Genomic DNA, 288,358 nt, shown 5'->3' on the forward strand with positions numbered 1-288,358 from the left:
TTGGTGCTTAATAGCTCCGCCATTTTCAACTTTTCGACGAAAATGGTAGGCACTAAAATGTTTGGAAATGCAATTTCCTACAATTTCTTTTGTATAATTTGTTAATGCGATCAATATTTTCCGAGTCAGTGGGGAAAGAGTGGATGCGGGCGGAAAGCATAATTATTGAATTATCTCCTTTTTTATTAACTTTACAACATAATTGTACATGAACAAAAATGAAGAGAATTATATTTTATACAATTTTTTAAACTTCCAATAAAACACCAACCACGCTTCATAAAAGACAAAAATAATAACTTACATGGATAAGTTCACTTAATATTATTAACTAGCGGGTTGTTTGGTTGAATTTGTTTGTCTATATTTTAAGTATAATAATATTAGCTATTGTTGTTTCCGCGTTTTTTTTTATTTTTTACCCTATTCGGGGGAATTTCCCCATTCCCGTCCTCGTACACTGGTTTTCTAGAAACATTGAAGTAAATCGCAATTGCAACAATTTCAGTTCTTACACTTTTTGTCTAAAAGTTGAAAATGGCGGATGTATTGAACAAAAACAATTGCTATAAAGCCAATCAAATATTACGCTCGCGCTTTTACCGCATACGTACTGCCTTAGATATTGATTTTAGCAAAAAAATTAAAAAGAAATTAAAATTATATATAATTTCTCTTTATTTTTGTATAGGTACATTTTTCTTATAAACCTAATAATAAACGAGGTAATTCAATAAATATGTTTTAACTGTCAATATTTTCCTTCATAACTCGGAAAATATCGACCGTACAAAAAAAATTGTAATAAAGAAAATTATAGAAAATTGCATTTACAATAATTTAAGTTTCTATACTTTTTGTCGAAAAGTTAAAAATGGCGGAGATATTGGACTAAAGAAGTTGTCGTTTAAAATTAAGATGGCGGCTAATGCAGAGGCAAAATTCAGTCGTGATTTTAAATTTACACTACTATTGACCTCCCCTAAAGATTAGAAAAAAAAAATTTGGGGCAGCTCGGTATGCAAGGTGAGGCCTGGACTAAAAAATTCAATACGCACCTTAAGATGTGCCATCTTGTATAATAATTTCTGAATATATAATATCGTAAATCCGTTAATATTATATCCTATTTGATTTTCTTGAGAATTAAAAACTTTTTGGATAATAACAAATACGTTTTTTAATAAAATCTCACAAAGAGGAGATTTCCTCTCTTTTTAGGATTATTAATTGTGCACAGAAGGAAAGAGCGAAGTTCCGTTTTAAAAATATCCTGGGAATTCGTCGAAATTAAGATTAAATAAGTTTTGAAACTTAAGTGAATGGAATAACAGTCAATAATTCTACTAGAGTTCTTTAATTTGAAATATGACAGATTATTATACATTAGTTTCGTCCCTACTTAAAACGTTGAATTACTTCTTAGTAAGTATTTATGCAACTGAAGAGATAATTATTATGTTACTGGTAGCAACTGTTACTCTGCCAGCATTAAATATCTGTTGCTTAAATGATTCATAAAAAGTTTATCGACAACTCACAGCTGCAGTTTAAAACTCAGATCGAATAGTGACAGTGATAATAAAAAATAGTGTGAACAATATTAATATTGTTTTTACATGTTTGCGGCATCTATAAATTTTTATAGTGTTGAAATCAATTATTATGGCATAAAATTATTTCTAGTTCTGTTTTAAAACGCTGGGATCCGTGGATATTTATATTTATAAAATGCGCTTTTTAAACAAAAAATTTTAAATCAAACATAAATAACTGTTTTCAATTTCGTTGCAACACGAAACTACAGCCGCATTATATTCTAGTTGAATTAGAGAGTGCAGAAAGCACCTCTACTGGTTTCGAGACTTATTAGTCTCTCATCAGGAGGCACATATGCTGCTCTCTCTGACCCAACCAGGACAAACCCCGGCGTGCAGTTACGGATTGCAACGAACGAAATGGCAGGGATGCTCTAGCGGCAACTGCTAGCAAAAGACTAAGTTTTCAATTTAATAGCACACAAAATATTATTAAACATATTACTCTGGTTATTTATTTTTGATTTACATGTTTACTCTAATTGGAGTACGAAGGGAACCATTCTCGTTGGAACTTTACCGCGCTGAGCAGATGGGATGTGAATTTTAAATTGTAAAATTCCCTTATCTTCTTTAGTCTCAGCATCCGTTATGGTTTTCAAATTTTAGAAGCCTCGGAGCTGTAACCAGAGAAGGTTCCCATTGTTTTCAATCTGGGGAGATGCAGAGTAATATTTTTAATATTATTTTGTGTGCTATTAGATTGAAAACTTAGTCTTTTTATAAATTTAAATGTAGAGTGTGACTCACATGGTTTTTTTTATAATTGAAAGAATCAAGTACCGTGCAGTGATTAAATTTTATTTGAAAAGCAAAGGAAATTTATGAACAAATATTGAAAGTATGCAAAGAAAATTCGCCTTACCATGGCCTTATAAGCCTTGAAGACGATCCAACCAAGGACGTCAAAAAACAGCGACAACACCAAAAATCGTAGAAAAAATACAGGATATCGTAAAACTGGTCGAGTGACTAAAACAGATTTAGCAGAAGCCCTAACTATTTCACTGGGTAGTGTAAGCAATATTTTGACCAAAGTATTGAGTTTTAGAAAGCTGTGTTCAAAATGGATGAAGCATTCGCTAACCATAGAACAAAAACACATTCAAATGCGAATTTCTTAGCAACAGTTCGAGCGTTCTTGAAAGGATAAAGTGAATTTTTTGCATCGATTTATCAATCTGGATCAGAGCTGGGTCTAAGATCATGCTACTTAATCAAAAAAGAGGCTTAAGAGTGGCGTGGACTTGGTTCTTCGACTCCGAATAGAGTTCGTGCCCAGAAAGCACCCAAGAAAGCGTTAGCATCAGTTTTTTGGGATGGGAAGGGAACTTTGCTTGTATATTACATGCTTGGTGGTAAAATAATAAATTCTTAATAATATTGTAACATTTTGACCAGCTAAGGTACAAATTCTGGCAAAATAAAATTAAAAGAAAAAATCCTTTTTCATCAGTTCAATGCTCGGTGACATATTATGAGCATTTTGTCAATGGCTAAGATACATTAATTAAAGTTCGAATTGTTGAAGCATCCACCGTATTCACCACACCAGATTTGGTTCCTAAAGCATGCGTGGAAACTGTGTTTCAGGTTGTAACAGCTATGGAAGAGTATTTGGTAGCCCTTTTAGATTCTCACCTTAAGTGAGAATTCTCTCTTCAGTCATGGAGTTAATTAAATCTCGGTGGGACAAGTGTATTGATATTTGCGAATGTTTTATACTGAACAAAGAACTGTATTTTAAACCATAAAATTGTGTTTTTCATGTCAAATCGTAAAACTTCGTGAGGAGCAATTATTTTGGAATATATAGTGTATTCCTTAAATATTACTTTGGAAAGCATTATCAAGAAGCATTAACAGTAAGCATTACAAATAGTGAGAAATACTTATTAGTTTTAAGAAAACTACCACAAATAAGAAAGAAAAAATTGGTATTCGAGTAAGACAATATTATTATATTATATTTATTTTTTTTTGTTGGTTAAATTCCTGAAATATTAAGGGGATGGGACCGGATTTTCGGATGCAATGCTATTTAAATGGGGATTCATTTTTTTAGAATCCTGAGAAAACTAATAAGTATTTTTAAAAAATTTAAACGCAAAATGAAAGACTTCGTTCTTACCGAGGGCCAGAAGTCCCTGAAAACTTCTCTCAGGTTTATTTAATTAAATTACAGGGGTGAAAAACTAAGAGAAAATGTAGTGTGATTTCTAATTTCAAATATCTCATTTAAAAGAAACTTTTGTTTATTCTAAGGGACTTACGGCCCACTATAATAATTTAGTCTTTCTATCTGCGTTTAATTTTTTTTTAAATATTTAATGTTTTTTTCAGGATTCGAAAAAAATTGACACCATGTTTGTGGTGATATTTTGCAAATCGAACATTCGCTATCTTTGTCATACAACGTACTGAGTCGAATAGAACATGGTGACAACACAGTAACAATTTTAAATATTTGACATGTCTTAGGGAGAATTTTGATTTGTTGATTAAATAATATTCATAGTGTATTTAATAAATAATTGATTTAAGACGTGTACTTAATAAAAAGTTATTTATTGTTTATTATTACCGGAAGATCCAAGCAGAGAATACATCAGGATATATTCTGTGATCTAAGTGTTTTTTTTGTTAAGAATGTTAAAAATTTTAAGCATTCCATTGTAACAATATATTATTAAAAATTCACTTTAACACTTTTCCTCTTTTCTCGATTGAGTATTTTATTCTGTTGTACATATAAATTATCACAATCACTGCATACATAGTTAGTGAAAAAAATGTCACATTTATTAACTGAATAATTTGACACTATACAAACAACAGTTATCCAAGAACATTAAAAAGCCATCTCTTTAAAGTTAATGAAGATATTGTCAAGTAGAATGATATTCTAGAAATGTTTACATATCCACACCAGTGTGAATTGTACTACATGTAATTTTTTCTACGAGCGTGCAAAAATGTCTACTTTCGCGCACGCATTTTAGTTTAGAAAGTATCACTTTTCCGCACGCGTGTTACTTTTCCGCAAGCGGTTTTTACTTTTCCGCACGCGTGTTAATTTAGATATGTTAATATGGCCTTAAAGTAATTATAATACATGCAAAAAACTAATATTTAGATATTATTTACTAATTTATTTCAAATATATCTTATTGTGTTCCTGCTTTAATGAAATTAACGCTACAATTCGATGAAATAAAATTATTTTGACATAATATTCGAAAGTCAAATCGGTAGACAATAACAGTCGTTTTGAATCATCGTCATGGAAGCCAAGATCGTCATCATGCTAACTAATTATATTCAAAGTTTGGTTTTGACAACCTTGTCAAAGAATTAATTTGTGTATGTATTTTCAGTATTAATTGCACAAGAGCTCTGAAATTATTGAATTTTTCTCCAGTGACACTTTGACAGTTTTAATTTCACCAGCCGAAGGCGAGTGAAATTATGTCAAAGTGTCACGAGAGCAAAAATTCTATATTAATTTCAGAGGTCGAGTGCAATTGGTTGCGATTATTTCATGAATTAAACTGTTCAAAACCAAAATTTTATTGTAATGTATTAATGTAAGTACCATTAAACACACAGTTTTTATAAATATTTGACGATTGAAAGTCATCACTTTTATAATTTTTAAAACATTAATTGTCATTAATGTCACTGAATTTATTTTTTCGTAGCAACGAAGGGCATCTGACGTAATATACTTAATGACGGGAGATTATCAAAAATTATCGATTTAATTCAGATTTCTGTAGCTTTCTATTGGTCAGAATCTCCTATGAATAAAATAATCATATTAATTAAATTAATTGATTAAGATTTGGTAATTTTTTAAAGACTTTTAGAAAAAATATTGTTCCTAACTCTTGCAAAAAGTCTCTTTTCCGCACTCGACTGCTTGTCGAACTCCCGCTTTCGTCGTTCGGCAAACTGCCGTCGCGTGCGGAAAAGAATGACTTTCTGCACTTGTTAGGAAAATAACTATACCGTGTAAAGACAGACAAATTAGGAATAGCCGTAAAATATTTGGGATTTATATACCGATGGCCTTAATTTAAATGTTTGAAGCGTTAAATTTATATTAACTGAATTTATTATTACTGAATATTAACTCAATATTTCGGCTACATTACTTTAAGTGACAATGAAAATAAAAACATAAAATGCACAGGTTAATTTTTCATGTTCCTTAGGCATTTCTTTATAAACGTTAACAAAGTCATATCCAAAGTTACCCTCTTGCTATTAAGAAATGTTTAACATTTCTTAGTCATCCGGTATAAAATAAATTAAATTCGTAAGCGTGTAAACGGCTTCTAAATATTTTCTACGCCGTCTAAATGAAATTTTCCCTTTTATCGTTGTATCCCAACCAAGAAAATTACTGGATTTTCTGAGATTTGTCAGAAAGAAAAGTATCTTCCCGAAGATTGTCCTGAGAATTACAAATATTAAAAAAACGCTCCTTTTTCCGGCGGAGTTGCTTAGGCAACCCTCATCGCAGTCTTTGCCGTATATACATGCAGTTAACAGTTTTATTTTTGCGGTAGGATTTATTTTGAAATCTCGAAAATCACGCCTTCTGGGGGGAAACTGGCTGACAGGAAATCTGTATTCGCAGTAAAACGGTAATCACTGAATATACGGTTGGTGAAAAAAGAATCCTATTATTTAAATTAGTAAATAATTTAAGCGATTAAGCAAGTAACGATTATCCAAGAATTTAAAAACTATACCTACGAAATAGCTATCTCTCTTTTGCTGGTGAAATTGATACTCCGCCCGGGTCGGTAAGTAATGTAGGTAACTATTATCAACTTGCTTATGTTTACGTCTAGCGTGCAGTGGTGTAATTTAAAGGGTATATCTAATTTAAATCAGTTGTATCACTTTAAAAATCTTTTGGTAGAGTTGAACAGTTTTTAGAATCGGTATAATTTTCGTGATATATGGAATATGGAGAGTTGTTAAGCATTTTCCTAAGAGTAGATTTTAAGTTCAGTACTTTATATATGCTTACCCCCATTTTAACAACATATCATAATTTGATTCAAGTGTTCGTCCAAGGTCCAACAAAACTTAAGAAATTATTCATATCTTAATACCCCCAATCTCTTAGTGTGGGGTCTGGTCTCTGGGGCATCCAGCCTTTCTTATCATATCTCATTACAGTAAACAATTCTGATATCAAACCATAACTCATTCATTATTCATTAACTACTATTTTTACCAATAATGCTAGCTTTACTCCAAAACACCTTCATACATCCATCCATCCAATTTTAAACCTTTTCAATATTACAACTCAATAACCTGGTAAAAATTCCTAATTTAAATTTTTTTTAAATCCAATTTATTAGTTAAATTAAAATTCTGTTTTCACTTTCAATTTCAACACTCAGTAAAATTATTCATTTCCCTCCCACAATTAAAATAATTTGATTAGATACATCTTTTCTTTTTATAAACTAATGTCTAATTCAAAAATATGTATCACACATTTCCATCAATTTAGGAAATGATAACTGAAGGTCACATAACTCAATTTATAACCAATCAGCCTACATATCATTGTATCATACCAGTCTTCTCCTTCGACATATACTACTTATCTTAATTTTAACACTACTTTGATATCAGACTTGACTATCAGATATATCAGATGAAGACTTGCTTTGCTGTTGCCATAAGGTGTGCCAATTATCCTCTTGTAACTTTTTAAAAACGAGTTTAAGATAGTTAGCTTGTGGTGGTCGTAGAATTGTGGTTATTCAAGTACTATGTATGCTAGCTTCTTTGGTCAGTATTACCAGAAATTTCAGTATAGTCCAGTCGGGGTAGACGAATAACAGGCCTAACCTTGCATGCCGAGCTGCCTCAAATTTTATTTTTCTAATCTTTAGGTACGGTCAATAGTAGTGTAAATTTAAAATCTCGACTAAATTTTGCCGTCGCGTTAGCCGCCATTTTGATTTTAAACGAGAACGGTTTTTGCTCAATATCTCCACCATTTTCAACTATTCGACAAAATATGTAAAAAATAAAATTGTTGAAAACGTGATTTTTTATAGTTAATTTTATTACAGTTTTCTCGTTCGCTCGATATTTTCCCAGTTATGTGGAAAAATAGGGACAGTTAGAGCATATTATTTATCGAATTATCTCTGTTATTATTTGTTTTACGACAAAAATGTATCTATACAAAAATATAGAGAATTAAATTTTTCTCAATCTTGATTTCTCTGATTTTTTTGCTAAAATCAATATTTAAGGTAGTGTGTACGTATGCGGTAAACGCGCGAGCGTAATACCTTATTGATTTTATAGCAATAGTTTTTGTGCAATATCTGCGCCATTTTCAACTTTTCAACAAAAATGGCTGGAACTAAAATTATTCCAAATATGATTTCCTACAATTGTTTTAACAATTTTTTTCGCGCGGTTGATATTTTCCGAGTTAAGCGGGAAAATAGTAAAAAGGGATGGGGGGACCATATTATTGAATTGAACCTTGTTTCCGAGCTGCCCCAAATTTTATAATTCTAATCTTTATGGGAGGTCAATAGTAGTGTAAATTTAAAATCGCGACTGAATTCCGCCGTTGCGTTAGCCGCCATCTTGATTTTAAGAAGAACCGTTGTTCCTTAAAATCTCCGCCATTTTCAACTTTTCGACAAAAATGGTAGGAACTAAAATTGTTGGAAATGCAATTTTCTACAATTTCTTTGGCACAATTTTTTTATGCAATCACTATTTTCCGAGTTAAGGGGGAAAATAGTTGAAGCGAAGGGGAAGCATAATTAATGATTTGTCTTGTTTATTATTAATTTTACGACATAATTGTGTACATAACCATAAATAAAGAAAATTGAAAACACCGAAAATACATAAAACACCAAACGAACTACATAAAAGACATAAATAATAACTTACATGCATAAAGTTCACTTAATTTAATTAACTAGTAAGTTTATTGGTTGCATTTGTCTGTCCATATTTTAAGTTGAATGTCAGTTAATATATTTTTTATGTTTCAATAATTTCTTTTATATTTTGAACCCTGTTGGGGGGAATTTCCCCCTCGAAAAAATTGTAGTAAATCGTTATTGTAATAATTTTAGTTCTTAAGCTTCTTGTTGAAAAGTTGAAAATGGCGGCGATATTGAACAAAAACACATGATAAAAACCAATTAGGTCTTACGCTCGCGCCTTTACCGTTTACGTACTACCGTAAATATTAATTTTAGCAAAAAAATGAAAGAAGTCAGAATTGTATAGTATTTAATTCTTTTCATTTTTGTGTAGGTAAATTTTTGTTATAAAAGTAATAATAAACAACAACTAAATAAAATAATAACAATAATATGCGTTACACTATTTTCCCCCATAACTCGGAAAATATCGACCGCACGAAAAAAATTATAGAAAACGAAATTATAGAAAATCGCATTTTCAACAATTTCAGTTTCCAAACTTTTGGTCGAAAAGTAGAAAATAGCGGAGATATTGAGCAAAAACTGTTCTCGTTTAAAATCAAGATAACGGCTAACTCAACGGCGGAATTCAGTCGATATTTTAAATTTATACTACTATTCTTCCTCCCTAAAAATTAGAAAAATAAAATTTGGGACAGCTCGTCATGCAAGGTCAAATGCCATCCCGACTGGGCTAGTATGAGAAGGCAGTCGGCATACGAGAAAAACAGTGACATCGTGAGCTGATACATTTTGGTCTATGTAATGAAGGTTTTAAACTAATGGATCGTCAGTGAAAATTGTATTGATTAAATGGATATATGAAAGGGAATCTGTACAAATGGCAATATGTCTGTTTTTATTTGATATGGATTTAAAGTCAACAGAATACTATATAGTTCACTATGTAAACTCTGCATGTTAACGGTAACCAAGATGAGTTAATGTTTTGTGCGACTGCACCGCCAATACCGGTGAAAGTTTTAGAAACATCCGCATAGGGAATCACATCGTTTTTTTACGTTCTTATATACTTCACTTGTTCTTTGTCTCTGTGTCGCTTTGTCCGGAAAAGTATTGTAATCGATTTTAAACCTAGTTCCCGACTAGCTAGGGATCTTAAATTTTTAGAATAGCTCAGAACTCGATGACAATGCAATATTCAGCAGCTTTGACATGAATGCCTTGAGTTTTATTATTCCAAAAAATCATAGTTATTTTAATACTGTTGCACTAGAACTTATATGCCAAGTGTTTACCTCCATACCTATCATCCAATACGGTCTAATGCAGAGGTTCCCAACTAGTGTGCCGCGGCACACTGGTGTGTCCTGAAGTCCCTGTTGGTGGGCCGCGAAATTTGATTATATTCACTATCATTATAGAGATTATTTACCCAAGTGTGCCGTGGTTGAACCAGTTTTTAAGTGAGGTGTGCCTCAACCTAAAAACGGTTGAAAACCGCTGGTCTAGTGGCTAGGATATCTGGCTTTCATTCCGAAGGTTCGGGTTCGATTCCCGGTATCGGAAATCAATTTTTTTTTAGAATTGGCATTTTGATTTGAAAAATAATTGTTTCTATAATCTTCTTCTTTTGGTGCCTATTCGCTTCGAATGTTGGCGATCATTCTGGCTATAATTATTTTTATTTTAATTTTCATTTTTTTATAATAATTTTTTTGTTTTATATCCTGTAGATAATAAAAACGTGGTATTATAAAAAGTAATTTTTTTTGTGTAACTATTTTTGTGTAGGTTAGGAGATTCATAATATATGTTAAAAATGGTATGGTGAGTGAGTTGTCTCTTAAATGGCGATGTTTAGCCTGGGGAGGAAGAAAATATAGTACTTTTAAGTAATCGATTAATTAATTGAGTTATAGGTTTAATGATAAGGTGTTGGATATTGTCACTGAAAGAAGACGGTATTGTGGTAATTAGGAAATAAACGGGATTGGAGAGATTTGCGGATGATAATACAGCATACGAAAGTAGAAGAGATTGTCGTTTAAAGTGAGAGGAGGTTCATTGGATTCTCGGTACATGAACTTGATAGGACTAAAGCGAAAGGCATCTAGACATAGACAGAGCGCGCTGTTGTGAACAGAGTTTAACCTTCGGATGACCAAGCGAAGGAAATTGTGACCCCAGCGTAGGTTTTTCTTTAATAAATTCAAAAGTATTTTCAATTTTTAACTTATTATTTTTTCATTTGGCTTTAATATCATTCTAGATATCCTCATATTTTGAAATAAAAAAAATTCCCTATATTTTACGAATAAAAAATATATTCTGAAGTTGATGTTTAGTAAAATAGCGTCTATTATGTGTATTTCCAGGTAGTTTTACGCTAATGACGTCGACATTGCAAAGTAACAAGACACTTACTCAACATACACACTACACATGACACTAATACTCATGACACTAATACTAATACTCAGGTTGTGACTGGCTGAATGACATAAAGTCCATGCCAAAAAAAAACTTCATTTTTTGTTAATTGTCATTTTTGACATTTTTGACCTGGGGTAATTCCCCCCCCCCCTTGGTCATCCGTGTAACAAAAAAAAAGGTTGGTCATCGAAAGGTTAATAAATCTATGTCAAATCAAGAGGCAGAAGAACAGATAAAGCTATTTTAGTCGAGCTTAGATCGGATGAGAGCTATGTAGACTCTTAATAAAGAAGTACCGTCGGCTCCCCAGTATATTTGACTAAGGGTTTTATGAACGTTCAGCCTTTTTCAGATTGTTGAAATCAAATTTGGAGAAAAGAAGTGATAGTCTTTCTGAAAAATATTATTCGTGTTGTTTTGTTCTGTTGGAGTGATAATTATAGTGTGCCAAAGTCTTGAAGAAGATTTACTGCACTTTATAGAAGTTCATATAAGATGGAAACAAAAAATGGTTAGATCATCAGCGTATTGATCATATTATATGGGTACAGTAAAGGCCGTACAAAATTCGTTATTTACAAGAATGAATAAAAGTAAAGTTAATATAGTCCCTTGAGAGACACCCTCATTTTGAAGAGGACATTGAAAAAGTTTACCGTTGGGAAGGACTTTGAAGGTTGTTCCAGTTAGAAAGTATTTTACAAATGAAACAATATTACCATCTAAATTAAAGCAGGAGAGTTTGTCAATTATTGTGTTTCAGGAGATTTAATCAAAGGTCTTTTCAATGTCAAATATAGTTACTACGACATCTTTTTGAGGTAGAGAGTACCATAATATGTAATGTAACATATGTGTAACCTATGTCAAGTTTAAAAACAATGGGATTATACACTGAGTCAACTGTCGTGGTTGACCGTTTGAGATGGAAGAAAGTTATACAGTCACTCAAGACCCCCCCCCCCCCAACCCGCTTTGTAGTACTACGGTTATGGTTTCTTTGTATACCAGGAGGAGTAATTTAAATTTACCGCTCCGTAATGCTTGTTTGTAATTGGTCCAACCTCAGGCAAGTTTACTCCACTGTTATGAAATTTTGGCACTAATGACATTTCATAGGCTAATTAAGTTATATAAGCTATTTTTGTGTTTTCTGCCTTATTCTTTTAATTCTTAAATTTCTAGTCTCTTTTTATATAAAAAGCAGTTGTTTTTAGAACTGTTTAGCGACGTATTAATATAATATAATATTTATGGATTACTGTCGAAAGCCGATATGATCTACCAAAAAAGAAGATGTACCTATTTGGTGATTTTTCTAGCGACTTTCTTGGGTGTGAATCTGTCTTTTTAGTTTACTCCTCCTGGTTTAGAAACAAACCATAGAAGAAGAATAATGCTTACAAAAATAATGATATAATAACTTCTTCGAGATTACACAATCTCCACCCAATTTAATATTATACAATATAACCCTTAACTACTGACGTGAATGATTTAGGACCTAGACTCTGACATTGCGGTATGTCATACCGTTGCCTATTCTCTTTTGTTTTCAATATTGTTGTATCAACAAAACAAAGGTTGTATTGTTGTATCAAAACAAAGATGTTGTAAACTATATCTTTGTTTTGTATTATATCACTATATTGGTTGATTGCATCAACTTCGGAACAATTGTTCACACTGCTGTAGAATAAAATACTGCTTCAAATACATTAGCATATCATTTAAAAAATTGTAGAGAATGTGAGAAAATCCTGTATAAACTGTAGAATAAAATACTGCTTCAAATACATTAGCATATCATTTAAAATATTGTAGAGGATGTGAGAAAATCCTTTATAAACTGAATTACAAAATAACTTTGAGTATTGTTGACACAAAATAGTGCTTTCCACTTGAAGGTAGAACATTTAAACGTACAACGTATAAACTATAAACTTGTATAAGAACTACAGAAACGTAAAAACTGACATGCGGTGCGTGAGACCGCAAGAAAACTTTACAACAACGTAGCGCAAAGACTAATCCATACTAAAGCTGCAGCAGTTGGGAGAAGGTACAATTAAACACCACTTCAAGGTACACGGATGGTGTTCCAGAAATATTTCGACGCTGTCAAGCCAAAACGGCATAAACGACATTCACTTGATTTTTCAGGAAACACAAAAAACTTATTATTTTTATTTTTACCAATTCTGCTTATCTGCACAGTGACTCAAAAAAACGGTGATTTTTTTTTCAAATTTTAATATATTGTGAATATTAATGTGGCTGAAAATACTGTCTGAAATAAATTAAAAACTAGAAAATGGCGCTTATGTCCAATCAAGCTATAACATTGGTGAATATGCCAAACTTACCTCTGGCGTTTGTGTTGATCGCATCGTTGTAAGGTTAGTCAATATGGCGCTTAAAAGGAATATATGCCATTAATGAAAAAAGAAACGAAAATTAAAAATTGTCGTTTATGCCAACAAGAAAAATTATGAAATTACGAAAATTTTTGATAGGGTTTATTTTTTATTAATCAATAATACATTCTAAGTTAAAAACAAAACCTTCAATTCTTTAAACATGTTTTTGGTGCTAGGATGAAATACTTAAAAGTAAATAATTCGAGAATAGAAGCGGATATCCAATAATAGTGGATTCTAATTCATAATCACTGTCAATATTTGGTTCAACATCCGTATTGATTTGATTGCTTGTATTTTCCTTATTTTAATCACTACTTATACCGGCACCCAAACCATTATCTGCTGCTAAGTTGAAACATGATGTGAGATCGTGACTAAATATTTCTTCTTTTACTGCAACGTCTGGTGGTTCCTCAAAGACGATAATGTTATTGCTAAAAGCTTCTGCAATGTTGGCATTATAAATGTCATAAACCTCTAAGGGAAATATAGGGGAGTTACTGTCAATCAGTATATTATTTTGTACTGATTCGGTATATGTTTTATTTTTATTTAGTAAGGCCATTATTTGTTTACTTCTGCTATTGATCTACAACAAAAAAATGGCATAAACGCCAAAAATCGATCGCCATTTTTAGCTATATAAAATTGATTTGAACTCTATGCTGTAATACAAAATGAATTGTTCATCACACTAGTACAAAGTTACAATAGAAAATTTTAAAATAAACTTTTTATTTGCGCAATTTTTAAATAAGAAACCTGCATAAGAATACCATTGAGCAATGGCACTTGTGTCAACCGCAATGTAAATATGAGGTTTTGGCATAAACGCCTCATAGTTTTTAAAGAAATTCAGTGTGTTTACGCTTCAAAAATCAATACAAATTGAAAATATTGCAAAGGTAGGTAATATCATGTTACTTATCCATTAAAATTGTAAAAATACATACCTTTACTACTATTACTGGACCGAAATGTACACAATGATAATCTTACGGGCACTGGCCTGGTACTGGTTTATAAAAATTTTAAACCTATATTACACCTATTTCACTTTTTTGCGGATATTCCGCGTTGACTGTCTGGTGCGGAAATTAAAATCCTATTTTTTAGTGCAGCTAATTAAAAAGTGGTCATTTTGGCGTTTATGCCGTTTTGGCTTGGCAGCGTCGATTTTATAAAACACGCTTTACAACAAAATATAATATATTCGGCAATGTATGACATACCACATGTCAGTGTCAGTGGTTAAGGGTTATATCATGTAGGTGCATATAGAAATCATATTATTATTATAATTTCTCTCATCACACCAGAGCCATAATAGTCCAGAGAAATAAGGATTTTCTCAGGACACTCAAATATCTAGGTAGCTAACTATTGTTTTAGTTATTGTAGAACTATAGGAAGAAAACCTAACTGTTTCCTGTCTAGAGTTCGCGTACGTTTTCATATCGTAGTATCATTAGTGATCATAGAAATAGTTAAAGGGTACTTTAATAAATAAATTATTCTTATTAGATAATTATTTATTAAAGAAAACTTATTTATTAAAGTATACCTTAACTTTTTCTATGCTTAATAATGAGAATGATTAAAACATGGATTTTTGGGAAAATTTTATTTTTTCAAAAATTGTTTAAACAAATTAGACTGTTTATTAATTAATGAATGTCTGGAAAAATTACATGTTTGTCATGTACACAAAAATAACATACAAATTAAAAAAAGAAAGATGAAAATCCATTGAGTAGATCCCGAGATATAGAAAATGATAGTAGTTTTAAGTTGCTTTTTTATTTTTTGAACTCGTGTAATTGTCGGCTCCCAGCTCCCTTTTCACTTACCACGACTAGGCACCAATTGAACTACATCTTTAACCTTCGAGTGGTAACGTACGGTCCCTGACACCGACGTAGCGGATTTTTCGCGGTAAAACTCAAATGCGCATATTTTTTTGTCCCCGCGGCCAGGTAGCTTTCAAATTCTTATCACACTATTTAGTCTTGAAAAATCTGTGGCCAAGTGTGGATAGTTCATATGTTATTTGACCTGACGGTGTGAGAGACCGAGGTTACCATTTATGTTATACTTAACGCTAAGTTTTTGTCGTTTTTGGTGCATAGTCAGTTTAAATAATAGATGTTAATTTTAGGAGTTGTATATGAATATTGATTATGAAAGGGAACAAATCACGTTGCACCAACTTTTTGACGAAATTGTTGCTAATTTCGAACCAGAACCGTACAGTGCGGTGCAGTGGAGTGTATAAAAAATGAGGAAAAAACGGACAATAGTTTCAGTTTGTGTTGGACATTTGTTGAATAATTTTATTTTTTTTGTGACATTTCAACCCTTTTCGATATGTTTGTTGATACTTTGTATTCAAAAACTTGACATGTTTTTGTAAATTGTTTGTTAATTATGTTACTATCTAAAAGAAGCCACTTTTTTTAATGTGCATTTTTTTCCCGAATATAAATAAATATTGATCATTTCTTACTATATTGTTATTTAAATATAGTTATATTAAACATTTAGTCACATCAAAATATTAACACAAAATCACAACCTAAGATATTCATTATTAAAAAAGTCGGTGTCGTAGACCGACGTTACCAACTATGTTACAAGAATTCACGTTACCGGCGGAAGGTTAAAAATTCGTGTAAAATACCAGCTCTTCGAATATGTAAAATTATTTTTTCTACGGACAATATTTTTAAAGTTATTCTAAATATTTATAAACTGCCAAATTTAGGTATTAATTTAAAAATAGATATTTTTTTATTATTTTTTAATACATTTATTTGATAGTATCGCTTTTCTACTTTCATTTGGCATAAACAGAATTGCCCTATCTTCATTATTTTACGTCTTACGTTATTGCAAAATGAAGGTCTCTGGGATAAACAAATCTAATAACTTTTAAAGTAATTAATGGATCGTCTCAAATTTTGAGGTTTTGCTAAGTACCCCAATATCTAACTTTAGGTGAAAAGCTAAAGTTCTAAATTAGTTGTAGTAAAAGTTACTAACAAATAACCATTTTCACATATTTTGTAGTTTGTGGAGCAACAAATTAACTTTTTAATTTAAAAAAATCGGCATTTTAATTAGTCAAGAAAGCCACTGCGCATCCGCTAGGAAAAATATTCTAATTCGGATTTTTTGCATAATCTTACTCAAAAAGGAGTCCTTTTAACAAATTTGCATGTTGCCAGGGCCAAAAGGTGGTCAAAAATTTTTTAAACGTTTTTTTTTGTTTTTTTCCTAAAATAATTTTTTTTGCACGGAAAAATTTTTTTTAGGTCTTTTGGATCATTTCAAACAGAAAAGGTCTGTAGTGACTTTTCTCTAAAAATGATAATTTTTGAAATATAAGCGATTAAAAATTGAAAAATTGCGAAATCGGCCATTTTTAACCCTCAAAAACTATGTGAAAAACTAAAAATTTGAATGTTGCCAAGGTAGGTAGATATTCTTTAAACATCGATTGATGAAATCCCGAAGAGTTTTTTGCAATACAGTATTCAAAACTCCTTTGTTTTTTAACTGCTAATCAAGCGTGCGCGACACTATTTTCCACCGACGCGACAGTATAGTGCAAATGAAAGGAATAAATTCGTTATTTCGTAAACCGGCGACTTTAAGGGAAAATCCCGAAACAGGTCGATTTTTATTTTTAAGTTGTGATATTGTGGCATATATGGTGTACTAGTGACGTCATCCGTATGGGCGTGATGACGTAATCGATGATTTTTTTAAATGAGAATAGGGGTCGTGTGGCAGCTCATTTGAAATGTTCTTCAATTCTCTATTCAGTAATGTAAATATTTACATAATTTTTTATACAGGGTGTCCTTCTACTTCTTTTGTGTCAAATAATTTAATTTAATAAAAAAATTTTGGACACCCTGTATAAATAATTATGTAAATGTTTATATTACTGAATAGAGAATTGAAGAACCTTTCAAATGAGCTACCACACGACCCCTATTCTTATTTAAAAAAATCATCGATTACGTCATCACGCCCATACGGATGACGTCACTAGTACACCATATATGCCACAATATCATAACTTAAAAATAAAAATCGACCTGTTTCGGGATTTTTCCTTAAAGTCGTCGGTTTACGAAATAACGAATTTATTCCTTTCATTTGCACCATAATGTCGGTGGAAAATAGTGTCGCGCACGCTTGATTAGCAATTAAAAAACAAAGGAGTTTTGAATATTGTATTGCAAAAAACTCTTCGGGATTTCATCAATCGATGTTTAAAGAATATCTAACTGCCTTGGCAACATTCAAATTTTCCGTTTTTCATATAGTTTTTGAGGGTTAAAAATGGCCGATTTCGCAATTTTTCAATTTTTAATCGCTTATATGTCAAAAACTATCATTTTTAGAGAAAAGTCACCAAAGACCTTTTCTGTTTGGAATGATCCAAGAAACCTAAAAAAAAATTTTCCATGCAAAAAAAAATCATTTTAGGAAAAAAACAAAAAAAAAACGTTTAAAAAATTTTTGACCACCTTTTGGTCCTGGCAACATGCAAATTTGTTAAAAGGACTCCTTTTTGAGTAAGATTGCGCAAAAAATCCGAATTAGAATATTTTTCCTAGCGGATGCGCAGTGGCTTTCTGGACTAAATAGTTTTCCAATGTTCCAAAAATTAAATTTTGTAATTTTATGTCAACTATTTAGCTTTTCAATGGGGTGCAAAATATCGAAATAATCGCGTTTTTTCACTAAATTGTTAATAATTAAAATGCGGACGGGGTCTCTAGGCAGGAAACAGGTAGGTTTTCTTCTTATAGGTCTAATATAACTAAAAAGTTGTCAGCTACCTGGATATTTGAGTGTCCTGAACATGGTCTATTTCTAGCTTATTTCCCTGGAGTATAAGTATGTGCCTTAATTCAGTTACGAAGAACTTTGACAAGCTTTTTAGTTCAGACAATAATAGTTAGAGGAGACTTTAGATCCTCACTGTATGCAAAAATAGATTATTGTGGCCAATATTTAATATATTGGTAAATGATATTGCCATAATGTGTCTGGTAGCTGCATCATTAATCTTGTATGATACCAGTTTTATTCGGTACATTTAGCAGGTTATATATGACCGAAAAGTTTAAATTACAGAATAATTTTGTAAATAGGGAACATAAATGATTTATAGATGCTCTAAAATTTATAGCCGTTAAGCAACGGATGATTATTAAATATGATTGGCGTCATTAGATTAAATATGATTTACCTCTAAATCATCCGATTTGACTATTTTAAATGAAAATTTATATTCATGGAAAATATATGTCTGTAAATCAAACTGGAATTTTTTAATACAAAGTAAGCGTCACAGAATAATGAAATGCAGAGTGAATTCTCTACAGTTTTAGTACACCACGCATTTTTCCCAAATTTAGTGTCTCAAAAAAAAATAGTAATAAAATATGCACATATATCTACCTGAGAGAAAAATGTTAAAATAATTTTCTAGTAACTGCTATCGTTATATTATATTATGCAATTTACTATTTTATTTGGGAATAAGCCACAATTTAAGTACGAAATTCAATTTGTTTGACGTTTCGAAATCCACTTCGGAAATCGTTATCAAAATATAAACCATTAATAAATTAAACAAATTTTGTTATTGTTGCTTGGTGAAAAAATCTCCTCTTAATTTTTAAGTTTATCTGACTCATTCATATTGACAATTTAGACAAATATTATATACATTGAGCAGCAAAATTAACTCTCCACCTTAAAAATGGGACATTGTTGATGTCTCGAATTTCCTAAACCTCTTGTCCGATTTAAGTGATTTTGTTAGTATGTTATTCTTTAAGAATATCGATGTAATAATATTGCTGCTAAACCGGTAAATATCATTTTATACCGGGTGTAACAATGATACTGAATTTTTTCCTCAAAGTTCAGAACACCCTGTGGAATATTCTAGCGTATATAAAATATTGAAATTAATACTCAACTGTGGCCTTAGGCTTTCTTAGCATTAGGTTTTCTGATTTATTCGCTCATGTTGGATAATAAAAAAGTTAGGTTCGTTAGCAGTTAGCCATGTTTTTCATCAATAAATCATCATTTTCTGCTTAGTCTAAAGAACAATCATAAATACGCTATGAGACATTAACAATTTGATATATAATAATGTCAACAGTCAAAAAATGTCTGGTTTGTTGTGAAACTTACTTAGATTTATTATTTCAGTTTTATACAGGGTGATTCATTACGAATGTCAAATCTCTGAGTTGTAGATTCTAGACCACAAAATATTAAGAATTAACCCTAATCACTTAAATAAAATGTGCTTCGTTACTAAGTTACAGGGTGTTCTATTTAAAAATTTAATAGCTGTTTTTACGAAGTGCTTTAAAACTATTTGACATGTCTTGGTGATACTTATCAGAAAAATTATGTATTATACTACTAAATTATCATAAATAAACTTTTCTGGCTACTACCAGAGGCACACGACAGGGGGCAGTGAATGGTTTACACTTCCCAAATTCTACACCACTAGCGGAATTGCTATTTTAGCGCAGTATTTCGATTCCCCAATAGTTTTTTTGTAAATAGTACACTCTTTATTCGTAACGCTAAAGTCATTAGTTTTCGAGATATTTGACGTTGAAAATGAAAGCACAGCTATTTTGATTATGGTATTATATTGTGCCCCTTCATTTTTAACTTCAAATATCTCGGAAACTAATTATTTTATGGGTACGAATGAAGAGTATATAATTTTAATAGAAAGTATTGGAGAATCGAAAATTGCACTAAAATAGTAATTTCGCCAGTAGCGTAGAATGTGGGAAGTGTCAACCATTCACTTTCCCCTGTAGTACGCCTCTGGTAGTAGCCTTCTTCTTCTTAACGTGCCCTGTCAAGTCCCCTTGACGTTGGCGTTTAACATGGCGAATCTGTCTCTGTCTCAAGCTATTCTAAATAGTTGATCTGCATTCTTTATTCCTGTCCACTCCCTGATATTCTTCAACCAAGAGGCCTGCTTTCTACGAATTCCTCTGCGTCTTTCGATTTTACCCATCATAATAAGTTGAAGAATATTATACCTGTATTATATCTATTATTCCTCCACAAAAAGATCAAAGAAGCAGCAGGCATCTATAAATCAAAAAGGCCGGGACACTTAACAGACGCTCAAGGAAATCCAATAGTTGATATTGAAGAAACAAAAACAACATGGATGAACTATGTGACAACAACATTTGAAGACGATAGGAATGTCACCATCACACAAAATAAAAATGACGATACCGGACCACCTATTCTCGAAGCGGAAGTAGAAGCTGCTATAAACAACATTAAGGAGGGAAAAGCCGCAGGACCAGACGAGTTCTACTCAGAATTTTTAAAAATTATGGATAAAGACGAAGTAAAAAGACTTACTTTGATCTTCAACAAAATATACCAAAGTGGAAAAATACCCCAACAGTGGCTAAGATGAACTTTTATAACAATCCCTAAAAAACCCAATGCCAAAAAATGTGAAGATTATCGAATAATAAGCCTTATGAGCCATCTCCTGAAAACTTTTTTAAAAATTATACATAAAAGAATATATAAAAAGTGTGAAGAACACATGACAAACACACAATTTGGCTTTAGGGATGCATTGGGTACTCGAGAGGCACTTTTTGCAATACAAGTTCTCTTTCAAAGATGTAGAGACGTGAATTGTGATATATATGTGTGTTTTGTTGATTACCAGAAAGCGTTCGATAGAATAAAACATGACGAACTGATGAAAATATTAAATTCAATTGGTCTAGACAGCAGAGATCGCCGTATAATAAACAATATCTATTACGAACAAACTGCAGCTGTTAGAGTAGGGGATCAGTTAACAGACGACATAAAGATAAAAAGAGGTGTGCGACAGGGATGTATATTGTCCCCATTATTGTTCAATACATATTCAGAACACATTATGAACCTAGCGCTAACGGACATAGACGAGGGAATACTTATAAACGGAGAACGATTGAACAACATAAGATACGCTGATGATACTGTCATTTTTGCAGAGAGTCTTGAAGGTCTGCAAACACTTGTCTCCAGGGTGGCAGAAGTAAGTAGCAGGTTTGGGCTTGATTTTAACATCAAAAAAACCAAATACATGGTTATAAGCAAAAATAGGATACCACCTGGTCAATTACTAGTTAACCAACAACCTATAACACAAATCACCAACTTTTGTTATTTGGGTGCAAACTTAAATGAACAGTGGGACCAATCGACGGAAATTAAGATAAGGATCGAGAAAACAAGATCAGCCTTCGTCAAAATGAAAAAAATCTTTAACAGTCACGATATAAAATTGGAAATAAAAATTCGTTTACTAAAGTGCTACGTATTCTCCGTTCTTTTATATGGCGTGGAGTCATGGACCTTAACTGAAGCATCACTGAAGAGACTCAAAGCATTTGAGATGTGGTGCTATAGACGCATTTTGAGGATTTCCTGGATAGACAGAATTACCAACGAAGAAGTTCTACATAGAATGGGTAAAGAGCGTGAACTAGTCGTAACCATAAAACGTCGCAAACTGGAATACCTGGGCCATGTAATGCGCAATGAACAACGATATGACCTACTTCGGACCATACTTCAAGGTAAAGTGCATGGGAAAAGAGGTCCAGGACGAAGAAGAATATTCTGGCTGCATAACCTGCGAAAATGGTTTAACTTAACCACTACCGGACTTTTCAGGGCAGCAGTCAACAAAGTCAGAATAGCCATGTTAGTGTCCAACATCCGTAACGGATAGGCACCATAAGAAGAAGATTATATCTGGTAGTCGCCAGAAAGGTTTATCTTACATATTTTAGTAGGGCTCTGTACCTACTCTTTCTTCCTTGTATGATAAGGATATGTCAAATAATTTTAAAGTACTGGATACAAATAGTTAATATTTATGTAAAATGGATGTTTGATTTAAAAATTTATAAATTATTTGTATTGAGCACTTTAAAAATATTTGAAATATCCTTAGCAAACTTGTCAAAATGTGTGGGTACTGTGCTAATTTATGTTAAATAAACGTTTCTGGCTATTCCCAGAGGCGTACAGAGGGAAAGTAAATGGTTGACCCTTCCCAAATTTTAGGCCACTGTAGAAATTGATATTTTAGCATAATTTTTACATGCTCTAATACTTTCTATGTAAATAATACACTCTTCATTCGTAACGATAGAATCCTTAGTTTTCTAGATATTTGAAGTTAAAAATGAAAGAGCGCAATACATTAATCAAAATATCTGTGCCGTTTCATTTTCAACTTCAAATATGTATCTCGAAAACTAATGACTTTATCGTTACGAATAAAAAGTGTATTATTTATCTAGAAAGTATTGGGGAACTGAAATATTGTATTAAAATAGCAATTCCGCCATTGGCGTAGAATTTGGGAAGGGTAAACAATTAACTGTCCCCTGTAGTAAGCCTCTGGTATTAGCCACAAACGTTTATTTGTCAAAATTTAGTAGGGCATACGCACGGTTATTAGACTTTATTACGGTTGTCTTGTCCGACGGTGGTGGGGAGACTTATATTTTTGATTTTACGTCACAAGAGTTTACATTCCCATATTTTTAAATGATTTTCGATCATTGAATGTGTGTTATTGCGTATATATGTGTATTATTTGTGTTATTATGAAATAATAAGACAAATAGTACACATTTTATCTTATACCGGGTGATGAATCGTAAAAAGGGCCATAGGAAACTCAATGTAAAATTCTAAATTGTTGAATTCCTGCTTCCCTAATTATTTTACATCAAAAGCCATGAAAGAATACTTGTAGAGAATTAAAATCTGTATTAAAATCAAAAGTTAAAATTGTTCTACGATTTAAATGCATTCCAAAATTTTGAAAAATACCTATGATACATTTGCCACAATAAGTATGCGTGTAAAAGTAAGGCCACACGTTACTATTTAACTGACAGTGCTCACACCATTGACTGAATAAAAAAATCTTTATTATTAGTCCTTTCTCCGCAACTGAGGGTATCTTATCAACTGTATTGTTTTTAAACAATAGATGATAAAATAAAAATATTGACAGTTCAAAAATGTGAACATTATTGCATTGTGTGTGGCCTAAGTTTGGGCTGAAAACTAAAATGTATTACATTTTTACAAAATTTTGGAATATGCTTAATTACGTAGACCAATTTTAACAGTTATTTCCAATACAGATTTCAATCCTCTACAAATAGTTTCTAATGTCTTTTGATGTACAATAATTATTAGGGAAGCTGGAATTCAACAGTTCAGAATTTTACATTGAGTTAATGCAAAATTTTGACGCATGTCAAAATTCTCAATATGTTTTAAGTGTATTCATTTTTTTCGAATCCTGAGAAAACTAATAAATATTTTTGAAAAATTTAAACTAAGAATGAAAGACTACATTATTACCGAGGGCTAAAAGTTCCTGAGAACTTCTATAATGTTTATTTTAATAAGTTACAGGGCTGAAAATAAAAGAGAAGTGTGATATTTAATTTCAAATATTTCATTCAATAGAATCTGCTTGTTTATTCTAAGGGGCTTTCCGCCCTCGGTAATAATGTAATCTTGCATCCTGCGTTTAAATTTTTCTAAAATACTTGGTTTTTAGTCCGGTCGCCAGGGGGGGTACAACGGCCTCCTGTATTCAGATGGACTTACCCAAGTTTTTTTTATGTATTTTGACCTGTAGAACACGAATTTCTTGGGTAACAGTTGATCCGGATGTCGATAAGATTGTTATAAACAAAGAAGTTGAGGAATTACATAACAGCGATTTCTCTCAAAACAAAACATGTTTTTGTATTTTTTGGGCCATTCTAACCAAAAAGTGTTCCTACAAATTTTTTCGTAGGATGCATTGTTTTCGAGATAAACGCGGTGGAACTTTCAAAAAATCGAAAAATTGCAATTTTTGAACCCGAATAACTTTTGATTAAAAAATAAAATAGCAATTCTGCTTACCGCATTTGAAAGTTCAAGTCAAAGTATATCGGTTTTAGTTATTTGCATTGCTAAAAAGTTATTATTTTATTGTTAAACAGAAGTAAAACACCTAGGGCCGGTTGTTCGAACGCTAATCAACAATGATCACTATCAAATATTTAATTACTGTCACAACTGTCAATGTCAACTTTGGTTGGGTTGCTGAAAACGTAATTGATTATAATTATGAGATTAGTTAATCAATTAACATAACAATTATTAACATAAGTGATTAACTAATTTCATAATTGTAATCAATAATTATGTTTTCAGCAACCCAAACAAAGTTGACATTGACAGTTGTGACAGTAATTAAATATTTGATAATGATCATTTTTGATTAGCGTTCGAACAACCGGCCCCTAGTGCTGGATTGATGTTTTCAATGATTTCTCATTTAAAATCGAACGAGTAAGTAGAGTAGGTACAAGTGCAAGCGAGGCTATTTCTACGTAGCATGCATGTAAACGCATGTATTAGGCACGGGAAGCACTATGTGTTTATAGCTTTTTTTAGCAATAAACACATAAATTTTTAGCAATGTATATATTCGAAACCGATAGAATTTGACTTGAACTTTTAAATGCGGTAAGCAGAATTGCTATTTTATTTTTTAATCAAAAGTTTTTCGGGTTCAAAAATTGCAATTTTTCGATTTTTTGAAAGTTCAACCGCGTTTATCTCGAAAACTATGCATCCTACGAAAAAACTTGTAGTAACATATTTTGGTTAGAATGGCCCAAAAAATACAAAAACATGTTTTGTTTTGCGAGAAATCGCTGTTATGTAATTCCTCAACTTCTTTGTTTATAACAATCTTATCGACATCCGGATCAACTGTTACCCAAAAAATTCGTGTTCTACGGGCCAAAATACATAATAAAAACTTGGGTAAGTCCATCTGAATACAGGAGGCCGTTGTACCCCCCCTGGCGACAGGACTATTTCTCAGGATTCGAAAAAAATCATATTACGATTCAAATGACAGTAAACTCTCGTGACGTAATCTCACCCTTAATGTTCATTGGTTAGTCGATTTAGGCAACCGTAGTAATGTCTAAGAACCGTGGGGCATACGGTAGCTACATTATCTGTGAAGTATGACAAGGATATGTCAAATAGTTTCAAAGTACTGTAAGTTACGGTAACTCAGTAACGAGGCAGATTTTATTAAGTGATTTGGTTTAAATCGTAATATTTTGAGGTATAGAATTTACAACTCAGAGATTGGACATTCTTAATTAATCACCCTGTATTTAGTTCCAATTAAGTCCGTGTAATTTTTTTCTTGGTTGGTGGAAATGGAACGTGCTACAAATAATTTGACCCGTGATGAGTGGGTTTAAGTAGAAGAGATATGTATGTACTTTTATAATGCAAAACGTTTTTATTAGCATAACGTGAGAACCTGAGGTTATAACATTATTAAAGAAACAAAAATAAATCAATATAATGCCCGTCAGTAGCGTGTGTTTCCGCCTCTACTTCTAATACAATACAATACAATACAAAAAGTTTATTTTGCCAAAAAAACAGAATATTACAATATACAACAGAGAATATACAAAACTTTTTAGACAAAAAAGGATCTTCTCACGATTATAAAACCGATTACAAAAAGTCCACCGCAAAGGTAGACCTTTGCGAAAAGACCCCAATGAGAAGTAATATTTAATATAAGACAAAAGAAAAAATTAATAAACTAAACCAAAACTGAACTGTGTTGAAGGAGAAAGGCATTAACAAATCAAATACGATAATATTTATAATATAACTTCTAGACCCAACGAAAAAGTGCCAAGGACGAGAAGCCGGACAGTGTGCAGATTCTCGACAGCTGGATCCATGGTAGAAAAATAGTTGTTAATAATTTAATTTAGTTAAGTTGTTCTTGTAATAACATGTTTCTTATATACTTTCTAAATTTAACCAGAGACAAGTTTTTTGTTCTTTTTGACAGCCCGTTCCACATTTTGACAGCTAGATAAAAAAATGATTTTTGGAAAGCCGCAGTTCTGTGACGCGGAAGAAGAAATGTTCCAGTGTTCCGTGTAGTATGTGTTCTAGACAAATCTGAAAATTTTTCATTTAAATATGGAGGTTTCCCAGTCTTAACAATTTTGTATATAAAATTATACATATGTTGCCTCCTTCGATAAACCATTTTGAGGATGTTATGTTGATTAAGGTAAGGTGTTATATGGCGATTATACGGAATTCTATATGAAAATCTTACACAACTATTTTGGATTTTTTGGATTGACTTTTTAAGTAACCAAGATATAGAGTCGCCATAAACAACGTCACCATAATCAAACAGGGACAAGACAAGAGTGTTGCAAAGATAATATTTCTGTTTAGATGTTAAGTATTTTTTTATTTTATATAAATTTTTTAATCTGAGATATCCTGCAGTTAACTTTTTCTTTACATGTTTTTGGAAAGAAAGTTCATTATCAAAGATAATACCCAAATTTTTTGCATGTTTTACAATGGGGATTGGATTGTTATTAATGTTAATTTGTAATGTATTTTCGATAAGCTCTCTGGCATTTTTATTTTTATTTATAATTATTATTTGCGATTTGGATGCATTTAATTGTAAATTGTGATTTTCTGCATATGAAGATATACATTTAAGGTCCGCATTTAATTTATTTTGAGTGTCTATTATAGTGTGTCTATTTATAGGTATTTTTAACTGGGAGTCATCAGCAAACTGCTTAAATTTGCAGAATTTAATGCAGTTTTTCATGTCAGCAACATAAATGGAAAATAACAGAGGTGAAATTACCGAACCTTGTGGGACGCCATTTTTAACTAATTTAAATTCTGACTTATCAACACTTGAGTCTTTTTTAACAAGAACACAACTAAATCTATTCGTCAGTAGGTTTTGCATGAGATTGACTGCACTGTTGGAAAAGCCAAAGTAATGAAGTTTGGCCAACAGCATCTCGTGACCAATAGTATCAAATGCTTTACTAAAATCCAAAAGTGTCATGCAAGTACTATTTTGTTTTTCTTCATTTTCTCTGATGTCATTCAAAATGCTGACAAGTGTTGTAGTGGTACTAAAATTTTTCCGGAAACCCGACTGGCAATCAGGTATTATTTTGTTAATTTCAACAAATGACTCAATTTGATTATATAAGTGCTTTTCAAAAATTTTAGATAAGACAGGAAGTATACTTATTGGTCTCAGATCTTTCAGCTCCTTTGGTTCAGGTATTTTAGGTAATGGTTTAATTATAGCTTTTTTCCAGCCAGATGGATAGAATGAATTCAAAATACACGAATTAATTATATTCAATAATGCATCTGCACAAAAAGGATAGCCTAATTTTATATCTTTTATTGTTAACCCATCATCACCAGCTGCATTAGACGATATTCTGGAGACGATTTTATTTAAATTTTCCCTGTCCAATAGTGTAAAATTAAACTCGTCAGTGTTGTCTGTAAGCCTGTTGCTTTTATAAAATTCTATCAAATCTGTAGAAACTGTGTTGTTTTTGTTATCGATTTCTGAAAAAAGTTGTGTATATTTGTCGCATTGTTAAGATTATCTGGTATATAGAATTGATTTTCGTTATAAGTAAGATTGAGTTTTTTTGCTGTTTTCCAAAATTCCTTCCCTTTACTCTGTCCAAATGTATTAAAAAATGTGATTTTTTCCCGTATTAAGTATAGCATGTTTGGTAAAATTCCTCAATTGTCTGTAGTACTGTAGAGACCCTTCCGTTTTTGTTCTCATATATTTTTTATGTGCTTTATCTCTAAGCTTAATCAACTGCTTTATGTTGGTAGTTATCCATGGCAAATAAGGTTTTTCGGAAATTTTCCTGGTTTTCACTGGAGCATGCTTATTTAAAATTTTATTTATGTGAGACGTGAAAATCTCCACTTTTTCTTCAATGCTATCAGTCACGAAAAGCTGCTGCCAATCGAGCATTCTTCCTTCTTCCATTAATAAATCATAAATGATGTTACTGTAGTCTCTGTACGTTACAGTTTTTTTGTGGCAGGTTATTTTAGGTAGATTCAGTATTGTATAGACCAGGTTATGATCCGTCACACATTGAGATATTGCCAATGATCCTGATTTTATGCATTGTATGTTTTGACTAGTAATAATTATATCCATTAAACTAGATGTGTTATTTGTAAAATTAAACCTTGTGGGCTCTTTAATATGTTGATCAAATTGTAAAGTTTGTAACAAGTTTTTTAGTCTGTTTGGATATGTTGTATTACTTAAAAAGTTGATATTTAATGACGGCTTCACATCGACTAGACACACTCGAAATGAGATTTGCTATTTGGTCTTGATCAATATTATTCCAAATCTCGAAAGTTACTGTTTTTACTTCTTCTGGGGTTCTAAGAGGAGACAAACGCTGTCGTAGTCTTCTGCCAATTATTTCCCACAAACGTTCGATCGGGTTAAGATCTGGAGTATGCGGTGGCCAATTCAAAGTCCTAAGATTTACCTGTTGTAAATATTCGGTTACACTTCGTACAACGTGAGGTCTTGCATTATGGTGAATTAGCAAAAGCATGTTACCAATATAAGGAGCTAAAGTTACAACGTGTTCAGATAAAATATCGGTTATGTATCTTTCACTGTTTAAAGAACTTCCACGTAAAGGGACAAGATCCGTCAAAAAATTCCTCCCCAAACCATTAGAGACCCTCCATTAAATAAAGTCGTTTTACTTATGTTGCACTAGGCATAACGCTCATTTGGTCGTCGGAGTACTGTTAAACCACGATTGGAATTATAGAGGCAAAATCTGGGTTCATCTGTAAACAGAACGTTTTCCCAGTCGTCATTAGTCTAGCTTGCTCTTGACGTGTGCTCTATTAAATTGCAATCTAGCTCTCCGGGGGTATGTAGTTAATGCTGGTATTGTAGCTGGTCTTCGAATACACAAGCCATGTTCTACAAGACGTTTCCTCGCGGTCTCAATGCTGGGTTGGATATTGTGATCCGCACTTAGTTCCGTTAAAAGATTCCTTGACGTGGTTAATCGGTCTTTTAAAACTCGTAATTTAATAAAACGGTCTTGAAAGACCGTTTAACTCGAGGTCTACCTTGTCTGGGATGTCTGCTGTAGTCGCTTGTTTCTCTCTAAAGCATGGAACAATACGGAAAATGATGTATATGAAACTCTCAAATTCCGGTCGAGAGCATGGTAGCTAATTCCTTCGCTACGTCAAATACCTTGTAGCACGTTACATTTCCACCAAACAAGACAAAAAATTTGAAACTTTAATAAATAATAAATCTACTAATTTTCAGCACAATCTAGACACTTTTTGACTGTTAACAATTTGATATCTATCAAATTGTTATTATCTGATAGCCTAATTAAGGCTGGTTTATTAAACCGAAAATAGGGATTTATTGATGAAAAGTAAGGCTAGTTGTTAACGTACCTAACTTTTTTATTATCCAACATAACCCTATATAAAAAGTGCACAACGTTCCTAAAGAAATTTTCATTTCAAAAAGTTATTTCGTCGAAAGGATGACGGTCGCTAATTTAATACTTTTTCCCCATCCAAAAAGTGCACAACGTCCCTAAAAAAGTTTTAACTTCAATACATATACGTACAAAATATTTATTTCGCCGAAGAGATTTCGGTCGCGATGAAGGTCGCGAAATAAATCCTTTTTCTCTATCGAAAAATAGGTTTTACATTTATTTTAAATTTAAATACTTCTATACAATTTATGTATAGGTACACATAATATAGAAAAGTACAAAATTTATTTCGGCGAAGAGATGACGGTCGCTATGACGGTCGCGAAATAAATCTTTTTTCCCCGTCCTAAAATAGGTTTTACATTTATTTTAAATTTAAATACTTCTATACAATTTACATATACATACAAATAATATATATATATATATATATATATTTACTCCCAGCGTATGAAGTGAGCCACATATCAAAAGAAACTGCGGTTGAAGTGAGGTCCTGTACAAAGTGAGGTCCAGTATACGGACCTCACTTAGTCAATCAATGTAAGACTTTTTCGTAGACATGTACTGATAGCAAACACTGTTTTTTTACAAAAAAAGTGGGACCTCACTTTGTATGGTCCACATCAATTTTTAGTTCAGAGATTTTCCGCATAGAGGCGCTGACCCTGGCGTATATTTTCTAACCATGTATATTCTATGCCCTGTTGAATAACTTACGATACACATAGTGAGGACCATACAACTGGCAACATCTGTTCAACCAATCTTTAAAACAGTGGATCGTCAATCGTCGCATAAATTCAAGCAGTACAAAAATGTTTAATACTTTAATCCTTTTTGAGAGCGGAGGCGCAAAATTTCGGTCGAGTTCTTTTTAAACGCATTTATTTTTTTCGAATCCTGAGATAACTAATAGGTATTTTTAAAAAATTTAAACGCAAAATAGAAGACTACATTATTCCCGAGGGCAGAAAGTCCCTTATAATGAACAAAAAGTTTCTTTTGTAATATATATTTAAAATTAAAAATCAGACTATTTTTTTCACCCCTGTGACTTATTAAAATAAATATTATAGAAGTTCTCAAGGACTTTCGACCATGGATAATACAGTAATATTTCTTTCTGCGTTTAAATTTTTTAAAAATACTTAAGGTTTTCTCAGTATTCGAAAAAAATGAACGCATTTAAAAATAATTCGAGCGAAATTTTTTCGCATATGCTCTCAGAAAGGCTTAAAATACTATAAATTTTTGTAATCAGTATTTCAATAGGTATTTATGATATAAGTGTTAAAAGTACACGTTTAAAGCACGCATGTGAAAGTTTGCAGAATGAGCGACACCGAGTTCTGCAATTCACATGAGTGCCTTAAAAATGCACTTTTTAACACGCATATCATGCAATATTTTTTCTACAAACGTAATTACAGGACAATATCTACAAAAACTTTTACTTGAACTTGACTGACATTCCATTTTTATATTTTTTTGACATTACATCAAAATTGCCTATACGATCAATACGAATTGCAGTGCCATAAAAATTTTAAAGCACTAGTGCCTTAAAGCAGCGCCGGATAAAGGGGCGGGCGAGCCGGGCGACCGCCCGGGGCGCCAGAATTTGGGGGCGCCAAATTTTGAGAGACGCTGATATATAAATATAATATTTACCCCCCTCCGTGGCTCAGTGGTAAGAGCGTCTGCCTTTGGATCGAAAAAATCCGAAAGGTTGTGGGTTCGAATCTCACCAGGGTCGGAAATTTTTCATTTATTATAAATTAATAAATGAATATAGTTTCTGTCCTCGTGGGATCGGTTCTCACCGGAGGGACCGCAGACGTTCGGATACAATTAGCGTCTCTTTGCAAAGACAATGACGTCGACATTGCAAAGTAACAAGGCACTTACTTAACACACACACTACTTACACATGACACTAGGTACCTAACTGTTTAAAATTACCGTACCTACCATGCCAATGGCCATTAGTTGTGGAGGCATTAGCTAAACAAAAAAAAATATAATATTTTTACATTCATTATTTTTTGGACTTTATAGAATATCTTTGGGCTAAGATTACTCCTAAGACAATTAATATTAAATAATTGTAACAATAAGAAAACTATTTCTAGCTCACAAAAATTCTCTAATAAAAATAATGCAACCTAAAAATTGTTATGGCTTTTAAAGGTCATTTGTCAGGTAATACCTATCACTTTTATGGTATTACAATGTTATACATACATACTTAAAATACACCAAGATCAGATTTACGAAGTATCAACAAATTTATGAATAGTCAGTGATATTATTATACTGCTGCTTGTCATTATAGCCTCAATGGTTAAATAGTTTTGTCTTCCTGTTCTGTAAACTTTGCTTTATCAACATTGTCGTGTGTCCGTGGGTGTGTAATTTGAAATAAAAAAAAAAACAAACCAGGTAGGTATATCTATATGAATTAGAATTGACAAGTTCTTTTTCATAATATGAATATATAGAAATTTATTTCGAATACTTTGTACGCGTTAAGATATTTCACTTTTTGCATAAAAACGGCACGAACGACGTATGAAAAAAAGGAATAATAGATTTTTGTATATATCATAAATTGAACGAGTAATTCCAAAATGATTTGTTATTTGAAATATCTCAGTGGCGTACTATGTTTTTCTTTAAAAAAATTCACACCATTTCAACAGTAGATATAAAATTATTAATTTTATGTCAAAAAATGCGCAATAATTACCTCTTAAAACACATCAAATTTCATTTGCATATCTGAACCGGTTTTAGAACAATAAAGAAATCGTCAGTTTGTAAGAAAAATGTCAACACCCCATACAGGGCTGCTTTATCCATTAGGCAATATAGGCAGTTGCCTAGGGCGGCAAATTATGAGAGGGCGGCAAAAATACTGTACAACAAATATTTGTATATAAAAATTAAAGTAGTATGTAGTATGTACTATGTATTTAAGTACATAGTACATCCATCAATGGAATATAAGTGGGCATTCATTTCTAGAACATAAATTGCATTTTCTTAACACTACTGGGTCGTCGGCAGCACCGCAAAGGCGCACTGTTCTATAATTTGTTTTTAAACAGAATCCTTTTGGGTTATTCGTGTTTAAAAATTTGTCATTTTCATTGAAAAATGTCGCCTTTTCGGACGGTTTTTTGCGAATACCTTAAAAATTATGCATTTAACGAAAAAAAACTATATAAAATATTTTTGTAGCTTATGAAAAATCAAAGAGATTCGTTCCTTCATAAGTCTTCTAGTGATAACATAAAAAGAGATATGGTAGCTGAAAAGAAATTTTTTTGTGCATGCTCAAATGGGGGTATTCAACTTAATAGCAGAGAAATGGTTTAGGATAAAATGCGAAGTATGTATATTTTAACCCCTCATCCACCAGATTTAAATGCATCGTTTGGCTTCTACAATACCTTTTACAGTCGGAAAAATGAAAGATAACCCATGAACGAACATATAAAACACGCTGTATTTTCCTGTCAACGTGCCACACAAAAAATTGGCCAGCCCAAGTACATGTAATAATTATTATTACATGTACTTGCGCTTGGCAATTTTCTTTGTGACACCGTGACAGGAAAATACAGCGTATTTTATATGTTCGTTCATGGGTATTCTTTAATTTTTCCGACTGTACTAAAGTGTTATTTCTATGTTTAACAAGTTGGACGGGTTTAAAATGTATGGTTTTTGAAAAAAAAAATAAGATCAAATTATAGAGAGCATTTTTAATTTTTTTTTAAATCTTCCTTTTTCTCCATGTAACTTGAAAATGATAATGAGATACAGTAATGAAAGAAAAATAACATTGTTATCTAAAAGAAAACCTACATTTTTGTAAGGCACATGAAGAGAAGTATCCATTCTCAAATGTGGTCTCGAGGTAAGGAAGTACAAAACTCAAAGAGGTACCACAAAAAATGTATATTAATAAAAGGTCATAAAAGGACGCGTTTCGGCTCTTCACGAGCCATGATCAGCTTTAAAATACAGGAGCAAATACGAAAACTGTCCTACAATATAAAATGGAAATTTTAAGCATGTGGTGATAACGCCCACCTCAGCAAAAGAACTTACCAGACCAGGAAGGAGGAAGAATCTACTAGATTACATTATTTAAGGTTCTATAGGCTTCATTATTTAAAGTTTTAAGTACTGTATTAGACATTAAGTTATATATGAATATAAAAATTCATTAGAAAGATTTTTATGACTTCCACGTTGGGAGGAACCATCTTGCGAACAGATCAGTTCATCGAAAAGTTCCTTGCACCTGATCTGTTCGCAAGATGGTTCCTCCCAACGTGCAAGTCATAAAAATCTTTCTAATGAATTTTTATATTCATATATAACTTAATGTCTAATACAATACTTAAAACTTTAAATAATGAAGCCTATAGAAACTTAAATAATGTAATCTAGTAGATTCTTCCTCCTTCCTGGTCTGGTAAGTTTTTTTGCTGAGGTTGGCGTTATCACCACATGCTTAAAATTTCCATTTTATATTGTAGGGCAGTTTTCGTCTTTGCTCCCGTCTTTTAAAGCTGATGATGGCTCGTGAAGAGCCGAAACGCGTCCTTTGATGATTTATTAATATACATTTTTTGTGGTACCTCTTTGAGTTTTGTACTTCCTTTTTGTAAGGTATTTTTTTACGTATCGCTTATCACTTTCGAATTACATGGAGAAAAAGGAAGATTAAAAAAAAAATTAATTTGAACTTATTCTTTTCAAAACCATTCATTTTAAACCCGTCCAACTTTTTAAATATAGAAATAACACTATAGTAGAAGGTATTCTAGAAAAAAAAGATGCATTTAAATTCTGGTGGATGAGTAAATATACTTCTCATTTTTTCCTTACTTAAAATACATTAGTCATAAGTTTTTTTTGCACCATATCTCGCTTAGTTTGAATATAACCGACATTTAACAGTTCTCGTTTTAAAGGTCTTTTCAAGCACTACAAAAGGTATTCGTAGCATTATACCCCTAAAATCGAAAATTTGAGCATGCACAAAAAAAAATCTTTTTTCACCTACCATCTCTTTTTTTATTTAAACTAGAAGATTTATGAAAAAATGAATCTCTCTGATTTTTCATAAACTACAAAAATTCGCTAGATGCACAATTTTTATGGTATTCCCAAAAAACAGTCTCCGAAAAGTGTCATTTTTCAATGAAAATGGAAAATTTTTAATCACGAATAACTCAAAAAATATTGAGTTTTCAAAAAAATGTATAAAACAGTTATTGCTTAGAATTAGGTTCTCTGGCCACCTCCGGTGTTAGTTTGATAAAAAAAAATTTCCACCGCCGAGAACGGGTGGGAACCACCCCTAAGTTAAAAGCGTCATAGGATATAGCGTAGACTTTGTTTCTTGAGCTATTCCCTACTTACAATGAAAATATCAAGTAAATTGATGCAGTAGGATGGAATTCGGAGCTAAATACCCTCACTGACTTCACTAATAGATACCTACATCATTCATACATGAATGCATTCACTTAAAGGTTCATTTGGATACCACAATAGAATCACCAATCACCAATAATTGACATATCTAAGTATTTAAAGAAGAGTGGATTCAAAGATATTTTCCCTAATTTTGATATTGCTTTGCGCATTTATTTGTGTTTAAGAATTTAAAATATTCATGAAAATAATCTCCAATCAAGTATGATGCAAGAACGTCTTAACAATTTGTCGATTTTGTCCATAGAAAGTGACGTAACAAAGGCGATAAATTATGACGACATTAGAGATGATTTTTCCAAAGAAAAATCAAGAAAGAAATCTGATGTGATCGAACTGTAATGACAATTTTTATGTATTCTTATTTAAATAAAAAAAAAACTGCTTGCGATTTTTTTTAGCAAAAATGGTATGTACATGCTTGAAGGGCGGCTACTAGAGAATTGCCTAGGGCGTCAACTGACCTAAACGCGGCCCTGACCCCATATCTCGGAAACGAAGTATTTGCTGACATACGCTTATAGAGCAAACTGTCATTATTTTTTCATGTAGAATTACCCTTTAAAGTTTGTCGCATTTATTTAGAAACATCCTGTTTTTCTTCACCACCCTGGATTTCCATAGTTTTTCCTGTATTATTTCACTTGACCGTTATTTTCAGTTCTTTCTGTTTTTCCAGTCCTGCAGGTTTCTGTTCTAATATTGCTTCGTCCATTTTATCTCTAAAAGATTTTCGGGGTCTGTCTCTCTTCCTTCTTCCTATCGGGCTCCAATCTGTTATTCTGTTTATCAACGATTTTGGTCTGCTCTTCTGCCATGTCTGTACCAGGTTAATCTCTTTTTTTCTATGTTGTCTATTATCCCTTGAATTCATTACCATTATTTTCTTAATCTCTATGTTATTTATTCTATCCCTTCTACAGCTTCTACTTAGGTATTCGATCTCTGTTGCTCTTATTTTGCATTTGGTTTTCGTATTTTTTATTCAATTTTCACACCCATTATTCAGAATACTTTTTGTCATGGTGTTATATTATATTCTTATTTTTGTTTTTATACTGATGTTCTTATCCCACAGTACCGGGTTTAATTTTGGTATGCAGCATATTGTTTGTCCTAGTAACTCGATACCTAAAACCATAGCTTGGTTCTATAGGTATCGAGTCATAGAGATAATAAAAAGCTCATGAGATAATAAAAAAAATAATGAATGATTTTATTTGAATTTGCATAGATGATTGTAAGGCCAAGGATATCACAACGGGTCTAAAAGGAAGAGAAAAAATAAAGATATACAAGCGCGCGTTGCTAAGTGGATGCCACTCCCTCAATTTAGTTATTGGGGATGCAGCTATATCTTGCGCACAATCAACATGTTTTTTGGTCTTGTAGAAGATTTATACACATTAAATGATATAAATGAGTCAGATTAAATAAATTATTAGACGAATTTTTTGCTAAGCAACAACATTTTTGTTTAATTTAGTAGTATTTTGTATTTTGACAACGACACCCGATTTGGGCGTCGAAACGATAATAAAATTATTTTTTTCAATTTAATTGTGGCTTATTTTCCATCTAAATAGTTATTTATACACATTTTTTACTGGTTGTTGATAATGTGCATTTATCTTTTACCTCGCTTCTTCGTCGCTTGAACTTAAAATGTGCTCGCTATGCTATGCCCTATGTTGGATAAGTTATAAGTAATAACTATCCTACTATTTTTTAAATAAATATATTTTTACATAGTTCTTTATGGTAAAATTTTGATTTTTTCCTATTTTTTTATATTTGCAGTAAATTTGTATATTCTTATATGAAGGAGCGCCAAATTTTATTTTGCCCGGGGCGCTCAGAACCCTAAAACCGGCCCTGCCTTAAAGTAGCATTTTTAACGCACGTATGGAGTTCTAAAAATTGCATTTTTAACACGGTTGTAGAAAAAAGCCTTTAAATGAGGTGTCACATGATGTACTTACTTTCCTATTTAAAAAAATCAAAGTTGTGCCTGTCACCTCAAGAAGAGGGATCGCGTAAAGTTCGAAACATTGACGCTATAATATATACCCTATTCCACGAACATACGCCTGTTTTGGATTACTTCGACAACGAATATTTTACTGTGCAACATAAGAAGAACGAAAGTAAATTGCAAATTACATTGTTGTTTATTCTAATAATTATTAGCGCCATTTAATTTCGTACTTCTTATGTTGCACAGTAAAATATTCGTTGTCGAAGTAATCCAAAACAGGCGTATGTTCGTGGAATGGCCCATACTATGATTATTTTAAAAATCGACCTATCCGAGCGTTTTTCTTATGTGCTAAAAATAAATAAGTTAATAAGGGGGTTAACACTTATTCCAGCGAACTGTATTTGTAACAACCAAGGTAGGGATGGCGGTTGTTGAACAAAAAACCGGTTTTCGGTTATACCGGTTTTTTACTTACGGTTTAACCTGGCGGTTATAACTGGTCAAAAAAAGCGGTTGTTCCAAAAACCATTTTTCGGTTTTTTTAATCAGAAGCAAATACTCGTTAATATAATGTTATATGTTACATACATTTATATTGCAATTCAGTTTGCTCAATTTTCCTCCCGAAAAATTCTCCAACCAATTCAACCTATAAAAATTTTCCCATGTGCTTTCAAATTACCCTTACACCAGTTAATAGGTAAAAAAATCATCGATTTCACGTAAAAATGTTAAGCAGGGTTTTGAAGGTTTTAAACGATAGATGAGGGATAAATGATGATAATTCCGTGAAGACGTACAGCTAATTGTTCTTCTTCTTTTTTTTAAACAGTTACAAAAATGAAAAACTCAGTTTTTTGACTATAAACCGTTTCTTGTGCATTTTAGTGAAAAATGTTTCAAATAAATATTGTAGACCTTAAAAAGTTCTTTAATTTGGTGGGACACATATTGAAATATATAAACAATTGATCGAGATAATTGTAAAAAACTCTCATTTTTGCACTAATTTATAAATGTTAATAACTGTATTTTTTGCACAACGATATTTAATTTAACTACTTTATATTATGCCAATTAAAGGGTTATTTCAGTGTGCTAAATTTCAACCAGATTGACCAAATAGTTTTTTGAGTTATTCAATTTGTTTATCCCAGAGAGCAATTGTTTAAACAACTGTTCTTGCCCTAACAGTGACTCTAGAGATATTTTACAAATCCCAATAAATTATTTGAGACTTTAGTTTTAAGGTGTATTGAAAATCTTTAAGATTTTATCAAAATTGTTATTAAAAAAACCGTCTGAAAAAGACCCTACTTTTTAGGTTATAAACAATTGGAATAACTTTGACAGTTTTTAAGATACACGCTTGTATGTAGGCTCACTGAAAAGCTGGTGAAAAAATACACATTAAAATTGTAAAAAGAATTTTATATGACCAATAGAAATCAAGTTAGAATTTTTTTTTCAATAAATCATATTTCCATTGTTTATAAACATTAAGAGCTGAAAATTGAATGAGTTGTTTAAGAAAATCTATATTTTATGACCCACTTCATATATTGCATATTATGCAGTGAAAAAATAAAAAGTCTTGACCCGTTAAACTGATGGTACTCGCCAACGTGAGAATAGCTTAGTTTTATTTTTTAGAATGGAATCCCAATTTAAAAAAAATTACAATTAATTCAACTTTTATGAGCAGAGCTCAACAAATCTAGGTACCGATCTAAAGTAGCAGATGAAGATGTAGACGTATTAATAGTGCAGACATCTCTTTACGAACATACATATGAACTTGACAAGATTGTTGTAATAATTTGTAATGATACCGATATAATCATATACCGAATAAAATATTGACGCGACTCTCTGCTCCGGACAATAACATATATTTTGAAAAAAAAAGGCGAAAAAGGACAATCTATCTATCTATTCTAGTTGTAATAGGTTTAAACATTCTCATATAAGAAAATCCGTTGGGTTCTTAATTATTTTTACTGGGTGTGATACAACTTTTTAGATCTGATAAATATTTTTTATGACGAGAATGCTAACAAGGACGACATCATGAAAAACGGATATGATACCATTGTTGCTTTGTATTCTGCTGCAATTGATGTTACATATAAAAAACACAATAACACATTGACATTAAAAAATGAGTTACGATTTTAACAATTTATAAGAAATACAGGGAAAAAAATTGCGTTTATCATCAATTACAACACTGGTTAGGTAAAAAACTGGATACTACCCATACGCAATATGGATAGAAAAAAACTGATATGGATTTTGAACCCATTTAAACCTTAGATTGTTTGACTCCTGAAGTGATATTAAAACAAATAACATGTAAATGTTCAACGGGTTGCAAAAGTACAAGATGTGGCTGTAAAAAATATGGTAGAAACTGTACGGATCTTTGTACAAACTGTGCAGTGGAAGAAGAGGAGAAAAAATGTTGCAATCGCGCTGCAGTGGTTCTTGACGATGTCGAGTCAGACTTTGTAGACGATGAACTAACTGTAACTTGCCGAGAAGTTTAGAAGTTGTAGATGTTCACTAGAATAATCAAATTAAGTTTCATAAACAATGTTTTATTTTTTCTTTTTATACTTATTAGATGCCTACCTAGACAAATATTAATAGCTTCTTTCAATTAAATTATAATAAAACAAAAGGACTTTTATATACTTTTTAATTATTGCAATTAAAATAAATAAATAATGTATTGTACTAGTTTATAATTATTTTATACTTATATAAAAAATATACTTTATTTAATAAAATTTAAAGAATTTTTACGAAATACTCTTAAAATTCAATAATTTTATAGTATAATTGAATCAATTTATTTTCACGGGATTTTCCAATTTTCCCGGAAGGTGAAATTTGCACAATTTTTATTATTTACTTGAGCTACCCCAGTTAAAATAAGAAGGTTGCGCGTGCTATGGAAGGTGATAATTGATTGCAGTTTTTTTTTTCCAAAAAAGAAGCGAAGCTCGAACAGTTCCCACCTTCACTTTCGTTGGTGTTGTTTCACGAGTACCGTCAGTTAACGACACCGTTATAATAATAAGTGTTTATTATTTCACTGCCTATGCAATCTATACACTGGATTATAAAATATAGATTCCCATAAATAAAATATGTTAAATTTTCAGCTCTTAATGTTCATAAACAAGGCAAAATTGATTTATTAAAAAAATACTAACTTGATTCCTATTACTCATGTAAAATTATTTTTTCTTTTTTAATATGTATTTTTTCATCAGCTTTTCAGTGAGCCTACATGCAAGCGTGTGACATAAAAATTGTCAAAGTTATTCTAATTGTTTTTAACCTAAAAAGTAGGGCCTTTTTCAAACGGTTTTTTTATTAACAATTTTAATAAAATGTTAAATTTTTTTAATATATCTTAAAAATAGAGTCTCGAGTAACTGATTACGATTTGCTAAATATCTCTAGAGTCACTGTTAGGGCAAGAACAGTTGTATAAACAATTGCTCTCTTGGATAAACAAATTGAATAACTTATAAACTATTTGGTCGATCTGGTTGAAATTTGGCACACTTAAATAGCCTATTAAATAGCATAATTTAAAGTAATTAAATTATATATCATTATGTAAAAAATAAAGTTATTAATATTTATAAATTAGTGCAAAAATGAGGATTTTTTGCAATTATCTCGGTCAATTGTTTGTATATTTTAATATGTGTCCCACCAAATTAAAGAACTTTTTAAGGTCTACAATATTTATTGGAAACAGTTTTCTCTAAAACAAACAAAAAACGTTGTATCGTCAAAAAACTGAGTTTTTCATTCTTTGTAACTGTTTAAAAAAAAGAAGAAGAAAAATTAGCTGTACGTCTTCACGGAATTATCATCAGTTATCACTTATCTACCGTTTAGCATCTTCAAAACGCTGCTTAACATTTTTTCATGTTTTTTTACCTATTAACTGGGGTACCTAAAAATGGGCGAAAGTACCCCAATCTGGCATCTCTGATTCGTCGCTCGTTGTAGACGGCGTCGGTGTATATTGCGTTGTCAATTGGGATATTCCCAAAACTCCCAAAAGTGATGATCCTACCGATCTACCGACATGTCCCTAGGATCTATCAAGTTTAAAAAAATATCCAAATGACATATTTTACTTAAGAGGAAACAGTAGCGATCAACAGGTAGCGAAAACGCGTTCCAAGATTGCAGCTGGAATTTTGAATATTTTTTCGAGATATGTGGCACACGTATTCGTAATATAATAAAGAATGGTGGTACAGAGCCCAATTTAAAAAATATATTAATATGTGGAAATTACTCTGTAATTAAATACAATATTAAAAAAACGAGCCTGTACCGCCACTAAGAAGAACAAAAAAATACACTTTCTTCAAATAAACTTTTTTATCCGATGCCTAGATTTTGTGTCATTTTGGAACTACTAAAATTTTTTATTTCATTATTAGTTCCAAAATGACACAAAATCTAGGCATCTGATAAAAAAGTTTATTTGAAGAAAGTGTATTTTTTTGTTCTTCTTAATGGCGGTACAGACTTGTTTTTTTAAGATTGTATTTATTTACAGAGTAATTTCCACATATTAATATATTTTTCAAATTGGGCTCTGTACCGCCATTCTTTATTATATTACAAATACGTGTGCCAAATATCTCGAAAAAAATATTCAAAATTACAGCCTCAATCTTGGAACGCGTTTTGGCTACCTGTTGATCGCTACTGTATCACCTTAAAAATAAATTCGATAAACCAATTCATCATTTATTGCCATCAAAAAATTTCAGTAGGTAGTATTTTTTAACACGTTTGTATAATACCTTTCATTTCCTAAGAATTATGTATTACTATTTAAAAATTACATAATGGAGATTCCTAATCGTATTTCGGTATTCACATTTCATACAAGAGTCTCAAAGTACTCAAGTATAAACAATTTTTAGATGATTGTGGAAATATCGATTTCAAGCAGATCACTTACCTTTTTATGTAAATATTCATGTGTTTCATAAAAGCTGATGTGACACTTTCGTCCAGTTCTTTATTAGTAAATAAAAGTTGAATTATGGTTATTTGGGTTAATAATTACTTCGCATATTATTTATAATACATATAGTAGGGGAGCAAAGTATGCTAAATGTGCAGTCACTCGAGCGCTTTGGGGACCTATTGGGTTGTGATTATTAGGTTCTAAAACCAAAAAAGTTAAGTAAAATTTTCCATTTTAGTGGGGACTTTCCATATTTTAAATTAATTTTCCATTTCCAACACCCGTTTTCTCCGATTATAGCGCCACCTATCCGTAATTAGAAAAAACGTTTCGAATAAAAGTTGCTTATTTTTACGCAAAGAATCCAAATCTGAAATAAAAAAAGGAGTTCCTATTTAAGATTTTAAAGTAACCCCCCCACTTCCGTGGGGGTCGTGTTTGGTACCATTCGATAGATTTCAGAAAAAATATTCAGAAATTGTAGTGTATTACCTATAAGAAGTTACCGTTAAGCCGGGTCCAGACTATGTAACAAAACATGTTAAATAACAAAGTTTTGTAACTTGTTACAAAATTTTAAATAAACAAGTTTTAAAACACAGTGTTGTATAACATTTTTCTGGTTATATAGCATGTTTTATGTTATCCAACAGATGTCGGTAAACATCAAAGAAAGTTGTAAAACCGCACCGCGACTGATCTACACCTAAAAACATGTTATTGAAACATTTCTCTGGCATAGTACCTACGCGAGCAGCAACCGTTGGAGTCATATCGCCTTGTTCATTCTGGAGTGATTGTGCTAGATTTTTCTTTGCTCTGTTCACGTAGGGTTATTTACGCGATGAAATTGTCGAAAGAACTGACTACTCATTTAATTGAGCTATTTCGTAAGTAACGAGTATTATGGGATTGCTATGGGATGAGCTACATTTATTGATTTAAAAAACAAATAAAAAAACACGATGAATAGACTGAAATAGAAGTGAAAATAGATACAGAAACTGTAGTTAAAACTAATGCACGTACGCCTATAACTCAAGCCAACAAAAGAAAAGCAGGACGCGGAACCTTAACAGCAAATCGGTGCAAATCAACTCTAAATTTGACATAAATACTATTCTCTACAGAGCAGAATGTTCAGACATAAAACCTGTAACATTCACTTCATTCGCTACACAGATGCAGACTGCTTCATCAGCTACTCAAACAGGCACTCAATCATACAATATATCTGAGCCTTTCTATTCCGTCCACTACACCTACATCCGCTACTTCTCCAGCTACACCAATTCAAACAGACAGTGACAATCAATCATGAACAGGTGAAGACGATAATACTGAGGAATTAAATTTTACAGAAATGTTATACTTCCTCTCTGAAACAATGAGTAAAAAGTTTAAAAAATATACTTTGCTAATAATATAACTGTTAATCTTTCTCTTACTGGAATTGCATCTCGAAATGTCTTTCCTGCCTATTTTATGGCCGATTTCATTTATAAGAAATTCAAAATCAGAACTTTCTATTCTTAAGAAGTTTTTAAAAAAGCCATCACATTTAATGTCTCCTGTCGATGGGTCTATGTTATCTCTTTCCAGATCAGCTAAAAGAGCTGTACCACTACCTATATTTTGCTCGAGCTGCTAATGAAGGACACATCCAAAATATTAATTTAACACGCCGGTGTCGCCTCCACAATATTACACAAGCTGCTGTTGCTATGAAGAGATCCTCCATACTTATATGACGCAATTTTATATACTACCTAACCTACCAGCTATCCATCTAAAATGCTGCAAAATTTATGCGCATGTTGTTGTTTTGTTTTTTGTTATATAGTCTGGATACTCATGCTATATTATAACAAGTTACATAACAAAGTTGTACAACAAATTTGTTGTACAACTTTGTTATTAGCATGTCTTGTTACATAGTCTAGACCCGGCTTTAAAAGTTCCCCGTTTCAGGAAAAAATATTGTCTAAGAGCGATAGCCTAGTGACCTAGTGGGTAGACCTCGGATCTCGGATTCGTAAAGCAGAGGTTTCGATTTCAAATCCGGGGTGTGGATCTCCGATTTTTTTATTTATTGTTACTGCATTCATGTCTGTAGACAATGTTGCAATCTATTATGAGCACAATAAAAAAATATAGTAATAAAATGATAAATAAATATTTCAAAAAAAAACAAGAAAAAAAATACAATCACTGGAAGCGAAACTAAACAATACGAAGAAATATAACCACTGGATTCGGAACTGGATATGGAACTGGATAATATTAGAAAACTGATATTATAATATGTAAGCACTACGAGCCTAGTAGACCCATGGCTTGATGTACTATTCTTTTCCACTCCCTTTTTTCAGTCGCTTTTGTTTCCCAGTTCCTTAAGTTAATTCTTCTCATATCTTCTCTAACTCCATTACTCCATCGTGACCTCGGTCTTCCTCTTCGTCTTTTTCCTGCCAATGCACTAGATAGTACCATTCTGGGAATTCTAGATGGAATCATCCTCTGCACATGGCCCAACCATTTAAGTCTTTGCGCCTTAATTACTGCTAGTATGTTAGGATCTTGATAGAGCTCAGTTAGTTCCTTATTTGTTCTTCTTACCCATTGTCCATTTAAGTTTTTCCCACCGAAGATTTTGCGCAGTATTTTCCTCTCCCAAACTAATAACAACTCTTGATGTTTTTTTGTTGTGACGCATGTTTCAGAAGCATACGTTACTATCGGCCTTATTACGGTCTTGTAAGTTCTTAGTTTTGCTCTTCGTGATATATGTTTACTTCTTAACAACCCATTAAAAGCAAATATAGAGCGGTTGCCCGACATAATTCTCTTTTGTATTTTTTCTTCACAGTTAGGATCTCTTGTGAAGACAGTTCCTAAGTACTCAAATCTCTCAACTTCTTCGAATTTATACTGTGTTCCCTTCGCTGTTGTCATTGTTATGTATTGCCCCCGAACGAATTGCTTATTTGTCCATTCCATATACTTTGTTTTTGCTTCATTTATATACAATCCTTTGGTTGCTGCCCTCTTCTCGAGTTTCATGAGTGTTTCTATAAGTTCTATTTTGCTCCTAGCCAAGATTACCAAATCGTCTGCGAATGCCAAGCACTGATGTTTTTTGTGGTAGATCAGACCTGTTCTATTAATGTTTGCTTCCTGTATAACCTTTTCTAGTAATATGCTAAACAATATAGACGATAGATAATGGATCACCCTGTCGCAGTCCTTGTTTGACCTCAAAGCTTTCTGTTATAGTATTGTTTATCTTGACTTTATCATACTGATATATCATACTGATATTGTTTAAAAACACTAATAATATTGATATAAAATGTTAATCAATTTTATTTATTGTTATAAGAATCAAAGGTAAATATGATTAGGCGAATGAAGCCTTAGGTTTCGCAGTCAATATCCCAACCACACACACATGTTGCAATCTATTTCAATACGGTTTATAGTACAAACTATACATTTAATATCAAAATAGTGGGATATATTTTTTTAGTTGAGGACACTTGGTCACATTGCATTGTTTCAGGATAAGGTGAAATATCTTCAATAAATGGAAAAAAGCATGTATGTCATATATTATAATACTTTCTATACTCTTAATATGTAGTCTCGTATAAATTTGTAGTGACATGATTTTAAGTATAAGAACAAGAAGCTTGCAACAATTTTCAGAGAAAATAGAAAACTAAAACTATTTTAAAATGATTATTCGAAATAAAACATATGCATATATTCACAGTATTTGCCATCTAGTGGAATAACTGTAAAATTAAGTCAGTAAAAAAGGTACATTAAGTTTAATTAAATTAAGTAAATCATCTTGTATACTAAAATTAAGGTTGGAAAATTGTCGTTTCAAAATGAAAATCGACAGGGGCAACAGTACCTATACTAAAATACACTCTGTATAGATAATTATGTCAATGTTAATAATACTGGATAGAGAATTGAATATCCTTTCAAATGAGCTAGCACACGCCCCTATTCCCTATTAAAAAATAAGGGGTGGGGGAAATGGAAGGGAGGGGGTTGACAAATGACAGATATGTATGAACCGTAAAAACTGTGTTTCCCTTAGATCAAAAGTCGGGCTTTTATATTTATATATTAAGTTCAATATAAATTTCACATAACTGAACTATCACTGTATCCTCCATTTTGATTATTATTGTTCTCAACTAACGCTATTTTCAAAATTCTTGCTTTCCTATCCATCTTTAACGTAAATTATTAAAAAATATAAAACTATTTCTTTATTAACGCTAGTCTCCGATAAGGCTACCGTGATTTAATGCTGAGGTACTAAAATGTTATAAAATTAACAAACAGTACGAGCAAGAACAAAGAGTCCACATTCTTCTTATAACTACAAGTGACTGAAACATCGAAACAATAATAATTCTTACTGTGTTATACAGAAAAAGGCAGTAGAAACGATTAATCTCATATTTATCGACAACACTGTATGGTCCTCACTTGATGAGCTGTAAGGAAATATACACGTAAAGTTGTCCTCACTTTGTGCGCATAACGAAAAAGTATATACAGTCTCACTTTAATAGCTGCGTATAATGGCCTCACTTGGGTGGCAATATACTTGAACAATACGGGGCACATATACGTAATGTTTTTTGTGTATACTCGTCATTTTTTAATTGCTATTTACTTGTCAAAGTCACTATGAAGAGTTGAAACGATTATGTCTACGTTTTCTACCGGTCCTCACTAAGTGCGCGTAATGTCAGGACCTCACTTTGATATCTGTGCATAAATATATATATATATATATATATATATATATATATATATATATATAGCATAAGTGATGACGGTCGCAATGACGGTCGCGAATTCAATGCTTTTTCCCCTATCCAAAAATCGCACAACGTCCCTAAAGAAGTGTTCACTTCAACAAGCAATTTACATTTCGTGAGTTCAATCAGAAAATAGATAATATTACTATTATTATACGTATATTATGATAATATACGTACAAAAATTTTTTCGTCGAAGCGATGTCGCGATGACAATCCCGAAATCAATTCTTCTTCCCCATTCTAAAATAGATTTTATATTTATTTTAAATTTAAATACTTCTACACAATTTATGTATACATACAGATAATAAATACACGTACAAAATTTATTTCGCCGAAGAGATGACGGTCGCTATGACGGTCGCGAAATAAATCCTTTTTCACCATCCAAAAATAGGTTTCACATTTATTTTAAATTTTAATACTTCTACACAATTTATATATACATACACATAAAATATATATGTATATGTACGTACAAAATTTATTTCGCCGGAGAGATGACGGTCGCTATGATGGTCGCGAAATTAATCTTTTATTCAATGATTTTTCCCCTATCCAAAAAAAGTGCACAACGTCCCTAAAGAAGTTTTCACTTCAAAAAAAGGCTGTCCACAATATGTCTGCAACGAATTCTGTAATTCTTTGGTCACGTGGTTCGCAGAGGTGACGACAGTTTGGAGAGATTAATTGTTTCTGGAAACGTTCCGGGGAGAAGATCAGGAGGACGATCACCAACTAGATGGTCTGACCAAATAAAGCATTCAGCTGGAAACTCATTCTGCGAAGCTCTTACAGCAGCTGAAGATAGAGACCAATGGAGCAATATTGTTACGAATATTGGAAGAAATCACGATTCTCAGTAATGGGGAAACGACAGGAGAGAGAGAGATATAAATAATACTAAAATATTTTATATGATATACTATTCTCAATATGTTATTGAGTTACTAATTCTGTAATTTTACTTTCTATTTTCTTCCTCTTTTAATATTGGTAACCATATCCTACTGCATTCTACTGAGGAATTTGAGACACAATGGATTTCATTTAGCATAATTAGAGCCGCTTCTTTGGTTTTCTCTTTGTACTATATTATGTTTCTTAAAGGACTATACCAGAATCTTTCCACTTAACTTTTTGTTCATTGTCCCATGCGTGTTGACATATTTGAGGTCTATCAAATTCTCTATTTTCAATTATAAGACTGATGTTTACTTATTCTAACATTTAATGGTCTTGATATTTCACCTAAATAAAATTGTTTGCATTTACAAGGTATTTTATAAATACCATTCTTTGTTCTTTCTTGTTCATTGTTAGATTTAGTGTTAGATAAAATAGATGTCAATGTGTTTGTTGCTTTGAATGATGTTGAAACGTTGAATTTATTTATTATTGTTTTATAATATCCGACAAACTGAAAACAAGAACAGAATACGAGTAAATATTAAAATGGACGAAAGTTATCATACTTTTTACTTTGTACAAGGACGTCTATATCAAGATTTTAATCATAAAGCAAACTTAAAAGTCATGTTCTCGTTCTGTGCTCATTATTTAGTCAAAGTATTAAACCCAATGGCAAATAAGAATAGCGGAAGCTATAAAATTACGTAAAATTGTTCCTAGTTACGAAATAGCTCATAATATCAAGATTTAAACCCGTCGACGTATGAGGGCTAGAGCCGTAAATTGCTCTGAAACATGAAGCGGGTGCTTAAAACTGTCAGCAAAGCGCCGATACAATTTTTATACCGAGCTTACGATGATAAACGTCTCACGGTTGAATATTTTACGTGTTACGTGGTTGTATGACGTTCAAGATGAAATTGTAGTTCATTTAGGACAAAGTTATACACAACGGCCCGTAGCAATTTTAATATAATATATTTATGTATATTATTGTATATCAATTTATTGTAGTGGTGTGTCGGGTATGCTTCAGCTGTCATATCAATAGAGAAAAATATGCAATAAATTACAAGACAAACACGGGGCAGTTGAGCAATATCTTCTGTAATAATTTCGTAATATGTTAAAATAATTTTTTTGTTTAAACATTTATACTTTAAACTATCCTATATATTTTTAATGTGTAATTTTATTGTGTGTTAATTGTTTCTTAGTTGTTTTTATCTCTGCTTTTTATATTTAATTACTAATGATCCAGATTCTACATGCTTCCAACTAATATTTTTAGTACTGTTTTGAATATTTTATGTGAATATTACATGAATATTTTTAAATAGTTTTAACTCTCAATCTGTACGTAATTATCTGTTTATTCTCATCTTATATTTATATATAATTTTAATCGTATTTTAGTTGTCTCCTGATGAAGCTGACAAGTAATCAGAAAAATATAGAGAAATAAAACAAAAGAGATTTTTTTCCAATTCATTATTGTTATTTACTTTCGGTCGATAATCTTACCAGCTTTGCAATAATATACAGAATGAGTCACCACTAACGGGACGGAAGATTACAGCGAAATGGTAAAATATTTGAAAACAATTTTAAATTAGTAGATTGCAAGTTGATAAAAGCTATATTTTAAAATTATCTTAAAATATACAGAGTGTCCCAATAAATGGCGACGTATCAAAGTTATATTTTTTCTTATGGAACACCCTGTATTTTATTGCATTTTTTAATTGTCGGCAAAAAATAAGGTATAGTTTCATAAGGCTTCCCTATACCTATGTACAGAGTGTTCTGAGCTATGTTGACTTTTCTTAAAATGTAAAGTTTTAAAAGAAGGCTTATTCTCAAGTTATTTAAGAAGATATTGGTTAAACATATTTCATGATTATTTATTACATATTTAAAATGTATGAACATTTTCAATTTCTTTACAACACGAAAATGCAGCAGCTGTATAATACTCTGGTTAAATCGGAGAGTGCAGGAAAAGAGAATTTAAGATGAGGGATGAATAACATATTAATTAACATATTAATTAACATAATGAAGATGAGAAATGAATAACATATTAAAAAAATCACTTAAATCGGACAACAGGTTTAGGAAGAATGACCCATTTTTAAGGTCGGCGATTAATTTTCGCCCAGAGTGTATTAATCTAAAAATGCTCAATTTGTAGCTAGTCCAGTGTTGCTCTGAGCGTTTCAAATATTCGCGGAGACGTTTCGTTTGTGTTTACAAAACATCATCAGTCCATGATCTGTAAAGATATAGCTTGTTTTGGAAGGAATAATTTTGACCAGAGTACCGATTGGAAAATTGGCATCTTTAACTTTCCGATGACCTTTATTTCTTACACGGATGACCAACAGGGGTCAAAAATGACTTTCGGTCAAAAATGACAATTGACAAAAAAAAATGAGGTTGTTTCAAGAAATAAAATAATGTATTCATAATTTGAATGTTAGTATTGTATCAATAAATGAAGAATAAATATTCTTATGAATAAATATTCATAACTGAACAAAAGCGGGAAACATCATTCTGAACTTAAAACTAGTAGAGAAATTTGAAAATATAGACTAAAATTTACGTTGCTACAGATATAAAAAACCATTATTTTTAATATTGAAAGGTTCCTTGCAGTCAAAATGCTTGCATTTATCGCATTTTGATGTAAATTTTCTGTCGGATGGTCGACTGCAAATTTTAGTTATAATAATTTAAACATATTATAGCACAAAAATGTAATATTATATTTTCAGTTGGCTCTGTACCTTCAGAATCTTCTGAAAATTTTGTTAGTACCATATCTAATATCTATGGCTGATTGAATGTATTTATGTAAACTTTTACGCGGTCGGGATTGTATAAAGGATGTATGTAACTAGGTCAAGTGCCAAATCTTAAAAAAAGATCCTCCTTCGAAAATATTTTTCTTTTTCGTAGTCTTCATAATATTCATCTGTGTACACAAAAATATTTTGAGAACGCGCAGTGCAAAATTGCTCTGAATTCCACATAATAGACGGTACTTACTTAACCCTTGTAAGGCGGTGCGGGGTGCAGCTGCACCCCAGACCTCGTTTTTCTCACCTATCTTTTTTAATAAATTTTATTGATTTTTGTCCATTTTCGTATTCGTAAAAAATTCAATTCTAAACGTATTCCACCCATTACAGCATTTAAAACTCTTTGTGTTTACTTACATGATTTAAAAAAAATGACTTTTAGGTGCAAATGATGAAAACATCGTATCCTGAATCGAACGTTTCTGATGTTCCACCTGGAGCTAACAGAGCTACGACGGGACAAGTTCGGTGTTACTTACGTCAGAGAAAAAAGACCGAAAGTTCCGCCATAACTCCATTGTGTGTAAAAAATTTGTGTTACTCATTCTGTGAAACATTTCATGTGTTTGTCTTGAAGTACTTTGTTTGTAAAAGTATATTTCGTACTGTAATAAATAAGTCCTAATTATCTTTCAAATTAATTTCCCCGACGTTCACATATAAAAAATGGATATACAGATGGGGTGCAAATGCACCACGCACCGTTGTTTACGTAAGAATCTAAGCACCGTCTTACGAGGGTTAATATAAAATTGGAGTATGGAAGTCCAAGAGGGGTTGCCTTTGACCCCAAATTCAGAAAATATTTTTTATTCGTGAAATATAGGGAATTATTTTATTACAAAACGTGAGGGTATCTAAAATAATATTAAAGCCAAATAAAAAAATAATAAAAAATATTTCCGAATTTATTAAAAAAAACATACGTTGGGGTTAAAATTGACCCCCTTGGTCATCCGAAAGTTAAGCAAAGTGCACACCTTTTCAAATCTTTTCTCCTCACGTCTGAGTGAAATCTTCAAGTTTTACAGTATATAAAGAGAACTCACCCCATTCTACTACTCAAGCTACTTATTGAGTTTGACAAAGAAAAATTACCGAGTTTTACGATTTTTTACCGAACCTCTCAATTGTGCAATATTTTCAACTATTTTTGTTTTTATTTTAGTTTTTGTCTTATTTTAAATTTTTATTTCTTTTTTGTATTCATTGCTTAATATTTTCTTTCCTTTTTTTAACTTGTGCATAGGTAATATGAACCAAAACTTTTTTATCTAATCTACCCTTACTATTTCAAACCTGAAGATAGCTATCTACATATACACGACCACAAAAGCATTGGAAACATTGCGTGATAATAATGAAACTAGCAATGCTAAACAGAAACTATCACGCCATTAGGTAATTGTTACACAGCCAAGAAAATTAGCTATGTAAAAGGTTCTTCTAGAGGTAGTGTAATTGAGAAGCAAATATTATTGCTTCGGATCACTAAACAAGTTCTGCACGTGCTTTAGCGTGCAATATTGTGTTATTGAGGGCGATAAAATAGGGTGACGTTGATTGCTCATTTAGTTTCTACTGTAAAGTGATTTTATTGAGCACTTTAGGAAAGACCTTGTTGAACATTCCAAAGCATTTATGAATCTGGTTCTTTTTGGTGACATATTTTCTGTTTAATTATTTAGATTTTTGTAATACAACCGCAAATTAGATTAGGCAAAAACGTCGGGTTCGTTAAAAAAATTATTACATGTTGATATTACATAATCACATTCATAAAAGTCGCCCACGCGAAAAGTGGTGCAAATTTTTTTAAACAGTTTTTTTTCAAACAAATTGCAAAAATCAATATTTCCCGTCCGGAAAAATTTTGTTGCGTTTTTTGGACAATTCTGGACAAGTATTCTGTAGAAGATTTCTTGTAATTTTTCTCTCAAATTGTTCGTTTTCGAGTTATAAGCAATTTAAAATTCGAAAAACGCGAAAATGGCCATTTTTAAGACTTAATAACTCGGTTATAAATTATTATTATGAAATTATGAAAGTCAGAAAGTGACTAAATGAAAGTTTAACCCCCCCCCCCCCCCCCATATGATCCAGAAGAAAAAATTTGTGTCAATAATTTATTACTAAGCTATTATTTTTAATTATTAACAATGAGCGGTAAGATCGTATTGACGCAGCTCTAATGAGCAGCACTGACGTGAGTGCAAGTAAGATGCACTATTGGAATACCGGAATGGCATCTCTTTCGCACTCACCATTGACAGCCTCCTAATACCCGCATGGCGCTCATTATTATTACTTAAAATAACAGCTTAATAATACAATAATGGCAAAAATTCATTCAGGATCTTGTAGGGGGGCTATAAACTTTGATTTAGTCGCATTTATAATACTAACTTTTCACCGAGTTATTATGCTTTGAAAACTGCCATTTTTCTTTTTTTTTTGAGAATATTTTGAGAGACCGTTTTTGTCCAGAATGGTTCAGAAAACCTAAAAAAGTTTGTCAGTGTCGAATATATTGGTCTTTTGAAATTTGTTAAAAAAAATGTTTAAAAAAATTTGGACCACTTTTTGCGTGGGCGACTTTTTGAACCTTTTTCTGGGATGTCTCACTAATGTGATTATGCAAAAAAATCTCATGGAAATATTTTTTCCAACGAACCCGCCGTTTTCGACTTGTCTAAATGCGATTAAAAATATTGTGTTTAACGTTTCGACTGCCGCCTTGGAAATCATTTTCGAAATATAAATTTTTGATATTGTTCTTCCGCTATAACTTTTCCCATGCGTCACGATTCATTTTCAAACAAATTAAGTCAAAACATAAAGTGAAACGAACGTCGATGTGTATATACATTTTGTATACTGTATACTATATATGTACTACACACATCGGCGTTCGTTTCACTTTATGTTTTGACTTAACTTGTTTGAAAATGAATCGTGACGCATGGGAAAAGTTAGAGCGGACGAACAATACTTAGTAAATTGTAAGTAATGTAATATGTACTTTTAATAGTCTTTTCTAATTTATTATTAATTAATATTAACACTTGGCAGCCTGCGGAGCCTCGGACAGCGTTGATTGAATTAACCGGTTTTCTTTCTAAAATCATTTTCCGAAAAGCGGTACGGTTAGGTCGTGACGTCAGTGTTTGTTTACTAGAGATCTGTGCAGACAGGTATGCATAGTGCATAGCTACTTATCAATAATCGTCAGGTAGTAAATTTTTTATGCCACACTCAAGGGCGCCCATATAAAAATTTTTAGGGGGGGCCCAAACGTGAAGATGTTGCACATTACATTTTGTATATTTCGGATGACAATATATACAGTAGACTCTCTCTATAACGAACACGGATATAACGAGGCTTCGCTTATAACGAGGTACATTAGGTGTCCCATGAAATTCCTATTGAACTATAACGCTCTATAACGAGGCATATTTGGTTATAACGAGGAAAATTTAAATCGAAGAATACTTGTCTTTACTTGTTGTTAGCGTTGTAATGGTCATAAATAAATAAATGCCCCAATTACCTGTAAATCGAAGTGCCCAACATCTGTCTTATTATCGAGGCCAGTGCTGTAATAAACTCGGCCACCTGTAATAAACATCTGCCTGTTTATCGACCGATATTGAATACTATAGGAAATTTACAATTTATTTCGGCGACGTCTCATATTGTTCACTGTTCAGGTTGACCATCGACACCTAATAAACTACGTAAGAGGCATCAAAACATTTCAATATTATTATTGTTTGATATAACGAGATCCGCTTATAACGAGATAATTAATCCACCATTTCAGTTCTCGTTATAGAGGGAGTCTACTGTAGTTTAAACCACCTAAAAAACCTAGTTTGAACCCTGTTGTGAGAAATTATTCATACATTTAAACACTAGACCAAGTTTTTAAATGGAAATGTCATGGGTACCATAAAAGTTGCGCCTCTCTTTAAAACCCGTTTGAAAAGAATACAATGCTTGCAAAGCCTTCCCTTCAACTTTGGCGAGCAGACTAACCATGAGTATGTGTCGAACCAAGTTTTTACTTTAAAATCTTAAAAAGGAGCCCCCTTTATTTTTGCAGATTTAGAATCCTTATGAAAAATAAGGCACACATATTCCAAACATTTTTAGAATCGTTGAGAGATGGCGCAAATAAATCGCATTTTCCGAATATAGCGCCATCCGTCAACAATTCTAAAAAAGTTCGAATACATGTTACTTATTTTTTGAGGAGGAAACTCAATCTGCAAGAAAAAACGGGGGTTCCTATTTAAGATTTTAAAGTTAACTCTCACCCCACCTCCAGAGTGTGGAATGAAAAATCCTGTTTGGTGTCATTCTATAGATTTTTGAAAAATATTAAACACGTGTTTTTTAGTTTTTATTTATTTGGAAGTATATTTCTCGAGATATTAGTATTAGACCGTTTCTATAATTTTGCTATGGTATCACGATATACCGTTTTTTTCGATTATAGCGCTATCTATCCACAATTCGCAAAATGGCTCGAATAAAATTTGCTTATTTTTACAAGGAAAATCCAAATCTGCAACAAAAATTAGGGGTTCCATTTAAAATTTTAAAGTTACCCCCCGCTCCACACCCAGGGGTTGAAGTGGTGGACTTGTTTAGTGTCATCGCATAGATTTTTGAAAATTATTGAACACGTATTTTTAAGTTTTTCGATCCGATGTTCATTTCGCAAATTATTCGACCTTTCCACTACTTTTGGGACACCCTGTATATAACACTCATTCATCGTGAAAGATCACCTGTTTTTCATTTAAATAAAATTGTTCTGTTCATCATAATAATGCACACTTTAAAAATAATCTACTTACTAAAAAAATACTTTTGCAAACTAAAATTTGACATGTTCAATAAATTTTAAAAATTATTTTTCAGTATGAATTTATTTCACAATATAAACTATAATTACTTTATACCAGTTCTCAAAGACAAATGCCTCATTAGTGATTATCGGTCAGAGATCGGATTTCTTGCTGATATGGTTTTTTTTGCAGTATTATAAATCATTCATTTAATTGATAATTTTGGGTGTCGATTACAGTGTATATGTTTCCCACGCCTCTAATCTCTTTCAATGTTTTCGTTAATAGCATACCGTGATTGTGGGAAATGTGTATTATGCACATTCCATATAGACCACATCACTGTCGCAGACACAAAGATTTTCTGTTAACCCGGCACCTGCCACGTGGCTTTGCAAGGCGCCAACTGCCACGTGGGTCGCTCACAGCACCCCTTAAAAGTTTTCTGTGATCTATTTGTTTAAAAAACAAAATAATGTGTTAGGTAACACAAGAATATAAATAAACATGTTTTATTAACTTATTAGCCACTAATATGTTATAAAAGTTGAACAATAAAATGAAAAAGGTGTTATAAGCAAATTAGCAAGTACCAAGCCATAATAAGTGAAGTCAAGTAAAATATCTAAAAAAAATTAAGATTTAGTGAGTATAGAGTCTATATTAATAATTTAAATCAGTTATTTCAATAAAAAAACGTAAATTTGACCTGTTTATCAAAAATCCAAAAATAAAATTAAACTTAAAGTGCCAGATGATGACACCCCAATTCGACTTTGGAGCTATAAGTTCAGAATGACACTAAATAACCTCTTCAAACACTAACACATATATGCTATATAATATTATATAAAGCTATTATGACGCACAGCTCGGTTACCAAACTTGAAATACCAAATATTTGATAAAAATTTGTTATGGGGTGCTGGTAGCACCCCACGTGGCAGGTGCCGGGTTAAACTATTAATAACTACCCAATATGTGAATTTTTTTATTAATAAATATGTTGTTTCCAATTTATCTCTCAAAATTATCCAATAATTTTTTGACAAAAATATGTTTATGTAATATAAATTTAATTTTTGTTCTTTCCCGAAAAGCTAGGGGGGCCACGCCCCCCCCCCCTGCCCGTGTGTATGGGCGCCTGGGCCACACTAATATTAATAATTTCGGCAGATTTATTCTTCTAGAATAGAAGACTTTAGAGTCAGTAATGTTCACCAATTTGGAAAAATGTGAAAACGTTAAATAATTAGTGTTCACCTGTCCCAGAGATCTTTTTAACACAACTTCTCCATCATTAGACCAGATATAATGACAAATGAGGTGTCAAATAAAAGCTTCTAACCCAAGAATGATATTAAAGGTAACAAATTTCACCTCGGATTTCCGGTTTTAGAGTTGTGACCCGAAGTATGTATCTACTGTTTTAGAGTTCCCGAAATATGTAGTACAAACGATATATTATTCGACGCACATTAGCAAAACGAAAACAAACATATATTTCCCGTTTCATACCTGTCTGTCCGCCCGTCTCTCACCGCGAATATAAGTCCTTAGTTATTAGAACTGACATAATGACAATTAAGGTATCCAATGAGAGCTTATAAATTAAAACTAAAATCTAAATATATTCAAAGTAGAAGTTACATACATAGTTTGTAAAAAATATTTCATTAAAATTTTAATATAATATATTAAACATACATACTACTACATATTATGTACAGTCGGAAAAATGAAAGAATACCCATGAACGAACATATAAAACACGCTGTATTTTCCTGTCACCGTGTCACAAAGAAAATTGTCCAGTGCAAGTACATGTAACAATAATTATTACATGTACTTGCGCTGGCCAATTTTTTGTGCGACACGGTGACAGGAAAATACAGCGTGTTTTATATGTTCGTTCATGGGTATTCTTTCATTTTTCCTACTGTAGTAGCAAAGTGGCAATCACAATGCAGGGACCTAAATATTTATTTTGGTTCTTACGACCATTTCAATACGCATTACGAAAAAGTTAACACTTTTCGTTTAATCCCAACATTCAACATTTGAGCTCGAGCAATTTCATTCCATTTCGCGGGAATTTATTCACGACAATTAATTATGAGACAAAAGGAAACACGAAAAGCATGAAATGACTAGACGTAATTTGCAGTTGGCCGTGCAAAAAACGTTCATGTACTTCCTGCTCCTCGCAGTTATTTTGCACTGTATTTTTGCTTGAATTATTAAAGGAGCTCGACGAAGTAGAAGTTTATCTTTTTATAAAGTAATTTGCGGATAAAGTCTTATCATGTAAAACCTTTTATTTATGACAGAAACATTCGTAATAAACGTTTACCGCATATTATTCTGCATAGGAGAAAGAGCACAATGCATTTTTCATTATTATCGGGATTTTTAACTATTAATAAGTTTAGTAGTTATTTATGTTACACAATAGGGTGGGCCGATTTTTCGAAATTACTAAAATGGTAAAATGCAATTGAAAAAAAGTTGAAGTGTATAAAAACAAAATTTTTGATATATTAATAAAAAAAAATTATTTTGAACTGCCACATAAATGTCAAAAATCTAAATTTTTATATTAAAAATATTAAATTTTGCATTTTACCACATTGTTAAATAATTAAAACTAAAAGTTTTTTTACAATAAAGTTTTTGTATATTTTTGATATTTCAACTGCCACAAAGACATTATGTTAAAACTAAATTAGGCGATCATTAGGTGAAGCGACGCCACTGACTTGGCTGTCCGATGTTTTCGGACCGATCGTAATGTTTTATCGATTTGAGACAAAGAGGTATTCTTTCATTTGGGAATGAATCAGTTTTCGAATAACAACCACGGAATACAGTCGTATTAGTCGTCGTATCTCTTGATCTTTTACGTCGTAATATAAGTTTGTTTATATATTTATGTTTACCGATAAAATGGCGCGTAACACCAGAAGTGAGTTAAAGTGTCCTATATTTGGAGTGTCCAATAATATAAACGAAACAGTTTTACCAACAAATATGAAGATATGAACACTTACTTCAACTATGTTGAACATGAATTAAAACCGATTGCAACAAATCCACAACAAACCGCAACTGAGACAAGTCAAATTGTAGCAAAGAAAATTCAGGAAATTTGGAGTCGTGCTTCAATTCCAACCGTTCAGCAGTGCAGTATTTATTATAAAGCGAATAACAAGTTATCGTCTTAAAATTAAAAATTTACTAAAACCTCATAAACAACGCAGTGGTGTTGCAAGTAATAAAAACAGTTAAATGATTTCAGAACACAATCCAAACTACTATTTGATGTGGCTGCTTTTAAATGTCTAGATTTAAATAATTGTTCTTGCGATAAAGTATTTAAAGTGCCAGCAGCCGAACGACCATTTTTAGAAGACCAAAGTACTCAAAGACGAATGGTAATTGTTGCCATAGATATAACAATGTCCAAAAAGTTACAGAACCGAGAGGAGAGAAATTTATTGCAAATTCAAAAACAATTAAATGAGAATGTTGTTCACTTACCGAAAAATCGATCTCGGCAGAAAAGAATAGCCACGGAAACACACATGATTCGATCAGTTCTGCAGAAACTTCTACTGTGCAGCAAAAATCATTAGCTTCCTATAATGTGTTACAATTACCTGTGCTTGCAAGAACACTCGATCGTTTTGGTATTTCTGATCGAGCTGGTGCTACAGTCGCTTCAGCAGTACTACAAGACGTCGGTATTATAAATAAGGAAGATAATAGCAACATTATAGATAAGAACAAAATTCGTCGTGCTAGAACAAGAAAACGTGCCCTTCTTGAAATGGACGATTCTTCACAGTTACGTGGCTTTTTTTCGATGGTCGCAAGGATAATACGTTAAAAATGGAAGATAATCGTCGAAAGTTAATTCGAGAAGAACATATTACAATCTTAAAAATGCCTGAGTCGACTTATCTGGCGCATGTTAGTCCTGATTCTGGTACTGCTGTGAACATTTTAAAAAGCATTTTAAAATATTTTGATGACTCTGACGTATCCACAGATGTCTTAAGAGTAATAGGGTGTGATGGGACGAATGTTAATGTTGGAAAGTTTAATGGTGTTATTGTGCAATTAGAAAAACATTTAAATCGCCCGCTGCAGTGGCTTATTTGCCAGCTGCACTGTAATGAATTACCTTTGCGACACCTACAAGTAACATAAACCAGCGACTACGAACATTTGAGGTACCACCTGTGCTTAATATGAACGCTATGGATTATATCGATATCATAAATTGGAGTACAATACCCTTAACTTAACATTAACAATTGGAAGTTCGAATGAAACTTTACAGGAAATTGTGGTTAATCCGGAGACATCAGCACTGTTATCAGAGCTTAAGTTATATCCGTTTCACACGCAAGCCGTTGAACGCATGATTAAACTTGTGACAGAAGCTTCAGCAAAAGTTTGTGGTGCTGATAGCTGAGATGGTTTGATCAGAACCAAACTGGAATCACACCGAACTATGCTTTCTTTTAGGTCAAAAAAAGATTATAAGTTATAAGAACAGTTGTTTGTTTAATTTAAGTATAAAATTTATTTTTAATGATTTAATGATTTTTTTAAATATTAATGTAAATTACGTTGTGGCAGTTAAAATATTAAAAATAAAAATATGAATAATTAACAACATTTGTTTCATTCTATGTATTATAACATTTTCGGATATGCAAGTTGTAAAACTAGTAAAATTTTAAATTCAAAATTTTAGTGATCTTGTGGCAGTTCAAAACAGCAAAATATGAAAAAATTTATTTTTACAAAAAAAATTGTTTTCCTACTCCACATGTTTATTTGGATTGCAAAATCTAAAATTAAAATATTTTTGAATTTCGTATACAAATCGGCCTACCCTATTACACAACCAGTGTTGATATATGGATCGGTGGCATGGACCATCTCCAAGGCAGATGAAAACCTTTTGCTTATATTTGAACGAAGGATCCTGAGAGGAATATTTGGTGGCATCTGTAAAAATGGTGGTTGGAGGAGGAGGTACAACTACGAGGTATACCACAGATATAAACAAAAATTTGGTGGTAAAGACATAGTATCTCTTATAAGAATAGGAAGACTAAGATTAGCAGAACATCTAGCAAGATCACAGCAAAATAACCCTCTTAGAAGAATCCTTATGTCACAACCTGTGGGAAGTAGAAATAAGGGTAGGCCAAAACTCAGATGGAAGGATGGTATAGACGAGGACGGGAGAAAATAGGCGCAGCAAACTGGCAACGTTTGGCAATGGATATGACTGACTGGCGTAATAGACTTGAGAATGTCGAGGCTCTTTCATAGGATTGTAGCAACATTGATGATGATGAGTTATTTATGTATCAAGGGCATTAAATAAATGTTTATACCCTAAGGCCAACGTGGTGCATACAAAACTTTATGTCATACCGGTTCACTGCATCAAATAAAGTTTTAATTTTTTTTTCTATTGAAGTAATATTGGATCGCAGCAAGTATTTAGAACCGTTGCTAGGAAAGTGATGTTGGTTAGCATTTTTTTTAACGTAAACAAAGTTCTTATATGTGGCATTGTCAAAAAAAAGTCAGAATGCAAGAGAAATTAGACATTTCTGAAGAAATAGTTAAAAAAGCCAAAAAAGCGACTAATAATCTGTTACCGAAAAAATCCAAAGAAACGTACGACAATGAATACGCTAAATCTCATCAATGGATGGCAGAAAATAATACTAAAGGCGTAAATGTTGATTTTTGTTGTTTCCTATTGTAATTATAGGTTTGTTCTAACAAACAGTCAAACTAGTTAGAAACCGTCAGCAAACCGTTGGTCAATGCGAGAACATAATACATAATACAGTCATCAGTGCTATCCCCTCTACTCGCGCCGGTCCGCTATTCGCTGATGGTTTCAAACCGTTTGAAACTGATTCTAGAACAAACCTAATGCCTTTATTCGCGAGCGGCATACACTGTTTACATTGTTTATTTTTGTATCACAAATTAATTATAATGAATATCTAACTTTAAAAAGACTATATATTCTACACAGTATTTCGTACTTGTTGATGATAATATTATTACCGTAAGTAAGTAAGTTCTCTTTAGATCCCAAGGATCGGTTAAACTAGTTCGGAACTCCCAGTTCGGTTACCGCGAACGCTCTTTTTTACAGTGCGCATGCGAAGTAATCCATATGGTCAATGGCCCTATAAGCTTGAAAAAACCGCGGAGTTCTACCATTTAAATTGATACGTTTTTGAGAAAGGGGTGAATTAGTCCCTAGGCATAGGGTAAATTCGGGTGGGTTCTATGAATTTTTGGCACAAATACGTCTACAGGAAAATTGTTCCAGGTTAAATTTACTATATAAATATTACGTTTTAAAGTTTAAAAATATTTTTTTTACAAAACTATATTCAAAACAAAAGCAAGAAAAAAACACGAAAGAAAGCAATTTTGTTTTTGGCCCCATAACATTTTTCCACGGGGATATAGGTATAGGCGTTGCTTTAGCGAAAAATAATTTTCATCTTTCCTCTGTAAAACGATGTTTAGTAGAAGACTCTAAGATTTAAAGTTTCTGAAATAGGATTTTGTTACATTGTTCTGTAACTTTGTTCTACGCATTTCTAGGTATATATAATGGTACATTTAGGAGAAAGAGAAGTCAATTACCTTTAAAATGGTGTATTGTATAGGGTTATACGACTATTATAAATATACTTTTAATGATTTTTGATATTTTTATAAGATTATTTTTTAAATTCCTCATTATGGCTTTTTTCTTTTACATTTAGGTATATACATTGTGGAATAAAAAAGCCTATTTTCTTTACTTTAACATGGTGTATAGCAAAAAATTCTATGACTATTTTTAAACAAGATACAATTAGGATATCCAAGAGTATCCGTAATTTGAGAAAAATTCAAAATTTTTTATTTTTTTCAATTAGAAGAATATAATTGCAAATTTTAACATAATCTTTATTTCCAAATAACTTTTCTTAATAACACTTTTTGATATTGTGAAATATAAAGGAACATTACTCTTGAGCGGACTTCATATTTTTTAACATACCTCGTACACTATTGCTAAAATTTTATATCTGATGTTGGGTTTTAGACTATGTAGAGCATTTTATAAACAATAATTTTTTTTTTTCATAAAAATAATAATAAAAAAGTTTTCCATATGTTTCCAACTTAGTGGGACCTATTGCATGTGTATATGTCACATTTTGAAAAAACATATCTTGTTTAAAGATAGTCCTAGAATTTTTTACAATGCATCATTTCAAAGTAAAGAAAATAAGCTTCCTTTTTTATTGCACAACGTATATACCTAAATATACAATAAAAAAAGTTATAATTAGAAATTTAAATATAATCGTGAATATATCAAAAATCATTAAATGTATAAAATTTTGAAAAACCATATCTTGCTTAAAAATAATAATTATACAGCCTTCTACAATAGACCATTTTAAAGGTAATTGACATTTCTTCCCATTAAGGAGAAACTACCTAAATATACGTAGAGAAAAGTTACACAACAACGTTTGCGAAATAAATGGGGAAAATGGCCCAAAAATGCTGTGAGCGGCGAATTTAGAAAAATCATATTTCGGAAATTTTAAATCCTATAGACTGCTACCAAACCTGATTTTAAAGAGAAAGGATGAAAATTATTTTTCACTAAAGCAATGTCTATACCTATATCCCCGTGGAAAAAAGTTATGGGGCAAAAAACAAAATTGCTATCTTTCGTGTTTTTTTCTTGCTTTTCTTTTGAATATATTTTTGTAAAAAAAAATACTTTTGACTTTAAAATGTGATACTTCGATAGTAAATTTAACCTAGAACAATTTTTCTGTAGACGTGTTTGTACTAAAAGTGCATAGAACTCACCGTAATTCGCCTTGTGCCTAGGGACTATAATTCACCCCTTTCTCAAAAACGCACCACTTTAAATGGTAGCACTCCGCGGTTTTTTCATATATAGAGGTCTATTGACTATATGAAACAACAAAACCCCGTTAACGTTGTAGTTGCTTTCTAAAATACATAATCAATATCCTGTAGTCATTTTACACACGTTACACATCATCTGTAACAGGTGATATTAAGAGGTATTTCCATGTATTATATACGGTGTGCGGCAAAATAAACAGTGCTGAAATTCGTAAGCCTCAAATTTGTTTGTGTCAGGCGCCTAAACATACTCAGTGGTTTCTGAACGTCGTTCTAACGTATTTAAATGTTATGTTAATGTTAGGTGCTTCAGAATGGTTCTCAGTTTTGCAAAAAAAAAAAATTATGATGGAGGACTTCTTTCGGTCTTACGGAAAAGGTCGCAAAAACGGTCCAAGCTTAAAATCAACAATGGTTTCAACAGGATGGGGCAATCTGTCACACTGCCAGTGAGCTTCTTCGAATACTGCGCGATTATTTTAGGAGTTGCCACTCACCAGAACTAACGCCACCAAATGCGTATATATGGGGAATGCTGAAGGAGTCAGACAGATCCACCGTCTGCCATTTCGGAGTTACACACTAGAATTGAAGATTTTTTGTGCCAGAGGCAGTCGCGGATCTAGAAATTTGCCTTGGTAGAAGAATTTTGCCTTAGGGGGAACTTCCAATGAAAAACCAATCAAAGACATAAAAAAAATAAACTCGGATTACATAAAAGACCAGTAATAACTTATAAAAAACCAATACAGAAGTGAAAACTTCGAGATGTATCCTGGTATAAAATCGTTTATTTAAAACTATAAAATGTCATGGATTGCAGAACGTTTTCGTTCTAAACAGAATATCTTCAGTGCATCCTGCCGAGTATTTGAAACTAGCACACTATAAATAGTGTTAACATCATCGTATATGGTTTACATATTGTAATATATTAAAATGTTATGACTACAAGTCGATGTTGATAGACAAACTGTGAGTTGGTCTGTGCCCATTGAATTGGCAAGTACCTAGCATCTTCGAGCAGGGAACCATGGCACCCCTTTAGCATGTGTTCCACTTTATCTATCAACATCGACTTGTAGTCATAACATTTTAATATATTATATTATGTAAACCATATACGATGATGTTAACACTATTTACAGTGTGCTAGTTTCAAAATACTCGGCAGGATACACTGAAGATATTCTGTTTAGAACGAAAACGTTCTGCAATCCATGACATTTTATAGTTTTAAATAAACGATTTTATACCAGAATACATCTCGAAGTTTTTACTTCTGTATTGGTTTTTTAAACTATGGTATACAGCCAACTATTGGGATTTTCCCATTGATTTTTTTTTAATAACTTATAGGCATTGCTCCATTAATTTTCCTAACTAGCGTGTTTATTGGGTTGAATTTGTCTCTCTGTGGTTTCGGTTTCATGTCAACTAATATATTTTTATGTTTGAAAAATTTTTTTCATTAATTTTGTACCTTACTAGGGGGGAAAATTTCCTCATTTTCCGTCCCCGTAGATTCGACACTGGCCAGAGGGCATATTTCATATCTGTTTTATCGGAAACGTGCGAATATTTGCAAAGCTATATCATGTATACTAGATAAAATAATCATATACATTTCAATATTCATTTCAGGACTGTTTATTTTGCCGCATACTGTATTATAACAGCATTCTTGAACCAATGTTCGTTTTCTCATACTCATTAACTTTACCAACAATGTTTTCCACCTTTTGAAATCCGAAGATTTTTATCATGATTATGTGTATATTTACTATTAAAAATTTGATTCCGCCATTAATTTTAATGTTTTGGTTTCAGGTAAGTCTGCAGATTTATCAAGTTAGATGAATTCACGTAAGTTTTTTTTAAACTCTCTAAAATGAGATTATTTTCTATATATATTATTTAGTAAGATTTCTTCATATTGGTAGAGTTTGGCATGTCTGTGAGGAAGGTAAACACCTAAAAAATGAGAATGACAATGATACATATTATGTATAAATATGTCCGCTGTAGTACTTATTAGGCAAAGCAGAACTTGATATTATCTAATTTGATTTATTATGTTGACAGTTATTAATGTGCATTTACTTTTAGTTTTTGGGTTGTCAAAACATGATATGTTGGTATCCTGTTTTTTGTGTATTCCGAAAGAAATCATTAAAAAAGAGGTATTCATATTCATTAAACAGTTATCTAATACCAGCTAATAAATTTCTTTACACCGGTAACGTGGTATCGTGGTAAGTTGAAAATCACATTGACAACTCGCTTTGAAAATTTTAAGAATTTATTTCAGGCCTTTCAAACTTTCAAAATGCTCTACTGAAAAATTAGTATGGATGCACATGTTGCGGCACGTTTCAATTACTATTTTACTCTTTTTCAAATGCTAATTTTAATTTTAATTTTTAATAACTTTTTCAAAATGAAATAATATGGTCCATTTAAAATTCACATCTCTTTCTATACGAAACCAGATGTTGATGGCCTGTTCAGTTTATTTATGGGAAACAAAATTTCCCATTAAATAGTTACATGATCAGACCTTACGTCAATAAATCACTTTTTAAATGCATTAGAAGACGCTTCTTAAAACTACAGAAATGTTTTCAGCTTTTAAGACACCAGATAAATGGCCAGCCTCTTTATGTCAATAAATTAGTCTTCAACGTAAAACCACAGACATGTGTTTTTAATTCAGCCACAGCAGTCTGACACAAACCCTCGTCCCGCAAAGAATAACAAACCCTCTTACGAGATATAAGCACGCCTTTTTTAACCAAAAATAAATAAATATATAAACTAAAAGGGGTAGTTCCCTGGGTTGGCTGTATACCTTATAGTTAAACAAACTGGAACATGAAGTAAAACCACTTCTATGTAAAAGGTATATTTACTAAAATTTTTAAAAATCCCAATGGATTGAATAAAATGTGTTCATCAGAACGTTTTCGAACCTATCGGTCCATCATCAGTGTATCTAAAATCAAATAAGCAATCCCACTATTAAAATTGGAAAGATGGTTGAAATTTTGAAAGTTACAAAAGTGTGGTTATGATTACTTACTTGAAATACTTGCAAAATAGCCCCAGAACCAAACAATGGTTGTGATTATAAATCAATCTACATTGTGTTATAATAATATTGTATTAATAAATATAATAATATTGTTGATTGGGTCCTCGGGTAGAGCATCACCATGTTCCCAGAGGTTATATCCTTGAACATCGGCGTTTAGCCTTTACAATATTATTATAACACAATGTAGATTGATTTATAGTCACAACCATTGTTTGGTTCTGGGGCTATTTTGCAAGTATTTCAAGTAAGTAATCATAACCACACTTTTGTAACTTTCAAAATTTCAACCATCTTTTCAATTTTAATAGTGGGATTGCTTATTTGATTTTAGATAAACTGATGATGGACCGATAGGTTCAAAAACGTTCTGATGAACACATTTTATTCAATCCATTAGGATTTTTAAAAATTTTAGTAAATATACCTTTTACATAGAAGTGGTTTTACTTCATGTTCCAGTTTGTTTAACTATAAGGTATACAGCCAACCCAGGGAACTACCCCTTTTAGTTTATATATGACAGTATGGTCAACTTGGCTCTACAATACTTGCGATTAGCCACACAACGGAGCAACATTAAGCTGGACATATGGTTCATATCCAGATGTTTACATAATAAAGTCTTCCCAACATTATGTAGAGTTAGAACATCCAATAATGTACATCCCAACATCAGGAACACTATGCAGACTAAACTCCTGAAGAAAGAGATTTGTAAACATTACAGCAAACTTAACTACATCGATTGTAAGCTAAAGGTAACATATGATTCTCTACTCGAAACTTTACATTATATTAACCTTAATACTTTTTTGTCAGACGTTCAGGATAAGGTAGATCAATCACATTCAGTTAAATTCAATAGAGTCAATAACAAATTACAACACTTAGTTACCAATAAGATTAGATTTGATCAACAAAAAGCTTCCCGCAATAAATTTTTTTTTCCAATTTTCGATTCCATCAAAGAACCAAAAATCTCTCAAATGTCCAATTTTCAGATGACGAATTAAAACTCTTAAACCTCGGTCTTAAACACTCCATTCCCACCAATTTATCTATCAGAGATCTTGAGAGTCTTTCCATAGAGACCGACACTGTTATTCAAAATCTATCCATTTCACTCACACAAAAAACTTCAATCAGAAACTCTTGCATCCAAACTATCAATAAATTCAAAACTAAACTTCTTCCTAATAATAATTCTTCTCTTTCCAACATCAACTCCCCTTCTACTTACACACAGACATCTTCATCTCTCTCTTTTCCTAATTTCTCATATAACAAGTCTAAATCCCTTCTATCCACACTCAAATCTATTAAAAATAAGATCAAAAACCAACACCTCATTTTCAGTAAAGCAGATAAGGGTAACTGCCTTGTTATTTTAGACCAACAACTATACATCGACAAAGTCACATCTTTCCTACACAACAATAACTTTACTCTGATCCCTGTTGATCCCTCTAAATCTTTTGTTTCGAAAATGAAAAACAATCTCAAACAGTTTACTGATTTCTTTTCTGAATATACCAAAATTTCATCAAATCCACTAACCCCCAGGTTACACGATTTACCAAAGATATACAAAGTTGACATTCCTATCCGTCCCGTCGTTAGTTTTATCAATACTCCAGTCTCTATTTTATCCAAATTCATTCTTAACATCATTAAAAACTTTATTAACTTCACCCCACAGTCTACTGTTTTGAATTCTCGCCAATTAGTTGAAAAACTTCAACTTGTCAATCTTAATCCGAATATTATCATGCTTTCTTTTGATGTTAGCAATTTATTCACTTCAGTTTCAAAAAATGAATCGATTAGTCTGGTCAACTCGCTCCTTCTAAATAATTCCGTCACTTCCACTACCACTTCGTCTATTATAAACATTCTCAAAATTTGCCTATCTCAAGATTACTTTGTCTTCAACAACAATTTTTATCAACAACCAGATGGTTTAGCAATGGGTAGTTGCTTATCCCATTTCTTAGCTGTCTTTATGGATCATTTAGAATCCAACTATATCACAAAAAATCCAGAGATATTACATTGGTTCCGTTATGTAGATGACATTTTAGTCCTCTTATCTGCTAACTCCGACTCAGCTCACAACTTACTTCAGAAAATTAATCAAATCCATCCTAAAATTACTTTTACTATGGAACTTGAATCTTCTAACTCCATTAACTTCCTGGATATATCTATTACCAGACTACAAGACCACTTCAACTTTGGTATCTACCAAAGACCAATAAACCTACACAGACTGATCATGTTATCCATTCTACTTCTAACCACCCTCTCTCACATAAGCTCTCTGCCTTTCATAGTTTTATACATAGATTAAACTCTATTCCTCTATCTACAACTGAATTCAACAAAGAATTGAACATTATCAAACAAATTGCAGTTAACAATGGTTATGACCCAGACATCATCCACAAACTTCAACAAAAGAGAGAACTTAAGTTACCTCAACAACCCGCTTTCTCATCATCTTCCACAACTACTCCAATTTATGCCTCCTTACCTTTTAATAACTCCAAATTATCTGAAAGAGTCAAACAAATAATTTATAATTCTTGTGCCAACATCAGAATTTCATTTAAAGTCAATAACACCCTCAAAAAAAGCTTAACTAACACCAAGGACCCTATCCATTACATGAGCCGTAGTGGGGTATACAGACTCTCTTGTTCAGACTGCGATGCTACCTACGTTAGTAGAACTTACAGATCCCTTTCCACCCGATCGGCAGAACACAGTAAGAGAGATACCACTTCAGCCTTTTCACATCATTTAAAAGTCAATAAACATGAACTTAAGATTCCTGATGGTGTCTAGTTGATAGACAATATTCAACAAAAAAATACACTCCGTTTAGACTTATACGAGGATTTGGAAATTGTCAAAGACCTTAAGAAAAGTCCCAACTGTGTCAATCGACAAACATCCCTTAACCGTAATTTTGTCCGCATTCACCGTCAATTATTCTCATAATTCCTATTACTTTACTTTACCTTTCTCTTCTTCTATCCTATCTGCTATCTTCTCTAACATATTCACCACCTTTTCAACTATCTTCTTCTTTCCTTCACTGTTTCCAAACTCCTTTACACACACTAATCATTACTAACCACTTGAACCCGTCTTAGTCAAAACCCAATTAATTCACCCTATCATCTTCTCACTGTTCTTTCATTTCATTTCTTCATTTAGTTCAACCCTCATACCCAATTTCTCTTTCATTCCTTCTCTTTCCCTCATTTCACCTAGGCTTTGACCCTACATCACATTCCTTTGTTTTTTGTTTTTGACCTTTTCCAAATATATTTTACCTCCACACCTAACATTCCATCACTTTATTTCAGATCTCACATTTAAACTCAGTCATTATTCCCATTTAAATTATAACGATATTCACTCCCTTAATTTTGTTTTGCTAATTCTATTTTATTCACTACACCTCTTTTTTCTATATTAATTTAATCTTAATTTTATTTTGTATCAACTGGGCTCACCTTTAAACCTACAATTATTTCTCTTCAATTTTACATATTCACCATTTTGTCACAAGAATTCTCTCAATTTTATAACTAATGCTTCATAATAATTACTTTCCTTTAATCATACATTTCCTACTATCAGATTGACTATATCTTAACTCCAATTTATTTATTTTAACTTTTCACCTATATACAAATAAAAATTTCCCTTCTACATACACAACCACCAATACAATATTGGTATACGTTATGTTACTGACAGTAATTTCTTTGTATAATAATATCCCAATTCAAAAATCTAAAATAATTTTCTTCTATCTCACCACCTTCTTATTTATTTTATTTCTATCATTACTACTAATCAGCTCATTTTTTCATCTTGATTAATTTGATCAGTTTAATTTTATTTTATATAGTCAATTTGTAGGTACAGTTAAAAATAATTTTTATTTTGTAAAACACATTTTTAAAAAACAATAGTTTTAAATAACAGACATTTTCAGATATTAAAATCTTTACCATATCATCCTTTTTGGATCATGACTTTTGTTTTAAATTCTGTTGAAAATCGACTACCTTCTTCCTTAACTGTCAATGTCACATCAAGCATTCCCTTAAAACCTTTGACACTTGGTAGTCATCGGTAGCATCACCATGTTCCCAGAGGTTATATCTTTGAACATCGGCGTTTAGCCTTTACAATATTATTATAACACAATGTATATTGATTTATAATCACAACCATTGTTTGGTTCTGGGGCTATTTTGCAAGTATTTCAAGTAAGTAATCATAACCACACTTTTGTAACTTTCAAAATTTCAACCATCTTTTCAATTTTAATAGTGGGATTGCTTAGTTGATTTTAGATACACTTATGATGGACCGATAGGTTCGAAAACGTTTTGATGAACACATTTTATTCAATCCATTGGGATTTTTAAAAATTTTAGTAAATATACCTTTTACATAGAAGTGGTTTTACTTCATGTTACTGTTTGTTTAAATAAATATATTATTGTTCATTGTCTTGCACTTAATTTATTTTCATTTAATCGTTTTCGTAAACCACCAACGGAACACACATATCAATTTTGCCAAAACATTACAGAACTAATCGAAGAAATTTACAAAATGCTGCATGTATTTACTGTTTTAAACTAGTTTGTTTAATTTTATTGTTAATAATGATTAACGGCACTTGTAGGAATTTATTACAGGTAATAATTAACGTAATTATCTTTTTCTTAAACTGCCGTCTCCCAGTCGGAAGTTGGATATCATCATCACTATCTTTACTCTCTCTACCGCTGCTCTGGGGAGTTTTATGAAACTGTACTTAAACCAGTCCCCTAATATATTCAACCAGGACTCTCCTTCTTCCTATACTCCTTCCTCTTATCCTTCCCTGTACTATTAGTCTTAGCAGTTCATTAGTCTTAGCAGTTCATACCGCTGTCCCCTCATTACGTGTCCCAGATATTGCAACTTTCTTACTTTTATTGTGATTATTATACACAATCTCGCAATACTTCTTCGGTGTTAGTTTTTATCTGTGCGCATGCTATTCTAACCATCCTCCTGTAACGTAACGTTTCAAAGGACTGTAGCGTATTTATGTGTTCTAACTTCAATGTCCAGTTTTCAAGTTTAAATTAAATACAGTATCGAAAACACGTAGAATCTCAGATCCCTTACTCTTAGTTCTAAGCTAAGGTGTTTGTTGCAGTTAATGGTTTTCATTTTTAAAAACGCATTTCTTGCTATTTCTATCCTGACCCCTATTCCTTTTGTTTGATCATTATTGAAATCCAGGTTCCTAGGTATTTGTATTTATCAACCCTTTCTATCGGTGCATTTTCCAAATGTTTGTTTGTTTACATACAATGTTTGTTTGTTTGTATATTTGTTTTTATTGTTACTTTCATGTATTTGGTCTCTTTTTAATTTTTAGTTCATATTTTTCACACAAACTTTTTGTTTTGTTTAGCAGTAATTGGAGTTGTTCAGCAGACTTTGCCACAATCACGGTGTTATCTGCATATCTTATGTTGCTAATAAATTTTCCGTTAATCATTATTCCTTCACTTTGAGATAGTAATGCTTCTTCATAGTAATGGAGACATAATACATCCCTCTAGCTCCTCTTGTGATTTTAATTTCTGGACTGTGTTGGTTATCTATTACAATTTGTGCTCTTTGATTCCAGCAAATTTTGGTTATTAGTCGTCCGTTTCATCCATGCTTTTCGTCTTTAGAATTTTGACTAATTCTTCATGTCTTACTTTGTCAAATGCTTTTTCAAAACCAACGTAACAAACATGCACATCCACATTCATATCCATGCATCTTTGAGCTAACATATTAAAAGCAAATAACGCCTCTCTGGTTCCTAGTCCGTTTCTGAATCCAAATTAACTATCATCTATTCCTTCTTCCATATTGTTCGGAAGCTACTTCTTAGTGGAATTTATATAATTTATTATTCTAAATGGAAAATAAGTCACAATTTAACTTAAAAACGATTTTATTCTCGCTTCCACCTAGGACGTCGTTATCTAAATACAAAATATTACTAAATTAAACAAAAATGTTGTTGCTTAATAAAAAAAAGCTTTTTTATATATTTTTTAATAAAAAAAACTAATTTTTTACTAAGCAACAACATTTTTGTTTAATTTAGTATTATTTTGGCTTATTTCCCATTTAAAATAATAAATCTCCTTCTTCCATTTCATTATTTATACGCTTATGTAATATTTTCAAGAATAATTTGAGAATGTAACTTATTAATGATATTGTTCTATATCCTATCGACAAAGGGGTGGGGTTATGGGTGAATATAAAAAATATAAGGGGTTTTTTGCGACGTTCTTGATTGAGATAGTGCTCCAAGATTTGGGAATAAGTAGACCATGACATGTCATAACTAAGTAAAATCCCCAGAGCCGGAAACCAGAGTGGGGAACGAGTGTAGTTATAAGGGGTCAAATTCGCGGTTTTTATTATTTTTTTTTGTGTCGCTCATGATTGAGTGCACCAAAATTTGGTAATAAGTAGGTCATGAAGTAACTAAGTAAAATCACCAAGGGCGGAACGCTGCGTGGCCGACAAAGGGATGAGGGTAGGGGTGAATATAAAAATTATAAGGGATTTTTTGTGACGTTCGTGATCGAGATAGTGAACCAAAATTTAAGAGTAAGTAGATCATGATGTAACTAAGCAAAATCTCCAGGGGCGGAAATCAGAGTTGGGGATGAGGGTAGTTTTAAGGGGTCAAAGTCGCAGTTTGTATTATTTTTTTGTGACGCAGCACAACATTTGTCCCCCACGCAGCGTTCCGTCTCTGGAGATTTTCTATCCGTCATTATCTACTTATTCCCAAAATTTGGAGCATCTCGATCACGAACGGCAAAAAAACCCCTAATATTTTTATACTCACCGCTGTCAACCACCTTTTTGTACCCCAAGCAGCGTTCCGCCCTTGGAGATTTTACTTAGTTACGTCATGACCTACTTACTCTCAAATTTTGGTGAACTATTTCCATCATGAGCGTCACAACGAAAATAATAAAAACCGTGAATTTTACCCCTAATAACTACCCTCGTCCCGCACTCTGGTTTCCGGCTCAGGGGATTTTACTTAGTAATGTCATAGTCTACTTATTCCCAAATTTTGGTGCACTATCTCAGTTACGAACGTCGCAAGTAAGCAAGCAAGCAATTTGATTCAACCCGACCTGAGGGAGATGTTCACCCTATCGAAAAAGTACATTCGGATGTAACAATTCATTGGGGCGAGGTGTTTTGACCCGAGTTTAAAACAGGGATTACCCCACCTCGCCCCAATGCCCCGGGCCATCCCTCCCCCCCCCATAGCACGCTGATGCGCGATGGGGTCACAACTATCGTAGCCAAATGCTCTTTACAATGGAATCCTGGGTAATAAGATTCCAATGTGGTGCCCTAATCGAATTACAGAACTAGGACAGCGTGAAGCGCTCTATGCCTTTATCTTCTATTTACTTATCCGCGGTACTAAAATTGCTTGCTTGGGCCCCAAGTCATTGTACCAAGCTCCACTGAGCTCAGTCCAATGACTTGGTGCTCAAGAATTTTATGATTTTTTTGTTTGTTATGATTTTTTTTGGTGGCTTACGCCTTTTTTGTTTTTTTGTGTTTTTTTTGTTTGGCTTGCGCCTTTTCCTCTATTTTCTTACCTGGTCGTGATGTTGGACCTACGCTTGGGTTGTGTGTTTCTTCTGCACTTGGTGTTTCGAGCTACGAACTGACTACTACTTTCACTTTTACTTTGTCACTCTTTGTTTGATTTATTCGATTCACTTTATTCCACTATTTGCTGTTTAGGACGTTTGCCCTTTCTCGAGATAATGAATTTATTCCAACTCGAACGTCCTCACTGTATAATAAGACATTTTCAGATTTTTTTCTTCCTTGATTGGGGTAGGGTAACTGACGATATTTTATTAAATACTTGACTCGTGGACTACTCAAATCGGAAATTTTAAAGTGAAATAAAATCATGACATGAACTTATTTAAACAAAAAAAAAATATATATACAGTATAATGCAAAAAATGAAAGGGAAAATTTGTTATTTCGTAATCCGGACTTCCCAAGATTTCGTAATTCGAGGAAAAATCCTGAAAGAGGTCGATTATACAGGGTGTCCAGAAACTCTACCGACAAATGAAGACAGGAGATTCTTCAGATAATTTTAAGTTAATTTAACCCAATTCACTTAGTCCGAAAATGCTTCCTAAGGGAGCTAGAGCTCTTTGAATATGGCGTCTTGTAATTAGTTTTTCTTAATTACCTCCAGAACGCTTCTATTTAGAAAAACAAAAATTGGTACGCGTATTTATTTTCAAGATATAAATCTAATCCATCCATTGCAAATTTCTAGTACCGATCATAGGCGTCCGTTTTGGGTAGGGCAACGGTTATTTTATCGCATAACTTTTTTATCTTTAACTTTTATGCATTTGTGACACTGGATTATTAAATTGTGAAGTATTCTAGTATTAAAAGGTACTCTCTATTTAAATCGGTAGGACACACCGTTTTCTAGAAAAATGGATTTTAAAATTTTTCGCTTTTTGAATTATAAAAAAGTTCAAAAAAAACTGTTTAGAAAGACGAAAACTGGTACATTTATTTATATTCTAGAGATAAATCGATTTCATTAACTGCGAATTTCTAGTACTAGTCATAGGCGGCCGTTTTGGGTAGGTCAACAGTTATTTTATAGCATAACTTTTTTGTCTTGAATTTTTTAGCATTTTTGACACTAGAATATTAAATTATGAGGTATTCGAGTACTAAAAGTTACTCTTACTTTATGTTAGTAAAATAATTCGTTTTTTGTTGAAAAGTCTTTCATTTTTTTTTTCAAATTTCAAAAACGAAAAACATTCAAATCGATTTTTCTAGAAAACGGTGTGTCCTACCGACTTAAAACGAGAGTACCTTTTAGTACTAGAATATCCCACAATTTAATAATCCGGTGTCAAAAATGCATAAAAGTTAAGGACAAAAAAGTTATGCGATAAAATACCCGTTGCTCTACCTAAAACGGACGCCTGTGACCGGTACTAGAAATTTGCAATGGATGGAATCGATTCATCTCTGAAAAGTAAATATGCATACCAATTTTCGTTTTTCTCAATAGAAGCGTTCTGGAGGTATTTAAGAAAAACTAATTTCATGACGCCATCTTCAATGCTCTCTTACGAAGCATTTTCGGACTAAGCGAATTAGGTTAAATTGTCTTAAAATTATCTGAGGAATCTTCTGTCTTCGTTTGTCGGTAGAGTTTCTGGATACCCTGTATATTACACTAGTAACGTCATCCATCTGGGCTTGATGACGTATTCCATGATTTTTTTAAGGAGAATATAGGTCGTTTGCTAGCTCATTTGAAAGGTTATTCAATTATATATTCAGTAATATAGACATTAACGTAATTATTTACACAGGGTGTAAAAAATATGTTTTTAATTTAAATTAATTAACACAAAAAGAAGAATGTTTGTAATTAATTAATTCAAAACACATTTTCCTCCTGGTAGAAAACAGAAAAAATGTTTACTTCACAAATAAACATTACTTTTCGCTTAAATTCAATGTTCAAGCTATCTTCTACGGCACCGTTACCTATTGTATTGGTAGTTTGAACATTGAGTTTAAGGGAAAAGTAATGTTTACTTGTGAAATAATTTTTTTTCTGTTTTCTGACAGCAGTTAAATGTATTTTGATTTAAGGAAATTAAATACATTTTTCTTTTTGTGTCAATTAATTTATTTCATAAAATTTTTTTGGACACTCTGTACAAATAAATATGTTCATGTTTACATTGCTGAATAGAAAATTGCATAACTTTTCCAATGAGCTCGCACATGACCCCTATTCTCATTTAAAAAATCATCGATTACGTCATCACCATCACTTTCAGATGGATGAAGTCACTAGTCTGGTATTATAATGTCAATAAATCATAATTTACCAATAAAAATTGACGTGTGTCAGGATTTTTCCTTAAAAATCCCTGCTTGCAAAATATCGAATTTATTTCTGGCATTTGCACCATACGGCGGTATATTAGTAAATATATTACGCCTCGTATATATAGCAAATAAATGTATATTTACAATATAATGATGTTTAAAGCTTTATATTGTAAGTATAAGATACTTTAAGTTATATTATATAAAACTGAAAATCAATAACACATACCGAAACCGACACTATAATCCTGTAGTTCAGGCCTAAAAATCATCCTTATGTAAATACGGAATTCCGTCTTCAAATATGATTTATCACCCTTTGTAAGGGATCCACCCTAAATATTCTCCAAACCAGAACAAGGAGAAAGCGAACCCTGGTCAGATTCAAATATCAAAGGGGACGGAAATAAAATGAACTGGTAACATACCCTTTGTTATATATATACGGTTGAAAATCAGTACAAAAATGGAGGTTGAGTTGTTGGCTAACTAGTTCTAAAAAAAAGGAATCTGCTTTGAAACTAATCGCACAAAATAAAATGGCGTTCAAAGAATTTTTAATTTGCTTCCCGAATTTATTTTACACCTTTTTGAAAAAAAGAAGATTTCTATATAAAATGTTGTATATTTCTCTACTGTAGTTGCAATGTTAAAAATATTTAATTAAAAGTTGTTGCCTTAAGTTATAGGTCTGGATCCCGCGTATGAAAAAGAAGTTGATTAATAGCAAGCTGAAAATTTGTTAATATCTTAAGGGTGTCTAGTCGGACAAACCTTGATATATGGGAACACTGGAACAGGGGAAGTTATTGTGGAATAGGTTAAAAATTTGAAACGGTCAGACCACGAAAACGGCATATGCATTTTGTCCGACAGAACAGACTTAAACTCTCCGAACAGAGATTCAACTCTCATGCAAAAATCAGACTGCTATTTATCACCAAATGGGCGTTTTAATGAGTGGAACATGTAGAATATGTCAAATGATAGGAATTACGACAGGAGATAAATATCAGTCTGATTTTTGCATGAGAGTTTAATCTCTGTTCGGAGAGTTTAAGTCTGTTCTGTCGGACAAAATAAATGGCGGTTATCGTGGTCTGACCATTCCAAATGTTTAACCTGTTCCACAATTAAAACTGCCCCTGTTTCAGTGTTCCCATTTATCAAAGTTTATCCGACTAGACACACTTAAGCTATTAACAAATTTTCAGCTTGCTATTAATCAACTTTTTTTCATACGCGGGATCTAGACCTATTAGTTTTATTGACCGATTCTGTGATGATTTTGACAAATATATGAAAATTTGCTTTACAAGTCTTCTTTTCCTTCTCGTGTTAGACTTATGGCATGTTTTTTTCTGATCTTAACCGGTCATTCATTATGTCTCCTTATTTATTCCCATCAATTTGTTCTAAAGCATTTCTTTTGTTTCTGATCTTGTTTCTATTACACACGATATTATTGGTTTTTATTGATTTATTTATATACGTACTTTCCCATGGACGAAGAGGGCAGGGATTGACGAAAGAGACCTGAAAATAATAGCTAACCTACAATATATTGGAATCAATCAGCACTAGTCCGGATAGATGGAGAATATACAGATCAGGTTAAAATCTTAACGGGAGTTAGACAGGTGCATAATTTCACCGCTGATATTTAATCTGTACTCAGCGTACATTTTTAAGACGCTCTAAAAGATATTGATGAAAGCACATCAATAGATGGAATCAAACTCAGTAACCTGAGCTATGCATATGATACAATAGTATTTTCCAATACCACAGAAGGTATGCAAAACATAATAAACAAAATAACGGAAACAAATAGAACATATGGACTAGATATAAACACCAGCAAAACCAAGCTAATGATAATCAGCAAGCAAAACATAACTGGAGCAAATCGGTATGTGAACCAAATTAGAATTGAACGTGTCTCACAAAAAAACTACTTGGGAACTATAATCAATGAGTCGTGGGACAATGCTTAAGAGATTAGATGTCGCATCAGAAAGACAAATAGTGCATTCTTGACTATGAACTCTGTGTTCAAGGGCTATGACCTCAACCTAAAAACAAAAATAAGGCTACTTAAATGTTACGGGTACTTAGTGCTTCTATACGGAGTAGAAACGTGGACATTTAAGGCAGAAACTCTAGCAAACCTTTAGGCTTTCGATCTATGGTTATACAGAAGGATCCTAAAGATAACATGGACAGACAAAGTCACCAATCAAGAAGTACTACGAAGGATGAACACAACCGCAGATTTAATCAACATCGTGAAGGGCCGTAAGCGGCAGTACTTGGGACATACAATGAGAAATAAAGGCAGATATGAGTTACTCCAATGAATTTTACATGGTTAAATTGAAGAAAAAAGGGCCCCAATATCCTGCTTTGCTAACCTAAGAGGATGGTACAGAAAGACCTCAACATTAGTATTCCGTATGGCAACCAACAAAGTCATCATAGCCAGAATGATCGCCAATGTTCGGAACGGACGGGCACCCTAAGAAGAAGAAGTATTTTCCCATCAAATCTTTGATACTTATTTCCAAATAATGTCGCTCTTTTCGTACTCTCCGTATTTTTCTAGACACCCGAATCTCGAATCTAGAGATGATTATTTCGTCGTTAGTTACTATTTTGCAACATTTTGATGAACTAATTGAATGTGCTTGTTGCTGTTTTGAATGTCACTATCACTTCTTCTAAACGTGCTACCTTCTAGTAATATTGGCGACCACGTTAAAGCCTTGGAAGCATATTAATTAATTCTATTATCTCTTTTTTTAACCAAAATTCATTCATATTATTCGGCAGACAGTTCTTATTATTATAAAAAAAACAAAATTTAATTTTCACTTTTTAAATACATTATTGAGCGGTAGCGGGTAGATACTCTTTTATGTCCCCGGTGGAAGATAGATCTACTTCAGGGATGCGACCTTGCCCACGTGAGCCATAATTATCTCCTAATCTCCTGGTACCTGGGAGAAATTATGTCCTAAACCCATTCTCCCACCTAATTACCAAAGTTTTCCTTTCCATATCCTACTCTGTCAGACAGCAGCATCAGAACCAAAATAGAGCGTAAGGGAAATGATCCTGGATCGGTCTATTATTGGATACTGGGGCTGTTAGAATAACCGAACGATTGCCGGTATAAGTAATCACCCACTTGTTGGTCAACAGCTACGGGTGGAAGAACCGATACGTGGTAGGGCACTTCGTTGCCCTGGAGTCGAGAAATTAACTCCGAAGGCGGAAGAGCTAAATTAGTCAACGGCATTGAGATGTGGAAAGCCACGGGATGACTACCACATTAAAGATCCGCGTGGATATCCTTAGTAACAATCATCATAGACCCACTAATTGATAATTTACTTAATGATCATGGAGCTCGGAATCCAAGATCCGGCAGGGGAGGACGATCAGATTTAGACGACAGGGCCTCTCAGGTCGTCATCAAGGTAAATCCCTGTCAAAGAAATAAAAATAACTCTACAGCATTGAAAATTGGAACATGGAACGTAAGAAGTATATACCAATCAGGCAAACTCGATAACGCTGTGTCGGAAATGTGCAGAATGAAGATTAACATACTGGGCCTTAGCGATATATAATGGCCCGGATCAGGAAAATGTAACACCAGAAATGGAACACTGTATTATTCCGGAAACAACGACCCCAATCACAAACAGGGAGTTGGAATTATAGTTGACAACAATTCTCGGAAAGCCGTTTGTAACTTTGTTCCTTACTCTGATCGAGTATTAATGCTGTCTCTCAACTCTCATTTAAATCGTAAAATAAATATAATCCAAGTATATGCACCCACTGCAGACAAGGATGAAGACACCATAGAGGCCTTCTATGAACAAATTGGCAATGTCTTAAAGCTAACTAAAAGACATGACATAAATATTATAATGGGCGATTTAAACGCTAAAGTCGGTCAAGGAGAAGTGGAGAATTGTGTGGGGCGATATGGACTCGGGGAAAGAAATGAACGTGGCGATAGGCTTGTTGATTTCTGTATCAGTGAGGAACTCATAATTGCAAATACCTTGTTCAAACTTCCTAAACGGAGACTATATACATGGAAGTCACCAGCTGACAATAACAACAAAATAGTCAGAAATCAAATAGATTATATTATCGTCAACAGAAGATATAGAAATTCTATAATATCATCTAAAATTTATCCAGGAGCGGACATATCCTCCGATCACAACCCGGTTGTTTTGTCTATGAGAGTGAAACTAAAGACGATAAAGATCCCTAGCTCCAATAAAATCATGGATACAAGGCGGCTCAAACAAGACAACTTAAGGAAAGTCAAAGAAGATAGTGCGGAAACTCTGACTGTTGACCAAAAATGGGGAAAAATTCAACATGCCTTAGTATCAGTTGGAAAAGAAACCCTCAAACCACTTGGAGAAAAAATAAAATCTTGGATGACAGTAGAAATTCTTGAACTTATGGAAGAACGAAGAAAACATAAAACAAAAGACCCGAATAAATACAAAGAAATTCAGAGAAACATCAGAAAGAAAATTCGAGAGGCAAAAGAGAGGTGGCTCTCCGACAGATGCAAAGAAATAGAAGACCTGGATAAAAAGTATGACAGCTTTAATTTACACAAAAAATCAAAGAAATGACAGGTTCTAGAAAAAGCACAATAACGAATACCCTTAAAAATGATAAAGGGGATATTATTACTGACGTGAAGGATAGATTGTGTCAATGGACCAATTACATCCAACAACTCTTTAATGATGAAAGAGGAGAACTGTCATTAGAAATCACAGAGGATACTGGACCACCAATATTAAGAGACGAAGTCATCTATGCCATCAAAAACACGAAAGAGGGTAAAGCTACTGGACCAGATGATGTGCCCATCGAATTATTAAAACTGATTGATGAAGATGGTATTGATGTAATGGTTGAACTCTTTAATCTAATATATCAGACTGCCACAATCCCCAAAAAATGGCTGCAATCGACCTTTGTAGCAATTCCCAAAAAGTCAAGTGCAACAACCTGCTCGGATCACAGAACAATATCTTTAATGAGTCACACACTTAAAACATTTTTGAAAATAATACACAGTAGAATTGTTAAAACTCTCGAATATGAAATCAGTGACACACAATTTGGCTTTAGAAATGGTATGAGCACGCGAGATGCTTTGTTCGGCTTGAATGTGCTGGCCCAGAGATGCATGGACATGAATCAGGATATGTACTTATGTTTTGTAGACTTTGAAAAGGCATTTGATAAAGTTCAACATAAAAAGCTTGTAGATATATTAAAAAGCAAAAATATTGACAGTCGTGACATGAAAATTATATCTAATATACAGGGTGTAACAAAAATACAGGTAAAAAATTTAATCACATATTCTTGGACCAAAAATAGTTCGATTGAACCTAACTTACTTTAGTACAAATATGCACATAAAAAAAGTTACAGCCCTTTGAAGTTACAAAATGAAAATCGATTTTTTCCAATGTATCGAAAACTATTAGAGATATTTTATTGAAAATAGACATGTGGTATTTTTATGGTAGTAGTATCTCAAGAAAAAATTATAGTGAAATTTGGACACCCCATAAAAATTTTATGGGGTTTTTGTTCCTTTAAACCCCCAAACTTTTGTGTACGTTCCAATTTAATTATTATTGTAGTACCATTAGTTAAAGACAATATTTTAAAAACTTTTTTACCTCTTAGTACTTTTTCGAAAAGTCAGTTTTTATGGAGATATTTTGAATTTTTGTCAAATCCACCACATATTTGTATATGGCTAAGTACGATTATGGAGACTTGGTAATAATATGAAAATTTATTTATGATTTACATTTTTAGGTATATTTTGAACCATATTAAAAAAGAAACCACATCTCGATAAAAGGCGCCTTATAGAAAAAATACAAGGGGGTAAAAAAGTTTTAAAAACACCGTGTTTAACTAATGGTACCACAGTAATAGTTTAATTGGAACATACACAAACATTTGGGGGGTCTAAAGGAACAAAACCCCCATAAAATTTTTATGTAAACATATTAAAAAAGAAGCCTAATCTCGATAAAAACTGCCTTATCGAAAAAATACTAAGAGGCAAAAAAGTTTTAGAAATATTGAATTTAACTAACGGTACCATAATAATAATTTAATTGGAACGTACACAAAAGTTTGGGGGGTTTAATGGAACCAAACCCCCATAAAATTTTTATGGGGTGCACAAATTTCACTATAATCCTTTTTTAAGATGATCCTGCCATAAGAATGCCACATGTCCATTTTCAGTAAAAAATCTGTAATAGTTTTCGATATATTTGAAAAAATCGATTTTCATTTTGTAACTTCAAAGGGCTGTAACTTTTTTTATGTGCATATTTGTACTAAAGTAAGTTAGGTTCATTCGAACTATTTTTGGTCTCAGAATATGTGATTTAATTTATGACCTGTATTTTCGTTACACCCTGTATATTGGAATCGAACTGCCAAGGTAAGAGTTGACAACCAGGACACCCAAGATATCAAAATACAGAGAGGTGTCCGTCAGGGTTGCGTGCTGTCTCCACTACTTTTCAATGTCTACAGTGAAGCGGTATTTCAAGAAGCGCTCTCAAATTCAATAGAAGGTATATCTATCAATGGAGAAGTTTTGAACAACTTACGTTTTGCACACGATACAGTAATAATAACAGATAACCACAATGCTTTACAGAACGTTATGCAACGCCTTAATGAACGCTGTCATGAGTACGGACTGAAGATGAATTTAAAGAAAACTAAATGCATGATCATAACTAAATCAGCACAAGTAAACATCCAATTAACTGTTGAAGATACTGTGACTGAGAGTGTGGATAACTACAAATACTTAGGAACATGGATAACATCAAATGTAGACCAAACCAAAGAAATTAAGACACGTATTGAAATAGCACGTGCATCATTCATTAAACTTAAAAAGTTTCTTTGTTGTCGGGATATAAGGTTAGAACTACGTCTAAGGATGCTTCGATGTTACGTGTTCTCTACTCTTCTTTACGGCTTGGAAGCGTGGACGTTGAAACAAGTCCATTTGAATAGGTTGGCCGCCTTTGAATTTTGGTGTTACACAAGAATCCTACGAATATCATGGACAAAAAGAATGTCGAACGTGGAAGTAACTAGAAGGATAGGAAATCAACCGGAAATAATACTAACTATCAAAAGACGAAAACTTGAGTACTTGGGACATGTGATGAGAGGGCAAAAATACTCACTATTACAACTTGTTATGCAAGGCAAAATCCGAGGAAAGCGAAATGTGGGAAGACGAAGAACATCCTGGCTTAAGAACTTACGGGAATGGTTCGAATGCAGTAGTGCAGACCTATTTAGAGCGGCAGTCAACAGGGTCCGCATCGCTATGATGATTTCCAACCTTCGATAGAAGATGGAACTTAAAGAAGAAGAAATACATTACTTATATCTTCTATGAATTTATGAATGAATAAATTATGCTTTAAAACTGTTAAGTTGACAAAAAACAAATATGGTGTGTAATATAAAACAACCCTCTCTTTTGACAAATAATCTGACTAACCTTTTTTATCTTCTTTATTTCTTCTCATGGATTGTCTTGTCCTCGGTTCTCCCACAGCGTGTTCCTCTGATGCTGCGACTGTCCTTTTCCTTCAAACTGTTTCACAAACGAAAACAGCACCACTCGAATTCTCTCCTCAATTAAATCTCTGATTCGATACAAACAATATCAATCTTTATAATTCAATGATTTCTCCTCTCAGCTCGATATCTCGTGCAAGTTGATGTAAACCGGTTACTCGTTCCAGACAGAAACTGAAATCTATTCGGACACAAGGAGTTTGTACTTCTCGACTTGATCACGATTTCGCTTCAAACACGAATCTGCTTCCACGACCACCAAATTAACAACTTTACACAAATATACTACTTTCGAACTGGACTGGTTGCTTCCGATCTTAATTACACAGTGAATTCTTTTTCCCTCATCAATCCGAAACTCAACCACTCTATTCTCCCTCCATCGGTCTCCTCGCCAGTCATAAGCATTCTCCACACATAATATTCCTACTTTCATTCTTAAGAGCAAATAGTGTTGTAGACAAAATGTCTGTCTCGTCAATTTCCAGGAGATACTACAATTAAATTTACTTACAATCTAGAAAAAACCCTTTTTCCTAACTAAACAAAATTGTTTACGATCTGTTTTTTCTAGGAAACCATTTAGAAACATTGTCTATTGTCCATTCCAAAGCGGCACAATTAACTTTCTAAAACGGCCGTATTTTAGTTCATTGTTTTGGAAATGTATTAATCCGTTCATAGAAACTTTACCACTTAGCTTTTACTATTCCACGAAACACTGCTTACGGCTAAACTATTTTATTTACAATTTTTGGTCATTAACAGGGCGGTGAAAATTTACAATCTCGTGGTCTTTAACATAAAATTAATTGTCTAAATTTTCCCCACAATAATTACGTATATGTTAGAATGCATGTCCTAATCTAATTAGATATTTCTATTTAATCGCGTTCCAAAATTACTAAAACAATCATTAAAATGCTAAAATGAATAACCATTTTCAATTTCGTTGCAAAACGAAAATACAGCCGAACCATATTCCAGTCCAATCAGAGAGTGCCGCAAGCACCTCTACCGGTTTCGAAACTTATTAGTCTCTCATCAGGAGGCACATATGCTGCTCTCCCTGATCCAACCAAAACAAACCCCAGCGTGCAGTCCCGAATTGCAACGAACGAAATGGCATAGATGCCCTAGCGGCAACTGCTAGCAAAAGACTAAGTTTTCACTCTAATGGCATACAACATATCCCACCAGAATGAAAACAATGGGAACCTTCTCTGGTTACACCTCCGAGGCTTCTACAATTTGCAAGCCATACGGATGCTGAGACTAAGGAAGATGAGGGAATTCCACAATTTACAATTCACGTCACATCTGCTCAGCGCGGTAAAGTTCCAACGAGACTGGTTCCCTTCATACTCCACACAGAGTAAATGTAAATCAAAAATGAATAACCATTTTCAATTTCGTTGCAAAACGAAAATACAGCCGAACCATATTCCAGTCCAATCAGAGAGTGCCGCAAGCACCTCTACCGGTTTCGAAACTTATTAGTCTCTCATCAAGAGGCACATATGCTGCTCTCCCTGATCCAACCAAAACAAACCCCAGCGTGCAGTCCCGAATTGCAACGAACGAAATGGCATAGATGCCTTAGCGGCAACTGCTAGCAAAAGACTAAGTTTTCACTCTAATGGCATACAACATATCCCACCAGAATGAAAACAATGGGAACCTTCTCTGGTTACACCTCCGAGGCTTCTACAATTTGCAAGCCATACGGATGCTGAGACTAAGGAAGATGAGGGAATTCCACAATTTACAATTCACGTCACATCTGCTCAGCGCGGTAAAGTTCCAACGAGACTGGTTCCCTTCATACTCCACACAGAGTAAATGTAAATCAAAAATGAATAACCATTTTCAATTTCGTTGCAAAACGAAAATACAGCCGAACCATATTCCAGTCCAATCAGAGAGTGCCGCAAGCACCTTTACCGGTTTCGAAACTTATTAGTCTCTCATCAGGAGGCACATATGCTGCTCTCCCTGATCCAACCAAAACAAACGCCAGCGTTCAGTCCCGAATTGCAACGAACGAAATGGCATAGATGCCCTAGCGGCAACTGCTAGCAAAATGTATGCCATTAGAGTGAAAACTTAGTCTTTTGCTAGCAGTTGCCGCTATGGCATCTATGCCATTTCGTTCGTTGCAATTCGGGACTGCACGCTGGGGTTTGTTTTGGTTGGATCAGGGAGAGCAGCATATGTGCCTCCTGATGAGAGACTAATAAGTTTCGAAACCGGTAGAGGTGCTTGCGGCACTCTCTGATTGGACTGGAATATGGTTCGGCTGTATTTTCGTTTTGCAACGAAATTGAAAATGGTTATTCATTTTTGATTTACATTTACTTTGTGTGGAGTATGAAGGGAACCAGTCTCGTTGGAACTTTACCGCGCTGAGCAGATGTGACGTGAATTGTAAATTGTGGAATTCCCTCATCTTCCTTAGTCTCAGCATCCGTATGGCTTGCAAATTGTAGAAGCCTCGGAGGTGTAACCAGAGAAGGTTCCCATTGTTTTCATTCTGGTGGGATATGTTGTATGCCATTAGAATGAAAACTTAGTCCATTAAAATGCTATTTACACAGAAACATTTTTTGGCGTAAGTAGAACCGGGATATAAAAATGAACAAATTCTTCTTCAAGTACCATGTCCTTTCAGAACGTTGATTGCCATCATAGCTGTCTTAATTTTATAAACTTCCACCCTAAACAGCATGCCTGTATCAATACCATACCAATCTCGCAAGTTCTTCACCCATAAAGTGCTTCTTCTTTCTTTACTGGGTTTGCCTGCTCTTTTCCTGGCATATTATTTTGTTGCAACCTATGTTTGGGACCTCTCATTATATATCCCATATACTTCAGCCTTCTGTTCTTGTTACTTTTTACAATATCAGTAGACTTGCTGAGACGTTCTAGTATTGTGGAGTTTACGAATCTTCTCTAACCAAGAAACTTTAAATTCTTCTATAGCACCACATATCGAAATCGCCATGCGATTTAGATCAATATTTTTCATAATATTAAAGACTAGACACCATAAAGTAAGACGGAGAACACTTATCAGCGAAGTGGGAGGATCCGCAATGCGAATATTAGGACTCTGTTACATAATACTGTAGCGTGATTAGTGTAATTACTTCTAATTACAATAAAACTAGCGGTTCGTAATTTATATACGACTTTATTATTTATTTATACAAGTTTACTTTACAAACTTTAGCTTAAGACTAACCCTATTCACAAAAATTATGCCTTATATATCCTAGTCGTTATTCTCGATCATTCCGGGCTAAGCCAGCTCTCCGACTATCGTGTGACCTTCCAACAACCGCGCATCGGTTCCACGTATAGCGTGCTTCGCTCTAGACTTTTCTCGGCTTACGCCTTGCGGCTGGTGACTCATTGTTTTGCTACATTGCTCCCCTCTTAAGATCTGAGCGTCCCGATCAGCAACTCTAGATGAAGGCCCAGGATGGCGGAATCTACACGACTCTCCAGCTTTGCATACACCCTTCAAGAAGAAATAACAGTCTACTGTCTTTGAAGGATCCGACATCTTCGGGTTCATGCAACACACAGTAATTCGTACGCCAGTTTCTCTGAAGACCACTTCAAGCATGCTTCTCACAATCTTCCAATCCAGATTTTCTACTGCATGGCCTATTTTTGGTAAAGCCAAATCTTTGATGTCATAATTACACACGATTTTCTTCAAATTACATAGAGCACGCCATATGTTCTCATAGCTTGGCGTGTCCGTATAAGACTTCCTGGTCACCATATACAGCAAAGATCGAGGACCATCTTTCAATCGCAGTACTCTTCCAATTTTAGGCTGCTGATTTCGTAACTCGTCCAGGCGGCCGAACTTTCTATTGAATACGGACGAGATTCCTTTAGTCATCTCGAGGTCTTGGGCAACACAGTGGGCTAGAGAGACGTTTTCTGGAACACCAAACAGATCTTGCTGAACTTCTGTGGTCACGCCGAATCTAGCACTCTTTCTTTCTGCGTAATTTGACATAAATTCCTTAAAACTTGGCTGTGCGGCATCTTTCATTTCCTGTTGGAGGACTCGGGCTTCTTCTGTTTCATTGGAGCCAGCATATGGTGCAAGACGATTTATGTGAATAACTTTTGGTTTACCGTTTGGCAACTTCTTAATTCTGTATATTACGTCATTTATTTTCTTCTTAACTTCATACGGACCTTCCCATTGTCTTTGCAGTTTAGGACACAGGCCTCGACGACGTTGCGGATTATAAAGCCAGACAAGATCACCTACTTCGAAGCTTTCATTCTTGCATCGAGAATCATATTGATCTTTCATTCTGTCACTGGCTATCTGGATGTGTTGTCGGGCAAGTTCATGAATGTTGTTCATTCGTAATTTCAGGCGGTCAACGTAGTCTTCGCCTGCAACATGTTCCTCGGAAGGTCCGCAGCCAAACTCTAGGTCGCAGGGCAACCGAACTTCACGACCCAACATCAGGCAGGTTGGTGTTTGACCTGTAGTTTCATTTACGGCCGAGCGGTAGGCCATCAGGAATAAATGAATGTGTTGGTCCCAATCTCGCTGATGTTCAGATACAACTTTGGACAAGTGTTTACCCATCGTTCGGTTCATCCTCTCGACCATCCCATCTGATTGAGGATGCAGGGGTGTTGTTCTGGTCTTATTGACACCAATCAATTTGCAAACGTTTTGGAAAAGAGCTGACTCAAAGTTTCGCCCTTGGTCGGAGTGGATCTCCAAGGGAACACCAAATCGGCTGAAGAATTCTTTAACAAGTACCTCTGCAACGGTAGCAGCTTCTTGATTTGGTAATGCATAGGCCTCGGTCCATTTCGTAAAATAATCCATGGCTACCAGGATGTATTTATTTCCAGCATCAGTTTCTGGAAATGGACCTGCAATGTCGATTGCTACTCTTTCCATAGGACTGCCAACATTGTACTGTCTCATGGGTGCTCTCTTTTTACCAACTGGACCATTACCGGATGCACACAGTTCACATTTCTGGCACCATCTTCTTACATCATCTTTACAGTTCACCCAATAGAACCGTTCTCGAACCTTTTGCAGAGTCTTCGTAATACCAAAGTGTCCACCTGATGTACCGTCATGCAACTGACGCAATACTTCTGACACTTTACTTTTAGGTACAATCAACTGAAGTTTAGATTCTGTACCATCATCGTTCTCAAAGGTTCTGTACAGAAGATCATCTTTTAGTATCAGGCAATTCCATTGGCTCCAGTAGGCCTTGACTTCCGGACTACATGCACTAATGTTTTGCCAACTAGGTCTCTCACCTCGACGCATCCAATCCAATACTCTTTTTATACATGGATCGTCTTCCTGGGCTTCTTGTAACTGTTGTGGCTGCCATTGCTCATTAACGACGGTAGTTCGTCTCACAGGGCAAAGCTGTTCATCTACTTTAAGCCGGTGATTACAACTTTCACTGCATGGCCGTATCGAGGAAGCATCTGTATTTGAACCAACTCTTCCAGCCCTCTTCATGCGTCTCTTCGGCATCGTGTCACGAATCACCCTCCGTACCATTTCCACCAAACGTTCATCTTTTCTCTTATTGCCTTTTTCCACGGTTATTACTCGATTGTTTCGTGAAGCTTGGCTAGCTGCTTCGTGTTCCAAGGCAATAGCAAGTGCTTCATCTAAAACTTTCGGCCTTGCTAGTCGTAAAGCTTTCTGTAGTTCATTATCTTTCAGCCCATTGACGAAGGTATCTACTGCAATTTCTTCTAAAACGCTGTCTGGCACCTCTGGATAAGCCAACCGCACCACACGAGCCACATCTGCTTCAAATTCTTGCAGATTCTCACTTGCTCGTTGACTTCTACTTCGCAGTTGTGCTTTGTATACTTGTTGTAGATGGGCATCTCCATAGCGTTTTTCTAGACGAGTGAACAAGGTCTGGTAACAATTTTCTTGACCCTTGGGAATTGACCTTAATATATCTGCAGCATCACCTCGCAAAGCAGCAGTCAAGGAAACCGCCTTTTCCTGTTCGGTCCAATGATTGGCGGTCGCAATAGCTTCAAATTGTCTAAGATATATGGACCAAGAGGACTTTCCATCGAATGGTGGTAATTTGAATCTCATATTATGCGACGTTTCGTCTCTCGGTAGTTCATCTTTCACTACAGGATCTAACGCTGCTGCATTAACTGATGGTTGTACTTTTGTATCGGTTATCATGCTCTCTAGTTGTTTGATCTTTTCTTCTACGGTCTCTACACTTTTCTGCATCTTATCGAATGTTCTAGAAACTTCTTCAAATTTCTCGTCATTCTGTCTACAAACGTATTTAATTACTTGAGAAACACTTTCAAATTTCTCGTCGCTTTTTCTAGAAGTTTCATCGATCTTTTGAGAAACACTTTCAAATTTCTCGTTGTTCTGTCTACTAACTTCCTCAAGTTTCTCGTTGTTCTGTCTACTAACTTCCTCAAGTTTCTCATTGTTCTGTCTACTAACTTCTTCAAGTTTTTCGTTGTTCTTTCTAGAAGTTTCATCGATCGTTTCAGAAACAGTTTTTAATTTCGATAAGATTGCTTGTTCTGCTGACTGGAAGTGGAACGTCTTTGGGTCTTCTCCGTTCTTCGTGAGGACATCCTCGAGTCGTGCTTGTAGGACTATCTTGAGCCCACTGCTGTCCAGATCCCGTTCCTCTAGCTGTTCACGGAGCTGTTTTACTGTAAGTTCTTGTAGCAACATCTTTGGTCGGCACACACGTACTTTCCAAAATGTCTTTTAACAGTCTTTCCGAATACCGAACAATCAACGCACTTTAACTATTCCCGACGAATAAAGTCCAAAAGTATTTTAAAGTCTTTCCGAATACCGAACAATTAACGCACTCCGGTTATTCCCGACGAATAAAGTTCCAAAGTCTTTTAAAGTCTCTCTGTAATTCACTTATTTATATCGCACTAAGTTAACCGAACACCGACACCAACTGTAGCGTGATTAGTGTAATTACTTCTAATTACAATAAAACTAGCGGTTCGTAATTTATATACGACTTTATTATTTATTTATACAAGTTTACTTTACAAACTTTAGCTTAAGACTAACCCTATTCACAAAAATTATGCCTTATATATCCTAGTCGTTATTCTCGATCATTCCGGGCTAAGCCAGCTCTCCGACTATCGTGTGACCTTCCAACAACCGCGCATCGGTTCCACGTATAGCGTGCTTCGCTCTAGACTTTTCTCGGCTTACGCCTTGCGGCTGGTGACTCATTGTTTTGCTACAATACCTTGGACATCCTTCTAAAAGTGACTCCGGCCTGCTCTATTCGGGATCTAATTTCACCGTAACTCTGTGCGTTACAATTTAACTGATATCCAAGGTAAAAAATTTGATCAACTAGCTCCAGTTTTTGGTATTATTTACATATAAACGGTTTTATATTCTATTGTTTACATATTACTAGTATTTTAGTTTTCCGCATTTTCAGATTCAGACCTGCTTCTTTACAGCTTTCCATTGAACAAATGACTCTGAAATCAAAACAAAATTTAAATAATAAATATCGTTACTGACTTTTATTATATTAAAACTTTCGCCATCTACAAAAAGTGTGATATGTGATGCTATTTAATACCACTACAAAATATTTTCATGTCACTTTTCTTTTTGTCTTGTAATAGTAAATTTATGAGGTTCCGACCGCTATTATTGTTCTGTAAAAGGATATCCACATAAATCTTTAACAGGAATGTTTCATTTAAGGAATCCAAGATAAAACTTGAGTCTCGGGTAGTCCAACGGTAATAAATCAAAAGTTAGTTCACTAAACTTTTCACTTATGTATGTATATACTTCTGTTTCAAGTTCTTATAACCATAAATACAGAAATGTACTGACAGTGGAATAGTGGTAAGAAATTCGGTATCGGTCTCTTAAAATCAAAGCATTCAAAAACAGATTCGCGGAGAATATAATATTTTATATTATTATATTTATCTAAGTTTTAATACTTTATAATCTAACTTGTATACAAATATGTATACATGATGAAAGTAAGTATGGGTTTATAAAATACAGAAAAATTAAGTTGTTTATTATATACATACAGTGTGTCCACGGATGGAGTGCCCAAGTAGAAAAACTATTTTATTTTCAATTTAAGCGAAAAATGTCATTCTTGATAACGGATGGGGTGCCCAAGAGGAAAAACTTTTTTATTCTAAATTTTAGCAAAAAATGTCATTCTTGATAAAAAGTTTTGCTTGTTTTAAAACTCCACAAAAGGAAATAAAATTCAAGTTTTTCAATACCTGCTTAATTTTGTAGCTTTTATGTAAATTCCTATAAACTTTTGCACTTAGTTCGAAATCGTAACAATAATCTAGTGTTGCTAAGCTAAAATGTAGCTTAGTAAAAGTCAACTCCGATAAATAATTTGCCAATTGTCATTTTTTTCGACAATGTTAAACGTTCAACAAAGAATTTATCTGTCATTTTTTAAACAAAAATTTAAAAATCTTGTCGAAAAAAATGACAATTCTCAAACTATTTATCGGAGTTGACAGTTACTAAGCTAGATTGTAGCTTAGCAACACTAGATTATTTTTACGACTTCGAACTTAGTGCAAAAATGTATAGGAATTTATATAAAATTGGCTAAAAAATTAAGCAGGTTTTGAAAAGCTTGAATTTTATTTCTTTTTATGGAGTTTTAAAACAAGCAAATATTTTTATCAAGAATGACATTTTTCGCTAAAATTGAAAATAAAGAAGTTTTTCCTCTTGGGTACCCAATCCGTGGACACACTGTATATACAAAATAACGATACTTTATTTCGTTTGAACCTCGAAAAGCCCTCAAATCGTTTGTTTAATTTTTATGGGTCTTTATAGCTGTGTTGTTTCTTTCAGTGATAGTAGGATAGTGTATAATATAGCACTTATTCTTAATTTATGATCTTTTCTTCAAGTAGGTCTGCTTGGAAGTCACAACAAAACGGTCTTTTTTTGTGATTTCTTTTCTGTGACATTTTTTCTTTCCCACTCGATTGTGACCCATCGTGGCTTCATGTTCAGTTAATGTAAGGCTGACATTTTTTTTAATTAATATCACTTTCGTACGATTTTAATATTCCTGACATATTCCTGGATGTTTCTTCAATATATTATCTTCTTTTTCAAGTGCCATCTCTACGACGGAGGTCGACAATCATCACAGCTTTTCTAACTTAAGAGACAGCTGCTCTGAAAAATTCATTCGATGTACATCCATATCATTCTTTCAGGTTGCGCAGCCACCTACCACCATCTTGTAAATTTTCTCAAGATCTTGTAAATTTTCAGCAAGAATGGCTGTATCGTCAGCGTATCTAATATTGTTGATTACTTCTCCGCCTAGCCTTACTTCCTCTTGTCTGTCATCCAAAGCCTCCCTAAAGATTTCTTCACAGTACAGATTAAAAAGGGTGGGTGATAAAACACAACCTTGTCGTACTCCACGTTTTATCGACAGTTTTTCAGTACGACTGTCAGTCAATACTTGACTGTAGTGGTCAAGTCCTGCTGCCTGCAGGCAATCGAAAAGTGTATCATGTTGTACTCTGTCGAATGCCTTCTCGAAGTCGATAAAACAAACATAAACGTTCTTTCGGAATTCACAACTTTTTGTAATAGAACGCGCATACAAAATAGTGCTTCTCTAGTTCCTAGACCATTTGTAAATCCAAATTGCTTATTACCCATTCTAGTTTCGCACAGAAGGAATACTCAGTTTTGTATAATACGTAAAAGTATCTTAAGTGTGTGACTCATCAAACTGATTAGTCTAAAATCGCTGCATTTGGTGGGCCTACTTTTCTTTGGTAATGTTATAAACAGTGACTCCAACCAATCATCTGGTATTTTTCCTTCGTTGTAAATTTTGTTAAAGAAAGTAGTCAAGTAGGTAATGTTTTCCTCATCCAAAAGTTTAAGTAGCTCAACAGGGATTTGATCTGGTCCAGGTGCTTTATTGTTTTTGGCTTGTTGTATTGCTTTTATGACTTCTGACTTCAGTATACTGGGACCTCTGTCTAATTGGTTATCACAGGTAGTATTTGGAGCATTTTCTCGAGAAGCATCGTCAAAAAGGTCACTGATGTGTCTCAACCATATTTTTATAACCTTTAAATAGAATATCACTTGGTTTGAAAGGGGGGTGATCGCCCCGATCACCCCTCCCTGGATCCGCCACTGCTTAGTGACCACTTAAAGGTGAATATTGTGCTATTAAAGTAGCATTAATGCAATAAAATGCGTGTAGGTGGCGAAAATAGGCAAAAATTGATTTTGGGCCACCACTGCGGCTTTGGGGCGGAAAGAATGTAAAATGTGCATAGGTTATAATTTGTAGGTTACACTGTGTTGTTTTATTTTACATAAGTACTTTATCAATAAAACGAACAGATGACGAAATAAAAAACAAAAACTGGAGCCCGCCAAAGCATATATGAGGTTTACGGCGCCACTGTGCCATAACGGTTGCTTATACGAAAAAAATTAATAGGACCTAATTTTTAGAGTAAATAGTGGTCTTTAACCTTGTTTAAGTTTTGTTTAAAAAGAATGCATAGGTAATGAGAAAATCGTAAAAACATGCTCGCCAAGGGCTAGGGGTAGTTTCTGCAGTATATTTTCAAGGATAGGGGTGGTTTCCGCAGGGATGTTGCAATAACCATATATATTTTTGAAAAGCACTATTGATGAAGCATAGGCCCATATGGATCAAAAAGCAAAAAACAAATAAAAATTTCAACCCCCCATTTTATTTTTTTTTTTTGGCTACAGTGGTTGCACTAGGAAATCGCTTTTGGTGTCAATGCATGGGTAATAATAACGAGTACAAAATGATATATGAAGCATATTGATAAAGGACATTGTGTGTGAAGGATTCCAAGAAAATCACTTTATTTATTAATTCTTCTTTTTTTTGGGTGGTTCCGGGGAAAAATGGGGTGCATTATACAAATTTGTAAATAGCACCATTACATGGGTAATCGCTGAAAGTTTTTTTACTCTAGCATAAATGGTTCAGATGGTATAAAAAGGGCTTTTTTAAAATGTAACACCCTGTAATTAAAAAAAGGGCTATTACCGTTAGGTGAAACCTATACCAAAAAACCAATCAATGATTTGTGAATAATTGCCGCCGGATTTCTTCTTAATTTCCGTTACAGTTAGGGAAAAATATATTTTTTTAAAAACATCTTTTTTAAAAACTTGTCAACTTTGGGGCGCCATCCCCGCTAAACGGTGGATGATAGACAGATGCGGTCGGGAAATAAATCGTATAAAATAATATAGTCCTCTTCATATTTCTATACAAGAAATTTTTTGTAAAAGGTACAGGAAGGGCTACGTTCCGCAAAAACCACAAATTACCCCCTTTAAAGGGGTGAAAATGCGGGTGCCGTGGCGAAATTTTTTCAGAAAAATTTAATCTTAAATAATAAACAACCCTTGATATACCAGAAAAAAAATAAAACCGGACTTGTGTCCATTTTGCAAGGCTCAACCTTTGTTTCCTACACTAAGTAGTTTTATCTAAAAAATATTAAAATAAAAAAGATAACATACAATAAACAAACCAAAATTGATTATATAGGAACTTACTTCAGGTAATCTGTATTCCTATATAGTATTAAAGCAGGACTTTTTCCTAACTAATAATAACAAAAGACACTATACAATTCTTAGGAATTATAATTATAAAATATATAAATAAGTAAGAGTCTATTCTTGTGTGTCAGAGAAATTTTCTTCACACAAGCTGGACTCTGTGTTATGAAGAGAATATAATGAAGAGTCTCTCTCCGTCTCACTTAATCTTTCCTTTTGTGATATGGATTTAGAGTCTTGCCCTGGTTCCAACAGACGAGTTATAGAAAGACTCTCATCAAATACCATTTTTCCATGTTTATGATCTTTTAGGAGTTTTTCATTATGAGCTTCTTCTTCTTAAGGTGCCGAGACCGCTTGTCGATCGTTGGCTCTCATGTTGCGCAGCATATTAATAATCATTGTCTTATTTACAGCCGCACGAAATAGTTCAGTGCTAGTTTTCCCAAACCATTGGCGTAGGTTTTTAAGCCAAGAAGTTGTACGGCGGCCCACACTTCTTTTTCCCATTATTTTACCTTGCATGACAAGGTGAAGTATGTCATATTTTTCTGGGTGACGCATTATATGACCAAAGTATTCCAATTTGCGCCTTTTAACCGTGTTCACTACTTCGCAACTTTTATTCAAACGTTGCAAAACCCTTTCGTTTGTGACTCTTTCTACCCAACTGATCTTCAGAATACGGCGGTAGACCCACATTTCAAATGCTTCTAGGTTTTTTTAAAAGCGATTCTGTCAGTGTCCATGCTTCAACCCCGTAAAGTAGTACTGGGAATATATAACATCGGACCATTCTTATCCGAAGTTCCAAATTTAGATCATGACTGCACAGGATTTTCTTAAATTTCTTAAAACTTGTTATTGCTTTGGCAATTCTACTTTTTATTTCTGTACTGGGGTTCCAGCTTTCATTAATATGAGTACCCAGATATACAAGATTACTTACTCGTTCAATTGAGTCATTACCGATTGTTACGTTATAGTTATTATTATTTACGGCTGCCTGTTTACTAATAACCATAAACTTTGTTTTTCTTGCGTTGAGTTTGAGTCCATATATCGCGCAGAATGCCACCATTCGATTCAATAACGCTTGAAGATGTTCAATTGATCCAGTCAGCAACAAGGTGTCATCTGCGTATCTGATATTGTTCATTATGAGCTATAATACATTAACTTCCCTGCTCTATCTATAGTCAGTCTATTTCTCCTTTTATTATGTGTGAAAAAGTATGTGCTCTAACTACGCTCTGTTTCAGCGTAGGAAGCTGGTAACCCCAGCATTATAATTGCCAAATATTTTAAAGAAGTTTTGCTGCACATTCCTTCTCACCAGCTTATACTATCTATTGATTGTGCTGAAAGCCAAATAAAATCCATTGACAAAAGATCTGCTTTTGCACAGAACTTTATTAGTTCTGGAAAAATGTTTTCATTTTTGTCAATAAACTTGGGTTGATTGGTTAATATCTTGTCTATACACTGCATAGCTAATATATGCTCTTCACCAGTGAGGCTTTGTCTTGTTAAAGAAGAATCAAGTAAGTATGCAGCATAGTGAACAGGCTTCACTGCAATTTTTTTCTTTTTTTTTAAATAAGCATTCCTTTTCCTCAGACCTACTGATTGGAAGTAATGGCAACCTGGGATATTTTAAACATATTGCCAATAAAGTACCTAACCCATTTCACAATTGGTGTTAGCACAACTGCTACTTTTTGCAACTTTATCCAAATATTTCATCACCCAGACACTGCAGTTTAAAATTCCGTGAAAATTTTAAATTTTTTCCCTCTATGACCTTAAGCATCGGTAAAGCACTTTTAGACGCAGTAATGTTATTTATACAATTAAGGATTGAACACCATCTAGATTTTACAGGAAGTTAATGATATAACTTTATTGTAGTTGTGAATTTTTTCTTTTAATTTATTATTTCTCTTTAGAAATATTCTAATGCATTATACATATTACCGTTAGCATTTTTAATATACAAATAATGAAACAGTGTTTAAAACAATGTTTCTTTTGTACTTGGGAGTGGTATAGGTTCGCCGGCCATGTGACTTAAATAGCGCTACTTCCGTGGAAATTCAAATTACGTCACTGATCTTATGTCCATAAGCCTCTTGGAAATATTCTCAAAAGTTCTCGGAAATATTATGGAAAATTCTCGAAAACCATCTTGAAAATTCTCGGAAATATTCTCGAGAATTTTCCATTGAAAGTTTCCGGGAATATTCGCGGTCAGGAGAATATTTCCATTTTTTATAGGCAAATATTCTCGGAAACTTTCCAATGTTCGCGAATATTCGCTTGGAAATATTCTCGACTCACATCATTAGGCCTGGCCATCTTAGTCTATTGGCTTTTATATATCTCACGATGGCCCATAACTTTTTTTTCATCTTTAAAAAGGGGCGGGGTCTGGAATCTTCAAAAGACATCTCAGTCCAGAAAGCCGCCTGACTGACCTTAGTGCAGGATTCATTCTTCGTAGCTCCAGCGATAGTTCCTGAGGTAGTTTAAAAACGCTCTCTCGTCGTCGAGGCTACGCCGAATGCCTACCTGCTAAACCAGACCCTCCTCTGTCATCCAGCGCTCCGAAAGCGGAATGGCCGCTGCAAGGTCGACATCGCTTCCGAATCACTTTACCTTCATTTATCCACAGACTGAAAGCAGGGATGCCCTTCCTTTCCCCGTTTTCCCCTTTCTAATTTCGTTTAATGGTTTTGTTAAATGTTCTTTATATTCGGTGCTGTATGTAGGTACTGCTTGTTGCTAGAAAATGTTGTCTTGTTTCCATAAGTTTTCTCGTTTCTCTGCTTATTGTGATATCTCTTTGTATCATTTTCTTAGCAACCTTTATTCCTGCTTGTATAAGGTTATTTTTTGATATAATATTAATCGCATTAATGTCTGTTGTATCATATTTTATATAAGGTTTTCCTTAATGATTTCTCTGAACGCCTCCCCATTTTCTTTTAATCTGTGGTGGTCTATTATTGGTTGTTTCTTAAATGCTATATTTCTTTCTCTTTTGTGGTCGATGCACATTCGTGCTCTTAAGAGTCGATGGTCACTTCCCGTGGTGAAACAGTTCAACGCTGTGATGTCTTCAAAGATATGTTTTTTATTTGATATAAAGTAGTTTATGAAATTTTTTTACCATCCAGTGATGCTCAGGTCCATTTTTTGTTTGCATTCTCCTTAAGTAAAGTGTTTATGGCATACAAATTTTGTTCTTCTAGATATGCCAGTTTACCAAATCCAGTTCAAACCAAATCCATAGTCACCGATTTTTGTTTCCATTTCATCAATTTTTTGACCTAGTTTTGCATTAAAGTCACTTAATATGATAGTTTAATTCCCTTTTTGATGTTTTAAGGCTTTTGTTATTCCGTCGTAGAATGTTTCTACTTCCTTTCCTTCTTTGTCTGTTGTAGGCGCATATGTTTGCACAAGTTTTGTTTTGAACCTTTCATTTATTTCCAGAACTAGGTGGACTACTTTATCTGAGATACTTTTAATTATTTCTGTTGCGAATTCCTTCAAGATCTTATTTATTATAAAACCTACCCCTCTGTATTTTTCGTCCTCTTTTCCTATGTAATATTATAATCTATGTCCATAGTTCAGATAGCCCGACTATGTCCCATTTGATTTCTCAAATCTCGATTATCCCGATTTTCTAGATTATTCTACTAGTGCTTTTACGTTCTGATAAAAACTAAGTAATTTACAAGCATAGTGTATATGTTATAGTCGAAGCCCGAATTTCAGATACCCCTAGGTTTGGCTAGGCAATCCTCAGGTCTGACTGACGGTCTTAGTCAAAGCCCGAAATAACTTACAGTTTCGGCCTTTGACTAGTCAAACCTAGGAGAGACTAAGTTGGTCAGGCAAAGGTCGAAATTTAATTTTGTGAAATCGGTTTGACTAGTCAAACCCCGATTAGCTATTAACCCGGAACCTGCCACGTGGCTTTGCAAGGCACCAACTGCCACGTGGGGTTCTCACAGCACCTCTTAAAACTTTTCTGTGATCTACTTGTTTAAAAAACAAAATAATGTGTTGAGTAACACAAGAATATAAATAAACATGTTTTATTAACTTTTTAGCCACTAATATGTTATAAAAGTTAAAAAATAAAATGAAAAAGGTGTTATAAGCAAATTAGCAAGTACCAAGCCATAATAAATGAAGTCAAGTAAAATATCTAAAAAAATTAAGATTTAGTGATTATAGAGTCTATATTAATAATTTAAATCAGTTATTTCAATAAAAAATGTAAATTTGACCTGTTTATCAAAAATACAAAAAAAATCTCAAACTTAAAGTGCCAGATGATGACACCCCAATTCGACTTTAGAACTCTAAGTTCAGAATGACACTAAATAACCACTTCAAACACGAACACATATATGCTATATAATATTATAGAAAGCTACTATGACGTACAGCTCGGTTACCAAACTTGAAATACCAAATATTTGATAAAAATGTGTTATGGGGTGCTGGTAGCACCCCACGTGGCAGGTGCCGGGTTAAATATCGTAATTTGTTAGATTAGGTTTAATTAAACGTCATTTTTTAATTTCAGTGTTCATTATTTTTATATTGTTGTAATTAAAATTAAAAAATTAGTAAATCCACGAGGAAAAATTTCCTGTAGTTGGCTGTATACCATTATAAAAACATAAAATCCTTTATAAAAGTTATATTTAACTTAACAAATCATCATCATTCTCTTTGCCTTATCCCTATGCGGGGTCGGCTTCCCTAATTGCATTTCTCCACCCAATTCTGTCTTGGGTCATATCAATGTTAATCCCCTTTACCAACATGTCCTGCCTTATCGCCTCCCCCCAGGTCTTCTTTGGTCTTCCTCTCCTACTCCTTCCAGGAATCTGCACTTCAGCTATTCTTCGTATTGGGTGATTAACGTCTCGACGTTGAACATGACCAAACCATCTTAACCTATGCTCTCTCATTTTGGCATCAATTGGTGCCACACCTAGACTTCCTCTAATATACTCATTTCTAATTTTATCCTTCTTTGTCACTCCACTCATCCATCTAAGCATTCTCATTTCCGCCACATGCATTCGTTGTTCCTCTTTCTTTTTCACTGCCCAACATTCAGTTCCGTACATCATAGCCGGTCTTATGGCTGTTTTATAGAATTTTCCCTTCAGCTTCATTGGAATTTTTCTGTCACACAACACACCACTCGCTTCTTTCCACTTCATCCATCCAGCCCTAATTCTACTGCATGCATCTCCATCTATTTCTCCATTACTCTGTAATACCGATCCTAGGTACTTAAAACTATTGCTTTTCACAATCATTTCACCATCCAAAGATACCATTTTATTTGTAGTAGCTCCATCTTTAAATGAACATTCCAAATACTCTGTTTTTGTCCTACTAACTTTTAAACCTTTTTCCTCCAGAGCATGTCTCCACTGTTCCAGTTTTTGTTCTAAGTCTCTTTCACTATTTCCTACTAACACGACATCATCAGCATACATTAAGCACCATGGAATGTTACCCTGTAGTTTCGCTGTTATCTGGTCCAAAACTAATGAGAATAAATACGGACTAAGCACCGAGCCTTGGTGCAATCCTACTTTCACATGAAATTTATCAGTCTCTCCCACACCTGTCCTAACACTAGTCGTAACTCCCTCATACATATCCCTCACAATCTTTACATATTCACCAGGGACTCCTTTCGTATTGAGTGCCCACCACAGAATCTCTCGAGGAACTCTATCATATGCTTTCTCAAGATCAATGAATACCATATGAGCGCTTGTTTCTTTACTCCTGTATTTTTCCATCAACTGCCTTATAATGAAAATTGCATCTGTTGTTGATCTACCCTGCATAAAGCCAAATTGATTCTCGGATATTTCGGTCTCTTCACGTATCCGTCTGTCAATTACTCTTTCCCATATTTTCATGGTGTGGCTAAGCAGTTTTATAGCCCTGTAGTTTGTACATTGTTGTATATCTCCCTTGTTTTTGTAAACAGGTACCAGTATACTGCTTCTCCATTCGTCTGGCATTTGTCCGACTTCCATAATTCTATTAAATAGACCTGCTAGCCATCTTGTTCCTGTCTCTCCCAATGCTCTCCATACTTCCCCAGGAATATCATCTGGTCCTACCGCTTTTCCTTTCTTTATTTTTTGAAGCGCTTGAGCCACTTCCTCGTTGGTTATTTTGGTGACCATTGCTGCTACTGTCTCCGTTGACTCTACAGGCTGTCTGTCAAATTCTTCATTTAATAAGCTGTCAAAGTACTTTCTCCATCTCTTTTTGACTTCCCTTTCGTGAACTAGTATTTTATTATTTTCATCTCGGATACATCTAATCTGATTAAAATCTTTTGCTTTTTTGCTCTCTGTTTGGCTATTTTATATATCTTCGTTTCGCCTTCCCTGGTATCAAGTTGATCGTATAGGTTTGAATACGCTTCTGCTTTGGCTTTTGCTACTGCTACTTTCGCTTCCTTTTTCGCCACCATATAGTTTTGAAGATCTGTGTCGGATCTGGTTTCTTGCCACTTTTTATATAATTTTCTCTTCTCTTTTATTTTTCCTTGTACTTCGTTTGACCACCACCAAGTCTCTTTATCCTCGAACTTTTTTCCTGACGTTTTCCCAAGTATTTCAATAGCAGTCTCTCTAATACTACTGGCCATTTTTCTCCAAATTGTATTAGGGCTTCCTTTCATGTTCCAACATATTTTTTCTACTATTCTTCTCCTGAATAGACCTTCTTTCTCATCTTTCAGCAGCCACCACTTGATTTTTTGTGGTCCTCTCCGATATTTTTGTTTAGTTTCGCTTTTTACTTCGATGTCCAGAACAAGCAGCTTATGTTGTTGGCTTACTGTCTCACTCACTATTACCTTGCAGTCCTTGCATTCACGTATGTCTTCTTTCCTTATCATGAAGTAGTCTATTTGGGATTGATGTTGTCCACTTTTGTAGGTAATAAGTTGAGTTTCTCTCTTTTTAAAGAATGTGTTAACAATCACCATATCCAATGCTGTTGCTAATTCAAGCATGTCATCTCCAGCTTCATTTCTAGTTCCAAAGCCTAATCCCCCATGTATTGTTTCATATCCTGTCTTGGTTTGGCCCACATGTGCATTGAAATCACCTCCTATTATAACCTTCTCTTCTGCTGGAATATCACTCAGTACGTCTCCTAATTGATCATAGAAAGCTCTTCTTTCATTCTCACCCAGACCTGTTTGGGGAGCATACACACACACAACATTCAATACCTCTTTATCAATTACAAATTTCACTGAAATCATTCTATCACTCGTTCTTACAACTTCTACTACGTTATCTTTCATTTCACTATCAGCAATTATACCAACTCCATTTCTAGTGTTACTACTCCCTACATACCACAATTTGTATCCTTCACCTAGTTCTTTCGCCCTTTGTCCTTTCCACCTAGTTTCTTGAATACAAGCAATTTGGACTCTTCTTCGTTTGAGCGCATCCACTAACTCCAGACTCTTACCTGTAAGACTACCAAGATTCCAAGACCCTATCCTGATTTTTCTAACCTGTAATGGTGTTCCCCCTGAGATAGTCCTCACCCGGAGATCCGAACGGAGGCTCATTTTACTTCCGGAACATTTTACCTCAGGAGATGCCATCATTTCAGTATAAGTTTTTATTGCGTTTGGAGAAGGTCTTTTCATTATTATGGCCTGAAAAGATTTTTGGATATTTGATGCCTGAATGCCTTTTCTATCAGCACCATACCCTGCCCTGCACGTTTAGCCAATACACCACCAATGCAACCAAAGTGCAGTATTACCCCACACCCGCCTGCATTTTTCTGTATAGGCCAGGATCCCTACTGTAAGGACTGCCCTATAAGCCAATGTATTGTTGCCCGTATCCCGCCGCTAGGAGGCACGTACTTTGGTTATTTCGGGATTTAACTTAACAAATATACCTTTTATAAAGGATTTTATGTAAAAAATTAGTGTTTATTCTCACATGTTAAGGCATTATTACATTTAGAGTTGCTCAATACGTTTGACCTTTTACACTTACATAATTTTGAAGAGCATTTCTTATTGCAGTAGCGTTTTATAAAACCTTGACCTCGAAATTTAGGATATTTTGTAGTTATTTATCTTAGAGACAGTTTAACGTCTGGAACATCTTCGAAATTAAAAAAAATCTCTTTGCATTCTCTTATTTGATTTCTCGAAAAAAGTGTGTGTATTGTTTCGTATTTCGTACCAACTCTATATAAACCGTCAATTATTTTATCTTGTATGATACCCAAAATATTTCGAGCATTAGACCAGGGCGCATCTGTAAAAATATTAGCACATTTGGACGTTGAGAGGTGACTCAAATTTTTTTGCAGAAGTTGCTTCAAAATAAATCAAATAATAATATTTGAGTTATCCTCCCTCTCAAAAAGGTCCGGAACATTGTTTAAATAATCAAAATGTCAAAAAATTAAGGAAAAATTCGATTTTTTTCTTGGTTTTTTGATTATAACTTTAAAAATATTCATTTCCGAGAAAAGTTGTACTGACATAAAAGTTGTGTAATTAAATTTCCTATAATACAGAATTGGTTAAAAATTTAAAAAATAGTCACCCTTGTTGCAAAATAGCAAAAATTGTGAAAAAAACATACAAAAACAAGTATTCGCATTTTACGTTTTTCAACCATTTATGCTGCACTTAGGACCTTCATATTTCACTCTGAAAAACTTTATGATACAGTAAAACAACACTGTAAATTTCATTAAGATCGGTTTAATAGATTTTGCAAAATAAATTTTGCAATCCAGCTTTCGTATAAAAATTTATTTTTTCAAAATGTTACAGGGCTGAAAATAAAGCAGATAGCAAGTTGAAAATTTTTTTGCGTATAGAAGTGTACTGTACCTTTCATTTGAAATTTTGAAAAATTAAAATTGATTAACACCACGGCGTCAGGAATTTTTTTAAAATAAACATTTATTATTGGTGCTACGCGCAGGACAGCGGATAGTTTGCTCTGATTGGGCATTCCAATGACCTTTGATAATGATTGATACATTTTAATTTATATAACATTTCGATATAAATAAATAAATTTGTTTATTGCAAAATAAAAACACATACTCTATCCTTTGAAATAACAATTTTATTAGCAAAAACTTTCTTTGTTCATATATTTTAACTTAAATAATAAAAGTTTATTATTTTTAAACATATGCAATTGTTTAAACAATATTTCACAATATTTAAAATTAGTTTGATTTTTGTGGAATTAAAATATTAAAATACAACAAAATATAGAGTAAGAAAATAATATATTAGATAAAGATTGGAAGAAATTTTGGTGGAAATCAACTTGTGTGAATCGAACACCGCTGTCCTGCGCGCAGCACCAAAAATTATTGTTTATTTCAAAAATTTTCTGACGCCGTGGTAACTAATCGATTTTAATTTTGAAAATTGCAAATGAAAAGTACAGTACACTTATATAAGCAAAAAAAATTTCAACTTGCTATCTGCTTTATTTTCAGTCCTGTAACATTTTGAAAAAATGAATTTTGTTTGCGAAAGCTGTATTGCAAAATTTATTTTGCCAAATCTATTGAACCGACCTTAATGAAATTTACAGTATTATATTACTGTATCATAAAGTTTTTCTGGGTGAAATATGAAAGTCCTAAGTGTAGCATAAATGGTTGAAAAACGGAAAATGCGAATACTTGTTTTTGTATGGTTTTTTCGCAATTATTGCTATTTTGCAACTAGGGTGACCATTTTTTAAATTTTTAACCCATTCTATATTGTAGGAAATTTAATTATGCAACTTCATGTTAGTACAACTTTTCTCGGAAATGAATACTTTTAAAGTTATAATCAAAAAACGAAGAAAAAATTCGAATTTTTCCTTCAATTTTTGATATTTTGATTATTTAACCAATGTTCCGGACCTTTTTGAGAGGGAGGATAACTCAAATATTATTATTTGATTTATTTTCAAGCAATCTCTGCAAAAAAATTTGAGTCACCTCTCAACGTCCATCCCAAAACAGATGCGCCCTGGACTACATCTCCTTTGGTTCTATCTAAATAAATAAAGGAAAGGCGATTGAAGGTTTTTATACCCAGGCTCATGCTATGAAACAATTAAATGAAAAAAAACGTCTTGCCATTTCGTTCGGAAAAACTGTAACAATACCTACTTATCCTCAGCTTTAATAGAGCCAAAGAGATGCTCGAAATATTTTGGGTATCATACAAGATAAAATAATTTACGGTCTATATAGAGTTGATACAAAGTACGGAACAATAAACACACTTTTTTTCAAAAAATCAAATAAGAGAATGCAAAGAGAATTTTCTTAATTTCGAAGATGTTCCAGACGTTAAGCTGCCTATAAGAGAAATTAGTAGGTACAAAAGATTATAAATTTGGAGGACAAGGGTTTATAAAATGCTACTGCAATAAAAAATGCTCTTCAAAATTATGTAAAAAATTATGTAAGTGTAAAAGGTCTAACGTATTGAGTATTGTGCAACTCTCTAAATGCCATAATGCCTCAAGATGTGAGAATAAACACTAATTTTTTTATTTTAATTACGACAATATAAAAAGAATTAGCATTAAAATTAAAAATGACGTTTTATTAAACCTAATCTAACAAATTACAACATTTTAATAGCTGATCGGGGTTTGACTAGTCAAACCCCGATTTCATAAAATTAAATTTCGACCTTTGCCTGACCAACTTAGTCTCTCCTAGGTTTGACTATTCAAAGGCCGAAACTGTAATTTATTTCGGGCTTTGACTAAGACCGTCAGTCAGACCTGAGGATTGCCTAGTCAAACCTAGGAGTGCCTGAAATTCGGGCTTTGACTATAACATATATATTATGAATCTCACTTTGAAGGGCCCTACAATAGGCTATTTAAACGCAATCATGCTATTCTTCAAGCCGACCTAAATACTTAAAATTAATCACATCTCCAAAATAATTACAACGATCTTCCAAATAATGAACGACATAATATTCGGAAGTCTTCTCCATTTCCATTAAACTCGGAGATGCATTTTCCATGAGGAACTCTTCGACATTTAAGTGTAAAGTGTAGCTTAATGGAATGTAACATATTCGAAATTATTCACCACGATAAATTCTCTGCTCGCTTTGATCGTTTGCCGTTACGAAATTGTGACTTGAAGACGGAGAGGCGACGTTTCTATATCTCTGTAGCGTTTCTGTCAGTTTTGGTGGAGTAGAAGGATTTGTGTTGTTTGTAATAAAATCCGAAGGTATATCCAGTGCGGCCTACTTTCCGAATTTCGGGTTAGATTCCATCCAGCGGAAGCTAAAATATATGACGCAATATGAGTATTGAAAAATATTATGTTTTATTTACTTATTTTATTAAATATAAACCGGTATGGGACAAAAATATGTGACTATAGGACATTATATTAACACAATGCAACGAACTGAGAAAAAATATTATACAGTGTGACAAAGCCACATGGAATAAATTAATTATTTCGTAAACCGGCGACTTTAAGAAAAAATACCGTCAACAGGTCGATTTTTATTTTTAAATTATGATTTTTTGGTATATACAGGGTGAGGCAGATAACCGGCCTATTAAAAATATCTCGAGAACTAAAGGCAATATAATCATGAAAATTGGAATACAGGGGTTTTGAAGGATGATCTATTAAATGAAAATATTTTCATCTCCTTGCAACTTCCGGTTATACCGGAAGTTGTTTATAACTTTGTTTTTTTTAATGAAACACCCTATATATATTTTTAAATTTTTGGTTCTAATCGATGTCTTCTTTATTAAAATATGAGGATTTGTAATATTATACAGAGTATTTTAAAAGATAATTACGTTTTTTTATTAATTTCGTAGCAATATTCACACCCTGTAGACAGGGTGTACCCCTATTGTAGTAGTTTGACAACTAAAACTCTACTTACGTTCAAATGATTTTTAATATAGTCTACTATTGTTAAGAATCATTAGTTTAGCTAAATTTTTAATTTTAGTATACAGGGTTGGTCGAAACTCGGAATGAGTATTTTCTGAGTTTTCTTAAAGGGAACAACCTGTATTTTAGTATTGTAATGAAATGATATTTTATGGTACTTTTTTATTCCTTAAGCATTCCTTATACCTAACTGCTTTAATTTGTGCTTAATTATTAGTCGGACCAACAATCTTAACGAGGTAGGTATTTTTATAGCTAAACCATTATAGGTAATTTTAAGGATCAGTCTGGATTAATATGTATTTATTTCTGAAAAATTATTTGTGATTGAATATTTTCACGGCCAACCTAATGTTGTTGCAATTAATGTTTAGATTGAATCACCAATAACCCACAAATTAAAGCAGTTAGGTATAGGGAATACTTATAAAATAAAAAAGTACTATGAAATATCATTTCATTACAATACTAAAATACAGGGTGTTCTATTTAAGAAAATTCAGAAAATATTCATTCCGAGTTTCGACCAACCCTGTATACTAAAATTTCAAAATTAGCTATACTAATGATTCTTAACAATAATAGACTATATTAAAAATCACTTGAACGCAAGCAGAGTTTTTAATGTCAAACTATTACAATTCTACAGGGTGTGAATATTGCTACGAAATTAATAAAAAAACGTAAATATCTTTTAAAATACCCTGTATAATATTACACAATTTCACCTTTTAGGAAATAAGATATTGAGGAAAATCCAAAAATGTAAAAATATACAGGGTGTCCTATTTAAAAAAACCAAGTTATAAGCAACTTCCGGTATAACCGGAAGTTGCAAAGAGATGAAAATATTTTCATTTAATAGATCATCCCTCAAAACCCCTTTATTCCAATTTGCATGATTCTGTTGCCTTTAGTTCTCGAGATATTTCTAATAGGCCAGTTATCTGCCTCACCCTATATATTATACTAGTGACGTCATACATCTAGGCGTGATGACGTAATTGATGATTTTTAAATGAGAACAGGGGTCGTGTGCCAGCTTATTTGAACGGTTATTCAATTCTTTATTCAGTAATATAAACATTAACATATTTGTTTATACAGGATGTCCAAAAAAATTTTTTTAGTTATATTAATTGACACAAAAAGAAGAATGTATGTAATTTATATAATTCAAAATAAATTTTACTTCTGTCAGAAATCAGAAAAAAAATGTTTATTTTACAAAGAAACAATAATTTTCGCATAAATTAAATGTTCAAACTGCCAAGAGTCAGGCGGGCGGCAGGTTGATAAGCGAACAACGATGTTTATTTGAGTGGGCCTGTGTCCATTGAACCGGAAAGTACATAGCATTTTCGAGCAGGGAAACATGTTGCCCTTTGAGCATGTATTCTATTATATCTAACAACATCGACTTGTAGTCACCATATTCTATTAAAATATAATATGTAAACTATATATTATGGGGTTACCACTTTAAATAGTGTGCTAGTTTCAAACTACTCAGCAGAATGCACTGAAGATGTTCTGAATTAGAATGAAAACGTTTTGCAGTCCCTTTGGATGACATTTCAGATAGTTTTTAATAAACGATTTTATACCAGAATACAATTTGAAGTTTTTACTTCTGTATGAGTTTTTTAAACTATGGTATACAGCCAACTATTGGGATTTTCCCATTGATTTCAATGTTTATTTCTCAAATAATTATTTTTTATGTTTTTGACAACAGTAGTCAACTATTCTAAATGGGAAATAAGCCACAATTTAAATAAAACATGATTTTATTAACGTTTTGACGTTCAAATCTGATGTCGTTGTCAAAATACAAAATATTAATAAATTAAACAAAAATGTTGTTGCTTAGTAAAAAATTCTGCTAATAATTTATTTGTTCTCACTCATTTATATCGTTAATTCAGACATATATTATACATTTTAAAGTAGAATACTTTAAAATAATATTGCCAATATTTTGTTACAGGTTAAAAGTCTCTACGCAACTAGCAACAATTTTTAATAATCAGATTGTAATAATTTTTGCTTTATTCCTCCAAGTACTGGCCTAAACAATTATAAAAATCAAGCTTCTAATATTGTCTTGAATATTAGCTGCTATCAAGCCATTTTTAAGTCCGAAATCGTATAGGAAATATGGCATGAAGTAGGCTTTAAGTAGAAATTGTTACCTGTCTAGTAAGTGTCATCTCTTTGTCTTTACCTGTCTAGTATCATATTTTGTTCACTTTTGATTTGTACTTTATCAGGACAAGTGTTGTCTTATGAAACTTTGTAAGGATTTTAAATCAGAAGTCATCCTGAGAATTAACCAAGAAGTATTCAAGTTTGTGAAGTTTTAGAGTATCATTCTTGTCAAGGATTTATAATTCTCGGATATTTAGGTCTTCATGACCTCCTCTCTTTTGGTCACACGCTATCCTTCAGGTAAGCCTTGTCTTTTTAGCATCTGATTCTGATTTGGTGTCTAAAGGGAAACCTTTAGTAGTTTTCTTTTTAATAAAATTAATACCTTCTGCATTTATTGCATGCTGATGTATCTATCATTTATTTCTGGCCATTATTTTGTTCCTCGATTTATTGTATATTGTGAGTTTTTTGAGACACCTTTACCAGGGCTGATAAATACTGGGAAAAACTATTAAGTGCCCGTGGAAACAAATAAAGGAAACTAGAGAGTTGTGTGTTTTCCCGTACGACATTGTCCACGAAACATTGACAAATAATATAAGGTAGGATCAGACCAATTTTTATCTTAAAAGAAAACGTTGTTTTACCAATCTAAGCCGCCACCGCCACATACAGATAGAGTAGTTAGATAACTTGTTGTTTTTTTTTTTGTAAATAGTAACATATTACATAGTTTTAAATAATTCAATATTAGTGTAAGCTAAAAAGTATATTCTTCGAGGCAAGCATAAACATTATTTTTGGGCTTTTTATCTCTTTCGTTTGTTTTTATATTCTTAACTAAGATTAAATTACTACAGATAGATATTTAGATTTTATAATTATTTTGTATATATATGGGATAGTCATTGAACACATCAAAGAAAGAGGAGAAACGTTAATAAATGTGTTGAAAAAGATGTTCAATGTTTGTTTGACAAGAGGCGTAACCCCCTCTCAGTGGCATAATGCAGTAATAACCATAATGCATAAAAAGGTGACATTTCAGATCTGAAGAACTACAGACGTATTAGTTTGCTCTCCCATACATAGAAACTATTCATGAAGATAATAACAAAACGGCTTGTGAACAAACTGGATAGTTACCAACCTTGTGAACAGGCTGGGTTCCGCTCCAGATACGGAACAAACGATCATCTACAAGTTATAAAAACGCTAATAGAAAAGTGCACAGAGTATAACAAGCCTATCTTTCTTATATTCATGGATTATGAAAAGGCGTTCGATACTATAGATCATCATAAAATGCTTCGAGCATTGGCGGACTGCCGCATTGACTACCGATATATCGCCTTGATTAAAAGTATCTACGAAACTGGTACAGCTTGTGTTCGACTTCATGAAGATACCAAGAAATTTAGAATAGAACGTGGAATTAGACAGGGTGATACTATCTCCCCGAAATTGTTTACAGCTGTTCTTGAATATATGTCCAAGCAAATGGAAGGAGAGGATAATATGGGAATCAATATAAACGGGGAGGAGCTGAACCACCCAAGATTTGCCGATGACATCGTTTTAATATCTGATAGAGTTGATAAAGCTACAAAAATGCTGCACACGCTCTATAAAGTGTCATAAACAATTGGTCTTAAAATTAACACCTCAAAGACAAAATTTATTACCAACCTTGTAGTCAGCGATAAAATTCAGATTGAGATTCATAGCATCGACCAAGTAAGCTTACAAATATCTAGGGCATGAGATTCGCTTAGGCCGAGATAACCAGACAACTGAAATACAAAGAAGGATAGGTCTCACATGGGCTGCCTTCGGTAGATTAAATAACATTTTCAGGTCTAATATTCCAGTTTGTTTAAAAAGAAAGGTTTTTGACCAGTGTGTTTTGCCGGTTCTTACGTATGGTGCAGAAACACTAACTCTGACAAAAAGAACAATAAATAAATAAAATAAGAGTTACACAACGCGCTATGGAAAGATCAATGTTAGGTATTACCATCAGAGATAAAGTACCGAACCTAGAAATAAGAAGAAGAACAGGAGTCACGGAGGCAGTTGAAAGAATAGCCATGGCTAAATGGGCTTGGGCAGGACATGTTGCCAGACTGACGGATGACAGATGGACCAAAAAGATTCTGGAATGGCGACCAAGGCAGGAGGCATATCGAAGCAGAGGACGACCACCGACTAGATGGACGGATGATATCAAGCGCATCACCACAAATTGGATGAAAGAAGCTCAAGATAGAAATAGATGGAAATTTTTACGGGAGGCCTACGTTCAGCAGTGGACAAATATAGGCTAGTTGATGATGATGAATTATTTTGTAAATAAGAGTAAATAGGTTGTTTCCTCTGATTTTGATTTCGTATTACTTTTTTTGTTTAAGTTAGAAAATAAAAGTATTTATTTACCTTCGCAAACAAATATATAGTATAAAAACTGGTAACATCGGCGAAGAGTAACAATTTATAAGTTGCGTTCTTGGGACGACTTTACTGAAAAATAGTTCATTCGATTACAGGGAATCAAGCCCAACTCAAGAATATCCGTCACAAAAAAAGCATAGCATGTGATCTGTCTTTAAAGACAACCACATGGAACGGTGACAGTGAAATTCTTGTGTTAGAGATTGCATAGTAAATCACGAGGGAAAACCTGGAAAAAACCTCGCGATACTATCCCGACATCGTAAGTATTTGGTCTTAAATTTGGATTACTCTCAAAACTAATACCAAATTCTGACTTTAATATATGTATGTTATTTTAAATTATAAATAATATTAATAATACATGGATATATAAATAATACTAAAATATAAAATATTAATATCTGCTATCCCGACTGGCCTAAATGGTAAAGGTAATGACAAAATAAATAATAATGTTGTAGTCCATTAAAATGTTACATTTAGTGTTGCATTTCTTAGAGGAGTAAATTTTATTTTTTTAATGTGCAGGGGGCTTCAGCAGAAGCTTATGTTCAAGTTTTTGGGGTCGCCACCCTTGTCCCCCGAAAGTCATATTGGAAAAAGGGGTGCAAAGGGCTTTCGCGCTGTATCTCCTAAACTAATAATCCTACAGAAAATTTAATTGTACATAAAATGTAGCAAATTAAATTCCTACAATTATACAGGGTGTAACAAAAATACAGGTCATAAATTTAATCACATATTCTGGGACCAAAAATAATTCGATTGAACTTAACTTACCTTAGTACAAATGTGCACATAAAAAAAGTTACAGCCCATTGAAGTTACAAAATGAAAATTAATTTTTTCCAATATATCGAAAATTATTAGAGATTTTTTATTGAAAACGACCATATGGCATTCATATTGCAGTAGCATCGTAAGAAAAAATTATATTGGAATTTGGAGACCCCATAAAAATTTTATGGGGGTTTTGTTCCTTTAAACCCCCCCCCCCTCAAACTTTTGTGTACGTTCCAATTAAATTATTATTGTAGTACCATTAGTTAAACACACTGTTTTTAAGACTTTTTTGCCTCTTAGTACTTTTTCGAAAAGTCAGTTTTTATCGAGATATTTCGAATATTTGTCAAATCCACCACATATTTGTGTATGGTTAAGTACGATTATGGAGACTTGGTAATAATATGAATATTTATTTATGATTCACATTTTTAGGGATATTTTGAACCATATTAAAAAAGAAGCCACATCTCGATAAAAGGTGCTTTTTCGAAAAAATACAAAGAGGAAAAAAATTTTAAAAACACTGTGTTTAACTAATGGTACCGAAGTAATATTTTAATTGAAACGTACACAAATATTTGGGAGGTTTAAAGAACAAAACCCCCATAAAAGTTTTATGTAAACATATTGAAAAATAAGCCTCAACTCGATAACAACTGCCTTATCGAAAAAATACTAGGAGGCAAAAAAGTTTTAATAATATTGAATTTAACTAATGGTACCACAATAATAATTTAATTGAGACGTACACAAAAGTTGGGGGGGGGGGTTTAAAGGAACAAAATACCCATAAAATTTTTATGGGCTGCACAAATTTCACTATAATTTTTCTTTAATATGTTCCTGTCATAAGAATGCCACATGTCGATTTTCAAAAAAAATCTCCAAAAGTTTTCGATATATTCGAAAAAATCAATTTTTATTTTGTAATTTCAAAGGGCTGTAACTTTTTTTATGTGCATATTTGTACTAAGGTAAGTTAGGTTCATTCGAACTATTTTTGGTCCCAGAATATGTGATTTAATTTATGACCTGTATTTTTGTTACACCCTGTATATTTATTACTTTTTATCGTCAAGTGACCAACAAAAAAGGTATAAAAAAATATGAGAAAATTTTGTAAGAAGTTTCATTTTGGAGGTTATAACTTTTTTTCCGTTCATTTCACAATAAAATAACATCACAGCGATTTTGTAGAGGACTTTTCAATGAACAATTATTATCACTATAAAGTTGTTTAATTTTATTTATTATCTAGGTTTTACAGCGCTCCAATCTTGACCAGATTCTCGAATTCTTATAGGAATACAATAAAAAAATACTTTTCTATCTATACATGTATCAGTCGAGCGGCAGCAATCGTTACGCCGACCACGAAAATCAAATTTAAGGTGAATGACCAATTTTGGTCTATTTTTATATTTTCGAGGTCGCTGAATCCGAATATGAAGTATATTTTTATCTAGATTTGGTCGAACATGTTCAAAAATCAAATTTTATACAAAAATGCTGAAAATCAATTTTGATGATTTTTCAAATTAACCTCGCTGTATCTTTGGTCGCTGTAAATATTTCCTTTTGAAAATTTTATTGTGTCATCTTTCAAGTATCTAGATAATAATGGAATTTATCCAAAATGTTTAAACACATTAAAAAAGGAGTTGTTAGTTTTTAAACCTTTTGTCATCATATTTCGTTAGTTTCATGTTTACTTAAAAAAGTTGAGTGAGAAACTTTTTAGTTTATAATTTTAACAAACACAGCAGTAAAATATAATTCATGAAGAAGTTTTTTGGAAAATTTTAAGTCAAAATTTACAATAGAAAAAAAGTTATGTTACTTCATAGACAAGCGGCACACTCCAAAAAACGCTTATATTTCGAGATCCTGACCACGCTGTGGCGAATGGCTAATTTTAATCATACTTTATGATTTTGATATCAAAAATTCGTTTTTTGCTCTTCTTAGGAATTTTGCGGTTGCGTCATTCTTCTTCTGAACCGGCGAATTTGTCCTCAAACAACTTCTTGGTCTTTTCTATATATGCTTAGGATTAAAAGTTTTATAGTGGGGAGAAAGGTCAAAAACAGATTAATAATAGCATAGGAATGTTAAAATCATAATAAATTGTATGAATAAAAAATATACAGGGTGTCTGCGTAACTTTGCACCATATGGGAAACTTTTTTAATATCAATTTTACGAAAAAAAGTCATTCTTTATAAAGTGCTCTGCATAGTCTAAAACCTAAGGTGCAATCACCAGATATCAAATTTTGTCAACAGTATACGAGGTATGTCAAAAAATATTAATTTCGCTCAAGAGCAAACTACCTTTATATTTCAAAATATCAAAAAAATTATTATGAAAAGTTATTTGTAATTAAAAACCATATTCAAATATGCAATAACAGCCGTCTAAGAGAAAAAAAATTCTGAGATTTTCCTAAATTACTGATTCCGAACATCATTTTTATTTATTAGACCTGTAATAACTCTTTTATTAATAATTTTAGGAAAAAAACTTATTCTTCATAAAAATCTGTGCATGGTCTAAACCTCAAGATAAAACCATCAGTTTTCCAAGTTTGTTAATTTTATACGAGGTGTATCAAATAATATGAATTTAGAAAGAATTCTTTCTATATTCTTAGTATAATTCTGCATGAAAATATAATGACTGTTTAATCCATAAATGTATGTCTGCAAATGCTTCCTTCTCGAGATAAGGGGTGTTGAAATTTTTCTTAAAAACTGATGATTTATTTATTGCTCTAAATCAGGTTCTCTTCTTCTTAAGGTGCCTATCCGTTCCGGATGTTGGCGATGAGCATGGCTATCCTAACTTTGCTTGCTGCTATTCTGAATAGTCCGGTTGTCGATGTATTAAACCACTTTCTCAGGTTTTGAAGCCAAGATATTCTTCTTCTCCCTGGTCCGCTCTTTCCAAATACCTTGCCTTGAACAATGAGTTGCAACAAGACATATCTCTGTCCATTCCTCATAACATGGCCAAGGTATTTACACTAAAACAGGTTAAGATGCCAATAAAATTTGGTGGGTCTTAGAGGTAGATATTGCGAATTTTTTGACATACAATTAAGAATTTTGTAGTCACCTTTGGCGCGCATACGCGTAATAGTCCGATTTTTTTTGGGAAAAAAATAGTACGCCATTGAGATATTTCAAATTAGAAATCATTTTTGAATTTCTCGTTCAATTTGTGACAAAAAAGTTATTTCTCCTTTTTTTCACACGACGCTCCGTTTTTGTAAAAAATGAAACACCTTAACATCGTAAGACTTACAAAGTATACATTCATACATATATAAAGTTATCGCACCCAGACTTTGTTACTGCCATAAATCTGAAATCTCAAACTTTTCAGGAGAGCAAAAACAAAATTATATGTGAACTCTTGATATATTTTTCTCTGCAAATTCCTTATCTAAGTTAACCAAATTCTGCACTCATGTTGATTACGTGTGTATTTATATAATGCTAGTTGTGCATGAGTATACCTAATGCTATTTATTTTTAATTATTGACATTGTTTTACCCTGAAATTTCCCCTTAAATATGATATGGCATTATTGCTGAGGCACCCATATTCAAAATTCGAGTCTAAGGTTCTCCAGTGCCATAACCCTCACAGGTTATGGCACTAGAGAAGTTTTACTTGAGTAATTTTTCTTGGCTAGCAAATACATTATCACATATTTAAAAAGAATGGTACTTATCACGGTAACGCAAACTGTCTTGTGGCGCTCTTGCTAATGCTGAGAGGGCCAAAATCGGAATTGGTAGTAACGACACAGACACACTATACAGACTCTAAGACAACTATATTATATGACATTATGCCACAATGAAGGCAACGCCTTAAGGAACGTGTTAGGCCAAAAAACAGATTTTCCATTTTTTTAGGGTTATCGCACTATTAAAGTCGGAGTGTGTTATGTCGAATACTCTCAACATCTACAAAAGCCAGATGGACGGATCTATTTTTGGCCATTATTTTTTCCATTAGTTGTTCGACCGTGTAAATGTGTTCTCTGCATGCTTTTCCAGCTGTGAACCTTGCCTTTTATTCTCCTATTGTCTCCTTTATAGCCTATTTATATTTTTTCCTATCTGATTTCCTATCTGATGTAATTCTGATTTTCTCGATGGTTTTCGCAATTTTTTCTATTTACTTTCTTATGTATTGATGTCATATGCTTGAGCCTATTTTGCCGGTAAGTTTTCCCATTCCGAGCTCTCTCAAACATTTTGTGTATCATGCGGAAAATTTTTCCAATCCGTTTTTTATCAATTCGTTTGGTATTCCGCCGGGGCCTTTCGCTTTTTTATACTTTAAGATTTTGATCGTTTTTTTTTAATTTAGCTAGGCTTAATTCGATTTCATCATGTGTGTAGATTTGCAACTTATATTCCGGTTATTTCTGTTTCTTTAAATTGAAGGAGTTTTTCGGTTAACAATTTTCTATAATATTCTTGCCATTCGTTTTCTGTGATCCTTCTGATCTTGATTTACTCTGTTTTATTTCTTTGGAGCGATTTTAAATAATGCCATGACTCTGAATTTCTCGTTCCTACTATATACTGTTCTATATCTGTGCATGTTTTCCCATCTTTCATTTTTTCCATCTGCCACTTTTCTTTTTACTTCTTTATTTTTTTCTTGTATACTTTTAAGGTCTCACAGTTTTTAGTGTTCAGGTATTTCATATGGAGGTCTTTCCTCTCGTTTATGCATTTTAGTGTATCTTTCAATTAATTTTGTATGTTGGTGGGTGTATTTTCCGTCCTCTACTCCAAGAGCTTCTAGGGCCGCTGTCTTTATGAAAGTTTTAATTTGTTAAACACCAGAGAAGGTTTCCATTGTTTTCATTCTGGTGGGATGTAGAATAGCATTATGTTGTTTTATATGTCATTAGAATGAAAACTTAGTCTTTTTGCTAGCAGTTGCCGCTAGGGCATCTATGCCATTTCGTTCGCTGCCATCCGGGACTGCACGCTGGGGATTTGTTTTGGTTGGATCAGAGAGAGCAGCATATGTGCCTCCCGATGAGGGAATAATAAGTTTCGAAACCGGTAGAGGTGCTTGCTGCACTCTCTGATTGGACTTGAATATGGTTCGGCTGTATTTTCGTTTTGCAACGAAATTGAAAATGGTTATTAATTTTTGTTTTAATTGGTTGTTCGTAAGTTTGTTCTAGTGATTTACACCAAAACTCTTATTAACTCTTCTAAAACTTATTTGATCCATTCTTCGTTTATATAAGTCGTTTATGGAGTCTTCTTCTAGTAAGTGTATTTTAAGTTTCTTTTCTAGATATAATATGTATATATTAGAAATAAGTTAGTAAATAATAGAAATTGTGTTTATTTCAGGAAGGCCCTTATAATATTTGCTTTCGTTTGTGTTACCCATGTACTGTGTAACGTTACTAAAGATAATTGCAAATGTTTTGAAGAATTCTACCCTGAAGAAGAATATGGAGAGGTAAACTGTAAAGGCACGAAAAATAATAGATTATTTGCAGGCGCGGATCCAAGGGGGGTCAATGGGGTCAATTGCCCCCGCCTTGAGACTTCGCCTGGTGTAGATTTTTTAAGAAAGAGATAATTACGATTGAAAATAAATAGTGGGTTTTGTGCTTTGTTGATAACTGAATAACGGAATGAAACATAAAACACAATTCCTTCTCCAAAGTACGTGTTCTCGGTCTTACTGTATGGTATCGAATCTTGGACTGTGAACAAAATCGATCTACTTACCTAAATCGCCTTGAGGCTTTCGAAATGTGGTTCTATAGCAGAATTTTAAAAGTATCTTGGGCGAAGAAGATTCGAAACTCCACAATACTAGAACGTCTCAGCAAGACTACTGAGATTATAGAAGGCATCAAAAAGAGAAAAGTGGAGTATTTTGGACATGTAATGAGAAGTTTCAAATATAGGTTGATACAAAATATTATGCAAGTGAAAATAGAAGGAAAACGCAGTCTAGGACGAAAAAGCACTTCGTGGTTGATTTAGGGTGGCAGTGAATAAAATTAAGATAGCTATGCTAGTACCCAAAATTACTTGTTCTAACGAAAATTCATTTTTAGAAAAAAAAAACAATTGTTATCACCTCTTTTTTTTTTAAATGATTACAGTCGGAAAAATGAAACAATACCCATGAACGAACATATAAAACACGCTGTATTTTCCTGTCACCGTGTCACAAAGAAAATTGTCCAGTGCAAGTACATGTAACAATAATTATTACATGTACTTGCGCTGGCCAATTTTTTGTCTGACACGGTGACAGGAAAATACAGCGTGTTTTATATGTTCGTTCATGGGTATTCTTTCATTTTTCCTACTGTATTCTTTATCGTTTATAAATAAGGAATTTTCAAGATTGGATCGAATGGAACAGAACAACTTAGAACGGGATCCTACAACATTCACAAGAAATAATACGAGGAAAATGTCAATACCATATTATATAAAAGGACTATCCGAGAAACTTAAAACAATTGGAAATAAATTCAACATTTCAACAACATTCAAAACAACAAACACATTGAGATCTATTCTATCTAAAACTATACCTAACAATGAACAAGAAAGTACAAAGAATTGCATATATAAAATACCTTGTGAATGCGAACAATTTTATTTAGGTGAAATATCAAGACCATTAAACGTTAGAATAAGTGAACATCAGTCTTATATTAAATATAGAGAATTTGATAGATCTCAAATATGTCAACAAGCATGGGATAATGAACATAGACTTCAGTGAAGAGATTCAAGTATAGTCCTGAAAGAATCAGATAGTAAAAAGAGAAAAATCAAAGAAGCGGCTCTAATTATGCTAAATGAAACCAATTGTGTCGCAAATTCCTCGGTAGAATGCAGTAGGGTGTGGTTACCCATACTGAAAGAGGAAGTCAATAGAAAGAAAATTCCACGACTAGTTAGTCAATAACATATCGAGTTAGTACAAATTTTATATTTTAGTATTACCTATTGTATATCTATCTATTGTTAATATTATTTATAATTTAAACATATTAAAGTCAGAATTTGGTATTGGTTTTTTGAAAGTAAATTAAATGTAAGACCAAATACTTACGATGTCGGGATAGTATCACGAGGTTTTTTTCCTGGTTTTCTCTCGTGATTTACTATGGAATCTATAACGCGAGAATTTTACTTTCATCGTTGCATTTGGTTGTCTTTTTAAAGACAGATCATATGCTATGATTTCTTTGTGACGGATATTCTTGAGTTGGGATTGATTTCATGTAATCGAATGAACTATCTTTTAGTAAAGTCGTCCCAGGAACGCAAATCATAACTATTGGCGATATCACTTTAAAGTCTTCTACTTTAAAATGTACAATATACGTCTGAATTGCCAATATAAATGAGTCAGATTAAATAAATTATTAGAAGAATTTTTTTACTTAGCAACAACATTTTTGTTCATTTTATTAAAATTTTGTATTTTGACAACGAAACCCGATTTGGGCTTCGAAACGTTAATAAAATCATTTTTTGGTAAAATTGTGGCTTATTCCCATTAAAAATAGGCCACTTTAGAGAAAAATCCCGAAAAAGGTGGATTTTTTATTTTATAATTATGATTTTTTTGACATATATATGCCATAACAGTGACGTGATCCATTTGGGCGTGATGGGGTAATCGATGATTTTTTTAAATGATAATAGTGTTCGTGTGGTAGCTCATTTGAAAGACTGTTCAATTCTCTATTTAGTAATATAAACAATAATATCATTGCTTATACAGGGTTGCAAAAACAATTTTTTTATTAATTAATTGACGCAAGAATTAAGGAATGTATGTAATTTATTTAACTCAAAACACATTTTATTGTTGTCCTGAAATAAAAAAAATGTTTATTTGATAAATAAAAATTGCTTTTCAAACGGCCAAGCGGCAGGTGGATGACTGTTTGACATTTAGTGTACTCGAAAAGCAATGTTTAGTTATGAAATAAACCTTTTTGTTATATTTTCTGACACCAATAAAATGTATTTTGACTAAAAAAAAAATAACATTCATTCTTCTTTTTGCGTAAATTAATTAAATTCAAAAATAATTGTTTTCGTTACCTTGTATAAAAAATGATGTTATTGTTTTATTGTTTATATCACTGAATTGAAAACATACAATTAAATAACCTTTCAAATGAGCTACCACACGACACCTACATCCATTTAAAAAAATCAGGAAATGGTACAGGAAACATTTTTATAATTAATTTTAATTATTTAAATTCAGATAATGTGGCAAATTATTTTGGAAGATAGAATCAATCCTTTATTTCCAAATAGAAATATTTGTAATATATTAACATAAAAGTAGTTTTATATGCATATTCGTATAAATTTCTATGAACGTTGTTGTCAAGCGGTATATTTTTTCAAATTAAAGGGAAAATACCAGTTTTTTTTACTTCTTTGTAACTTTTTTTTATTCTGGCCTTGGTTTAGAGCCTTTAGCGACGTAATTACATATAAAATTATTATTCGTTCATAAAAAATTGTCCAGTATACACTTAAAAATACAGAATAATAAAAAATAAAGCTTACAAATATCAATGTCAACTTACTATGTTAATAAAAATACAACTATGCTAATTTTTTTCTTTTTTTTACTACGATAGGAACTAAACCCGATTCAACCTCTCGTACCTTTAGAACCTCTTATTGTTTTTCTTAAATATTTTTTTTTTAATAATTTTTTTATTTTATTTTTTTATATATATATTTTTTATTTTTTAATATTTTTTTTCATCTTTTTTATTATTTTTTTAATCTTTTTTTTATGAATTTTTTTTGAACATAAGTTACAATATAATATAATTAATATCTCATTCACACTATTCATACATAATACAAAGCCTTATATAATACACACAATACATAATACACACCTTTAATTAAATTTTTTGCAGAAATATCATGATTAGTTTAAAAATTTTTATGTTATCTTCACTTAGTAGTACATTTAAGTTCAGGGGAGTATAACCTACTTTCAGCAATTCTTGTGGCAACCACATACTTGTATTGAGATATAAGGGACAGTTGAAAAATATGTGACTTAGATCAGCTATGCTAGTTCCACAGTCACATCTGCCTGTTGGGAGAACTCTGATTTTATGTAGATGCTTCGGAAAACATCCATGATCTACTTTTAATCTTAGGATGGTCGACACTGTATTTCTACTTAGTGCAACAACTTTGTAAAATTGGTTCACAGGTACTGTGTTGGTTGTAACTTAAAGAAATTAGTGCCTGTACTTTCACCGAACTGAATCCAACGTCTATCTCATTTACATTTAATATGCTGTTTAACATATGCAAAAAGATCACATGTGTTAAGTTCTTCAATCAATATAATATGAGGGTGCTTTTTTGGATTTTCAGCTATTGAATCCGGAATATTATTACCCAATAAGTCTTTTAACCCTTAACTACAGACATCCCAATATTAGCACGTAATTACAGATCCCCGGTATTTTTTACCGGCCATTATAAAATAGAATCAAAATATAAAGTTAATAATAAAAAACAAAAAAATTTTGCAATATGAGTTTTTATGGAGTCTCTGGATATGGGAAAATAGTAAAACGAGTGATTTTAATAATATAATAAAAGATTTTTGAAGAATAATCTATTAAACCAGAATTTTGGAAACATTTTTGGTCTATTGAAACAAACGGCCATAAATGCTATGAAAAAAAATTTAGACTTTTTTTTAACAAATAAACGTAACATAGAATCACAAAGGAAACATAAAATAGCATTCACAAAAATTTTTGCATCTATGAGAAAAAATCGACCAAGGGTAAAATTATCACAAAATTAAATGGCAATTCCATTTTTGCAAAGTGGCCTCAAAATTTTTATCGTCAAATTTAACCTTCATTGAAGGTCCAGGATGACTTCCAGAGTCCATTTCTTTACTTTTTTCCTACAAACTCCAAAAAATAATATAAACATTTCAGATTTACAAATATAGTACCCATATAAAAATACTTACTTAACACAGACATCCGGTAATTTTTACCGGTTAAGATTTTTGATGTGTACTAGAAAAGAAAATATTGACAATAAACACTACACGCTTTGACTAGCATTGTTATACAAACTACCCGAGAGGTACAGAGACACATGAACTTGTAAGTGGTGAGGTTACCATGAAATCCACATTTTGGGAATGCCCGCCGGTAAAAAATACCGGACCTCTGTAGTTAACCCGCCGTTACACGCGTCTTCTATTGTGACGTGGTTGCACGCGTATGAGCGTCGCCCTCACCTACATAAGTTCGACTTATTTCGAGGAAGAATGAATGTCAACATGTATAAATATAAAATGGGTTGTACTCACATATTATAGAAAGTATCGTAAACCAATTTTTTTTATTAATTTAACAAAACAAAAGTAAAAATAATATACATAGATCAAAAGCAAGTTTTCTTAATTTTCAATTTCAGCAAGCCACTGAAGAAATTAACGTTCTTTACGCGAATTCATTTTACTAAAAATACAAATTAAAATTAACAACTGTTCTAAAGCTATTTCTTTGTGGTATTTATGTAATTAACTATTAATATTTTGTATTTTGATAACGACGTCCGAGGTGGAAGTCGAAACGTCAATAAAATCAATTTTTCAAGTTAAATTGTGGCTTATTTCCCAATTAGAATAGGTAAATTTAAAAATGGGTTCTTAACTAGTGGCGCACCTAGAATTTTCCTCTGGGCGGGAGGGGGGTTAGCTTGGGCACCGAAAGTTTTTTGTATTATTTGTGAAAGACAAGTTACACTTTCCTACTTTCTTTTATATATATATTGCTATATGCTCTGGGTGGGATTTTAACTCTTAAACCCCCCGCTCGGTGTGTCACTGTTGCTAACCTAATCCAAACAATAATATTTTAATTAAACCTACCTAAATATTAAATAAAAACCTAAAAGTTTCTTTGAGATAACAGAAACGTGATTTCACCGTGATTGCACGCGCAGTGAGGAATTCCCTCACTTGAAGAGGGATGTCTCTTCTTTCAACTATCACACAGCACACTGACCGCCTGAAATATTCTATAACTTTTTCATATCCTCTCATGAACCATGCTAAAGGCATTCCTGGGTGCTTAAGGTTATCGTATTAGTTTACACAATTTCATTGGTTATAAACAAATATGGTGAGGGATTCCCCCATAGCGCGTGTAATGGCGGGTTAAGGGTTAACCCACACAAATTTAACACTATATGTTGAAGCTGATAGTTTTAGTGATTGTTGCAATATTTTTAATATAAATATATTGCAGTTAATTGTGTTTTTAAAGTTTTTTAATGCATTTAATACTGATAGTGAATCACTGCACACGACAAATTTGTTCCATTGGTTCTCACAACACCATTTAAGAGCTTTATATATAGCACATGCTTCGGCGGAAAAGATACTGGATTGATTATCTAGAGTTAATGCTTTGTAAGTTTGTATATTTTTTCATTTTCACAAAATTTAATGAATATTGTCAAGTATCACTACTATCAATGGCCCACTCTGTATGTTTAATTCTCATTAATATGATAGGGATATATTATTAAATTTCGTAGGGTAGCCCAAGCGGGCATGTTGCGCGTCAGAAAATCACATGGGAAGAAACATTGTAGGTACACTGTAAATGTATCGCTACCATAAATGGACTCTTAATACAGGGCGTGCGTTGGGGGCATTCCGTAAAAAAATATCCTGAGAAAAACACGAAAACGTCAGATTAACACAAGGTAAGCTAAGTACGTTAAGAACAGTGTATATTTCAAAAATCTGACGATTTTAGACGGGCGCGGGTGTAAGGAAATGAGCGAGGCACAAAGTTAAAAAAAAAGCGAATATTTCGCGGAATGAACATCAGATCGAAAAACTGAAAAATACGTGTTTAATATTTTTCAAAAATCTTTAGAATGATACCAGTCTATAAGGAGACTTCGTAAATGGTGGGGGTAACTTAAAAATTTTAGATACTAACCACGCGATAATTCGCGAAATAAACATCAGATCGAAATACGAAGAAAAAACGTGTTCAATATTTTTCAAAAATCTATATAACAACACCAAACACGACCCCCCACAGAGGTGAGGTGAGGTGTTACTTAAAAATCTTAAATAGGAAGCCCAATTTTTATTGCGTATTTGGAATCCCTACGTAAAAATAAGTAACTTTTATTCGAGCCTTTTTTTTTAATTATGGAAAGATAGCGCTATAATCAAAAAAAAACTTAACTTATCTATTTTGGTTTTAAGACCTAATTATTTTCGCAACCCAATAATAGGCCTTCATGACGCTTGAGTAACTGAAAATTTAGGATCCAAGGGACCCCTACTAAATTGATGCTAGCTTTCAATATAAATTGAAATTAAATAATACAGTTATTTAAATTATCTAATCACAATAATTAGTTATTGGTGGCTTCGGTTTAGTTATACCAAAATATAATTGCCATAATTTAATTATAATTTGATGAATTTTCCATGCAGCTGTGATGAGTAAATTTTAATTACATACACCTAATTTTATCACCATAACCAGAAATAATTTTGTATTGATAAACTGCATATTTTTCAATCTACTCTATATACGAAGTAATAAGTAAATAGTCTGTAAGTAAATTAATGTGAGACAGGCACTGTCCAGTGACGGTTCTCTAAAGCTGCGATTAGACACCGCGATAAATGCCAGCAATTTATTGTGACGATGCATTGCTACGATTTATTGATTTTTAAAACTTGTTTAGACGCTGCGATAACTTGTCGCGATTGATTATAAATTTCAACAACTCGATCGTTACAATAAATTGCTCGCATTTATCGTAGCGACTAAACCAGCGATATATCGCTGCGATGTACCGTTTACACACAACAATACATTGAAACAATTCGATCGACACGATAAATTGCTTGCATTTATCGCGGCGTCTAAACGCTGCCTAAAGTATTGCGGTAGGTCTTCTGTCCTGGTCATACTCTCTTCAGTCTTCGTTGTCAGTGATGCGATATTTATATTAACTGAATGATCCCTTATTACGTCCTTGATTGTTGGGATGTCCAGATCAATTATATCTTCTTTGCATCATCGCTGATTTCAGAAAACTCCTGCTAGTTGTTATAGTAGGGGAGAAAAGTATATACCAAAAAAACTTAAATCAAGTTTTCTATTTTAGTGGGGACTTTCCATTTTTAATTTAATTTTCCATTTTCAACAATCGTTCTTTTAGATTATAGCGCCGTCTATCCATAATTCGAAAGAATGTCTCGAAATAAATTTACTTATTTTTACGTAAGGAATCCAAATCTGCAATAAAAAATGGGGGCTCCCATTTAAGATCTTAAAGTAACCCCTCACCCCACCTCTGTGGGGGTCGTGTTTGGTGCCATTCGATAGATTTTTCAAAAATATTAAATAAGTGTATTGTTCAGTTTTTCGATCTGATGTTCATTTCGTGAAATATCGCGGGATTCGTATTTAAAATTTTAAATTTACCATCCGTCCCTCTCCATAGGAAGTCCTGTTTGGTATTATTCGATACATTTTTGAAAAATATTGAACACGTATTTTTAAGTTTTTTGATCTGTCATTCATTTCGCGAAATATTCGCTTTTGTCTTGTGAAATTTTGGTACTTACCCATTTCCTTACGCACCGCTCAAATAGTCAGATTTTTGAAATACACACTGTTTTGCATGTATGTACCTAACTTACCTTATCTTAATCTGACGATTTCGAGTTTTTCTAAGGAAAGATTTTTTTTTCGCCCCCCCCCCCTTAACTAACTCCCCTACATTAAGAGGTAATATATGGTAAAGGTACATTTTCAGGGTGCAAGGTTTTTCCCCATGTACTAATCTGACGCGCTCGAGTAACTGCAAAAATATCTGCTTTGGCTCCCCTACTAATATAATATAGTTTAGCTGAACAGACCATAATATAAGTTTCATGCTTGAATAGTTTTGTTTCTGTAATGTGCTAGCTTATTTCAATCTTCTACTGTCAAAAATTTCAGATTTTCTTTTGCCGACTATATCTACTTTCTTCGGGGATGCATTCATTTTCTTTTTGTTCCTAACTCAGTGTCTATTAATTTTTTTTTAGGAATACCCCATTCCTTTGTTATGGCTATGTGTCCAACCCAAGTTAATATTTGAATTTTATCAAGTATTGCTATCTAATTCGGTATTGGTTCCTCCTCACCAGACATTTTCATCTTTTAAATGTTAATATTTTGTTCTAGCCCACTGAGTTCCATGGTCCTAGGTGATCCCTGAATAAATTAGCATGGTTTGTTATGTTGAATTAGATACTAAGAACAGCTCAAGATAGAGAGCAATTTGCTGTTATTATAGCCATGCTTCAGTCATGAAGAAGACAACTTAAGAAGAAGTTGTGTTGAATGTTGGACTGGCTACTCCCATAGAACTCTTTTCCATTTGTCTTCATTTATTGTGCAGCCATATAAATTTTCTTGCTCTCTTCTACGGCTTTTGCGTAGCCTCTTTTTTGTAGTCTGTTTTGGTTCTGTTTTTTGTGACCTGAGCATACAATCTTCTCTTTGGAACCTTTGGACACACTCTGCAACTTACCAGGTACTCACCTTGACAGTTTGCGCAAACTACCTCTGATTTTTCTTTGCTTCATGCCTTTTGGTAATGGTATAATCCCTGGTAATTAAAAAACCCTCTAACGGGTAGCACTGTTAGACACCTTACTTAGTAAAACACAGGTATAATTTAAATAAAAATACATTCTTATAACCCAACGGCAAAATTAAAATAAATAAATAATATTTAAATAAAATTAACATGAAGTAAAACTCCATAGTGTAGTTGGTATATTTAATAAATATTCTAAAAAAACTTTAAAAATCCAAACGGATTACGTTCAAAACGTTTTCGGACTTATCAGTTCATCATCAGTGAACCTAAAATAAGTAATCTCACTTAATAAAATTGAAAAAGGGTGAAATTTTGAATGTTAAAAAATTGAAAAGTGTGGTTACGATTACTTACCCTCTGTCCTTGCTAAATAGCCACAATGGCAAACACTGGTCAAGATGTATGTTTTAACTACATGGTGAAATTTGTAAAATAATTTGGCTTACATTGGATGCCAACGGATTATTACTAGGTACATGATGCTCTACTCCATTAATTAAGAGATTTTTTATGAATAGGTCTACATTGAACTACGTTTAGTCTGTCAATGATCTAGAAGGAAGTAGAAATACTTCAAATGTCAGTGACATTGACTTGACATCCAGGAAAACGCAATTTTTAAGGTTTTAACCAAGGTCACGATCCAATGTGGTTACGTAAATTTAAGTTTAAGTTTAAGTGGAATTTTAATTTTTAATATTAGAATTTAAATTTTCTTTTTTAAATATTACCACCATTACTATAAAATTGACTATAAAATTAAATTTGATCTAAATTATTGTCATAATATGGTAATGAAAACAAAATGTAAGATTGAATTTGTGGTTAATGAAAGTAAAATTTTTTTTTGTATATAGCCTTGGGGGTGAAAGTTAAAACGTTGAATTGATAGAGAAGTTGTTTAGTGTGTATCGGGCTTTTCATCGATTGTCATTTGTTTCGAGCTTCTGTCATGTGTCACATATTATTAATATATCTACGTCATACGTCTTTGGTTTGTATCATGGATATATGCCAGTAACGTATGCCGTAGATATATTAATATTATGTGACACATGACAGAAGCTCGAAACAAATGACTGTGAATGAAAAGCCCAATAAAAAAGGTAAATTTGTTAACTGTAATGTTGGTTGTATAAGTCTAGTAGGATATTGATTCTGTATGAAAATAACTATTTGAAAAAATTGGTGAGAATTGAGGTAACTGATATAAGATTGTGAGGTGAAAAAATATAAATAATTAACGGAATGTGAAAATGTGTTAGTTATAGTCAAAAATATAGGAAAATATTATAAAATTATGCATAGAAAAGAAAATAGAATTATTTGAATTTTTAAATTAAATCGGAGTTGATAACATATATAAATGAACAAAAGATTAAAAAGAAATGTGTCAGCCGGATGCACAAAACGCAAACTGTATTTGGAAAATAATTAAAAGTTAAAAATAGTAAAACAAGAATAAAGTTGTAAAGTTAGAATATTGGAGTAGCTAGAAAGTTAGATGCAGCAGATTAAAATTTTTGAATTTTTAAGAAAAATAAAAAGAAAAGAGAACCTGTATAAAAAAGAAGAATTAAATGAATAGAGAAGTAAAACATTTTGGAAAAGACCAAAGAACGGAGTGAAGACCCAAGCGGCGAATAGACAAATAGATAAGGTCAATGATTTATGAAGGGAAAAGTAGGGTGAGAAAATGGCAAAGGGTGAATTAGTTATGTTGATGTTACTGGGGGTTGGTAGAGTAAAACTGATTAGTATGAAAGGTGATTTTGGAAATGGAAGGGAGTGAAGTATGAAATAGAAGATTAAGTTAAAAGTTTTATGGAGAAGTAAGGAAAGTTGCTAAGTGTGAAGGAAAAATTGAAAACACAAGGAATTTAAGAAAAAAGTTGGCGGTGAAAAAGTTTTTCCTAAATTCCTTGTTTTCAATTTATCCTTCACACTTAGCAACTTTCCTTACTTCACCCATAAAACCTGTAAGTTGGTAAGCCTTTGCTTAAAATTTGTTTTCTGTTTTTTGAGGTTATTTCTATAAATTATTAATTAGAGAGTTATTTTGAAAGCCAACTTTTGAGTAATAACGTTATTACATATTAGATTATTAAATAATAATCTATAAATCTATTAATTTATTAATCGTAATAACGATCATTAAAATTCTTACTACTTTTGGAAGGTGTAGGCACATGGAAATTATTTATTTATACAGTGCTTGGTAGGTATATTTATTTTACAAAAATAAACTTACATTCGAATTTGACATTTTACGGAATATATCCAATAAACAAAATTACAAAGACGGATCTATTGCTTATTAGTGTAGGAAACAAAGGTTGAACCTTGCAAAATGGACACAAGTCCGGTTTTATTTTTTTTTCTGGTATATCAAGGGGTGCTTATTATAAGACTAACTTTTTCTGAAAAAATTTCGCCCCGGAACCTCCCTTTTCACCCCTTTAAAGGGGGTAATTTGTGGTTTTTGCGGAACGTAGCCCTTCCTGTACTTTTTACAAAAAATTTCTTTTATAGAAATATGAAGAGGACTATATTTTCTACGATTTTTTTCCAACAGCATCTCTCTATCATCCACCGTTTAGCAAGGGTGGCGCCCCAAAGTTGACAAGTTTTTAAAAAAGATGTTTTTAAAAAATATATATTTTTCCCTAACAGTAATGGAAATTAAAAAGAAATTCTGCGGAAATTATTCACAAATAGATGATTGATTTTTTGTATAGGTTTCACTTAAGGGTAATTGCCCTTTTTTTAATTACAGGGTGATACATTTTAAAAAACCTCTTTTTATACCATCTGAACCGTTTATGCTAGAGTAAAAAGACTTTCAGCGATTACCCATGTACTGGTGCTATTTACAAATTTGTATAATTTACCCCCATTTTTTCCCCGGAACCACCCCAAAAAAATAAGAATTAATAAATAAAGTGATTTTCTTGGAATCCTTCACACACAATGCCCGTTATTAATATGCTTCATATATCATTTTGTGCACGTTATTGTTACCCATGGATGGACATCCAAAGCGATTTCCTAGTGCAACCCCTGTAGCAAAAAAAAATAAATAAAATGGGGGGTTGAAATTTTTTTTTTGTTTTTTGCTTTTTGATCCATATGGGCATATGCTTCATCAATAGTGCTTTTCAAAAATGTATATGGCTATTGCAACATCTCTGCGGAAACCACCCCTATCCTTGAAAATATACTGCAGAAACTACCCCTATCCCTTGGCGAGCATGTTTTTACGATTTTCTCATTACCTATGCATTCTTTTTAAACAAAACTTATACAAGGGTAAAAATTAGGTCCTATCCATTTTTTTCGTATAAGCAACCGTTACGGCACAGTGGCGCCGTAAACCTCATATATGCTTTGGCGGGCTCCAGTTTTTGTTTTTTTTTTTCGTCATCTGTTCGTTTTATTAATAAAGTACTTATGTAAAATAGAACAACACAGTGTAACCTACAAATTATGACTTATGAACATTTTACATTCTTTGCTCCCCAAAGCCACAGTGGTGGCCCAAAATAAATTTTTGCATATTTTCGCCACCTACACGCATTTTATTGCTATTTGCATTAATGCTACCTTAATAGCACAATATTTACCCTTAGATAATCGCTAAGCAGTGGCTGATCCAGGGAGGGGTGATGGGGGTGATCACCTCCCCCCTTTCAAACCAAGTGATATTATATTCATAGAGTATAAAAATATTCATTTATTTTTATAGAAATTTAACCAATTGGCACCCCCCTCCTAACGATGCTGGATCCGCCACTGTCGCTAAAGCATAAAAAGTCATTCTTATAAAAATAATATTAATATAATATAAGTATTTCTATAAAAATAAATGAATATTTTTATAATCTTCAAATATAATATCACTTGGTTTGAGATCGGGTGGGGGTGATCGCCCCATCACCCCTCCTTGGATCCGTCACTGTTTAGCGACCACTTAGGGGTGAATATTATGCTATTAAGGTAGCATTAACACAATAAAATGCGTGTAGGTGGCGAAAATATGAAAAAATTTATTTTGGGCCACCACTGTGGCTTTGGGGAGCAAAGAATGTAAAATGTGCATAGGTCATAATTTGTAGGTTACACTGTGTTGTTTTATTTTACATAAGTACTTTATCAATAAAACGAACAGATGACGAAAAAAAAAAACAAAAACTGGAGCCCGCCAAAGCATATATGAGGTTTACGGCGCCACTGTGCCGTAACGGTTTTAAACGAAAAAAATGAATAGGACCTAATTTTTAGAGTAAATAGTGGTCTTTAACTTTGTATAAGTTTTGTTTAAAGAAAATGAATAGTTAATGAGAAAATCGTAAAAACATGCTCGCCAAGGTATAAAGGTAGTTTCTGCTGTATATTTTCAAGGATAGGGGTGGTTTCCGCAGGGATGTTGCAATAACCATATATATTTTTGAAAAGCACTATTGATGAAGCATATGCTCATATGGATCAAAAAGCAAAAAACAAAAAAAAATTTCAACCCCCCATTTTATTTATTTTTTTTTTTTGGCTACAGGGGTTGCACTAGGAAATCGCTTTTGGTATCCATGCATGGGTAATAATAACGTGCATAAAATGATATATAAAGCATATTAATAAAGTGCATTGTGTGTAAAGGATTCCAAGAAAATCACTTTATTTATTAATTCTTCTTTTTTTTGGGGTGGTTCCGGGGAAAAAATGGGGGTGCATTATACAAATTTGTAAATAACACCAGTATATGGGTAATCGCTGAAAGTCTTTTTACTCTAGCATAAACGGTTCAGATGGTATAAAAAGGGGTTTTTTTAAATGTAACACCCTGTAATTAAAAAAAGGGCAATTATAGTTAAGTGAAACCTATAAAAAAAAATCAATCGTCTATTTGTGAATAATTTCCGCAGAATTTCTTTTTAATTTCCATTACAGTTAGGGAAAAATATATATTTTTTAAAAACATCTTTTTTAAAAACTTGTCAACTTTGGAGCGCCACCCTTGCTAAACGGTGGATGATAGACAGATGCTGTCGGGAAATAAATCGTAGAAAATATAGTCCTCTTCATATTTCTATAAAACAAATTTTTTTTAAAAGGTACAGGAAGGGCTACGTTCCGCAAAAACCACAAATTACCCCCTTTAAAGGGGTGAAAAGGGGGTTCCGGGGCGAAATTTTTTCAGAAAAAGTTAGTCTTTTAATAAGCACCCCTTGATATGCCAGAAAAAAAATAAAACCGGACTTGTGTCCATTTTGCAAGGTTCAACCTCTGTTTCCTACACTATATGTAAAATAACAATAAAAATATAACCAGAGAAAATATAGACAATAAACTAACAACACATGTACCATGTACAAAAAATTAAGTAATTGACATTGATACAGATGACAATATAAAATTAAACGTCAACAGTAGTAGTTTTTACCTCAGAACAGTTAGTTCTGGCATTTTGACGTATTCAGAGGTACCAAACCAATTAACTTTACAGTTGAGCATCAGTTTAGTTAAGGAAATGATGGAAATACGACACCCGGCTTAAGCTTCTCCCCAACTTTTGACACAGGCTTAGCTAAGCAAAAGCTTGAGTAGCTATTGAAATACCGGCCCTTAAACTTAAATTTCCGTAACCACGTTGGATCGTGACCTTGGTTAATACCTTAAAAATTGCCCTTTCCTGGATGTCAACGTCACTGACATTTGAAGTATTTCTACTTCCTTCTAAATCATTGACAGACTAAACGTAGTTCAATGTAGACCTATTCATAAAAATTCTCTTAATTAGTGGAATAGAGCATCATGTACCTAGTAATAATCCGTTGGCATCCAATGTAAGCCAAATTATTTTACAAATTTCACCATGTAGGTAAAACATACAATGTAAGATGTCATCTTGACCATTGTTTGGCATTGTGGCTATTTAGCAAGGACAGAGAGTAAGTAATCGTAACCAAACTTTTCAATTTTTTAACATTCAAAATTTCACCCTTTTTCAATTTTATTAAGTGAGATTACTTACTTTTAGGTTCACTGATGATGAACTGATAAGTCCGAAAACTTTTTGAACGTAATCCGTTTGGATTTTTAAAATTTTTTAAAATTTTTATTAAATATACCAACTACACTAGGGAGTTTTACTTCATGTTAATTTTATTTAACTAGATGGTATAGTATACAGATACAGCCAACCTTCGGGTATTATCCCGTTTTATTTTTAAATAATATTTAATTTCCGTCGCAGGTTCAAATAAGCCAAGGCCCCGGCAGTTATCTGTAAACAAAAATAAGTATAGGTAGTAGATATAACAAACACGACGTCTTAGATCAGTACATATACACATCAAGAGGACATAATATAATAGTTGGTGGGAGGATGAAGATGAGACAGACCGCTCAATACGCGGCTTATACGGGTCAGCGATAGTTCGAAATCGCTGGACTGTCTGGCTTTTAACTCAATACGTAAGAAACCCAATTAGCCATTTTTCAAGTCTTTAGATAAGTTATTCATAGACTGGCGACCCATCTCATAGCCTTCGTTGGTAGTAGTGGAAAATAGTGTAGTGAGAGTGGCGGTGTGAACGCGAATCGCATGCGCTACCGTTACAACCCTATGAGTTCTAGTTCTCTTCATTTAAAATCTTCGATAATGTGGTATAAATTGGTAGTTTCTCTCAAAATTGCTACATCGTCTTCGTGGACTGTAAATATGTACAAACATAACTCCTATGTTGCTTTGATGTCACTTTCTATTGAGTATCCCTTCTGACAATCCTCTTAATATCAATATTTTAGGCATTTCGTCATCGAGAGGGAATGAATGCTTCTCCTCAATGTTTTCTTTGTCTATAAAAAATTACTATTTGTTATAATTATAACGTTTTTTTATTACCCAAAAATAAATAAATATGTTACAATACAAGAATAAGTTACAAAGACAACAGATTAAAAAATAAGCCAAAATGATATATAATCTTAAATCACTTACGAAGTTCCTTAAACATGTTAAGTTTCACATATTTATCGAGAACACACTATTAACACTTACGATAATAGTTCAACGAAGAAAACTTTCCAATATGCCTCTAAAGTTTACTACTTGGTATTGGGAGAAGTTTCTCAATTTTGTTGCGAACGTGAAGTTTATGGGTACTTTCCTGTTCGTGCACACCTGTTACAGTAAGTTCAGGGGTCACTATTAATATTAATTTTGTATATACTCCGATTTAAAGTTTGATTTTTAAAATGTAGTTAAGGAGCTTCAAAATAAATGTACATATATATAAAATTGACAATCTTGTTAGAACTGCGTAATTACATTACTAATTAATGTCTAAAACTGGAGACATGAAAAAATGTTTGACCACTTTGTTTTCTTTCTTTTCCTAGCAATTATGTTATTTTCAAGACTAAGACCAAGTTTTCACTCTAATGGCATATAAAACATAACTATTGCTGTTCTACACCCCACCAGAATGAAAACAATGTGAACCTTCTCTGGTTACACCTCCGAGGCTTCTACTATATGCAAGCCATACGGATGCTGAGACTAAGGAAGATGAGGGAATTCTACAATTTGCAATTCACGTCCCATCTGATCAGCGCGGTAAAGTTCCAACGAGAATGGTTCCCTTCGTACTCCAATCAGAGTAAATGTAAATCAAAAATAAATAACCATTTTCAATTTCGTTGCAAAACGAAAATACAGCCGAACCATATTCTGTTTTTTTTTTGTTTTTTTGTTTTTTTGTTTAATGTGCTTACTTCTAGGAGTATAGGGTTATGGTCTACTAAACTTTCATTCAAGGTTCGGGTCCCTGTTTATGGTTCTCGGTTTTTTGCCATTACTATACCTATACAAATTCGTTCGTAAAGCAATTCCTAGAAAGTGGTTTTAACCGATAAGTCCAATGGTCCTGGTGTCTTCGTTGTTGCCTAGATAATAATTTAATATTTAGTGGCCAACCAAAAACTTCAACGATAATTATCACTACGTGGATAAAGAGTGACTTAGGTGGTAATAAGCCGATCATATATGAGACCATTTGAGCCTCAAATGGAACTGGGCAGGACACGTCGCCAGGCTGAAAGATTCAAGATGGGCACGAAGGCTGATGGAGTGGAGACCAAGAGAAGATAAACGAAGTAGAGGAAGGCCGCCTACACGATGGACAGATGATATCAGGCGGATTAGTAAAAACTGGCAAAAATCAGCACAAAACCGTGAAGTGTGGAAACAATTGGGGGAGACCTATGTCCAGCAGTGGACGTAAATTGGTTGGATGATGATGATGATGATGATGATGATGATGATGATGATGATGATGATGATGATACGAGACCAATACGTAGGCTTCATTGCTCATTCTTGAGAGCGTCATTGGAGGTGACTATGAATATGAATATCAGATAGATACCATATAGATAATAGCTAGAGTCGTACGTAAAAAAGTAGTCATACATATAAACCAAGAAATACTGAACGCTACTAAACTGCAGAATGGGTGCCAATAAATCCTAACCAGAGATTTACAAATAACTCTTATTCATCACAAAATATACCAAATCAATAGATAATCAACTATTACAATAAACATGCTTACATATACAGTAACCTCCACGCTACTAGACACACTGGTACATAGAGCAAATACAGTCCTGAACGCTTCACTTGTTGCAATGTTTACTTTTATGTCCAGTGACATCTGGAACGTTCAGTTTATGGAATAGTTGTTTTTGAAGTTTATACTTGTCATTGTGTTAAAGTTATAAAAATTATTAAGTACAGTCGAACCCGCTTATTGAAATAGCCTTCGTGCCAATCCTATAACCGGGATATTCTTATTACCGATCATCCGTGGCTAGTGGAAACGTTTCGGGACCTCAAATTTCTATTCCTTAAAGCGGGATATTCCTATAACAGGGATTCTAATAAGTGGGTTCGACTGTATTGTAATATTGTTGGTGTTTGACTAATTTTTTTAGGCAGAGTAAAAATAGTAGTAATTAATAATTTATTTTGTATGGAAAAACAATTATGTTAAATAGTTTCGTGACAGTCATATGACATGACAGACATGAAAGTCACAGGTGAGAATGGGCCGGATTAGCTCAAGCCTAGAAATTAGGTACCTCTGTGTCTACTAGCTTGGAGCTTATTGTATTATATCGGTTATAAAATAAAATCATCAAAAAATAATAAAAAAAAATGTATTTATTTATTACTATTTGTACAAAAATTTTCGACCGTACTGTGCTAAATAGTAATGTTTGAATAACGGCGATTCGGTCAGTTGAAAGAAAACTCTATTTGTTTTAATATATTATTCATATTAACAAAACTCCAGAATCAATTAATTATAAGACTGACACTAACCATTTGAGTAATATCTACTGTAATATTATAACTAATACATACAATTTAAATAAACAAATTACTCAATCTATCTTCTAATAGTTACTGTAATTTTCTAAATTAATTTTCAGTAGTAATTGCACAAGAGCTCTGAAATTATTGAATTTTTCCCGAGTGACACTTTGACAGTTTTAATTTCACTAGCCGAAGGCGAGTGAAATTATGTCAAAGTGTCACGAGAGCAAAAATTCTATATTAATTTCAGAGATCGTGTGCAATTTGTTGCGATTATTTCATGAATAAAACTGTTCAAAACCAAAATTTAATTGTAATTTATTTATGTAAGTACAAATTACCATTAAACACACAGTTTTTATAAATATAATATGACGATTGAAAGTCATCACTTTTATAATTTTTAAAACATTAATTGTCATTAATGTCACTGAATGTATTTTTTCGTAGCAACGAAGGGCATCTGACGTAATATGCTTAACGACAGGAGATTATCAGTAGTAATTGCACAAGAGCTCTGAAATTATTGAATTTTTCCCGAGTGACACTTTGACAGTTTTAATTTCACGAGCCGAACGCGAGTGAAATTATGTCAAAGTGTCACGAGAGCAAAAATTCTATATTAATTTCAGAGGTCGAGTGCAATTTGTTGCGATTATTTCATGAACAAAACTGTTCAAAACCAAAACTTTATTGTAATTTATTTATGTAAGTACCATTAAACACACAGTTTTTATAAATATTTGACGATTGAAAGTCATCACTTTTATAATTTTTAAAACATTAATTGTCATTAATGTCACTGAATGTATTTTTTCGTAGCAACGAAGGGCATCTGACGTAATATACTTAACGACAGGAGATTATCAAAAATTATCGATTTAATTCAGACTTCTGTAGCTTTCTATTGGTCAGAATCTCCTATGAATGAAATAATCAAAAAATATCATCTTAATTTGCATTTCTGTAGCTTTCTATTGGTCAGAATCTCCTATGAATGAAATAATCAAAATAATGTTAAAGAAATTGAAATTTTTACTCTTATAGTTGTAAATATCGAAATATTTAAGTTTGTCCATATCTAATATTAATAAATTTGCAGTTTTCTCCTGAAGAAGTCACTAAATAATGACGAAACATTGAGACTCAAAACAAATAGAGTTTTCTTTCAACTACCCGAATCGCCGTTATTCAAACATTACTATTTATTTATTACTATAAAAAAAATCATTAAATATTCTAGATGGGAAATAAGCCCCAATTTAACTAACAAAATGATTTTATTAACAGTCTGTTGGAATTTACCACGCTGAACAGACGGGGTTGTGAATTGCAAATTTTAGAATTTCCGTCTTGTCTTCTTCGCTCCAGGATCCATCTGGCTTGCAATTTTTAGAAGCCGTTGAGGTATTACCAGGAAAATGGTCCAATAAGTTTTCAATTAAATATCTTTTAAAAATATTTTTAAATATTTTTATTAGGATGAAAGCTTTGACTTTCATTTAGCAGATGCTGTTAGGTAGGTACGACCATCACGTTAGTTGCAGTGCGTGGACTAGCTGGCTGAAGATTTTTCCTTGGATCAGAGATAGCAAACCTATGCCTCTCTGATGATGCCTCTAATAAGAGGCGAAGTCGTCGATTAGAGTGCTGGTTTGCGCTCTCTGAACTCTCTAATGTAAATAAATAAAATTATTAATATTTTATATTTTGACAACGACGTCCGATGTGGACGTCGAAACGTTAATAAAATCGTTTTTTTTATAGTTAAATTGTGGCTTATTTCTCATCTAGAATAGTTAATTACAAAAAAGGTACAAAGAAATAGCTTCAAAACAACTTCAAAACAACCTGTTTGTCCTTGTCAAACACAAACAAGAAGTAGAAGTATTTCTTGCGCACAACGACATTGACATTCTTCTAATATCTGAATCCCACTTTAACAGTAGTTCTTACTTTAATATTAAAAATTATTTAATGTACCACACAACACATCCAGAAGCTGACAGGATAGCCAGAGGAGGAACGGCAGTGCTTATTAGACACCAAATTAAACACTATGAGTTACCTAAATTCAGTAAAAACTTTCTACAGGCAACCAGTACCGTAATTGAAGATTGTCTAGGTCTATTAACAGTATCAGCGGCATACTTCGCACCAAATTACCCACCAAATAAACAAGAGATAGAAGAATACTTCTTGTCTTTAGGTCACAGGTTCCTAGCAGGAGATGATTACAATGCAAAAAACATAGCATGGGGCTTAAGACTAACAGCGCCAGGTAGAGGTAGAGTACTATATAACATCATCCAAGAACTGCAATTGGGTTACCTATCCACATACACTCCAACGTACTGGCCTAAGGATCCAGCTAAAATAACAGGCCTACTTGATTTCTTCATAGTTAAAGGCATAGGAGCTGGTTACCTAAATGTATGTAGAATCAAATCTAGACCTTTATTCTGATCACACACCAATAATAGCACAAGTTAGTGCCACAATTATAGAAGAAGAACTTCCTGCAATGCTGTTCAACAAGAATACAAATTGGGAACAATATAGAAACCAAATTAATGCAGAAATTGACTTAAAAACATCATTAAAAAAAAACCGAAATTGAAACTGCAGTAAATCAATTAACAAACATCATCCACACTGCTGCGAAAAATGCAACACCAGAAATATCAAATCACAAAAAAATCAACACTGCCCAGTAATAATAAAAAAGAAAATAGCTGAAAAAATAAAACTCCGAAGGATTTGGCAGCGTAATAGACACCTGACAAACAGGATAAATTATGACAAAGCTTCTAGAGAATTGCTTATTAACAATATAAAGAATGCATCATTTAACGAATACTTAGAAAATCTGACGAGTACAGAAGATACAGACTATTCGTTATGGAAAGCGGTTAAGAACTTAAAAAGACAAAATGAGCAAGTTCCTCCGATTCGTAAAAGAGACCGAACATGGGCATGCACTGACAAGGAAAAAGCAAATACCTTCCGAGAATATCTGGAGGAAGTCTTTCAACCTCTTCCATGGCAAAATACGCAGGAAATAGAAGCTAAAATCAAATAAACTCTTGAAGCTCCATATCAAATGTCCCAAATTCCAAAACTCTTCAAAGTCAAAGAGGTACATGAGACAATCAGAAGAAACTTAAATCCAGATAAGGCTCCAGGGTTTGATCTGATCAAAGGCCGTCTTATTAAAGAACTCCCAAGAAAAGGGATTGTGCTAGTAACAACAATATTCAACGCGGTGTTATGATTAGGACACTTCCCTGCCCAATGGAAAGTTGCCGAGCTTATACTTATTCCAAAACCTGGAAAACCAATAAATGAAGTAACATCATAGAGACCAATCAGCCTGCTGCCAGTCCTTGCTAAACTCCTAGAAAAGCTACTCATAACCCGACTGACTCCCATAATAGAAGAAAACTACCTGATTCCTGAACACCAATTCGGATTCAGAAAGGATCATAGCACAATTGAACAGATCCACAGAGTAGTGGACGAAATAAATGAAGCATTTGAGCAAAAAAGTTACTGCACGACTGCTTTCTTAGATGTGAGTCAAGCCTTTGATCAGGTTTGGCATAATGGACTACTATTTAAATTAAAAAAATCACTCCCCTACACACTGTACATTATTATGGAATCCTACCTAAAAGAAAGATATTTTACTGTAAGGTACGGACAGTCAACATCAGAAATCACATTGATAAAGGCAGGGGTACCACAGCGCAGTGTTATTGGTCCACTTCTCTATCTTATGTAGACAGCTGATCTTCCAGTAAGCAACCAAACAATCACAGCTTCCTTTGCAGATGATGAAGCGATAATGGTCAAACACAAAGACCCAGTCATAGCCGCAAGAATTCTCCAACAACATCTAGTGAAAATTCAGGACTGGACAAGAAACTGGAGAATCATAGTCAATGAAGTAAAATCAGTGAAGGTTACATTTACCAAATGCAGAGGTACAGTGCCACCTGTTACACTAAATGGACAGGATCTGCCTCAATCTGACAGCGTTAAGTATTTAGGGATGCACTTGGATAAAGGACTGACCTGGAGAAAGCACATTTTTAACAAACGAAAACAACTTGGCTTGAAACTCAGCAAATACTACTGGCTATTGCGAAGACAGTCAAAGCTTAGTTTAAAAAACAAATTATTGGTGTATAAAGTAGCCTTAAAACCAATATGGACATATGGCGTACAACTATGGGGTACGACTGCAAACTCAAACATAGAGATATTGGAACGCTTCCAGTCGAAGGTAATACAAACCATAACAAATGCACCTTGGTTTATACCTAACAGAGAAATCAGAGACGCTCTTCAAGTAGCCACAGTAAAGGAGACAGTGAGTGAATACAGCAACCGCTATTTGGTAAAATTAGAAAACCACCCCAATAATCTTGCACTAAACCTGCTGGATAATAGTGAGCAGACTCGGAGACTGAGGAGGCACAAACCACTGGAGCTACTACATAAGCAACAGTGAAGTGACGTGTCGTGCAGTGCAGTGCAGTGAACTACTTACCCTTTCAGGGCACAGTTCAATAATTTAAGAAGCTAGTGGATTCTTTGTTATCACTGGATAACAAATCCAAATTTATACTTACACCCCTTTGAACAAACAACTAACATGCTTATAATTTTTTTATTTATTGATTGCATGTAGTGAATAACCTATAATAAAAAAAAAAACAAATGTCTTAACAAACCTGATCAGAAGCTTTTTGAATGTCGAGAAAACTGACAGTTGCAATCGTATTGTAATTGTTTGCTTGTCTGACTTTTGTTGTGACCTCTACTAATGAATTTTGAGTTGACTGAAGAGAAGTAATATACTCATGTGATCTTGATACCTACCCAAAGTTAATAATTTGTTTAAAATTGTCCTAATCTGTTTGTCAGAATGGGTTACTAGAATTATTTTCGGAGATATTTCCAAAAATAAAAAATTTGACATTTTCTTCCAATTCCTCGTTAACTGCTGCTATAAGCAGCAAATAAATCTACAGGTATTAGTTATAGGGGAGTGCATATAGATTTTCACTTTGGAAAAAATCAAACAAGGCAGAACTTTTTGTAATTTCATTAAGAATTGTTTAATAAACAACATATCAAAAAGTTCTAATCGAGAAGTGGGTGCTTCATTTTTTATTAAACAAATGAACTACGAAATTAGATATTTTTTTAAATAACCCCGAAAATATAAATTATAGAAAAAAACTGACTTGACCATTGAAAAATTCAGAAAATTTTACAAAAAAAAACCTTATATAAAGAATTTTCTAAAATTAAATATGTATCTTCTATAATTTTTTATTTATAACGCTAAAGTCACCCTTTTCACAAACATTGGCGCACTGTAAACTAGCGTACGGCGAAGTGCACGGTTGAGTTATTTAATGTAATTCTTTAACTAAGAGATCAAATGAAATTTTACAAATTGGACATGAAAGAAGAATAATTAAGCTATCTTATCGCTATAATAAAAAGAAATAAAATGTATGGTCATAAGTACGGTATGGGCGGAAACTGAGCCTTACATGAATGTTGTTTAAACATGATTTAAAAATGTGTAACTAATACAATTTTTCTTATAAAACTCTCACTTTTGCACAACTTACCTTTCAAGCATCTTGCTAAATGGTGTTACATTCAAAAAAAAAACAAAAATTTAATTCAAATGATATGACGTCTCAAAAAATGCAATTTTTGAAATCTTCGTAGTTTTATAGAATTACCCCCATTTTAAGACGGTATTACTCAAGTTTGAACAAATCTATTACAGTTTTATAAGTGCTTTTTTTAAGTTTAGGATATAATCTTTAAAATCCACTTAATTATTTTACTTTAGATATAAAATACACTATTTGTTTTTGAGAAAATTAAGAAAGATTACAAAAATGTAATACAAAACCCGAAAATTACCAGCTAAAAAAATGTTTATACAAAATGATCAAAACTTTTTTCTGTAAAACTTACCTAAAATACATTTAATAATAAGCTTCAACAATAATAAATGTTCAGCAAAAAAATTTTTTTTTAGCTCATACAGTATGTCTGCGTAACTTGGAACATATTGATAACTTTTTTATTATCAGTTTTACGAAAAAAAGTTATTCTTTATAAAATACTCTGCATCATATATAATTTAAGATGCAATCATCAAATATCAAATTTATTTAATTTTATACGAGATATGTCAAAAAATATGAATTTCACTTAAGAGTAAAGTACCTTTACACTTCACAAGATCGAAAATTGTTAATAAGAAAAGTTGTTTGGAATTAAAAATCTTGTTTAAGTGTTCAATTACATTCTACTAATTAAAATATTGTGAATAAAAAAGGCACTTAACTCTTAAGAAAAATTCATGTTTTTACATATCTCGTATAAAATTAAAAAATTTTGATATCTTATGATTGTATCTTAGATTTTAGACCAGGGAGAGCATTTTATGAAGAATAACTTTTTTTCGTAAAAGTGATAATAAAATAGTGCTCATAACTGTAATAAATGATAAGTATCCGTAATTTGAAAAAAAATTGAAAACTTTTTTTGTATTCGAATGATGTAATTGTGTATTTAAACATAGTTTTTAATTTCAAACAACTTTTCATAATATCATTTTTTGATATTCTGGAATATAAAGGTACTTTACTCTTTAACGAATTTCATATTTTTACATAACTCATATAAAATTGATAAAATTTGATATCTGATGCTTGAATTTTAGATTTTTGACTATCCAGAGTATTTTATGAAGAATAACTTTTTTTCGTAAAATTGATAATAAAAAAGTTTTCCATGTAGTTCCTAGCTACGCAGACACACTGTATAAGAGCTTCTGTATAAAAATTTTCAAATTGTAATGCCATATTCGGATTCAGCATCATCAAAAACAAAATAGAAGCATATTTGGTCAAAGTTAAATGATGAATTTAACGATATTTTTAAAATTATTTATACAAAACAATTGTTATTGTTTAATCAATTAATAAACAATTAGCCGCCAAGTCTGCGAGTATAACATTTTACTTTAACAAGTATATAAACTAACAAAAAAAGTTTTACAAAAATATAAGCTTGTTTGAATTTTTCGGGAACAATGCATATTTTCGTTCTAATTGCACTCCCCTATTACTATGATATACAGAGCAATAACAGGATTAAATATTTATATAATATAACGACTACTAACTAAAGATAAAATGTTTTTGTTTTAAACTAACAAGAAAACCTTGAGTTCTTTGTTGGTTTAAAAATTTATCCTGCAGTTCCTTCATGTAAACAACAAAATTAAATTAAATATAATAAGGGTGGCTTTAATAATTATTAAGTAAGGCCGTATGACATAGACACAAACACTTTAATTAAATTGACTTGTTAAACATGATCCCTAGTTTATTAGACAAGGTGTTATTTTCTTTAAAGCTTATCCAATAATATTCTGATGAAACACTTAAATTAATTGGGCTTGTGTAAAACGACAGCTTGAGTACTAATTGCCGGGGGTAATTGGAGGACTCTAATCTCACCCTTTAGATATCCGGCTTCCAGTCCATTTTGGTAGCAAATATCGACCTAGCCTAGGCCTAACGTAATCAACTTCCAAACGGAAACAAAAGCGGGAATACAGGGCACGCATAAATAACAGCTTACAATGTATATTTACTTTAACATTCGTGCAGACGTGCCCATAAAAGGTATATCGCCGGTCCGGAAGAAGAATGACGCAACTGAAAAAAATCAAATTTCTCAGGAGGACAAAAAAAAAACGATTTTGAAATGTTTAAGATATAGATTAAATGAGGAGTAATTGTCCAGGGGTATCGGTATGGCGCTTATTCTTACAACGATGGCTTTTATTTTCATCCCGATCGGTTCGAATTTCATTATCTTAATTTAATCCCCACCTTTCCAACCCTATCTATAGTTGCGCCATTCTTCATCTTAAAATTTTTCTGTAAAAACGATTTTTAAATATTTAGTATGCCATTGATGGATTCGACCGTTACTTGATGGAAGTTCATTTTATCTAACAATAAAACACTGAAAACGTTTGTTTTCTATACTTCCACAAACTTTATTATATCTAACTGACTACAGATGTTTCGGCGGAGTGCCTTTCTCAAGTGATATAGTTGCAAGCAAGCAAGCAATTTGATTTAACCCGACCTGTGGGAATGTCCACCCTCTCGAAAGAGTACATTCGGGTGTAACAATTCATTGGGGCGCGGTGTTTTGACCCGAGTGTAAACAGGGATCACCCCACCTCGCTCCAATGCCCCAGGCCATCCCTTTCCCCCCCATAGCACGCTGATGCGCGATGAGGGCACAACTATCGTAGCCAAATGCTCTTCACAATGGAATCCTGGGTAATAAGATTCCTTTGTGGTACCCTAATCGAATGCAAAAAAAACTAGGCCAGCGTGATGCGCTCTATAGTGATATAGTTTACAATGTGTTTGCCGTTTTAAGTCTTCAACTGAAGAGGTTGAGGAGTGGGGAGCTGTTTGTCTCGAGTTGGTCATTCAGAATTATATCTGTATTTTTGAGTTAATTAATTTCCATAGATTCTAAAAAAGACAGCTTAAGGCCTTTATTTTGAATATGTAGAATTTGAAACTCTTCATTGAAAGAATGATTATGATCTAGAAGGTGAAGTGCGTATGTAGAAGTGTCTGTTTTTCTATTATTGAATGCCCTTTTGTGTTCTGCTATCCGTTTGTCAAAAGTTCTGCCAGTTTGACCGATTTACGTTTTCGGACAGTCACCACAAGTTAGTTTGTACACACAACTCTGTAGTTGCTTTCTCTTTCGGCTTTTATTGTTCTTAATATATTTGCTTAAGTTGTTGTTAGTTCTGAAAGCTGGTGTTATTCCTTTCTTTTTTATGTACCTGGCTATTGTTATTGTTATCTTGGCAGTATATGTGAGAGAGCAGAAGGTACTGGGTTCTTTCTGTGGTGGTGGATACACTAATTTCAGGGCTTTCTTATGGAGTTTTTGGTTTAAAATTTTGTTAACTGTTTGTTCGTTATAGCCGTTGTTTACTGCTATATGTTTAATGATGTTTAGTTCTATTTCGAAGTTATTTTTTGTCATGGGAATTTCTGTCAATCTATGTATCATGCTATGATAGGCTGCTAATTTGTGTTGTGTAGGATGGGATGATGAATTGTGTATAGTTGTGTCAGTATGGGTAGGTTTATGATATACGGAGAACTCATGTTTGTTGTGTAGTCTGGAAATCGTTACATCTAGAAAGTTTATGGAGTTATTCTGTTCTGTTTCTACTGTAAACTCAATATTATTATGAAGTGAATTAATATATGATAGAAATTGGTCAAGTTGTCTGTTAGTTCCTGTAAAGAATACTAGTATATCATCCACGTATCTCCACCACATAGACTGACAGAAATTCCCATGACAAAAAATAACTTCGAAATAGAACTAAACATCATTAAACAAATAGCAGTAAACAACGGCTATAACGAACAAACAGATAACAAAATTTTAAACCAAAAACTCCATAAGAAAGCCCTGAAATTAGTGTATCCACCACCACAGAAAGAACCCAGTACCTTCTGCTCTCTCACATATACTGGCAAGATAACAACAACAATAGCCAGATACATAAAAAAGAAAGGAATAACACCAGCTTTCATAACTAACAACAACTTAAGCAAATATTATATTAAGAACAATAAAAGCCGAAAGAGAAATCAACTACAGAGTGGTGTGTACAAACTAACTTGTGGTGACTGTCCGAAAACGTACATCGGTCAAACTGGCAGAACTTTTGACAAACGGATAGCAGAATACAAAAGGGCATTCAACAATAGAAAAACAGACATGTCTACATACGCACTTCACCTTCTAGATAATAATCATTCTTTCAATGAAGGGTTTCAAATTCTACATATTCAAAATAAAGACCTTAAGCTATCTTTTTTAGAATCTATGGAAATTAGTAAACTGAAAAATACAGATATAATTCTGAATGACCAACTCGAGACAAAGCTCCCCACTCCTCAACCTCTTCAGTTGAAGACTTAAAAAGGCAAACACGTTGTAAACTGTATCACTTGAGAAAGGCACTCCGCCGAAACAGCTGTAGTCACTTAGATATAATAAAGTTTGTGGAAGTATAGAAAACAAACGTTTTCAGTGTTTTACCGTTTATTCTTACAGCGATGGCTTTTATTTTCATCACCATTGGGACAAATTTCATTATCTTGATTTTAATCCCGAGATAGCATGAGATACTCCCTGTCAACAAGACTCCCTGTCAACAACTACTCCCTGTCAACAACATTATTTAACATTGCCATAGAGGGGGCAGTAAGAGCAGCAAAAATTATGGGAACTATTATTGAATCTTCAGCCCAACTGATAGCGTATGCAGGCGATATTGCACTGGTTACTAGAGATTTAAAAACCATGCAGAATACAATATTAATACTAGATAAAGAAGCAAAGAAGAGAGGGCTAGTAATAAACCAAAGCAAAACAAAATTCCTCAAATGCTCAAGAGAGAATACCAACATCGAGAAAGAAATTAAGATTGGTGATTATACATTTGAATGATTACACCGTTTCAAATACTTGGGAGTGATGGTGAATTTCAGAAATGATAGAACGGATTAAATAAATGAACGCATCCTACTGGGTAATAAAACCTACTGGAACTACCAAAAATTCTTGAAAGAAAAGCATATAAGTAGGACAAAGAAATTAAAAATTTACAAGACTGCAGTCAGGCCAGTGATCACCTATGGTGCCGAGACGATGTGCATAACACAAAAAGATGAAATAAGGTTAGAAATCTTAGAGAGAAATATAACTCAACGAATAATGGGACCGGTGAGGATAAGTGTAGGCGAATTTAGAAGATTAACCAATGAAAAAATTAAAGAAGTCATCCAGGGTGAAGACATAATCAAGTTCGTGAAGACGCAAAGTCTCAGGTGGCTGGAACATACAGAAAGAGCTAACCCAGACACTACGCTAAAGCGAATAACTGGCTGGAGATCAACAACAAAGAGACCAAAGGGAAGACTCAAAATAAGATGGAGAGATCAAGTCTTAGGAGACATAAAAAATCTGAGAATATACAATTGGAAGGAGCGCTGTAAGGACCGGAAAGAATGGAGAACAATTGTAGACAGGGCCAAGTCACATATGCTGCTATAGTAATAAAAGACAACAGCGGACTGATTCTCCGCAATAAATGAATCAGAGAGCCCCAAAGGGCGGCAAACACTCCGCCAGGAGTGAATAAGCCATGATGATGATGATGATAGCATGAGATAGATCACCAAACGGCCGAAGGAGTATAGGAATGCCAAGGAAGAGATGGAATGACAACCTGGATATCTGATGAGGAGGCATCCGAAAATCGAACAGGTACGAGCCTATTAAAGAAGCGGGAAGAAGAAGAAGAAAAAGAATTTTAATCCCCCCATTCTCAACCCTATTTACAGTTGCGTCATTATTCATCTGATACAAGGTCTAAAAGAGTGCTTATTTCAATAACGACGCAACTACCCTGTAGTGGCTCAGCACATGGTTACAGTTCTGTCGCTTTTTGTATCGTCTGTACACAGTATTTTAGAAGTTAATAATTACGCAATTAACAGGAATTGACAAAATTTTCAGTTACGTCATTCTTCTTCTGGACCGGTGATATGATTTATATGTCTCGATATACAGGGTGCGCCAAACCTCTGGTCTTCTTTGATTACGGCTAAACTATGAGATATACAAAAAATGTTTATAACAAAACTAATGTGTATCAAAGAGGTCTATAATTTAAAATTATTTTCAATTATACAGGTTGAGTCAGAATGACGGTATGAACCAAAGTTGTATTTTTTTAAATGGAACACCCTGTATATTAAATCATTTTTGAATATATTATTTAAAAATATGAAAAATTTGTATAAGGTCTTATAGGCCTAAAGTTAATAATTTTCGAAATATTTACATTTTTATTGAGAAAAATGGTAATATTTATAGGGTTGTGGATTATGTTTCCAAGGAAATAAAAATTTAGGTGATAGGTCAAAGTTTTTAAAATATAGTGTTATTTTTAAATAATTTAATATTTTTTACTTTTAGCCATAAAATATACAGTGTGATCACTATTTGCAAATACAAAATTTTCTCATTTTTTTTAAATGGGACACCCTGTATATTAGTTTTGCGTTTGGTAGTAAATATTACAACCTTTCTTTTGGTATGAGGTTGTATGTACCTAGCATGTTTCGTTTTGTAGATATTTTAAAAAAACTATAGATATTACGTTTTTGCGGATTTTTTATTTAAAAATTTTTTTGCAAAAAAAATAATTATAATCTGGTTTTAGAAACATACACTAAAATATAAAATATGAAAATAAAAACGTAATTAAAGATTAAAATAAATCGTATGCTAGTACAATTCAATTGAATTTAATAACTTTAAATTATTTTACAAAAAATAATTTACCATATTAATGAATACATAAATTAGTTACTAAATTAAATCAACAACCAAATTTTAAATCAATCGTAGTAATTCTTCTACCGCAGCAACTTTCCTATACCAAATTAATTGTTAGTTATATTGTATTTACGAGTAAGATCAGTTAATAACTTTTTAATTTACCTACATCTTGAGAACGTATAAAGTATGCTTTGAAACAAATGAACGTTATGGAAGTATATTAAGAAGTAAATAGTATCTATGTACCTACTCGTGTCACAAAATCTGGTAATAATTTCTAATGGTTTCGCCCAAAACAAATGTCATATCCAAAAATGTTTCGGTTAAAAAATTAAAATTTAAAATAAAAAAAATTGTTACAAAAATTTCAACTACAAAAGTATTCCCAGTTTTTGTGACACCAGTAAATACTATTTATATTAATAAATAATTTGGATGATACATTTAACATTCATTTGTTTCAAAGCATACTTTATAATAATTTTTATATTCTCAAGATGTATGTGTAAATTTAAAAGGTAAATTAAAAGTTTAACTAAATACAATTTAACTAACAATTAATTTGGCACAGGAAAGTTGCTGTAGTAGAAAAATTACTACGGTTGATTTAAAATTTGGTTGTTTATTTAATTTAGTAACTAATTTATGCATTCATTAATATGGTAAAACATTTTTTGTAAAATAATTTAAAGTTATTAAATTCAATTGAATTGTACTAGCATACGATTTATTTTAATCTTTAATTACGTTTTTATCTTCATATTTTATATTGTAGTGTATGTTTCTAAAACCAGATTACAATTATTTTTTTTGCAAAAAAATTTTTAAATAAAAAATCCGCCAACACGTAAAATCTATAGTTTTTTTTTAAATATCTATAAAACGAAACATGCTAGGTACATACAACCTTATACCAAAAGAAAGGTTGTAATATTTACTACAAAACACAAAAGTAATATACAGGGTGTCCCATTTAAAAAAATGAGAAAATTTTGTATTTGCAAATAGTGATCACACTGTATATTTTATGGCTAAAAGTAAAAAATATTAAATTATTTAAAAATAAAACTATATTTTAAAAACTTTGACCTATCACCCAAATTTTTATTTCCTTGGAAACATAATCCACAGCCCTATAAATATTACCATTTTTCTCAATAAAAATTTAAATATTTCGAAAATTATTAACTTTAGACCTATAAGACCTTATACAAATTTTTCATATTTTTAAATAATATATTCAAAAATGATTTAATATACAGGGTGTTCCATTTAAAAAAATACAACTTTGGTTCATACCGTCGTTCTCGCTCACCCTGTATAATTGAAAATAATTTTAAATTATAGACCTCTTTGATACACATTAGTTTTGTTATAAACATTTTTTTGTATATCTCATATTTTAGCCGTAATCAAAGAAGACCAGAGGTTTGGCGCACCCTGTATGTATCTGGTAGAGCGTAAAAAATGGCCTGAATAATTTTATTATGATATGTATTTTAAGCGTAATAATCTAACAAAATAATTACAGTAGACAAAATAGGCAAGCGGCACACCCTTAATTTGAGGCTTTGAAATCGAAAAAGCGACCATGATAGGTGAATGGCAAATTTTAGTCATTCTTTATGTTTTTGAGGTCGCTAAATCAATTTGAATATGAAGTTTGTTTTTATCTAGAATTCGTGGAACATGCTTAAAAATCAAATTTTATGCAAAAATGCGAAAAATCAATTTTGATAATTTTTCAACTTTAACTCGATGTATCTTGGGCCGCTGTAAATATTTAATTGTGAAAATATATATACATACTGTATAATCTTTAAAATATTTGGATAACAATGAGATTTGTTAGAAGCGTTTAAATAAATTAAAAAGAGGAGTTGTTATTTTTTAAACATTGTAATGATACGCCCCGAACACGCACCAACACTAGAACTTTATTTATTTATTTATTATTTTATTTATTTATTATTTATACATATGACCTGGCCTCTAGTGACTAATCCAGGTCGTTCTTTCCTGATGGGATTACAGATATTTTTTTTATATTTTTACATTTTTTACTCAGCTATTAAATCTATTTTTACAATTAACAATTTGCCATAATCTATTAATTACGTTTAACAAACAAATTTAAATAAACAATTTAAAATATTTTTGGTACTATCAACTCCCTTCTAAGTTATAGAGACAGTCCCTCTATTTTCAGAAGAAAGTTGGTTTTTTTTTTTAAATTTCATGAATTATGTATTGAATTATTATTTTTATTTATTTATTTTATATTGAATTATTATTATTATAATTGTAAATATCTATTTTTGAATTTATATTTTATTTTATTTATTTTAACTTTATCTGTTGGGTTGGATTATTGGTTGTCATCTTCGATTATTATAGATTTCTTGTTGTTTTTTAGATATTATTTGTGTGAGATTGTTTAATATTTCAAAATTTTCTTCATTTTGTAATATATCTCTTATTTCAATTCTTTCTAATCGTCTTCTCATTTCTCTATGTTCTTCATTTTCTATAGTATTTTCACAATGTAACACTATATGTTCTGGTGTACCTAGTTCTCCACATTCACAATATGCATCATCTTTTAAGTTAAATCTTTCCAAATATGTTGCGTACGGTCCATGTCCTGTTAAAAAGTTTATTAAACCTTGTTTTGGATTAAAATAATTTGGAATGTTTTCTAATATTGGTATAAAATTGTATAAACGTCTAGATTTTGTTGAATTTTCCCATTCATTTTGTGATTTTCTATTTATTATTTCTTTTAATTCTCTTTTATTTCTTATATCTAATCCTATAATTTGTATTATTTTTTCATATTTTTCTTTTTTTAGCCAATAATTACATGCTCTTTTTTGTGTTTCTAAATGCATTGGCTTTACTCCAGTTAAAACTGTTAGTGCCTGTGTTGCAGTTGTTCCAAATGCTCCCGTCATTCTTACAAGAAATCCTCTCTGAGCTCTATTTAATTTTTCTGCATTTTTTTTATTTATTAATCTATGTGCCCATACACTTGAACCGTACCCTACAATTGATGCAAGTATTGTACTTAGGTATATTCTCATCTGTCGGAACGAAATTCTATATTCCTTCTGTGCTAGACTAGCAATGCTATGCATGATCTTTGTTGCCTTTTCACAGACACAATTCATGTGTTTTGTAAATAATTTTTATTCGTCTATTATAATACCTAAATATCTTGTTTCCATTTTTCTTTTTATTGTTTTCCCTCTAATTTTTATAATTGGATCTCTTTCTAAATTTCCTTTTATTAAACTATATGTTGTTTTTGAATCTGATATTGTTAATTTTACTTTATTCATCCAATCATTTACTCTTATTAATACTTCATTTGATTTATTTTCTAATTCTCTTCTTGAGTTTGCATCTATGATCAACAACAAATCATCTGCATATGCTATGCTTCCAAGCACTTCAGGATCTATAGTCAATTGTTCCAACAGTTTCTCTAGCATTACATCCCAGAACATAGGTCCACAAACTGATCCTTGTGGACATCCTTTTGTGATATGTTTTGTCTTTTTTCCTGTTGGACAACTTGGGCTTGCACATCGGTCTTGACAGTAGTTTCTGAGACTTCCGTACAGATTCTTTGGACAACACTAGAACTGTTCGTACGAGTTCCACAGTCCGCGCAGACGCCCCACTCATTTCCACTTCTCGGGAACAGCACAGGCATAATGATACTTAAGGGGGACAGCGAACCGAGATTCTCCAGTATTGAAGCGACAGCTCTGGACACCACTGTTAACCAGTCATGTGTAGGCTTGCTCCTAAGTCACATATCCACTCACTTTTACTTACGCTGGAGGTTGACAAATACATGGAAGAAATATCGCATATATAAGCTGAACTTGATGCTAGATTACTTTCTGATGACTTATTTTATCTTGATTTTTGGAATCATGTATTCTCTTTCTACACTCTCTAACCCAGTGTCCCTTGCGTTTACAAAAATTACAGGTGGTATTCTTCTGTAAGTCCTGTATATTTGTTTTCTTTTTACTGGTGGTTTCCAGTTTACTTTGTAAAGCCTTTACTTGTAAAGCAAGACGGGATATTTCAGAATCATCATTATTCATTCTAGTTTCTTCTTTAAGCAATCTTGCTGCTAAATTTTCAAACGTTTGCTGATTACTAGCTACAGAGTCTCAGGCTGTACGAATGGCATCAAATTTAGTAGGTAAACTATTAATTACTTTGGAACAAACAGCACTATTACTAATAGTTTCTTTAACATCTTTTAACTGCCTAACTAATAGCTCTATTGTTGATATATGCTCTGCAACTTTTGCATTATCATGCATTTTATATTCATAAAATTTTTGCCACAGTAACTCTCTAGATATTTCTGTCTTTTTTTCATGTATTGTGATCAGTCTTGACCACATTTCAGAAGCATTTTCACAATTTATCAAATGTTGTATTTGATCTTGACATATAATAGATAATAAAATTACCTGTGCCTTTGAATTTTTCTCATCCCATTCTTTCCACTCACTGCTAGTTTGGACTGCTGGTTCTGTAACTGTTCCATTCAGAATTGAAAGCAGCTTCTCTGCTTTAAACAAAATGGTTACACTGAATTTCCATAGTTGAAAATTTGAGCCATCAAACTTGGTGATATTACCAGAATCAATTTTCACAGCTGAGGCCATTTTTGCACTTCACTAAATGTTTATTTTGTAATTTTACGACTTGAACGTAGCGTAAAATAAACACGGGGCCACAACGGGAAAACAACTAAACTTTTTAACGGCGCGAAGAACAGGCTAGTTTTCAAATCTCACAATAGCCTGTCTGGGCCCATAACCTGATAAATAAAATAACTCTCCTGTCGATTAGTAAAAAATTTATTAAACAATTAGCCTGAGAAAACCGAAAATATTAATTAAAACATGTGTAACATGGTTGTAACCTAACTTGCAATATTGAACATAACCTTAAAACTCAATACTCCTTTTTTCTTTATATCTTGAATATTAGATTAGTTCGGGAGCTTACATTAACAGGTAGCAAGCGAAGTGAGCGAGTTCCCCAAAAATTTATATATTTTAATCGCGTGACTGTTTTGCAACTTACACTGCACTGAGGTGTAAGAATATTTCGGATTGTTAGTAATTTTGCTTTTCTTTTACAGACGTCTATCCGGGGGAGGACTTCGCTGCAACGCGGCGACAAATAGAATTAATTTTATTTTATTTTTATTTATTTTTGACCTATACATAATTACATTGAATATACGTATTTTGTTTTAACCTGTGTTTGACTGAGTCTGTCGTCTTGAAAGAACTACCCGTTACAACATTTTGTCGTCAGATTTAGTTAGTTTCATATTTACTTAAAAAAGTTGAGGGACAAAATTTTCAGTTTATAATTTGAACCAACACAGCGTTAAAATAAGAGCCATAAAAGGTTTTCGGGAAAATTTTAAGTCAAAATATGCAATAGGAAAAAAGTTATGTGACTTTATAGATCGGCATCGGCCGTGCCCATAGTGTGCAATGTGTTTAGTTTGTCATAGAGAATGTATTCAACGTACAGTAACTCCAAAACAAATAATAATAATAATCGGGTCGCCAGATACTGTCGTTTTTGTTTTATTATTGGGTCGGTATTTTCCATTTGAAAATAATCCACTAATTGGGTTTTTCACTGGAAAAATTTCACGTATAGAAATATACGCAGCCATTGTCTGGAGATTGTGGCAGCCTGATGTATTTAATTAAAAAATTCAACCGATACATCAGTAAAAACTTCATGAATGAGTTTTAATAATTCGATGGGCATATCATCTGGTCCAGTACCCAAGTAGCACAATAAAAACATTTTAGTTTTATTTAAGGTTTATAAAGGTTTTATTGTGGTAAATAAGAAGAAAATGGTTTTAAAGTTACCTTGTAAATATAATGCCATAACTTTCAAACTGTGAAGCATTTGTCACTAGTTTTAAAGTATCTAATAACGGTATCAAATTAGACTAATTAATCTTAATAGATAATTTGTCTTATTGTAGGTAGTTTTAAAATGGTTTATTTTCAGTTCACTTTAAAACTAATCAGTTTTATGGAGACCTTCCGGACTGTTTGGTTTTATTAGATTCTAGTTTGATACCTTTTAGTTTTATTGCAGTTTTAAAGATTCTCCTAATATGACTTATAAAACCTATTATTAAAACTACTTGACCTCAAGACTATTATGTCAGTAAAACATATGCCTTAAAACTATTTTTTTAGTTGTCTTTAAAGTTGCTTTCTTAAAAGCAATTAGTAGGCAAATCAATTTAGTTTCCGTAAAGACTAAACTATGCTTCTTGTCTTGAAATAATAAAACTAAACTCATCCCCTCTTCTTTCATGTCCAAAATGGTCGGCCATTTGTTTTAGAGCGAAACAGTGGTGTAGTGTGTTGAAAAATTGGAAGTACAGTTAGTATGGAAGAAATAAGTAGCAAGTACTTGAAATATAAACGAACTGGTCATTTTAAAAGAAAAATACAACACACACAGCACCACCACGCCTCAGTTTTAGGTTAGATTCACATTAAAACCGAGTGGCATTATTTACAGCAGCATTAAAACTAAATGGTTTTAATTCTAAGGCAACCTTGCTTCTATGTAGGATATATGCTCTTGGAAAGGTATCAAATAAAACCATTTGATCTTAATAATTCTATGTCGATAGACCAAATAGATTTATTTGGATTTCGGCCATATTGCTTTCCTGAGATGCTGAAAGTGATCATATATTACAATATAAGGCTTACACAAAAATTATAAATAAGCATCCTAAAGACATAAATTCGATTTATTTTAACATTAAAACATTAAAATTGTAGATACAATTATTTTTATTTCAAATTAATATTTTTCGGATTTAAATTTTTTTATTATTTTTATTTTTTAATCGCCAGTATAATTAATAAAAGTCAGAAATTTTAGGGCGCGTGAGTTATTTAGACCTATTTTTGTTAACATTATCAATAAAGTTGGGTGCGCAAGTGTTTTTCTACCTTGACAGTCCGAAATAACCAAGTACTTTTTATAATTTTATAGTTACAAATACCTATCTACCTATCATATGTAAAAATTTGTTGGCCTATATGAAGTATATGGGTTTAAAGAATCATTTAATATGGTAAATTGTCTTTAAAAGTCTCCATTTAAGAAACCTTTTTAGGTTTGCTATAACTGCCTGCACATAAAGTGTCTTTTAACATGGTTTTAAAAGCACTTTTACAGCAGCTTTAAAACCAGTTGCTTAAGAAAACAAAGTTTTAAGAAGGTTTTTATTTTTGGTTTTATTGACCTCTTTCAGAGTGGGCCCTTTTATGCTGAAAGCGGTTTTATTGCAACCTTAAGGTTTACTTAAAAAGCAAATGGTTTTAATTTTAGTTTTATTCTACAGTTTTAAAGCATCCTTAAAAGACTTAATAAACCCGTTCAGTGCTACTTGGGTAGTCTTGCCTTCTTTTGTGCTTTTGATGTCATACACCACGTCTTCTCGTAATAACAGTGCTCTGGTATCCTCTGTGGCTTCCAATGATAGTTGAATAATATGTTTTCCACTAGAAACCAATACTACCGGAAAGTGTTTATCTGAAACTTTTATGCAAAATACTTATAGACACCATACCGACTATGGATAGCGGTTTTTGACAAAACACCAGTTTTCGGTCATACCGGTTTCTTTTACTTACTGTTTAACCTGGCTGTTATAACCGTCCAAAAAATCGGTTGCCCCAAAAATCGGTTTTAGGTTTTTGTAATCAATAGACAATACCCAACAATAGGTTACAACGTTACATTTACATTTACAATTTACGGCGTTCGGATCGTACCTAATTGGGATCTAAAATAGAAATCAGTCATCAGTGTTGTCAAATGGATTTTAGTTTCGGTGAGCTTAAAATTTCTTCATCGCGTTCTCGGTGGCGAAAAATTTCCCCATTTTTTCTTTGAATTCATTATTTTTTCCAGAGATAGTAACTTATCCGGTTTTTCAGCAGTTATCACTGTAAAAAGAAAAAACCGGTTATGAATGGGACAAAAAAAACGGAAAAACCGATTATTGCAGAGTAAAGAACCGGTTTTCGGTTATAACTGGTAGGTTTTCCCATTCCTAATACCGACTGGGAGAAATGCATTACTTACTATAATGTACCCGGCGTTATCTAACTGCCCCACGAACTACCTGGGCCCATTAGTCCCAAGTACCTGCTGCCCCATCGCCGAGAAAGTTGGGGATTTAAGATTTAATGACTGGAAATTCCAAATTTAATTACAGTTGAAAGTAAGAATATAAATATTTTCAGTTATTCCCTTCAAGTGCAAGTATAACGGTATAGAGTCCGGTTTTGTCCGTTAGTGTTTAACTTTTAAATGGCGAATCCAACGAATATGTTTAGTCAAAGGGGAGAACTTTTATTAATAATGAATATAAATAACCAAAGGCCCATGTCTCCAAAGATGGAAGAGTTAGATGGCGATGCATCAAAAAAGGGTGTCAACAAAACGTGTAAAAAAGGAAGGTGATTAAAATTACGTTATTCTTGAAAAAGCATCAGTGGAGCATAATCATGCTCCAGGTATCCACGTTGATCGGTAAATTTTTAGTAATTCTACAAAGAGGAAAGATATAGAAATATGTGAAAGACCTTTAAAAATTGTTCACAAGGAATTGAGGATGGAAAATTTCAGCAATTTACCGCTGAGGGCGAAAGACATTTCTTGCGTTCGAAGAAATATCTATGCTGCAAGACGAAAATCCACACCATCATTGCCCAAGTCACAGGAAGAAGTTCTACAAGTGTTAGTAAACTTAAATTTAAAAACAAATACAGGTGAAAACTTTTGGAAAACTTTTTTCAAACACTGGAAGAATCTACTGGCTTCAATTCAGCAAAAATTTCTGCATAAAACATTGCAGCCTCTAATCAAGTTCTCATCCAGTAACAATAGGTTTTGTTGGAAGAGGAAGATTCGGAAAATGTTCTTTATACAACTGATACCTTATAGGTGCCTTAAGAAATATTTTGTTCATATTTGGAATAAAATTATTAACAAGAGGAAATTTGTTTCTATTTTCTTCTGCGATCCTATTTAAACCATGTGCTAGGCAAGTTGTATGTACTGAACGAGGATAAAAAATTTTCAAATTGCTTCCTGCTTTAACCATGTAAGGTGCAGCATCTATAAGAAAAATAAAAATTTTTCGTTGGGAACAGCTAAGGGAAGAAAATAACTGTCTTGCAAAACCCTTAAAACTGTTAACTAGTGCGTTGGTTTGTATTCAACTTCTTGGAAGCAATTAAATGCGATTTACAAGCGTGTCCATTTTTAAGAAATCTGATTAATAAATGTGCGATGTAACGTACAGAAGAATCAATTGTTTCATCCACAAATACATAAAAATAATTGTCTCCTATTGTCTCTATGTTACTCAGTACCGCAGAATACACCTACAGAATCGACCTCGTTTCTTCTTAAGCTTCTTTCACTTGGAATATCTTATTTGCAGTATTTTCCAAGAAATATTCGCAAATTTTGGTTTGATAATTTGGACAAAGATATATTTTAGCTTAACAATGCTTCGATCAAATCATGGTTAAATGTCTCTTGCTCACTTGATTTCCGATTAGTTGATTTTAAGCAACTAGATATCGCTTGCTTTTTCTCTCCCGATTCTAATTTATTTTTTTTACCGGTGTGTAAAGCAGTTTTGCAATGCTGGACTCTGGAATTTTTTTGCATGAAATCTGTAAAAAATTCCTACAGTAAACTAAATAATTTTTATATCGGGGGTTATTTAAAGCATTTTAAATTAAAAATGTATATTTTTTGATTTTCTGATTATTTTGTCGCGTTTGCGGAAAAAAATTGTGAAGACTTGCTTTTTATGCCAATCTCTTTAACTACATTAAAGTAAGATGGTTTTAAAGTTGACGTCAAGGGTGTGTGGTAAGCAGTATGATAAAATTAATCAAAAAGATGAAATAACCCATCCAAAGTGAAAGTTATCCTCCAACACAAAATTATTCTATATTGTCCACATAATGTTCAGAAAAAGTCACACCATTTTGAGCGTCGGGTTTGGTGGGGAGAGGGGGGAGAAATCGGTAAATTCGTAGTTTTTTAGGTTTTTCGTCAATATTTCTAAAACTATGCGGTTTAGCATGAACAACCTTCTATAGAAAAATGTTCTACATTAAATTTGAAATAAAAAAGGCCCTGCGCATAATCCTTCTAAAATGTACGGTTCCAAAGTTAGGGAGGTAGTATAGTATAATTGGTCCAAAAATGCCTAACCCAAACATCCAAAGTAAAAGTTTTCCTCCAACACCAAATTGTTCTATTTGGTCCACATATTGTTCAGTAAAAAGTTCACAAAAGTTACAAAAGTTCAGTTTTTTTACGTTTATCGTCAATATTTCAAAAACTATGCTTTAGCGTAAACTATGTTCTATACAAAAATGTTCTACATACACTTTAAAAGAAAAAAGGTCCCAACATAATTGTTATAAAATGAACGGTTCCAGAGTTACGGAGGGTAAAACGTCGAGGTTTTCGATACTTTTTATATTTTTTGGGCAATTGATGATGATTTTGGGTGGTGAGGTTGACCTTTCTTCAAGGGCTTATCACTAACATACCATCGGCCAGTGAAATAGAAAATTTTATTTACAAAACACAATCCTGTTAAAGAAAATTTCTTTCACCAATAATAATATTATAAATTGCCCAAAAAATATAAAAAGTATCGAAAACGTCCACTTTCCACCCCACGTAACTCTGGAACCGTTGATTTTATAACAATTATGTATAACACTTTTTTGTTTTAAAGGACATCGCACACATCTTATAGAAAATATAATGTCACTCAAATTCAATAAAATTTATACGAATAGATTCGTTTTAAATTAACGGTCAAATCTTATCATTGCGCCAACTCTTAATTATGATTAATTACGGCACAAATTGCAATTAAAGTTTATCGAAATCACATTTTTGGAGTCAGTAAAACTATCAGTTACAATCACTATTGCTCTGGGTGCTATTCAAAAGAGCTTAAACCCCGCTGGGCCTAAGCGGATTAGTGAAACTAATCCGCTGATTTATGGAGTACCGACAATTTGGGTATTATAAAATATTTTTTCTCTCTCTAACTTATGTACGTATCCATTTAATTTCAGATTTATTTATATCAATTTCTGCTCTTATTATTGAAAATATGGAATTGGCGCAATGATAAGATTTGACCGTTAATTTAAAACGAATCTATTCGTATAAATTTTATTGAATTTGAGTGACATTATATTTTCCATAAGATGTGTGCGATGTCCTTTTATGTAGAACATTTTTTTATAGAAAATCGTTTACGCTAAAGCACAGTTTTAGAAATATTGACAAAAAACGTGAAAAAATTTCTAATTTACCGACTTCTCTCCCATCCCCCCCCCTCCCAATCCGGACGCTCAAAATAATGTTACTTTTTACTGAAGAACATGTGGACCATATAGAACAATTTGATGTTGGAGTAAAACTTTTAATTTGGATGTTTGGGTTATGCCTTTTTTGGGCCAATTATATTATACTACCACCGTAACTTTGAAACAGGCTCAAAAATCACAGCCTAAATATCGTAAAGTCCGACCCTGTCGCTATGGATAGAAATTCGACGTAATGTAACACCCAAGGCGTTTCTCATAGACCACCCGTAAAAGCGAAAAGATTAATATTCTACGAAACGCTAGATGCCTAAGTGGGTCATTTGGCTATTGCAGTAAGTAGAGATACAAAGAGATTTTAGGGCTTCGGAGACACATTTCCTAGGAGTTGTTTACTTTGCAACAGGATGTGTCTCATAAAATAATAATAGGAGATATTGCTAAGTGTTGGAATTATAGAAATCTAGGATCTCCACAGAAATTGCAACGCAGTAAATTTCGTGGAAATCCTTAAATGGTTACAAAAAGGACAGCGATGGTGATTGGCCGAAAAAGAAACGTATGGCCATAATATGATGGCCTAAGTATTACTTTCCAACTATCCGATTGGTAGGGAAATGTTCGGAATGATGACTATTGGTCAAAGTGGGTTATAGCTGTCAGAAAGGGAGCTGAATTTAGGCGAGAAAGAAATCTTGTCCGAGATTAGGACAAGAAGAATTTTAATTAAATTCTAGAGGCCATGCAGTGAAGACGTGCATTTTTTTTGTCTGTGCCGAGTTAGGCAGAATGGGATCTTAAAGATTCTGTCGTAAAAGTCGCAAGTGCGATATGTTGTCTTAAATACCATACCGGTATATTCTTTGTGTTGTGTCCGGTACAATAAAGGAATAGTTTTTCCTAGTACGGCGTGTAGTATGTCTTGTACAAACAGAACTTAATTCAACCTTCGCGGACGTAGTTCCGGTTTAATATGTCTCGCGTGCAGACAGAATTTAATTCAACCTTCGCGGACGTAGTTCCCGTTTAATATGTCTCGTGCAGACAGAACTTAATTCAATTTTCGCGGAACGTGGTTCCCGTTTTTTTTTTTATTAAAGACAATGGTCTAAATAAAGTATGTTTTATTATCAAGTCAGTGAGATGTATCACTAATAATCAAGAACGCAGTTTACTTTCTTTTCATAAAACACAAAACTATGGAATTTTTATTTTTCGTATAATATATAACAATTATGTAACAGTACTTTAAATCTAAAATTGTAAAGTGAAAGTAAGTTCGCCGCATCCACCAGAGCTCTTGCGAGCTAACCAGATTTCAGCAGCTCAGCAACAACAGATCATCACCAGGTATTTCCAATAAACTTTTTCGTTCCTTTTTTCGAACTTTTAAAATGAAACGCGAAAGACTTATTTTTTTTACTGTTCTAACCAACTCAGTTTTTTTTAACAATTTTATATCTGAATAAATGATAACTATGTTTTAAACTTATGTCGTCTTTTTCTATTCGCACAATCCATCTATGATCCTTATAGTATTAGGAAATGCAGACTACCACAGACACCAAGGGTAAGTACCGTTACTATTCAAAGGGATACCATTTTACGTAACATTTTTGTAATTATTATATAGATATATAGCAATAGATTCTGATCTATTAATGGCGCCCAAAAATTAGTTATTTCTTTTCTTTATCTCAAAATTTTATTGTAAGAACTCACTACCTAAATTCTCTGAGACGAGAGCTACCGGAACGTTAATAAATTATGTTGCACGAATTTTGTCAAGTCTATGTATATCAATATGTTTATCTAATTTGTCGTGCTTCAACTTTGGAACCGGTAATTTTAGAAGGATTATGCGTAGGGACTTTTTTTAACTCAAAAATGTAGAACATTTTTGTAGAGAAGATTGTTCATGCTAAACCACGTAGTTTTAGAAATATTGACGAAAAACTTAAAAAAAATACGAATTTACCGATTTCTCCCCCTTCTCTCCCCCACCCCCAAACCCGACGCTCAAAATGGTGTGTGACTTTTTTCGGAACTATACGTTTACCATATAGAACAATTTGGTGTTGGAGGATAACTTTCACTTTGGATGTCTGGGTTTGGGTCTAGGTATACCAAACTAAAGGGACGACTTTTAAAGATGACGTCTAGAAAAGAGTTTTTCAGTTAGGAGCAAATTTTTTGATGTATGTGAAAGATGATAATTCGGAGCATAAAGATCTACATATTTTCAAATTCAAAGATAGAGTTAGTGGACTTATAAAAAAAATTGAATTACGGCAGATGTCAATTCGAAAAAATAATTTGGATTCCTTCCATTGCTTGTAAGATCTCATGGAAGAATTAGCCGAGTATAATGGGATAAATTTTCAGCAAGTTTTTACAGATATACAAGCCATTTTGAACAATATAATATAAAAGATCTGTGAATATTGTCCCAAAGAAATTTAAACCAGCTTGACAAGTAAAAAGGGTATAATAAATTTTTTTTGAAAAATTATTTTCAACAAGCTGAGATTCCGATAAAAATTAAAGAAAAACTTATTGAATGAAGTAAAAGAAAGACGTACTCACCATCATTTAAAATCACAATCATTTCAAAACTTATTGAAATATAAAGGGATTGGAAAGAATTGGCGAGCTAAGTTCTCAAATGTTTGGTTTCCCTTGCAATATCTTATTTATGCGAGTTGAGTTTCTCATCAATGACTACTATTAGAACGAAAGCGAGAAATCGCTTAGAACTCGAAAATGACATCATTCTTGCGTATCGAATACAAAGCCCAAGTTCGAACATATATATTTCGAAATACAGGCACATGCGTCCAACTAATACGTATTTCTTTACTTTTTAATGTATTTTTAAGTCAATTGTTTAATTTTTTTCTTTATGCTGTACAAGGTATGTTCCTAATAGTAGGGGAGGAAAGTATGCTAAATTTTCAGTTAGTCTAGCGCTATGGGGACCGAGTAGGTTGTGAAAATTAGGTCCTAAAACCAAAAAAAGTTAAGTACACTTTTCATTTTGGTGGGGAATTTCCATTTTTAATTTAATTTTCCATTTCCAACAACCGTTTTTTCCGATTATGGCGCCATCTATCCATAATTTGAAAAAATATCTACACTGCGGTGCAAAAAAATCGATCCACTAAAAATTTGACCATTTTTGATGTTTCAAATTCCCAAAACCTGTTGTCCGATGTAAGCGATTCTTTACCACATTATAGCCTTATTCATTGACAATATCGCTGTAATAATATTGTTGCTAGACTGTCATTGTATACCGGGTGTACGAATCAAACTGTTCCTTTATCTCAAAGTTCGCATCACCCTGTGGATTATTCTATCATTTATAAAATACTAAAATTAAAACCCAACTGTAGCCTCAGGCTTTCTTAACATTTTGCCTTTCGATTCATTCGCTTATGTTGGATAATGAAAAAGTTAGGTACTTTAACAACTGGCTATGTTCGTCATTAGTACAGGATATTTTCTAAATAAGTGCGACAAACTTTAACGGGTAATTTTACATGAGAAAATAATGACAATTTGCTTTATAAGCATATGTCCGCAAACGCTTCGTTTCCGGGATACGGGATGTTCAATTTTTTTTACAAACTGACGATTTATTTATTCCTTTAAAACCAGTTAAGATATGCAAATGAAATTTGGTGGGTTTTAAGACGTAGTTATTGCACATTTTTAACATACAATTAAAAATTTTATATTCACCATTGGCATGCGTACGGGTAATATTATCGGTCATAATACCCGTTTGCGCGACAATGGTAAATATTAAATTCTTAATTGTATGTCAAAAAATGTGCAATAACTACGTCTTAAAACCCACCAAACTTGATTTGCATATCTCAACTGGTTTTAAAGCAATAAATAAATCGTCAGTTTGTAAAAAAAAATTGAACATCCCGTATCTCGGAAACGAATCGTTTGCGGACATATGATTATAAAGCAAATTGTCATTATTTTCTCATGTAAAATTACCCCATAAAGTTTGTCGCACTTATTTAGAAACACCCTGTACTGATAACGAACATGGCCAGTTGTTAAAGTACCTAACTTTTTTATTATCCAACATAAGTGAATGAATCTAAAGACAAAATGTTAAGAAAACCGGAGGCTATATTTGGGTTTTAATTTCAATATTTTATAAATTCTATAATAATCCACAGAGTGATGCGAACTTTGAGAAAAAAACACAGTTTGATTATTACAACCCTGTATACAATGACAGTGTGACTGTCTAGCAACAATATTATTACAGCGATATTGTCAATGAATAAGGCTATAATGTGGTAAAATATCACTTAAATCGGACAACAGGTTTAGGAAATTCGAAACATCAAAAATGATCCAATTATTAGTGGATCGATTTTTTTGCACCGCAGGCGCAGTGTAGAATAAAAGTTACTTATTTTTACGCTAGTAATCCGAATCTGCAATAAAAATAGGGGCGCCTATTTAATATTTTAAAGTAACTTCCGGTAACCCCGGATGGTGTTTGGTGTCATTCCATAGATTTTTCATAAATAATGAATAGGTCTCTTTTGCAGTTTTTCGATCTGATGTTTATTTTGCAAAATATCGCGGCGTTCCTATTTAAAATTTTAAATGTACCCCCACCCCTCTTCGTTGGGGGGGGGGGGTCGTGTGTGGTATCTTTCGGCAGATTTTTATGAACCCGTATGTTTGGCTTTTACGATCTGACGTTTATTTCTCGAAATATTCGCTTTTTTTTTGTGAAATTTTGTGACACCCATTTCCTTACGCCCTTCTCAAACCGTGAGACTTTTTAAATATACACAGTTCTTTGTGTACTTAACTTACCTTATCTTTATCTAACGATTTCGAGTTCTTCTAGGGATAGATTTTTTTTTCGGACCCCCCTTAACGAACTCCCCTGGATTAAGATCCAATATATGGTAGGGATACATTTACAGGTTATAAGGTTTCTCGCATGTCATAATCTGGCGCGCTAGAGTAACTGCAAAAATCCCCGCTTGGGCTCCCCTACTATAAATAAAAGCCAACAAGATTATGATAAGGAGTTATATTTTTATTTAATTTTTTTTAATTTGTAACAATAAAACAACTGAGTGCCGTAATAATACGGCACTCTATTAAGGCTTTTAACATTTTTTGATGACTTATTGTGTCGTAAGCTTTTTCGTAGTCAACAAATATCAGGACTAATAACAAGCCATTAGTCCTAATATTTGTTGACTACGAAAAAGTTGTCGACAGAATAAGTCATCAAAGAATGTTAAAAGTCTTGGAGTGTCGTATAGATCATCGCTATTTAAACATGATTAAATACATCTATCAAAATGCGACAGCAAGCGTGAAACTGGCAGATAAAAAGACTAACGCATGTAAAATAAAACGGGGAGTGCGACAGGGAGACACAATTTCGCCAAACTTTTTTACAACCTTATTAGATATTATGTTTGAACGAAAATCTGAGCGAAAAAGGAATATCAATGTCAACGGAGAAATACTTAGTCATTTGAGATTCGTTGACGATGTTGTTCTTTTTGCTGAGAAAATCAATGATGTAGTATCGTACCTGGAGAAACTATATCCAAGGCAACCAAATAACGTTTACAAAACGTTGAAAAAACGTCATAATTATCACCAAACGACGTCAGTTTATCACGTTTTTCGACGTCGAAAATCACGTGAATATGTCCCACCATAAGTCACGTTATTTTTATCACGTTTTAAATACGTGATATGAAAAACGTTGTTCTTACGTCGATTTTGCGTCGTTTTTTAGATTTATTTTTCATTTTATTGTTTTATAAATACACAATAATTGAATGGGTCCGCCGAATAACGTTGTAAGCGCCACATGGTTTGTTTTGGAGAAGTCAAAGAAAAAGTTTTAATATTGTGATAATGGTGAGTTTATACATTTTAAAGATGAGTAATACAGTATGTATTTTGTATTTAAAAACTGTATTACTAACCCTTAAAATGTATAAACTCACCATTATCACAATACTAAAACTGTTTCTTTGACTTCTCAAAAATAAACCATGTGGCGCTTACGTTATTCGGCAGACCCATTCAATTATTTGTATGGGCATTGTTAGTATTGCAATTTTTCCATTTAAGTAAAACCAAATGGAAGGCTCGTTAAAATGCATAGAATTACAATATCCTCAATGCGACATATTTATATAACATACATAGAATTTTCACTTTTAATATTATATTTACTGTGTCAAAACTGAAACAACATATAAACTAATAAATCATTTATTAGCAAATTAAACATATGATTATACCACACACTTTAAAGGTGCTATTCCAACAACGACTGCAGACGGCAGTTACAGTTGTCACCATGAAAGACGTCATTATTTTGCACTATTAATTTGCATAATTATTATCAACTGACGTTCTGCCAGACAGCAGTTGCAGTCAGATATCGGAATCAGTCTCATACAAATAAATAGTGCAAAGTAATAACGTCCGTAATGCCGACAACTGCAACTGATGTTTGCAGTTGCCGTCTGCAGTCGTTGTCGGAATTGTACCTTTAGTCAGAAATGAATACATACAAATAAGACCCAATATATTGAATTTCAATGAAAACTATTTCCTTTATATTTTTAAATTTTAAGGAAAACGATTGAATGATAAAAACAGGACAAAACTATAATAGTCTGTGTTCTCACATATATATTTCCAAACTCTTATAATCCTCAAATTGATTCAAAATAATTATTACACATCTTTGCATACAAAAAGGTCTACAGACACCTGAAAAAATATATTTTTTGATTAAGGAACTGTAATGACCAAATTAAAATGATAAAAACCATTTACACGTGATATCTGATAATATACACACTTAAAAGACTAATACATAAATACGGGTCTAGGACGTTTCATCGCCGCCGTTTCGATGCCGCCAGTTCGATGCCGATGCCGGCCGATTCATCGCCAGTCAATTAATCCCTATCTGATATATTTCCGAATTTTCGACAGTAACAATTATTAGTGATTTTTAGTATTAATTAAAAATTCTAGGAAATGCGAGATATGACGGCGATGAAATGGACTGGCGATGAACCGGCGGCACCGAAACGGCCGGCGATGAACCGGCGGCATCGAAACGTCCCATTCCGCATAAATACTTATGATGAAGAAGTACATTATAATTAAAAATGAATAACCATTTTCATATCGCTGCAACACGAAGCCAAAGCAGTCTTATATTTCAGTTCCTTTAGAGAGCGCAACAAGCACTCTGACCGAACAGTTTAAAAATTCATTAGTTTTTCATCAGAGAATGCATATGTTGCTATCTCCAAACCACGTACATAGCTGTAACATCTGTACATGCATTGGGTTCTTCTTCTTCTGTCTTGCTGTGGGCAAACTCAGCTGCAAATAAGATTGCTGCAATATGGCTGCAAACTTCACTATTACCGGCCATACACATACAATGTGCATTTGCTATGCCATTGGAACTGGCTATCACCCAAGCATCTAGTGGTTTAGCATTAGCTTTTTGGGAATGCTTCACCTAAAAAAATATTTTATCTTTGTGGGAATGCTTCAACTACAAAAATTTATTTTTATTAGAGTATTTGCGTTCTTTACAATGATGGAGAATATTTTAAAATCAGACATCCATATAATATAATTTAAGAACAAACAAGCATGACTGTTTATTATTCTCTTTTCTATCATAGCAGTTACATGTCGTCGACCTTATCTGTAAACTGCGTAACTCCATTTATCCAAATTTTCAAAAAACTACAAAAATCACAAAAAACTATTTCTCTAAATATGACTAATGTGAATACAACATATCTCCCATTTTAACAGACAGGATGCTAAAATGGAATATTTTATAGATATACATATCACTAACATTTGTATATTGTATAGTGATTATTTAATATTATTTACCAACAACTTTTTCTTGAAAATATTATTTTCTAAACAGTGAGGTCAGTCGTGTGGTATGACAAACTGGGAAGTTACATATTTTTCGTACTAAATTTGCCGCAAGGGAGATACAGTGTATACGAAGATGTCACAATTTACTCTTCTGGTAAAAATATTCATGTGCATCCTTTTTTAAACGAGTAGGGATTTTTTAAATAGCAGTAATAACTCATTTTCAGAGAAATATGGAGTTACACAGTTTACAAATTAGGACGACAATATACAGTTAAAAAAATGAAAGAATACCATGAACGATCTCATTAGTCACATATTATTCAGATTATTAATAGTATATCTCTCTCGTTTGTTATTTATGCAAAAAAACAGCAAAATACGTTATTCATGTGATCGTTCATGTGTATTCTTTCATTTTTTCGACTGTATGTTTGGTTTCATACAGATATATAAAAGTAAATAAATCTAATATTTAAAACCAATTTATCCAAAAGACACTAATACTGTTATCCATATATTTCTTAATGATAAATAAATAAAATAAAGGCATACCTTTCCTACAATAATATAGAAATCATTAACAATTTTTACTCCAACTTTCAAAACAAATCCAGCTGTGAAGGCTCTTATGTGAAGGCTTTTGTATGCTTTCATCTGCTGCTTAAAGTAGTAACTGTGAGACTCCACCAGATATGTATAAATATCTATGTATAATAGCATTATAATAGTAATTGGTGGAATGAACCTTATCTACTGTAAAATCCAATTCTGATGACTGAATTGTATATCGATCTAAATCGCAAATTATTTTCAGCTTCAATGAATATTTAAAACAATAAAAGAAATAATGTTATTTCTTGCAAAATTCATCATTATTGATAAATATCAGAAAAAAATGAACAGTAAATAAAAATTGTTTCGCCTACCTTTCTCCAACATCTGGAGGTTCCAATAATAATTTCCTGAAATAATCACTTTGCATGTGGTAAGTTTATAAAGCTCACAAAAGACAAACAAAAGTTTTAAAAAATACACAAAAAACAGCAAACTAAATCCAAATGAATCCAAAATAGGCAAAATACGACGACAATGAAAAGTGAAATGAAAGGACGATAAAAACATAACCTTTGTTTTGTGAATTTTGACAAGTAAGCTCCTCCCAATTTCGTGACGTCAGACTTTCTGAAATGAAAACGTCTTTTAAACGTATTTTAACGTCATTAATCTTACGTATTTAAATCACCTACAAAAGACGTCTATATGACGTAATGTTCAACCACGTGTGCATATTCAACCAAAAACTGACGTTTCCTCGACGTTATATAACGTCTCTTGGTTGCCTGGGACGTAGCCTCGCTATAAGTTGGAATAAAAATCAACCATACAGAATCACAAATCATGACAAATATTGTGTTAAGCGAAACTATTTCAGTAAATGGGATTCATATTGAAGAAACCACCTCTTAGTCGATGGTATGGATGGCGGTTGTTGATAAAAAACCGGTTTTCGGTTATACTGGTTTTTCTTAATTACGGTTTAACCTAACAGTTATAACCGGTCAAAAAAACCGATTATTCTAAAAACCGGTTTTCGGTTTCTTGAATTAATATCCAATACCCAATAAGTTACAACGTTACATTAAATTGCATTTTAGTTTGCGATACTCCATTCGAATCGATATCAATATTATCCATATCGATACTATCGATATCGATACCAATATAATCAATCGATATATAGGTACACAGCGTCGGCGTATATTGGGTATTGCGCAGTGGGATGGGGAAAGTGGAACTGGAGGTTCGAACTAGCTTATTGGGATCCAAAATAGAAATCAGTCATGGGAGAAGTTCGCAGAACCTAACCTAAGGCAGAGGGATGAAAGGTGGACTAAGATGATTATACATTGGAGACCGTGGAACCACAAACGATAAAGGGAAAGGACACAAATGCGATGGTCTGATTCACTGAAGAAACACAGCGGGTCAAAATTGATGAAAAATGTCCAAGGTAGAGAGGTTCGGAGGAAGGAAGAGAAGGCCTATATCCAAAGATGGATGTTTAGGGCTGATTAGAGAGATAGTAACTGGCTAAGGTACTCGGTTTTGGTACTCGGATGTCAGCAGCTATTTTTAATAGCGGATGCCAGTTTCCAATATAAGCTGAGAAATTAGGTTGAAAAACAAATATTTTTGGAGCTAAAATAATATAATAAACTAACGCAACAAATATTTTGGGCCCAATTAAACCAAATGATTGAAAATGCAAAGTGTAGTGAAGATATCTTATAGCTATTTATCAGAATATAAAATTGATATGAAGTAAATTAGACTATAACAAAAATGCAAAATTAAAAATAGTCAAACTTATATTAAAACACATAATGAATCATTGCAATTCTGAACTGGACGCATTATATTGTCTTAATTTGTCTTATTCTGAACTGGATGTATTATATTGTCCTAATTTTTTTTCAAATTTGTTGAGTTTCTGTAAAAAAAATGAATTTCTTTTTACACAAGATACGCCAAACTATTTTATCATTTTTATGTTTTTTTTATAAGTAATTACACAGGAATGATTTTTTTTCTCCTGAGTTTATAATTTGATGATAAAAAATGAGTTTATTCCCGTTTGTGTACACCACGGTATAGCATTATAACTAAATTTACTACACACTGCTGACAATGCACAACTGATTGATACTTTATTTTATTTTTAATAGGATTCTACAATTCAACAGACCTGCTTATTCTCAAGATCATCAAAATGGCCAATCCAGCCTATCACATTAAACACATTTCAGTGAGCGTAAGAGTCATTAACTAACATAAACATTGAAGAAATGAAGAATGTTGATGAATTTAAAACAAACAATCTTCTTTCATCGAATTCATTATTTTTCTCAGAGGTATAATAACTTCTCCGGTTTTTCACCGGTTATTACTTTAAAAAGGAAAAACCGGTTAAAACCGGGACAAAAAAAACAACCAGTAAAACCGGTTATTAAAAAGTAAAAAATCCGTACTTCATTTTTTGGTTATTTCACGTTGAAATATTCGTTTTGGAATTTGACGAATATAAAACTATTTCTAATTATTAGCTACAATTTTGCTTCTACTGGGTGTAGAGACCTCTTACATACACAATTTTTTTAAATTTTTCAGAAGTTATATTTTTACTAAAAATATCTTTGTTGATAAAATACTTACTTTTTGAGTTATTTGCGAAAAACCGCCTAAAACTGTGGTTTTGTTTGTTGAAAAATGAAAATCTTCACTCGCAATTAACTCTGAAAGTATTAACTTCGTGAAAAAATTGTATAGAACGAAAGTGGCTTAAAATTAGTCAGTTTATCTATTTCCGGACTTACTTTAAACATATATTTTTTCAACCACCGGGAAGGGGTGAAATTCACCCCGGAGCAAAAGCACACATCGGCACAATATCCCTTTTTCTCGTTAACATGTTAACTATATGTATGCCATATTTTACCATCAGTAAGTGGACTAATTTTTATGGTTGAAATTTAAGCTAGGTAGGAAATAAACCGTCTTGTGAAAGAAGTTTCTTTTATTTTCTTGAAACTATTTCGCTACCCTCTCAGCTCTTTAACCCTAGAAAGACCAAGGAGGGTTAAAAAGTATCCACAACATTGCATTACATCCGATTTTCTAAATACATTTGTTCCTAAAAATCTCAAATAATTAGTAGTTGACGACGTACTACTGTCCTATTAGATGGCGTAATTAGCATTTCTATAATTCAATTTAGTTCCGCATACTTTTATAAAAACTTAACAGTGGACTATAAATAATCCCTTTGAATACCTTCAGCACAATCCCAAAATGGAAAGGGATGATATAATTTGTGGCAAATTAGCAAAATCTAAAAGAAAAAAGCCAATAAGTGGGCAAAAACAACCATAGTTTGTTCAAAATGCAAGTATGTACGCGGTAAGCACAGCAAGAAATAAAAAATGTTTTTGTATCCTACGATGATTCCAATAATTCCACTGAAGGTGAAGACTCCGTGTAAATTATAAATTCGTTTTTTTTAACTATTCTATTAACGTCTAGGAATAATATAAAAGTATTACTTTTAAATTAGTTTAAATAAAGAAGCACATTTTTGATTAATTTATGTATGGACAAGACCCTACTTTGTTCTCGCTATTTCTACTAAAAGTTTGGTCCTGCGAGGGTTAATGTCTGATCCATACTTTGGGAACTACTGCTTTAAACTCACAAATTTGTGACAAATTCGCTGAAATTAAAAAAAATTATCCGTGTTGTCTTATTTGAGTCTTTAAATATCCAAACGGATTTTAAGCGAAGACTTATAACCAAATAGTCCAGAGCGCATCAAATCTGTTTTGAGATGGACGTTGAGAGTTGACTCATATTTTTTTGCAAAAATTGCTTAGAATTATCTCACGTAATAATAATTGAGTTATTCTTACACTCAATAAGGTCCGGAACATTGTTTAAATAATCAAAATGTCAAAAAATGAAGGAAAAATTCGATTTTTTCTTCGTTCTTTGATTATAACTTTAAAAGTATTCACTTCCGGGAAAAGTTGTGCTGACATAAAAGTTGAGCAATTAAATTTCCTACAATACAAGACTGGATAAGAATTTTAAAAATTGTCACCCTTGTTGCAAAATAGCAATAATTGCGAAAAAAACATAAAAAAAAAAAAAGTATTTGCATTTTATGTTTTTCAACCATTTCTGCTACACTTAGCATCTTCCTATTTTACTCAGAAAAATGATGTGATATAATAAAAAAATTATGTAAATTTAATTAAGATCGGTTCAACAGATTTTGCAAAATAAATTTGGAATCCAACTTTAGCAAAAAAAATTCATTTTTTCAAAATGTTGCAGGACTGAAAATAAACCAGATAGCAAGTTGAATTTTATTGGCATGTAGAATAATACGGTACATTTCATTTGCAATTTGCAAAATTAAAATCAGTTAACTGCCACGGCGTCAGCAATTTTTTTAAATAAACAGTAATTTTTGGTTAGTTCGATTCACACAAGTTTATTTCCACCAAAATTTCTTCCAATCTTTATCTAATATATTATTTTCTTACTCTACATTTTGTTGTACTTTAATATTTTAGTTCCATAAAAATCAAACTAATTTGAATATTGTTTGTGATGTATTGAAAAGAATAAACTTTTATTCTCTAAGTTAAAATATATGAACAAAGAAAGATTTTTCTAAAAAAGTGTTACTTCAAAGGCAGAGGACAGAGTAGGTATGGGTTTTATTTTACAATAAACAAATTTATTTATTTCTATCGAAATGAACTAGAAATTTAAATTTATCAATCATTATTAAAGGTCAGTTGAATGCCCAATCAGAGCAGACAAATAAAATTAATGTTTATTTTAAAAAATCTCTGACACCGTGGTAGTTAACTGATTTTAATTTTGCAATTTGTAAATTAAAGGTACGGTATTCTTCTATATGTAAAAAAAAATCAGCTTGCTGTCTGATTTATTTTCAGTCCTGCAACATTTTGAAAAAATGAAATTTTTTTGCAAAAGCTGGATTCCAAATTTATTTTGCAAAATTTATTTGGCAAAATTTATTTTGCAAAATTTATTAAACCGATCTTAATGAAATTTACAGCATTGTTTTATTTTATGATATAGTTTTTCTGGGTGAAATATGAAGGTCCTAAATTTAGCATAAATGGTTGAAAAATGTAAAATGCGAATATTTATTATATTATTTTTTTTCCAGTTTACACAACTTTAAGGTCAGTACAAATTTTCCAAAATATGAATACTTTTAAAGTTATAATCAAAAAACCAGGAAAAAAATTGAATTTTTCCTTTATTTAGTGAAATTTTGATTACTAAACAATGTTCCCGACCTTTTTGAGTGGGAGGATTACTCAATATTATATGATAACTCAATTGTTATAATACGAGTTATTCTCAAGCAATTTTCTGCAAAAAAATGAGTCACCTCTCAACATCCAAATGTACAAATATTTTTACAGATGCGTCCTGGTCTAAAAGCCTATTTTTAGGTTATATCGATTGAATAAAGGTGTTATAATATTGTATGAAGTCATGTATGTAAAGGATAATCAACAGCATTTAATGATTTAGGAGGATTAAAGCAGGGCCCTCTACTATACATCCTCACACCCTACCTTGAACAGGTGAACGTAGGAATATAAACATAGTCAGATTAATTACTGAACGGTTAATCATGATTGATATTTACTAATAACATACATAGTTTGTTCTATTATCATGTAGATATTACATTAGGCTACTTATTTACGTAAAGAAAACAGTAGGTATTTAAGTTCAAATTAATATTAATTTTATAATTAATATTCTTTAATTTTTAATTAAGTTATTAATACTATTTTTATTATAAATTGATAAACTATAAATTTGGCAAAAAATTTATTTATGGCGTATCGAAACTACATTGGGTACAAATCTTTCAAACAAAATAAAAAAAGATACAGCTCAGTACAACTTTATAAATAAAATACATTCAAGTAAATGTAAGTCCACAGAAAAATTAAATAAATAGTACATAAAGCAAAGCATTTAAAAAAAAATAAATTGATTTTTAACTAGAGCACCTATCGAGTTGCAAATTTTTGCATTGTATTCGGTATGACGTCAGAGAAAAAGTCTAAAATATAAAATGGTGGGATATGCACAACTACGTAAGAAAAACAATTGTTAACATCTGTTTTATTAAAAAATTATTATCCTTTATCCTTTATAAATAAGGAATTGTCAAGATTGGATCGAATGGAACAGATCAACTTGGAATAGGATCCTATAGCCTTCACAAGAAATAATACAAGGAACATATCAATACCATATGCGAGAAGCTTAAAACAATAGGAAATAAATTTAACAATTCAACAGCATTCAAAACAACAAACACATTGAGATCTATTCTATCTAAAACTAAACCTAACAGTGAATAAGATAAAAAAAATAATTTTATTTATAAAATACCTTGTGAATGCGAACAATTTTATTTAGGTAAAACATCAAGACCATTAAACGTTAAAATAAGTGAATATCAGTCTTATATTAAAAATAGAGAATTTGATAGATCTCACATATATCAACACGCATGGGATAATGAACATAGAGTAACTCTATTCAGTGGAGAGATTCAAGTACAGTCCTGAAAGAAACAGATAGTAAAAAGACAAAAATCAAAGAAGCGGCTCTAATTATGCTACAAACGAAACCAATTGTGGCAAATTCCTCGAGTTATTACATATTTTATATTTTAGTGTTATTTATACAGGGTGTCCCGAAAAGATTGGTCATAAATTATACCACATATTCTGGGGTCAAAAATAGTTCGATTGAAACTAACTTACCCTAGTACAAATGTGCTCATAAAAAAGTTACAGCCCTTTAAAGTTACAAAATGAAAATCGATTTTTTTCAATATATCGAAAACTATTAGAGATTTTTTATTGAAAATGGACATGTATTTTCCTTGTGGCAGGAAAATCTTAAAACAAAATTATAGTGAAATTTGTCCACCCCATAAAAATTTTATGGGGGTTTTGTTCCCTTAAAACCCTCCAAACTTTTGTGTACGTTCCAATTAATTCATTATTGTGATACCATTAGTTAAATACAACGTTTTAAAACTTTCTTGCCTCTTAGTATCTTTTCGATAATCCAGGTTTTATCGAGATGCGGCGTCTTTTTAAATATATTTACATAAAAATTTTATGGGGGTTTTGTTCCTTTAAAGCCCCCAAATGTTTGCGTACGTTCCAATTAAACTATTATTGTGGTACCATTAGTTAAACACAGTGTTTTTAAAACTTTTTTGCCTCTTAGTCTTTTTTTGATAAGTCACCTTTTATCGAGATGTGGCTTCTTTTTCAAAATATACCTAAAAATGCAAATTATAAATAAATTTTCAGATTATTAACAGGTCTCTATAATCGTACTTAACAATATACATACAAATATGTGGTGGATTCGACAAATATTCAAAATATGTCAATAAACACTGGCTTATCGAAAAAGTACTAAGAGGCAAAAAAGTTTTAAAAACATTTTGTGTAACTAATGGTGGCACAATAATAATTTAATTGGAACGTACACAGAAGTTTGGGAGGTTTAAAGAACAAAACCCCCATAAAATTTTTATGGGGTGCACAAATTTCACTTTAATTTTTTTGTAAGATGTTGCTGCCATAGGAATGCCACATGTCCATTTTTAATAAAAAATGTCTAAAAGTTTTCGATATATAAAAAAAAATCGATTTTCATTTTGTAACTTCAAAGGATTGGGTTGTAACTTTTTTTGTGTGCACTATTGTATATAGGTAAGTGACGTTTAATCAACTTATTTTTGACCCCAGAATCTGTGGTATAATTTATGACCAATCTTTTCGGGACACCCTCTATATCTATGTATTATATTATGTATTATATTATATTACTGTGCCCAGTGTTACTACTAATGCACGTCATCATCTGAAAATTCGAGGGTTTTCAGCACTAAATTAATTTTCAAAGTTACTGACAAAGAATATGACCTTTCTACATCAGATATCAGAACCGATCTTTGGAGCACCTAGTACCCAGAGTGAGTGCTAAGCACGTCATCTTTTGGAATTTCAAGAAGACTTTCCGACACAAAATTGATGCAAACAGAGTACTTGGGGATCCGATAGTGATATAGGTGAAGGCCTCTGGAGTATCTGGTGCCCAGGGCAGATACAAATTAAAAAGAATATAATAGTTAATATAGTTTGTTCTTAACACGAGCTCTTTTATGCTGACGAAGTTACATTTTTTTAATTATTTATATAAACTCAATTTATAACTGGCAATTCTTGTTCTTGATTCTGGCGGTGTAAATTCTGGTGCCCAGTAACCCTGGGCACCAGGTGCTCTGAGAGTTGGCTCTGATGCTGGCACTGATGTTGCCTCTTGCATATTCGTGTTCAGTGACCCCGTAAACCCCCGAGTAATAAAACCTTACCTTAATTTTACTGATTTTAACATGTTTCCTTGAAATTCGATGTGGCCCCAAAATGTGCGTGTGCTTTTGGAAGTATGTATTTGATGCACTGTATTATTATGCATATTATGCACACATACAAATGCACAATTATGCATTTAGACCCATTTTTTAGTCTAATAATCCAAAGGATCATTATTGCAACTACATTAGAACCTATATTAACACCTTATGAATTTCTAGTGAAGAGTATTTTTATTGTATATAGTTCTTATTTAAATTCCTTGGTTTTGACTAGGTACCCAAGTTACTCCTCTAGTTATATCATATATGCAATCACAAAACGCTTTGGAACTATATAAAGTTAATAAAAAGATTAATTCTGTATGGGTTAAATCACATATCGTCATGTCGGTCTTAAACATAGGGCGCATGTTGAATATGCTGGCGAAAAAAGTGTAAAAAATGGTTTGCCTAATAAACACCCTCTAAGGTTTTGTGATGCAGTGTCTTAGATTTAAATGAAATACCTCACAATTTGGAATGAATGTTGGTCACATCATACTTATGCCAGCCCTTCTGGGTACTGTAGTATACAAAAGAATATATCGAATAGAATTTGGTTTCAGCCATATAATTATTCAAGGAAATACATCAGAACTATAACATGTCTTCGTTTTGGTCACGCCTGTTATCTCACACTCCTGCATCAAATTTGTGTTCTCGAAAATGAAAGATGTCCAAATCGTGATAAAAAAGGTGATTTAGATCATGTTTTTTTTAATACCAAAAATATAAGAATGATACAGATCGATTTATTCAGCAGCTACATAGACTTAAGCTACCAGCTCCGTTTAATATCCTTAGTATATTAGCTAATAGACAAGAGAGTATGTATGTATAATGCATTGGTGATGTTTCTATCAAGTACCAAAATAGTTTTGTGGTGTCAAGTATTGAAAGTATATGTGTATGTACCTATGTACATGTATGTATACAGGGTAGCGAGAATGTATGAAAACACGCTAATTTCTCGGAAACCGCTAGAACGACTTTTATAGGTTTTGGTGGGTAAGGCGTTGGTTTCCTCGAAAGCGGTGCCGGCAAACTGCGACCGTAACACTGCGATGAATTACGTCATAAAAAACTGTACCATGCAAAATAATAGCGGTGGTTTCCAAGGATGCGTTGGAAGCCACCGCTTGCTGAGTTTGCACATTCCATTACCGCAGTGAAGAACCTTGAAATTTTCACCGTAATCTGACGTAATTCATCGCAGTGTTACGGTCGCAGTTTGACGGTGCCGCTTTCGAGGAAACCAGCGCTTTAGGGTCTTTTAATGCGGCCGATATTATAGTGGTAATTACATTGTTGTCAAGACTTCCGTTTTTCTGGAAATCTAATGAACTTTTTTATTTTAAATGGAACACCCTGTATATTTTTTACGTTTTCAAGTCTATTTCTTAAAAAATACTGATTATTTTTTATGTTACAAATTCTATACCCAAATGCCGTAATTTCGGAGTTATTGCTACATTTATAAAAAAAAAACAATTTTTAAATAAATTATAAAAATCAATTTGTTTGGCCCGGGTAGACATAATTTTTATGTTCTTTGGATCATTGGGAACAAAAAAGGTCTTTTTAATTTTCTTGTAAAGTTAATTTTTTCCGAGTTATAAACAATTTATAACTGAAAAAAATTGAAAAATGACGATTTTCTAGGTTTAAAAACACAAGAAAAAAATTTTTCTTTTAAAAAATTAATTTTTGAAATTGCAAGGTACCTAAATTCAAGTTCAAACTTTCTTACATCATCTCCGTATAACCATTTTTGACATGTTATATTCTAAAACATTGTTTGTTTAATTGTTAATGAAGCGCATATGAGAGAACGGGCGATCGTGCTGCATTAACAACTAAAAACCAATATTTTAAAATGAAATAAGACCAAATCAGTTATCGGTATCTGATACAATAAGGTTTGTTATTAAATTTAGGCTCTTCATAGTTACAGAAATAATATTTTTTACTTGTGTTTTTAAACCTAAAATCGTCATTTTTCGATTTTTTTCAGTTTTAAATTGTTTATAACTCGGAAACGATTAAGTTTAGCAGAAAATTACGAAACACCTTTTTGTTTCCAATGATCCAAAGAACCTAAAGTAATAGGTTTGTTCTAGAATCAGTTTCAAACGGTTTGAAACCATCAGCGAATAGTGGACCAGCGCGAGTAGAGGGGATAGCACTGGTGAATGTATTATGTTCTCTCACTGACCAACTGTTTGCTGACGGTTTCTGACTAGTTTGACTGGTTGCTAGAACAAACCTATTGTCTACTTGGGCCGAAAAAATTATTTTTTATAATTTGTTTAAATTTTTTTTTTTGATAAATCTAGTAATAACTTCAAAACTGCGGCAATAAGGTAGAGGGAATATAACATGAAAAATAATCAGTATTTCTTAAGGACTTCAAAACGCAAAAAATATACAGGGTGTTCCATTTAAAATAAGAATGTTCATTAGATTTCCAGAAAAACGAAATATTTGACAACAATGTAATTAACACTATAATATCAGCCGCATTAAAAGAACCTTACCCACCAAAATCTATAAAAATCGTTTTAGCAGTTTCCGAGAAATTGTCGTGTTTCCATACTTTCTCGCTACCCTGTATACAGAAAACGTGGTGAGCAACTTGGACAGCCCATAGCAAGGCAGCTTTCGAATTGAATAGGGAGCCGCGGAAGATAAAAACAAAGAAAACACTTGCTATGGAACTTTGAGGACCTCACCGTCTTGTTTATTGTTATTCATATATTATTATGCTTACATTATTGTTATTGTTAGTAAATTTTTAAAGTTATATTTCTTTACGATCGAGAGTGAAATTTAATAATGCCAGGCGCATGCGCACACAGACAGTATGTATTTCGTTGCTAATCTTTCAAGGCATGTGTGTATCAGCGCTGTCAGCGCAAATAAGTCATATGATATCATATAAAAGGATATATTAGTGTTCTTAGTAAATGTATAATTTATTATAATTTTTGTGTCTCTGGATTTGTCTTTCTCGGGAATAAGATATTTTATAATAATAGTAAGTAAGTATATTTAAAGTATTTTTGTATACCACTTGGTCTATTAAACTTGTCAGTATGTATGAGCAATCTTGTAACCTGTCAAGGCAAAAGGGATATAGCTCAGTGGTAGAGCGTGTGACCCGAGATCAAGAGGTCCCGGGTTCAAATCCCGGACGATTCATATTCTTTTTTTTTTATATTTTTGGTATCGAAAATTTTTTTAAAAAGTTGTAGGTAAAGAAAGTTAGTTTAATATTTAAATAAAATACAAATAAACTGTTAAGTATATTAATTTCATTTAAATCATAATAGAAGTATAACTTCTTACGTGCGTACAAAGTGCACACACACTCTTTTTTTTAGATGGTTTTTGAACACACCTATGATGTTGAAAGGAAGCTATAATAATAATTAGCTTACCTTAGCTTAGTACCATCCTTTTAATTTCAGTACTTAAACTACGTCTCAACAGCTACTGAACTAATTTTTCTTCGTCATTGATATTTTATGGACTTTGCGGTCTTTAAATGTTTATTCTTTTTAATATTATAGTAGTCATCTTGTGACTGGCTGATTGACATGGCGTCCATGCCATTAACCTTCCGATGACCAACCTTTTTTTTGTTACACGGATGAACAACGGGGGTAAAAAATGACCCCAGGTCAAAAATGATATGGAATGAATATTTTCAGCATTAAAATCTTCATCTAACAATACATCCTCGTTTTCTGATACTATTTCATCTTCTATATCTCATAAAAATCGCTAGCAGTAACAGTTTCCTGTAACTCAGCCTCAGTAAGATATTTACCGGCCATATCTTATATGTACACAAAATACTAAGAAACTATAATAATATACGCCAGGAAATAATAGTAATGATTAAGTGTAGCAGACAGGATTGTCATGATTCGTACATAACAGGCACCAGCAGTCTAAAAACTACTTGAAATTCCACATAATAGACGGTATTTTACTAATCATCAACTTCAGAATATATTTTTTATTCGTAAAATACAAGGATTTTTTTTTTATTTCAAAATATGAGGATATCCAGAATGATATTAAAGTCAAATAAAAAAAATAATTAGTTAAAAATTGGAAATACTTTTGAAATTATTAAAGAAAAACATACGCTGGGGTCCAAATTTACCCCCTTGATCATCCAAAGGTTAAAAAAAGTTCTTATTTTATCATTGTTCACTATTATAATTAAAATGTGGACGACTCTGACTTGTGATTCCGAGAAAACCTTTTTCCACATTAAAAGTCACGTGCTACGTGACACTCAATTACATTATCTAGATATATTACATTTTTCGACCTGCAATATGGCGGAGGAAGCGGTGGCGTAATTATGTAATATTTCATGACTTTAAGAACGCTTTGGAAACGTTTTAATGCACCAACTCGTTTGACTGCTGTTGCACCGCAGCTCCATTGTAGAGGACACGGAATTTTATGAGAGCTTATTTGAGGTGCGGACTGTAATTTTCTCATAGAAAGACAATAAAATTGTAAGGAGGAGAAAATGCGAGTTTTAAAGCCAAGAATTCCGGCATAAAGCGTAGTTATTTTAGACTTCAAAGCAATTTTCGCCCCAGAAATTTTATATAGCTACATATTTTCTCCGGTTGTTGTTTGTACTTTAGAACTGGAAAATCGGGCCAAATGTTTTGAACATGTAAATTTGAAACTCGTAGAAACTGTGACCTTTGATTTTTCATCTGCATATTAACATTCTTTTAATAATTCTGTAACTTGATTTAGAATTTACTGGTTTAAACTATTAACAGAAATTTAAGGATTTTTCGCTTTTAGTAGATAATAATTTAATTATTTAACAAAATAATTCTTCTGAAAACAATTCTGCCATCTATCAGAAACATTATTATTTATCACACCAAAAAAAATTTCGTTATTTTTGCATTGTAATCAGTAAAATCTATTATATAAATATCTAACAACCCCTACAGACCTTGCTGGCCCCTGGATTCCAAAAAAATTGGTTATTTCCCTTCACTTTTTCCAGTCTCTTGTTTTTCTCTCCAATCGTTTACATAGTGAAGCTTGTGATAAGTTGTTATTTACTGCTTCCAACCATTGTTCTTTAGACGTTCCCTTTGATTTTCCCCATTTATCCCTTTTTCATTATTGTTTTAATATTTCGATTCTCTGACATTCGTATAATGTGACCAAGCCGTCTAGCATTTTGGTCTTGTCATCATTCAATCTTCGCTTGTCTACTGCTGGACATAGATAATAATAGTCTCCCGTTTTATACCGCCAACGCGGCTTTGTAATTATATCAGGGGACTCTGCTATATCGAGGGCCTACGGTATACAAGGAATTTGACAGGGCCAGTGCTACGCTTCGACCGCCTATTATTACCCTTGGTTTTACCCAAGGTACTCATTTTATTCAGACTTAGTCGACCTGGGGCCTATAGACAATTGAAAATGTCTAGATGTTCTCGCCGGCGTTGGGTTTCGAATCTCAGCCTGCTTTAACAAAAATTATTACGTCTGCTAGAGTTTATGTAAAGGGAATGAGAATTGGGAAGTTGGTTGGAAGATAAACTCCAAAGAGAAGTATGAATATTTAGCTAATGTAACAAAATGCCAATGTAAGCCAATGTAACACAAATGGCCCCCAGGTTGGAAGCCGATGTAACAAAATACTATTTTTGCTGTAGTTTTTGTATAGGGAAATGATAAGATGAAGAGATAATTATAAGAAGAACTACAAATAGAAGTAGCAATAGAGAGACGGACCTGAATACAGTTAGGCTAACAGAATATGCCAGAGAATGACTACTTGACACTCAAGGATGGATTCGGCCAATTTTCCTGCCTGTCAAAGTCAGTAGATCAAAGTAGGTAGTAATGATGAGTAGGAAATAAAATATAAAAATAAGAATAGAAGTACTGAAAATGGATAAAGAAGAACAATGGATTAAGAAGAACAAATTATGGGCGCCAGGAGAGGGTTATCGATTACCCTCCGAGGTATCCTACACTACTGTAAAATATATTAATCTGTAAATGCAAATATGAGGAAATAATGATAAATGGTATACAAAACAAATCACATATTTATTAAATATAACTACTTATAACAATCTCTAAGTTAACAACGTGAATATTGAGTGACTGGAAAGCTCCAGAGCTTGTCCCCAGGTGACTTGACTGTAGCTGGAGTCGGTCTCTACCAGGTGGTTGAAGGGTCTACCACTTCACATGATGGTTGTAAGATTTCTCCTAAATGGCTAAAAAACATAATCCCAGTTTTATTTCCAATCAAAACGTGTATGGGGAAAAAGTGCAGGAAAGAGAAATAAATAAGGAGGAAAAATAAATAATATTGCAAAAACCGAACTTTAACCCGGGAGCAGTCGCCCCGTGAGAAAAAATCTCACATTTTATCCTTTTCCGTGATAATTTGATGAAAATTTTTTCAACATTGCTTTTCACTCGTAAGTGCCTCGAGGAAGACCGTAGTAATGCGTAGAAATTTTTTTAATTTTTTATTATTTTTTTTTATTTTTTTGTGGAATTTATGGCTTTGGTGAGAAAAAATTAGCTTTGAAATTGTTAGAAATAGATATTTTCAACATAACGAGTAAATAAAAATATTATAAAAAAGAAATTTGATTTAAATTCGTATTTAAATCTATATTGTGAGATTTTTTCTCTACGCGTGACTACTTACGTTACAGAGGTGAGCGCGACTTCTCCCGGGTTAAATGGCAAAAAAAACCATCTAGTGTGACCTTAAGCAAATGTGTGTGATAAGATATTAACAAATATATATGACATTGCTTTAAATAACAGACAAGTAAATTTAGAATTTAACAGAATTCGTACAGAATAAGATTTATATGAAAAAAATATACATACTATTATACTATATACTTCGATGTATACATATACAGTAGGAAAAATGAAAGAATACCCATGAACGAACAAAAAAACACGCTGTATTTTCCTGTCACCGTGTCACACAAAAAATTGGCCAGCGCAAGTACCTGTAATAATTATTGTTACATGTACTTGCACTGGACAATTTTCTTTGTGACACGGTGACAGGAAAATACAGCGTGTTTTATATGTTCGTTCATGGGTATTCTTTCATTTTTCCGACTGTACATGTATTACACATAATATACTAAGGAAATGGTTGAAATATTTTAGGAATCGAAAAAACTGAATGTAGAATAAACTTAAATAGCCTAGAAATTAAATAATTTATAAATACCCCATAAGATAATGATAATAATCTCCATTATTTGAGAACCTTCAAAATCAGAACATAATCTCAAAAGAATTAAATATTTCACAAGATAATTTCTCTGGATAGATATCTTAGAAACATTGAAATAATCTACATAAATAATAAAGTTTTGTTTTTAATATTATTGATATTAAAAGTAAAACTTTCGTTCGTCTTTAGCAGATTTCGCCACGGGATCCATATCATCATAATCTTTCGTTTGTGGATCGAGGCTGACGGCCAAAATTTTAGTGGTTCAGAGAGAATATGCGCTCTCTGAAGAAACTCCAACAATAATTCAAACTAGTTAGAGTGCATTTGGCGCTCTCTGAACTAACTAAAATAAGGCGGCTCTTGTTTCGATTCACAACGAAATGATTCTTTATTATTTTTGTTAGTTCTGCTCCTATTCTGAGTATTAAGAATTAATCTTTGTTGGAATTTTACCGTGCTTGAGAGACCGGTAGTGAGATGCAACCTGATAGATCTCCCTAGGCCTTTTTAGGTCCACCGATTCATTGGCTTGCAAATTTAAAAGCCACGAATGGTGTAACCAGAAGATAAGTCCTGATGAAGTTTTATTTTTAATATTGTTAATATTAAAAGTAAAACTTTCGTTTGTCTTTAGCACATGCCGCCACGGCATCCATATTATCATAATCTTTAGTTTGTGGATCGAGGCTGACGGCCAGAATTTTGATAGTTTATAGATAATCAAATATGCGCTCTCTGAACAAACGCTAACAAGAGTTGAAACTTGTTGAGAGCTTTTGGCGCTTTCTTGACTGACTAAAATAAGACGGCTCTTGTTTTGTTTTACAACGAAATGATCATTTCTTATTTTTGTTAGTATTACTCCTATTTTGAGTATTGGAACTAATATTTGTTGGAATTTTATCGTGCTGGACAGGCGGGTAGTGAGATGCAACCTGATATATCCTCCTCGGCCTTCTTAACTCCGACGATTCGTTGCCTTGCAAATTTTAGAAGTCAGGAATGTTGAAACCAGAAGAGTAGTTCTGATAAAGTTTTATTTTAAATATTGTTAATATTAAAAGTAAAACTTTCGTTCGAAGAAGTATTGAATTTACTGACCCTACTGTTCTGCTCCCCTATATTAATCTTTTGTACTATCTTTTTCTTCTTTTCCCGTGTTCCGTATAGTTACTCGTAAGCATTCACATTCTGACACTTTTTCAAAACTACAGACAGTTTTTGCTTTTATGGTGTTAATGTATTTGTTGATCGGCAATGATACATAAAAAACATCAACGCGAAATAACAGATTTTGAAGCCGTAGATGAAAATATCATTAGAATCAAGATGGCAATTAACCAAAAGCCTGTCACTATTCTCGGTATATATGCAGTCTCTGATGATCAGCATTGTGCTGTTAAAGACGAATTCTTTGAGAAAATCAATGACGAAATTACTAAAATTGGAAGTACTAGGAAAGTGATCATAGCAGGAGATCTGAATAGTAGAGTCGGACAGAAGGTAAACAACAAAGTGGTAGGTCCACATGGAGAAATAACCCAAAATCACAATGGTGAAAGATTAATTCAAATATGCGAAAACCATCAGCTAAAAATAAAAAACGGGTTTTTTAAACACAAGCAGATACACAAATATACATGGATTCAGGTAACCAGAAATTTAAAATCGATCATAGATTACGTGATTACAAAACAAAATACAACATTACAAGTAATGGATACAAGAGTATATAGAGGAGTACCATGTGATTCGGATCACTTTATGGTAAAGTCCGAAATAGTTTTTCCATTTAGGTCCAAGAAAACAAAAGAACGATCTGAAGCCACAGAAATTTTTAACACAACAAATTATAACCTGGACAGCTTACAACATGAAAGTACGAGAACTAAACACTATATCAACGAAGACTAAATGAAAAATTAGAAGATATAATCCAAAATGTATCCGTAGAAGAAGTGTACAAAAACCTAGTAGACAGTATGCAAACAGCCGCAAAAGAAGTTTAAAATCCGAACGCCACAGTAAAAAGCTATGGTGGACCGAAGACATACAAAACCTAATAATGGAGAAAAATAAAGCGTACGCACGGTGGATTAGTACTAAACATCAAGTAGACAAAGACAAATATTTGGACCTACGAAGAACAACAAGAAGAGCAGTAACAGCAGCAAAAAAAGAAATGTGGGATAAGAAATGCCAAGAGATCAACAATTATATAGGCAGAAGGAAGTGTTCAGAGACATGGAAATTTTTAAACAAAATAAAGAACACAGAAAGAAATACTACTTCTATTCAGTTAATATCAACAGAAAAATGGAAAGAATACTACCAGAGTTTGCTAACAGAAAGTAGGGCCGAATATACGACCCAATCACCAACAGAACTATTCGTTGAAGGCGAAGAGATAGGAGTGGGAGTTGATATGGTGAAGAAAGCTGTAAATGAACTAAAAAATGGTAGAGCTCCAGGGCCAGAAAATATTCCTGCCGAATTAATAAAATGTGGCACAGATAAACTCTTTCAATTACTTACTTGGTGTATGAACAAATATATAAAGGGTGTCACACCACCCAGTTTATGGAAACTAGCTTATATTTCTTCCATTCATAAAAAAGGAAATAAGTTGGATTGCTCAAATTACATAGGAATATCGGTAACTAGTACACTAAGCCGGGTGTACGGGCGCATTCTTAGAAATCTCATTGAGATGGAGTATAGGGAACAAGAAGAAGAAGAAGAAGAAGAAGAAGAACAGGCTGGTTTCCGCGCTGGAAGGACTTACACAGATAATGTCTTCTGCCTAAAACAATTAATTGAAAAAAAACAGCAACCAATCAAGAGACCCATCTCATGTTTGTTGACCTCCGTAAAGCATACGACAGCGTTCCTGTGACTAAATTGTGGAAATTACTACAAGAAACTAACATCAGCTACACTCTAGTCGACGCCTTAAAAAATTTATATGAAAAGTCTACATCACAAGTAAAAATTGGCAACACACTATCTAAAAAGTTCATATTTAACAAGGGTCTGCGCCAGGGCTGCTGTATTTCAGCAACTTTGTTCAAGATATATGTTGCAAAAGCACTAAATCAGTGGAAACGTAAATGCGACGGTATGGGTATAGACCTCGGAGAGGTTTGTTTATATACCTTACAATTTGCTGATGACCAAGTGATCATAGCTAATGATAAAGACGACCTACAGTATATGACAAGAAAACTAAAGGAGGAATATGAACAGTGGGGCTTGGAAATTAATGTGGAAAAAACTAAATACCTACCCATAGGAGCTGAGTTATCCAATATCGAACTAGAGGATAATGAAAAAATCACATCCTGTAGTGAATACACGTACCTCGAAGTAATCTTCGATAGAACGGGAAAAGACGATGAGTAAATAAAGAAAAGGGTAACACAAGCTAGAAGAAAAATTGGCTGCCTAAATGGAATACTTTGGAGCTCCGAAATAGGAATACAGCGAAAATACAATATCTATGAAACACTTATTAAAAGCAGCCTACTTTACGGAGCAGAAACTTAAAGAATAACCGAGAGCAACAGGAAAAAATTAGAAGCTGTAGAAATGGATGTGTTTAGAAGATCGTTAGGTATATTACGTAGGGAAAGAGTTCGAAATGAGGAAGTAAGTTGATTTGGTATGGTCATATTCAAAGAATGGAAGACACAAATTGGCCCAAAAAGATCATGCAGTGGGTACCACCAAACCGCAAAAAACGAGGAAGACCCAAAAAGACATGGAAAGAAGGGGCAACCAAAGCAATGAGTGCAAGTGATCTTAGAGATGGCCAATGGGATGATAGAAGGACGTGAAAGTTAGGCATCGGACAACGTCGAAAGACGTATTTGTTACGTCTCCACTCAATTTTATATATTGCGTTTATTTTTTCGTTTGTTAGTCCGTATCTTTTTGCTTTTTCTTCAAATTTCAGATTAACGTTTTCTACAAGTTTTTTTTGTTTTCGTAATTTTATGTATTGCATTTAAAAAATCATACTCTCTGATATTTGTATAACAACTACAGAAATCTAGGCAGAAATTGAGGAAAATATCTTCACTTTGTAGAGCTATTCAGGTGTTTACTAGTTTTAAAGTATCAAAAGATTTATTTCCAAAGTTATGACAGTCATTCGTGCCATTTATTTTCTAAATTTAGAGTTAAATTAAGGGCATGTATTTCTGCCTAAGTGAATATTTCGATCAAAGCGATAAGTTCAGAAAATAAATCAAAACAACCCTCTGGAAACAGTCAAGAATCCCATTTAGTCCTCCTGCTTTTCACTTTGTGTAGATTTTCGGTATTATCACTAATTGAGATGTTTTAACTGGATCTCATGTTCAGCTTTAATTAATTTAAATATTTGTTTATGGTGTTATTATAGCATAATTTTAAAGAAGCAAATTGGGGTTGAATGCTATATATCTGAAATTAAAGTGGAATACGAAGCTAACAACAACTTGACGTGAATAGTAATTTACACTCTGGGTAGTCTTTCATTAGCAATGTTAAAATTGCCGAAATAATAACAAAAGAATAAAAAAACCGCCAAACGCCGTAAAAACGAGCAGCGCACACAATATTCCAGCTACAAAAGAGTTGATATGAATATTACGTGGCGCGAAAATATATTTTCATTTTGATGGAAAATAAAATTATATTTGAAGTAACATGTGTGCCACAAAAAAACCCAAACTGCAAACTTTATTAAAAGTACTCTTTTGTGACGCGTTTTACTTCAAATATAGCAAATACTATGGAAAATTCCACACCTGCAATTTTGAACCAATCAAAATACGTTATTTTGACAGATCACCATGGCAACGGAGGTATTTTATCGGAAATTTTTTGCTCGTGGGGTACCCAACAGCGAATCATAGTGGAAATTTTTTGACGTTTACAATAACAGAACATCTTTGACAGACTGGTTTTTATTTGTTTACATAATTTAAAATAAAACGCCAAAAAATAATTTTCTGTCACTTGTAGTTACTCAAAACTTATGTAAAATTGAAGAATATACTATTTTCTATCTTGAAATGGTATTCCCATGCAACTACAATGAGTAGAAATTACGAATTTGAAAGCCTAAATAATTGCTGACAAAGCTATGGCGCGCTATTAATCTGTTCATGCAGCTTTGGATTTTCAAATGCAAATTTGGTGTGGAATTTTCTTACCGAATACCACGCGAAGTCAAATTAATATCCGGAAATTTTTTTTTGATCATGAATATTTTTAGAAAATTTCCCTCGTCTGCGACTCGGGAAATTTTCAAAATATTCATGATCTCAAAAAAATTTCCGGAAATAATTTGACCTCTAGTGGTATTACTAGTGAAAATTCCACACCTGCAATTTTGAACCAATCAAAATACGTTATTTTGACAAATCACCATGGCAACGGAGGTATTTTATCGTAAATTTTTTGCTCGTGGGGTACCCAACAGCGAATTATAGTGGAAATTTTTTGACGTTTACAATAACAGAACATTTTTGACAGAATGGTTTTTATTTGTTTACATAATTTAGTTTTGATTCATTTTCTATCACTTGTAGTTACTCAAAACTTATGTAAAATTGAAGAATATACTATTTTCTATCTTGAAATGGTATTCCCATGCAACTACAATGAGTGGAAATTACGAATTTGAAAGCCTAAATAATTGCTGACAAAGCTATGGCGCGCTATTAATCTGTTCATGCAGCTTTGGATTTTCAAATGCAAATTTGGTGTGGAATTTTCTTACCGAATACCACGCAAAGTCAAATTAATATCCGGAAATGTTTTTTTGATCATGAATATTTTTAGAAAATTTCCCTCGTCTGCGACTCGGGAAATTTTCAAAATATTCATGATCTCAAAAAAATTTCCGGAAATAATTTGACCTCTAGTGGTATTACTAGTGAAAATTTTTTTCAAAATAACACTGTAATTCTACTTTTTATCAAAATAAAAATACATTTTTGCGCCACGTAATATTCATATCAGCTCTTTTGTAGCTGCAATACTGTGTGCGCCACTCATTTTTTTTACATCTAATGCCATCCCCTCTTTGTGAACACACACATAAACTCATTTTTATGGCTAGCGGTTTTTATTCTTGTATCAGGAGTTTTCCAAAGTTTTTTATAAATTAATATAATTTTTTTTTATTTAGCTTAATGCCTCCACAACTTATGGACATTGGTATGGTGCAGTGTATTTATGCAATCGGGTACCTAGTGTAATTTGTAGTATGTGTGTTGAGTAAATGTCTTGTTATTTAGCAAAGTCGACTTCATTGTCTTTGCAAAGAAACGCTAATTTTATCCGAATGTCTACGGTCCCTCCGGTGAGTACCGATCCCCAAAGATAGAAACTATTTTCATTAATTTATTAATTTTTAATAAATGAAAAATTCTCCATCCAGTTGAACTCACGACCTTTAGATCCAAAGGTAGACGCTTTTAGCACTGAGCCACAGAGGGGGTTGTTTTATAAATTAAATGTATATACTTAAACCTTATAAATGCTTTTGTCGCATTATCTGACTAATGGGCTAGTGGTTACGACACTAAACTTGTGATAGGGCAATGCAAGTTCTTATCCCAGCCATCCCAAGATTTATTTTTTTAGTATAATTATTTGTGTATATCGAACGTACACTAGATTTGTTTCTATTCGGAATAAATAAAAAAATATTAAGATGGCTGGAAAATGAACTCGCATTTTCCGATACAATTAGCGTCGTAACCACTATAACCTTATAAACCATTTCGGTGATAATGGTTAAATGGATTATACATTAGGACTCGATAACTTCTATACGGTTTAACCGATTTTGATCACTAAACTTGAGTTTTACAGGTCTGAGTTTTATCATGAATAGTGTCTGATGCATCCAAGGGCATATGTGATATCTGAAGGTATTATAGGATTTAGTGAGCTTAAAAAGCCGTTTTCCTAATCGTAAATGGATTTAATCATAGTTATGAGGCCTATAACTAACAAATTCGAATTTTTTACAGATATGAGGTATACATCGTTAGACGCGTCTGGAGTCCTCCTACAAACGCTCAGTTATTGGCTTACTTGTCGGAAAACCAAAATTTTAAAAGCTTAATTTGTCAGTTTTTCAACTATAGTGAGCAATCTGTACGCCCTATCCTGACCACTTAGGCACCATTTGAAATATAAACTCAAGGGCTACCTATTTGGCGTATTCACAGTGTTCCTATCTCTCTTTGAATATGATATAAATTTACCCAAAAAATATGCCCTATTGTACATACACAGTGCTATTTATAGCTGTCTTATGTGTGGTCAAAAGTTACAAACCTTACCAAATCTGAATCGGCTCTGGCCCCCTCTTCAAACATAGAAAAAAACATTCAGATCGGTGTAACTTTGTTGTACTTCTATGTTGTAAATTGTAGCACTATTCGAGTATCTAGTATAAGCGCGTAAGAGGCGTTTCGAGAGTTTTGGCTCACTCTCGATACTACTTTACTTTCTAAAAACAAAACTGGACTTTCTCAGTAAATGCGTTTTAACGTATGCGGAATAACTAAAAGGCAAACCAAAAACAAATATTGTTTTTTAAATCTACGGAAATTATTCGAAATGAAATTAAATGTGCCTCGGGTGCCCATAATAATATGTTTTAAACTGTATTACTTTTTTCTGTTGATTTAAATAAAACAGTCCGCGTGCTTTCAATCGAAATTTGCATAAAATACATATTCATACGGTGCAATATAAAGACCCATTCTTGCACATATATTTATCCTTTTGCTGTATATAAACGAGGGAATGTGTAAATAATAAAAATAATTTTTTTTTCACTTGAAAACTCAGTAGATATTAAAATAATTCGAGTCAGTTATAACGACACTTTTTTATGGTCCATTGTTGACATGGATTCTTCTTCGAGATCAAAAAACTAAACTCAAACTTATAATACAGTCAGTGAGGGTATTTGGCTCCGAATTTCATCCTACTGCATCAATTTACTTGTTATTTTCCTGTAGGTAGGAAATAGCTCAAAAAACAACTTCTACCCGATATCCTATGGCGATTTTATCTTGGTTTTTCTACCCCTGCTCTTGGGTGGAAAATTTTTAGTCAAAATAACTTTGGAAATGGCTAGAAAACCTAATTCTAAACAAAAACTGTTCTATGTATATTTTTTTTTAATTCTAATTTTTTGAGTTATTCGTGGTTGAAAATTTGCCATTTTAATTTAAAAATGATACCTTTTCGGACGGTTTTTTGCGAATACCCTAAAATTGTAGATCTAACGAAAAAAAAACTATATAAAATTATTTTGTTATTTATGAAAAATCAAAGGGATTTATTTTTTCATAAATCTTCTAGTTATAATACAAACAGAGATATGGTAGGTAAAAAAAGATTTGTTTTTTTTTTGTTCATGCCCAATTAGGTGTATTCAACTTAAAATAACAAAGAAAATTTTAGATTTTAGGGGTAAAATGAATACCTTTTTTAGTACTTGAAAAGACCTTTAAAACGAGCATTGTTAAATGTCCATTACATTCAAACTAAGCGAGATATGATGCAAAAAAAATTGATGACTAATTTATTTAAAGAAAAAATGAGATTTATATTTGACCCTTCATCCACCAGAATTAAAATGCTTCGTTTGACTTTAACAATATCTTTTATTGTACTGTTATTTCTATGTTCAAAAAGTTGCATGAGTTTTAAATAAATTGTTTTTGAGAAAAATAAGATCAAATTATAGGGCGTATTTTTAAATTTTTATAAAAAATTTCCTTTTTCTCCATCTAACTGGAAAATGATAAGATAACAGATTTAAAAAAATACAGAACAAAAATGTTGGGTTTTTTTTAGATAAAAATTGTGTTTGTTCTTTCATTACTGCATCACTTTATTATTTTCGAGTTACATGGAGAAAAAGGAAGATTTTTAAGGAAATTTAAGAATGCGCTCTATAATTTTTTCTAAAACTATGCAATTTAAACCCATCCAACTTTTTAAAGATCGTTATAACACTATAATAAAAAGTATCGTAGAAGTATAAGGACTAACCCCAAAAACAAAGTTTTGAGGTTAATCCAAACTTTGCATTCGAATTTACTTTGTGCTTATTAGTCCAGAGAAATAAGATTTTTCTCGTGACACATCCCCCTCCAGGCCGAAACCAAATTTTTTGAGTAGTATGGACATCTATATTATTAACCTATATGTTTCCTGCAGCTAATTTTTATGATATACATAGTTATAAACAAATGAAGATCAAAAAACGCTAAATTTTCGCTTTTTTCGTCTATTACCAAAAAGTTAAGCACTTTAAACAAATTTGAGTGTAAGAAACTCATAAACCGTATAAAAAAATTGAACATGGCGTTCGCTGAATATGTCCATCCTTATTGGTTGCTTAGAAAATTGCAAAATAAATAATAAATTTTGAGTTTTTAAAAATATTCATAACGTATGTAAAAATTAACTTAGAACCTTCTTATTACACGGAATGCTGATACTTCTTGTACTTAAATTATATTTTAAATTTCAAAGCAATTGGTCAAATAGTTTAAAAGTTATTTAATTTGTTTATCCCAAATTCATTTTTTTTGTAACACTACAAGTCAGACAATTATGAGGGTACAATCATACTTCGGACAGTTTATGAAAGAAGAACATTTATACTATTACCATTATTAAAAATAAATGACAAAAATAATTTTAAACAGTGTAAAATTATTTTGAAAGAACATGTCGATTTTTTGCTTACTTATAAACAATTAGAATAACTTTTTAACCATTACCTGTAGAAAAATTATTTTTTCATATTTAGAAAGACTGAATTTTTATACACATTTAGAAAGAAAAACAACTGTCCTAGGACAATTAGGGACAAAGTTAGCCCCCCCCCCATTTATTTAATTCACATGTTTTTGCAAAATAATTGTGCAATATTTATAATTATTTTTTGTAATTTTTTTTAATTAAATTAATACTGTAAATTTCTTTCTTCCATAAACTATCCAAAGTATTACTGTAGCTTCATCATTTTCTGACTTACAGTGTTGCAAAAAAAAATAAATTTGGGATAAACAAATTAAATAACTTTTAAACTATTTGACCAATTTCTTCGAAATTTAGGGTATGAATTAAGCACCATAAGTCTCAGCACTCCTTGTAATAAGAAGGTTCTAAGTTAATTTTTACATAAGTTATAAATATTTATAAAAACTCAAAATTTATGATTTATTTTGGAATTTTCTAAGCAACCAATAAAAATAGACATATTAAGCAAACGCCATATTCAAGTTTTTTATACCGTTTATGAGTTTCTTACTCTCAAATTTGTTTAAAATGCCTATTTTGTTAGTAATAGACGAAAAAAGCGAAAATTTGCCGTTTTTTGATCTTCATTTGTTTATAAATATGTATATCATCAAAATCGGCTGCAGGAAATATATAGGTTATTATTATAGATGTCCACATTACTCAAAAAATTTAGTTACAGCCTGGAGGGGGTTGTGTCGCCAACCGGCTATTTTTTTCCCTTATTTCTCTGAAATATATGGGAAAGTTGCAAGATTTCTCCGCTTCTCGCGCACGACCGTTTCTCGTATCCCCTCCAAATACTTGATCACGGCGAATACCTACATAATGCATTAATAATATTTAATTACAAAAACACGTTATCAGGACCATTGCATTTTCATCATTTATCTGTGCAAGTTTTTTCGTTAAAGACAAACTTTTTTATTATCCCGATTTTTTATAGCGCGCTTTCCGATTTCAGTTTGCAGCTTCGTCGGTCGTTCCATTCGCTAAGGTGATGGTTCCTGTCCAACATTGCCTTCTGAATACCGCCTAGCCTTCCTCTCTTCCTTCTTTCCCTTGGCGTCCATTTTAAAATAATTTTGGTAGACTGTCGTCGTCCATTCTTTCTACATGACCATACCAGATCAGTTTTCTCCTTTGAATTTAGTTTGTGATGGTTGACTCCCATTATATTTCTGATTTTGTCATTTTGTATTCTTTCAAGCCTTGATTTTCTAGCTGATCTTCTCCAGAAGTCCATTTCCAACGCAAGTAGGTGCTTTTCCAGAGATTTTGTAAGTTGTCATGTTTCGCATCCATCTAGACAAACTACACCTTACCAAAAAATATGTTAAAAAAAGTATTCTGTTAAGAGGCTACATCAGCGCGGCAATAAAAACGGAAAACGCGTTCCAAGATGGCAGCCTTAATTTTATATTTTGTTGAGACTTTTGGAATACATATTTGTAATAAAAGAATGGCGGTACAGAGCCCAATTTAAGAAATATATCAGTATGTGGAAATTACTCTCTAAATAAAATATTACAAAAACGAGCCTGTACCGCCATTAAAAAGAAAAAAAATTACACTTTTTCAAATAAACTTTTTTATCCCATGCCTAGATTTTGTGTCACATTGGAACAGCTGAAACTGATCATCTATAACACACTAAAAGTCGAAAATATTATAAATAATAACTGATTAAACAACATAAAGTCACTGTCATTTTGACAAACCTGCATCAAGTAGGTATAATAGCACGATTCTCTTATCTGTTCTGTTATCTAAATCGATATCTGTTTACTGTAGTTTAGTGTATTATTTTCTATGATATTGGAATTCGTTAGTGTTGATCCATAGGGAAGTAGTGTTTGTTTATAATTAACTTATTATATTTTTGTGTAATAGAACTAAAAATAGAATATTATTAATTATGAATTTTGTACCTAAGTATACTTTACGTAAAAATATTTCGAATTCTAATGCGAGTATATAAATATTTAGGAGTATTTTTTCTTCTTAGCATCAGTAGTTTAAAATTTAAATTTAAAATTTAATAAAAAAATACACGCTTTTAATGACATTTTAACCTATTTTGGTTTATTTTTATAAATATTTATTTCCTTATAATAAAATTGTTTTTCATTATTTCCATTTAGCGCGTATATGAGTATATTTTCACGATATTAGTTAGTGTCAAATGCAGCCAACGCACTGTTGCCAAAGTTTCGCAGAACTTTCAAAAAAGGGTGTGCTACTATCTCCCGAAGTAATATTGATGACGCGCTGAATAAAATCAGGCTTCCTAAAATCTTAAATCTATAAAAATATTTTATTAAAAAAATTAAATATTTCATTGGTGGATTAAATTTCTTTTTAAAAGAAAAATGTTAAGGAGGATACTGGAACCCATTTGCGACAATGGTATATGGAGAATAAGGTTCAATTACGAGGTTTACCAAAGAACTCTCTACATATAGCAAATTATGCAAAAATACAAATATTGCGCTGGGTCGATCGCCTTATAATAATAGATAATGAGAGAACACATATCGATGGGTTTTTGACAAAACATCGTAACCGACAAAACGCACATTATACAGGAGACGACTTTTTTTTCTACCGAGTTTTTGGTTAACATAATTAAAATTGTGAAACTATGATAAATTAGTACATCAAAAAAAATATTAATTTAAGAAAAAAACTGTAATGTAACAGTATTTTATTACCATATGTAACCTACTACGATACTGTGTTAGTCCTTGTCTGCGTAAATTTTAGTCCCAAACATACGATAATTTCAAGGTATCAATATATAAATGAATATTTATAAATAACGTAAGTATCTTAACAGAAAAAATATTAATAATAAAAATCGACAAAGAAAAATAAAATTTAATACGTATATTAATCTGTAACACTGTACTAAATGATGTTCTATTCAAAAAAATCTCAAAAATTTAATTCAAATGATACGACGTTCCAAAAAATGTAATCTTTGAAAAGTTCGTAATTTTACAGAATTACTACCACTTTAAGAGGGTATTAGTCAAGTTTGAATAACTATTACAATTTTATAGTTGTTCTTTAAAGCCTTTTTGGTTAATATAATTAAAATTTTGAAACTATGATAAATTAGTACATAAAGAAATATTAATTTAAGAAAAAAAACTGTAATGTAACATTATTTTATTAAATTATGTAACCTACGATACTTTGTTAGACCTTGTCTGTGTAAATTTTAGTTTCAAATATATGATAGTTTCAAGGTATCAATCTATAAATGAATATTTATAAATAACGTAAGTATCTTAACAGCAAAAATATTAATAATAAAAATTGACAAAGAAAAATTAAATTTAATACGTATATTATTCTGTGACACTGTACTAAATGATTCTGGGACACTGTTCTATTCAAAAAAATCTCAGATATTACAATTTTACAGGTTTTTTTAAAGCTTGAGATGTAGTCTTTAAAATGCACTAAACTATTTTGCTTTAGACATGAAATAAACAACTTCTCTTTGAGAAAATTAAGAAAGATGAAAAAAATGTAATAAAATAACCCAAAAATATCAGTTGAAAAAATGTTTGTACAACGTCATCAAAACATTTTCTGTACAACTTAGGTAAAATTAAATTAATAACAAGCTTTAAAAATTATAAATGTAATTTTTTTAAGCTCTTATACAGTATGTCTGCGTAACTTGGAACCTATTGATAACTTTATATTATCAGTTGAAAAAAAAAAGTATCAGATATTAAATTTTAATAATTTCATATGAGGTATGTCAAAAAATATGAATCTTGTTCAAGAGTAAAATAGCTTTATCAATATCGAAAATTGTTAATAAAAAAAGTTGTTTAGAATTAAAAACTATGTTTCAATATTCTTTGTATATTAACTCCCCTACATTTGTTTCAGGTTTCAGTGAACTTACTACAAGTTGATTATACAGTGCTAGTCAAAAGTCCGTACCCCCTAATATCTTTGAACGGTTATACCTATAATAGTGAAATTTGTCATGACAAACTAGTCATGACAGGTGACGTAATAGTGACAGATGACTTTACAGCGCCACTGTGACAGATAATTTTAAATGGGATCTTATGGCAAGTGATACCTCGTTTGAAAGGTATTGAAAATACCTATTCAATGATACTAATTTTGTTTGAGATTAAGCTAGTTTTAATGAATAAATGAAATAAATATAAAATTGTAGTTTCGCATTAAAGGGGAAACAGTAGCGATCAACAGGTAGCGAAAACACGTTCCAAGATTGCGGCTGTAATATTGAATATTTTTTCGAGATATTTGGCACACGTATTCGTAATATAATAAAGAAATGTGGTACAGAGCCCAATTTGAAAAATATATTAATATGTGGAAATTACTCTGTAATTAAATACAATATTAAAAAAACGAGCCAGTAACGGCATTAAGAAGAACAAAAAAAGACACCTTCTTCAAATAAACTTTTTTATCCGATGCCTAGATTTTGTGTCATTTTGGAACTACTAATGAAATAAAAAATTTTAATAGTTCCAAAATGACACAAAATCTAGGCATCGGATAAAAAAAGTTTATTTGAAGAAAGTGTATTTTTTGTTCTTCTTAATGGTGGTACAGGCTCGTTTTTTTAATTTTGGATTTCATTACAGAGTAATTTCTACATATTAATATACTTTTCAAATTGGGCTCTGTACCGCCATTTATTATATTACAAATACGTGTGCCAAATATCTCGAAAAAATATTCAAAATTACAGCCGCCATCTTGGAACGCGTTTTTGCTACCTGTTGATCGCTACTATTTCCTCCTAATTAATAAAAATTCAAAATTCCGCCTATGATTACTTGTCAAAAAGGTTGACGTTGACGTAAAAACTACTAGAGAATTGAAAAACGTCAACTTTTTTGACAAAAAAACCCTAGGCGGATGTTTGAATTTTTATTAATTAAATGCGAAACTACAATATTATATTTATTTAATTTATTCACCAAAATCAAAATCAACTTAAACCCAAAATTATTATGACTGAATAGGTATTCTGAATACCTTTCAAACGAGGTATCACTTGCCATAAGGTCCCATTTAAAATTATCGGTCACAGTGGCTCTGTAACGTCATCTGTCACTATTACGTCACCTCTCATGACTAGTCAAGAAGCTTACGTCCGTTTATTTCCTCCCTCCAAATTTCACTTATAGGTATATCCGTTCAAAAGATACGAGGGGGGGTACGGACTTTTGACTAGCACTGTATTTTTGTTGCAAATGTAATAATTATGATATTTGTGCAAGAACAAGTAAAAAACATAGGTTATGTCATTACCAAATTAGTAAATTAGACTTAAAATTCAATTAAAACCAATTAACCATACAAGCAAGTATTAAAAACTTACCGCATTTATTGAATAAGAGGATTTATCAAAACTACCACTATTTTCGTTTTAAATTGTTCTAGTGAAATAAAATTTGCACTGAGTTCTAACACAATTAAGATAACAATGAGTAATCCTAGCGGTCATTTTGGCCATTTAATCTTATCGTAAGCGACAAAATATGCAAACGTAACCGTCAAGATTTATGGCGCTTATTGTCACCTGCCGGTACTACCTTGCCGTTTACAATACCAAAGGCACAAAATGAGCTTAAAATTCGGTGGTTACGATAAAAATTAAATTCAATTTTAGACACTTAGGATGCTATTATGAGAAAAATAATTTTGAATTAGCTGTAAACTATCGTATCCATTTAAGATAAAAATCCCATTTTCGGAAAATTGATGCTTACGATGTTTTGTCAAAAACCCGTCGATGTATAATAGGTCTGGATCCCGCGTATGAAAAAAAGGTGATTAATAGCAAGCTGAAAATTTGTTAATAGCTTAAGGGTGTCTACTCGGACAAACCTTGATATATGGGAACACTGGAACAGGGGAAGTTTTAATTGTAGAACAGGTTAAAAATTTGGAACGGTCAGACCACGAAAACGGCACATGCATTTTGTCCGACAGAACAGACTTAAACTCTCCGAACAGAGATTAAATTCTCATGCAAAAATCAGACTGCTATTCATCACCAAATGGGCGTTTTAATGAGTGGAACATGTAGAATATGTCAAATGACAGGAATTATAACAGGAGATAAATATCAGTCTGACTTTTGCATGAGAGTTTAATCTCTATTCGGAGAGTTTAAGCCTGTTCTGTCGGACAAAATAAATGTGCGGTTTTCGTGGTCTGACCATTCCAAATTTTCAACCTGTTCCACAATTAAAACTGCCCCTGTTACAGTGTTCCCATATATCAAAGTTTATCCGACTAGACACCCTTAAGCTATTAACAAATTTTCAGCTTGCTATTAATCAACTTTTTTTTCATACGCGGGATCCAGACCTATAAGGCTTAGCGCAACTATAGTGGTAAGTCGAACAAAAGGAAGACCAAGGAAATATGGACAGACGATAGACCAAGTGAAAACCGATACTAAAGAGATATTGGGAGTGCTTAACCGGAGGAGAGCAGCCAGGGACAGATATACTTCACAGATATATACAAAGGGTGTGAACTTAAAAGATTGGGCACCCCCCGAAGTAAAATCCTGGCTACATCACTGGTAAACCTGCAGTGTTTATTAACTGTTTAATCAAAATAAAAATATCCAATTTATACGCAGCGTAATTCTAAATACTTACAACTTTCAGACATTTTCAGATTTTTAGTTAATAGCGCTGTATTGATTAAACCAAAATTGCTAGAAGGAAAAGTTCTAATGAATTTTAAATTGATATAAATGATGTTTTCATTACAGTTTCTTACGTATTTTCTGCAGAAACTGCTAGGTCATTACGTTTCGTCTAAAAACACCAAACTTACAGAAATCCCTTACCTGCAATAACCGTTAGTAGTAGCTACGTGGATTTTAAACAAGAATAAAAAACCGCTAAACGCCGTAAAAATGAGTAGCGCACGCATTATTCCAACTACAAAAGAGTTGATATGGATATTACGTGGCGCGAAAATATATTTTTATTTTGATGGAAACTAAAATTCTAGTTTTGTTTTGGAAGATTGTTCCACAATATTTGCTAAACTTGAAGTAAAACGCGCCCCAAAAGAGTAACTTTGATATAGTTTTAATTTTGAAGCTCTTTTGTGGTGCGTTTACTTCAAATTTAGCAAACACTATAGAAAAATCTTCCAAAATAAAATTAGAATTTTATTTTCCATTAAAATGAAAATGCATTTTTGCGCCACGTAATATTCATATATCGGTTTTTTGTAGCTGGAATATTGCGTGCGCCACTCATTTTTACGGCGTTTAGCGGTTTTTAATTCTTTTATCACGAGGTTTTCAAAGTTTTTTTTATTAATTATATGTACGAAGTTGAATGTCATGTTTTTCGATTACACGATAAGAGTTATAATTTGCATTCGCATACAAATAACGTCGCCTTTCTCGCATTATCTCCCAAATTATCTAGTGATTTCAAAACTAAACAAGTGATAAGACAATCCGAGTTCATATCCCAGCTATCATAATCCTTATACTTTTTTTTGTATAATTCTTTATGTCCATCGTATGTACACTAGAATGTCTTTAATATTTGAAAAGATTGAAAAAGAAATATTGGGATGGTCGGTAAATGAACTCGGATTGCAATCGAATTTAGCGTCGTACAACTACATAAACCATTTCTTCGATAATGGTGAAATGGATTATACTTTTAGACCTCGATAACTTTTAAATTGACTTAACCGAATTTGATCACTAAACATGAATTTCAAACGTATTGACAAGTAGTATCTTATGTATCCAAGCTCAAATATGATAACTTAAGGTATAACAGGAATTAATAATCTTGAAAAACTTATTTCTCCCATAAAATTATTTTTCCCATGGGAAATAGATTTGAACATATTTATGAAGCCTATAACTTAAAAATTCAAATATTCCCAGATATGAGGTGTACACCGATAGATGCATCTAGGGTCCTCCTACAAACACTCAGTTATTGGCGCAATTCGTAGGGTGAAATTTTGAGTAATTGTTGAAAAACCAAAATTTTTAAAGTTTAGTTTTTCAGTTTTTCGGCTATACTGAGCCGTATGTATGTCTGATCCTAACCGCTTAAGTACCAATTGAAAGTTTAACTCAACGCTATTGATTTGGCGTATTTGGGGTTTTCCTGTCTCTTCTTGATCCTAAGATATATTATATACATCCAAAAAATACGCCGTTTTGTATCTACCCAGTCCTATGGCTGGCTTATTATGGGTGGTCAAAAATCACAAACTACACCGGTTCTGAATCGGCTCTGACCCCCTCTTGGAACACAGAAAAAAATCAGATCGGTGTAACTTTTCCACACACATACATACATACCCACAAACATTTTCCCTTTTTTAAATAGAAATTAAATTTTCAAAATTTTTGGGAGTTTTGGGAAGGAGAACGAAAAACAGACCCTAATGGGAAGGGCCGTAAAATACACACCCTAGAATTAAAATTCATGGTTGATACATGGATGGGCGGGTCTTTTCCTAAAATTTAAGATGGGATGTGGCCCAATTTTCAATGCAATCAGATCTAGAAAATCGAAACATTCGTGTATATATAGTGCCGCATGTAGAGGGTTTGTGCGCCACTGGCGAGAACTGCCGTTCTCTTGGATATAACTGGTAAAAAAATTAAATAAAACAAATTACGCACTACTCCAGAAGACGAAGGATTTCCTTATCTAAAAATTACTGGCCGCTATTTATTAAGTAAAACCCTTTATAAAAGGTATATATTTAAAATCCCTAAAAATGGCAACATCACAGAACTAGTTTTCGATTGGTTGACCAATCATCATCAGTACTTACGTGAAATTTACATGCTAACCACCAAGATATATTTTTACAAAAATATGTGGGTCATAGCCCTTTAAAAGTGATCCGTCAAGAAAACATCGGTTAAAAATGCTAACCTAAGCATGGATGTTAGAAATATTTCGTTAATACGCCCCAGGTAACATCTGAGCTATGGTGTATTCCACGAATATACGACTGTTTTGGATTATCGCGACAACGAACTTTTTAGTGTGCAATACAAGAAGTACGAATGTATTTTGTTCTAATAATTACTCCAATAAACAAAAATATAATTTGCGATTTACTTTGGTTCTTCATATTTTGCACAGTAAAATATTCGTTGTCGCGATAATCCAAGAGGGTCGTATATTCGTGGAATGGGGTATATGGTTGGACGTGTTCACACAGTGACAGTATGACAGCAAGTGCCACTTTTTGAATATATTATGTAATATGTGAATGTTGTGAGCAGTCTCCAGTACTACAGTAAAAACAGCTGTAGGATAGAGTGATAAAGTTCATGTGAAAGTAGGATTTCATCAGTGCTCATTATTTTAGTAACAATGGATTCCTATATTCTTATATTTGATTTTTTTATATTGTATTAAGATTTAAATCTAACAAAGAACTACAATTTAAATGTTAGAATGAAATAATCTAAATTATTTTTTAACTCTCAATCTCTTTGGCAACTTTTAAAATTATCCTTAGTTTTAATTCGAATTTAGCGTAGATGTCATCTCTGAAGATCCGCAATAAAAAAACATCCGATTTCTTTTCTGTGACATTGTACGTAATAAAAAAAAGACTAATTCCCTCAGCCAGTTAGAGAATGAGCAACAGCCCTCTCCGGGGTCGCCTAACTCCTGATATCGAATGTAAAAACTTCTAGTAACTCGAAGCTTGTTCTCTAATCTGTTGAATCTGCGTTCTGGGCAATTTATATTAAGGGCAAGTGCCTTAAACTCAAATCTTCTAGGGGTCTCATGGTATCACGAGTGGTTTCCTAATGACTGTGGGATTTCGCAAAAAGGATTGGCCTTTCAAGTGGTATTGATTACTTGATGCTTTAAGGAGACGATGCTAATGCTCAAGTCAGGCAATAGTTATGATAATTTATGTAACAAATAAATCAGATCATGCCATAAGATAATATAAGAGAGTAATAATTACTTTGTCCATTTCATATTTTGATTGGTGATTTCTTGTGATATATAATTTGGATATTATCAATTTTCGCCAGAAAAATATAATACACTAAATCGTATTGTACCTATTTTTTAGTACAACATAAATATTGAATTCTTTTTCTATATTAAATCTAGAAAATATATCATTGCATACTGCCAGATTTATAAACATATTTACCAGAATTATTCCTTGACTGGAGATCTATCTTGTTTTACGTATCGTAGGGGAGTATGCTAAATGTGCAGTCACTCGAGCGTTATAAGGACCTATTGGGTTGTGAAGAGCAGGTCCTAAAACCAAAAAAAGTTAAGTAAAGTTTTCCATTTTAGTGGGGACTTTCCATTTATAATTTAATTTTCCATTTCCGACAATCGTTTTTTTAGATTATAGCGTCATCTATCCATATTTCGAAAAAATGTCTCAAATAAAAGTTACTTATTTTGCGTAAGGAATCCAAATGTTCAATAAAAAATGGGGTTCCCATTTAAGATATTAAAGTAATCCCCCACCCCACCTTTCTGGGGAGTCGTGTTTGGTGCCATTCGATAGATTTTTCAAAAATACTGAATAAGTGTACTTTTCAGTTTTTCGATCTGATGTTCATTTCGCGAAATATCGTGGGATTCTTATTTAAAATTTTAAATTTACCCCCCACCAGTCTCCGTGGGAAGTCGCGTTTGATATCATTCGATAGATGTTTAAAAAATATTGAGCACCTATTTTTTAGTTTTTCGACCTGTCATTCATTTCGCGAAATATTCGCTTTTTTCTTGTGCGACTTTGGGACTCACTCATTTTCTTGCACGAAGCTCAAACCGTCAGATTTTTGAAATATGCACTGTTTTGCATGTACTTAACTTACCTTGTATTAATCTGACGATTTCGAGTTTTCTAAGGATATATTTTTTTTCGGCCCTCCCTTAACGAACTCTACTGCATTAAGAGCCTATCTATGGTACAGGTACACTTTCAGGGTACAAGATTTCTCCCCATGTAATAATCTGACGCGCTCGAATAACTACAAAAATTCCCACTTGGGCTCCCCTACCAATCATTGTACATATCGATGGTTGAAAGGCAATTTAATCGAAAGGCAATCGAAGTTACCAAACGCCAATTTGGGCCATATTGAGTTATATAATATATCACTGAAATCAGACAATTTTTCTGCGTCGATTGGATGTATGTATCTTTGTGTGGCTACGATAAATTTTTTGTCGCTTGGTAATTTAAAATAATTGACATTTTTAACAATTTTCGGCGACCAATCGACTAGAATTTTGTAAAAAGAACAACTTTCATTTGGTACCTATCCCATTTTAATCCTTTATGGTTAGTAAGTTTTTGTTAGATTGTATTTTAAATGTTTGAGCGCTTAGTGATTTTTTAGAAACAATAACCCCATAACTATCCAAAAATATTTTTTTTATCATTTATTACTTTTTTTCGCACATTAATTAAATACCATTTTTTGCTTAGTTCATTAAATCTGGATGTAACTTGTTTAAACAAAATAAATAGTCCTTTCTTTTTACCTAACATAGGTAGAATTTGTCGCTTGGTAATAATTTACCTGCCTTTTTTTAATGTTTTTGTTGCTTGCAGATATTTCTTCAAAAAAGAAATTTTAAAAGGAAGCTTATCGTTTAGAGCTCCTTCATATAAATCATAGTTTGATTTATAGTTAATACCAGAATATCGGTCAACGTGTTCCAAATTATGGAATAGTTAAAATCTATATTTATTACTATTGGGTATTACTTATTATTATATGGGTCATTCCACGAATATACGACTGTTTTGGTTTATCGCGACAACGAATATGTTAGTGTGCAACATAAGAAGTGCGAAAGTAAATGGCTCTAATAATAATTATTCCAATAAGCAACAATGTAATTTGCAATTTACTTTCATTCTTCATATTTTGCAGAGTAAAATATTCGTTATCGAGATAGTCCACAACAGACGTATATTCGTTGAATAGGGTATAACTCATTTTTGGATCAACGTAATCGTATTGTTTTATTAATACAGTGCGTCCATAAAGTAAAGCATAAATTCGTTATTTCGTAAACCGGCAACTTTAAAGAAGAATCCCGGAACCGGTCTATTTTTATTTTTAAATTACTATTTTTGCCACATACATCTTACTAGTGACGTCATCCATCTGGGCGTGATGACGTAATCGATGATTTTTTTAAATGAGAATAGGGATCGTGTGATAGCTCATTTAAAGGAGTATTCAATTCTATATTCACTACTATTAACACTAACATAATTATTTATACAGGGTGTTCAAAAAAATATTTTTTAATTAAAATAATTGAGACAAAAAGGAGAATATAGATATGTAATTTATTTAATTCAAAATACATTTTACTACTGTCACAAAACAGAAAAAAAATTTATTTGATAAATAAACATTGATTTTCGCTCAAACGAAATGTTCAAACTGACAAGAGGCAGGTTGGTGGCAGCAGCTTTAACATTGAATTTAAGCGAAAACAAATTTATTTGTCAAATAAACATTTTTTCCTATTTTCTGATAACAATAAAACGTGTTTTGAATTAAATAAATTACATACATTCTTCTTTTTATCTCAATTATTTTAATTTAAAAAATGTCTTTTTGAACACCTTGTATAAATAATTATGTTAATGACGAAGTAGTTTTCTCTTTCTTTTTTAGTTAGTCTTTCAATGCCAGGTGGCGCTAGCCACCTACTATCATCACTTCAGTTGCAATGGGTGGGAAAACCTCTCGATACGAATCAGTTAAAATATGGAGAACAGTGCCTACGTTCCTTCCGATGAAGGCTTCAATAAGAGCCGAAAATCGCTATTCAAGGGACTGGACTGCACTCCGTATTCTAATTGAAAAGTAAGATTGTTTTGCCTTCGCATTGCAACTGAATAAAAATGGTATACATTTTTAAATTATGTTAATGTTTATATTGGTGAATAGAGAATTAAATACCCTTTCAAATGAGCTATCACATGACCCCTATTCTCATTTAAAAGAATCATCGATTACGTCATTACGCCCAGATGGATGACGCCACTAGTATGATATATGTATATGCCAAAAAATCGAAATTTAAAAATAAAAGTCGACCTGTTTAGGGATTTTTCCTTAAAATCGCCGGTTTACGAAATAATGAATTTATGCTTTACTTTATGGACGCACTGTATAATGGATAGTAGAAAAAGAACACATATTATCGTAAACCTAGCTTTGGCAAGCGCGGGGGCATCTACCAAAAATTTACTTTTGGTAAGTAGTGTAGCAGTATGCCAAGAAATCAGTACATATAATTTCAAATAAGAAATTTATACATTTCACTGATCATGCAAGTCGTATGGATAAAGACGAGACGATTCAAAGTAAGGCCTGTTATTAATATGATAATTGCTGTATACATATTATATTTTTTAGTTTTCTAGTTCAACCATTTTACCTGTCACAAGACAGGACTGGTTTTCGGATAGGTTATATTTCTTAAAATACAGTCGAAAATTTAGCAGGTTTAGTCAATTTTTTCAGTTACGATAATAAAAATCAGTCACCTTCAGTATTTTCTTCCAGTTGAAGGTAAAAAAATATAGTCGGTTGGTAACTTTTTTCTGGTTGCGATTTAGCAGAAAATATTACTAACCTTCACTATTTTATAAACCATTAAAAAATACATAGTCTACGAAGGGTAGTTTATAAAGTATCTAAACTTCATTTAAAGTTCGTTGGAATTATGAAAATAAAACCACTAAATCATGTTTTATGAACTTTTTTTCAAAATTTTAAACTTTAAACCGCTCTAGTTTAAAGTTTAGCCATATGTCGCTTGGTCAATTTTGCCTTTCAGCCGTCGATACATATCAACAAGTATTTATTCTTTCTCTCTCTATCTTATGGTGCCATAGCTTAACTCATGCCTTGGCCTACCCCAGCATCCGCCTACAAGTATCTTTGTCCCTGGCAGCTCTCCTCCAGTTATACATCCTCAATATACATTTAGCATCGGTGCTTACTTCGTCTAGCCACCTCTTCCTTGGCCTTCCTTCTGGACCAAATCCCACCATAGATCCGCCAAGCGTTCTACTAGGTATTCTGTTATTATCCATTTTTATAAGGTGACCTACCCAACGCAATCTTTGTATTTTCGGATAATTTGTTATAGACAGATGGTGCTTTGTTATATTGGTATAATTAATGGTTGAACATTATTGTCCATATACCATTGTCGTAAATGGGTCTCAATATCCTTCATAATATTTTTACTTAAAAGTAATAATAAGGTTTATTCTCTTTTCTGTCATGATCCATGTTCCTACGTCATATGCTGCTATTGGTCGTATGATCGTTTTATATACTTTAAACTTCACTATCGATGTCTTTGGATCCAAACATCTGCGACAGAGAGAAGTATGCTTTGTTAGCAAGATTTATCCGTTCCCGCATTTCCTCCTCCTCGCTGCCGTCCTCAAGCTCTTCACCCTAGAAACACAGCTAGTGGAGGAGCAGAAATAATCGTAAAGAATAATCTAATTCACTTCGAAAGAGAAAATATAGAGACTGAAGCCATCCAGGCAGCTAGCATAAGTGTCAAAACAAAAAAAATATGAAGTAACAATAGCAGCTGCATATTTTCCACCCAAACATAATCTAAAAAATGAAAATTATGTCCATTTGCTTAACACGCTTGGAGAAAAATTTATTATTGGTGCTGACTTTAATGCTAAAAACACTGTAAGGGGTTCAAGGTTAACCAATACAAAGGGTAGAAAATTACATGCAGCATTAGAAAAGATAAACGGCAAATGGCACTCAACTGGAAAACCAACATATTGGCCCATTGATCAAAATAAAACACCCGAATTAATTGACTTTTTCATTTTAAGAAAAGTTTCAACAAATTTTATGAAAATAGAAGAAGTTGATGGTCCCAGTTCTGATCACTCTCAAATACTACTCACAATCAGTGAGCATACTAAGAGAAAATAACCCAACATTAACCAATAACAGAACGGACTGGGCTAGCTTTAGACAGAAGTTAAGTGACAGAATTGAGCTTAATGTTCCAATCAAAACTAATGAACAACTTGATGAAGAAACAGAGACACTATCCATAAATATACAACAAGCAGCCTGGAATAATACCAAACAAATTCTAAGAAAAACCAAAGGACAAAATTATCTTAAAGAAATTCGAGAACTGGTTCAAAGAAAATGAAAAGCCAGGAAGACATGGCAAAAAAACAGAACTGCAGAAAATAAAAATGTATTAAAAAACCTCACCCAAGAGTTGAGAAGGGAAACAGATTTAATCAAAAATGAATCAGTAAACCAATACTTAAACGATCTGACAGATGACCAAACCACTGACTACTCGTTGTGGAAATGTACAAAAAGAATAAATATACCAACGCAACAGATTCCGCCGATTAGAAAGAAAATGGAGCATGGGCAAGAGATGTAAAACAAAAAGCAAATCATTTCGCTTTATACTTGGATAATGTATTCCAAAATAACGAAATGGGAAATAATAATCAAAAACAATATCAATCCCAAAAATGCTCCAGGATTTGACTTAATAACAGAATAACAGAAGAAATACTACAACAATTACCTAGAAAGGCCATCGTAAAAGTCACAAACCTTATAAATTCAGTATTCAGGTTGCAATATGTACCAATAACGTGGAAAACATCTGAATTAATCATGATTCCTAAACCAGGGAAACCAACCAATAATGTAGAATCATACATACCAATATCTCTGCTACCAATTATATCCAAATTATTTGAGAGGATATTGCTAGCACGAATGCAACCTATACTCGACCACAGGGAAATTGTTCCTTCTCACCAATTTGGATTTTGCAATAAACATTCAACAATAGACCAAATTGATCGAATAACAGATATTATGGAGAGATTTCTGGAGGAGAATAAAATATGCTCAGCTATTTTTCTAGGCATAGCAAAAGCATTTGAAAAAGTGTGGCACAAAGGCTTTTTATTAAAATTAAAAAGATATCTTCCCATCCAATATGTACATCTAATACAATCATATTTGGAAGATAGAACTTTTAGAGTTAAACAGGAAGGCGAATATTCAGAATTATGACCAATTAAAGCAGGAATCCCACAGTGCAGTGTTCTGGGACCCATACTATATTTATCTATTATATAATTATTGTTGACATACCTGTTACAGAAAATATTAAACTGGCAACATTTGCAGATGACACTGAAATACTAGCAGTCGGTGAAACATTCGAAGAAACAACTAGACACCTCCAAAATGCAGTGAACAAAATAAACACTTGAAATAATAAATGGCGCATAAAAATCAATGAATGGAAATCTGCCCATATCGATTTCACTTACAAAAAATAAATAGTCACCCAGTTAGAATAAACAATAAAATCGCTCCGTACAAGAAAACAGTTAAATATCTAGGGCTACATTTGGACAGCAAATTAAAGTGATAGGAACATATCAGAAAGAAAACTATGAAGAACTAAAACTGAAGTACAAGAAGTCATATTGGTTATTAGGTAGAAACTCACAACTTACAATCAAAAACAAAGTATTAGTTTACTAACAAATGCTCCAACCAGTATGGTCCTATGGTTTACAACAGTTATGGGGCTGTAATTGTGAGAGTAACTATGCTTGCCTTCAAAAAGTCCAAAACAGAATACTAAGAAATATAGTCAACGCTCCATGGTATATCCGCAACAAACAGAGGCGGCTTTACCTATTGTGCAGGGTGTGCGGTGCACATGGGCGCCGGGATATTGGGGGCGCTGAGCGCCAAAGAGCGGGTCCTTTAGTTTGTTTCAGCATAAAATATGCTTTAAAACGATTAATAAAAAATTACATTGACACTTAAGCGCAATTTATAGATTACCGCCCTCCCGACTGTCCGTCCAACGGACGGGTGGCAATCTTTTGATTTGTTTGATATACGTTTTCAAAGGCGTTTTTACACGTGTCGCGGGGTAATTTTGCGAAATAAGCTTTGACGGAATGGATTAAATATTATATTTATTAAGTTAACATGTACTACTATTTACTCGTGACTCAAACCTGTCAAATTTCCTCAACCAATTTTCAACATTACCTCATAGATAAAAAAGTTCATTTTTAATTAAATAATATTAACAGATTTGAACACCTATTGGCTCCCGACATCATTTAATATTGCACTATTTGCATCTGGAGTTTTGTTTACATTATAAGCGTACCTAATATACGGAGGAGTAAACCAGAAGGTATATAAACCAGGAGGAGTAAACTAAAAAGACAGATTCACACCCAAGAAAGTCACTAGAAAAATCACCAAATACCTACATCTTCTTTTTTTGTTGACCATATCGGCCTTCGACGGTAATCCATACACATTATATTATACTAATTCGTCGCTAAAGAGTTCTAAAAAGAATTGTTTTTGAAGTTATGCTTCTTTAGGCGCGATTGAGAGTAAAATTTCATAATTCTGCGCGCATGCGCACACAGACAGTATGGTATAAACGTTATACGGGATCTGATTGGGTGTTAAAATCATCTATCAATAATTGGTCAATATGGAGATTTTGGATAAACAAATTAATGTTGTGTATATTAGTTTTTATTGTTGTGATGGAAGAGAAAAATGGCAAGTTTATAATATTGTAGTGACTTTTTAAATAGTTTTTAAAAGCGACAAGTACGTTATAATTGTAAATGTTTCAGTATCCTAATAAAAAATTTCATAGGTAGGATCTACCTTTTTGGAAAATTTAAAAAGAACCTACTAAAATAGTATGTAATGCTTTGATTTACATAATTTGATTACCATCAAAATTTCTATCAATATTCACCTAACATATTGTTTTCTTACTCTATGTTTCGTTGTATTCTAATATTTTTTTTCAATTCTAAATAATTTCAATTCAAAATCAAAATAATTTGGTTAAATTCCGAACCATCAAAAGTTTAATCCGTTTAGTTAGTTGATCTTCGTACATGATGACACATGGTCTCCGTGGGTAAAAGTTTAAGGTGAATGAATTTCAATAGTAACTGCGCTGATAAGCGGGTTCGAACCCCAGTGGAAACTTTTTTTTTATTTTTTTTTTATACATTTTATGATTGTAAGTTTATTATATAATTTTTTTTTCAGAAAATACGTATTTAGTTAAAAATTTTTCCTACATTGTTCAGAAATCATTTGTAGCATTTTTCAATGTGTTTGTTTGTGCGCGTTTTATTCTTTTATTATTTTAATTTTTGGTACTGTTTCAATAAAAAGTTTTGAGAAGTAGTAAGTATTAAAATTAGTTTAATATTTAAATAAAATATAAATAAACTGTTTAAAGTATATTAATTTCGTTGAAATCATATAATGGAAGTATAACTTCTTACGTGCGTACAAAGTACACACACATTCTTTTTTTTATATAAAAGTAGACTAAAAATCTAAAAATAAGGAATAACGCAGAAAACTCAAAAAAATCGTCGATATAACTTAATTAACCTATGGAATGCCACTAGTGTCAAAATTTCATAAATGTCATTAGTGTCAAAATTTCAAACAGTGGAGTAAACTTGCCTGAGGTTGAACCAATTACAAACAAGCATTACGGCGCGGTAAATTTGAATTTCTCGTTTTGGTTTAAAAACAGACCATAGTACTAGGTAGGTACCTATTCGACTCTTCCATTTTGACTGCGCGTCTACCAAAGGGCGCCAGGGCATCGACTGCACACGGGCGCTACATGGGCTAGAGCCGCCTCTGGCAACAAAGACCTACATCGGGAAATTCGTATAGCAACAATCAAAGAAGAAATAAAGAAGATTGCCAAGGGTCACGAAAAACGACTCCACAACCATACAAACAGGGAAGTGTTAGAACTTTTAGATAATCAAGACCTAGTCCGCAGGCTCAAACGCACCAAACCTTTTGAACTTGTATGATAGTGATAAATCTGTAAATGTCAGTGTTAGTTTAAATTCGGGCAGTGAACCTAGCCACAACAGTGATGTTTGCAACAATATTTATTAAATTCTAAGGTGAACAGTTGGGAATATCTAGGACAGTACAGTAGTAGATTAAGTTAAATGTAAAATGCTGGTTAGTCTTAGGATTAGGTGCATTTTTAATTTAATAAATAAAATTTAAAAAAATTTCGTCCTCCTCGCTGCCGTCCTCAGTTATTTGTACAGTTATCTGAAGTTAATGACTTCTCTTTAAAGAAAAACTTAAGGAAAATAAAAAGTTCATATTATTTTATCCCATAATTACACGTTTACAATCACAATTATAACTTCATTGACTACATACAGCAAACGAATTATATTGCTCCGACTCAGCATAAAATTAAAAAAACAAAAACCGGCATACATTGTCTTCTGCCACATTGTTATCTAACGAATTACACATATTGATCTGATTCTCGAGGGTGTCTATACAAAGGACCAACTAAATAGAACGGGCTTTATGTAAAGATCCTAGCCAACAAAAGTAACGTTATGTTACCAATATCGTGCCATAAAATAAATCCTACAATTGGAATTGTATAGCAATAGTCGCTCCTTTATTGTTCCAACGGCATCTCCCGATTCATATAAATGTTGTGTAATTGTACATATATATCGACAAATATTCATTCTTTAGAACACGTATTTAAGCAAATATATTCGATATTATACGACCCACATTTTTATAGAGGTAAATGTCATTTTTAAATCCCCTTTTTGTCTTTAATCATAATCTATGTAATATAGGGTTAAATGGCATGCTGAATTTGGCTTTTGTGCTGGCCGTTATTGTGGCGAAAGCCCCATTTTACGCATTTTTGTATCAGAAAGTGTGTTTGAAAAGAGATTAAAATGTTAGTTTAATTTGATTTTGCGAAAATTTGCTGCGCACAAAGAAGCAAAATAATCAATTCAGAATAATAGGTGGAATAAAAAAGGGGATTAATAGCCTTTTTGTCAAATAATTGTATTGTACGTGAATGTTGAAAATAAAAATATGTACCTATAAATCCTATATTCTATCAAAAAAAAAAAAATAAATAAATAAAGAGAAAACATAAATCAGAAGAGAAAACCATGTAAAGGGTTAGTCCAGAAAGCCACTGCGCATCCGCTAGGAAAAATATTCCGATTCAAATTTTTTGCACAATCCTACTCAAAAAGGACCCCTTTTAACAAATTTGCATGTTTCCAGGACCAAAAGTGGGTCAAAAATTTTTTAAACATTTTTTTTGTTTTTTCCTTAAATTATTTTTTTGCATGGAACAAAGTTTTTTTAGGTTTTTTGGATCATTCCAAACAGAAAAGGTCTTTAGTGACATTTCTCTAAAGTTGAAAGTTTTTGATATATAAGCGATTAAAAATTGAAAAATTGTCAAATTGGCCATTTTAACCCTCAAAAACTATGTGAAAAACTGAAAATTTGAATGTTGCCAAGGTAGGTAGATATTCTTTAAACATCGATTGATGAACTCCCGAAGAGTTTTTTGCAATACAGTATTCAAAACTCCTTTGTTTTTTAATTGCTAATCAATCATGTGCGACACTATTTTCCACCGACAGTATGGTGCAAATGAAAGGAATAAATTCGTTATTTCATATACCGGCGATTTTAAGGAATAATCCCGAAACAGGTCGATTTTTATTTTTAAGTTACGATATTGTGGCATATATAGTATACTAGTGACGTCATCCATCTGGGCGTGATGACGTAATCGATGATTTTTTTAAATCAGAATAGGGGTACCTAATATGATAGCTCATTTGAAAGGCTCTTCAATTCTCTATTCACTAATATAAATATTTATATCATTATTTATACAGGGTGTCCTTCTACTTTTTTTTGTCAAATAATTTAATTTAATAAAAATTTTTTGGACACTTTGTATAAATAATTATGTAAATGTTTACATTACTGAATAGAGAATTGAATAACCTTTCAAGTGAGCTACCACACGACCCCTATTCTCATTTAAAAAAATCATCGATTACGGCATCACGCCCAGACGGATGACGTCACTAGTATACCATATATGTCACAATATCATAACTTAAAAATAAAAATCGACCTGTTTCGGGTTTTTCCTTAAAGTCGCCGGTTTACGAAATAACGAATTTATTCCTTTCACTTGCAGCATACTGTATACACATTACACATGCAACGGTGGAAAAGGTTAAAAATGGCGGATTTCGCAATTTTTCAATTTTTAATCGCTTATATATGTCAAAAACTAACAACTTTAGAGAAAAGTCACTAAAGACCTTTTATGTTTGGAATGATCCAAAAAACCTAAAAAAACTTTGTGCCATGCAAAAAAAATATTTTAGAAAAAAAAAAACGTTTAAAATATTTTTTGCTCACTTCTGGTCCTGGAGACATGCAAATTTGTTAAAAGGGGTCCTTTTTGAGTAAGATTGTGCAAAAAATCCGAATCGGAATATTTTTCCCTAGCGGATGCGCAGTGGCTTTCTGGACAAGGTGGTAAGAAGATAGGTGCAGCAATCTTCAAAACTATAAAGGTTGTCAAAATGGAAACCAAAATACCAGTAAATACTTTAATAACTCTTTGTCAAGCATAAGGTGTAATTGTGAACTGCCCTCTTTGTGACATCTGACGATAATTATATTATACAAAGGTCCAAGTAAACCATCTCTTGCCAGTTTTATACAACTGAAAGTTGTAAAAGAGGGTTCAGTTGCCGATACCAGCATCCCGTTGCATTTTGACCAGGTTCCCGGAGGAACCATTTCTTAAGGAGGGAACAATGTTACGCTACTTTCCCCTATATCTTAAGTAAAATAGCAATCGTGTATCTGCGATGGGTATTGAGGTGGTTAAGTGTCGAACCGGTAAACCGAACAGATCCTTCTAAAAGCACGTGTTCGGCTTCAAGAACACGTACCGAAGAAGCAGGTGTCTATTCGAGAAAAGTGTCGTCAAAATTACCAGGACAATCAGACAGTATTATTTAACTAGAGAAACTCGTAATGTATTTTCTAAATGTAAACAGTCTGAGTTATAAATACAGTGCGTCCGTAAAGCAACGCATAAATTCATTATTTCGTAAAACGGAGACTTGAAGGAAAAATCCCGAAACAGGTCGATTTTTATGTTTAAATTACGATTTTTTGGCATCCATGTCATACTAGTGGCGTCATCCATCTGGGAGTGATGACGTAATCGATGATTTTTTTTAATGAGAATAGGGGTCATGTAATAGGTCATTTGAAAGGGTATGTAATTCTCTATTCAATAATATAAACAATAATATAATTATTTATACCTACAGGGTGTCCAAAAAACGTTTTTTTCGATTAAATTAATTGGTATACACAGATGAATGTATGTAAATTGTTTAATTCGAAATATATTTTATTGGTGTCAGAAAACATAAAAATGTTTTATTTAAAAAATAAACATTGATTTTCGCTTAAGCGTAATTTTAAACTTCCAAGAGGCAGGTGGGTAGCAGCTCTAACATTGAATTTAAGCGAAAAGCAATATTTAGTATTTGTCAAATAAGCATGTATTCCTGTTTTCGGACAAAAGTAAAACGAATTTTGAATTAAATAAGTTACATACATTCTTCTTTTTGTCTCAATTAATTTAATTAAAAAACTGTTTTTGGACACCCTGTGTAAATAATTATGTCATTTTTTGTATTACTCAATAAAGAATTAAATACCCTTTCAAATGAGCTACCACGTGACCCATATTCTTATTTAAAAAAATCATCGATTACGTTATCAAGCCCAGATGGATGACGTCACTAGTATGATATGTATGGGGAAAAATTGTAATTTAAAAATAAAAAGCGACCTGTTTCTTAATTTTTCCTTAAAGTCTCCGGTTTAAGAAATAATGAATTTATGCGTTATTTTATGGACGCACTGTATTACTGTTAATCGGGAAATACAAAATATTTTATATTAACTAACACATTCACGGACACGCTTTCATTGTATACACGTATTCTTATGGAGTAATAGTCCAGGGCCGATCTGTTTTGAGATGGACGTTGAGAGGTGACTCAAATTTTTTTTTTGCAGAAGCTGCTTGAAAATAACTCAAATAATAATATTTGAGTTATCCTCCCACTCAAAATGGTCCGGAACATTCTTTAAATAATCAAAATGTCAAAATATGAAGGAAAATTTCGATTTTTTTATTGGTTTTTTGATTATAACTTTAAAACTATCCATTTCTGAGAAAAATTGTACTGACATAAAAGTTGCGTAATAAAATTTCCTACAATACAGAATTGGCTAAAAATTTAAAAAATAGTCACCCTTGTGGCAAAATAGCAATAATTGCGACAAAAACCATACAAAAACAAGTATTCGCATTTTACGTTTTTCAACCATTTATGCTACACTTAGGACCTTCATATTTTACCCAAAAAAACTTTATGATATAGTAAAACAACACTGTAAATTTCATTAAGATTGGTTTAATAGATTTTGCAAAATAAATTTTGAAATCCAGCTTTCGCAAAAAAGTTCATTTTTTTTTAAATGTTGCAGGACTGAAAATAAGGCAGATAGTATACTGAAATTTTTTTGCTTATAGAAGTGTACTGTACCTTTCATTTGCAATTTTCAAAATCAAAATCGATTAATTACCACGGCGTCAGGAAATTTTTTAAATAAACATTAATTTTTGGTGCTACGCGCAGGACAGCGGTGTTCGATTCACACAAGTTGATTTCCACCAAAATTTCTTCTAATCTTTATCTAATATATTATTTTCTTACTCTATATTTTGTTGTATTTTAATATTTTAATTCCACAAAAATCAAACTAATTTTATTATTGTTTGTGAAATATTGTTTAAACAATTGCATATTTTTAAAAATAATAAACTTCTATTCTCTAAGTTAAAATATATGAACAAAGTGTTATTTCAAAAGATAGAGTACGTGTTTTTATTTTGCAATAAACAAATTTATTTATTTATATCGAAATGTAATAAAAATTAAAATGTATCAATCATTATCAAAGGTCATTGGAATGCCCAATCAGAGCAAACTATCCGCTGTCCTGCGCGTAGCGCCAATAATTAATGTTTATTTAAAAATATTCCTGATGCCGTGGTAGTTAATCGATTTTAATTCTGCAAATTGGAAATGAAACTTAAAGTACACTTCTATATGCACAAAAAATTTCAACTTGCTATCTGCTTTATTTTCAGTCCTGTAACATTTTGAAAAAATGATTTGTTTTTGCGACAGCTGGATTGCAAAATTTATTTTGCAAAATTTATTGAACCGATGTTAATGAAATTTACAGTGTTCTTTTACTGTATCATAGAGTTTTTCTGGGCAAAACAGGAAGGTCCTAAGTGTAGCGTAAATGGTTGAAAAACGTAAAATGCGAATAATTGTTTTTGTATGTTTTTTTCGCAATTATTGCTATTTTGCAACAAGGGTGACTATTTTTTAAATTTTTAACCAATTCTATATTACAGGAAATTTAATTATGCAACTTTTATGTCGGTACAACTTTTCTCAAAAATGAATACTTTTAAAGTTATAATCAAAAAACCAAGACAAAAATCGAATTCTTTCTTCATTTTTTGACATTTTAATTATTTAAACAATGTTCCGGACCTTTTTGAGAGGCAGGATAACTCAAATATTATTTTTTGAGTTATTTTAAAGCAATTTCTGCAAAAAAATTTGAGTCACCTCTCAACGTCCAAATGTACTAATATTTTTACAGATGCGCCCTGGTCTATAAATATCTTCATAATATGCAGTCATGACCATGAATATGTTAAGTTTTATTGTAAATAATGAATGCAAAAAGAATAAAATGAAAACTCTATAAACCAAGTATTAAGATTTATTATAAATTAGAAATATTAATGTCAATAATAAATTTAATAGTCATAACATTAAGGTCTTCGTTTTCTTGTATGTACTGCCCATCAACATATTAACAATCTGGTCCAGTTTGTATTATTCTACTTCCTCTTCTAAAATCCTAACTATACTGTACCCGCCAGAACCCTGCGTAGCTTAATCGAATTCGAGGGCTGTGGACAAGACATCTTGTGACGAGCTAATCGCAGTGTTCTTTGCATTTCGTTGGCTTTAGGGACACAAAATTGTATCTCAGAAATGACTACCTTTCAGCCGAGCTTATGTATAAAAATGATTTGAATTTTGTAATGATCTGTAGTTTATTCTCAACTTTTTGTTCCGAATTAATAATCTTAGAAATGTTTACTTTACGGTAATACAATCATACGCAACAATGGAGAAATTGTCTTCTCAAAATAACAACAATTAGATAAAAATAGCGGCGATACATTTTTATGTCCCTAACTGAAAAGTCCAATAATATATAGACTTACTGTTGAGTATCAGTATTTTATTTGTAATTGTGAAATCTCAGGTGTGAAATTAGATTATAATGCTACATTAACAAATCATTATAAATTAATTACTGATATACAACAGTAGTAAGTCTCTATAATAATAGACTTTTCAGTTAGGGACACAAAAATGTATCGCCGCTACTTTATCTAATTGTTGTTATTTTGAGATTTGTGAATAAACTACAGGTAATTACAAAATGCAAATCATATTTTTAACTTTAAATAAGCTCTGCCGAAAAGTAGTCTTTTTGAGATACAACTTTGTGTCCCCAAGCCAGTGAAATTATCAACGGATTCACGTGTTTAAGCCTTTACAGTCATAAAACAGAACTGGAAATGCAACGGATCACGCTGCCAAGCATACGAAACATTATCAAATCTACTGTAACCACCTGCAACCACCATTGTGGAATAAAATGTATGCCACAAAAATGTAACTCGATATCAGCTTATTTATAGAACGAAAACATAGTATCACAGAAATGTAACACCTACTTACATTTCTGTGACACTAGAAGATTGCTAAGAAAAATGTTATTACGAAAACTCCTTACTGGAGTTTAAGGTGTTCGGGGAGATACAGTTTTGTGTCACTCAAAAGAACTCACTAAGGTGAGTTTAATGGTGTAGATATCTCAACACCGGAAAAAATGTAGTTACATATTTGTGTCCCTAAGGCGACAATTTCATGACCACGAAGACCATCAATATGGTTTAACTGCCAACTTTTCCACCATGTCTTCGATATTAGTTAAAGTCTAGGGGTGACATCCCTAGGGATAATATGGTTACTGCTTGAATAATGTTGCATTGAGGATCATAAAAGACAAATAATTTCTGAGTTCCTCAAAACTGTAGGTATGGAAAATCAAAGTAGATAACCAAGATATATACTTATGGAGTATTGTAAGATATTGGGAGAATAGACGGCCGGTTTTGGGCACATAGGTGACACACTGAGTGGAGATATTTTTTAGAAATGCTCTAGAAAGAAAGAACACCGCCCTAAAAAAGTTTATTCTTCGTTCATACTGAAGTATGTAGCGCCTTTATTGAGACTTTATTATCATATATTCTCATTGATGACTTCTTCTTTTATTATTGGTATCCCGAGCTTGCTACATTTTGTTGACGGGTTTACTACATATGTTTTTCCTTAAGTAGAATAATGGTTGCTTCTTTGATTTTTCTCTTTTTTGCGGTATGTGTCTTTCATGACTATAGATGCATCTTTCCATTGTACACTTTCTTCATTGTTCTAGGCAGTTTTGCAGTTCTATGATCTGTTCAAGTTTCTCGTTGTGATGTGTTACTAATGCTCATTTATTTTAACACTTACTGGTTTTGAGGTTTCTCCCACAAAAATAAGGTTGTTGTGATGTCTTATTTATTGTCTACCCTTTTTAAGTTTTCGGATAAGTCCTTTACATATAAAAAATATTTATAAAATTACATTAACCAACTTTTTATATTCTACGAGATTACCTACTAACCTAAATATGTTTTGAAGTTCTCCATGCTGAAATTTTTTATTATAAATTTTATTATTTGATTTTTGCCATGTCCAGCAAATCTCGAAGATATCCGCAATATCCCTTAAACAATTTAATATAAGAAATACGCCTTTTTGTTGAAAAATGTCTATTTTTTTTCAATGGGACGACATCCTCTCAAAGGAAGTTCTATTGTTCCCTCGGGCAGCATGGGGGCTGAAGTTAAAAGATGTCGGTTAATCCTTTTCAACTGTCGCAACTTCTAATATGGGGAAAATACATCACTTGAAAAGCCTGGAAGGCGTTTGTGGCTCCCATGGTAGACAATGCCACAGGAATTTTAGCTTTGATTATTTTGAAAGTGGATACTTCCGAAACATTAATATTCGCTACACTGAAAATAATTTGTATGAGTGGGGTACAAATAAACAAATAGGCTATTGATTATATTCAAAATAAGAGACCTAAAAGGAACTACAACGTTAACGGGATTTTATTGTCTCATATTATGGTCACTGGACCTCTACATTTGAAAAAACCGTGGAGTACTACCATTAAATGGGTGCGTTTTTAAGAAAGGGGTGAATTAGTCCCTAGGCACAGGGCGAATTAGGGTGAGTTCTATGCACTTTTTGTACAAACACGTCTACAGGAAAATTGTTCCAGGTTAAATTTACTTACTATCTAAATATCACATTTTAAAGTCAAATTTTTTTTTTTACAAAATTATATTCAAAAGAAAATTAAGAAAAAAACACGAAAGAAAGCAAGTTTGTTTTTTGCCCACGGCAAAGAAAGCAACTATTTTCCACGGGAATAAAGGTATAGGCATTGCTTCAGGAAAAATAACTTTCATCCTTCCTCTTTAAAATGAAGTTTGGTAAGAGTCTCTAGGATTTATAGTTTCCAAAATAGAATTTTTCAAAATTATCCGCTCACAGCATTTTTGGGCCATTTTACCCATTATTTCGCAAACATTGTTCTGTAACATTTTTCTACGCATTTATAGGTATAATATGGTACATTTAGTAGAAAGAGAAGTCAATTACATTTAATTATTATTGTACAACGTCATACGGGTCTTTTTAAACAAGTTATGCTTTTTCAAGGTTTTATACTTTTAATGGTTTTTGATATTTTTAATGATTATTTTTTAAATTTCCCAATATGACTTTTTCCTTGTACTTTTTTCTTGTAGAATAAAAAAAGGTTATATTTTTTTACTTTAAAATGGTGTATTGCAAAATAATTATACGACTATTTTTAAACAAGATATCCATAGGATATTCATGGGTATCCGTAATTTGAGAAAAATTTTTAATTTTTGAAGTTATTCTTCTTTAGGCGCGATTGAGAGTAAAATTTCATAAACCTGCGCGCATGCGCACACAGACAGTAATAGTTCGTTGCTAATCTTTCAAGATAAGTATGTATGTATCTGTATCAACGCAAATAAGTCATTAAAAGAATATATTAGTGTTTTTTAGTAAATGTATTATTTATTATAATTTTTGGATTTGTCTTTCTCTGTAGTAAGATAATAAAATAATATTATGTATGTAGGTATAACATTTTTATATGTCTATTTTTCACCGTGTTGTGTAGTTATATCCGAAACTTACGTGTCACTTAAAGAAGCTCGGTGGCGTAGTTGGTAGAGCGTTGGGCCAATGATTGGAACGTTGCGGGTTCCAATCCTGGACGTTTCATATTTTTTTTAATATTTGGTTGTTTTAATAAAAAAATTTTGAAAGTGGTACTTAAGAAAGTTAGTTTAATATTTAAATAAAATACAAATAACCTGTTAAGTATATTTACTTCGTTGAAATTATATGATAGAAGAATAACTTCTTACGTGCGTACAAAGTACACACACATTCTTTTTTTTTTTTAATTCGAAGAATCATCATCATCATCATCGTCACTGGCTCGACAGCCCTTTCTGGGTCTTGGCCTATTCCAGGATTCTTCTCCACTCTGATCTGTTTCGTGCTTAATTTTTTATATTCATTTTTATACATAATTTTTAATTCCAAATAACTTTCCTTAATAATACTTTTTGATATTGTGAAATATTCAGGTATTTTACTTTTGACCGAAAGTCATATTTTTAACATACCTCGTACACTATTGATAAAATTTTATAGCTGATGGAGAGCATTTTATAAGCAATATTTTTTTTTCATAAAGGTAATAATAAAAATTTTTCCATATGGTTCCAACTTAGTGGGTCCTATTGTATGTGTATATATCACATTTTGAAAAAGCATATCTTGTTTAAAAATAGTCCTAGACTTTTTCACAAATACACAATTTTAAATTAAAAAAATAATGCTTTTTTTTATTATACAATGTATATACCTAAATATACAATAAAAAGTTATAATGAGAAATTTAAAAATAATCGTAAAATGTATCAAGAGTCATTAAAAGTATAAAATGTTGAACAACCATATCTTGCTTATAAATAGCTGTACAGCCTTCTACAATAAATCGTTAAAGGCATTTGACTTTTCTTCCTACTAAATGTCATTGCATATATCTAAAAAACGTAGAAAAAAGTTACAGAACAATGTTTGTGAAGTAACAAGGAAAATGGCCCAGAATCGCTGTGGGTGACGAATTTTGAAAAATCATATTTTGGAAAATATAGGTCATAGAGACTTTTACCAAAAGTTATTTTAAAGAGAAAGGATGGAAGTTTTTTTTCTGTAAAACAATGCCTATACCTATATTCCCGTGGAAAAAAAGTTATAGGGCAAAAATTGCTATCTTTTGTGTTTTTTTCTTAATTTTGTTTTAAATATATTTATTTTGTAAAAAAAAATATTTCTGACTTTAAGATGTGATGCTTCGATAGTAAATTTAATTTGGAACAATTTTCCTGTAGACGTGTTTGTACCAAATGTGCATAGAACTGACCATAATTAACCATGTGCCTAGGGACTAATACACCCCTTTCTAAAAAACGCACTTCTTTAAATGGTAGCACTCCGCGGATTTTTCATATTTGGAGGTCCATTGAATATATGAAACAATAAAACCCCGTTAACGTTGTAGTTACTTTATAAAATACATGATCAATTGCCTAAAATTCTAACAAAAATAAACACTTTTTTAAACAAATATCTTCTTCTTCTTCATGTGCCATCTCCTCTAAGAAGATTGGCAATCATCACGGCAATTCGCACTTTCGATACCGCTGCTCTAAAGAGATCAGCAGAAGTGCAATTAAACCAAGCTCTCAAATTGTTTGACCAGGAGATGCGTCTTCTTCCGCGACTCCTTCTACCCTGTATGCTTCCTTGTATTATTAACTGTAACAAGTTATATCGCTCGCCCCTCATAACATGTCCCAGATATTGCAGTTTTCTGACTTAAATTGTATTTAAAACCTCTTTATATTTTCCCATTCTTCTCAACACGTCGATATTCGTGACTCTATCCACCCAGCTTATTCTTAATATTCTTCTGTAGGCCCATAACTCGAAGGCTTCTAATCTGTCCGAAACATCCTTCTTTAATGTCCAAGCCTCCAACCCATAGAATAATACGGAGAACACGTACCATCTCTCTAAACAAATATACCCGGTGTCATTTGTGTAATTTGACCAATATTAAAAATCCGTATTTTTATCTTAAATAAAAATAATACACATAGTTTCAAAAGTTATGCAGCACCTAAAATTACGCTGATCTTAATACTTAATTTTTTCATGAACAGATTAACGGATGAAGCTAATTTTTTTATTGTTTTAGCTTTTTCTTTGGTATTTACACAGTTGGGCAAAGGTTAACCGAAAATCCTTTTTTTTTACTTATACCGGGTTGAAGAAAAGAAATGTTTTTCTTATGTTAACTTTGAAACACCATATAGGGAGGACAAGATATAAATGTGGATCTACATCAAAATCGTATTGTAGTCTTATATTTTGTGAACATTCTGTTTTTTGAGTGTCCCTGATATCTTTAGAAACAAAGAAAATAGACAGTTTTATTCTTTAATAATATGTGTCTTAACTGAAACAAAAGTATAAGATACCCTGTAAGAAGGAAAAGGTACAAAGGCGGGTATTCATCGAAATATTGTTGTAGTATCATAATTACACTTTTATAAAAAATAAATTTTTTATAGAAAACCTTTTTATTATTTATAGGAGAGAATATAAAATAATTTAGCGATATAAAATGCACACTGTAATAAAAAAGTACTTTTTATAATATCACGGTCTTGTTATTGTATATTATAGGACACAACATGTTTCGAAAGAATGATTAACTTAGAAAATAGGAATTTTTAGTAGGTGTATTTTGTTATTTATAATTACGATTCCAAAAATTACACTAATATAAAATAGTACTTTTTATACTACCACGGTTGTTTAGAATAGTATATATAATTTTAAGTATATAAACTTTGAATTATTTATTAAAACAGTTAAAAAAAGATACGCAACAGCCGGGTTCCAACTCGGGACCTCTCGATCTGCAGTCTAATGCAACTGAGCCACCATCAAGTTTTATGTAGATATCGATTTATTAACGAACTTTAAAATATCATGGCATTAGTCACATTTTTAAAATAGTTTGAAATTTAAAAAAATCGATTTATCCATACAGTTTGATTGGTTAATGGGGTAAAGCTCCGTAGATCCGTTATAGTAATAGATATTAATAAAAGTTAATAAAAAAAAATTGTAGCCAACTTCGATTATAGATTGATAATCAGTAATCGTAAATTGTCAGTTTTTAGACAATTCAGTCATGGATTACTTAAAATTTGGAAAGATTTAGATCCGTAATTATTCATAATTTTGCTCTGAAAAATGAAAATATCTCGAAAACTTAGAAACATTGGAACTCGAAAAATGGATTAACATAGAAAATAGGAATTTTTAGTAGGTGTATTTTGTTATTTATAATTATGATTCCAAAAATTACACTAGTATAAGATAGTACTTTTTATACTACCACAGTTGTTTAAAATAGTATATATAATTTTAAGTATATAAACTTTTAATTATTTATTAAAACAGTTAAAAAAAGATACGCAACAGCCGGGTTCCAACTCGGGACCTCTCGATCTGCAGTCTAATGCCACTGAGCCACCATCAAGATTTATGTAGATATCGATTTATTAACGAACTTTAAAATATCATTGCATTAGTCACATTTTTAAAATAGTTTGAAATTTAAAAAAATCGATTTATCCATACAGTGTGATTGGTTAATGGGGTAAAGCTCCGTAGATCCGTTAGAGTAATAGATATTAATAAAAGTTAATAAAAAAAAATTGTAGCCAACTTCGATTATAGATTGATAATCAGTAATCGTAAATTGTCAGTTTTTAGACAATTCAGTCATGGATTACTTAAAATTTGGAAAGATTTAGACCCGTAATTATACATAAATTTGCTCTGAAAAATTAAAATATCTCGAAAACTAATAAATTTACACATAGGGAATGTTAGGTATATAAAAATTAAAGTATGTTAATGGTACTTTTCGATGATATAAAATACAGGGTGTTCTATTTAAAATTACTGAGGAAATAATTTACTTGCACTTTGAATCACCCTGTATTCAATATAAAGAAAATTAGCAATATCAATCATTTACGAAAATTTTGACAATAAGTAAAACAATATTTCACTTCAATAAACCATTGCCCTTGTGCTTACTTTTATTTATACAGGGAGTTGAACTTGTTACGATTTTCATATAAAATTGGTTATAACTTTGTAAATAGCCTGTATAACATACCAAACCTTTATATTTTTATAATGGAAAAGTTATGAAGAGTTCGAATATAAAATAAAATACAGGGTGTACTATTTAAAAAAAAACATAAGTTTGGTCTGCCACTGTTATCGACCACCCTAAAACATTCTAACTAATTTTTTAAAGTGAAGCTCAAAGTTGGCTACAATTTTTGATATTAAGTTTTATCGCTATACATTACTGTAACGGATCTACGGAGCTTTACCCCACTAATTAATAACCCTGTACAATAGCAGTTAAATATTGCACTGTTAGCTAGTTCTGAGCTTTTCTGAAAATTTCAGGTGTCTAGGTAGCCTAGAACTATTTTTAAAATAGATTACAAAATTTGCGGAGTCCGTGACACCAACCAAGCCAAGTATATAAAAAGGTTTTAATATTTTGTGAACATTTTGTTTTTTTTTTAGTTTCTATGATATTTTTAATAACAAAGAAACTAGAAGGTTTTACTCTTTAGTATGTGTTTTAACTGGCAAGATGCGATACGTGATGAGACTATGTCTTATTATAAACTAAGATGAAATGATTTCCTATATATACCGCGAAAGGAACATAGTGTTCAAAGAAACAAAATATGTGTAATGTACCTCTAGCTATTTAAAGAGCCTCCACGTAGACAACAAATCCATACCTACTGTCAAGGGAATTCCATCCCAAACATCACAGAGATCCATTAAACAATTTCTTCTATCTTATATTGCGCTGTGCACACCGCTCACTAGGCCGACAAATAACGTTTAAGTTGTCGACCAGAATTGTCAAGGTTAATACACGAGCGGGACACCCTCAAAAAAGCGCTTAGTTTTCGAGATACTGACCACGGAGGGGTGAATGGCTAATTTTATTCATAATTTATATTTTCGATGGTGCTGAAACCGAAAATGAAGTTTACTTTGAATTTTATGTGGGGGAACATTGTCCAAATCGTAATTTTAACTTAAAAATGAAGGAAAATGAAATCACGTTTTTTTGCCTTTACCTCGCTATAACTCTGTTCTATTTTAATATGTTTTTCTGAAATTTTTACAATATATAGCACTGACATTTCTGAAGATAACGGTACTTGTTTCAAGCTTTTCTTCTTATCCTGATAAAGGTTATGAATTTTTCAAAGGAAAAGGTGCGGATTTGTGCATTGCAAAGTTTAATCGCAAAAGTTGTGTGACAAAGTTTACAATTTAGCTTTCTAATCACGTTTATGTTAAAGTAGAGAGTACAAAAAAGTTTTCTGATAAGTTTTAGATAAAAATGTTTTATAGAAAAAAAATAGTGCAACTTTTAATGTCGACATTAGAAATCCCCAATATAACGCTTATTTTTCGAGTTACTGACCATGGGTGGTGAATGGCTAATTTTGGTCTTAGATTATGTTTTTGACCGTGACAAAAACGACAATTTATTTTAAATTTTAGGTGGGGGAATATTGTCAAAATTGCAATTGTACACTAAAAATAAAAAAAATTATATCACGTTTTTTTTGCGTTTAGCTAGCTACAACTCTGGTCCGTTTTAATATTTTTTTCTAAAGTCTGTACACTATATGTCGCTTACATTTTTGAAGACAATGGCTTCTGCTTTAAGCTTTTAGTCTTATTCAAGTAAACTTATGAATCTTTTAAAGTACAAGGTGCAGATTCGTGAATTACACAGTTTAATCGCAAAATTTTACTGACAAAATTTGTAATATAGATTTTAAATTAAATTTAAAAATAAAACATGAGAACAAAGAAGTTTTCTGGAAAGTTTTGGATCAAAATATTTTATAGAAAACAAATGGTGCAACGTTTAACATCTACGTTATAAATTCTCAAAATAACGCTAATTTTTCGAGATACTAATCATTGGTGGCGAATGGCTAATTTTGGCTTTTGTTTTTGATGGTGCTGAAAACGAAAATCAAGTTTATTTTGAATTTTAGGTGGGAGAACATTGTCAAAATCGCAATTTTGCCCTAAAAACAAAAAAAGTAAGTTAAACCATGTTTTTCTTAAAATTTAAAGTTGCACCATATTTTTCCTTTAACACGTCTGGACCTGAAACTCCCCATAAAGCTTCTTTTAACTCTATGGTTTAACATAAATGCAATCAAATATATAAATTTTAAATTTTGTCACTTAATTTTTACGATTTAACTCTGCAATTCACAAATCTGCACCTTTTATTTTTTAAAATTCATAACTTTTATAAAAAAAAAAGACTGAAAAACTGCAGTTACTTTCATAGTCTTCACAAAGGTGAGAAATATATGCCGTAGAAATTTTAGAAAAAAAATATTAAAATGGAACAAAGTTGTAGTGAGTTAAACTTAAAAATTCTTGAATTCACTTTTTATCCGACGCCTTGAAGGGCACTAAGGATTATGAGAAAGAAGAAGAAGAATTCACTTTTTTTTCATTTTTAGGTTAAAATTGCGATTTTGATAATGTTCCCTCACATAAAATTCATAATAAACCACTTTTTCATTGTCAGCACCATCGAAATTAGCCATTCACCTCCCATGGTCAGTATCTCGAAAAATAAGTGTTATTTCGGGGATGTGTAACGTCTACAATAAAGTTGCGCCTTTTTTTTCTATTAAACATTTGTAACTAGAACTTTCCAGAAAACTTCCTTGTACTCTATGTTTTAACATAAACGTGAATAATAAGATAAATTTTAAATTTTGCCTCTCAACTTTTGCGATTAAACTTTGCAATTCACGAATCTGCACCTGGTACTTTAAGAAATTCATAACTTTTACTAGAATAAGACTAAAATCTTAAAGCAGATACCGTTGTCTTCAAAAAATTGAGCAACATATAGTGTACAAACCTCAACAAAAAATATTAAAATCGACCAGAGTTGTAGCGAGTTAAACGCAAAAAAAACGTAATTTCCCTTTTTTTATTTTTATGGTATAATTGCGATTTTGACAATATTTCCCCAAATAAAATTTAAAATAAATTTCATTTTCGTTTTCAGCACCGTCAGAAACATAACATAAGGCAAAAATTAGCCATTCACCACCCATGGGGATTTCTAATGTCGGTAATAAAAGTGGCACCATTTTTTTTCTATAAAACATTTTGATCTAAAACTTTCCAAAAAACTTCTTTGTATTCTATACTTTAACATACACATGATTAAAAAGCTAAATTTCAAACTTCGTCGCTCAACTTTTGCGATTGAACTTTACATTTCAGAAATCTGCACCTTTCACTTTAAAAAATTCTTAACTTTTATTAGAATAAGACTGAAAGCTTGAAGTAAGTACCGTTCTCTTAAGAAAGTTGAGAAATATATACTGTAAAATTTCAGTAAAAAATATTAAAAGGGAACAGAGTTGTAGCGAGGTAAACGCAGAAACACGTGATTTCTTTTTTTTTATTTTTACGTTAAAATTGCGATTTTAACTATGTTCCCCCACATAAAATTCAAAATAAACCTCATTTTCGTTTTCAGCACCTTCAAAAATATAAAGTATGAATAAAATTAGCCATTCACCTCTCCGTGGTCAGTACCTGGTCATTTTAGGGTTATCTCCCGCTCGCTTATAAGTGTTTTTCTGTTTTAAAGTTTTGTTAACTGTTATTTCTTTTGTTAATTTAGCTTTGTTTCAGTTAAAACACGTCATGTTAAAGAAAAAAACCGTCTATTTTCTTTGTTTCTAAAGATATCAGGAACATTTAAAAAACAAAATGTTCACAAAACATAAGACTAGAATACGATTTCGATGTATACCCACACTTATACCTTGTCCTCCGTACAGGATGTCTCAAAATTAACATAAGAAAAACATTTCTTTTCTTTTACCCGGTATAGGTTCAAAAACGAAGTCTGAGTAAACATGTGTACAAATCTGTAAATACCAAATAAAAATCTAAAATAATGAAAAAAATTAGTGCATTAGATGCATAACTTTTGAAACTATGTTTATTAAAAATATTTTTTTCGGTAAAAATTAAAAATCTATATATTTTTAATAATAAATGATGGTTTTGTTGCTGTCTTATTAATTGAAAAAGTCGCAGATTAAGGATGTACCAGTAAGAACTTTCAACGCGAAAAGTCTCAGGTTTAAACTACTATTTACCACTTTAATTTTTATTAAATTGGTGGATTCTGCATCTGAGACTCTTCAATTTGCTATATATTTTTATTTAAAATCATTTTCTTCAGCTTTACAGAATCGACCTATTTGATCAAATTTATTACTATTAACTATATATTTCTTACTTATAGTTTACTAGACGAGATAGTGTTTTAACGAGCTTTCTAAAACTATACTCGTAATTTACAATTTCTCTAGCTAAAATCCAACGATATTTTAGGTAGTCTATTATTTCTAGCATCATTTTATTTTGCTCAGTTTCCCTTTTTCTTAGTGTTTGAACTTTACTTTGTCATCCATATATACTTATATTTTCTTTGGGGGTGTGTCGTAATCTTATCACCATTATTATCAGCAGTAGCCCCAAGCTCACTTTCTCCCTTTGCTTCTTTTAAGTCGATGATTTTATAAGAACGGTGGCACGCCGCGTGCTGAATTGCTAGTAGGGGTGAAGTTTCTTTGTGTGTTTTATACGGTTTCGTTTGTCTTTAGTAAGATCATGTTGTATTTATAAAAAAGAAAGTACTTGTCAGATAATTAGTGTTCAATTTACCTACTCATAGTAGTGTATTTTAAGAAAATTGGTAAAATTAACTATAGACCACGGCGCATATGTAAAAATATTAGTATATTTGGATGTTGAGAGGTGACTCATTTTTTTTGCAGAAGTTGCTTGAAATTAACTCGGTTAATAATAATTGAGTTAGCCTCCGACTCAAAAAAGTGCGTAACATTGTTTAAATAATCAAAATGTCAAGAAAAATTCGATTTTTTTCTTGATTTTTTGATTATAACTTTGATAGTGTTCATTTCCCAGGAAAGTTGCACTAACATAAAAGTTGCGTAATTAAATTTCCTACAACATAGGATAAGCTAAAAATTTTAAAAATTGTCACCCTTGTTGCAAAATAGTAATACTTGCGAAAAACCATACAAAAACAAGTATTCGCATTTCACGTTTTTCAACCATTTATGCTACACATAGAACCTTCATGTTTTACCAAGAAAAACTTTATGAATAATAAAACAATACTGTAAACTTCATTAAGATCGGTTTAATAGATTTTGCAAAATAAATTACGCAATCCAGCTTTCGCAAAAAAAAATTCCTTTTTTCAAAATGTTGCAGAATTGAAACTAAAGCAGACAGCAAGTTGATTTTTTTTACATATATAAGAATACTGTACATTTCATTTGCAATTTGCAAAATTAAAATCTGTTAACTACCACAACGTCAGGAATTTGTTTAAATAAACATTAATTTTTGATGCTACGCGCAGGACATCGGATACGTTTGCTCTGATTGGGCATTTCAATGACATTTGATGATTGATACATTTTAATTTTTAGTACATTTCGATATAAATAAATAAATTTGTTTATTGCAAAATAGAAGCACATACCTACTCTGTCTTTTGAAATAACACTTTTTTAGCAAAAAATTTCTTTGTTCATATATTTTAAACTTAGAGGATGAAAATTTATTATTGTTAAACATATGCAATTGTTTATTTAATATTTCACAAACAATAATCAAATTAAGTTGATTTTTGTGGAATTAAAATATCAAAATACAACAAAATATAGAGTAAGAAAATAATATATTAAATAAAGATTGGAAGAAATTTTGTTGGAAATCAACTTGTGTGAATCGAACACCGCTGTCCTGCGCGTAGCACCAAAATTAATGTTTATTAAAAAAAAATCCTGACCCCGTGGTAGTTAACCGATTTAAATTTTTCAAATTGGAGATGAAAGATACAGTATTCTTCTATATGTAAAAAAAATCAACTTGCTTCCTGCTTTATTTTCAGTCCTTCAACATTTTGAAAAAATCATTTTTTTTGCGAAAGCTGGATTGCCAAATTTATTTTGCAAAATTTGTTGAACAGGTCTTAACGAAATTTACATTATTTTCTTACTATATCATAACGTTTTTCTGCGTACGATATGAAGTACCTAAGTGTAGCACAAATGGTTGAAAAACGTAAAATGCGAATACTTGTTTTTTATGGTTTTTTCGCAATTATTGCTAGTTTGCAACAGGGGTGACAATTTTTGAAAATGTTAACCAATCCTATATTGTAGTAAATGAAATTACGCAACATTTATGTCAGTGCAACTTTTCTCGGACGCGGATACTTTTAAAGTTATAATCAAAAAACCAAGAAAATCCAATTTTTCCCTCATTTTTTGACATTTTGATTATTTCAACAATGTTCCGGACCTTGTTGAGTGGGAGGATAACTCAATTATTATTATATGAGTAAACTTCAAGCAATTTCTACAAATAATATGAGTCACCTCTCAACGTCCATCTCAAAACAGATGCGCCCTGGACTACTAGTCCATTCAAACACTATTTAAATTGAAATCATAAAGTTCTTATAGACCGGCCAGTATCGTCGCCCTCGCAGTATCGTCGCCCTCGCTAGCGAAATTATTCCGATTCAATTTTTTTGCACAAACTTACTCAAAAAGAGGTCCTTATAACATATCCACAGGGTGCCGGACGGTGCCGTGGTCGAAAAATTGTTTAAACAATTTTTTTTGAAACAAATACACAAAAATAATTTTTTCATTTCGAACAAATTTTTTTTAGCTAAATTGGCTTATTATGAGCAAAAAAGGTCTCTTATCATTTTTTTGAAAATTGATTGTTGTCGAGTTATATGCGATTAAATATTTGAAAAATGCGAAAATTACCATTTTCAAGGCTTAATAACTCGATTAAATATTATTATTATGATATTCAAAAAGTCACCAAATCAAGTTTCAAATTACTTCTTTCAGGTCCTGAAGAGATTTTTGTCATTATTTTATTAGAAATCTGTTATTTTTAATTATTAACAATTAGCGCTATAGTCCAGGATGCATCGTCGCCCCCGTTGGTGAAATTATTCCGATTCCATTTTTTTTGCAGAAACTTACTCAAAACGAGGTCCTTATAACATATCCATAGGGTGCCGGGTGGTGAAGTGGTCGAAAAATTGTTTAAACAATTTTTTTTAAACAAATTCACAAAAATAATTTTTTCACTTCGAACAAATTTATTTTAGATAATTTGGGACATTCTGAGCAAAAAATGTCTCTTGTGATTTTTTTTTAAATTGATTGTTGTCGAATTATATGCGATTCATAATTTGAAAAATGCGAAAATGGCCATATAACTCGACAACAATCAATTTTAGAAAAAAAATGACAAGAGACCTTTTTTGCTCAGAATAAGCCAATTTATCTAAAAAAAAAATTTGTTCGAAATGAAAAAATTATTTTTGTGAATTTGTTTAAAAAAATTGTTTAAACAATTTTTCGACCACGGCACCGCCCGGCACCCTGTGGATATGTTATAAGGACCTATTTTTGAGTAAGTTTGTGCAAAAAAATCGAATCGGAATATTTCCGCTAGCGGGGCCGATGATACTGCCCGGTCTATTATGAATTCAGTTAAATATAGAAATATGGAACGAATAGAGAAATAGTGAATAGAGCATATTACGAACGAAATTCTGTTGCAGAGAATGGGAAGAGACTGAAAATTTTTGACAAGGATTAAAAGGCGAGAGACAGTATATTTGGGGCACGTACTTAGAAATGATAAGCACCAGTTTTTGCAGCTGTATATGAAGGGTAAAATCGCAGGAAAAAAATGGTCCTGGTAGACGACAAATTAATACCCTGGCTGAAAAATATTCGCCACTGAACCGGGTTAAACATGCAGACGCTTTTCACAAAAGCAGAAGATAGAGACGAATTTGCACTGGTTATAGTCAACCTTCATTAGTGGAGTCGGCATTAGACATGAAGTAATATTCTTTCCTATAAGAACTATAAGAAACTGTCTAGCAGTAAAACAATGTAAATCTGAGGGATCATTTTATAAGGGGCATAGCGGTTGAGAATTATTAATGGCTTCAATTTGTGCTAGAATGGTGGTTCTTCAAACGTAAAATGTGCAGTACCAACAATGCGGTGGAGATAGTATCTGGCACTCTTACTGGCAGCTTCCCAAATGACTCCCTAATGCGGACTATTAGGGGGAATTAATTTCTAATACTCTAGTTACTCAGGTTATTCTATAAGTAACAGCAGTAAATTTATTTGGGTTGCTTCTCTATAATATATTCCAAGTGGTGAGGCCGCTCCCATAGGACAAATGTTTCTGATTTGATTTTTTTGGGGATTCCTGTTCAATAATGTCCCTTTAAACAAATTTTTAGTAAGATTAGCGTTTTAGTTGGTAAGCAGGTCGTTAATAGAATGTAGAGTGTTGCTTTACAAAATTAATATTTTAATATATTAATATATATTTATTAGATATTTATTTACCAGAACAACTAGCCACCGCACTATAGAGCAGAACTATCCAAATCAACAAATCTAATCGTTGGCGATTAACATGGCGAAACTGTCGCTGTCTCAAGCTATTCTAAATAGTTGCTCTGCTTTCTTTATACCTGTCCAATCCCTGATATTCTTCAACCAAGGGGCCTGTTTTCTACCAATTCCTCTGCGTCCTTCGATTTTACCCATCATGATAAGTTGAAGAATATTATATCGGTCTCCCCTTACTACGTGTCCAAAGTAGGCCATCCTTCTACATTTGATATTATCAAGCACCTCGCGAGTAGCATTTGCTCTCTTAAGGGCTGCCACATTTGTCAACATAGTTGACCATGGTATTTTTAATATACATTTGTGCAGCCACATTTCGTAGTCCTCCAAACGATTAATGGCGGATATTTTTATGCCCATGCTTCGACAGCTTATTAGAGGACTGACCAAATGTAACATTTAATCATACCCTTTCAAAGTTGAAGTTGCAAGTTATCATTACAGAAGAATGACCTCATTTTTAAAAATGTTGTGCGGGATATCTCGATTCTACATTTTATTTCTTTATCTAGATCTAGTTGTTCAGCAATATGGCAACCACGATATTTAAAAGTGGGTATTCTATACTACAACTATACCTTTATGAAAGGTCAAGGAAATAATCACCCTGTCTGCATTTTCAATGAAACGAGTATATTTTTCGATAGTGGAAAGTTTTTAGACACGATAAGATCCAATTTAGGTAAATACGAGAAGAAACCAAAATAGAAAAAAATTATGTTGAATATTTCAACATTTGTCATTATCTTGACCATCATTAGATAAATTTAGGCGAATTTTTATTGACGTAATGAAATTTTAAAAACTATCCGCCGTAATATTGTTACGATGGGCGACCCCTAGATCGGGCCTTCGGGTAAACAGCCGTCAATTATGTACCTGTTTTTAGATAGACTCTACTGATACCATATTATTCTAGAAGTTCTACCAGACTGACTGTCCCGAAAATACTACCCGTTTGGAGAAAAGACTCGAATAATTGTGGGTGTTTACCTCTGCTTGTCTGTAACTCTTCTACCTAATTCAGACCGAGCTTAAAATTGTAGAACATAGGGTCGTAGTATATTTAAGTAACATTGTTCAGGCTTTACACTCAGTCGCTATCTGAATGTCGCGTAATATAATAAACGTCAAAAATGAATTGTAATAATTGTACAAGAAGAAAAAACCGTTAAACGCCCGTAAAAATGAGTGGCGCATACAATATTCCAGCTACAAAAGAGCTGATATGAATATTACGTGGCGCGAAAACGTATTTTCATTTTGATAAAAAATAAAATTCTAGTTATATTTTGAAAGATTTTTCCATAATATTTGTTAAATTTGAAGGAAAATGCGCCATTTAAGAGGAACTTTGATATAGTTTGCATTTTGAAACTTTTTTAAGGCGCGTTTTACTTCAAATTTAGCATATATTATGGAAAAATATTTCAAAATAAAAAAAGAACTGTATTTTCCATCAAAATGAAAATACATTTTCGCGCTAAGTAATGTTCATATCAGCTCTTTTTTAGCAGGAATATTGTATGCGCCACTTATTTTTACGGCGTTTTCCGGTTTTTTACTCTTGTATCAGGAGTTTTTCAAAGTTTTTTATAAATTGAATGTATGAAGTTGAATGTAATGTTTCTCGATTACACGTTAAGCGCTATAAATAGTCACCTTTGTCGCATAACATTCTCCCAAATGATCCAGTGGTTACGACACTAAACTTGTGATAGATTCGAGTTCATATCCCAGCCATCCTAATACCTGTTATTTTTCAATGTATTTCTTTGTGTTTATCGAATGCACACTAGATTTTTTTTCTTCGAAATAGATTGAAAAAATATATTGTGATGACCGGTCACTACAACTACATAAACCATTTCTAATACTAAATAACTTCTAAATGGCGTAACCGATTTTGATCACTGAACATGAGTTTCAAACGTATTGACAAGTAGTATATGATGCGTCTAAGGTCAAGTATGATAACTGAAGGTATTACAGGAACTACTGAGCTTGAAAACCCGTTTATGAAGCCTATAACTTAAAAATTCGAATCTTCCCAGATATGAGGAGTACAACGATAGATGCATCTAGGGTCCTCCTACAAGCACTCAGTTATTGGCGCAATTCGTAGGGTGAAATTTTAAGTAATTGTCGAAAAACCAAAATTGTCAAAGTTTAGGCAATATTTTTAATCTTAACTTAACGCCATTGATTTGGTGTATTTGCGGTTTTCCTGTCTCTCATTGAACCTAAGATATATACCCCAAAAAACATGCCGTTTTGTGTCTACCCAGTCCTATATAGCTGACTTATGAGTACCTAGTCATATGTAAGTCACAAACTACACCGGTTCAGAATGAGCCCTGACCCCCTCTTGAAATACAGAAAAAGAAATTCAGATCGGTGTAACTTTTCCACACACATATACACATACATACATACATACATACATACATACATACATACATACATACATACATACATACATACATACATACATACATACATACATACATACATACATACATACATACATACATACATACATACATATTTCCCCCTTTTAAATAGAAATTGAGTCATATTTCTGAGCTCGGTAACTTTTGAACGATATAACAGATTTTCAAATAAAATTAGACATGCGTTGGAAAGGTAAGGATCAGTAATATCAGAAGCAGCAAAGGCCGGACTTATATTTTTAAAATTTTTGGGAGTTTTGGGGACGAGAACGAAAAACAGAGTCTAAATGGGAAGGGCCGTGAACTCCACAACCTTGGACCAAAATGGATCTTTAACATATGGATAGGTGAGTCATTTCCTAAACTTCAAGATAAGATTCGGCCCAATTTTTAATTCAGTGAGATTTAGAAAATCGAAAATTTCGTGTACATATAGTGTCGCATGTAGGGAGGTTGTGCGTCACTGGAGAGAACTGCCGTTCTCTGGGATATGTAAATGATATGATTTAGTGTGAGTTATACATTATTGCAAATAATAAATAGAATAAATAATCTTCCTCTTCAGATGCAATCTCCGCTACGGAGGTTGGCAATCATGATAGCTATTTTAATTTTTAAGCAGTAGCTCCAAAAAGTTGTTTTGAGCTGCATCCAAATCACTTTATCAGGTTCTTCAGCCATGAAATTCATCGTATGACGATGCGTCTTCTCTCATCTATCTTTCCTTGCATTATGAGTCGTATCTACAATAAATGCGAGGAATACTTAAGTAACACACAGTGTGCTTTCCGTAACGGGTTTGGAACGAGAGAGACATTGTTTGGGATGAACGTACTTGCTCAAAGATGTCGAGATATATCTGTAGACATATACTGTTGCTTTATTGACTCCCAAAAGGCATTTTATTATGTTAAGCACTCTATACTGATCGAAGTTCCAAAAGACATTGGCTTAGATGGCAGATATGTTCGAATAATTGCAAATTTATATTGGAATCAAACAACATCAGTTTTGGTAGATGGTGTGGAATCACAGGCTCTTAATATTAAAAGAGAATTACGGTGGGGATGCCTCTTGCCACCCCTGCTTTTCAGCCTTTACTCCGAGAGAATTTTCAGAAATGCAATTTCCGAAAAACAAGAAGGAATAATAATTTTGAACGATGAAGTAATCAATAATTTGCGATATGCGGACGATAAAGTACTCCTAGCTTCTAGTCAATAAGATCTGCAAACACTACTTGATAGTGTCGTTGAGAGTTGTAGGGAGGCAGATCTGGATCTGAACATAAGAAAAACCAAAATACTCGTAATAAGTAAACAACAGAATATAAAACCGTCTCTATATGTAAATAATGCAAGACTTGAGCAAGTTGATAAAATCGTTTACCTTGGACAGCAATTAAATTGTAACGCAGAAAGTCACGACGAAATTAGATCTAGGATAGAGCAGGCCAGAGCCGCCTTTAGAAGAATGTCCAAGGTGTTATGTAACAGAGACCTAAAATTGGCATTGAGGATCCGTCTACTTCGCTGCTACGTGTTCTCGGTCTTACTTTATGGTGTCGAGCCAGGGACTGTGAATAAAATCGATCTAAATCGCCTTGAGGCTTTCGAAATGTGGTGCTATATACAAGAATTTTAAAAATTTCCCGGGTGGAGAAGATTCGAAAATCCACAATACTAGAAAGTCTCAGCAAGACTACTGAGATTATAAGCAGCATCAAGCAGAGCACGCTGGAGTATTTCGGATATGTAATGAGAGGTTGCAAATATAAATTGCTGCAAAATATTATGCAAGGAAAAATGACAGTCAAACGCAGTCCAGGATGAAGAAGAACCTCATGGTTGAAGAACTTGCGAGATTGGTATTGTATTGACACGAGTATGCTAGTTAGGGTGGCAGTGAATAAAATTAAAATAGCCTTGATGGTAACCAATGCTCTGAAAGGACATGGTACATTAAGAAGAAGACTATGAGCGAGCCGCAGGATGCCATACTTCTCGCCCAGAATAAATAAGAAACATGTGTAAATAAGTTAAATAATAAATAAAAAAATATGAAAAAAAAAAAATTTTAAAAAGCTTTTGTTTATTTACGGATGATTTAAATTAATAAAACTTAAAATTACACTGTGTAAAATCTGTCAAAACATACAGAGTGTAAATAATGTACATTGCACTTTTGGCACACATATTATAATGGTTTGTCTTTTACGTTGTCTGCAAATTCTTCTTGACTTTTCAGGGTGCCATATTACGATGAATGCACTATGTTAGTTCTCATTTCTTTCGGTATTTCTGTTCCCTTGGAATTATAAGCTGATATACCCTGATCTATGCTGACTGAGAATGAGTTACCTTTTTCTGATTTTATTAGCGCCATAATAATATAAGAACGAAACTGTAATTGCGATATTTTAGAGTCATTTGCCAATTTGTGCTAATGTGTTTGTGTTGATCTACACGATAACAGCATAACCAGTTATCGTATAAAAGTAAGAAAAAATAAATTGTGGTGGCCTCTTTTTATAAATACTATAGACAGTACCATCGTCAATGCATGTACAATTTATAAATTGGCAAATGCTCTAAAATATCGCAATTCTAATTTCGCTCTTATACTGTTATGGCGCTAATAATGTCAGCAGACTGTAATTCTCAGCTATCGAAGATGAGGGTACATCAGCTCTACACGAGATAGGACGAGAAAAGCCAACAAATTCAGAATTACCGAAAGAAATGAGAACTGACAAAGTGAGCCACATTCATTGTAATTCGGCACCCTGAAAAGTCAAGAAGAAGATGCAGACAATGTAAAAGGCAAAACATTATAATATGTGTGCCAAAAGTGCAATGTACATTATTTACACTCTGCATGTTTTGACAGCTTTTACAGAGTGTAATATTAAGTTTTATAGTTCTTTAGAAATACTTTATTTAGTTTTACTACTTTTGTACTTTTAATTTTGAAATAAATCTCATAATCCATGAAAGTGTATTTAATTAATTTTATAACAGATTCCGCCATTGATGCGAAAACGCAACATTATTTTTTAAGAACACCATGTAACCAAAAAAAAATCTATATCAAAATTTGTTTTTAAATCGCCATAAATAACTAAGCCTAATATTATTTTTATAAAAAATTTACATATTTCATACGTTGGCGGTTAAAAAGGATGTATATGATAGACACATTTTTTGCATTTATTTCAACATTTGATACATATATTATACATTTTCTGTAATTTCTTCATACATTTCTTAAACCAAAATAATTATTTACACCTATTACAGTTTTCTCAGTCTTTCCATCTCTCCTATTGCTTTACTATTACACGGTGTAGACCCTGTTAATTTCTCACAATGCAGTTCTTCGATGCGCAAGTCGTCTAATAATCAAACTCGGTTCAATGTAACGTAAGCCTGTTCTTCCGCAAACACTTTCGGGCCCAAGTTAATTGTTTCGGGCCTAAAAAATTAACGTAAGTAAAAAGTAAAATTATGTATAGTTCATAGAATTAGCTACAATATATAAAAGTTTCAAGTTTCTACATTGTAAAAAAACAAGAGAATTTAAACATTTTCCACTAAAATCGTTTTTTATTTAGATAATTAATAAACATAAAAAATTTATTGACTATTCGTGTATTGTTCCCGCGAATGCATATGTCTGAAAATTTTCATTCATTTGCATTGAAGAAAAGGCAGCCAAATTAACGTCTAAAGATTTGACCCAAACGATTGAACTAAAGAAAAGCGTTTAATAAAGTAAAGACCTCATTATAAATCGGGATGCCCATAATATATTTTCGTGAAATCTATAGATTTAGCATATAATATTAAACGAATTCACTCAATCGTTTAAAATCTCATTAAATCTAAATGGAAGCACGTAAGCAAAGCATTCCAGTCAAATCTAACGGCGGAAATGTGGATCGTGTTTGCATCCAGAGATGCAAATCACATATGACTCGTTCAATATTTGCATCGTAAACGGTATGTTTCCGTATTATATACTATACTATATTCGGATATTTGGTATAAGAATGGTCTGATAAATTGTATCAAAACACAATTCTAGCTACCAATAAAAATATATAACTATACGTAAACAACAAATGCCTTACGATATAAAAATTTCCTAAGTATTCCAAAAAGAGTCCTGTTTCATTTATTGTTGAAGTTATACTTCTTTACCGGCGATAGAGGGTATATTTTTATATGGGAAAACCTAGCGACCGGGCGCATGCGCATTATAACTTTGTTTTGATTGGATGTTCAAATGACATGTCAAAAATTATTCAATATGGTGGCTGTGGCACAGCTGTAGTTAGATTATTTATGGTTGTTGCGTTTTAAAATTTGTGTGAAAAGAAACAACAAACAAAAGTTAGTTAATAATTATACTGCCTTTTTAAATAGTTTTCATATACCTATATTTTTGGACTTTTGGACTATTTTGGACAAGGAAAACTCATTCTAATTTGGTAAGTATTCTCCTTTTCATGAACATTTTTCAGTGCGTCACAAATTATAGAAAAAAAGGTAAGTCCGTGATAATACACATTTAAGACATTTATTCTAACGTGACATTTTAGTTAAATCTGACAGTTGTCAAATTTTATTTTCAATTTGGAATAAAACCAAATCAATTGTGTCTATTGCATTTATAAAATGGTATTTTCTTTCATTTGTATAGTCTTATAAATTGTACAGATTATATTGATAATAGTATTATTTTATTTAATAAATAATTCTTTTTTGATTATGGCGCCATCTATCGACAACTAGAATAATCACCAAACTAGAATAATTACCAAAGTATTCACAGACGTCCCTTTTTTTCTGTCACATACAATTTAATGCGTTAGAGAGAAATCGAAAAACTGTGACGCACTGAAAGATGATCATGAGAAGAAGAATACCTAGTTTTTATTATAATCATATTGTAATTATACATTTGGCTTAGGTTGAAATACATACATTTATTTTCTCAAGAATGCGAATTTTAGAGAGAAATCCCAAATTAGGTTCGATTTTTATTTTTAAATTATGATTTTTTGGCGTAGATTTATTTATCTAGTAGGTATGTAATGCTTTGATTTACATACTTAATTTGATTACCAACAAAAGTTCTACCAATCTTCATCTAATATATTGTTTTCTTACTGTTTTGTTATATTTTTATATTTTCTTCCACAAAATTTAAACTACATAATTTTCAAAACAATTGTCAAACAGTAAAACGTTCAGTTAACGTATTTTTCCACATGATAAATAATGTGCGATTGGACGAGTGAGTCTACGCTTCGATTACGAGTCAAAGCGGCACGAAATTCAAGGGTTCAATTCCCGATGCAAGTTTTATTTTTTTTTGCATATTATGATTGTAAGTATATTAATTTGTTATATAATTTTTTTTTTCAGCAAATGCGTATTTAAATTTTTGCCAACAATTATTATCGTCCAGAAATCATTTTTTCTTTGTGGCATTTTTCAATGTGTTTGTGTGCGTTTTATTCTTTTATTTTTTTAAATTTTTGGTATAGTCTTAAAAATCACATAATATGTAGTAGAAGTATAACTTCTTACGTGCGTACAAAGTACACACACATTCTTTTTTCAGTCTACACAACATGCTTTACATCATAAGGGTGCTTAAAATATCAAATTTTTATTATTTTTTGTTCTCTTGTAGATAAGATACTAATCTGTCTTATAGATCTAGTATTAGGTTTATATGGGATTGAGCCCCAATTGTTGGTGTAATGAAGAACAAAAGAAGAAGTCAAGAACAAGAAAATACCTACAATGTCCGAATTAAGAGCACACCATACCCAATACCTATGCCACACAACACAACTGAACAAAACATCATATTTTTAAAAAATCAATGGGAAAATCCCAATAGTTGGTTGTATACCATAGTTTAAAAAACTCATACAGAAGTAAAAGCTTCGAGATGTATTCTGGTATAAAATCGTTTATTTAAAAACTATTTAAAATGTCATGGATTGCAAAACGTTTTCGTTCTATACAGAACATCTTCAGTGCCTAGAATGGAGTATTTTCACGTTAGTTTAAAGCAAAAGGTTAAAATTGTGACTGTTAGAATGAAAAAATGTGGGAATACCTACATCCTGCCGAGTAGTTTGAAACTACTTATGATGGGGTTAACACTATATACAGTGTGCTAGTTTCAAACTACTCGGCAGGATGTAAGTATTCCCACATTTTTTCATTCTAACAGTCACAATTTTAAACTTTTGCTTTAAACTAACGTGGAAATACTTCATTCTAGGCACTGAAGATGTTCTGTATAGAACGAAAACGTTCTGCAATCCATGATATTTTAAATAGTTTTTAAATAAATGATTTTATACCAGAATACATCTGGAAGTTTTTACTTCTCTATGAGTTTATCATATTTTTAATTTGATTAAACAAGTTGGTTAAACAAGTTAATGTTATAATATTGATATTAAATAGATTACTGTTAAATGTAAAAATTTGATAATAAAATTTAATTTTAATTTTAAATTTAAATTTTTAAAATAGTCAGAATTTAATAACCCTGATGGTAGTGACAACATTTCAAACATTGTTTTTTAAGCACAGATCGCTAGGGACCTTAAGATCGAGACCAAATCTCCATTTGCAGGGAAAGTACATATAACCTAAAAAGATCAGGTTATGAGAATTTTCCCAGAATTTTCAAACCTAATTTTCTGAGGACGATTTCCAGAGTGGAAACCGAAACGTTAAACAATAATTTAAGAAATGTAATTTTCATTACATCAACAATTGTGGGCCAATCCCATGTAAACATAATACTAAAGTAACATGCCACAAGAAAAGAGTTTCAGAACCTTGCTATCTTATAGATAAGATACAATACATCCAGATAATTTTCGTGGTACACGAATTTGCTTTAAATATAATAATTTAACAGCAATATTCATCGTTAAAAAAAGGTGATCACTTGTTCTGAAGCCCTTTCTAAATTCGGCTTGTTCTATTGCCGCCTGGTATACATCTAATTTAGTTGTTACCTAATAGATTTGTTAATATTTTGATTAATTGACTATTGTAAATGGGAAATAAACCACAATTTAACTAAAAAAATGATTTTATTAACGTTTCGACGTTCATTTCGATTTACTACAGAATCTCAAGAACGAGAAATTTACTGTCACCGTTGCATGTGGTTGTCTTTTTAAAGACATATCACATGCTATGATTTTTATGTGACGGATATTATTGAGTTAAAGTTGATTTCATGTAATCGAATGAACTATCTCTCAATAAAGTCGTCCCAGGTACGCAACATACGAATTGTGATGAAATTTTATTACTTGGAATAATTGCTTTAAAAAAGTGGTAGAAATAGCTCCAAAAATGTTATGTGTTGCGAAAAATAATATAGAGATACATAGATATAGAGACGTCATAAGGCGTGTTGTCTCGTACAAATATGTCATAAAGTGAAATACAAAGAACATTTATTTTCATTTAACCCTGCTGTCCCGTTCGAGTCAAGTACACAAATGTACTGTTCGGGTCAATATGACCCAACCATGGTTTAAGCTCCTTAATCGAAACAAAATAAGCTAATGGTGATAAATAAAACTTTATTAACAAGAAATTATGGTTAATTAAACAAAAATTATGTTGTTAATGTAAATTAAACCTTATTAACAAAAATAAAAGGCATTTTTTCTTTCAAAAACGCCTAGTAACTAATATGTACAAAAATTGAATTTAGTTTACAACTGGGACCGTAATAAAAAGGATGGATTTTCCAAATATGTTTGTAATATATACAACATAAAATTAGTCTTGTTATCGATTTTAGGGCAAGTTTACAGCGTGCTTGTTTAGCAGGCGGAGTTAGATTGTTCATAGAAGGTTCACTAGGATTTCCATCTTGTCTACTTTTTCCTGCTCGTGTCCTTTTTACCAGTTCGTGAGAGCCTTTAGTTATTGGTATATTTTTTCTGGAAATGATGACTGGTTTCATTAGGTTTTTCCCAATTCCTCAAGAAGAAATCCGCCGTTTTCCCAATTTATTGGTATTCCATTGGATATTTATTGATACGCATAACACGAACCCGTTGTAGGCAGAAATGTCCAGCAGAGTAGAAAAAACAATAATTGGCCAGCGATTTATCTCTTCTCACATGTATGCGTGCCAAAAAGCTAGTCTAGGGTATACACTGCTCCCTTATTGGAATTGTAATCTAAAATAATTTGGGGCTATTTTATTTGATGAAAGTGATGCATGATGCATCGATTCATGGTGCAAAGTACTGATAAAACAACATTTCTATTATTTTTAGGAATATTGTCAACAACAGTGGTATCTTGCATGAAGCAAAAAAGACCAGCTATGAACTTCTTTATTCGCGATTTTTGCTAAAAGCTCCAGTTTATTTTACTTATAATCCCCGGCATTGTATCTACTTTGTTTTAGAAGAAATTCTCCTAAATTTTACGATGTCAAAAAGTTATTACACGTAATATTGTGGCCTTCCAAATCACTACTCAAGTCACGCATCATACGCATTCCTGTATAGATCTGCAATTTTAGAGCATATAAGTTTTTCTGTTCATAATTACAAAAAAAACCAAACTTTTGTGCCATGTTTCGCTGGCTTGCTTGGAATATACCATTTGAAGGGAGAGCGGCCTCTAAAGGAAACTAGTTGCTTATCGACGGTAACATTTTCATCAGAGTTAAAAAATTTTGGTACATTTTCTACCCATGTTTCATAAATTTCACGTATTGCAGCAAGTTTATCAAAATGTCTCCTATCCTGTCTAGTAGTTTTGTTATCAAAACGTATTACTTGCAAACTTTTTGTAAATATATCAAGTGACATTGTTGAGTGAAATATACTACGATCTTCATTCCACAAAATTTTATTTGATTCACCATGGGACCTATAAACTCGAGCTAAAAATAAACACCAATGTATGCTTGGAAACCAACAACTTTATTCATGTCTTTTCTGTTGGTTCCAAAGACATGCTGTTTGTCCATGTTGGTCATATTTATATATTTGGTTTCGTCCGGCTATACTATACAGTTTATTTTACAAGTTTTAGCTTGCAGAAACCTGTTTTTGTTTACAGACGTATCCGACTGATAAACACACAGGTACTGCCAATATAGAATACTGCCAACTAAACACACATACACAGGTAATTTTTAACGGTTTAAATACGCGGGTCACATTGACCCGAACGTACCCTAGGGAACAATTTCATTTTTATCAAAAAAATCAGGAAGTTGATTGTTTATCTCATATGCAATTAAAAGACCTCATATTAGGTAATAAAGTCAAGAAACACCAAATCGTTACGCCGCGTAATAATCTGTAAAATAAGTAATAAATTATTTTTTGGGTCAAATAGACCCGAACAAGTCAGCAGGGTTAACATATAATATATCGATAAAAGAACGATGCATTTTAAAGTAGAATAATTTTTTACTAATAAAATAAAGTCGTAGAAAAAGTATAGTATTCTACTAGCATGTAATGGCCATTACTCACTATAATGAATTACGACTTCAAACTTCTTCTTCGTGAGTAATAGCCATCATTACATAATATGTTCGTTAATTAATATACTATTTTTTAAACTTTAGTATTTTTATTATAAAAGCCAATCAAATAATAACAAACTTTTTTAACCGAATATTTCACTAGACTGTTTTTAACTGATAAAACGGCATAGCAACGCTCCGTTTCCTACTGACAAAACTCCTTAACGACGTGAAATCTCAGCGACAAAATTATGACAGATAATAAATAAAGATAAATAAATAAATAAAGAAATAAAGATTATATTTCGTTGATATGGTGCATTAATTGTCTCGTGAAATAGTCTTGTCGACTATCATTCGAGAGAAAATTATTTCCGGCAAAATTTTCTTCTGGTTTCACTCAAGTTCGTTGTCTTTTGGTAATTTTCGCTTATGAAATTTTGACAAAATCACTCGACGGACGTCTCGTGATTTAAGTCAAAATTGAAAATATTGCCGGCAAAATTTTCTCTCTTGTGATGTTATACAGGGTGGTTCATCTTATTCGCCTCGGTCTCTGTACGGAAAACCACTTGATACTTTAAAAAAATCTCTTCACAGAAATATACAGGGCCTTTAATACTACAATCTAAAAATAATGTGAATTATACAGGGTGTTCCAAAAAAGAGTGGCATATCAAAGTTATATTTTTTCTTATTGAATGCCCTATATCTGATGACATTATTGAATTGACCTTAAAAAATAAGCTATACTTTCATAAGGGTTCCCTATACCTAAATACAGGGTGTTTTGATTTATTTCGATTTTTATAAAAATGTAAGGTTTTAGAAAAAAATAAATATCTACCAATCTAAGAAGCAGTAACAAATTCTTTCTTGGATCTTAATAAAAGACTATTTAGCATACTTAAACAGACGCTTATTGCAACAAAATTTCTTACAGGGTGGTCAAAATATGAGATTGTTCTATTAACAAATTCAAGCTGTAATAACTTACTTATTTTAAATGGAACACCCTGTATCTTACTAGTCTATTGCGTATAAAATTTACTTAGCTTTCAATTTGTACTAGGGTTTCCTATACCTATCTTTTTACAGGGCGGTCAAAATATTAGATTGTTCTATTAACAGATTCAAGCTGTAATAACTTACTTATTTTAAATGGAACACACTGTATCTTACTAGTCTATCGAGTAGAAAATTTACTTAGCTTTCAATTCTTATTAGGGTTTCCTATACCAATCTCCCTTCATTTTTTAAATATTTAAAAATTTCCTAATTTGTAAGCTTTAAAAATTAGAATTACATAAGTACCTATGTCGTGTTTATGTACAACACATCACCAACACCGGCAATATACTTAGACAAGATACTGTCATTAATGAAATTTTCAGTGTTATCATGTAGTCAAACAGAGTGTTGTATTATTTTAGTTGATTTTGCCCTACATGTGAAATTGAATAATACGTTTATTTTAAACTGCATACCGTATATTAGATGCCGTATTCTGGAAGATATTTAAATTTAAATATATTTAAATTATACATATTTCATTCCGTATAAGTATTTTCCATATCTTAACCCAACGGTTATTAAGTAAATTTAAGAACGCCACTTTTTGTTTGATTCTTTAAATCGCAATTACAAACAATTAAATGCAATGGCTACTTTGACGAAAACGAGCCTATTGTACAAAAATATGTAAAAATGGGTATTTACAGAATAACATGGGAATTTATATCTACAGAATAACATGTGTATTGAGAATATTAACATGGAATTGAAGAGATTTTAAATATCTTCCATTATAAAGAATAGAATATCGAGTATGTCATTTAAAATAAGAACACTCTGTGTGATTAAATGATAAAAATGTGAATTTTATTAATGAAACTATCTTGACTAAGATATTTAAGTATATTGCCGGTATTGGTGATGTGTTGTAGATAACCACGACATAGGTACTTAATTCTAATTTTTAAAGCTTACAAATTAGGAAATCTTTAAATATTTAAAAAATGAAGGGAGATAGGTATAGGAAATCCTAGTAAGAATTGAAAGCTAAGTAAATTTTCTACTCGATAGACTCGTAAGATACAGGATGTTCCATTTAAAATAAGTAAGTTATTACAGCTTGAATTTGTTAATAGAAAAATCTAATATTTTGACCACCCTGTAAAAAGATAGGTATAGGAAACCCTAGTACAAATTGAAAGCTAAGTAAATTTTCTACGCGATAGACTAGTAAGATACAGGGTGTTCTATTTAAAATAAGTAAGTTATTACAGCTTGAATTTGTTAATAGAACAATCTCATATTTTGACCACCCTGTAAGAAATTTTGTTGCAATAAGCATCTGTTTAAGTATACTAAATAGTCTATTATTAAGATCCAAGAAAGAATTTGTTACTGCTTCTTAGATTCGTAGATATTTATTTTTTTCTAAAACCTTACATTTTTATAAAAATCGAAATAAATCAAAACACCCTGTATTTAGGTATAGGGAACCCTTATGAAAGTATAGCTTATTTTTTAAGGTCAATTCAATAATGTCATCAGATATAGGGCATTCTATAAGAAAAAATATATCTCTGATATACCACTCTTTTTTGGAACACCCTGTATAATTCACATTATTTTTAGGTTGTAGAATTAAAGGCCCTGTATATTTCTGTGAAGAAATTTTTTTAAAATATCAAGTGGTTTTCTGTACAGAGACCGAGGCGAATAAGATGAACCACCCTGTATACGAATATATTTATACTAAAAAATACGATTTGTGATGAAATTTTATTACTTGGAATAATTACTTTCAAAAAGTAACAGAAATAGCTACAAAAATTTTATTTGCTGCGAAAAATAATAGAAAGATACAAAATTGAATAAAAACGAGTCATAGCGCGTGTTGTCTCGTAGAAATATGTCATAAAGTGAAATACAAAGAACATTTATCAGCAATTCCTTTGTTACTTTCCCAGCAATTTCCAAGTTGCATCTGTGTCGAGATGCAAATGACACGGCTCTTCCTATGTCATAAAGTCATATTAAAAAGAACGATAAAACGGAGGAATTGGAACAATTCAATTTTTCCAGCTGAGATACTGACGTTATCGTAACGGAGAAACACATTTTGAGGTGTAAAAGTGTAACAGAAAAAGTTGCAGGCGAGAGTTTTATTACGCTGTGTTAGATATACCTTGCTGCTGTACTAAATTGTTCTAATTTTCATGCCTCGTGGTAGGGTAGACGTAAATTTTTTATTTATTTTCATTAGGTCGTAAGGCAATTCGCGTGTATACTTCGTATAAAATTTAATATACATTTAATAATAATTATATTTATGTGTAAAACTTTTCTTCAGTGCAATAATAATAACGAAAAATAATAATATACACAATGTGTCATTTTCAAATAGGAATTTCTTTAACTGATGACTTTATGACTTAAAAAATTATCAAAGCAACGCTCAATTGCTATTTAAAGTCTACTTTTAGGCTATTGATTATGTATTTTAGAAAGGAACTACAACTTTAACAGGGTTTTACTGTTTCATGTAGTCAATGGATCTCTATATTTGAAAAAACCGCGGAGTGCTACCATTTAAATGGGTGCGTTTTTGAGGAAGGGGTGAATTAGTCCCTTAGCACAGGGCGAATTAGAGTGAGTTATATGCACATTTCGTGCAAACACTTCTATAGGAATATTGTTTCAGGTTAAATCTACTATGGAAATATCACATTTTGAAGTCAAAAACGTGTTTTTTTACAAAAATATATCCAAAAGAAAAGCAAGAAAAAAACATGAAAGATATCAATTTTGTTTTTTGCATCATAACTTTTTTCCTCGAGGATATAGGTGCAGGCATAGCTTCACAGAAAAAAATTTCCGTGCTTCCTCTTTAAACTGGTGTTTGGTAGAAGTTCCTGTGATGTAAAATTTCCAAAATATGATTTTTCAAATTTTGCCACTCACAGTGATTTTGGAATATTTTCCTTGTTACTTCGCAAACATTGTTCTGTAACTTTTTTCTACGCATCTCTAGGTATACGTAATGGTACATTTAGTAGAAAGAGAAGTCAATTACCTTTAAAATGTTCTATCGTAGAAGGCCGTATGGCTATTTAAGCAAGATATGGTTTTTCAAAATTTTATACTCTTAATGATTTTTGATATATTTTACGATTAATTTTAAATTTCTCATTATAACGTTTTTATTGTATATTTGGGTATATACATTGTGTAATAAAAAGGAAAGCTCATTTTCTTTTCTTTAAAATGGTGTACTGTAAAAAATTCTAGGACTATTTTTAAATAAGATATGCTTTTTCAAAATGTGACATAATACATTTTATAAAGCATTTTATAAAGAATAACTTCTTTTCATAAAATTAATACTAAAAAAGTTTTCCATATAGTTCCAACTGTTGCATGTGTATACATATACACATGCAATAGTTGGAGCCATATGGAAAACTTTTTTAGTATTAATTTTATGAAAAGAAGTTATTCTTTATAAAATGCTCTGCCTGGTCTAAAACCTAAAATGCAATCATCAGATATTAAAAAATTTTAATAGTGTACGAGGTATGTTAAAAAATATGAATTTGCTCAGGAATAAAGTATTTTCTATTTCACAATATCGAAAAGTGTTATTAAGAAAAATTATTTGGAATTAAAAATTATATTAAAATATGCAATTATATTATTCTAATTGAAAAAAAAATAAAAAATTTTAAATTTTTTTCAAATTACGTATACTCTTGGATATCCTACGGATATCTTGTTTGAAAAGAGTCCTAGATTTTTTTGGAATACACCATTTTAAAGTAAAGAAAATATGTTGTTTTCTATTGTATGTACAATGTATATCCCTAAATGTACAAGAAAAAATGTCATAATAAGAAATTTGAAAAATAATCATAAAAAATATCAAAAATCATTAAGCAGAACTTTCTTCAAAATAGTCAAGCAACCTTATACAATAGACCATTTTAAAGGTAATTGACTCCTTTTTCTAATAAATGTACCAATGCATATACCTAGAAACGCGTAAAAAAAGTTACAGAACAATGTTTGCGAAATAATGGGGAAAATGGCCCAAAAATTCTGTAAGCGGCGAATTTTGAAAAATATTATTTCGGAAAATATAAATCCCAGAGACTTCTGTTAAACGCCATTTTAAAGGGAAAGAATGTAAGTTATTTTTTGCTAAAGCAATATCTATACCTATATCCCAGTGGAAAGAAGTTATGGGCCAAAAAACAAAATTGCTTTTTTCGTGTTGTTTTTTTGCTCTTCTTTTGAATATATTTGTTTGAATATATTGAATATTTTGAGTATATATCGCGTTTGTAAATAAAAATATTTTTGACTTTGAAATGTAATACTTCGACAGTAAATTTAACCCGAAACAGTGTTCCTGTAGACGTCTTTGTACCAAAAGTGCATAGCACTCACCCTAATTCACCCTGTGGCTAGGGACTAGTTCATCCATTTCTCAAAAACGCACCCATTTAAATGGTAGCACTCCGCGGTTTTTTCAAATTTAGAGGTCCGTTAACTATAGGAGACAATAAAATCCCGTTAGCGTTGTAGTTCCTTTTAGCTCTCGTATTTTGAACCTAATCAATAGCCTATTTAGCTTCCAACAATATGTTATATCAACAAAAGATTGAATAGTCATATATTTAGGCATTGTCATTATGGCATAGGCTTAGTAAGTTAGATTTCTATCATCTGTTATGCTACATAAATCTGATAAAATGCACCGGAATGATGGGGAGTCGTGGGTTATTTTGATCACTTTGAAGGTACATGACTTTGAGTAAAATATGTTAGAAAACAACTATGAGTTAATTGAGTATTAAATTGAAGTTAAGGATTTTACTGCACAAGCAAAAAATGTTGTTATGTTGGGCGCCAACAATTATTAAATTTACAATCACAGTGTCTATACTTGAGTCACAGAATAAAAAAAGGAAGTTAATCTTACATCTCTGACCTAATAGCTTAACGGTTAATAGCTTAACAAAAATTTGATAATAGCTTAACGGTGTCTAGTCGGACAAACTTTGATGAACGGAAACTCTGAAACGGGGGAAGTTTTAATTGTGGAACAGGTTAAAAATTTGGAACGTCATACTACGAAAACGTCCCTTATATTTTGTCGAACAGAACATCCAATTGATTTGTTACCCTTTCATTAAACTCGCGTGCAAAAATCAGACTGGTATTTATCACCAACTGTGCATTTTAATAAGTCCGACACGTAGAACATATCAAATGACAGGAATTATGACAGATGATAAATTAATAGCAGTCTGATTTTTGAATGAGAGTTTAATGAAAGAGTAACAAATCAATTGGAAGTTCTCTCCGACAAAATACGTGGGACGTCTTCGTAGTTTGACGTTCCAAATTTTTAACCTGTTCCCAATTAAAACTTCCCCTGTTCCAGTGTTCCCCTACTTCAAAGTTTGTCCGACTAGACACTGTTAAGCTATTAACAAATTTTCAGCTTGCTACTAATCAACTTTTTTTGGTACGCGGGATCCAGGCCTAAAATATAAGTCCTCACTTACCATCACTCTCCGGAGTATTATCTGCCTTTTTAACAAAAAAGATTAGAGGGTGGTGTGCAACAAAAATTCATACAAGGTTAAACATATTTATCATTTATTTATATAAAAAAGAGAAAAGTTGTAGTTTAACCAACAAGCTATTAGTAAAAAAAGTTTTTCTTCGTTTAGGAAGATAAATGTTCAAAAGTTCATTGTAAATACCTGGTGTTTGTGGTGGGCTTTAGCTGCTACTGGCAGCTCGTGTAGAATGTCCTCAGCATTTCTCTCAACACCACACTGCACTTTACACATAGTATTTAGAGTTCTACAATATATATCATCATTTATATCAAAAGATAAAATTCCATAGTTTATTGATGAAAGAAGTAACTGCTTTTGTATTAGTGAAACACATCATTTTGTTAATGACTTAAAAACGTTATCTTTTCTTTCGTTAGATTAAACAAAAATTATGATGGGTTTTAATAAAACAAAAACATTTTTACTGAATAACTAAAACTTGAAAGTAGCTATACATCTCGCGCCATGGGGGCTACTTTATTTTTACACGAATATTTTCTTCGCCCACGAAAACTGTCACAAACCTGTATCACTTACAGATAACAAAAAGAAACGGGTATATATACCGTTATTGTTTTCACAACTAGCACCCATTATTCCTTGTCAATTTTCACAAGAAATTCTCCTAAAAACTCCTAACTGTAGGAACTCTAATTAGCAACTCCTTGAATTCCCAACCTGGACACACTCCGTATCTCCTACTACCTCCTTCTACAGCATCCTTTAACCAATGAAAGAAATCAAAGATTCCTCCCATTTACTATTGACAAATAGAATAAAGAATGTGTGTGTACTTTGTACGCTCGTAAGAAGTTATACTTCTACTACATATTATGTGATTTTTAAGACAATACCAAAAACTTAAAAAAATAAAAGAATAAAACGCAAACACATTGAAAAATGTCACAAAGATTTCTGAACGATAATAATTGTTGGCAAAAATTTTAAATAGGCATTTTCTCAAAAAAAAAATTATATAACAGATATACTTACAATCATAAAATGCATAAAAAAATAAAAAAATAAAAACTTGCATCGGAAATCGAACCCGTGAATTTCGTGGCGCTTTGATTCGTAATCGAAGCCTAGACTCACTCGTCCAATTCCACATGATTTGTCATGTGGAAAAATAGGGTAACTGAACGTTTTACTGTTTGACAGTTGTTGTGAATATAATTAAATTATGTAGTTTAAATTTTGTGGAAGAAAATATAAAAATATAACAAAACAGTAAGAAAACAATATATTAGATGGAGATTGGTAGAACTTTTGTTGGTAATCAAATTAAGTATGTAAATCAAAGCATTACATACCTACTAGATAAATAAATCTACGCCAAAAAATCATAATATAAAAATAAAAATCGGACCTAATTTGGGATTTCTCTCTAAAATCCCCATTCTTGAGAAAATAAATGTACAGTAGAGCGTCGATTATCCGAACGTCGATCAACCGAACGACCGCTTATTCGAACTATCGACTCCCGCGTCCCGCACTCGAATACCGAGCAAGCGTTAGTAATTGACGCTTAAAATATCTTCAATTTTCTTCAATATTGTATCCAAAGATAATTAAGTTGTTGCAAAGACTGCACTTTTTTGTTTAGTTGCTAGTTGTCATTATCAAGATATAAATAAATATGTAAATATGGCTTTTATTCACTTGTGGATAAATATGTATGACTATAAATATGTATCAATATATTGTAGTTCGATTATCCGAACAAATCGGTTTTCCGAACACCTATGTCCCCCAATTAGTTCGGATAATCGGCGCTCTACTGTATTTCAACCTAATCCAAATGTATAATTACAATATGATTATAATAAAAGCTACTTACCAAATTAGAATGAGTTTTCCTTGTCCAAAATAGTCCAAAAGTCCAAAAATATAGGTATATGAAAACTATTTAAAAAGGCAGTATAACTGTTAATTAACTTTTGTTTGTTGTTTCTTTTCACACAAATTTTAAAACGCAACAACCATAAATAATCTAACTACAGCTGTGCCACAGCCGCCATATTGAATAATTTTTGACCTGTCATTTGAACATCCAATCAGAACAAAGTTATAATGCGCATGGGCCGGGATCATAGGTTTTAACATATAAAAATTCACCCTCATATCGCCGGTAAAGAAGTATAACTTCAAAAATCAAAGCATATTCCTAATCACTTCTACACCATAGCCGTATTATTATTCTGACCAATAAAAACGGTAAACAAAAACGTCGGATGTTCTCAAATACCAACAAGTTCACACACAGAACTAGTGAGTCAACAATATTGCAGATGGGCATCTTGACGCAATCCAGAGCTATGTATCAGACAGTCTCAGGATTTCAGTCGCCAGAAAAATAAAAAATAATTTGCAAAACATGAATATGCACTCTTTATCAGGAATAGACAAGCTTGAAATCAACGATATTAAGGTAAATAAAAGGGTGGAATGATCGTGTCTTTGGCACCGTTTTTATGTAATTCAGCCAGTAAAGTAAATTAGTCTACGGGCCATAGCCAGGTCGCCGTGGCCTTTTTAATTCTGATGAATCCACTATTTTTTGTGTGTTTTTGGCTGCTAATTACAAATTTCTAGGGTGGATTCCAAGCCAAGTGGTCAAAAAAATTGTATTTTTATAAAAAATTTAGCTGTTGATAAAGCTCTAGCTTGTAAACTAATAAAGATAAAAAAAATTGTTTTCAAATAAAATTCGTTTCTTGAAGAGATATTGTAAAATTAGTGCAAAATAAGTATTTTTCGAAGCTTTCTCTATCGTAACTCGGCTTCTTCGCAAGCAAGTGAGCTTTACAAAGTCTCGTTTTAAAGCCATATCTATAGGCTTTAATATTGTATCTTTAAAACTTGATGCTCAATTACTTTATCTTGATATATGTGTTAAAGTTATACTCGTTTGAAGTTGTAAATTTCTTCAAAAAATTGTCAATTCATTTATGTATAAGGTTTTTTGGGCAAATTTGAACAATAAACATTTATACCCGAATTAACAGTGATGATAGAAGAACTCAAAAGAAACATTTTGAGCTTGGAAAAATGTTCATAGGTTTATTTTTGGTCAAGATATAGATATTTTAATAACGTGCTCTGAACCCTTCGATTCCCACTTCGAAAATCGTTATTAAAATAAAAAAAATCCGAATTGGTAACGCCTAATAAACAATTTTAAAGTAAAATTTTGGCTTATTCCAAACAAAATTTAGGTATATTTTTGGTAAATTAAATTAGGTAAATTTAGTCTCATTTTGTAATACATGATTAAAAATGCATACTTGTATTGAATATTTTCCAAAGAAAACTAGATTTCCGAAAATAATTAAATAGCGCCTACTAGCTGGCACATTAGTTATTACGCTATTTCGAAAACAAGACTCTTACATTGACGAAAAAGGGCTGTTTTCAACAAGACCAAGTATGCAAAATTCGATTTAGCAGAACCGGACTTACAGCCATTTTTTCATAAGAAGGTTCCCACTCACCCCACCTCTTATGTGCAAAGGTAGACTTAAATTTGTGAAATAAAATATGCGCAGAATTTTATGAAAAATACGATGATTGGATTTCCAGTGCCCTTTCATTAGGCAAATTTTGTAAAATATTGATTTTTTAATTTTTGATATTCAGTTACGCCCTCTAGCGGTGGACCTACAATTATGAAAATAATTTCCAGGCTTTTCCCGAGGCAACTTTTGTTATAAATATTTTTTTCTCAAAGCTGTACTATAAACGGTTCCTGAGATATGGCCGAGAGCCATTCTTATTGGGACACCCGGTACACTCCACCTAGGGTTCTGTAAAAAATAGATTTTGATAGATAAATAATTTTCTAAAAGTCTCCATTAGGCGTGTAAATTTTTTGAAAAAATAAAAACGAAAAATTATGGTTTTGATGGTGGGCAAGCCGGAAGGTAGAAAGGTCGTCACTAGGTAAGCAATTGCTATTTTATAGTGTTGTTTGTCTTATCCTTGTTTTAATCAATTAATTATATACGTTTACATCTGGAAAATCTTTCTCTGTTTTTCCATAGCACACTACTTTTCCTTAACTTCGTTTACCGGTGACATTAACAGTTGTTTAAAATGTACACGTTTCTTAAGATATCTCAAGATAGAAACAAGGTATCGACATGCGGTTTTCGATATTATGTTGCTAATTTGGTCTAATTTTGTAATACAGTATTAAAAATGCATACTTGTATTTAATTTTCTCCAAAGAAAACTAGATTTCCGAAAATAATTAAATAACGCCTACTAGCTGGCACATTACTTATTAGGCTATTTCGAATATAAGACTCATACATTGACGAAAAAGAGCTGTTTTCAACAAGACCAAGTATACAAAGTTCGATTTAGCAGAACCGGACTTACAGCTATTTTTTCATAAGAACGTTCCCACTCATTCCCACCTCTTATTAGAAAAGGTAGACTTAAACTTGTGAAATCAAATAGGCGCAGAATTTTATGAAGAATAGGATGATTATATTTCCAGTGCCCTTTCATTGGGTAAATTTTGTAAAAAAATTATTTTTTTATTTTTGATATTCACTTACGCCCTCTAGTGGTGGACCTACAATTATGAAAATAATTTCCTGGCTTTTCCCAAGGTAACTTTCGTTATAAATATTTTTTTCTTAAAGCTGTACTATAAACGGTTCCTGAGATAGGGCCGAGAGCCATTCTTATTGGGACACCCGGTACATTTTAATCTAAAAATGTAGAAATAATATTAATTTTAATATTTCAATATATGTAAATTTTCAAATTTTTTATTAGTACCCTTATTTTATTGTCCTGCCGCATAGTCCTGTCGCTAGAGAGGGTACAACGGCCTCCTTAATTCAGATGGACTTACTTAAGTTTTTTTTATGTATTTTGACCCGTAGAACACGAATTTTTAGTCGATAAGATTGTTATAAACAAAGAACTTGAGGAATTACATAACAGCGATTTTTCGCAAAACAAAACATTTTTTGTATTTTTTGGGTGATTCCAAAAAACAATTACAATTTTTTTCTTACAATTTTTTTCGTAGTATGCACAGTTTTCGAGATAAACGCGGTTGAACTTTTAAAGAATCGAAAAAGTGCAATTTTTGAACCCGAATAACTTTTGATTAAAAAAGTAAAATAGCAATTCTGCTTACTGCGTTTGAAAGTTTAAGTCAAATTCTATCGGTTTTGATTATTTGCATTGCTGAAAATTAAGTTTTTATTTTTTAAACAAAGCCATAAAAACATAGTGTTTCCGGTGCCCAATGCATGCGTTTTAATGTACGTAATCTACGTAGAAATTGTCTGTATGCGCGCCTACTCGTTCGATTTCAAATGAGAAATGCATTGAAAACATCACTCAATCACTATATGTTTATAGTTTTGTTTAACAATAAAAAAGTTAATTTTTAGCAATGATAGTAATCAAAACCGATAGAATTTTACTTGAGCTTTCAAATGCGGTAAGCAGAATTGCTATTTTATTTTTCAATCAAAAGTTATTCGGGTTCAAAAATTGCAATTTCTCGATTTTTTGAAAGTTCAACTGCGTTTATGTCGAAATCTGTGCATCCTAGGAAAAAACTTGTAAAAACATTTTTTGCTTAGAATGACCCAAAAAATACAAAAAAATGCTTTGTTTTGCGAAAAATCGCTGGTATGTGATTCCTCAAGTTCGTTGTTTATAACAATCTTATCGACATCCGGATCGACTGTTACCCAAAAAATTCGTGTTCTACGGGTCAAAATACATAAAAAAACTTGGGTAAGTCCATCTGAATTATTAAGGAGGCCGTTGTACCCCCACTGGCGACAGGACTAACAGGTAAAGTTCTAAAATTATCTTTGCACGATTCACATTGCAAATATAAAATAAAGTAATGTTACAATATAGTATAATGCTAAATAATATTATACACGGTAGTCGCGCGATGAGAGAATATCTCACGTGAAGCGCACTTACTTAACAATCGGGCCATACTAAGTCAACTGGACCACCATCTGAGCAGAGAAATCTATTCGATTGTAGAGGAAGGATAACTAGGGGACTAGAAGGAACTACAGCAAGTGTAATTTACCGGGGAAAGATTTGTGTGCCATATTCTGAAACCGTGAGAGAAAATCTCATATAGCGACTAGTGACGGGTTAAAGAATGGATAAATGAAATCCATTTAAATCATAAAAAAACATGTTTTTTTACATTACATTTCACTACTTTTTTATGATATGCACAACCGCAGATTTGAATTTTAGACTGGTAATGCCAAGTAATTGACTTATGTATGTATGAAGCCGCTAATCCTAAAAGCCGGTATTATCGTGTTGCTGATTGAATATTTGTTTTACTTGGTTAATGTATTTAATTATCAAATGCGATTATGTGTATGGCCTTTCCAATAGGCGATTTAATATAACGGACTTCCACAGATATTTTGCAACTCTATACCGCAAATTGGATCGAGTAGGTATAAACACTTTATCAAACAAAGCTTGAACCAGTTTGAGCAATTAAAACTTACTAGAATACCTATCTTTTGCATCGATACATAATATTTATGTATACAAACAGTGGATCCCAAACCCTTTTTTAGAGCATCATTAATTTTGACGTCATATAGGATTTTAACCATTAACTACACACGCTGACGTATTTTGTACGCCAAATATAAGAATTCTACTGCAAATATATCTAAAAATTTAATTTTTGATCTTGTTTATGTATCTAACCTATCACTGGAATGTGCTTTACAATTGGTTTTAGTTTCGTTATAGGCGTTGTGAGAAGATCGTAATTTACAGTTTATTATTTGTTGTTTTCGCTGGTGGACAATATACGCCACGATTATAGTAATATAAGTAGTAGTAATACAAGTATATCTTTCAATTGTTTTTTAGTTATTATGACACAAAATATATTTTTCTTTATAAACAATACTTTTCTCATGTAAAAAATCACATTTCAAAAAATTTTTATTAGTGATTTTATTTATCATGAAATCAGATTCCAGTTATAAATCCCAATTGGCTTACTGAGAAGGAACTCCAAGTGTCCAAGTATTCGCTGATGCCGAATAAGATTTATAACAAACAACTAAGTGTATCTTTTAAAAAATAAATAAACAAATTCTCTGTTTTAAATGTATTTTCCTGTGGCGTATAAAGTACTCCACGCGTGTAGTTATGTTATATTTCTTTAACTTGATGCGCGGGTGGTTAAAGGTTAAGTATGTCGCAAATCATTAGATGACATTTTAGTTAAATCTGACACTTTTGTCAGAATATTTATATTTATAATTTTATAAACATTAATGTTTATACATAATTATATTTGCCAGCATATAGTCGAGGAAATGAAGCATTTTGGCTCGCAATTTTTTCGTCCAGCATGGATTTACTTGAAATTTTCACAGAATGTAGGGAATAGTTCAAGGATCATTTTCTATATCATGCCGCTGTACGCCAAAACCTTAAGGGGGGGTTGCCACCCCAACTCTGGGGCGGGAATTTTTTTATTACATTTTAACCATGTAAATCGATGTAAAAAGTAATTCTAAGAAAAAATGTTTTTTACATTTTCTTCGTAAAACTAATATTTTTCGAGTTATTCGCGCTTGAAAGTAACAGTTTTTCGATGAAAAAATCGACTTTTTAGAGGGTTATTTGAGAATACCTTGAAAATTATGCATTTAATCAAAAAAACTGTAGATATAAAAATTGTATCTTTTAGTAACACAAACCAAATTCTTTTTCTGTAATATCTTTAGGACCAATACAAACCGAAATACGGCATGTTAAAAGTTAGCTTTTTTTGTCATCTGCATAATTTGAAATATTCAAAGTAAAATAACGGAAAAACTTTGCATTTTTCGAGGAAAAGGGCCTAGCCGGGTAAGATGGTGAAAAGTGCCCCCAACTCAATTTAAATTCCATATAGGTCACTTTTTAACACATATAGAGGAACTCACTTTCTAAAATTTTTAGCCCCCTAGGTGGTCACGTGACCCCCCTAGAGCCCAATTAGGCTTTTTAAGTTTTATTTTTTATCTCAGCCGCGTCAAGAGCTAGCCAAAAACTTTATTTAAAAAAGTTGTAAGTTTCAAAAAGATCTATATGAAAAAGTTTTTTAAATTTTTTTGGCGGGAAATTCGAATTTTTAGAAGAATTTTAAACTTTTAAATAAATCTGAAAAAAAAACTAAGACACTCGTTTTTACGAAAATCAATTATAATGTGTATTCTTGCACAACCTTTGACCCTGAATTTTTTCAAATTTTTAAAATTGGTGAAACGTACCTTTAAAAATAAAAAACTGCATTTTTTCGGCTTTTTTTTCGTTTTTTGATACCAATTTTATACATATTTTTCAAAAAAGGTAACACCGTCACTAGAATAGGTAAAAAAATGAAAAATAATTGGGTTTTCTTAATAAAAATTTTTTGTAACGTCATCCATTTTCAAAATACAGGACGTTGAAGAAAACAAAATTTTACACATTTTTACGATTTTGCCGAAACTAATGGCAACATTGCAGTAATATTTGGCAGGTTTTAAGAGGTAGTTATCGTGCATTTTTTGACATACAATTAAGAATTTTATATTCATCATTGGCGCGCATACGGGTAATGGTCTGAAGTTTTTAAAGAAAAAAAGATGGTACGCCACTGTCATATTTCAAATTAACAATCATTTTTGAATTCCTCGTTCCATTTGTGACAAAAAATCTATCTTCCCATTTTTTCATACAACGCGCCGTTTTGTTGCAAAAAATAAAATATCTTAACGCTTCCAAAGTATTCGAATTAATTTTTATAATGGATGTACGAGTTTATGTACAGTAGGAAAAATGAAAGAATACCCATGGACGAACATATAAAACACGCTGTATTTTCCTGTCAGCGTGTCACACAAAAAATTGGCCAACGCAAGTACATGTAATAATTATTGTTACATGTACTTGCACTGGACAATTTTCTTTGTGACACGGTGACAGGAAAATACAGCGTGTTTTATATGTTCGTTCATGGGTATTCTTTCATTTTTCCGACTGTATGTAGATGTAGAAACTACTAGAAGTTCGAATACTTTGTAAGGATTAAGATCTTTTATTTTTTGAATAAAAATGCCGCGTCGTATGAAAAAATAAGAAGATAGATTTTTTGTCACAAATTGAACGAGGAATTCAAAAACGATTGTTAATTTGAAATGTCAGTGGCGTACTATCTTTATTCTTTAAAAAGTTCAGACCATTACCCCTTTGCGCGCCAATGATGAATATCAAATCCTTAATTGTATGTCAAAACATGCACAATAACTACCTCTTAAAACCCGCCAAATGTTATTACAATGTTGCCAGTAGTTTCAGCAAAATCGTAAAAAATGTGTAAAATTTTGTTTTCTTCAACGCTCTGTATCTTGAAAATGGATGGCGTTACAAAAAAATTTTATGAAGCAAACCCCAATTATTTTTCAGTTTTTTACCTATTCTAGTGACGGTGTTACCTTTTTTGAAAAATATGTATAAAATTGTATCAAAAAACGAAAAAAAAACCAAAAAAATGCGGTTTTTTATTTTTAAAGGTACGTTTCACCAATTTTAAAAATTTGAAAAAATTCAGGGTGAAAGATTGTGCAAAAATACACGTTATAATTGATTTTCGTAAAAACGAGTGTCTTAGTTTTTTTTTCAGAGTTATTTAAAAGTTTAAAATTGTTCTAAAAACTCGAATTTCCCGCCAAAAAATAAAAAAAAATTTTTTCATATAGATCTTTTTGAAACCTACAACTTTTTTAAATAAAGTTTTTGGCTAGCTCTGGATGCGGCTGAGATAAAAAATAAAAACCTAAAAAGCCTAATTAGGCTCTAGGGGGGTCACGTGACCACCTAGGGGGCTAAAAATTTCAGAAAGTGAGTTCCTCTATATATGCTAAAAAGTGGCCCATATGGAATTTAAATCGAGTTGGGGGCACTTTTCACGATCTTACCCGGCTAGACCCTTTAAATAATCTTTTTTCAAGCATACAGTTAGGCCTTTCCAAAATTAATAATAAAAAGTTTCTAACCTGAAAATTAAGCGACTTATGATCAAAAAAATGTCGGTACCTGCTTTTCTGTATGAAAAAATAAGTGAAAACAACCCCCTAACTACCCTCCTAATTAAAAGTTGGTCTTCACTTTTCTGCAGTTCCTTTTATATTATATTATAAATACACCCAAGGAGTTTGACCTGTTTAAAAGGCCTAATTTTAGAAAAATTGGAGTTTAAAAAAAATTTATTTTTTGGAATTTCCCATTTTTTACCATTTACTTCAAAATATCTCCGAAAATACTGGAGATACGAAAAAAATTATGGACTACTAAATTGAAGCTTTTTTAATAACTAAAATTCACTTGTGCATAGATTTTCATTACAGTGAACAGTTAGCGAGATATAGCTGTTTAACACCTCTATTTACTAGCAAACACCCCCTTATTCGAGCCTTTTAAACCCACCCTAATTAAAAACTAGGGGATCTTACGGAATTTAATTTAAACATTCTTATAACTCTTCAAAACTACTACAAAGTCGTTTTTGAAAAAAAAGTTATCGCCAAAAATAAAGGAGCTATGTTTATAAAACGATTTTTTTTGTTCGAAAAATTCGGATAGTCCGCTTATGGATAATTTTCAATGTATGTATAATACCACAGAACCGGTTCTTATACTGAAGACGACTTAAAACTATTTGTATTTGTACATATTTGTAAATTCGTATTTTTGTGTAAATAAATGTTTTTGTAATTCTTTAATTCTACTTTTTTTTCTGTATTAAAATATCTACTTATAAAAACTGTAATGTTATTAAGGGTGGTTTTTAAGAGTTGAAATATTATGATATTATATCCTAAAATATAAAACAATCATTATTTAACCAATTAAAACCAAATTTTACCCATATTAAAGTTTACAGTGTTTTTATATAATTTTTGAAAATATGGGGTAGTTTACACCCCTAAAAATAATCAACGCCCTTAAGCATGATATATAATATGAAGTACAGGGTGAGATGATCCTAATCCCAAATTTTTAATTTAAATCGATGCAAGCCGAAATTATTCTTTTAGGATAAGTATATTTTTTATATATAGCTCCACGGGGGGTTTTAAGGGTTGAAATATTATGATAGTATATCTTAAAGCATAAAACAATCATTATGTAACTAATAAGAACCAAATGTTGACAATATTAAAATTTAAAACGTTATTTTATAATTTTTTAGGATTAGGGGTAGTTTTCACCCTTAAAAAGCCAAAAGCGGTCAACGGCTTTATATAGAAAATGAACTAGAGGGTGTAATGAGCCTAATACCAAATTTCTGTACAAATCGATGCTGGACGAAAAAATTGCGAGGTTTGCCATTTTTTCAGCTTCATTTCCTCGACTAATATTAATATTTAAAATATTTTAATGTAAAAATGAATAAAAATAAAATCAAATTTTACTATACACTGTTCGAATAAACCAATGACATAGAATATTTATATTTACGTCGCTGAAGAACGTTTAAGTTTACTTTTATGTAAAATGATCTTTATTTGCATCATTCTTCGGTTACCTATTTAGAGTATTGTAATAGCCAACCAATTAAACACCAATAACTACTATAAGTCGTTTCAATATGCAAATACCCGTCAAGGAATGCATAATTTTCTAAGTTTAATGTATAATAATCACAGAGGTACGTTTTTTTCTGTCACTTCTAACTGTAATGCGTTAGAGAGAATTCGATAATCTGTGACGTACCGAAAAAAGGGTTTGAAATGATCTGTAGGTATTATATATACATAAAAGTTATTTTCCTAACTAGTGAGGAAAGCGATACTTTCCCGCACGCGACTGCCGTTAACCCGAACGACGCGACAGCGGAGTTCGGGCAAACAGTCGAGTGCGGGAAAGACACTTTCCGCATAAGTTAGGAACAATATTTTTTCTACGGTTGTACGTTTGGAAAAAAGCCGCAACAAATAGAGTTATATTTTCCCAAAAACAAATGTTTTTGGGACTAACACTGTTGCTTGTGGCCTTTCTGCACTTGTTGCACAATATACTATTTCCTAACTAGTGCGGAAAATGATACTTTCCCCGCATGCGACTGCCGTTGACCCGAACGACGCGATAGCGGAGTTCGGGCAAACATTCGAGTGCGGAAGGACACATTCCGCATGCGTTAGGAACAATATTTTTTCTACGGTTGTACGTTTGGAAAAAAGCTGCAACAAATAGAGTTATATTTTCCCAAAAACAAATGTTTTTGGGACAAACACTGTTACTTGTGGCCTTGACATAGCCAAGTAGTAGTAGTAGTATGGCTTGATCTTTTTTGGGGTATTTAGGTTTCGGCTTTGACATAGTAGCAGTCGAATATAATAAACTAGAAATATGGGTCCGCTTGTAGAGTTGGGTCCAGACAAGGTGTTGCTAATTGTGGAATAACATTTATTTAAATTGCTATTCATGTGGTTAAAAATAACTGTACTAATTTGTTAGTGTTAATATTTCGGTTCCAACTAATACAACCAGCCTTGGCAAACACAGCACTATAATACTATAATATTATTAAGTATACAATCTCTTACTGATCAAAGTTACAGCTTTTTCTTGATGATTAACACTTAACACAACTGTTATTATTTATTTTTTACCATTTGATGAACTATCATCATCATCATTCAACTGGGATCTGTCCACTACTGGATATAGGTCTCCCTCAGTCTTTTCAATATATTTTTGTTTTGTGCTGATTGCGTCCAATTTTTTTCGATCCGTTTTATATCGTCAGACCATCTTGTTGGCGGACAAGCTCTACTTCGATATGCTTCTTGTCTTGGTCTCCAGTGTATTATTCGCTGTGTCCATTTGTTATCCAACATTTTAGCGATGTGTCCAGCCCAGTTCCACTTTAGGGTCATAATTCTTTCTATGACATTTGTCACTCGTGTTCTTCATCTTATTTCCTTGTTCGTAATTCGATACCTACAATAAATGCCTAAAATTGAGATTTCCATGGCTTTTTGGGTAACTCAGATTTTATTTCTTACTTTCTTGGTTATTATTAAAGTTTCTGTACCATATGTAACTACTGGCAACACACACTGATCAAAGACTTTTCTTTTGAGACATATAGGCAGTTCTGACTTAAGGACATAGCTCAGCTTGCCGAATGCCACCCAAGGCCCAAGTGAGTCTATGCGGCGGCTTAAATCGCACGTTTTATTATTTTTTTCTATGCCGTAAGTAGTAAGTACCTAAAAGAAGTGGTTTCTTCAATAGGCATGCCATTTACTGAAATATTTCGTTAAACACAATATTTGTCATGATTTGTGTTTTTGTATGGTTGGTTTTAATCCAACTTTTAGGGAGGCTAGGTATAGTTTCTTCAGTTGAGATACTGCATCATCAATCCTGTCAGCAAAAAGAACAATATAGTCAGCAAATCTTAAATGACTAAGTATTTCTTCGTTGGCATTAATTCCTTTTTCATTCAGATTTGCGATTTCAAACATATGCTCTAATAGACAATTTTAGTAAACAGTTTTAAACAATTTTGGCGAAATTGTGTCTCTCTGTCGCACTTTCCGTTTTATTTTTAATCCGTTAGTCTTTTTATCTGTCAGTTTCACGCTTGCTGTCGCATTTTGATGGATGTATTTGATCATATTTTTATAGAATGATCTATACGGCACTCTGTTAAGGCTTTTAACATTTTTGAATAACTTTTGGTGTCAAAAGCTTATTCGTAGTCTACAAATCAGTACTAATGTCTTGTTATATTCAACACTCTTTTCTATTCTTAAGTTCTTAATTACTTGTAAATGATCATTCGTGCCATATCCTGTTCTAAAACCTGCTTGCTCTTTCGGCTGATAGAAATTAAACTTACTTCCTAGTCTGTTGGTAATAACTTAGTTATTACCAACAGATTTAATGAATAAATAATACTAAAAACTAGTATTTAATGTAATAAGTCAAACCCGCTTATTGAAATGGTTTTGTGCCAAGAAAAACTATTCCTATAACCGGGATATTCTAATAACCGATCATTAGTGACTAGTAAAAACGTATCGGAACCGCAAATTTATATTCTTTAAAGCGCGATATTTCTATAACAGATATTCTAATAAGCAGGTTCGTTTGTAATATCAAAAATTGACAATAACTTTCAGAGTGATACATACACGTTCTGACGTTTATTTTCGAATAAAATTTAAAACGAAATATTTCTATTAATAATTTCGTACCGTTCAGTACGATTAATTGAGTAAATAGTAATATATTAGTTTAATATTAAAGAAACTACCTGTATCAGACAAAAAACTAAAAATTCTCTTATACATTAAGTTGGCCGTTTGTCAAAGTTGACGCAGTTATTTATTTTGTGGAAATAAGTACCTAAGAAGATCCTTATTAATAAATCGACGTATGTACACAAAAGCTAGTTCGGAAAAATCCTTAGAGAATTTATTTTAGAAGTCATGACAATGGAAATCTGAAAGAGGATTCAGCGGATTTCAATTTCGATTATGAATTTTTCCGCCTTATCAATATTTTTTGGAAATCCAGTTCCAATAACAGAGCTTCAATAATGAATTAGCTACGCTGTTAAAATATGTATAAAATATCAGACTTCCACATCGATAAAAACAGAAAATATTATGGTAGGGGATCCCAAGCGGGGATTTTTGCAGTTACTCGAGCGCATCAGATTATCATATGGTGAGAAACCTTGTACCCTGTAAATGTACCTCTACCATATATTGGCTCTTAATACAGGAGAGTTCGTTAAGGGGGCTCCGAAAAAAACCCTATCCTTAGAATTCGTCAGATTAAGATAAGGTAAGTTAAGTACATGTAAAGCAGTGTATATTTCAAAAATCTGACGATTTGAGCAGGGATGAGGAAGGAAATGAGTAAGGAAATGGGTGAGTACACAAAGTTTCACAAGAAAAAAGGAAATATTTCGAGAAATAAACGTTAGATAGAAAAACTAAAAAATACGTGCTCAATATTTTTCAAAAATCTATCGAATGATACTAAACACGACCCCCCACGGAAAGGGGTGGGGGTAAATTAAAAATTTTAAATAAAAACACCGCGATATTTCGCGAAACGAAAATCAGATCGAAACACTGAAAAATACACGTATTCAATATTTTGAATAATTTATCGAATGGCACCAAACACGACCCCCCACGGAGGTGGGGTGGAGCGTTACTTTAAAATCTTTAATATAAGCACCCAGTTTTTATTGCTGATTTGGATTCCATACGTAAAAATAAGTCACTTTTATTCGAGACATTTTTTTGAATTATTAATAGATGGCGCTATAATCGGAAAAAACCATTATTGGAAATGGAAAATTAAATTAAAATATAAAATCAATGGGAAAATTCCAATAGATGGCTGTATACCATAGTTAAAAAAACTTATACGGAAGTAAAAACTTCAAGTTGTATTCTGGTATAAAAATTGTTTTTTAAAACTCCATAAAATGTCGTGCAAAACTTTTTCGTTCTAATTCAGAACATCTTCAGTGCATTCTGCTAAGTAATTAAAACTAGCACACCATTTAAAGTGGTAACTTCATGATACATGGGTTACATTTTAGATTTTTAAAAATATGATGACTACCAGTCGATGTTCCAATATTAAATTAAGAACATGCTTAAAGAGCACCATGCTTCCCTGCTCGAAAAAACTCGGTACTTGCCAGTTCAATGGGCACAGACCAACAATTGAGTTGGTCTGTGCCAACATGAATGCACTGAAGATGTTCTGAATTAGAACGAAAACGTTTTGCACGACATTTCATGAAGTTTTAAAAAACAATTTTTATACCAGTATACAACTTGAAGATTTTACTTCCGTATAAGTTTTTTTTTTTTAATTAAAATAATTGCACTTTTATAAAAAAGATATAATAAAACGTTGTCTTTATTTATAGGACCCAATATAAAATTGTAGACAGTTTTGTTGGTTCAATCTTTGTCATAAAATATTTTTGTAATCGACTATTTTAGAGGCATATTTTCTCTAGCGGATTTAAACTCACATAAACCAAAGAAGATATTTAAAATGATATATCTATATCATATTTATATATATTAATTCTAAGTTTTCACTCTAATGGCATATAACATATCCCACCAGAATGAAAACAATGGGAACCTTCTCTGGTTACACCTCCGAGGCTTCTACAATTTGCAAGCCATACGGATGCTGAGACTAAGGAAGATGAGGGAATTCTACAATTTACAACTCACGTCACATCTGCTCAGCGCAGTAAAGTTCCAACGAGACTGGTTCCCTTCATACGCCACACAGAGTAAATGTAAATCAAAAATGAATAACCATTTTCAATTTCGTTCGTTGCAATTCGGGACTGCACGCTGGGGTTTGTTTTGGTTGGATCGGGGAGAGCAGCATATGTGCCTCCTGATGAGAGACTAATAAGTTTCGAAACCGGTAGAGGTGCTTGCGGCACTCTCTGATTGGACTGGAATATGGTTCGGCTGTATTTTCGTTTTGCAACGAAATTGAAAATGGTTATTCATTTTTGATATATTAATTCATTTACAAAATATAAACTTTAAGTATATTAACTTTTAATTATTTGACGACGAATTATTCGTCTTTCAATGCCAGATGGCGCTAGCCAACTACTATCATCACTTCAGTTGCAATGGGTGGGAAAACCTCTCGATACGAATCAGTTAAAATATGGAGAACAGTGCCTACGTTCCTTCCGATGAAGGCTCCAATAAGAGCCGAAAATCGCGGTTCAAGGGACTGGACTGCACTCCGTATTCTAATTGAAAAGTAAGATTGTTTTGCCTTCGCATTGCAACTGAATAAAAATGGTATACATTTTTATTTTTAATTATTTATTTACAAAATTAAAAAAAGATACGCAACAGCCGGGTTTCGCACTCGGCACCTCTCGATCTGCAGTCTAATGCTCAATCACTGAGCCACCATCAATTTGTAGTTATCGATTTGTTGACGTACTTTAAAATAGTTTGAAATTAAAAAAATCGATTTATCCATAATGAAAAATTGGAACAAACATGTAAACCGAATAGAACCAGATAGATTAGCGAAAATCTGTAAAAACAACAAGCCGTATTGCAGAAGACCCGTTGGAAGGCCGCCGAAAAAGTGTAAAGACAATATACAGTCAACAACAACTGAAACAGAATAAGAGGCAGACAAACAGGAGTAATCCTAGTTTGGAGAAGAAGAAGAAGAAGAAGAAGAAGGCGAGGATTTTCCATATAAAAGCAGTTAAACATTGCATTGTTAGCAAGTTCTGAGCTACTCTGAAAATTTCAAGTGACTAGGTAGCCTAGAACTCTGTTTAAAATGGATTACAAAATTTGTGGAGACAGTGACAAAGACGAAGCCAAGTACATAAAAACGTTATAAAATGGAAAGTCCCCACTAAAATGGAAAACTTTACTTAATTTTTTTTGGTTAAAGACATAATATCCACAACCCAATAGGTCCCCATAACGCTCGAGTGACTACACCTTTAGCACACTTTCCTCCTCTACTATTATGATAATATTCATTTTAAGGCGACTTTTACACGGTCAATATACATATACGGAGTATATTGAAACAATAATATTCATGGCAATAATATTGAAGAAAATCAAATCGGTTTGATTTTTATTGAAGTGCTATATGTTGTTTCGCCGTCAATATTATTGACCGTGTGAGGGGTACATGAGATATTGAACAAGAAAACTTCAGTTGCTCTAAATTTTAAATTAATTTAGTTAGTGTAAATGGTAATACTAAGTTGCGTCTATTATCTAGCTTAATTTTGTCTATTCAGCATCGTCCAACAGGTTGCTGGACCAAAGTTAACGAGACTTTTGGTTATACGAATTAGTGCTGAATCGTCTTCAGGTTCAAGAATGTGTTTACACAACAAACAATTGATCAATATTAGTGAGTCGTGCGAAGCCTACCGTTTTTTTTTTACCATTTAGTCGTCAATAATATTGCTTCAATAACATTGACCGTGTACAGGTCGCCTAATACCGGCTTTGGAAAAAACATATATGAATGAGTGATTGGAAAAAGGATAACATTCCAAAAATATGGCGAATTAAAGTGAGATAGTCATTGTATGAAAATTTGTTTCTTCTATCCTCTGTCCGCTGTCCTGCGCGTAGCACCAATAATTAATGTTTATTTAAAAAAATTCCTGGCGCCGTGGTGGTTAATCGATTTTAATTTTGAAAATTGCAAATGAAAGGTACGGTACACTACTATATGAAAGAAAAATTCAACTGGCTATCTACTTTATTTTCAGTCTTGTAACATTTTGAAAAAATGATTATTTTTTGCGAAAGTTGGATTGCAAAATTTATTTTGCAAAATCTATTAAATTAATTGATTGGTTGACTTACCTGTTAAGGAGGGACAATCATAATTGTCCTATCTTACATTTCGAACATTTGTACTTATGGTAGTGGTCTTTTCGGGCCGCTGATCACAGTTTAAAGAAGCAGAAGAAGAAAAAGAAGATTATTAAGCTTCTTGCCAAGTGACGTCCGCGCATCACTGTTTTTTTTTTATTTTTTTTTTTTTATTTTTATCGCACAAGACATGGGTGGGTGCAAAAGAATCAATGGGGGGGAGCGTACAAATGTTCGAAATGTAAGATAGGACAATTATGATTGTCCCTCCTTAACAGGTAAGTCAACCAATCAATTAATTGTCCTTCACATAACATTTCGAACATTTGTACTTATGGTAGGCTGTTGAAAGATTAAACAATATTGTGCGATAAATAAACAAAAGTACATTGCAATCCAAAAATGAATAGTACTTAGCAATTTTTTTTTTTTTTTTTAGAGACTTTACACAAAATATATACATATGTATACCTAACTAACATATTAGAGCAATTATTAATTAAGATTCATGTTTATATTTTAATTATATGAGATGTGTACCTTCAACCAGGTACAAATAAAAATAATAAGAAAATTAATGTTCTTACTAATATTAGTAACCTACACATGTAATATAATTACAATTACATACAATTACATGGACTCACCAGGCAATACGGTTTTGCAAAGGGTCCGTAATCTTTTGCTAGAGGTTTATTATAAAAAATATTGAATACTTGAGAATTTTCTGTCCATCTCGCCGTCTCTCTAATATCTTCTATAATCCAGTTCTAACTCCCGCTGAGGTAGATGCATGTCTGACACTTAAAAATATTAGTGTCTATATTTTTAATTTAAAAAAATGGTATATCCATCTACTCAACGCCTGGGTAGATGTTGCTTTATACGTCTCTTTTTTTTTGTTTTTAGTTATAAACAAATTGTCTTCCGATTGAGGACGAATGTTTTAGAAATCTCTAAACACTCTCAACTGTGTTTTTTGTTTTAAATAGGTTGATATTTGTTTATTTATTATTATTATTATTATTATTTGGGGAAGTCTTTATCCTATGTTATATCAAAATGTCAATTTAATCTTGATCCATGAAAATATTCTGAATTTTTATTAGGTACAGGGTTTGCAATCTCTGAACTGAAGTGAGTGCAATCAACATTACAAGTTTGTAAGTAAGATCTTTCAGGGAAAGGCTTGTGAGACGAAATAATGTTTCTAAATAAAGTAATACTGGTAGAGGGTCCCAAGTTACTTAATATTTGGGCAATTAAGGTTTGAGGTTATATATACATTTGTAAAAAAAAATTAAAAATATTTTTATAATATTCTAGGATATTTTCTGTCAACGCCAATGCAGCACTGTGAATGTTTATACATACGAGCTATAATTATAATCCTGTTCTACGATAGATTTAATAAAATTAAAATTTGATAATTCATAAGCAAAATGGTTATTATTTTATACTAAACCGTCACCATCTCTTGAAAACTGTACACATCTCTTGTAACAGATTTAGTGATTTGTTGTAATAGATGTAATGGAATTCTCAGGAATGCCTTTTCTTAAAAAGCTTGCCTGACAAGAATATGGAAACCCAAAGGATGTCCTGGATATAAAAGCCCAAAAAAAAAATTCTAGATTAAATTTTTATCAGGTCCATAATTATCTTTTTGGTTGTGTAAGGTGTGGTGGTCAAAGGTTGTGTACCAAGGCTGAAAAATATAAAATTTAAATCCATGCCAATCTAGAGTTAAGACATTGGCTTTCTCTGATCCGGGGTCAGGGTTCAAAATTACATACCTTGCACATTTTTTTTTAGGATATGTGGCAAACATATCGATTTCTGGAATAAGAAGCTGCTCAAAAATTATAGTAACACAATTATCACTTAAAGAATACCTACTCTGTTTCTATTTTTAAAGATCTTGATTCCGAGTCAGGCAAAAGCATTTTTTTTACTGTTATAGATGCAAAAATAATTTTTAAATTCCTATTTTCACAGAATTATTAAACTTATCTGCAAATGTTGAGTACAGTACACTACCCATCTTGTTAATGCAAGACACAGCTGTTGCGTTATTTATTCCTAGCAAAATGTTACAATTCCTATATTCGTTGAAAAAGGATTTCAAGCCACTATATGCTGCTAGTAACTGAAGTACATTTATATGTAGTTGTTGTTCATGACTCCAAAAACCATGAGTTTTGTTATCAATGCAGCATACCCGCCATGCTAAAAGATATATGCATCGCAAAATATTTCAAGTACATAATTGGATTATTTTATATTTTGCTCACTAATTGGTATGTTATTTAACCACCAATTGTAATCGTTTTTAAGTATTTAGGTATGTCATTTTAGTGTTATAACTATTAGTTTAAGAAAGAGGCTACTTTTCTTTTTTATTTATTTATATATTTTTTTTTTTAGTATAATTTTCCATATTTAACTTCCATAAATGGACGAACTGTTACAAACTGACCGATTAAGGCTGCAAATGATCTTATTTTACATGTACTTTTATTTTTGATGTTCTGAATACTATTAGATATTTTTTTTTTTGTCTGCAGGTGCAAAATATATCAGGTTCGAACCAAAGGTAAAACCAAGAAAAGTTATATTTTGTGTGGGTGAAAGTATACTTTTCCTTTTTTTTTATCTATAGTAAATCCCAAGCAGAAAAAATATAGAAAATGTTTAAACAATATTTTCTTTACATTTTAAATATGATTTTGAAATTGGTAAATGGTCCTCTAAAAAATTGACAAAAGTAAAGCCTCCTGTTATTAGATTATTTAGGGCTGGTTTTAAAGTTTTTGTAAATATAAAAGCCGAGATATTATTCAAACCAAACGGTAAACAGTTTAATTAATATAAAAAAGTTCTGTACTTAAATTTTAAATATTTTTTAGAATTTTAATGAACAGGAATAGCAAAATAGACAACTTTTAAATTTATTTTTGCCATAACCCTTGAAAATGAGCTTGAGGACTGACCTATTATAGTCTTTCAGCTTAAAATATGTGGCTTCTATAAAGCAATTCAATTGTTTTAAATTCAAAACAAAATCTCTGATTTCCTTCCTTTTTGGGCACAAAAAACTACGAAAAATAAATTGTCTTTTTGTATGTGAAGAAGGAGAAATAGTAATTTTTAATTACTTTTCAAGTAATTTTTTGTTTTGTCATACGACCAATTTGGGTCTATGAGAACTTTTGGTGCTCTCTCTTCAGAGGGCGTTGTTTTAAATAAAATATTAAAACCTTAGACCCAACTTAAAACTTTCTTATCTGAAAATCCCATTCCATATTTTAATACAGTTAGCCATATTACCCTATTAATTTTTATTGACCTTTAGTATGACATCCTGGTTGTTCTCATTTGATTTTGGTACTGCTGTCTGTTCGATTGTTTGTATCTCGATGCTAGTAGAGGGTGATTTGAGTGCTGACTTTGTCCAAATCTTGGTCTGCTCAAGGTTGGATTGAAGTTTAAACGCTGCTGATTAAAGTTGCTAGATTCTGAAAGAACTCTTGATGGATGCTGAGTGGAAACAGCAGCTTGGCTTTGTGGTACAGTCTTTAGATAAACAGTGGTCTTTTGTGGCTTCGTAATGATTTCGAGATGACTTAATAAAGCTGATTTTGTATCTTTGTTTAATATTTTTGACAAAACCAAACAAAAATTTATTGTAAGTACACTTACTAACTTTGTAATATCAAGGTAGACGATAAAAATCAATGCAGAATGTGCAAAAAGTAGTTAAATATATTTTATTCTATTCTAAACTTCTGGGCTACTATAAGTAAGTATGCGAAATAGGAGTAGCTCAAAATAAAGATTTTCTGGGCTACTTAAAAAAGTACCCTCTTCTAGTTTTATTGTTTGAGGACAAACCAAACAAACATTTAATGTAAGCAGTAAACTTACTACCCTCGTAATATGAAATCTAGGCAAAATATGCACAAAGTAGTTGAATAAATACATTTTATTGTATTCTAAACTTCTGGGCTACATTAAAGTACCTCGGAGAAATAGAAGCAGATAAAATAATCATAAAGATTGTCTGGGCTGCTGAAAAGTACCCTCTGCTGTAATTTTATTGTTTGAAGACAAACCAAACAAAAAACTTGGTGTAATTAAACTTGCTTGTAATCTTAAATCGAAGTAGAATTTACAAAAGTAGTGAAATAAATATAATTCTATTGTATTCCAAACTGCTGGGCTACTGTAAAAATACCTCTGAGAAATAGAAGCAGATAAAATGATCATAAAGATTGTCTAGGCTACTAAAAAATACCTCTGCTCTAGTTTTATTGTTTGAACACAAAACCAAACAAATAATTTAGTGCAAGTAAACTTGCTTGTAACGTGAAATCGAAGTAAAATTTACAAAAGCAGTTAAACTAATATATTTTGTTCTATTCTAAACTTCTGGACTACTGTAGAGTACCTCTGAAAAATAGAGGCAGGTCAAATAATCATAAAGATTTTTTGGGCTGCTTAAAAGCACCCCTGCTCTAATTTTATTGGTAAACCCTTTATTTTGTTCTGTTTTAAACCTTTGGGCTATAATTTTATTGTTAAACCCCTAATAATTTAGTCTGTATTACTTTGGGCTACCTTAAGGTATCCTTATTGACACAAACAATATAAATTTTTGCATAATATCATGTCTGTCGGACATTTTGCTACAAAATAGACATTAATAGGAAAACCAGTGCAGTGTGGCAACATAGCGCCTGTTACATCTCTGTGTGTTTTGACAAATACTATTGACGTTTTGAATATTTCGAATAGGGAAGAAGGCGAGATATAGTAACTATGGCAACAGAGAAAATATATTGATAACAACAAAAAAGGACCCCAAGTTTGAATTTGATTAAAATTGTCATTTCGTAAATATTAAATATTTATAGTTCGATCTATTCACACATAATTTAATTTATCTAACATAAAATAATTCAAAAATATCTTATAAATAACTTGGTCTTTTGGGATAAAACCCAAAAATATCGGTGCCGTGGCAGTTAGTAGGCATTCGCATCGGGTAAAATTTTTTGGAAAATATGAAAATATACATTGTTTTAAGCTATTTTCCCGAAAAAAATTTGCGGATTACTCATTCATTTAAATAAAAATCAACTTTAAAAATTGGTTTTTTCCATACATAACCTTACTAATTTCAGACATATTTTCCCCAAATAGAAGTATATTTTATATTTGTAGGTACTGACCTTTTATTTATATCTTATTAATCCATATTAGTGCGGTATAAATTCATTATTTTTATTAGAATACTGGATTATATTGAAAATATTATAATCCAACAAAATTTTAAATTCTCTCTGTCAACTTTTTTGCAATCAAGTAATCAAATTCACAACACAAAATCACAAAATGTTTATGACATTTAGATCGACATTCGACAACGACTGTGCTAGGTTGCCAATTTTTATCGTAAGGTTTTCTGTTTCAAATATTGATGTAATTTAAATAAATCAAAATATCTTTGGAATTTGAAAATTTGTCAAAACAAGATTAGTTGTCATTCACGTTTAGTATCGAAAAATGGATGTAACTTCTTATTTTGATATTAATAATATCACACAAAAAAGCGATTTAGAATTAATCCAACATTTGCAAAGTGTTTGATTAATTAAAAAACAGTTTAAGTGCAAAGAAAGACAGTGTCGCCGTTTATGTACGGTGAGGTCAATGGAGAGATACAAATTAAACTATGTTTATTAGGGTGGGTTGTGATTGCGCGCAGCGGTCAAATACCTCCTGCGGTTCTCTCACTCTATTACCCGTAAGTTAGGTTTGGACCGAAGGGTTAGGTCTTCCTCCTTTCTGACCGCTGCGCGCAATTGCAGTCTGCCCGTTTATTAATTGTAAACTGCCATTTATTATGTAAACTGCCATTACCATTTGCCAGCTGCCAATGTCAACAAAAAAAGAAGAAAATGTCATTGTCAGCTGTCAATGTCAAAAAAAAGAAAAAAATATCACTGTCAGCTGTCGATGTCAACAAAAAAAGAAGAAAATGTCATTGTCAGCTGTCAATGTTAACAAAAAAATAAGAAAATGTCATTGTCAGCTGTCAATTTGTAACAAAACATTAAACGCCAACAAAGTTGAAGAAAACTGTATTGTTAAATTTGAATTGTTTAATTACTGCATAGTAGGTGGCACTAGCAATAAATATAAAAATTATGTCACACTTTAAAAAACCCTAGATTTCAAAGATAAATCGAGAAAAATCCCTCCTGTACCGATGCCCGTACGGTCCAGGTTTGGTTAGGTTAGGTCCATTACCCCACAAAAATGCGTCAAAATTTGTTACTTGTAAAACTAAAATTTTTTATAGATTTGGCAACATCCAGCAACGTCACATGTAATTATCAATATGGCGGTCTAAAAAAGTGTATAAAATCCAATTTTCAAAGTCTTTTATTATGAAAACTAATGGATAATCCGCAAAATTTTTTTTTGAGAATAGCTTAAAATAATGTATATTTTCGCATTTTCCAAAAAATTTCTCTCATAGCGGATGCCTACTAACGGCCACGGCACCATACATAATTATTCTCTGATGACTTTTGTGGTATTTTAAACACTTTCTAATAATTTTTATAAAACTATTTGGACAACACATGTGATCAGTACACGCACAGAAAAAAAACAGTGATGCGCGGACGTCACTTGGCAAGAAGCTTAATAATCTTCTTTTTCTTCTTCTGCTTCTTTAAACTGTGATCAGCGGCCCGAAAAGACCACTACCATAAGTACAAATGTTCGAAATGTTATGTGAAGGACAATCGATATTAATGAAACTTACATTATTGTTTTAACTGCATCAGAATGTTATTCTTGGTGAAATATGAAGGTCCTATGGATAGAATAAATGGTTGAAAAACGTAAAATGCGAATACTTGTTTTTGTATGTTTTTTCGCAATTATTGCTATTTTGCAACAAGTGTGACTATTTTTTGAAATTTTAACCAATTTTATATTGTAGAAAATTTAATTACGCAACTTTTATATTGGTACAACTTTTCTCGGAAATTAATACTTTTAAAGTTATAATCAAAAAACGAAGAAAAAATTCGAATTTTTCCTTCATTTTTTGACATTTTGATTATTTAAACAATGTTCCGGACGTTTCTGAGAGGGAGGATAATTCAAATATTATTATTTGAGTTATTTTCAAGCAATTTTTGCAAAAAAATTTGAGTCACCTCTCAACGTCCAACTGTACTAATATTTTTACAGATGTGCCCTGGTCTATGAGGATAGACACAAATCCAACAACAAAATAGAGGGAGCAGTGACCCAGAAGACTAAAAAGAATATAAAAGTCATTTGTTTCCAGTTTGTTTCTGAAATAAAAATTAGTTCTTAAATATCAATAACTACTTACCTAATAGACATGAACTGTTAGAACTTTGGCAATAAATGTACCTTCACAAGGTACACAAAATTTCAATGGAAATGTTTTTAGTAAATCTAGCGGCTTCGATGCAAAACAGTTTTTTTTGTTTTCTAAAAACATGGTTGTCAGGAATTTCATCCTTTTTCCAATTGCCCATTCATATGTATATGTTTATGGAATTAATACTCACTAATACTCACGGCCATTTTTATTTATAAACAACTAAGTGTCAAAAAATGGCATTTCTACCTTTTTTTTTTTTCAAATCAATGGAAAACAGTGAAACTTATGGTTTTTTTAGTACAAATATCTTTGAGATTATGGAAAAAACTTTAAAATGACCTATTACGAAGTTTGAAGTATTACTCATTTATTGTTAATATAATTGAGAAAAAATGTCGGAATTGCAAAAAAAATTAATTGCGCAATATCTATTGTAAAATTTAGTACACAGCTTTGAAATTTTTGTCATATATCTAAGGGTTATTTAGTGCTTAATATGTGGTAACAATTTCAAAGCGATTAATTCAATTGTTTAAATTTTATTCAAATTGTTTATCTCAGGGAGCCTTTTTTTTTTCGAATAACATAAGTAAAAAAAAATTACGTTAGAACCATTCCACAGGTGTCAAAGGAAAGATCATGAGCTATGTTTTCAACTTGTTTTAAAAATAGCGAAAAAAATGCATTTATTAGTAATAAAAATAATTAGGCACAAGTATCGTAAATCTTTCCTTATAAACTTTTTATTTTGTTATATAAGTAATTATATATATTTATTAAAATTTTTTATTAATTATGATATAAATAACATTAATTGGTAGTTGTGCACTAAAAACAGGGTAAAAAAGTTATTTTTTTTTGGAAAAAGTTATTCAAAAAGTTTATAAGAAAAGATTTACGATACTTTTGCATAATTATTTATTACTAATAAAAGCATTTTTTATTCGCCTTCTTTAAACCAAGTTGAAAATATAACTTATGCTCTTCCATTTGACACCTGCGGAATGGTTCTAACGTCATTTTTTTCTGACTTAAGTTATTGCAAAAAAAATGCTCTCTGAGATAAAGAATTCGAATAAAATTTAAACAATTGAATGAATCGCTTTGACATTTTTATTACATATTAAGCACCAAAGAGCCCTCATATGACAAAAATTTCAAACCTGTACAATAATTTTTACAACAGTTAATGCGAAAATATTTTTTTCCACCTACCTCTTTCTAAAGTATACTTTTCCGGACCTGATTGTAGGGAGCAAAGTTGTACTTTTCCTCCCTAGGGAGGAAAATTAAAAGTGACGTCATTGTATTTTATTCATGGAATATAACTTATTGACGCCGTGTACAATATCTATTTTCTATTACGTAAGTATCTATACATTTTAACGTTTATTTAAAACAGTCGGTATTTTGCAGAATGGTAAAAAACAGTAAATTGTTATTCTGATTTAACAATGTTTACATTAATAATTTGACTTATATTTTGACAGTTGACAGTTATATTGTATCTACTTGTTAGTTTGAGTTCTAATAAATTTTGTTGGTTAGTTACATAAATAAATTAAGTAAAAATGAAAAAATGACTTGTTATTTGAGGAAGGTGGAAAAACCATATGTATAACATGGGAGTAAAGTGCCATTTCCTCCCTTGAATGATTCCTGCCCTCCGCTACGCGTCGGGCAGTAAACTTCATTCTCGGGAGGAAAAGTAGCACTTTCCTCCCCTGTTATATAAATAGCTATTTCTGCAATTCCGACCTTTTTTCGTAATTATATTAACAATAAATGAGTATATCAAACTTTGTAATATCGCACCTTGAAAACCATAGGGCAGTAACTTGCAAAAATCATAATATTGAGTTATGAGCATTTTAAGTTTTTGTAAAGTTAATTTTATTTACTGTATTTCCAAAAATTAAGCCGCAAACCTGGTATTTGGCACAATTGTCTTTAATTTTACATATTTTTTTATGAATTAAAAAGTACGTAAAATTTCCCCCAGGAAATAGGTATTTTAGCACATACGGCCATATGGTTTTAAAAAATATATCAATTTTCGCACATGATACAGTAAAAATTCATATAAAATAACAGTTTTTTTATTGATTGTACTTATTTATTACAAACTTTTAGTGTTAACACTTAATCAAAGTCTTGCATATTATAATCTGTCGCTTATATAATGTCTGTCGGTTATAATTCGCTTTTCTTTTGGGATAAACCCATCTGCAGTACGACGTTGTATATCAATTTGTTATAGTCTTGTCGCTTATTTCCAGTGTTGCAATCAAATGTCTATGCAGCACTCTATGTTTTGTTGCATTCAAAGGATGTTTCCTTAGTAGATCTTGCTTTCATTTTACGAGCGTGGGTCACATTTTGCATATATTGCCATATAGATCTGGGGTTTTGTTCCAATTTTAGAACCGTAGAGCATCAACTACTGCAGATAATGCCTGATGGTATAAAAAGAAGAATCGATTTTTGACAAAAGCCATAGAGATGTATCTTTCTGGTGCCGAACTTAAAATTTTTTGCAGACGCTGCTATATAGCATTAAAAAATAGATTTTTTTTCCTATTAGACTGCATTCAAAGGTCATTTCATGAAAAAATTGCAGATATTGCCATATGGTTTTCAAGGTGCGATATGTCATTTTAAAGCTTTTTCAATAATCTCAAGGATATTTGTACTAAAAGAATCATAAGTTTTACTGTTTTCCATTGATTTGAAAAAAAAGGGGAAAAATGCCATTTTTTGACAGTTAATTGTTTATAACTAAAAATGGCCGCCAGATCCTACGCAGGAAATAGTTAGAACTTGTATAGGTATTACTTGTCGAAAAAACGCTTCAGTACCCTGGCTGCTGAAGTGTCACGAACAGGGTATATTTTTGTCTTATTACCCTGGCCTAACAAGGAAGGTAAGAGGGCCAGTGCTACGCTTCAGCCGCCTATTATTACCCCTGGTTCTAGTCAAGGTACTCATTTTATTCAGGCTGAGTCGACCTGGGGCCTATAGACATTTTTAAAAATGTCTAGTTGTTAAAAATGACCTATCAGCACCAGGACTCGAGGCAAGGATACTACCGCCTGCGCTACGCCTTATAAAATATGATATACAGGATGAAAAAAAACATATTTCTACAGAAAAAACCCAAGAAAAACATAACTTCCGGTAAATCGATTCTTCCGGTCCACAAACTCGACTTTATAAATCAAATCGGTTCAAAGAAATCAAAGGAGCTATGTACCAAATTTGGTTGAAATCGGACTTTTCGTTCGAAAGTTATCATGCTATTAGTCACATATGTATAGCCGCAATTTTTGTAAAAGGCAAAATCTGAGATGCCCTCATAATATCTAAATTTTGACCTTGATATGTGTAGTATACGTGATTAAAATTGTATGCTGGTATCATTAAATGTACAAATCGTATAATATTTGCACGAATCCGCCATAGTACGAGTTAAGGGGAAAATAGTGACTACGTATAATTATTGAATATTCTTGTTTTTTATTTTTAACTTTACTTTACTTTATTATTAAAAATAGAAATATTTAAATTTTATACAATTTTGATTTCTTTGATTTTTTGTGCTACAATCAACATTTAACACCTTGACTGCCGTAATGTTAAAAAAGTGGGTCCCTATGGCCACGAGTCTCCCGTTTCTATGCTTTTGAGACAACTACGGTGTGTCACGCGGCTGTCATAAACAACCTGAGCCACAACATTTGTGTGTCATGGCAGCCAACGTGTTAAGGCCCTGCCTCTATGATAAGCATACCGAGACACAAGAAAGAAGCGATTCAAGGAAATTTATTCTTATTTGCAAATGTGTATATACATGTATTTCGTCTTAGATAAGTATGTTATTAAACGATATATTAGTGTATTATAAATAGATTATTTTGTAAAATTCTATTTATTCTTATGGTAATTAACATCTCTATTAATTTTATTAATCAAAACAACAGAATTAATAAAACGTTATCATTTCTTGGTAAAACCCGGAAGAACAAAAATAATCGGATTTTTTGGTTATTTATGGTATTTCCAAAAGAAATTATTATTTGCTCATTTTTATCGTTACTATTTTTGGCATCCTTATCATATTTAGGTTTTAAATATATCTTAAAAACCTCGACATTTTAAATAAATATTGCTTTCTTTAGCATGCCGGTCTTGTACCACTTTAGTCAAAAAGCCCTTAGTCTTCCAGAGGAAACAGCTTTAAAACATAATTCGAGCTTATTCATCAATATACAGGGTGTAACAAAAATTCAGGTCATAAATTAAATCAGATATTCTGGGACCAAAAATAGATCGCTTGAACCTAACTTATCTTTGTACAAAAATTTGCACATAAAAAAAGTTACAGCTCTTTGAATTTATAAAATAAAAATCGATTTTTCCATATATCGAAAATTCTTAGAGATTTTTTATTGAAAATTGACATGTGGCATTCTTATTTCAGGAACATCTTAGAAAACCTTAACAGTGAAATTTGTGCACCCCATAAAAATTTTATGGGGCCCTGTTCCCTTAAACCCCCCAGACTTTTGTGTACGCTGCAATTAAATTATTATTGTGGTACCATTACTTAAAGAGAATATTTGCAAAACTTTTTTGCCTCTCAGTATTATTTGATAAGCCAGTTTTTATCGAGATGCGGCTCTTATTTTAATATGTTTACATATAAATTTTATGGGCGTTTTGTTTTTAAACCCCCCAAATGTTTTCGTACGTTTCAATTGTACTATTATTGCGGTACCATTAGTTAAAACCAGTGTATTTAAATCTTTCTTGCCTGTTAGTATTTTTTCGATAAGACACCTTCGAGGTGGATTCTTTTTTAATATGGTTCAAAATATGTATACCTAAAAACGTAAATTATATATTAACCCGAGAGTAGTCGCGCTCACTTCTGTAACGTCGATAGTCACGTGTGAGATTCTATCTCAAAATGCGAATTTAAAACAAATTTTTATTTTGTACTATTTTTATCTACTTTTTAAATTGAAAATATATATTTCTAACAATTTTATTAAAAAAACCTGTGTTAACGGCCACCTGCCAACATCAGCCACCTGTCCTAACGGCCAGTTTAAAAATTTCCTTCTTTCATTTTTGATGGCCATTACTGACAAATTTTACTGTACAGTAAAACCTTTGTTAACAGCCACCTGCCAACCTGCAAACCAATTATATGTAGACTACAAAAACTGGCAATAGCGGCCACCTTTCTATATCGGCCAATAGTTCTTTGATTTTTTGTGACCGTTACGGAGAGGTTTTACTGTATTACGAAAAAGGATGAAATGTGAGATTCTATCTAACGGCGCGACTACTCGCGGGTTAAAGCTAATTGGCTCTCCCCAAAGCCATAAATTCCATAAAAAGAAGAAGAAGAAAAAAAATTTCCTATTACTACACCCTTTCTCGAGGCACTCACGAAATTTTTTCAAAATTGCAAAATTTTTCATCAAGTTATCGCGAAAAAGGATAAAAATTGAGATTCTATCTCACTGCGCGACTACTCGCGGGTTAATAAATTTTCGTATTATTAAAAGGTCTCTACAGTGCGTCCATAAAGTAATGCATAAATTCATTATTTCGTAAACTGGCGATATTAAGGGAAAATCCCGAAACAGGTCGATTTTTATTTTTAAATTCCGATTTTTTGGCATATATATCATACCAGTGACGTCATCCATCTCGGCATGATGACGTAATCGATGTTTTTTTTTAATGAGAATAGGGGTCATGTGATAACTCATTTGAAAGGGTATTCAATTCTCTGTTCACTAATATAAACAATAACATATTTATTTATACAAGGTGTTCAAAAAAACATTTTTTTAATTAAAATAATTGAGACAAAAAGAAGAATGTATGTAATTTATTTAATTCAAAATACGTTTTACTGTTGTCAGAAAACAGGAAATAAATGTTTATTTGACAAATAAATATTGTTTTTCGCTTAAATTCAATGTTAAATCTGCCACCCATCTATCTCTTGGCAGTTTGAACATTTCGTTTAAACGGAAATCAATGTTAATTTGTCAAATAAATTTTTTTTCTCTTTACTGACAGCAGTAAAATGCAATTTGAATTAAAATAAATTACATTTCTTCTTTTTGTCTCATTTATTTTAATTAAAAAAATGTTTTTTGAACACCCTATATAAATAATTATGTTAATATTTATATTATGTGATAGAGAATTGAATACCCTTTCAAATGAGCTGTCACATGACCCCTGTTCCCATTTAAAAAATCAGCGGTTACGTCATCACGCCCAGATGGATGACGTCACTAGCATGATATATATGCCAAAAAATCGTAATTTAAAAATAAAAATCGACCTGTTTCGGGATTTTTCCTTAAAGTCCCGGTTTACGAAATAACGTATTTATGCGTTACT

The sequence above is a fragment of the Diabrotica virgifera genome, chromosome 4, assembly GCF_917563875.1.
Source record: "Diabrotica virgifera virgifera chromosome 4, PGI_DIABVI_V3a".
NCBI lineage: Eukaryota > Metazoa > Arthropoda > Insecta > Coleoptera > Chrysomelidae > Diabrotica > Diabrotica virgifera.